Raw genomic sequence first — 288,358 nt, forward strand, 5'->3', positions numbered from 1 at the left:
GGTGCGGTTTGCATTCATTTTTGCATTTGCATGCATGCAATTCTAAATCACAGTTCATTGCTGCAAAGGAGACAAACCATATGAGTTATATTTTAGATTATGGCTTATTTTGGAAGTTTTTTTCAGTCAGGCAAGATTTTAGATTGGATGGTACATATTTACAGACCATTATTAGCTGTTTATATTTTTTAAAATGTGTTAAAGGAAAATATATTTCCAAAATATCAACAAATTACAATCAGGTGTTTATATAAAAAAGTAGAAACATGATTGTGGAAAACATCACAGAAGACCTTGTTAGAAAGCTCCACAGAGAACTAGCCGCATAACTCCTTTGGGGGTTGTGACAGAATTTCCTTTGAAAATATTGGCCTGCATGTTTTGATATCAGCTGGCCTCAGTATTTTCTCAGCAACATGGTAGGAGTCACAGATACTCAGAAAAAAAATAAATCTGGGCATCTAAACAGACAGCTCTACTTGAAAATTAAAACTTAGATGAGTTGTCTACTTAAAAGTTCAAGTTTTGAATCTGTGCACACTAATTACAACTATTTTGAAAGAGAAATAAGTTTAAGCTCTCTCGCTTGGATAAAAGTTTAGAGAAGCTGAAATTACCTTAAAATGCTAAATCTATTGCAGGTGTGCAAATACTTGCACATATTCAGTTTACTAAGCAGAGTTCATCCAGTTTATAAGCACTGTTGGCTCACAGCTTCCAAGCTGCAGCTCTAACGTGGGTTAACAACATGGATTTTATTACAAGCTTTCTTGGCAGCAAGCAGGTAAAAGCAAAACTTCAAAACCATTTGCCTTTGTTGGGAGAAGCCCCTGAAGGGATTCAGAGGAAATGGTGCTGTCCATCTGACACAGTTACAGTCAGTCATGAGTCTAGCAGCTCAGCAAGTATCACTGCAGTCACTCAGTAATTTGTGCTTCATGGCTCGGGGGCTATAAAATAATCTGTATGGCATACAGAAATAGCTGAGTGGTTAAACAAAAGGACTGAATGCACTTCATGCATGCAAGGGTTCATATGGATCATGTGTTATCTACAAAACAGGAAATGTAGAGCAGATGCTTCTGTAAGGAGAGGCTTATAATTTTTTTATGTAAAATCTTCTACATTATCTATCTATATCTATCTATATATATATACTGGAAGATAGAGTTGGATTACATTCCAACTAATAGTATATAAATAATGTGTTATCTGACTTTAAAGAAACCCAAAACAGTGTATAACTACATATCTAGGTGCCATTTGACCTACATATTTTAGGATGTTTCAGGGACGAACGAAAATGAGCTGTCTGTTAAAGGCATTATGTTGGCAGAATGACCAGACGCAGTTCTACTGCTACCCCATGAAACAGTGGCATGGCTGTCATGAAAGAAATTCCTAGCAATGCTGAATGTGCTGTGGGGCTGGGCACACTTGGCATTTATCTTGATAATGAAATATAACCCTGGCTGACCAGAGCTGCTTTCAGCAGCCTCTGGTGGCAGGGCTTCTCCAAGAGCTCAATTTACTTTTCTCAGCAGAGTCTTCATGAGAGGAAGACAGCAACAATGCTGTTTCTTCAGTAGACAATCCTTTAGGGGGATGGCCTTAAGCAACAAGAAAAACAAAAAACCGAAACCTACTGCTTTTGATGTGTTGGGATTCTCCCCAGATACTTGAAGCGTTTGGTCTACTGCATTGTACTGCTTTCTGCACTGTTTTAAAGGGCTTATTTGTAGTTGTCAGTGTCTTTTATGCAGTGATGTGTTCTTCTGAAAATTCATAGCTATATAAGTGTTTGTCTAGACTGATTTTTACAAAACATAGCTTTGAAAAGTAGAGCTCAAAGGTATAAAAGAGAAAAAAGAAAGTCTGTTTAGTTGTTAATAATGCCATACAAATATTACATATAGAATAAGTCTGTACTGTATCAAACTTTTTGAGAATATTTGCATCAGAAGCAAAACACTATTAGAAAGAAATACAAATCTTTTTACAATTCTCAGAGTGTCTGTGCATTCATGTATGCCCATTCTTATTTTTATTCTTTAATATAATTCTCAATCTTTTCTCATGGTTTCTACTGAATTTATGAAAGGCCATTGAAATTTTTATTTTCTCTTGTTCATGCAAGAATAAATCAAAGACATAAGAATTCATGTCAAACTGACAGTTCATTGTCATTTGCTTCACTCCACACCTAAAGCTCTAGGTCTAGAGGCCAGAGACTGAAGGTCTTTACTCACTGTAGAAGTTCATAGAGGACTGTATTCATCCAGCTACATTTGACTGCTTGTAGAGACAGTTTTACTCCGAACAAAGTGATGTCAGAAGATGAATAGCTCCATTAGACGAAAGCTCTCCTGCATTTAATTAACTTTATTGAAGCCAAAGTGCTGAACTAGCGTGACCTCAAGACCTCTGTATGCAGAACAGATTGTTCTGAGCTAACCTGGTTATCCTCACACTGTATCAGGTACTCAGCTAGACAAATTAATCTAGTATTGACCAAAGTACAGCTGGGATACAGATTCCTAACATTTTTTAGCCGATTACTTGCTTGTAAAATGAGAGGCATCTTTTGATTCTCTTTACCTTAGACCTCTCTGCCTTTCCTGACTGTGACTGAAGGGCTTGCTCATATTTATCTGAAATATTTCTCTGAAATATTTCTAAATATTTCATATTTAACTGAGAATCTTTTAAAAGTGAGGTTTTCAAATTCAAACATCAAAAACGCAAGTTTTTTAGAAGAGGGAAATAGAATACCCTGTTCCTTATCATCTTCTTCCTTGTGAAAATAGAATACTTAGGAATTTTTGAAAATCTATCCAGTTAGTTACCTAATTATAAACAGTTGAAGTTTTTTATTCTTCTTGAAAAAGAGACTGATTTGCCTTTATTCACTATTTGATGCTATACATACAGTTGTCTTGAAAGGGCTCTCATACTTGTTAGAACAGAATAGATTTACATGTTAAATGAGAAGTTGTACTGATAATTTAATTTTCTCTCAATAAAATCTCAGATTTTATTTAATATGTGTTTTATAACCCCTGGGACAAAATCTGATAGGATCATTATAAGATTTCTAGATTTCTACCACTAAACCAACATCATTCTTGAAAAAAATCAATTAAATCTGCTGAGATTGAAAAACCATGAAATAAAACAATAAAATAAAATTCAACTGTGTTTGTGGATGATTGATAACACCTGTGTCTGGTTCAGAAATTACAAAAAAAACCCCAAACAACAACAACAACAACAACAACAACAACAACAACAACACAAACAAAAAAACCAAACCAAACAAAAAAAAAAAACAAAAAACAAAAAACAAAACAAAACAAAACAAAACAAAACAAAAAAAAAAAAAAAAAAAAAAAAAAAAAAAAAAAAAAAAAAAAACAGGACCCTTAAAAAGTTCTTTCAGTTTGAAAATTCCAAGTTAAAACTTTCAGGTTTTTCCAAGAGGAAAATATTTTTTAATCTTTTTTTTTTTCTTCACAGAGCTTTTTTTCAAATACAGAAAAAGTTAACCTTCTGCACAATTTCCTATAACAGCTTGAGTTACCCTCCAAGAATGCCAGTTATACAGAACACCTTCATAAGTGCTACCTGTCTAGTGCTCATGCAAGTGTTACCTATCTAATGCATTTCCAGGGGTTTGGAAACCCACAGATTTTAAAGCAAAAGTGTATGAGAATGTCACTGGAGATCATGTTTTTACAGGGAAAGTAAATTTTGAATAAGCATGTGATGAAAGGAATTATAAAAAGAGAAGAAATAAAAAGAAAGTTGAGCAGTGGCAAGTTGGAATATGAGAAGCAGGAAGAAACTGTCAGATGAAGGATCTGAGGCCCATTTCGAAACAGGGAGAGTAAAAAAAAAGTGACTTTTGGCAATCTGGCAAGCAGATTAAAGAGGTTTTGCAGAGCTCAAAGATTTGCATTGACTGCATGAACCCTCTTCCAACAACCACATTTGAAGGAGCAAAATTTTGAAAAAGAATCGGTAGATAAAGTTAATAATAAATTAAGTCCTTAGTGTTACTAGTTTGGATATTTTTCTGCTCAGTTTTGAAAATTGGTATCAGGATAGTTTCAATCACTGGAGAAGGTCTTGATGTCACTATTTCATGAAGCTGTGAGGACATTGATCTCATCACTATAGTGTTGTTTATGATAATGAAATTTAAAATGTTCAAAAACATCCTAGGATTTAATAGGAGCAATGGTAATGCTTACTTCAACTCTCTGCTTTCCATCTCCTAAGCCAGTTATTTAAAAATACAATGGCCTTCCCCCTTATGCCATGACAGTTGAATTGCTCTAAGACCCTTTGAGAAGGGATCTTGTCAAACAACTTCTAGAAATCCAAACAGAGCATATCAGCTGCAGGTCCCCTGTGTACATGGTTACAATCTTCTTGAAAGAACTACAATAGATTTTCCAAAGCAAAATCTGCCTAACTCTTGCTTAGTGTCTAGTATTTATACATATAAATATATATTTTTTTTTTTACAGAAGAATGGCTAGCAATATTTTTTGTACAAGTAGTCTGTCATTCCGTGATGTCTCCATGGAAGCTCCCTTAAAAACTCACATTGCATTAATCATCTTCCAATTCTTTGACACTAATGCAGCTTTCATCATGAAACTACATATTGCAGATTACCAGCTTAGCTACTTAGGTTTTGAGAGCCCTTAAACTCTCAAGAAATTAATATGATTTTCACTATTCATTCTAGTGACTTACTGTATGCATATATCTCATAACAATCCAATTTGAAAACATTTGATGCCACAGTACATCTGCAAAAGAAAGGGTTCTGATACAGAAACCAAGGTTTTTCAAGATGTTCCTCTTAAAAAAAAAAATGGAATTTTTAATTGTTTTTTATGGGTTCCTTCACATTTGTCCCCTGAAAAAAATTATTTTTGTTGGTTTGGGTTGGCTTTTTTGTTTTTGGTTTCGTTTTCATGAAGGAGGCAGACACTACTGTGAGTACTTCATTGACTAACTACATCTTCATGATAAACTTCCCTTGTATCCAAGAGTTTTCCAAGCTTTGGTAGGTAAGAAAAGCTTTTTTGCCACTGGAAATGCATAAAACCACAGGGGAATCCACACCCCCCCCACCCCTCCCCGCCCCCCCCCCCCCCCCCCCCCCCGCCAAATTCCAAAACACCCACAACCAAACAAAAAAAACCTTCAAGATACATGACACATGATGAAAGTGTCACTCTGGATTACATTTGAAAGGTCTCACTCTCGCAACAGATGTTGAGATGTAAGATTGCAAACTGCACTTTCCTGACATATAATTTACCTGTAATCGTTTTTGTGTGGGCAAAGTCAAACTGCATTGGCCTCCCAGTACCACTGCTCAAGAAAAGTGAATGCAGGAAGGTTCTAAATACCAAGGAGCTACCTTTCAAAATTTTGACCTAAAACATCTTTTACCATTATTTGTCAAATCAGAGACATAAACAGGGACTAGGTATTTAATTTATTTCTAGTCTGAAACATCCTAAAAAACTGCTTGAGTAAAACTTTGCCAGCTTACCAGTCCTATGGCTTCTTCTGTGACCAGTTCATAAACAAGAAGCCAGACCAGCCACTTAAACCATCCAGCCTCCTCTCAACTCTATTGCCAGCATGCACTTTCAGAAACCCTCAAAAACATTTTGGATGAACAGAGAAATAGTAGGTCTCCTTCACCAACTTTCCTTATACAACTTCACACTTCAGCTGCTTTACAACACATAGTTTGAATCCCAAAGATACGACAGCAATTTTCAAATGACAATAAAAGAACAAAAAAAATCCCCATCTCCAGTGTTGTAGGTATGTCAAGCTGCTCAGACAAAACACAAAACCATTGCTGCTGTAACACATCAACAGCAATCAATACAGGATGCTCACCAAAACTGTCAAAATCTTGTCTTTCTCCTTCTGACAGCCCTGTGTGCCTCTGAATGTATACAGCTCCCTGTCTGTCAAATGCCTCAGTGTTCACTGTTTCTGTGAAGATTATAGTTATTTGTAGTCCTTACATGCAGAATGTTGGTCTCTGCTCAGCGTTCAAATGAGTCTCAGAAACTTTGGCTTGTCTCTACTGATGCATGTTACTGTGCAGGTTTTCAAGAGCCATAATATCAACCTGCATGACTCTGTCTGTGAATCTGCTGGAAGTGGTAACACTTTGCTCTATCAGTTGTATCCCCAGCTTGTAGACACAATGAAGAAATTCTTTGATTATTTATTTCTCACTGTTTGCCATCAATATCTCTGTAGGGCCAACACTGCCACTGAGAGCAGAATTCAGATGCCCTCACTCCTGCCACGCACAGCGTTATCCTCCAAATCCTTCCAGCTTGCTTGATCAGCGTAGAGAACAAATATCAAGGTAAAGAGTTTAGAATCCGCTCCTAAATTTGCTGAGAGAGAGAGAGAGAAAGAAACGATAAGAAGTGATTTCTAAGCAGAGATCCATTATATCATATTTTACCCAGGAGCTGATATTTCCATTTGATCTGTCCACAACCAGAAATGAGAGTGATTGGGTTCCTTTTTTGATAGTACACTGCAGAATCTTTAGTTGCTTACTATTGCTCCCTTCACTCATTTACTATCTACTGACAGTTTAAAGCCGTATAAGAGGCTGCCAAGCACAATACATAACTGATGCATGTAGCAGCTCTTCTTCTCATTCAGAACTGTAACCAAAGAGGGCAAAGTAATCCTTATTAGCAGTGAGGCCCTGATATTGCAAACCCTCCATGCACAGAAGTTGTGATAGATGGGGCTAATTCCTGTGGCAATTTCCAGCACACGTTAGGTAAAGAGCATCAGGAAAATGATGTAGCTCATCTCAAAGCTCTAGTAGATAGAAATGGTACGTGGTAGCTATATGGTAGAAATCTCTAGTCAGTACTGAGACAGAAAAATTCTCACATCCCAGTTTGTAGTTGCAAAAATTTTTTTTTTCACCCGCATGTTTTTTATACACCCACCACCTCCTTACAGAGCATTCATCTTTTTCTTATCAGAGCAAATTAAGGATTAGGCTAGATAATTAGAACTATTTTAATCTTCATCCAAAGAACATTAAAATACTACCTCTACCAAGATTGCAGACTGTCCTCATCTTGCATAACCTGTGACATGTATGTCTACTGTTATGTTTCTCAGAAAAAAAAATTATGTTAGCAGGGTAACAAGTGAAAACACAAAAAAAGGAGACTCTTTTATACTATTATAAAAAAATCCTTTATATCTGTTATGTACAATGGATATCTACTAAGATTGAAAGATACAACATTATGAAAAAGTCCCTCTAAAATAAAAAAAAATTATAAATGAACAATGAATGATGTGAAATCTTCAACAACTAATCCTAGACAAAACAGGTGCCTCCAAAACAGCAAAATAAATATCACAACTTAATATCATATAAGGAGAAAAAAATTCAAACAGTCTTTCTCACAGCTTAGAAATTTAGTAGGTTACATGACTGAAGGAAAGATGATGTATTTCCATAACTTGCAAAGCTTTACTGTTGTAAGGAGCACATATCTTTTTGAATAGTCCCATTGCATTTAACAGACTGTTCATAGGAATATTTTCAGGAGCAGGCCCTATAATTATTTCAAAATAAGACTATTTCACTCACACGAAACTATGTGGAAAATTACCTTTAAAATGCCTCAAAATCCCCAAGCATTTTATTTGCAGTGAATTTCCAATTCACTATGGTCATCACAGTAGCCCCAAGATTTCTACTCAATTAGTGAATGCTCCATCAATCATTCACTGATATTTGACATTTAATAAATGTTTTATTGTGTTTAAAGCACAGGCTTCTGTGATGTTTAAGTATTTAACATTAATAGGCTTGCCAACAATTGATTTCTTTCAAACTGTTAATAATCAAGTCCATAATCAAACAAATCACCAGTAATAAAATAAGAGAATTGGCCAACTTCCTAGCACATCTTCACCCCATTACATGACCTCAAGAAAATTGTGTCCATCTGAAAGGTAACTGTGTGGTTGAAAGAAATCCATTTACCCATTCTGCTGTCATTTTCAGAAACAAATACACTAGAGACGGTTTAACTACAGGGGTCTCTCACTTTTAATGGTGACAGCTCTGGGGCCCTCACTGAAGCAGTCTCTGTGGAGGTACGGATGAAACTTCTAAAAGTTCAACTACTGCACTCTACCAATAAACCTCTGAGGCACCAAGGAAAACACAAAAAGATTGTCAGTGACACGTCTGAGACAGAAAAAAAAAGCTTGAAATATAAAAGAGGATAAAAAGAAAATCCTGCACAGGTATGTCACCCCTGGTCAGATAAAAATACCAGCAAAATGGATGGTAAAGCAAGATTTGAAAAGCTGCGGTTTCTATGAGAAACCAAATTAATTTTTTTTACTGGAAACCTTACACTTCAGTTTGTTGTAACTTATAGTATTAAAAGCCCACTGTGGCTACAAACTCAGCAGTAAGAGTGAGAAAAAATTCAGAGAAGTAGTAGGCTTAACAAATTCTCTGGCTGCTTGTTTTGCACACATTTCATCTACTGTGTATCAAAGAGATGGCATGTTTCATTCAAGTGGCTGTTCAAAAGATGGCAAAATTTAATTTGTCCTAAAAGTGCCATAAAGAATGTATAGATATAAATGACATCAGTGATTAAATGGTTTCATATTTATTAGATGCCAGTTGCAGCCTTTTAATGAAAAATGTGAACATTTTAAATGTTAGGTCTGTGACCTTTTGATATATCTGAAATAATATTGTATAAATATGCAGAGTTCCAGATTCTCAATAGGCATATTTCCCAGTTTATAGACTGACATATTTTGTATTGTCAGTCTCTGTACAGATAAGATTAATGTTTTAGGAACTAAATGAGAGTAAAATAAAACAAAAATTACAGTGAGAGGCTTTTCTTACTTAGCAACAGTTCTAATTCCAACCAAAATAATTTTAGATCTTAGTTCTTAGAAGAGATACCAAACTTTACACACTTGAAAAGCAAGACAAACCCAATCAAAAGGTATAGATGGAACATTGCTCTTCTTGCAGCAAGTTTAGTGGTAATATAAGTGTGACTAAAGCGTTCTCTCTACTCTGAAGGGTTTTCTCTACTCTGAAGTGAGACTAAGAGCAGAAGAGAGGGTTTTTAGCGTACACTGCATTATGATAATTCTTAATCTACCTAAAGGCCATTGCAGCAAATGTCATTAAAAGTCATACTGAAGTTCCTGTAAGAGCATGAGATGTGAACTTCCTGCAGGGTCAATGCATGGGGAAGGAAGGGAAATGACAGAATAATGAAAATTCTTGGGCAGTTAATCTCCTTTGATATTGAACGGTAATGGCTCTTGGCTCTCTCACTGCTGATTCATACACACACAGGGGAGCCCATAGACTAACCTTCTCCATCTATCCTCTCTCCTACCTCAAAGGTACACTAAGCCTGACAATGTTGCTTAAATAAAAGGGGAGGAGATGTTGGCTCTCCCTAAGGCAGGGAGACCTCAGCAAATTGGAGAGCTGGGCAATCAACGATATGGAGTTACACAAGGGAAAGTGCTGGATTCTGCCCCTGTCATGGGGCAACCTTGGATGTATGGACAGACCAGGGAATGAGATGCTGGAGAGCAATGACACAGAAAGGGACCTGTGGGTGTTGGTGGATGGCAACTTAAACATGTGCCCTGGCAGTCAGGAACGCCAACCATGATGCCAGGGGGACATTGTGCCAGGCATCACCAGCCAGGCAAAGAAGGGGATTGTGCTGCTCTGTTTTGCAGTGGAGCAGCCTCACTTGAGTGTGGGAGGCAGTTTTGGGTGCCTCAATATAAGAAAGATCTATAGCTATTAGAGAGAGTCCAAAAAGAGGGCTACAACCCCTGAATAGCTTACCAGTGTCAATTGTTTCTCTGTTCAGTGAGCCAGGGTTGTAACTACCCACCAGGAGAGCTAGGAGCTGCTGCCAGGTGTATCCTTCTAAATAGTTTTGTTTCCAATAAATTTCACCTTTTCTGAATTCATCTTCTGAATGAACTTGGACTTGACTCTGGTGAAGACCATTTAAAGAATTTTTTGCCTGTAATATTAAATAGAGAACAATCTCTGACTTAATGTAATTCTCGAGCACTTACTTGGGTATCTGTAGAGTCCAAATTAAACAAACCAAGTTTTCTTGTACATGTGTTAATTTAGTTTTATCTGAAATTAACTTCTTTGTATCAGTGTAGTTATGTTTGTACACTACTAATATAACAACCATGAGAGGATTTAATAAAACACCTGTGTAAGTGTGTTGACACTTACAGGATTATGACAAGGGCAACACACATGATCCATGGACCCAGTAGATTGCCATCCAAAATATAAATATAAAAATATAAAATATTATCCACAGCCAGAGGCTCTTAGCTAAAAGAAAAATAAAGCAAGAGGTTTATAATGTGGAATCACTCTGAAGTCTGGAGGCAAAGCATACACAATAAATATACTAGTGAGAGTTGCAGTACGTGTGAAGATCACTGTGGGTACATTATTTAAAAAATGAAAAATACCAACAATTTTTTATTATACTGGGTGTCTGTAACTGGGCAAAAATTTTCATGGGAAAACCCCCTTTTTTTGAGCATAGATGGAACGGAATGGAAAGAAATAGACTAGATTAGAATAGATCAGAATTTAAAGTAACCTACAACAATCTTCTATTACCTGAAGGTTTCAGGACTTATCGAAAGTTCAGGTATGTTATTAAGGACATTGTCCAAATGCCTCTTAGATGTTGACAGACAATGGACATTGACCACCTTTCTAGGAAGCCTGTTCCAGTGCTTCACCCTCTTATGGACAAAGAAATATCAATATCAACTCTGAACCCTCCTTAGTTCATCTTTGAATTGTTCCTTCATGTCCTGTCACTGGATCCCTGGGAGAAGAGATCTGCACCTCTACAGTAACATTGGTTTTTATCTTGTTTAACTCATTTCTCAACATACCAGTGCAAACAAGCAGCCTGGAAATGGAGTGGGGGTGGGGGGGTATGCCTTCAAAACTCATCTCAGTTTGGTTTCCTTTGCAGCAAAATCTCAAGTATCTCAGAAGCAGGTTTCTCTCATGTCCTACAACAGGTTTTATTGTTGGGTTTTGGGTTCTTTTTGTCTGTATTAATTGTTTTAAATGCAGTAATGTAATTTTACAAGGTGTCTGAACACAGCAATCCTTGCCTATATTTATTTAGCTTTGTAATTTTTCTTTGCAGCCTCAGTACAGTGTCCCACAGATCATATCCTACTGGAAAATCCTCAATCATACATTGTTTGACAGAGATAAAGCTAGCATGGAAGAAACACTGTAACAGGATTCTTACAGTTAAGGATATCTTCTTGGCTAAAATCTAAACCTCCAGACAGCTATGATTTTGCATTCAGTTGTGGCAACTTCCAGACTTATGCTAGAGATGAAAAAGGAAAAGCCTCCACACAATGTCCTCTGCATATGTGCACTAAATAGGAGATCTAAGGAAGTGAAGTGCCTCAGTCCAAGCTGCCAAGGAGAGGATATGAAACAGTCTTGAGCCTGCAACCAAGGTGGTGAGCTTGACAAGCCTCACTGAAGCTCCATTTTAGCCTCCACAACCAAATTGCATTTGCACAGAATTGGAGCATGGGGAATTGTAAGACAGGTTCAAAGTACAGCCTGCATGCATGTATGAGCTGAGGAGCTGAGGTAACTGTGCCTTCCTGTTAGAAATTTGGCCTTAGAAGCCATTCATTTTTCTGTTCTCAAACAAATTCGTAGATATCTCCTTACTTTCTACACTTTTCACCACATGGATTAGAAATAAAATTGTCAAGATTTCTTTGAGCAATAATAGCTCTTAGCATAAAATTATTTGATTTGTTGATTGGTGTTATTCTTTATTTCTGAAAGTCCACACAACATGGAAGTACCTGGATCCTTTCACAGTAAGTATTCATCTGAGTACCTAAAACAGCTCTCTGTTGTAGTCTTGTTTGCCAAAGTTTCAGTCAACCAAGGAAAACCAGAGCGAATTTGATGGCTTGTAATGCAAAGCGAACAATGAATAATTACTCTTCTCTATGGCTAAAGAGTACAGAGACTACATCTGAAAACTATTAACTGATGATGTTTATTGGCCAGTAGCTGCTACAGTCACAGTAGCTGTGACTGGTATGCAAAAAATTTTATCTCTAAGAATAGTGCAACAGTAAATGAGTATTATTCTAAATGAAGAATTCAAGAAGTTTCTTTTTACTATTCAATCAACCAATTACCAGTTCATGACAATTGCTTCATAGTGACATCGTTTGATAAGTTTCATTCAAATCAGAAACTAATTTCAGAAATAGGAATTTTTGATATTTCAATTAAGTTAAGAACCTGTTCTTCAGGTAGTTTGCAAAATACATGTCTTTGTTAGCCAAAGATATCTTTCAGCAGAAGAGGGAAATAAAATCACATTGACAAGATACAAATTTGGATTTCCTGTATCAGGTTTTCTTTTATCATTTATAGACAACCTTAACGAAATATGAAAACATTCATTATACAAGTCTTCTTGTTAAATGCCCACTTGGAAGGCATACTGAAAACATGGTTTATAGAGGAGGAAAGAAAATGAAGCCAGGTTTACAGGTGGCATTAATGAGAACAACCTGGTAACCCTGCTGTCATAGAGACACACATTTATAAGTATTTTACATTCAGGTTGTCTCTGCAAACCCTTTTGAAAACTTTCAGGCTTTTATAGCCTGATTGCTATAAAGTCAGGCTTTCAGCAGGCCCAGAAAAAGCAGTCAAAAAATATCAGTCCTGGATGATGACCCGTTATTGCAAAATTACTTGAAACTGCTTGAGAGGGACTGAAGCTTCCAGTTCAAATTCTGTACTTCCAGAGCTCAGGGACCCCTGATGCAAAGTGATGTCTGTGAACACATCTGTGACTTTTGCTGAACACTGCTGTAATGCATGTGGTATTTTTGGTTACTATGAATTAAGACTGTTAGCTATGTTTAACATCATGCATTGCAGCTGAAGTAAACACAAAATGTCACTGCTGAGTAGTCAGGGCAATTTCTTCTTCATAGTAAATATATAAAATAAAGAAGGTCAAGACAAAAGCTTATCTGGAGTCAGTATCTTGAAAACTATAGAAAAATAATTCGGAGTTCTTCCTTCTTTGGCCATTTGAAAAGCAGTCTCCTGCTGGTTTAAGGCTCAACTGGGAAAGACTAGTCAGTTTATCTGCCCTACTCCCAACTCAGATAATAGTTTTGGTAATTTTTGTCACTGAGGGAAGAGCTGTGGTCTGTAAAAAGGACCAGAGTACCTTTTCCTAACACATAAAGGGCTGTCCCAAGTTAACTTATTATGTTAAACAAACATTTAGTTTGGCTTCTGCAGCATTCTTTGTGGATTAAAGTGTGTGTTTGACCAGCAAGCTTTCAGACTTCAAGTCCCTTAACTCCTTTTTCTACTTATTATTAGCAATTTGCTAATAATTAGACTAGCAAGAGAAGAACTGAGATTTTAAACAGAAATGGGGGAGAAACACATTCGCAAGCTTCACAAGTTACAATTTAATACAGATTAAAAAGGGTTTGGTATCATGGTATCACGGAATGATTTAGGTTGGAAGGGAGTTTAAAGATTATCCAGTTCCAATGCCCCATGGGCAGGGACACTTTCCACTATCCCATGTTGTTCAAAGACTCATCTGGCCTGGCCTTGAACACCTCCAGGGATGGGTCATCCACAGCTTCTCCGGGCAACCTGTCCCAAGACCTCACAACCCTTGGAAGAATTTCTTCCTAACATCTAATGTAAACCTGCTCTCTTTCAGAGTGAAGCCATTCCCCCTTGTTCTGTTGTTACATGCCCTTGTAAATAGTTTCTCCATCTTTTGTGTAGAATCCCCTCAGGTACTGGAAGGCCAGAATAAGTTCACAACAAAGACTTTTCTGTTCCAGGCTGAACAATCCCAATTCTCTCAGCCTATATCCCTCCTTACAGCAAAATATACACAACTATGGCTCTGTATGAAATCACACAAGGCCAGAAGTTCAAGTATTTATAGATTCATATAGATATTCAGAAAAGAGATTATAGACAGCAGTACCTTTTGAGTAAAAAATGTGCCTTGTTGACACAACATAGAAGCCAGGAGGGCCAGCCCTTTCCTGGGGGCATCAAGCATGGCCTTGCCAACTGGCAAAGAGAGCAGATTGTCCTGCTCTGCTCTGCTCTGGGCTGGGGCAGCCTCACCTCTAGTGCTGGGGACAGTTTTGGGTGCCACAAAATGAAAAAGACATTAAACTGTCAGAGACTGTCCAAAGAAGGGACACAGAGATGGTGAAGCCGTATGAGGAGTGGCTGAGGGCCCTTGGTCTGTTCAGCCTCCAGGATACTGAGGGGAGACCTCATTGGAGTCTGCAGCTTCCTCATTGGAAAGAGAGGATGAGGGGCAGACACTGATCTCTTCTCTGTGGTACCCAATGACAGGACCCAAGAGCGTGGCCAGAAATTGTGTCAGGGGAGTTTTAGGTTGGGTATCAGGTAAAGGTTCTTGCCCCAGAGGGTGTTTGGGCACTGAACAGTTTCCCCAGGGCAGTGGTCACTGCACCAGCCTGACAGAGTGCAATAAGCGTTTGGACAACGCCCTCAGGTGCATAGTGGGACTCTTGGGGTGTCCTGTGCAGGGCCAGAAACTGGATTCAATGATCCTGATGGATCATCACATTTTATGTGAGATTCTATGATTGAGGTAGCCATAAAATATTTTCAACTCAAACTGATATAAAGTTAGATTTTAAGTTTTCCCCATCACCTGCAGGTGAACTTTTTGCATTTATTTCAGTGGACTTTAAAAAGCCCAAGCTTGTAGATTGGACTATGCTAGAAATTGTGCTTTCCGTTATGTAAAGCAGATAGCAACTTAGAAATGCAAGATTTAAAATAATAATTAATTCTCAAAGACTTTACACAGATGTTTGTGCATTCCATCTTCTTTTTAAAAGAAATTAAAAAAAATGAGTGTGAAATACTTAGTCTAGACTTTTTTCAATAGTTAAGAAAACAACTTCTCCCCTCTTCATCCTAGATGTGACTGCTTGTCAACCAATAAAAAAAAAAATCAAAGGTATTCATTTTCTCATAAAATATGGGTTTTTTTTTTTTATTTTAAAAGAAAGAGAAAAATCAATTTTAGTTTGAAAGACACATTAAAAATGTAAGCCCAAGAGTATGGATTACAAGATTATAACTACTTACATTTTTTTTCCTCATCTATCAGAAGAAAGCAAATTAAACCAGTTTGCCTCTAGGGTTTAAAACATAATTACAATTCATCTTAATAATAAAGTTAAAATTAACAGAAAGAAGGCAAAATTTTAAAAAGTAAAAACAATGACCAACCCTCAACTAAAAGCCTTTCCCCCTGCCACCTCATGGGTTAATTCAAGAAAAATGGATAAAAGTGTATCTGCTAGATATGTTTAAAATGAACTTTGGTTATCAAGAGCATAGATGTCACTGAATTAACGAAACACAAGACCGCATATACATTCTGCAGATACATTTTCGAAAGCAATAAATGTGTGTTTTCCAAACAAGACACAAAGAATACAAAACATAAGAACTAAGATGTGAAGCTCTGTAATAATTTTGTTACTAACCATACTTGCTCTGAAAATATCTGGCTCCAATGAAGCTTTTTATTTATTTATCTATTGCAGTCTGGCTCACTGCAAACCCGAGTCTGGTACAGCTGGGGGACCGTAATGAAAATAGAAGGGTGGGAATGATGGAGTTGCATGAAAAATAAAGAACTTTAATAGTGAATATAACAAATGAAGAAATCGCACTATCTGAGGGGCAAGATCCAAAGACAAAGGGGCATGGTAAATGCAACAATATTTAGGGGTATGCGGAGGGCAGGGGTCCAATTGCAAACACAGGCTAGGAACATGGCCTTGTGTGTGACAGGTCCTGAACTATCTGAGAACAAGAACCAGGAACATGGCCTATTATGGGATAATTCCATGAACATGCCAACTCCCATGGCTACACTCTTCACACCATAACCTGACTAGATCTCCCTTTCAGTATCCCATTTCCCATGGTGTCAGGGTTATGCAGGAGGCTAAAGCATTACTTATCCCAGCCAGTTTGGCTCCCACATTTATCTGCAGAGAAGTAAAAGTATATTGCAGAGGTCAGTAAGGGCATCTCATCTACCCAGGCCTCTTAGAAATGCTTTAATGAGTTTACTTGCATTCACTGACCTTGGTCATAAACCATGCTAAGAGCTTTCAATTCCTCCAATGTATGAGAGGCTCCATACAGCATTAAGCCTGCTATCTCCCATTCCCTTGGAATGTGCATTAAGCTTATTAGGAATGTTTTAGATCACAAATTAAGTCCCTTAGGAGACGAAGGTTGTCATGTCCCAGCTATGACAACGATGCTGACAATATTGGACAGTGCCGTAAAGCAGAACAAAGAGGGAGTGCTGGTTGTTTCTCCAGCTGTCAGGAAAGATCCCCATCTTGCTAGCTTTTTACCTGGATTGACTTCAATTTTTGTAGCATCAAATCACTGTGCATCCATTTTAAACATTCTGCATGCTTTAAACAGACCTGTGGAAAAAAACACACATGCAACCTCTGGCTTGGTGAAGAGTGTAAACAGAAAGGAATCTGACTCTAGGAGGTATTTCCACTTGCCCTTCTGCCCTTGCAGCCTAGAAGAATTTTTGTCAGCTACAGCAAAACCAGCAGGGATGACAAAAGTAGAAGTTTATATTTGCAGGAGGGAAATTGCCCTCTCGCAAGTTTCTCCAGATTTTTTCTGCCTGAGAGTTGCAGGGTTACAAAGTGGCTGAGTCAGCCTAGCTAAATCTGAAATTACAAGCTCCAGAGAGAGGCATGTTATAGACAAGACAATACCAGGGGCAATCACTGGAACTGCAGTACACTTTCTATGCTTCCTCTTCATTTTACAGCCATGCCATATACAGAAGTAACACAAAAAGCTTGAGCTTAACCCCAGTGGAAAAACACAGAAATCTACAAAGCTTTGCAGTCATCAGTGCAAGTGCTTGTTTTGTTATCACCTCCTCACTCTCTGATTATCCTGGAAGGTGCTATGCCATTAAAGACTGTGGCCAGTCTTCACACTTATTTGCCTGCTTCACACCTCTTTCTAGCACATGACCTTACTTTCTTTTCAAGTCTCTTTGTAACAACAGTTCCCTTCACTATGCAGGACAGGTACCATGTCTGTGGAATTTCTTGCCTTTGAATAGTTTGGATGCTACAAACTTATGTGTATAAAAAACCCCCCAAAAAACCAAAGCAAAACAAAAAAAAACAAAAAAAAAAAAAAAAAAAAAAAAACCAAAAACAAAACAAAACAACAAAACAAAACAAAACAAAAAAAACCCCACCAAAACAAAAACCTAAACCAAACCAAACCAAAAAAAAAAAAAAAACCAAAAAAAAAAAAAAAAAAAACAAACCCAACCAAAAAACACCAAGAAACCCAAACAAACCAAAAACACCAAAACCACCACCACCACCACAACAACCAAAAAACCAAAAAAAACCCAAAACAAATCCACCAAAAATAAACAAACACCAAACAAACAAACAACCCCCCCCCCAAAAAAAAAACAACCCACAACAACAAACAAACAAACAGAAAATTCCCTAACAATTTTAATGAAAGAATTATCCACGCAGTCTATTAACACCATGGGACCACATTATGAAATTGCTGAGTTGACTTGTTGAAGTGCAGAAAAATAACCCGGGTAAGCATTTTTACAGTTATTCCTTATACTCTTCCCCATTCATAAGTGACTGGCTACTCTTTGAAACAGGATAAATTGCAGAATGGGCCCTCAGTTTGACTGTGGCTAGTTGCTTTTCTTTTTGCCTGTGACATTTTGAATTGTTGCTTACTGTTACTAATGAAAGCAGAATTGAGATAAGCGAAAACTGCAAACCATGTCCATAAATGATCACTGTTAAATTTATCTTCCCTGGCTAGCAATTTAGGTACAATACTATCATTCCATTTGCTGAGACATTAAGTGCTTCACAACTGTAAGGTTTGCTTTAGTGATACACATGCCCAACAACTACAAGGGATCCCAATCTGATACTCACATCAAGGTGTCATTATACCACAATACCACAAACAAAAAATATGACTGTAAATTTGTCGTTGTTGTTCACTAAGGTGGATGTGTAATTTTTCTCTTCTGAATCCCCCTAGAAATTGAAAATAAAACTTCAAGAAACACAGATCACAGGTTCAGCCAGTTTCCCTCTTGAGAATGTGGGCAAGTTCTCATGGCCCTCTTTGAAATGTCTGCCATCCTTTTAGATTCTCTACTTGTTCACTGTACTTCTAATGCCTTTATGGCTTGTTTCACAAAATGAATACTTGGAAGAGATCTGCAAATCAATGAAACATCTAGGAGTATAAAAAACTTTTCTGTTTTAAAAATCTCTGATCTGCCTTTTTTTTTAATTAATATACAACTTTTTTTGGCATTTTCAACTTTACAAAAGAAAACTGGAGAGCTTTTTCTCTGATTAGTTTTTTACAATTTTTTTTTTCCAATCCATGTTGCCTAGAGCAAAATACTACCTGAAAGATCTTAAAGGGGCATAGCAGAGACCAAGCTGGTAGATAGAAGAGTAGACCTCAGTGTACTGAGAGGCTGAGTATTGATGGGACTAGCATGATGCATGGAGATGTCCCTACAGATCAGGTACTCATGTGCAGAAAATATCTAAAGTATTGGTCTTTGCAACTGTTTGGCAACATTGCAAGAGCAGAAACTCTTAGTAAATAGAGAAAAGGACTGCACATTTCAAAAACTGTGTCAGTAGTGCTCATGGTAATGATAAAAGGAAAAAACTGCTGCTTCATATTTACCAAATTTTGCTAAGTGGATCAACACGATTCTGTCACAATTTTCCATTGAACTTCATATTCACATTTTAAGTAGTCTAAAAGGAGGAAGAGAGGGTACACCCCACGACTGCAGGGAATTGTAATTTTCAACAGAATCAGCACTTATTAATTTCATTCATTTTTTCTGAGGCAGTTATGCATGACAAATAAAGCAACAGCAACAGTGTGTGGATCTCTTTCATGGCAACTAGTTTGTTGCTGTTAACTACATTGAAATGTTGGAATGATAGTTCTAAATTTATTACCAAAATAATTAAAGTTATATATATAAAACTAATGAGAAGTGATGCTGTTCTGGACACTTCAGAACATAAACCTATAATTCTTTACTAGAATCACAGAATCTATTAGGTTAGAAATGACCACTGAGGTCATCAAGTCCAACCTATGATTGAATATCACCATGTCAACTAGACCAGGGCGTTGACTGCCACACTCAGTCTTCCCTTAACCATCCCTGGGGACAGTGACTTCATCCTCTCCCTGGGCAGCCCATTCCAATGTCTAATTGCCCTTTCCTGGAAGAAATTTCTCCTAAATGCCTGACCTAAATCTCACCTGGTCCAGTTTGAGATGATGTCCTCTCATCCTCTCTCTAGATCGCTGGGAAAGAGATCAACCCTCACCAGGCTACAATTTTTTTCCAGCTGTGATGAACCATAAGGTCACCCTGACCTTCCTTTTCTCCCTCAGCTGCACCTCAACAGACTTGTGCTCCAGACCCTTCCCCAGCTCTGTTTCTTTCTTTGAACTCTCTCCGGCATCAACATCCTTCCAGAATTTAAGAGCTCAAAATTAGACACAGGATTCAAGGTATAGCCACACTGGCATTTACTACAGAGAAAGAATCCTTTCCTTAGTTCTGCCACCCCACTACTGCTGACAGGGCCAGGACACCCTTGCCCTTCTTGACCACCTGGGCACAGCTGGCTTGTGTTCAGACACTGTTGAACAGCACTCACATATCCTTTTCCACCAGGCAGCTGTCTAGCCCCTCTGTCCCAGCCTTTAATGCTGTAGGGCTTGTTGTGACCTGGGGTTATTTTTATCTTGACATTTCTCTCATCAGTATTATCACTGATGACCTCTACAACTAGCAGTGCGTAGTAATTAGTGGGCTGGATTAGTCCAGAGAGTCTTATAGTAGTAACCCTTACTCCAGGGAGGTAACAGACTTCCCTGGGGGTTGGGTCAGGTCAGCAGAGAGGACCCTCAGTTCCATTAAACGGGAATCACCCACTACAACCTTCTTTTCCTGTTACCTGTAGTAATGATCCGTCTGGTTGCCTGTGCTAATCTGGGAGACCCCTTGGACCTTCTTCTCCACTGTCATCTGCCTGACCTCCAAGTTCCAGGGTTCTCGAGGCTTCCAGAAGATGTGTATCCAGAATTATTCACCTTCAACCTAAACAGTTAAATAAACAGAATAGAATAAAACCAAGTAATCAGCCAACCAATATTTTTGCTTCAGCAGGCTTTAGGTTTTCTCCAGGCTACCAGAAGCGAGGAAGATGCTGGTGCAGGAAGCAAGCCATTCCCATACAATTACTGAAACCCGGACTCTGTATGACCCAATGTCGTTTCAGAAAATCTAGTTACTGTTACATTTCTAATCTTAGGAGAGCAGGGTTCTCTGTTTGACTGGTAGCTGGCTCAGCGTGGCAACAATTCTGACTTGAGCGCATAAAAGCTATTGTAATATAAATATCCAATAGCTTTGATTTGATAGCAATGCTGCCTGTGTATAAAATGACCAATGTTCTGTCTTTACACTCTCAGAAAAAAAAATGTAAATGCATAATAACCGAGGGCCTGGTTACTGAAACAGAACTGATTATTCAGTGAAAATTTACTTTTCCTATTAACAAATCCAAAGAAATACAAGCTCTGCTTTATAATATAGCCATGATCTCAGATATAGTATTTTAAACCATTATATATAGTACAGTTCAACACCTTCCATGAAGCAGTAGTAGTCTTTTGTGTAACAGTAGCAGCAACCATTGTGGCAAAAATGTTTAGATGTTTCTGTTTCAGGCTTGAAAAGGGCTTGTATGCCTAAAAGCCTATTCTTTCTTCTGGTTATATTGTTTTTTCTACTAAAATATTTTCCCCTGTAAGTTTCACCCACTTTGTAAGTCTTTTTGATATTCACTAACATGTTATTGGTCTTGCAGATTTTAATCTACATTTTCAATTCAAAATGTCAGGTCAACCACAACATGATAAAAAAGACAAAAGAAGGCAAAGAAAGGTAGCAAGAATGGGTCCCCATCTATATGTTATTTGGAGTCTTAAAGACAAAATATATACATTTGTACATATCATGTATGTGTATAAAAAAAATGTGACTTAACTCCTGAAATTCTTGATCCTGTGGGCAAAAAGAGTGGGAATAAAAGAAGTCCCTATAGTTACTGGGACCAAATAATTGAATCCAGTGAACTATGAGACGTCTCACTGCTTTCCACTGCTCACTGGTATATTTCTTTCACTACAAATGGCCAGAATCTATGAAAAACCTTTACTGCATGATATAGTGATTGTTCATAAAGAGAGAATATTCTTTATTTTCTAATCTGCAGAGGGTGAACCTGACATTAAAATCATTATGTCTGTATTCAGTTGTTTAATCTGTTGATTTACATTTTTCAATATATTAATATAGCAATACCGGAAAGGAATAATAATGGTGTTTATTTTGCTACACATGAATGATTTCTACATGTGCACGAGAGTCTGATATGCTTTTGATTTTTGATTCATCGCTAGGGATTTTAGAGTTTTACATCACACCATTGTTTTCAATCTCAGCAGAAACACTGAAATAAATTATCTGCCTTTAAAGTGTGAAGTATTTGCAATTCTACTTATGATTGTATTGAGCAAAAATGTAAGGACTTTTTTTCCCTGAATAAATTGAGGTATGTGATTACTAGGTAAGTGAGCGAAAATCAGTCAAAGAAGGAAAAGAACAAGAAGGAAAATTCCTAAAGTTCCCAGAGTCCCTCCTCAGTCTATATCAAGTATAATTTTTTAAAAATAAGGGAAGTTTATAAATGTATCTAAAAATATCAAATCGAGTGATATTTGGTCAATATTAATTTGAGTGACAACCACGTTTCTCTGTATCTGAGTTATTTATGCCTTTAAAACAACATTCTGAAGAAATAAGCAATGTTACTTTTAGCAAATACTTGGTTTTGTTGCTAAATTGATAATAGTAGTTTGTGATGTAATCAGGGTTTTTTTCCTGCAGGAATAGAAATACTTACTGGTTTTGTACTCTATAGGCTTGAAAATCAATGATGAAACTTCAAGTGTGTGAATTATTTACTGGTTTGAATTCAAATTTCCTTGTAACTCATGTCCCTGTATTTTTGAATCACTTGCAAATTTACTTAATAAAAGAAATCGCAGTTTTGAAAAATGAATATGTATGCATTTATGTTTTGGGCACCTGCATAAATCACTTTATACTGTAAGCAAAGTTTAGTGTAGAAAATAATGTCTTTTCGTTGCTATGATGACAGATATTTAAGTATGTATATTAAGCATAATTCTTCTGTTTAACATACATTCTAGAATTGTATTATTTTCTTTATTTTAGCTATTGTTTTCCATTATCAAAAGTAGGAATTGACACTGATTATCAAGTTGCATTGGCTTGGAAGTATTAAAAGTATTATGTCTAGCCATATTCTTTAACTTTGGTTTGAATTTACTTACCATCTTCAAGACAGATGTGCAAGCAGAATATATTCCTGAATGAAAGCTGAAGTATTATTCTTTTATTCTTTTATCTTTTGTTTTGCTTTGTTATTAGCTTATAGCAATAAACTCAGTTCATTACCTGAAGCTAGCCTTTACAGTTCATTTAAAATAAAGACGAAAAAAAATGAGTAAAATTTATCTGGAATTTTAGACAGAAAAGGATGAGTTTGCTTGGCTACCGTTGTGTTGGAATATGTCCTCAGGTATGTTGTTGAAAGTTAAATAATACATTGAAAGATGGAGAGTACTAAATAATGTAGGCTTGCAGGGTATGAGTTTTCTTATATTAAGCATGAGATCATTCTTTGAACGGAAGGTTGTAACTGAAATAAAAATAAAGAATTATTTTATTTTTAGTCAATAAAAACAATTCATTCTGTTTCCAAATTAGCTATCATAACTATATGCTAGATAAATATTCAGATAACTCTTAAAAAATGCATTGTGTATGCATTATGTATTATATATCAACACATCAACAAACACAGGAATAGAGATAATAATTTATTTTGTGCCATACTTGAATTACAAAATACATATGGGAGAATTTACCTTCTTTATAATTTGATGAAGTAGCATTAAATTGCTTAAATATAATTTCTTCAAGACCTTTGAACTGCTCTGCACTTGTTTTACTAATTCAGTGTCATATCCCTGTGTTGGTTTGTAACTCAGATAAAATACACTATTTAGAGAGTTAACTGCAGCCATAATGTTTGTATTTCTATTTCTGAATAAACAAAAGCATTCAATATTGTACCTAACAGATTTTTATAATCCTTTTAGAAATATAGGAACTATAATATAGGAATATTGGTAATATAGTAATGGTAGATGGCTAAATAATTCTTTCCTTGAACCTAGGAACTGATCAGAGTGGACTTTCCATACCTGAGAGGCAAGGGGCTGGGCCATGTTTAGTCATATTGTTAATCCTTCAGGACACAGCTCTATTTGAATGTTTTCTAGCTGTCAATGGATTAGAGAGTTCTTGGACAAAGCTGAGGGACTAGGACGTGCCAGGACTCATTCCAATGTGTCTTGATGTGAGCAGTGTTTTTTACAGCCTGATTTTGTGATCAGACAATGATCTCTGTTTTTTACTCTTTAGTAGCCCTTGAGTGTCATGCATCCATTCAGCACCTGTGGCTCTTTGGAGATGATCCTGCAGCATTTTTAGTTGCCAGGGTCACATGCTGAGCCATGCATTCCATGTTCCCCTGTGCCATTTAATTACCAGTAACAATATAATCTTTAATTCAACATTACTAAAATATTGATTAAATTTCTGCAAAATTTTTGACTAACCTTTAAGGTGCCTTACTGATATTCACAGCCAGGTTCAAATTCTGGGTATAAGTTTCTGATGACACTTATGTCTCTTCCAAATTTTATTTTCTGTTTATATTTTACACTTACCTGCTTATTATTTTAGGCTAACACCTGAATTTCTGTAATTTTTGCAATATTTTCACACCCATCTGGCAAAAATAACACTAAATCACTGAATACTACAATCCCACATGCTTTGTTTTATTTCTAGGAGGCAAACTTATTAAAACATAGTTACCCAAATCAAGTGTTTTAACTTGCAGTCCAATACATAAAAATTTTTCCATTAGCAATTCAGAATGCACACTTTTCTAGACTATATGGTGTTGTTTGATAAGACAGCAGGAAAGAAGCTATTTTCTGATTTAAAGATAGTTTATCTTCTTTGACAGTTTTTTTTCTCTGTTAAAAAAAATGTCTTGGAAAATCCTGTCTTCTCAAATTCAGCACAGATTGTGGTAGGCAGATAAGTATCTAAATATTATTGATCTCATAACTTTTTCTATGTTCATCAGGGTCAATTACCAGAAATTAATTCACAGGGTAACACACACAACAGTTAAGCTTTAAATTTAAAATGTTAAGCCTTAAAGTTAAGTCTTAAATGAAAAATGTTGCTTGTATGTCACTGGAAAACTGTAGATAAATTTTGCCTATGGTGATGATGAATCTTCAAGGTGTCGAAATACTTTTACCAAAGAAAGGAGTTCCAAAAATCAATATAATCTACTTGTCATGGGCATAATGATTATTTCAAGAAATGTCCTGGTCCACAAATGAGATCATTCATGCAAATGTCCTTTTCAGTCTTCTTCTCGTTCCCCACCTTCCTCTAGGCACAGTCAAATTAATTCTTAATAAATTTAATTAAAAATTACATATAACTCAGATATGGTGCATTTCTTAAAGCACTAAAAGCATCCAGTGACTATTAATACAATTAAGAACTAGGCCTAAATAAGTGATTTGTTTTTTCTGATAAATGTTGCTTAATTTTTTATATTTTAACTATCCCAGATCAGATTAAAGCAGCAAATAACAGCTGCATATTTTTTAATATAAAATAACAGCTACCATTATTTTTTAGTTTTTTCAAATCATGAAGACTGGTAGTTTGCATTGATGTATTTGTAGTAAGTATTTGCAGTATACACTATTTATGTTTTCCTTATACTGACTTGTATGTACTTACTTGTGCTTCAGATTTAATCTTCAAATTATTCTGTGCATGTTTGGTCACAAAGTGGTAATACTTGATATTCAGCTACTGCATATTTTAAGACATGTGGGAGCTCTGCTGCAATGGGCTAATGCTGCCTGCTTTGCTCTCAGCCAGAAGCTGCTGGAATTCATTAAAGCTGCACTGCCAGATAATGTGGCTGTGCCGTGTGTGCTGGGGCTCTTGGTTCCCAGGACATCTACATGCCTCTTTCTTATTGATGGTGTTCACATCAAAAAGGATATCACATATCTGGCTTTGAATAGGGTTTCACAAACTACTTTAAGGCCACTGAAGATGCCAAACAGCTTTGCATGTTTTTTCTGGTGCAGATAGCAAAGTGTTTTGGGGAGAAACACTGATGCTGCTATTGTGTCTGTTAGATGTTTTATACCTGAAGTCACACATCTGATAGGGCATTCATGGGTAACAGGAAATGCATCTTAGTTAAGGATAAACCGATCAATGAATAGCCACTGGGGTTTATTACTATTAGGTATACCTAATAATTTATTTATTTATTATTTACAAGAGTCACAGATGATCAAGAGCATGATGTTGAGCACAGTCTTCAGGGAATGTAGCAGCTGAGCACGTGGAGTTTGGTGATGGAGTAAAGAGACTGTGGGAGCTGTTCCTATACTGCACAATGCTGGGAGCTCAGTCTTATCGTGATTTCGTAGCAATTATAAAAGGCAGCCAGTTAAAATGCATCAGAATTATTCTTACTTTCCACATTGACTGAGAGAAGTAAAGGACACACAGGTGGCTGTTTTCCCTAAAAAGCTGTTAAGCCTGGTGGTAGCCTGTGAAGAACAGAGGAGCTGTTGGTTCAGCCAGCCTCACTGCTATTTTCTGTAAAAGAAAATGCATAAATACAAATGTTTGCATTTTCATTATTTAGTTAGTCACATGCTTAAATATATCTGAAACATATTTCTGAAATGTCGACAATAATAGCTGAAAGAAGACTAATTTCCCTAATAACTTACTGAACAAGATAAAGATCTTCCCTAGAAAAAGACTACAAAATTTACCCAAAGATGTAAAATGATATTGTTAAACTGTCACAAGATTTTCTTTTTTGTGTTGTATTTGTAATTTCTTACTCACTCATGTAATCTCTTTCTCACTCACTTTAAATGTCATGGCCAATGAAGGGACTCATTCTATATGCAGTGAAAGTCTTGGCTCTGAGTTTATAGATTGTCTTCCTCAAAGGGTCCTCTTCCAAATCAGAATTTCAAATAGGTTCACATTAAAGACAGAATTTAAACTGGTGAGTCTTCCTGTAATTAACTGTGATGACACAGGGGATGTGGAATGCCCTTAAACATAGCTGTAGATTTGCAGCTGTCTTTCTGGGATATACTGCAGTTCAGTTGCTGTAGTATGTATTATGATTTAACAGACCAAAAAAACATTCTCAAGAGATTGACATGTGATGTGGCAAAATTCAATCAGCTGAGAAAATAACCAACTCGTTTCAAGCTTTTTAAAAGCATCAGTGGTAGAGTTGACGTTACTAGAATTTGGCTAAAACGTTACAAATTTGAATTTTGCTATCCAGGAGTGAGGTTTAAAAAGACACAGGAATAGCCATTCAACTTCCACTTAGTATTTCACAGACTGATGCACTAAGGTAAAAAAGAGTCTAATCAGTGATTACAGGAAAATGGTTCCTTTGCCTCCCAGATTCCTCCTCCACTGCTTACAACAGACTGCCCTCAGCTTGTTCTCCAGCCTTTTCAAATCTGTGTGGTTTCTCCATTCATAATAAATAACAGCCTGCAGGATGAACTTGCAATTAAAATGATAGGTGAACTCATTTATTGAATCAAAGAAGCACACAGCTGTAACAATAAAATTTGCAAATATCATCCACAGGGAGATCTAGACAGTATGCTGAGGATTCATAAGATAATATAGCAAACTTGGTGCTGTTTAAGCCAAAGACATCTTGAGCATGAGTCTTTAAGAGAAGAAAGTATATATGCTTTCCTGAACGCTGCAAAGGGAACTTCACAAGATGGGAGTGGGCTGGTAGCAGAACAAAGAGTGTCAAGAGTAGATGGATTAATTGGCCTTAACCCACTGCCTCATGAATGCCAGGGGACAGCAGCAATGTCGGAATTGCCTTGAGGTTCTTGCTGTAATGAGGAACTGTGGAATAAGTTTCCTGTCTGCATTTTCCTCACAGGAGTACTTCACCCTCTAATGCTTCGGGAGGATGAAAAGACAATGACTGATAATGTCTGACTCAAATTTAGATCCACAGGTAACAAAGCCAAAGCTAAGCCTGTTTTTTCTACCTCATTTGGATTGCAGACTTAATCATATTTATTTGTAATTTCTAGAAAAATCCTTGGAGAAGGTCTGTGTTCTGTTGCATACTTATATATAGGATTATAAACACTGAGGCAATAATGTTTTCCTTAGAGAGAGGTCAGGCAAAGGAATAGAAAAAGTCATTGTGAGAACTGTCTGCTTCAGACTTCTGAGGTAGCTTTTTCTATCCTGAGATACTGTCAGGCAAGACACTTTCCTCAGTCACTGTGTTAGTGCCTTAAAAGAAGCAATGTTGAGGAGTGCTCTGCCCACCCATCTGTTTGACTTTTTTTTCTTAAATCAGGAGGATATCCTGCATCTCTAAGATAGCACTAGTCTCTGATCTGAAGTTCAAATTGCTGTGTAGAAAGAAAGAAAATAAAATGTCTTAGATACTGTCTCATACAGATATTCACTTAGAAGAATATCTAAAATTAATTTTCCCCTTTATTTTGTTTATTTTATTCACTTCAGGTCCACAGTTGCAAAAATATTTATAGGTAGGCTATCTTTTCTTTTGTTTTCCTTTTTCTTTTTTGTCTTTTGAATCCCTTATACCCTTTCTATTAATCTAAATGCTGTCATAGTTATGATTAATTGCAACAATATGCATTTTTCTTCTGTTACACAACGTTTTTAATATTAAAAGAAACTCAGTTAAAACAGCAAGAACATAATTATGTATTTAAAATATTTATTTGAATAGAGTTACATCTTTTAATGACAATTTTCAGAAAAATTTGGTATCTGTATGGAAAAAATAGTACTTACAGAATAATACAAGGACATTAAGTATTATTCCTCATCACAATACTGGGCAAGTTTATTATACAGAAAGTACCTAAGAAAAGGTTATATGAAATAAGGTTTCCAAAACATACTAATTTGTGTTTACACAAACCTTTTTAAGTTTAAACAGTTTAAACAAGGCTTTTTAAGAGAACTATAAAGACATATTTCTGTCTTCTTCCACTTCTTAATGTGGCAAGAATAACAATCTATTGGTTTTTTTAAACTTTTATTTGACTTCAGTTTATTATGTGGCAACTTATTGGTATTTTTTCTTTGTTTCGTTATTTTGGTTTGATTTTTTTTTTGTTTGTTTGTTTGTTGGTTTAGGATTCTTTGTTTGTGGGATTTTTTTAGCTGAAACAATAGGACTTGACAAAGCAAAGCATAACTAATAGAAAACATTGCAACCCTGGATGAATAACAGATCAATTTCTTAAAGGGTAAGACAAACCCTGCAATGCGTTATCCATTACTGTTCTAATATCTCTTACAATCTATCATCATGACAAAAGTACAAGCTGTCTTCATTTTTTTGAGCTGTGGACACTTTCTACATCTAGTAAAATCTAGTTTACATCTTAATCCATGCAAACTGCAAGCACTGCAGAACATGGAATCAAATGTTGGTGTCACACGGAAGACTAGTAAAAAGGAGATTACACAACATTTAAAATGTCTGAATATTGAAAACTGAAATGAGGAAGATTGTAAATGCAGGTAAATGGAACTGCAATCTAAGTGCAGAGACCCTTCAGCACAGAGGTGTTCAGCTGCATCCCTGGAAAGAGCCTTGTAACTCCCTTCCTTGAGGGGATGTGGTAGCCCCTCTGCTATCTCCAAATGCACCATTTCTTTCACCTATTAAGAGGACTGCAATATGTGCTGACTATTCTTTGGATTGACAAAAATGTGAGGAACATTTTAATTTTCACATTTTTCATCCCTTCCAGTGTTATCAATTTTAATATTACAGAGCCACTGTAGAAGAGGCAGTGGAAAAGCACTGTGGAAGAAAGAGGGCATCTCTGTCATAGAAGGGAACTAAGAAAGAATTTGGGGAAAGATGACAATTGGTTTTGAGACAGAAAGGGGGGAAAAAGAAATTTTTCCCCTGAAATCTGTCAGGGGAAATCTGTCAGAATTTTCTTTAAAATTTTCTTTTCCTCACTTTCTTCTTATTGGGACAGTAAAATTACTCTTTTATCATGCATGACACACCCAATTCATCACATATGTGTGTGTTCACAAAAATCCACCCACATGCATGTATGCAGGTGATTCACTTCCTACTTTATATCTCCATTATTATTACTAAATATCTGAATGTGAATTACAAACACTTCTATAATTTCATGAAATGAAGCCAGTGCTTTTCATAAATCGATACCTAAAGTCTCAGCCAAGAACAGTTAATTTAAAAAGACATTATTGTGTTAAATATTTTATCATAGTTTATAGAGCTCCTATAGAGCTCCTATAGAGCTCCTAATTTTCCTTGATGGTCTCTTTCAAGATGGTTCATAAGATATTTGTATATTTATTTTACTAATTTCTCAATTTTTAGAAATCTGAAACACAAATTTTCCAAAGCCCTGAAAGCTATATTCACACAAAATCGATTTCAGTCTGTTGCTTTTAAGCATTTGTGATCCAGGTATTGAGAAATATTTAAATGCCTAAAGATGTATCATAGTCTAAAAAGTATTGAGGTATAAAGGTAGAATTGGAGCATAAGCTGTGAAATAGGCAGCTATTGTGCTTATGTATTTCTGTCAGTCCTATAATGGATCACTAAATGCTTTTGAAATGTAGTCTTGTAATCCTAAACTTAGGGGTTTTTAAGAAGAATCCTCCTAAGGGAAGCACAATTATAATGCATCTCCAGAGATCATGAATATATAATAATATAATTAAATAAATATATATATATAAATATATAATATATAATTGTGATTCTCATTCTTAGCCAAAAATAGGTATTTTTGAATTTATTACTTTTGGTTTGTTAAAAATCAACAACTTTACAGATGAGGTTGCCTTATAATTTTTTATCACAAAGCACAGATGTCAGACTGCTATGCAGTAAGTGACTTACAAGCTACTAGCACAGCATTGGTATAAACAAGGCATTTGTCCTCTGAGGTCAATTTTTACAATATTTATCAGTTCTAAATAAAACCAGAATTTTCTAGTTAAATTATATGGCAATGATTTCAATGTCTAAAGAAACCATTTCATACCTGCTGCTGTGGTTTGTAAATTTAGAACAAAACTGACAGTCTTATGGCAAGTCTATTTCCACACTCAGAGGGGTAAGCTTTGGCTCTTTTAGGCCATTTATTCAAAGAAAGATTTTATTGTCCTCTCCAATAATGTTTCAAAGTCTTAGAATGCTTTCAACAAGAATGTTGGTAGAGATGATCTGAAATACAGCAGGATCAGTCCTTTGCCTTAATTTTACTCTTTTTGCTTCCCACCTTCCCTTTCTCTGACAGAGTGGAAAAATAATTAGGAATTTTTAAGAGTATGGAAACTGATGAGGGATTTTCAAAGACTGTCAACAAACACATGTTCTAAGCAGAACATTCCCCACCTAAGCACAAAATCTCCTCTGCCACAGTCTATTGGGAGCCTCATGGACTCCAACTCCTGCACACTTTCTGCCCCTTGCCAGTGTGCAAAAACCCACCCAACCACAAATTACATCAGAGATAATGAGAAGCTTCTGCAGAAAAAGACAGAGTAGGAAGCCAGAGATTGACTCCAGAGTGAGGAGATGAGTATTAAAAACAATACTATTTGGGAACAATATCATTTTGGGAGCTGGTGAAGGAAGAAGTCTGAGATCAAAGAACCAAGCTATCATAAACATGGGGGGAAACAGGAAAACCAGTACATTGAAAGCTTTAACTGTCAAAGAAAGAAATTTATCTAAGAAATGTTCAACAGGATGAGAAGCTGGAAAAAGAGTGTAGGGAGGAAGCAGAAGGAGTAGAAAAATGAAGAAACTGAAACAGGCAAGAAGAGCTCAAATTCCGTGATGGACACTTTCTGTGTGTCTGTGTCCTGGAGAAGACATCTTGATTCTTACAGTTTATTATTGCCATGTTGACAGTAGCACCTGAGAAAAGCATAGAAAAACTGTGGATGGAGAGTCAAGTTGTGTTTCTTACCTCTCAGGTGTAGAGTGTGGCACACTCAGTGCACTCCAGTGTCCCATAGTTCTGCTGACATGTCGTTCTGGGTACTGAATAGGTTCTAAACCTGCTAATGACTTATTTCTGTGTCACTATCAGCCCTAGGAACACATTGTTGAAGTTTTTTTTCCATATTCATTTTCTTTAAAAAAGCAGACTGAAAAACTGTACTTCCCATCAAGAAGTGTGAGTCAGAAGTAGCATGGTCTGTGCAAACTTCATGTGACTTTTTGTACCCTTGCATTACATACCTGTATCCTGAATCAGTGCACACATGGATCAGACCTGCTGCTGGATTCAGCTGTGTAATGAGAAAAACTGACCTATAGAGGCCCAATTTCTTCTGTTACAAAATTAGGAGTGTGCTACAGTGAATAGGAAAGACTGAACCCATAAAAGCAACGATAAGAACTGAAAGATGAAAAATGTAGAAAATAAGAAGAGGAAAGTAAGTGGGAAACATACTAACATGACAGGTAAGATGTGGGGGGAAAAGCTGTGGCTGAAATAACATGAGGAAAAAAGTAATCAGCTTTCAAGGTACACAAAGAATAAAGAAATTTCATTATTATTTCAACAAAGGATATAGTAAATTGTAAATTATGATACAAAAATATAAAACAAATACTTCTGCTCCAGGTTTGGAAAGAAACACAGTGATTTGCCAACAAAATTTTTTGCAGGGATCCAATGAAGTCTATTTCTATCTGAGGACACTGTTAAAAAGAATCTATTAGAATTATGTAGTTTTACATAAACAGGCCTGTATAACTTTTTCCACACATTTTGAGTAGGTTGGCTGAAGGATTTTCTGGACTTTTCTTACTGCTATTATATTAATTAACAAATCAAAGACATGCTAAAGGGCATCATAACAGAAAACAAGAATTAATTCCCAGCAAAATATAGACACTATATGGTTTGATGAAACCCAGAAGGAAGAAATAGGGAGGAGTAAAGAAAAGCAGTGGTGATTTTCTGCCTCTAGATAGCACTGGTGAGATTGATACTGGCAAACTGCCTCCTGTTCTGCATACTGCACACAGTTCATTTTTAAATGTCACTGAAAAAATTGGAGATGATATAGAAAAAAAAAAAGCTGCAAAATTATTCCAGGCTGCAGAAAATTCAGGTGAACAAGGACTTAAAAATATCAGTCTGTTTATCTTAGCAAAAAATCCCCCCAAAAACCAGATGGCGGTAGCTTGATTGCGGTGTTTAAGCTTCCTCACAATGTAAGAGAGAAGTCTTTAATCTAGCAGGGAAAGATGAAAACCTGTGGCTAGAAATGAAAGGCAGGAAAATTCGAAATAGAAATAAGATAAAAATTTTAAACAGGTAAATAACAGCAGGGAATGATTGTTCATTACCTGGTGCTCTCAAATCAAATCTGGAAATCTTTTCAGAACATGCACTTAGTCTCTGAAAGAAACTGAAAGAAATATAATGTCCAGTAAAATGCAGGACATACGTGACTAGATAATCTCTTTTGGCCTTAAAATCTGTCAGTCAAAGGTAAGGTTGTAAAATATTCTTGCTTAAAATTGGGTTGTAACCCTCCTTCTATCACACAATATGCCTGGATTATGTCCCTCAAATCAGTCAACTCAAAATGTCTGTAAGTAGTTGTTTAGTCAAAGTTTGGTGCTTGGATCTCCATGTTGCATTCTTGTTTACTGATGGTTACTATCACAATCGAAACAAATAAAAACAATGCAGAGAACTTTCTGGCATCTTTATCTGAATTGACCTCTGGAAATTTCAAAGTAACAGATCTTAACTAAAAGCCTATGAGCAAAGCAGTGATTTTCCTACTCTCAAGGAATTATAGATAGATTTCACTAAGTAAGACATGAAAGTGTACACTACATAATGACAGTTTAATGACCAAAAAATCTGTAGGTTGTAGATGATTTTGTTCAATGATCAAGGCAATGAATCTATGGATAGTGTACACTTACAGAAGTCTCTGTAGCATATGCTCAAAAATACATTAAAAATACTGATGTTACCTAACTACACAGTAAATTTTTTACTTGCAAGTAATACAGGCCCGTCTTTGTCGGATTTCACACTGGCCTGGTCATAACTGGATAAATGTCCTCTTTTCCAAGTCTTTGCAAACGGTAGGTCATAAAGACAGAAGTATCGAATGGATCCCATTATGCTGTCTGGAAAAATGTGAACTAACTACTCCAAATACAAAAGTATAAACTAGTAAAAATTACAGAACTCTGCAGTGACCTATACACTTTGTAGTGTTGTTTGAGAAACCTCTGGGCCCCTCTGACCAAGTCCCTATAGCTCTGGAATACACAGCAGTGGATAAGGACAAGGCTTGAGAGGGTGTCAACTGTCTTGGGAAATAGCAATTTAAGCCCACACCCACTACTTTGTCTGAATAAGGGAAAGTGGTAAGTTACTAGGTGTTTGTCCTTTAGATTTACTTAGGAAATCTTCAGAAGGTGGGTAAAACATCCATTTGTTGTGCTTCTCTTCTGGACAGAATATTCTAGGGATCAAACTCAGCTTCCCAAAGAAGGGGACAAGCTGCATGGAGTTTTACAACTCCATCAAGAGTTAACAGTAGTGTCTTCCATCCTGCTCAGACATGAATATAAGGTAAGCCTTGAATTATTTTCTCAGCAATGGATATTATCCATTTTGTATGCAGATTAAATTAGGCACAGAAACTCTTTACCTATCACCTTCTAAGGGATTTTTGCTTCCATTACTTTAAATCAAATTAAGTGACAACAAATAAGTGTTACTTTTTCATCCAAAATGATGCTATTTTTAATGTATTTGTGCATACAGTTGAACATTTTTTGCTGAAATAGCAATTTGCATTTATGCAGCAGTATTACTGAGACTAGGTCTGTTATTCAAATTCAAATATTCTAGCAATCTCCTCTTAGGAAGGGAATGGTACACTTGGCAGGGAGCCCAAGGAGATGTAAGAATTGTCCTATATTTACTTTTCAGAACAATCAATCAAATTATGGCAAATACTCATGTACAGGAAACACAGGCTGTTAGCACACACAGCAGAATTTTTGAGGCAGTCCCTACACAAGTGGGGTAAAGGAGAGAGGGCTGTGAGGCAGTGGCTTTTTTCAGTGCCAGAATAACAGGAGCTTTTCATTAGTCCTTAATCAGGTGCAATCTAAGCTTCTATAACTAGAACCATTCCAAGTGTAGGGTTTCGTTCAGAGCATTTTTGTTTGTTTTATTTTGTTTTTCTTTGGGGTTTGTTGTTGATTGACCATGAATGAAACTTGAGAAATTTTCTTGAATCAACAGCATAATATCTTAAAATGTTTTGCTTCTTGACAGGATGGAAGATAAGATTTTGCCCACCAGTTTTTTCTCTAATAGTTTATTCCCTTCTAAAAGATATTTTGACTCATTTATTACAATCCATTATGTCTATTTTTTTCATAATGGTCATCCCAAGACTCCTGATGCCAATATAGAAGATGTAGTATGAGTAAGGAATACAGGCATCATGTGAGAGCTTAAAATAATAAAGCATTCTGTTAGAGGTTCAGTTCCCTAGAAAGAAAAAGTCTTGAGAAGATTGCATGCAAGTCTTCAATTACACATTTATAGATTGCATATCTTTGAACACATCTAAAATGCATAAACCGTTACGTGTTTAGATATGCACAAGATGAAAATAAGTTTCATGTATTCTGTCATCTGGATACTACAGAAACCTCTCCTCCACTTCCTTTTACTGATCTCCTCCTCCCAGACATCCTATACCTAATGGATACATGCTTTGGTTTATCAATAAAAACTGTCTTAAATTAACAATTCAGCCTCCTTTTGCTTTTTCTGAATAGAAGAAGCCAAGGCAGTATCAATTATCTGCAGTCACATTGCAACCTGCTTTCTTTTGTTGTAGCTTTTGCATTAGTATCTCTAAAACAACATTTTGTTTCATTTGTTTCACAACACTGCTTTAAGTAAAGGCTTCAGCTATTAGAGACATACTCTGCAAGATGACAAGAATGACATGTTTCAAACCAAAATATTAATGATGTTATGTAAGAGACTCATATAACCAGTTTTCCTTAGCAACAGCATGCACACCCTTGAAGCTAGGCTTTAGTGGCTGAGCCTGGCAAAGAACACTGATACATAATCCATCCCCCATCTTTATTCTAACAATCACTGAAAAACCTAGCCCTCCTTTGATATCATTCTTCTCCCTCATTCATTTTTAAAACTATATCCTGCAGCAGAGAGAGAAATAGGAATCAAAATAGAAGCCTAATGAAATTAGTGTTTCCTGGTGTTCATAATTTTTATTCTCATGGTAGATGCATTACAACAGTAGAAAGTGACGCCTCAGAAGAATAAGTCTTCTATTAGGATGAATGGTAATACTTTATCCTAGGCAGCTTCCAAGCATAGACATATTGGTCTTGCTCAATATAGGTAACTGACACAAAAGTCAAGGACGAAAGCCAGGCAAAATACCAAGCCCTAGTGCACCTTCTTGCCTTTTAGGTTGTTACCATTACAATGTGATAAAACTTACTCATGTGGGAATTAAACACATAATCTTATAGCATCTGATTAACATCTGGTTAATAACATCTGGTTCACCTTGTTCTCTGGTCCCAATGGGTTAAGTTGTTTGCTTTTGTTCAGGAATTAAATAAAGACCTGCATTTGAAAAAGCAGCAGGAAAATATTCTTCTGGATTGTTACAAAAGTAGCACCAGTGAGTAATCACTCAAAAAATCCTGTTTCTGAGACCTCAGTGTTCCTGGGCATCTCCATCTGCCAACAAGCATTGACAGACTGCAAATGTACTTGGCTTGAGACCTCCCTCTAGAGAGCAAAAGTCATCATATAGCTTCTCCATGGATATAAATCTTTATTCCCAAGTCCTTGGCATGTTACACTGCACACACAGCCCTGTAATAGTAAAGCCATGCCCCAGGAAAGAGGCTGTTCACTGATGGATATTAAAAAATCTCCAACTATTTCTGAAAATGCAAATTCTGTGTCTATTACTAAAGTAAAGAGATTCGGTGAAAACAGAAGTTTGAATTCCGAAGATGTGCCAGCAAGTACTGCAATGCCTGTGCTGATTCTGTAGACCTACATATAGGGAGCTGCTGAGTATCAGAAAATAGAGCTGTCAAATCACTTCCTGTTTTTAAAATAGTACATTTTGCTATTTTAATATCTAAGGAAGCATGAAAATGAAGATAAAAATCCCTGCCTACTACACATGAAAATCATCTCTTGCTTGTTCTGACAATCAGCATTTTAATATAGGGGTTTGAAAAATCCCAAACTTAAACAAACTGTTCAGAAAAGGAAATACTTTCATCTGTGTCCTAATATGCATAAATTGTAGAATATTGCAATATTTAATTTTCAGTTTTAAATGCTACAACAGAACTTCCAGTCATATGGAGAAATGCTCACCTGCTCACCTCTCTACCTCCTGGACTCTGAAGAATTTGGATTTCTCCTCCCTCCTCTTTACTACACTTGTGAAGGCAGTAGTAAGTGACATGAAGGTTCACAGTTCTTTATAGTGTTAGTGCCTGACAGAGGCAACATAAAATATGAGAGGATTTTAGTTATCTTGCCTATAGTTAGTGAAGTAACACTGCAGAAAAAATTATGCTGGTCTGGTGATAACACCAGTCCTTCAAAATGAAAAAATTGTGCCTCTTTCTTAGTCAGGCTGGTAATTTTTAGGTGCCCAAATTTAAACTCTTCAGACTTCTCAGATACACCAAATAATGCAGCTACTAAAAATGTCACACTTTACACTGTCGGAATTAAAAGGCTCCTGCTAGTTCTGAACTTTGAGGTCTGAACTTTCAAGAATTATTGAATTACCCCTGCACAATTTCTAATTTCACACTCTAAACTTAAAAATGACAGCTTAAGCACCTTTTTCTCATAGTCTATATCTTGAGACTTAGCTGCAATATAAAAAAAGTGTTTTAAAAAAGACTCAAACACACAAGGAGCTTCAAAGGTTAAAAAACAAAATTAAAACTGCCCCTCCTCAATCTCAGAAACCCCCGTGGGTCCTTAAAAATAAAGAGCATTGTCTGTGTCCACAGCAATGTATGTGGTAGGCAAGTACAGATGCCTAAAAATTGCCATTATTGAAGCCATGGAGAATGCTGAGGCTGCCTGTAATAAAGATTATCTTTTTCAGATAAGTGAAAAGTGCATTTTTTAAGGACAGAAAGGAAAAAATTAGCAAAGCTAAACGTAAAAATATGTCTTAATATTTAGCCTAGCACAGTATATAATCAGGCTGAAGAGGACATGGATAACAGTCATACTCTGGGATATTCCCAGCCACTAGCAGTGTCATGATGTTCTTTAGGAAAACACAGTGCAGACCTTAAGACTACAAGTGCACCACTCACAAAGAGAGGACTGTAGCTGTGTTTTTCTGAATTCACAAACCCCACAAGTATGTTGTAATAACAGCAGACTAATTGAAGGTTCTTCCTGAATTCTCTGGATTCTCTCTGTGCTGTTTTTTGCAAATATCCACATTAATTGTAAGCCATGCAAGGAAGAAAAAGTTTAATGTTGAGTATATTTTCCTTATACAACTGTGTAAGGAAAGCAATAGTTGCCAAATGGAAAATTGAAGTTGGCAATGAAGATTCTGATTTTTTCTTCTGAATGATAAAAAATTTGGATTTATAACATTTTGGCATAACTTCTTTTAAACCAAAACAGAACCAAAAACTCACCGAATTTTCTAATCTTTTGAGTTATTTTCATGTGCAGTTTAGGTTGATAAACTATATATACAAGATTTGACTTTCGGATAAGGAAAAAATGTTATCCCTAGAACTACAAAGGAAGAAGATTCAGATCAATGCATTGAAATTTCAGGGCTTTAGGCATTTCTTTAGCAAGAAAGAAAAAGCTCACAAACTAACAGGAAAACAAATATCTCCAGGGTATTCTTCTAAAGAAAAAGAGAGACCTTCCTGGTCTCTTGTGATTCGTCTTCATTATGCCTTTATTTAGCTGGTCTGGATGTAGTATCATACAGTCTGACAAAGTAGCACTCACTTTTATTACTTTAGTACACAAGTTTTATTATGCTACACTCTCAGGTGAAAGATAACTAAATATAAGCATTGTGTTTTCACATATGTATTCACCAAAGGAAAATTTAAAAGGACTTTTTTTTTTCTGTGAATATCCCCCTACAAAAGCAAAGTCTGGTCCATATTAGGGAAAAATATATTAGAGAACAAAGGACCAAAAAGGGTAAACGTACAAATATCGGTTCAGTGCAGCAAGCTGTGCCCTGAATGGAGATCCATTCAATGCCTTTTGATGTGACATTCCCAGCACATGAGGGGCTGCAATGTTACCTACACTATCTTCTCTTTCATTAGTTTCAATAAATGGCATTTTAAATAATACTTCACTGGGCCCAAACTCCTTTATCATTAGGATCAAAATTTGTGCAAAACACCTTCCTCCAAGCTTTCTGGGGAAGATGCTTTTCCAAAATTTACACCTTTAAGGCAACCAGCTATGGCTCCGAGGCTGTTGTCCAGCTATGGAAACTACCATGTACTTGGACATTCATTGTTTTCAGAAAAAATATTCTTTTCTTCAGAATTTGTAACCCAAACACCCACCCTCTTACATTTAGTACCATTTTTTTGCTATAAGGCAGCTCAGTAAATTTATTCCATGACCATATGTTACTCCTTATAAGAACAATAGCTTCTTCTAACTTCATCCTTGCCAATATCTTGTTAAAACACAAAAATACCAAGACATAAATCTTTCCTCAAATGCTGACAATTAAGAGTGGTTAATTAACCTTTGAGAAAAATCTTCTTTATTTAGCTTTTCCCATGCATGGGCTTAGTTATTATCTCTTCAGTTTTTACATCTGCAAATGTCCTTCAATCCAAGGACTCCTTTATTCTGGTTCTTTTGCACGTTCCTCCAGCTATATGTTCCCTGGTGCATGCTTCTAATTCTTTTAAAATCTAAGCTGTAGGAAGTTTTATCATGTGAATAAGTTTGAATTTCTGAATCAGTTGAACTCTGACAATGTTTAATATATTTATAAATACATTCTGCATGAAAAGTAGTATTTTTTCTCTGGGATATTTGCATTTTCCGTTCTACTCCCAGATACTTAGATGCATATGTACATTTGGTGGATTTGAGGCTTTCAGGTCCATATGGTTAAAAACAAATAACATATGAGCTGAAGACTCATAGCCTGGTCTTCAAGCTATTGACTAAATTCCAATGCCTTTAGAAAAACTGTAGGAAGACAAGTGTTTGCCACATTCAGGCATTATGTCCTGCTAGGTATTTACACTGGATCATCTTATTAGGAGATTTTTATCTAGTCTTATTTGCTATCTTTTGTGATTTCCCAGACAGTTGAGAAAATGAGCCCACGCATATGCACATAAAACCAGGAAATATGTAATAGATGTAGAAATTGTGATTTGAAGACTTTACTTCACTCTTTCTTGTTTTGCTGTTCCTCATAACAGAAAGTATTGTCATAATTTTTTTAAAGTGCATACATCTGCTGTGTGTGAAAAGAAACATTAGAAGTATTAGCAAAACAAAACAGTTTTATGAAGAAGGCATGCTTGCTTGAAAATACATATAAATTTTAATCTTCCTTGACTAGAAACACTTAGGTATTTTGTTATGGAAGAGGAAATAAATAAAGCTGCCATCCAAAGAACCCTGGGTACAGAAGATGAGGGAAACAGATCAGCAGAATCATCAACAACAGATCTATAATGAAATTGTGACACAGAGGTAATGAATGGGACTTCTCTGTGTCACTAATGGGGAACTGCAGCAACCTCCACAGAGACAATTCAGAACAACTGCTGAAAAGCAGTCAGCAATCACTCCAGAACACTTGTGTGTTCAGACACAATGTCTTTCACAATGGATATATCATGCCAATAATGAAAAGCATCAAAAGTGTCCCCTGTTTGGTGTGCTCTTGAGACTACACGTGACTGTATGAAGTGCCTTTATTTATGGAATTCAGTCATCCATTTCAAGCAGAAGATAGCTGTAATTTAACGCATTCAGTATACACAAATTATTACTGTCAAATATCTATGGCTAGCAAGGACCTCCACCTTCAACATGTCTTTAATGAAATGACATTGGGTAATTGACATGATGCTTTAAGTGCTCTCGAGCTGAAACTACTTTGCTGGAGAAGTACTGTTATGAGTTACCCATCCTCAGGCTGATGTTCTATCACAGTCAGATTCTCTGTGGCAGATCTCTGAAGATAGTCTCTGTCTACAGTACTCAAACAATGAACTGGAATAATAGGTAATTTCTGGGTGATGTGTGCAAAATACTTGTTCAAAGCTGAAGGCAGGTTTGATTAATAAAATAAGAGATGGCAGGATTAGCTTTGGCCCTTTTCCAGAGCACTTCCCTCTCAGTAAACTTACTGTGGTCTCTGATCAGAGAACAGACCTGATTTGTATGTTGAGTTTCTGGAGGAAAGAAAAGGACATGGATTTTTCTTAAGAAAGAAAAGACACTTCAGACTTGATTAGAAATTTGTTTCTCTGTTGATCAAATGCTGTTTCATAAACACTGCTTCTTCTCATTCATTAGATCAGTAGTTTCTATTTGTCATACAATGGCAACAACTGCAAACAAGATAATGTAAGTGTAATGGAATTGATTGAGTGCTTAATTACAGACAACTTCTCTTAATATATTTGTATTATACTCACATTCATATCAAGCACAGAAAAAGGAAAAATAAGTAAAGTTGACCCAATCCATAACAAGAGTATAACTCATCTCAACTTAGTGGATCTGAATGAGAATAGATAAAATCTTTTAATTATGTTTTGAAGGACTCACTGTAAGAAAAGATCAGGTCTGTGATCACCTGAGGAACCTGAATGTACATAAGTCTTTGGAAATTGATGAGATTCATCCCATAGTCCCAAGGGAATTAGCTTATGTCTCTGCCAACCACTCTCCATGATATTTGAAAAGTCATGGCAATCAAGTGAGATCGCAGGTGACTGAAGAGGGAAAACATTTTACCCATCTTTAAAAAGGATAGGAGGGAGGACCGTGGGAACTCTGACCTGTCAGCCTCTGTGCATGGGAAGATCATGAACAAATCCTCCCACAAACTCTGCTAAGGCTCATGGAGGACAGGGAGGTGATTCCAGACACCCAGCACAGCTGCACCAAGGGCAGGTTCTGCCTAACCAACATATTGACACTCTCTGGGGGGGTGGCTATACCAGTGGACAAGGGAAACGCTACAGTTTTGACTTATCTGAAATTCTGTGAAGCTTTGACAGTTCCCCACAACATCCTTCTCTCTAAATTGGAAAGACGTGGATTGGATGAATGCACTGTTCAATGGATAAGGACTTGGTTGGATGGTCACATCCAAGCATTGTGGTCAACAGTTCAGAGTGCTGATGGACATCAGTGACAGCCCGGTTCTACTGGGAACAGCTCTATTTAATATCTTTTTAATGACACAGATCAAAGTACACCCTTAGCAAATTTGATAATGAAAGTCCCATCTGTGAAAATGTTCAATGCGGTGGTCAGCTCCAATGGAAGCGGCTCCGGCCAGCCCAGCTGCCACCACAACCAGGGGGCCACTTAGCCAGAGGGGCGAGCAGACCCGACCAGCACTGCGAGTAGGCAAGGAACAAAAAGGCGGGACTCTCAGGTAGCAGAACCAAAGGAGTGCGTGTTCCCGAGGCTGCGTCCCGGAGAGACCACAGCCTGGGTTTGCCACGGCTTTTTATTAACAAGAAAAGGGGGTGGGTTTAAGGGTGGTCTCTCAAAGGACAAATCAGAAACACTTTACAAACTTCAACTGTGGGGTGATCAAACTTTGGGCCAATGGGGTAAGGGTGGTTACATAACAGGGGGTGTGGAACTTATATAACCAAAAGATTGACATGTACTGAAACTTGGTAAACAACTATTATGGGGTAGGGGTTGTCATGCCAACAAGGGAAAAGGCGGGAAATCATGAGGGAAGGGGAGGCCATCTTTGACAACAAGAACAAATGCAATTTATAAAACATTAAACACAACTGTGCAACCTCAAACAAAAACAACGAAGTCCTGTCGGAAATGCGTCCGTACGCCACCACATCTCCCCCTTTTTTGTTTTTTGAAAATGGAGTTCAGTACCGGCGTACTGGGGGGTAAACTTCGTCGAACCATTCCCACTCGGTGGGCCAGCGATCGTCCTCATCCTCAGGAATAAAGTCCTCAGGGTCGAGGCTGTCATCATCCTCCCAATGCGGTAGTTCCTGCATCTCTATTTCTTCAGCAGGAGGAGCGGAGGCCCAGACATTGTTAATACTCAAAGTCGAGGTTGCGGCAGTGATGGCTCGAGTAGTGTAGCGGCGGATGATGCCAAATGCAATCCCGACCAGGAAAAGCAGGAGCAAAACCAAAAGAGCAGTCTTTATGGCTGAGTTGACCCAGCCGGAGAGTCCCCAGTTACCAAAAAGCTGGTCGAACCAGTCCTTAGTCTCTTGTTTTATATTGTGGACCATGTCCTGGATCTTCCGTATTGACTGTCAGACATTCTCAGCCCTGGAGGACAGATTGAAACAGCAAAGACCCTCAAACTCCTCGCACGTATGATGGTGGAGGAGCAAGAGGTAGTCTATTGCTGCCCGATTTTGCAGCGTCGCCTTTCTGGTAATCTCCTCGTCAGCTAGGAGGTCAGCTAAAGCGGAAGACGTAACGTTTGCTTGCTTGGCAACCCAGCATTCCAAACGACCTAATTCTCCCAGTGATTTTGCCACTGAGACCCAAGGGAGAAAAATTGTGATGGCTGTCGCCTTCGCCTTGGACCAGTGGATAACGTCCGATTCACAGTCCGGGTCGAGGTCGGTCAGGTCTCGCTTTTGGACTGTGTGAATTGAGGCATTTTTCAGAATCCAATCCATAATTACAGTTTTGTTTGGGGTCAGCAAGCTCAATCTTCCAAGCGTACATGGACCTCCGAGAAGGCGAGAGGGGATGCCGCTGAAAGCCCTATCACCGCAAATAAGGAAAAATCCCTTAGGGAGGGTAAGGGGCTTATGGGAAAGGGTAGATGCCGTCTGAACATGTGCAGTCTGCCTGCACCAAGGGGTAGTATAATATGCCTTATTCTCGGGTAAGAAATGATAAAATTTTTCGGCAGAGGGGGTAGGAACATAAACAAACTGAATACAAAACGTGGCTGGAGAGGACCCCAGGAGTTCCAGCTCCTGGGGCTCATCAGGGGAAGCAGGGAGAACATTTGACTGAATCCAATATTTCCAAAGGGTAAAGGGGTTGGTGATTGGATAGGGGAGGGAACGATCAACGCTATGTCCGCGGCTGTACTCTGGAAAGGGCTTTTCGTTAAAGTTGTCTTTCCATTTCAAGAGTTCAGGGGGGAGCTCTGACTCTTGAGACGGGATCCCCACCAGGCATGACGCTATCGGGTCCTTGGTCGAGCCCTGGGACAGGCAAATGTGGTCCTGTCCCATGGCTCGAGCAAGTGTCCTCCAGACGTTTGCCTTCGGCTGAGGGACGACCCAGGACAGGGCCGGACTAAGGACCGCGAGGACGACGACCAGGTGGAGAAGGCATCGTCCTCCTGGGGCTCTCGGATGGAATGTGGCTGGATCAACCCGTAACTGAAACAGAAACAGAAACAGATTAACTAAAAAGCCAGCTAGGGATGGGAACAACTGGAGCTGACCTCTCCTCCGCCGCTGGACAAGTGGGCTTCCTTTTTCTTCTCAGGGCGACATTCTTTACCTGCTGAGCCGGTTTTTCGGAGGCCTTGGGAATATAAGGTCGCACCCACTTGGCCGGCACCCATTTAAGACCGGTGGGTGTCGATACGCAAGCGTAGCCGCGTCCCCAAGTGATTAACTCATGTGGACCTTCTATTCTCATGGTCTCCGGATCCCTGACGAGAACAGGCGGTTTCTTTTCCAATTTTAAATTTGAATTTCCTCCGAAATGTCTAATGATTGGAGGGTTCATAGCTTCAAATGAACAATTTAGAAAATTTAGGGTGTAGAGTACTCTGGCTAATCGAATTTGGGGTGTTTCCAATTTGAGAATTTGGTTCTGTTGGTTCAGGACCCTTTTGATGTTTTGATGGGTCCTTTCCACAATTGCCTGGCCTGTCGGGGAGTAGGGGATACCTGTTTTATGTTCTACTCCCCATCGCTGCAGGAAGTCGCGGAATTCCCGTGAAGTGTAGCTTGGCCCATTATCTGTTTTGATTTCCCGCGGAATGCCCAAGAAGGAGAAAGCTTGGAGAAGATGCTTGATAACATCCCCAGCCTTCTCTCCTGTGTGGGCGGAAGCAAAGACTGCACCGGAGAAGGTGTCTACCGACACATGGACGTACTTCAGCCTCCCAAATTGGGAGACGTGAGTAACGTCTATCTGCCACACCTCATTGCTGCTCAGCCCTCGGGGGTTAACCCCGGCATGCATTGTTGGCATTGCATGCTGCTGGCAGCTGGGACAGGTCGCCACTATTGCCCTGGCCTGGTCGCGGGTCAGGTGGAATCCTCGGACCAGACCTTGTACATTCTGGTGGAAGAGCTGATGGCTGAGCTTGGCCTGTTGAAAAACATCAGGCAGCGGGGCCTTAGCGACAGGGGCAGCAAGAGCGTCAGCTCTCCTGTTCCCTTCCGCTATGAACCCCGGCAGATCCGTGTGTGATCTAGTGTGAACCACGTAAAATGGTTGCTCTCGGTGGGAGATTAGCTTTATCAGCTTAGAGAGCAAGTTGAACAAGACAACATTGGACACCTCCTGCAGTACAGAATTTTCAGCTCTGGACACGACTCCTGCTACATAACTTGAGTCTGTTACCAAATTGAAAGGTTCAGAGAACCTCTCGAACGCTCTAACGACAGCGGCCAACTCAGCTATCTGAGGGGATCCCTCCACCTCAGCAATGTCCGACTCCCACCGCTGAGTCTGAGGATCCTTCCAAGTCACCACGGACTTGTGAGATCCTCCGGACGCGTCAGTAAAAACGGTTAGAGCATCAAGTGGTCTTTTCCTCTGAACGCTTTTCAGGCTTAATTTGAATTGGACATCCGAATTAAAAATTTTGTGGGCTGGCCGAGTTATTGAAATTTGACCTGTGTAGCTGTCCAGAGCGAACTGCAGTGCTTCGTTGTCTTGAAGCAGGTGCTCCAACATTGCCTTAGAAATTTGGCCCGTACTTATCTTGATCGGTACGTGGATCACCTCAAAGTCACATCTGGCTAGGTCTCTAATCCGGACTCTAGCCTTCCGGATCAGCTCCGCCATGAGCTCTTGTGGGCGACTCATTCTCTTGGATCTGTGATGGCTAAGGAAAACCCACTCAATGATGATGAGTGGATCCTTCCCGCCGCGATCCTTCCGGGGCAGGTTGGTCACCCCGCTGTCCCACTGAAAGATGACTCCGTGGAGGTGCGGCAGATTTCCTAGAATGACAAATCGGAACGGCAAGTCAGTGCGACATCGATTTGCCTGTCGAGTAGACACCAGCTCTTGAACCTTCTCCAGGGCTTTCCGTGCTTCCGGGGTGAGGGACCTGGGGGAACTAAGCCCCTCTCCCCCCTTCAATAAATTGAAAAGGGGCGCTAGGTCTTCGGTGGTAAGACCTAGCCAAGGCCTCACCCAATTTAAAGCCCCACATAGTTGGTGCACATCCGCTAGGGTTTTGATGTTTATGTTAATCGCCAATTTTTGCGGAACAATGGTCCGCTTGTTGATTTCAAGGCCAAGATACTTCCACGGTGGTATCCTTTGAATCTTGGTTTCCTGCAACTCGAAACCTGCAGCGACCAGCGCAGTCACTGTCAGGTCAAACGCCTGTGCCAACAGATCGTCGTTGGGGGCGCACACGAGTACATCATCCATATAATGATAGATGATGGCCTGGTGTGCTGCTGCACGGACAGGGGTCAGCAAGGAAGATACATACCACTGGCAGATGGCGGGAGAATTCTTCATTCCCTGCGGGAGCACCTTCCAGTGATATCTCTTCCTTGGGGCCTCTCGGTTGATATTGGGTACCGAGAAAGCAAACCGTGGGGCGTCGTCGGGGTGTAAGGGAATTTGAAAAAAACAATCCTTTATGTCTATCACTGCCAATTGGTAATTTTGGGGCAACATGGCGGGGGAAGGCATCCCTGGTTGTAGAGAGCCCATGTCCTCTATAACATTGTTAATTTGACGGAGGTCCTGGAGAAGCCTCCACCGGGTCTTGTCCGATTTTTGGATTACGAACACCGGAGTGTTCCATGGAGAGGTGGTCTCCTCCAAATGACCCTTGCGGAGCTGCTCCTCCACGAGCTCGTTCAGCGCCTGTAATTTTTCTTTTGACAGCGGCCATTGCTCCACCTAAACCGGAGAATCTGTCAGCCAATTCAGTTTCTGAGTGGGGCGCTGCTCAATGGCCGCAGCATAAATGCTTTTTGGGGAGTCCAGTAGCTCAATTGTGGCTCCCCATTGGGACAGGACATCTCTACCCCACAGGGGTGTCTTATACTTCAAAACAAAGGGCTTTACATTTGCCAATCTCCCTTTGGACCCCTTAATTTGAACCATGTGCTTAGATTGTTTTGCCAATTGTAAACCCCCTACACCTTCGATTTGCTCTGCTACGGTTTGCAGAGGCCACTGTGACGGCCATAGGTGTTCTGGTATGACCGTTACGTCAGCCCCCGTGTCAAGGAGACCCTTGATGGTGGTGGTCTCCTCTCCCACCCTGAGCCTGCACACCTCCTCAGGCCTGTTCTGTGTGATTCGCACGACTGGTCTTACCTGGGGGTGGCAAGTCTCACAATCGCCCTCGGGGCACACTCTCTCCGGAAGCGATGGTATCGCTTGGGCGATTATTTGTCCTTTTGCTAGGTATGTGGGTGGGGCCGTGCAGCGAAGCCAGAGTTCAAACCACTCGGGATCCGCAGGAGTGGTTTGGGGCACAATCTCAATCTCTGGCGGTGTAAATTTGCAGTCCCCAACGACTACATAGGTAGTGCCAATTTTGTGCCAGGTACCTCTATTTCCTCCGACCGCCACGCGGTGCCATTCGTCGTCCCGGATCCACATTCCTTTTGAAATTCGGAGACGAAACGGAACGCCATCGCTCGTGGTCGTCAGGGATTTTTCTGTAACAACAACCGGCACACTGGTGTCATTCTCAGCAGGCAAAGGGCTCCTCAATGGAGAGCTGTTCGTCACATCCGATAAAACTTCCTTCGGACCCTGCAGAGGGCTGCTCTGCTGCCCTTTGGAAGAAAGAGACAAGTCCATTAAAAAGTCACGTCCAGGGTTGCTCAAATCACGTTTTCCCATCCCTCCTCCCCCGGCTTGGACCACCCGATTGGGGTCTTCGCACTGGGCGGCCCCGCGCTCCGTTTTTAGTTTTTTGCCTGGGAGCCTCCTCCCCTTCCCCCTTCCCCTCCTCCCTCTTTAATTTGTTTAAACTGTTGGAACTCCTGCCGTAACGGGCAGGCCTGCCACCAATGTCCGCGTTTATTGCATAGGGCACATGCCCTATCTGCACCACCCCTAGATGGTTGCCTCCATGGTCTGGGAGTTTTAGGTGTTTTTGGCGCGGCGACCTCGTCATCAGGCTGGGCGTTGGCGTCTGCTACATTGATGTTCTTCTTTCTCGGCTCAGGTCTGTCTGTTTTATTTGATGACATCAACGGGACCACCTCCGTTACGACCTCAATGTAGTCCTGAAGAGACGGCTTCGGCTTCCGGGGCAGAGTTAGCATTGCCTGCTTACACACCGAATTTGCATGTTTGAATGCTAACAAAGTAACCAACTGCCGCCTGGCCGCCTCATCCTCTTCCTGCTGTTCTACAGCGATTGTCAATCGCTCCACGAACAGTAGGAAATTTTCTTGAGGTCCCTGAAATATGTCTAAGTATGACTCCATTAGACCTGAAGGTTTCATGGTGGAAAAGGCTTTCACCGCCAATTGCGTTATCTTTCTCAACAGGGGTTTCGGGAGACCCTCTGCCTGTTTCTGAGGCATCTCCCAATCCCCCTCACCCAGCAGATGATCCAAAGTGATTAAGTTGCCCTCGTTGTCAATTCCTGTGTCTGAATCCTGTAACAAACCTGGGAGGGCATCCTGCAAACATCTCTTCCATGTCGCAAACCAGAGCTGATATTCAGTTCTGGAGTGCAAACATCTGAAGAGATGTTTGACATCATGAGGGACTACCTCACTCCCGGTAAGTTGGCCGTCTAACAATCCAAGGAAGTATGGACTGGTGCGTCCATACTCCTTGTAGGCCTTCATCAGATCACGGATGACATTTTGCGATAACTGTTGCCACTTGGCTTCCTCATGTCCACCCCTACCCCTCCTATACGCCAGGGTTGGGGTGCGAGGGCCACCGCTTCCAGAATCCCATTCCTCCTTCTCCGGTTCCAAAGCGTGGGAACCGGAAGAGGGGGCGTGAGAACCGGAAGGTTGAGGGCGGGGTCTATCACGCGTCACAGGGGGGCGTGCCTTGGTGGAGGAGGGCGTGTCGGGGTGTGGGAACGACACGTCTTTGGAGGAGTGGTCAGGGGCGGAGATTTGGGAGGAGCGGTAACTGGGAGGGTCCTGGGAAAAAGGTGGAGCTTTCCGAGAGGTGGGAGGAGAGGTAGGAGGGGTTTCGGAGGGGGAGTGGCTTTCCCGAGGAGGGGTGGAGGACCAAAAGGGATTATTAGGGGAAAGGATCATAGGGGAAGAGAAAATGGCAGGCAGGGAAGACGCGGAGGAGGACCGCGCCATGCGGTCGACACCATCTTGTCGCCTCCCCGACCGGGCGCCATTTCGGGGAACCTCACCTCCACAAACTGAAAACCTAACTCGGGGTTTGTTCGGGAAAGAATGGGGAAGGGAAAAAGCCTCGGGAGCCTGGCCAGGGCTCCTTCGGTCGTCCCGGGCAGACTGCCTTGTCTGACCCAGGCGGGGGGCCGATTTCCTGAGGGGGCCAGGGCTGTCGGGCTGGGGTTTGCCCGCTGCGCCCCTGAGGATACCGCGGCGGGGAAACGGGGAACGAGACACGCAACGGGAAGAACAGGGGGAAACAGAACGTGAACTTGGAGGCTGCCCTTTCTGCACTCCCTTTAATACAGCCACAGCGGTCCTAATTTGCTTGGACCAAAATAAATATTTCGCTGCCTTTTCGTCCCCTGATGCGGCCAAATCGGAAAATTTAGAAATAACAGGCTCCCAAAAGCGGGGCTCTGTTACTGCATCAGGGGTAGTTTTCGGGAAGTGTAGAAAGAGCTTGCGGACAAACCGCTTGAGCTCTCCATTCGAGAACTTAATCTTGTTAACAGTTAAAACTCCAACAAAACAATTATAAATGCCTTTCTGCTCGATGCTGAGCCTTGCACCCATGCTTTCAACCGAAAACTCACCGCAACACAAAATGAGGACTCAAACACAAAACCACAGGGCACACTAAAACCCGGTCAGGCAGCGTCCCCGTCGCCGCCCCGCCCCGGAGGTGCCGGACCACCAACACAGAATTCCTGCCACAAACGAAAGCCAAGGCAAGCACCCCGCTTGCCACCAACCCTGTCTGCACCCATGTGCAGACCGACAGGACACAACACAAGTTCCAAACAAACCAAACAACACAGGACCAGGAGCCAACAACAATTTCCCAAAACCCGCGAAGGAGAAAAGCCCCCCCCGCGAGCACCGCGCGGTTAGCTCCCCCAAGCCGGCCACCTCGTGCGAGGGCGCTTGGACTGAGCTCCCTTGAGGGTAGGGGAGGGTTTAGGGGACTCCAACCTACCCTTTCCCTGGCTCCTGCGACGTCGAAGGGGTGAGTCTGGGAACCCGCAGTGGAAGAGGACCTCTCGGGTGCTGGAGGCTGCCCTCTTCGTCCTTCCGGGAGCACACCCACAAGGGCTGCTACTACCGGGAAGGCGCGGCACCAATAGTAATCCACAACAGCTCCGATGAGCTGGACTACCACAGAGCTCTCTTCCGAGGGCTCTGCGCTAGAGATGTCGCCGTCGGACCGTAAGGTCTCAGCTCGCTCTTGGCTGCGCCACGTTGGGCGCCACTCTGCGGTGGTCAGCTCCAATGGAAGCGGCTCCGGCCAGCCCAGCTGCCACCACAACCAGGGGGCCACTTAGCCAGAGGGGCGAGCAGACCCGACCAGCACTGCGAGTAGGCAAGGAACAAAAAGGCGGGACTCTCAGGTAGCAGAACCAAAGGAGTGCGTGTTCCCGAGGCTGCGTCCCGGAGAGACCACAGCCTGGGTTTGCCACGGCTTTTTATTAACAAGAAAAGGGGGTGGGTTTAAGGGTGGTCTCTCAAAGGACAAATCAGAAACACTTTACAAACTTCAACTGTGGGGTGATCAAACTTTGGGCCAATGGGGTAAGGGTGGTTACATAACAGGGGGTGTGGAACTTATATAACCAAAAGATTGACATGTACTGAAACTTGGTAAACAACTATTATGGGGTAGGGGTTGTCATGCCAACAAGGGAAAAGGCGGGAAATCATGAGGGAAGGGGAGGCCATCTTTGACAACAAGAACAAATGCAATTTATAAAACATTAAACACAACTGTGCAACCTCAAACAAAAACAACGAAGTCCTGTCGGAAATGCGTCCGCACGCCACCACAGTTCAAGAACAGGCTATGTGGAGCTCTGAGTAATCTAGTCCAGTGGAAAGCATTCCTGCCCATGGCAGCAGGTTGGAACCAGAGATGATCTCTTCCAACCCAAACAATTCTATGATTCCATGATTCTATTAAATTTTTTCTTGTCAATTTTACCTCCCTGTTTTCAAAGTCTTACCATATCTAGACTTCACTGCAACTTTCAAATTATGGATAAAATTCTCTTTAACAAAAAATTGGTTTATATCAGTAAATGAACAGTTCTCATCTCAGTCAAGGCAACTGCCCTGAAATGCTCATAGAAAAACATGACAATTGTAACTATATAGGCTGCTAAATGACAATATAGCAACTTTACAGGTAGGTCTGGCAGATACAAAAAAAAAACAAAAAAAAACCCCACAAAAACAAACAAACAAACAAACAAAATTAATTAAGTTGTAAAGGAAGTATGCTTCCTATCTGACTATTGTAAAAAAAATAAATCTGTTTTTGTATAAGAGACTTAGTGATAGGTAAGCATGGAGAGCTGTTGTTCCTTACAAATCTGTTTTCCCTTCTGTCCTATGAAGCTGTTCAATTAAGAAGATACAGACTAACAGAGCCAGAGAGTGCCTAAATAATGAGAATCTTCACAAACTACTCAAAAACTGGATTCACATAGAATTTATGCTGTACATTTCACACTGTGATCATATTTATTATTTAAATTTTACCATATGGCAGCAGCAAAGACATTACAGAAATCCAGAGACAAGAGCACAGATGTTTCTTCCCATACTTTAAGCCAAATATAAATTATATTTGCAAAAGTCTAGCTATTACATCCATGCTAAACAATACTTTACTATGCATGACCAAAAATAAAGATGTTATAAATAACAAATCAGTTTTATGACAATGATTCAGTTAATATTTATAACACACTAAATAACTTGTGGGAGTAAGGGCTTCAGGAAAACAAGGACAGTTCCTTTATGACATCCCTTTTGCTGCATTCTCACAGGATTAGTTAGAGTCAGATATTCAGACTAATCCGGGAAGAAAATGGCCTTAATGGTCTTGCATTCTGTCAGGGGCAGGGGCCCAAGAATTTTAATTGCTTCTTTAAAAAAGTAAACTCTATCATACAAGGATTGATACACATTCTATATAAAATATTGGATAAGATCAGTCTCTATATATAAAACCCTGTCAAGCTTCGATTATCAAATTTTACATTTTAAAAGTCAAAATCCTTTGTAGCACTAATTGCATGCTCTATGGAGAAGGAAAACTTCCGGCATTGTCCATTTTTTTTTTTGTCAAAATGGGCTTTATTTTGTTTTACCCAATTAGAGTCTGGGTTAATATGGCCAGAAGAGCATCACTGAGTGGACTTGCAGTAGAAATGAGTTATGGAGGTTTTTGTGTGTGCCGATTGCCCAGAATCAGCAATATAAAACACAGTTGCCCAGGCTGGGCCAAAACTAGCTAAAAATGTGCAAAAAAACAGTGCCAAGATGAGACCTTATCAGGGATTCACACCAGAGACACCTGGCTAGATCTATTACAGGTGTTGTGTTAACCTAAATCTCCCACTCACAATTCACAGCACTTGCCAAAACAAACTAGGACAACGATTTGTGTACAAATAGTCATCTGTACATGACTTAGATTAAAAAAGTTAATTCAAAATTTTCCTTTGACAACAGAAAAAAAAATTACAGGCAATAGCCTTTGTAAATATATCTGCCACAGAGAAAATACCTGAGTCTTCACTGTGTGTTAGGAAGAACTGGCTGGAATATAGCTGCTGAATTATCTAATGCACAGCCCTGATTCCAGAGATACTTGATTTATGTTCTGCATTTTGAAACAAATGGGGAGTTTACTTCACATAGAAGGCAGCTCTAGAAATGGAAGCAACTAATTATTGAGGAGCTTAACTAATACCTAAAATTAATTAATGATCTGCTTACCCCCTTTAGTATAAATATATTTGTTCTTTAGAATTCTGTCTTTGATGACATGACATCCGTGTCTGGATATTGGTAGGCTAAACAACATGAACTCTTCTAGCATTTTTCTTTTCTCTAAGAATTCTTCTCCCATCACCTTCACATCATATTTTCATTTTTCAAGATTACCTCCTCCTGAGAGTTCACAGTTATTTTGTCATTAGTCAGAACATCCAGCTCTTTATTCACATCTTCTTTTTTTTTTTTTTTTTTTTTTTTTTTTTTTCCCTTCCATTTACAAAAGACTCTTATATGGAAAAAATCTTCTGTTCTGAATTCCCAACACTGGTATCAATAAAGGTGCTTGATGTTCAGCCCTGGAAACACAAATAGATATTTGGGTCAGGAACATATGAAACTGGCTTTTGTAAACAAAAAATCTTGTACATAGTGCAAGGATAAATGAGGAGATAGAATGCAAACAGACAACATGGTGAGCATTGAGATCCCAGAGAAATCAAAAAGGAAGTGTTCAAGTTTAATACACATCTGAAATATTATTTTCTGCATGGGCTTCTGTACCTATCTTGAGGCTGAAAATGAGGGATCTGGGTAACAGAGGTGAAGCCTAAATTCATTTAGTACACTTTGCCAAGTAAACTTACATAAAATTTGAGGTCAAAGGAATTTTTCACATTTGCCTTCAAAGAAGAAACTCTGAAGATTCCCATGGAAGATCTTTCTGTTGTGGATCATTTATCATAATATCTGACTTTTTAGCAAAGTAAGCAGCTATGGTACAAAAGGGAAAGTTTTTGCTAAGCAGACAAACCAAAAAAACCAGAAAAAATAAATATCATCATCATCGTCATCATCATCAAAGCAATAAAAAATCGGTCAGTTCTTGAAATGGAAGGAGATTATTAGTTCCACAGGTATATGTGGCTGTTCAATATTTTTGTATGTGTCCTGAAAATGGGGGATGGGATGGAGCAGAAACGTTTGCTGTCAGCTCAGTTATTTGCTATCATAAGGATGAGGACTGACTGAGATGAATGGATGCATGACCAAGGAATCTATTTAAAATGGTAAAAGAGATTGAATGTGACTCCTTATCATTCAGGCAGAGGGTGGTGTGGGAGAAAGATTTCTGCATGTGAAGATATAGTTGTTCTCAATTGCCCAATTAGCCAGAAGATCTTGCTGCTGGGTAGTCTGATAAGCAGTTTGGTGGTCATGAAAGATAAAAAAAGAGAACAAACAAGCAATTCAAATGTCAAGAAAGGATTAGCAAATAAAGTAGAGAACATAATTGCTTTGCTACATAAATTCATGTTGGATATGCACCGTGAGTATTATCTGCAGTTCTGGTCTCACTATCTCAAAAAGGATGTGGTAGAAGTAGAAAGTACTCAGACTTCCTTGCTGCTCTATCTGAAAGCATAAAACAATTTCCTTTTAAGCAACAGTCAAGCAGGCTCAGACTTCTTAGGCAAAATAGAGCCCCTTGAGGGAATATGACAGAAATCTGTAAAATCCTTAGAGGATCAATCAATGACCGAAGTATATACAGGAGACTACTATGAGAATGGTGAATGTCAACACAGTATGTTATTATTACACTGACAAAATAAATGAAAGATTAAACATGTTAGTAATTACTCTCCCAGGTAGCCCTGACTCCCTTTCCATAAAACAGGAAACATGGTTCAGCTCTGTGGAAAACTAGAACATAAAACTAAGTGCCTGCATTAAAACAAAAAAAGGTATTATTCTAAGTAAAATTATCATAAACTGATCAAGGAAGTATATGGATAATAAATAAAAAGTACATAGCTTCTTGTGGATGTTGGAGCACAAACTAAAATACAGTATTTTAGTTTTTTTTCTCAAGGTGAGGAGTACAGACCCTGACCTATAACAGTGACTGAGCTTTGCATTCTGAGGCACAATCTGGCAAAGGTTCATTCTCACACTGACATAAATGTACATTTAAGAGGTATATGGCGTGGTGTGGTGTCTCAGATTAAAGGAAGAAATAAGGCTTAAATGCAACCACATCCCGTGACAATAAATAAGCCTCTAAAATCCACAGAGGTGTTTAATGCATGTCTACCTCACCACTGTCAGCCAAAATAAAACAGGCCATGCATTATGTGTTCACAAATGGACAAATGAAGAACAAATGTGAAATCCCATTCTGGACAAGCTGTAAGCGGTGTAGACATCATGACTGCAGGAGGAAATTACAAAATTAAGCCTCACAGTCAAGCAATTAAATATTGCTGTCAAGAGAGCATTAGGATGACTGCTTATACATGTTTAACAAGTAGGAAATTTGTACATGGTAAAAAAGTAGGTCTGAAGGTATAGTCAGATTCTGAATGACCCTCATGAGTGCAAAAATACCATCCTGAGAGATGAAGAAAATCCTTTTCTCTCTTTCAAACTTTTCTTCTTCACAAATAATGTCTTTGTATTCACTGATGAGGTATATGCACACCTGATGCAGAACAGGTCAATCACAAAAATAAGTAAACTGTGTAAGTAAATTAAAGGTTAATTACTCCAGTAGGGTAAGCACTATCTTGGAATGAGTAGGTAGCATATTTTTTGTTCATTTCTGTACTTTACCACAGAACACAAATTTGAAAGTCCACAAAAAACAAACAAACAAACAAACAAACAAACAAACAATCCAACAAAACAAACAAACAAAACAAAACAAAACAAAAAAAAACCAAACAAAAAAACCAAAACAAAAAAAAACCAAACCAAACCAAACCAAACCAAACCAAAAAAAAAAAGAAGAAAAAAAAGAAGAAGAGAGAAAAAAAAACCAAAAAAACAAAAACAACAACAACAACAACAAAAAAAAAAACCACAAAAACCTGCATCACATTTCTTAATAAAAGCATTCTTAGATGTCCTGACATACTCAGGGAAAACACACAATTTTGTTTTTGTGCACTCAATTTCAGGAGAGTTAAAAAAAGGAATGCATGGCCAAGTTGTTTTTTGTAGGAGATAAGTAGATATCTGATGATGTGGGAACATGAGAAAAGCCAGGAGGACAAGGGCTTGTGCTGTCCCTTTGGTTAAACATGATGAGGGTGAATATGCAATTAGAAAGAGGGAAAAAATATACATATAAAATATCATGCAAACACAGAGGTTATACACTGGGGAAAGAAGAGAAAGGAAAGAGTAAAAAAAAAAGTTAGAAGCAATACCGAGGGCAAAAGGTACTAAAATATCTCTGCAAAGCTATTTTATCTTCAGCTTTCTTTTCTACAGCAGGAGGTTCATCAGTTATTTCCTAATAGACAAAGATACATGACCAGTCACCAGTAACATGCAGACATATAGATGATCTGAGAATATGCTTAACACAGGCTTAAAAAAATTTCAGATCTTTGTTAGAAGTTGCTTGGCTGCCAGTCATGTAAGGGTTAAGCAATGGATATAAAAATGACAAGTACTCAAACACTACTGAATTATAAGAAAAAGATTCTGGGCAGCATTGACATGACACAAACACAAGAACTGTCAAACATGACAATAAATCACTTGCCACAGGGAAAAAGCAAGAAATGTTTAATGCAAGCAGATGCTTCTGTGAAGCAGCACTGATCTTCTTCAAGAAAACCAGTGAATAGGAAGCAACACAAGTTTTCAAGAAAGAGAATACATATCCTGCAACTCTGAGTAAAACAATTAGACTATCTATTGCACACATATTTATGGATAGCAGCTCTCTAGAAATAGTGGCAGGATTAGTGCTGTCTTTAGAATCACAGATCTTCTGGGTTTTTTCTATAGATTATGCAAGCATGATTTCATTTAAAATGTGAACATTGATTTTTTTCCTTTTCTTTTCTTAATTTTTAAAATGTCACATCAAAACCAAAAGACAATAAATAAGATAATTTAAAATGACAAGTACATTAGGAAACAGGAGAAAAAAAAATCTTTAAAATGATTCAATATTACCCCCTTTGATGCACACAGAGTTTCTTTAGCTGTGAAAATATTTTAGCTATTTCTCTCCTCCTATCCTGCTAGTCATTTACAGTGTTGCTGGATACTAGCTCAAGAAATTATTCAAACCATGAAACAAGCCTGAAATTTTCAGGCTAAATAAAAAAAAAAATCTGCATTACAAAAAATAAAATAAAATAAAATAAAATAAAATAAAATAATAAAATACTGAGATATTGAGTAGAATCCACTTAGTTCTGTGGTTTTGACCTTAAATTATCAGTATTTGCCATCTATATGAGTTACCATGATGCTGAGGAAGCCTAGAGAAGAATAACCTGAGATTGATTTTATCAGTTACCTAATAGGTAGTAGGGTGTTATGGAGGCAAAGTCTAATCTGAGGAGCACAGACAAAAGGCAAAATCTGCAATAATCAAAGTGCAAACAAAGTGAAATGTTTTCCACAGAAGAGGCAGGTAAGTGCAGGGACATATTTCTGAGAGAGGTTGTGGAACCTGCGTTCTTGGATGTTTTTCAAAACTCTTTTACATAAAGTCAGGAATAACATTCTCCAACTTGAAAGTTATCCCTCTTTTGCATTCGTAGATGGCACTCACAGATGTCCCATCTAAACTAAATCATTTTATGATACCAAATGAATCTTGAAAACAGAATAGGCTGCTAAATCACATAAAAACACTGGGGTTTTTTTCCGCATGTTTGTACAGCATATAAATGTGAAGTCTTCTTCACATTTTTGTGAAGAACTTTGAACCTAAACAGACAAACGTTAATAAAATAATGGAGAGAGTTTACTTGTAATTCTGCTTGTAGAAAAATCCTGCATTATCCATATCTAGACTTTAATAAATAGAAAATGAATGAGTCATGAGACTGGATGTTTTGCATCAACATTTAATTATTCAAATTTAGCTTAATTCAGTGATAATTAATAGATTCTTTCCATCAGGCTGCTTAGCAGCCTGAGCAGAAATGAATTACCACACATCCAGGCCAAATAAATATAGTTTCCTTGGTAGATTCAGCACTAACTCCTAAATCTCAATGAACATGAAATACTCCTATGTAGAGATTGCAGTTTCAGACCTTTCTTTAGTTGCACAACGAAGCCAGACAAAAATTTAAACCTTTCTTGCATTTGATTGTGTGTTTTTAATGAACAAAGAGAACATTCCAGCCTCTAGGAATATTGATCTATTCAGAAGCACTAGATTCATATTTTAAAAGACAGTATAAGAGTTTTCCACACTGGGTATGTGTGCAGAGTAGTGAAAATCAAAGAAAATTCAATGGAGTAGAAGAATAGAATAGCTCTTGAACTACCAACACAGATTTATTCAGTAAAAGGAAAAAAGATTCAGTAATGCAAAAATTATCATATTCTCTTAAAAAATTAGATATAAGCTATCTTCTCAGTTAAACTAATATAAATTCAGAATAACCCTATTCAATGGTTGACTCCACTCTGCCAGATGATATAACCTAGTGTAAACTTGCTGTAAAAACATAATCTGACCCTTTGTAAAAATCAGGTGTTCATAAATCCAAACTTCATGATTATTTCTCTAAATCTAGCAGAAATTTAAGACACACTCACAAATACTGAATTTAAAGTCTAGGTATATATTTCCAAGAAAGCATGAGGTATGCAATGTAAGTTATAAGTAATAATAAGTTTAAGATGTTTAACTTCAGACTTATTTTATACGGTTATTGATAAAGCACAACTACATCAAGAAATCCCAGTTGTTTACATCTATTGTAATGATTGTATGGAAAAAAACCAAACCAAAACAAACCAAAAGTGATAAAAAGAGGGATACAACATTCACAAACCTGACTTAATTTGCAGTGCTGTCTCTCTGGACATCAACCTCATCTACTATATAATGTGAACATTCTAGCTACAGAAACAGCAGACATAATAAAACCCCAGCCTGCATGTTTCACAGTGATGTTATGATTGAAATCTGCAGTATTGTGTAACTGCTGGAGCTGAAATTGGAGAATTCTATGACACATTTCAAGTTTAAATTATTTTCTGGGGTTGGCCAACACCAGACATCAAGCAGCTCTATAAGACTGTTCAAAGGTAAATATCCTATCAGAGTAGGAATTGGATGCATTTATCAGAACGAATATTTTGTGCAGACATCACAATGTAAGAGTTCATTCTGCCTTTGGAGAAGTCATCATTTTCAGTGATATTCACCATTTAGCTGTGTGGATTCTCTCCCAAACCTAGGGAAGCACCCAAAAGAGAATTACCTTTTTAGTTGCAGCCCCTGTACGTCAAATCAGTCACCTTTCAGTGAATTACAATGAGTGTACGAGCTATTGAATCAAAGTTATCACCTCCTAAATCATACCAGGATTGAGTCTGTGTCAGAAACACTGCATGGTTGAGCAGTTATTTCCCTCAGTAAATTAAAATCCCAATTTCCTACAGCAGCTAACATTTACAAAAGCAATTATATTCGGAACTGGCCTGGTATAACTCTCTAGGAAAAATCTCAATATAGTAATCTTTTAGGTAGTTATTATAATTTTTTTTAAGGGGAAGGTGCAAGCCTGAAGATGGAAGACACTGGACACACAAAGCACTGGATTTTACATGTAATACCAATTCTAACATGGTCACCATGCTTTACAGAGTAAAGCCTAAGGAATAACTACTGCAGTCATACCTGGAATGTTCTTTTGCTTTATGTGGTTTACCCTAAAACAAAAAGATTATCAGAAATGCATTTACTTTTAAAAAATAGATTTTATATTAGAAATATTAATTTAATATTATATAATGAAGTTGCTCAACTACTGTAGTCTTGCACTATCAGATTGCCTATAAAATCTTTGTAATATCTCTTTAACACTTTGTGGTATTTTCACAGATGTATAATTTAAAATATATAATTTGATTTCTAATTGTAGAATTTTTGATATTTATACTTTCAAGGGAATATGATTTTTCAGTTAATAGAAAGAACCTAAAAAGGTCAAAATATCCAACTTTTGGGAGACTGTCTTATTGAGCGTGCTATTCTTCTTTGTTTGAAATTTCATATTTATTATATTTTTATTTTACATTGTGACTTACCACATAAATTAAACTTGGTCACTGTAATGTTTTTTACAAAAATCACCTTGTTTCAAAATCAAATGTTTATTTTTTTAAAAATCAGAACAAAAACAATTGCTCAATATGTATGATATTTTGAGGAGAAAAAACCCAATATTTTTTTCCTATGTAACTATTCAAGAAAAATCAGTTTGAAGTAATATCCTCAGAGCCTTGATAGTTGATGTTTTTTAATTAAATAGCATACAGTCATAGTATTTATATACTAAAAAGTTTTTTCTACAATACTTTGGTCAAATGTTAAAAGATATTCCCCTCAGAAACTAGTTACTATATTGTTCCATTCCCCAAAATGTCAAAAACAACAGTGATGGTCAATGACTTCCTGCAGCACTATTAAAATATTGTACTTTCAAAGAAAAGAAATTGAACATTCCAGAACGATAATTCAATTAACAGAGAATTGATGTGATAAGAAAAAAAAATAATTTTTTTAGACAAATTTCAAGCTGTAGGACTAAACAAAAAAACAGCAGGAAATATTGATGTATGTCTTTTGGATGGAGACATGGGGGAAGAGATAAATTTCAGGTAGAACATGACATTATTTTAAATGTGATTTACAATAAACTGAATTATGAAGTTGCTGGGAAATATGTAGTCAGCTCTGTCTCCTCTAACACTGATGTGATGACTGTGACAGTGAGAAATTAAGAAGACTTTATGTAAATAACTTTGTCATCTACCTTCCAATTAGTCATACAGATAGTTTAGAAAGTAAAAGCATGGAACTTTATAACTGCTGAAACCACAGTGATGATGTAATTCCATATTTTTCCATATTGCTAACCTTACAATTTGAGAATATTTGCTTAAGTTGTAAATTTCGCATCCTGTGTTGAACTAGCAGCATACATTTCTGTTTAAATCCCAGGTAAGTGTGATAGAAACGGTATCCAATCTTACAGATTAAAAAATTCAAATGAGTCCATAATGTAAATCCATGAAAACACATGATTCTAATAAATGTTTCATATGTCTAATATCAGAATATAAACACTGGTCCTTAGAAACTTCTGCTAAATAATCATTCCATGATATCTGCTTAACTATATTTACTGGGAAAAGTCCTTTGATTTTATAAAATTTTTCTTAAGGAAATGTTAAGTCTGAAGGCTCTAAAGTAGTAGCAGACCGGTAGTCTGAGGGAGCTCAGAGATTTTCAAAGGACAGATTTATTGAAGCCAACTGCATATCCAAGGAAAACAGATCATGTGATTCATTACAAGCCAATTTGTTTGACAAATTTTCCTGTTTCTTTTCAAATGGGCCCCTAACAAATCACAAGATTCTCAGACATCCATTATCCAAAATTATTGGTGAACATCTTGAGTTAATAGTTTCTGATTAGCACATATTTAAAGCACTTAATTTTGTACTATTTTGCTCACGACTATCGCAGACATTATAGTGTCTCTTTTCTAATGGAACAGCTTCTATCAATAATCATTATCGTTATAAACTTCTAGTTACGCACCTGAATATTATACTCAACAAAAAGGTGCCACTTTTGCAGACTGAAATTAGTTTTATTGCAATATTCAAGTTAATTTTTTAAGGTTTCCATTAATATTTGTATTAGTGAAACTGTGGTGCTTTTGAGAAATTCAGAAAAGAAAACTAAAAAATCCAAATAACCAACCAACAAAAAAAAAACTAAAAAAATTTTCTTTCACATACAAAATGTTTCAACTAAAAATTAGTATTCATCAAATACTGATCAACAATTTTACAGCATGTATCACATTCCACATGAAAAATTGAAAACAGAAAGCCTGTTCTCCTCAAACTGGGAATCATTATCTGAGAAAGTGCACCCTACATCTCAAATAATAAATTTGTACATATATACATATATATTTTTGCCAGTACAGAAGTAAATAAACATTAGCATAAATTATTCCAGAGCTATACAACTATATTGAAAAATTAAAGTTTAATGAACATAGGAAAATTATGTCTATATTACTCTCAAGTATCTAAGGAAAACATGAAAATATTCTTATATGTTAAGAATGGAGAGAAATGTTTCAAGGAACTCTATTTACCTCCAAATGTATTATTCACTTTTTATTAAATCACTTTAGGAAGAATAAAATTTAACTTTTTGGGAGGTAATCCAATACATAATTTTTTGAAAAACTAGTTTTTCAGTACAGTCCTTTTCATATTTCTCTGAAGTTTCTTACATCATCACAACTCTTTAATCTAGATAAGGGATTTTATTTACAAGTTGTTTGGGTTTTTATTAAAACACTGTATGGATGGCTTATATCTCTCATTAGTTCTCAAAACCAAATGCAAAAACAAATAGAACAGGTAAAGATTTTTTTATTTTTATGTTTATTTTTCCATCACAATTCCTCAAAGAAAATTTGTATTTCAAGATTTCTTCTTTTTAGAAGCTTATAATGCAAACTTCTGATACACCAAACACATAACCCCATTTCAAGATAAAAACAAATGTTGACCTACTAGAACTTCAGAACCATCAAACATTTAAATTTACACTCATGTAGCATGGAAAAGATCACAAGGACAGCGCTGCATTGCAAATATGTGAGCACATGTAAAGAGATATAGGAAACCAAAGGTTAAAATGTCAACAGAATCCTATTTTAAGTGATACACTAAGCAAATCTGAACAAACCTAATAAAAGAGATGCAGTGCAAAGCATGAAATTGGGCTTGAACACAGAAGGATCAGGGCCCTTGTGCTTTGCATCACTAAGAACTCCAGCAATCCCTGTGTGCTGGTTTTGCATTAATTGACATTTGGTGAGGAGGGAAGAAGCCACCCATGGAAGTGATTTTTCTAAGAGAAGCTGCTAGCACTTTCCTCCATGCCTGACAAAACCAATCAGTGGCTTGTTTGAATACTGACAACCTGTTAAACAAATTAAAGAGGTGATTATGCCTGTGTGAGATTCACATTTTAACACAACAAACCCCTGGAAAAGCCTCTTCTCCTTCCAGCCTGGGAACAGGTGGCCGGGCTGGGTGAGCCCTGCCCGGGGAGCCCCAGGAGCCCCATCCAGGCTGGACCCGGCCCCAGGGGCTGTTAACACCCTGTCACTGGGCTGGTTCCCTCCCCAGCACAGTCAGGCCAGGCCGTGTCTGGAGTTAAACACAGTTTAAGAGCTCAGCCATGGGGCCAGAGTGGCTGTGGCTGTTCCGGCCGGGCCCCCGAGATCCGGGCACAGCACGGCCCGAGTCTGTCACCGGGGCTGCTTCACCATTGCTGACCATCCTGATCATCTGCAGGCCCTGGGGGAGATATTAACACCTTTATTGCACAGACGAAACTTGCAGGACATTGATCCTCTCTCGAGTGAGAAAAAAGGACAGAGTGAAGATGTGTAGAGAGACAAGATGACACCAAGGTCAGTAAAGGAGTCAAGTCCCAGATGGGAGGAGAATGAGAAGATGCCTTAGTCTTTGACTGAAATTCTTTTCTAAGGTCATGGTGATGGACTTAATACACTAGAATATCCCTTTAATTCATGAAAACAGTATGAGGAGATGGAGTGCTCAAACTGCAGACATGAACAAAAGGAATTCATGTCTAAGCGAGTAAATGTTGACATAGCTGTGACATCATGAGAAGCTCGAACAGAGAGAGAGATGAGAGTGATGAAAACCCTTTGCTCCCAGGGAAAAAAGAAGAAGACCTCTGTTCCTAGAGATGAAGATGGTCTCAGAGATAGATGAAGAGAACCTTTGCTTCTGAAACAGCTCATCCTTGAAATAGTACCTCAAGTTTGACATGGCCCATGAATGCAGCAGTGGGAAAGCTGCAGAAGATGGGAAGGACTTCATGATTGCAGATTTCATTGAGGCTGCTATTCATGGTAATTGAGGCTACAAGAGAACTGTTTTCTTGTGAGGAAGTCTCCATGACATGTCAAAAGACTCGTCTCTCTAAGAGAACTGATAAAAGACTATTTTAGAGATGATAAACTGACCTAAGTCCCAGGTTTTGTCTCTGTATATTGTCATCGAGAAATAAAAGAAGGTTGTGGAAGCAGGAAAAGTATTCTGAAGGTTTTGTTCTGATTCTTTTTTTTTCCTTTTCTTTCAGCTCTGTTTAAATACAATTTTCTTTATACCTTTTAAAGTTTGAGCTTGCTTTGCTCTTCTAATCCTATCTCACAGCAGAAAAGGAGAAAATAGATCTAGTAGGTGCATTGGTGTTTAGCCAGCACTCAGCCCACTACATTAATTGGTGCATCCGGGAAATCTCAGATTGGTGAAACAAAACCTCTACACTAAATTGGTGTTTCCTCCCGGTATCAGCCTGAAATCTTCACACCTTTTTAGGGCTCAGTATACTTTTTTTGATAATTCAGAAGAATGTTTCTGTTCATAATTCAGAATCTCTGACACCCTCCTGATTAATAGTTAATTGTAACTACTGAATTTCAGTATTTTTATTTTGACATGCAAGTACACTAACACTGTCTTATGTACCCAAGAACTGCATTTCAATTTTCATCTTTTCATGCAAATACTGCTGGATTTTAAGGATATAGCCAACAAAACCCTTTTATAATTGCTTTAGTTTTGACAACTTTAACTACTGAAATGGAAAGATTTTGAGCTGTCTGCCTTCAGTCAAACAGTCTGAAAAATTTCAGATATACATTTTCTCAGAATGAGATTAGCAACTAGGGTAGAGAGAACAGAAGAAGGAAAGACATGCCAGAAAAAAATGGTGGTGGAAAATGATGATATTAGAAATACGATGAAAAACGGCAGCAGAAGGGTCAGCAAGGAAGACTAGTGGGAGATGTGGGATGGCAAGGGAAAAAAAGGAAACAAAATATGAGGTTGGAGAAAGATATTGAGACTGGAAGAGTTATTAGTAAAGTTTTGCCTTGTGAAGAGCCATGTGGATAAAGGATAAGGAGAGTAACTTAAGTGCACGCAGAGTTTGCAAAGGCAGCCTTTGTTTTTAGAAGTAAACACAGTATCTGAGCATTCACAACTGGAAGTGTTCAGCATTTATTCTGTCACAAACTGCACGCACACAAAAGTCAGGACCTTTGTGGAGGATTTTCATTGAAAATTAACTTCTGACTGCACAACTCTCAGTCAGGCTCTTACTTATCATTTGGCTGGTGGCATCCCATGCTTTAATATTTCTGTCATTCTGTGGAGAAGCAAACTCTGGATGGATGGGAGTTTATTCAGTAGTAAATGACCAGTGTACATGACTGGCCACATAACATGCAGAAGTTTGCTGACAAAAGATTTGTATGAGATGAAACTTTATCCCTTTTTCTTCCTCAACAGCCATCACTCAAATATTTGCACAGCAGGATAAACACAGCCTAAGAATACTGACATTTGTTTCCTTCACTTATGACATATCTCTCCTAAAGCTGGAAAATGGCTTCATATTCCTGTAGTGTTATATTTTCCCATAGTGTTCCTACGGATATTTTCCCATAGCATTCCTACAGGATCCTTTAGTCTGCCTCCCCACAAACAAGGAAGTGTTTCCTTAACAAAGATTAGATTGGTGCATTAGATTCACATCTTAACTGATTTGCAAAAGACAGTATGGGAAAAAAAAACCAACCATAGCGCAAATAGCAAATATGTTATCGGTCAAGTGACAATATTGTACAGTTTAGCAATGCCACTGAGCTGTAGCTACCAAAAGAAATTTTGAAAAATACACATTGCTCTTTCACTCTGTTTTTTGTCTTCTAGCAGTGTATTTCTTAATCAGTTAACTTCATTGCAAACTAAGCAGGCAGAATTAGTTCACATGCAATACCATATATCTGAAAGCCAACTGAAAGGCACCATGATCTGTCTGACTTCAATCTTTCAACACCCATCAGTCCACTGTGAACAGCCAAAACACAAGCTTATATCTGTTCCAGACAGGCACCTCACCTTAGCTACCAGTTTAGTCACGATCAGATCTCAGCAGAGATAATCCGGCTTCCTGTTTTCCAAATATATATATCTGTATATATATATATATACAGGGTGCCATTTCAAGCCCAAGTCTTCATAACACTGCTTGGCCTCAGCCTATGTAGCATTGTTTGCTCTGTCATTCTTGAGAAATCTGGGCATTCAGCCCCACAACAAGCCCAGCTGGCCACTATTTGGTAGCAGTTACACAGGGAAGAAAATGGCACCGTTATCTTGAGTGCAGGCATTTGTTTGTTCAATTATAGACTGAACAGGCTGGTACAAATTTTAATGAAGACTGAAGTGATTAAAGTGTAAGAAAATTGGTATTCGCAATGACAAGATCAAATGGTTTAGTACGGGTTGCAATAATAAATTAACAAAATTAGTAGCTAACCTTATCAAAGTGCAGTTTCTCATCTAACTATAAGAATATTGGCATTTTTCCATACTGACCTCAAATTAATGTTTAAGGAGTGAATTTGCATAATACATTACACAGCACATGCATAGAGTTAGTAACAGCTTGTTGAAACTCGTGTTTTCTCACTTAGGCAGAAGCAGAACAGCAGCTACTTGGATACTAAACTCTCTGCTTAGTACTCTGGTCCTGCAGCTGCAACTAGAGAACTGATTTAGGCAAAGGTAGGGGTGACCTGTTGATTAATTCTGTTCATTTCAAGGTATATTTGTTTCAGTAAATGTGTATAAGCAATGACATTTGAGCAGTTGATCTATTAAATGATAACAGTACTGTAACATTCATCTCATTTTATGTTATTACTGAGATGCAATAGACTATTGTGCTGGTTTGGGCTGGAATAGTGTTAATTTTCCTCACAGTTGCTAGCAGGGGGCTGTGTTTTGGATTTCTCCTAGAAAAAGTATTGATAAAGTGGGGATGCTTTAGTCATTGTTGCACAGGGCTTGTGCTGAGCCAAGGCCTTTCCTGCCTCTCACCCCACCCCAACAGGTGCAGGTCGGGGCTGCACAAGGATTTAGGAGGGAACAGTGAAGGATTTTGACACGATTTATACAGAAAAGCTAACCCAAATGGACTAAAGGGATACCTCATACCATATGGCATGAGTATTTAAAGCTGAGGAAGAAGGAAGGGGAAGATATGCAGGGTGGTGACAACTGTATTCTCAACTCACAGTTAGGTGTGATGGAGCCCAGATTTCCTCAGGATGGCTGAACACCTGCCTGCTTATAGGAATAGGATTCCTTCTTTTGCTTTGCTTGCAAGTGTGGCTTTTGCTTTACTTGTTATACTCTCTGCATCTCAATTCATGATATTTGCTTATTTTTACCTAATTTTCTCCCTCATCCTTCTTGTGGCAGATGTGAGTGAGCAGCTGTGTGGTTCTTAGTTGGTGGCTGGGATTAAAAAAACAACTGTATTCTGCAGCACAAAATACAAGATCATCTTCATTGGTTCAAAACATGTAATATATTATTTTTATACTTCCTGAGTATTTTTTTAACATTATGTTGTCTTCATTTTCCTTGAATACTGTTGGCAATTCCTTCTTTCCTCTTAAAATTTGTCCTTTTTTAGACACAGTTTTCAATGTTGTGAACAGGGCCATGCTGGAGACAGTGAGTAGTACCCAAGGATCCTCATCTGCCCATCACATAGGGACCTGATACTTCAGGGCCGTGCTAAGAGTTTAAGAAATAAAAGAGGAAAACACTCTAGGTTACAAGTTTCTGCACAGTATTAATGGCAGTGCTACAAGGAATATAAAAAAAAAGTTTAAACATATGATCACACACCATCTTTTTCACAGAGATCCCTGATTTATTCACAGCACAAAATGGATAGCACTTATTTCAAAAGCAGCTGTTTAAAATTTTTCCCCTCATTGTTTTCATATTGTTATAAGATTATTCAAGCCCTGCTCTGAAAACAGAATTTCTAACTTTCCTTTGGGTTCTTTCAGAGCAATCAGCACTATATACCTAAATTTCAGAGTGAGTGGATTTATTTTCATGTCTTTGTATGGTGAAAGTCTGGTTAACTTTGCTTATCGGACAAGCCAATATACCTCAACTCCACTGGAGTTTAGGTAGCCCAATTTGGTGCTACAATCCCCCTATCACACACACTCTAGCCTATGACCACCCATTCCTCCCTTCTGGCTACTTCTCTTTCTGGTTCAAGTGTTCACACAGGGATTGTTCCTTATTGCAGGTAGCTGTGAAGAATCTGAGTGTAGCAGATCTACAGGCTTTTCCAGCAAACATCTGAAAACAAACTACCATAACCCAGTGAAAACATGCCTTGTTCTGGCAGAATGCCTACACATCCAGAACACAATGCCAGAATCATAGCTCTTTTACAGGCTTCTTGTGGGTATGATAAAGCAAATTTCTCACAGCTGCAACATTAAGTAAAGTTACTTTGTGGCTAGAAGCACTTAAAATTGACTTTAGAATAACCAGAAGGGTATGAAGTAATCCATGAAGCAGTTTTTAATGTATATCAAAGTAGCAAAAGAAATGGCCATTTGCAGGCAGGTCTGACAGACCCTGGCACTCTGTCATCCTGGCTAAGATTTAAATTTTGAGAGTTTTCTTATTCAAGATTGGAAAAAAACTAACCAGGAAATCTGAGTTTGTGGTAAGAAGTTATTTTCATTTGTGAGAAAACAGCTCTCTTTCATACCATTAAACCACAACTAGATCCTGCAATATTCCCTGAGAAGAGGTCAGATTTCAATTATCTTCAGGGATTTGGAGGTGTCTTATCATATTACTGCTTTAATTTGTGTTGAAGTACAGTGTGCTGAAATATTCCCGTAGATATAACCCAGCCAACATTTGTTTCTTTGGACTTTTCCATAAAACATCTCACAGGGCCACAAGACAGATCCAACTTACACCATGATACAGGTCCCATTAGCACACACCTGTGTAACTAAAGCGCTTTAAAATTGCTGCTTCTTTTCCTAAAAGGAGATATTTTTAAAATATTTGTAAGATATTTGATATGATGAATGTTGAGTTCCTCTGCATTAAAAACAGTTCCTTAAAAGCCTCCAGGGCTTGGACTTTACACATAGGAAATTTTCATTCGAAAACTACAGACAAGATAGTCATTGTAACATAAGTGCCCTCTATGCTGGGTGGTTAATGAGTGTTCATGTATCATGTGGCTTTTGAAATTGAGGAGAGACATGGTTTCATTGTGATGAGACTATTTTGAATTCTTCAAGGTTCTTGCTGCCTCTCCTCACTTGGCACTGCTATGCTTTCACTTCCATCATCTATATCAAAATGAATATATTAACTAGAACATCACCCAGTACATTTCCAAGCAGAATCTTACTCAGAAAATCCTTTTATTTAGACTATGACATATTAATAATTTTTGCAAGCTTCTGGCCAAGCAGGAAATTCCATCTTTTAACAAAGGACTGCCGGCCATTTGACCATGTTTACCAGAGGCATTACATTGTGCAATCCATTATACAATACAACTTCCATTATTATAGCAGTTATAAAGAAGTTCCCAATGTTAGGGATCAGGGAAGTTACATCTGACTGATGCAAAAAGACAGCAGGAGCCAGAAGTGCCTGTAATGTGTTCCCTTGAGCCAGGCTGTTTTACCAGAGTGGAATTCAATACTGTGGAGCAGCATTCCTCTGTTATAAACTGGTGACTAATCTGCCAGTCTGTCTGGAAAAGTGGGCAGTGCTGATCTGCAGCAAAAGCTCTGGGCAGCTTGTGGCTGTTCCATATTCATCTACCTTAAATTCATACTTTCCTAGAAGCACAGCTGCCAGAATGCTGAGTAACCCATACATGCATACTGTAGCAGCAATTTCCAAAGCTAATTCTCAAGGTAGAGACATCACTCATGGCAAAGGGAAGCTGCAGTTCCTGAGTGTGGTCAGGATCATCTGGGAAGACAGAATGAATGTCTATCCCTGTTATGTACAGTTTCTTCCCCAAACTCTTATAACAATAATCAAGCTGTACCAGTAAGAATACTTCCACAGAGATTTATTTTAGGGGTTTACTACCACAGATGAGAACAATGCCACTAAGGTTCTGGTTTTTATTTTAAATTATATAAAAAAATACTGAATAGTTTGTTCAAGTAAAAGAGGGAGACTACACACTAGCCAAGTTAAGCTAACCCTGTCAAAAGAAAACAAAACACAGATTCCCCCACTCACTTCATTCCTATAATGGAAAAGAAGAAACATAGGAGAGAGAGAGAGAAGAGAATGCTGGGACAGTTATGAAGTTTATTAGATTTGAAGAATCTTGAATTTTTTAGCTTTGCAGGTTTAGTGACTTCAGTGCAACATGTATAGTGTGGCTATCTGAAACTGGTACTAGAAAAAATGGAAGTCAGACAAAAAAATCATATTCTTTCTGAGTTTGTTACTCTTAGTAAAAAGATAAAAGTTCTATTCACAGCAAATTACAAGAAAAACATAGGCCTATAAATAAGTATAACTCCAAAAATCAGTATTTCGCCTGAGTTTAAGACACATAATAAGTTTTAATGCATGAACAAAAGTACAAATAAATTATTTAGGTTTTGGGGTTAGGGTTTTTTCCATAAGGGAGAAGGATATTGTTTTATTCCAGAATTCTGGAGGAGCTGGAAAATGAAACCACATATCAGGCAGTGAGAATTTACAATGGGTCTTTCATCCAGAGAAAGGTACCATCAATCTGGAAACCAGAACATGGCTCAACACAATATTAATGTAAGTTCAAAAAAGAAGCATTACAAGGAGAAATGAGTTGGGAAAACATCTCATTTGAGCAAGAGTTAATATTCTGTAATAGATAGGGCTCATATTAGTCTTTACTGAAAAAAAAAACGCAGGTAAGTTGAAAATGGACTAAACATGCAACATGTGTGAGAATGCCAGGTTGTCTCAACAAGCATTTCTCACACAAACACATCATCAGTATTTTGGGTGAAGAAAATGCTCCACATTTCTTAGCTTTGGAATGCAGTGAAATTTGATGCAAGAACGTCAGGTAGGAAGCTAATATTTCAAGAGGAAAAGGTGGGAATTTCTACAAGAATAAAGGGACGCAGGTTTGCCTGTAGAGAGGTTAACAAAACCAAAAATCATCCCTTGAAGATGATTCTGAGCAGTTTTAGTGGACTGCTCAGAAATGTTAGAAGCCAAGCTGAGGTCAGTATTTTTGCTGATGATCTCAGCATAATATGCTGTTGTGTGCTTCTGAAGCAAGGTTCAGAGATACTCTTGTAAAAAAGGAGATGAAAAAAGTCCAAAACCTAAGATAAAGTACAAGAGTCTTTTGTTGCTGTAAAACTGCCCACAGAATTCCAAACTCTCTTGAAGTTTTTGTTAATCCATCAAGAATTTGCATAGATCTAATTACTTGAGGGGATAGGGAAGATTGTGAGAAATACTAAGAAAGTGTATTTCAGAACACTCTTTATAGATTAAAAAAAAAAAAAAGGTAAAATACTAAACCAACAAATGTATTCACTACTGTTCACTTTTAAAAACAAAGATTAGTCACATGACTTTTCTTCAGATTTTAGTGCAAACTCAAGATTAGTCCTTGAGGGACAAGAAATGAGCATGCTAGAAACATTAATCAATTTACATTTCTTCACATCCACCATTGGAGATATGTGTATACCTCAGGCTAGAATGACAGAATGATCAGGAACGTGACTCTGCAACTCTGATCTGGTTAAGTATTTGAAGTCATGTAAAATTAGGAGCACTGCTGTTTGCTTCCCTCCCTGTCACTGCAAATGTACTTTTTAGGGTTTAAACACTCTCTTAATTACTTTTGTGTATGAAGAAGCAGAAATGCCTTTTCTTGGCTCTAGAAAAGGTGTTAAGAAAGGAAGTTATGATTTTGCAGTCTTCTGGTATGATTTCCTTTGCAAATGTCATCTGCAATTCAGCTAGAAATTATGTGTGTATATACACACATTCCCAGGGTGAAAAGGTCCAGCATAGATCTCTAGCTCTTGATGTGATCATGCCTTAAAACACTGGGCTGCATGCAGGAATCATCTGGCACCCCATTGCAGAGCTGTTATTATGGTCTGTTTGTGAAATTAGATCATAGAAACAGTTCAAAATCTGCAGCTAATAGTTTTGAGAAACAGTTTTAACCACATTATGGCTTAGACTACAGGAACATTCTAGCAAATACGAAATCAAATTTAGAAAAAAATAACGATTTACTATAGTTGGCCCAGCACACAATGTTACATGGAATTCATTAATATAGGGTTTTATAATTATGCTGTTTCTTCTCTCATGCTGAAGATTCATTGTGAATTATTGTGTTTTAAAACTAAAATTCTTCAAGTTATCTAAGAATAGAGATACAAGGAAATACATATTGGTAACTCCAAAATTTAAAATAATTCCCCATGAAAAAAAGTTATTTGAAAATGCCTGTTAAGCCTCAATGGTTTTTACATGAAGCATCATGGCTCCTGTTACCTTTCACCAAGTCCAAGGAGTATTCTAAGAGAACCTACATGAAGTTCTTTCAGATTACTTAAAACTGGAGATGCAGGGAACTTGTAGGCCCCAGACAGAGCAGGATCCTGTAGACAATGGATGGCTGCAAAAGTGAGGTTGATAGTCTGTTATGATTTGTTGGTGATTATTATTGTTGGTAATTATTATTGTTGCTGTTATTGTTGTTATTACTATTTTTACTGCTGATAAGCTAAATAGAGTCAAAAGTTCTTGCAGTTCACTGGAAATCAAAGGAAAATATCTTATGTTTACTTTGTTGCATGGAAACACAGGAGCAGTAACCATCAAACAACCTGAGAGTCTTACTGCCATACTTGCTGCCTTTGGTGCAGCCTGGGACTGCTTGTTTCAGTTATAGTTTCAATGAGGTTGATTTGAATGCATTACACTAAAATCATGCAAAGATCAAGAGAAACACCACTGTCTTGTGCTGCTATATTCAGTTACTCAACATAAAAAAGAAAAACAATATGTAATATGTATGGGAATAATTAGGTATTTAATAAAATAGATTAAATTTTAAAGGTATTTTACAGTAGCAGATAGGCCATGCTACAAGAATGTATTCTGGTGGACAGGAGAGAAATGCCTCCAAGCATAAATAGTAATTCTTTAATGGAAAGAAGGAAAGAAAACAGTGTTTGACACTATCTTACTTTTTGAAAAACAATCAGCAAATCCAAAGTATTCTTCATAGGTAATACTAAATTTGTATCAGCAAGAGCTATATAGTGCTTTTCTGCTGTGGTCTCTGTTACAGAGGAACAGCCTCATTGCTCTACATCTTTTGTCTGTTTGAATCTCCTGTCTCTATTTTTTTTTCTTCATTATTTCTTCTCCCCACAGGTCTGATAGCCTTTAAATGGAATTTCAATTTTCCTTTAATTCATACAGAAGAATTTATGCTGTGTACATCATTACTTTCAGACTCATGACAGAGGTTTTAGTCCTGTGAGCCTCTTTTCACACAATTTCATTACTTGATCTGTCATGCTATCAATATTTTTCTTTTCTATGCCCTTTTGACAACAGGCATATCTATACTTTTTAGTATGTCAGCTCTATTTAAAACAAGAATCCATGAATGTTAATACAAAACTGCCAAGGAGACCATATTTTATAACTTGTACTCTTAACAATACAGTCATTTCTGCCACTACAGTTTGCATGTATAGCATGACAGTTCAATGAACTCTGAAAGCTGAAAGGGAGAAACATGAACTGACTGCACGGTCACCTAAGAAGTAATAAAACACTACCATAAACAGGCACTCAGAAACATGCTGAAACAAGGTAAGGAAAGTATCTACCACTTAGCTTGTATCCACAGTATCATATAGTAAGCATTTTAAATACTACAAAATAGATAAATTCTCCCAGAATTTCTGAGCATACCTGAAAGGTCATCTGTGAAAGAACAAAATGTTAAACATGAAGAGAGGAGATATTCTTCTCCTTCTCTGTTTGTTCTCTGCCACAGCAAACATCCTGTATTTGATCCACAATTTGTAAGGCTCCTTTGACATCTTGGTAGTGAATATTAGCTGTGAACATCATGGCTGCACTCAAGACACAAATTTACACCCTCAAGATCAAGCAGCTAGGGGACAACTCATGCAGTGTCATTACTTACCTGCAGAATAGCCCTTTAAAAAAATATTTATTCTGCAGATAATGTGTGTAAGCAAGTAATTTTAATTTCTTTTCCAAGCTAACATTTCTAATGCTACTTGCTAGGTTACACTTGAGCCTAAAACTGCCTCATTCAGTAAAGGATTTTTCAGTCACTCTGGCCATGCTTTGAACAAGGTCCCCAGGCTGAACAGCTGCAGAACTTAATCTGGCTTCTCAGTAATGAATTCATTCACCTCATTCATACACAAGTCATGCATAAGTACCACAACTTTAAAGTAAGACCAAAACCAATCTCTTTAAATCAAGTGAATGTACACTAGACTTGAACTGAAGAATCTGGCACAGAATTCACAAAGGATTTGCTGTGTTAGTGAATAAGCTGTGCACATTGCAGTTAGAAAAATATTTCTTTCAGTGTTTCCATCTGATTCTTTTTCTCACTTACAGAATTATATCAGTCATTTCTGTCCCCTGGGAAGAGGAATGAGCAGCTGATATCCAGTAGCACCCTTTAAGATGGAGCCCTTTGAGGAGGCCTGTAGTGCAGCCATAGATGTAGGGACACCTTTCTCCATGCTTGCCCTCTAAGCTGGATATTTAGGTGGCAAATGAGCCCTTTTCTGGGAGTCTCCCAAAAGTTGCCAGTGTATCCTGGCAACATCTGTCCAGCACAGTGCATTTCAGCTGAGCAACCTGCCTTGTTGGCATCCTGGATCTGATGCAAAACTGCCAGTAACACAAGAAGAATCTGCAACCAGCATGGTGAACTGCCATGAGTTTTCTTATTTTTTTTTGGTAGGGCAGAGAAATTTGAAGGAAAACTGTTGGAAATAGGTAGGAAAGTGATGTCACTGTTGACAATGCAATGCTGGCATTACACATTTTATATTTGCCCTTTCTGCTGGTGGTCATTTTGCTATTTCATGTGCCACAAGGTGCTCTGTAATGGTCAGATCAATCAAGAGTATGTTAGCAGGGACTGTGGTATAAATAGTCATTCAATGCCATTCTGCTCTGCACTGGAGATATAGCTGAAATTAATCTTTCCTCTTTTTATTACTGTCAGTAGTTTAGAATGAAAATAACTTAAATTGAAAAATCAATTACATGAGTTGTAGATCATTACTTTGTACCTCTCACAGAGCCATAGTATGGGGGCACTTCAATGTTTTGCCATGTATTTCTATTGGGCTACCTATGAATGTTCATAAAAGAGCATGTAAAACCTTGTGAAGAAAATTTAGATGTCTGAATGCTTTTGTCACTGCAGATACTAATGCACCAGACAAGAGCAGTGTTTTCCTTTAAATGCAATTTTTTGAAGAGTTGTAACTTCTTGACCTCATAAGGATTTCATTCTGCAAATTGGGGTTTATGCTTTGAGGAGACACTCTTGTCCAGTTTTTATTTTACAGCCAGAGCTATCTACTTGAAAAAATTTTAAATTGAGGTCACCAACAAGCCATTTGAAAAATGATGCTTGTTTAGTCCACTCCACATGTACAAGTGTTTCTTTACTGCATGTTCCAAAATCCTCTAATATATTTCTCAGCAACACAGTTTTTTTTCATTCAAGTGTAGTGCCTCACATATTTAAACAACTTTGAATAAATACAGGAATGGGGAGTCATTGTCATTCTGATGGGATGCAGCAGTGTCTGTGTGGCTTTGTTTGTCAGAAGTGCCACTGTTGCCAGGAGACTCTGAAGGAAGATGTCAAAAAACAACAAACTGAAAGGACAGACTATCTGGACTATCCTGAAACCTGCCCCATGCATGCTAACAAATTTAGGCAGTGTTCCTTTCCTCACTGACTTCAACGAGAACAAAACTGGATTGCTAGTTTCACTTAGGGACAAGTTGGAAAGGATCCCATGAGGCATTGTTAAATTTCCAACACCAAAGAAACAGCTAAGCTATCTCTGCTTCCAATAGCTTTTCTACACATTCTTTGGATGTAGCTAAATCACCCTCACAAGAAGATTATAAATGTTGTTTTTGCCTTCTGAACAGACTCTGCTGTATGGTGTTTTCCTAAAGCAAGATCTCTAGAAAGTGTAGCTGTAAGACCTTCTAAAATTGTGCAGATATTGATCAACTTTGGTTGTTATAACAGGATGCAGTTTAGCTTCTTACACTGTACCCTCACTTTAATGTGCAGACACACCAGCCTCTCAAAGACACAGTGGCATTAAAAAGGAAATTACCCCAATTCAGATGAGAAATATGATAGAAATTTAACTGACAGCAGTGTAACTTAACTGCAACTTTCATAAAGATACATGTGAAAGAACCTTGACCACTGGATTTCATTATCAAAGTGACAGAAAGAGGACTACTGGATTTCATTATCAAAGTCACACCCAGAGCTCAGAGGCAGACAGCTGTTTTTGTCATTGATGTTGGTGAATCACAGTATAGATCAGTGCTCCAGATGGCCTTCCTTGCAGCTGGCACTCAGCAGGGCCACAGAGAGGATGTGCCCAGCTGTGCTGTCACAACCACTGATTCATATTCAACTGTCTACACTGTGGGTCCTCTTTCATTTTCTCTTTACCTGGAACACATTTCCTCCATACTAAATCTCTCTACCTTCATCTGCTGCTGCCTTGCACACTTCCACAAAAAAACCCCTTGCAAGCCACTCAAATGAATTCACCCTGCCCGGATCTTTACTGCAGACCTCACACCTAGATCTTCCCCAGCTCCACACACTGTCCCACAGCCTGATCCTCTCAGGGTCTGCAGCCACCACACAGCCCTTCTGTGCTGCCACAGCCACACTTCATACTTTCTAGGTATGAAGCATCCATATTGCTCCTTCTTCTCAGAAAAAGAACTCTTAATTGCCAGTGCTGCCGCACTCATGCTGCTCTCTGCTGAAGGCAGCTGTTACTGAAGGCAACCCAGAGCTGCTTGTGCAGTGGGTTGGTTTTTGACAGGTTGGCTGCCCCTGAAGTCACCAGCCACCACAGAGGTGACTCACACCTCACTGTTGCGCCCGTGTTGTAGGGCAGCCATCAGGGATAACCTCGGCATTTGTGCATCTTTGTTATAGGCTGCAAAGGCTTGAGGGAGTGTGAGGGAGTGAGTGAGCACACTGTGCCAGCCCCAGGTTTCCCACACAATTGAGTGCTCTTCTTCTGCAGCTTATTTAAGAGTTGGGAGGGATGGACGCCATGCAGTGTGGCCAGTGTATCAGAAGTTTTCAGAAATAGACTACAGACAATACTAGATTACACCCTCCACATTACAGTATTTGCTTGCGAGGAAGGCACCTTTCTTGATCATAAGAAAGTCTGGGTTTTTTTCCAACAAGAATCCACATTTCTTCATCTTCTGTGGAGAAAATACAGTCTGAAGTACAAGATGGTTATCATAGATAGAGTAAAAATGTTTAAGGGCACATGAAGTAGGGAAAAAAACCTAGAAAAGATGGTTTTATTCTCTATTTCCTATGGCTGGTAGAATAAAGCAAATCTACTTATTTGAATGAGGGAGGGAGAAAGAATCAGTTGTTTAAGGTGACAATAATTGCTCTCCATTTAAATTTAACACTAGCATTCAAGAGGGTGATTCATTAGTACGTGTCTCTCATTCATCATAAAGAATAAACAATCGCAGCTTCAAAACAGACTGTCATCATAAATCTTCATCTAAACCTCATTGAAAACAGTAGAAAGATTCATTCTGCTCACTGAGTTTTGTGTCAGACTTTGTAATAAAAAATAACACTTTTTAGACTTCCTACTGTGTGCTATTCAAGCCGTCTTACATAGTTTATGCAATATGAAAAAATTAGAGTCACAATGTGACAAAACATCAGTGTTCACATTGGGGACATTGATTGACATTTTAAATAATTTATTTAATATAAAATTTGGTATTGCTAACATATGTTTGAGACATTCAGAGTAGATATGAAAGCTGATAAAGCACAATTATAAGAATCCCTTTTTTCTCAGTCTTAATTGAATATATAATTCAAAGAAATGAAGAAGAGAGTGTGTAAAATATAGACTGGTAGCTCTATGGGGGTGCATTTGAAACTAAATTGGAACATACCCTCACAATGACTCCTAGGCTATCATTAAACAATCATATTATCTAGAATGAATAGTTTTGAAATTAATATTATGTACACTCTTGTTTGTGTGTAATGGCTGTATAAAACTAGAGACTTCACTTCTTACTGCTGTCTCAATAAATTCAGTTTCTGCCTGCAGAATTCCATGGTTCCAGGCTGTTTAGAAGTTGTAATTCTTTTTGGTAAAAGATTAAATATTAATTTATGACACATAAAAATCACATAAGATACTGGAGAACTGCCATATTGACTGAAAACCATCTGAACCTGAAATGAATGTGAAATCTAACTTAGAAAATGTCAGTGTAACTTCCTATAAAAGTTGGAGCAGAACTGTGCACTGGGCATCTGGAGTTTAAGATCCTGTCTTTTACAGGCTCTGCTATTATGATTGCAGATGGTTACTAGCCCCTTGTAAATGTGAACATTTTCAGGAACTGTGATTGCACATGGCAAAATTTATTAGTATCGGAGGCCAAATTACAAAGATAACAGAGGAAAGAACAGCTTTGAAAGTCAGAGTCTAAGATTGCTCTGAGGTTACAAAAATAAATAAATCATAGCCCGGCCACCAGCCTAAAGAAGTTTTAGTGCCTCATTCTTGCAACCCTGGCTATATTTAGAAATTAAATACAAAAGGAAAACATTTTGTCAGTATGTAGAATTGAGGATATGTCTGCATCATGGAAAGCAGCATGTCCTGGGCAAATGTGGCATAAACTAACTTCAGAAACAATTTGTGCAGTCCCTTCAGATCAAGACTGTGCCAAAGCTCATGAACATTCCGCTGTGCTTTGTTGGCAGTCCATCAGGCACTGAGCTGGCAGCTGGAACCCTGTGCTCTGTACTACTGTCCTTCAGAGTTACACCCAAAAGCCATCCACTGCCTTAAAGCATCCACAGCTGAAGATGTAAAACCTGATTTTTATGCTAACATCATTCTGCCAATATTTTCAAAGCCAAAGGGTGTTATTACCATGCTCAACTTTTAGTACATTTATTGTACAGTCAATTAATTGCAATGACTCATTGCTAAAATGCTGTACAGGGTGAGATGGGGCACAATTAACAGAAAACATATTTTATGTGGCTTCATATCTTAATTATTTTATTTAACCTTAACCATTTACAGAGTGGTGTCAATATGATAAGCTGAATGTGGTGTACAGAACAGTCAATTACAGTTTCTTACAAGCTCAGAAATTCTCAAGACTGTGCACCATGAGAAGAATAAAGAAAGAAAAAAGGGGAAACAGTTCACAATAAAAAGAAAACAGAAGTTTTTAATTAAAATTCACATCTTGGAAGAAAATTTGAAAACTTATATTATATTGTGTTATACAGAAAAATGTAACGTATGAAAAAGATTTAGCTAAATTTACTAGCTGTAGTGCAAGTTAATGTCAGATAACCTGCTATAATCATTATTTTTCCCTGAATCCCCAAGGATACTTCTATTAAAAATACCTGATTTCTGGAAACAACAATTAAGCAGAAAATGAGAAACCTAAGATTTCATTTTGTTTATGGTCTGTTATGGATCTTTGCAGACTTAAAATCCAGATAAAGAAGAAATTTTGCATTGCATAAAAGCATATCTTTAAGCATTGCACTAGATGCTAAACCTGAAAAAAATTAAGAAGCAATTTCAAGAGTGCATACTGTCATACTGGAAGGAGAAAAATTACTTCAGCAGCATGGAACAAGGCATAAGCTGCCTGTATGAGGAAAAGGATGCTAAGGTTACACAGATGCTGACTTAATAGCATTTTTCCACTACTATTCAGAAGGTTATTTAAATATTCTCTGCAATTCACCTCTGCTTCTCACCAGTCTCTCATGATTTCCTCAATTTGTTTTTCTTTCCTTTTTGATTTTTGCTGCTTTCAAAGCTCACAGTCTCTTTTCTCCCCTGCATTCCAGGGGGAATGAAAGTGTTTCTTTCCGAACACTGACAGGCTCCAGACAACACCTGCACACTTTTCTGTGGATCTTGCTAAAGGCCTGGGCTGACACTGTCCCAAAACTGAGCTTGCTGCCACCATATCCCTTCTCCATGTAGCTGAACTCTTTACTTTCTTCATCCTTTTCACATTTTGTCCTGTACCCTTCTCTCTGTGTTTTTGGACTCCATGCTCAGTCTCTAATGTGACTCCTAATCATTGTTTCTGAAGATATTAATGACCTTTCATATTCCTTTTTGTTGCCATTCCTGGATCACTGTGTCACATATGTTGACATAGAAGTGACCTTAATTTTTCTCATACAGAGGATAATTTAGGCTCTGAGCATTCCAGTCTCTTTCTCTACTTTGTCACCTCTGGACTGGCAGCCTCATCTCTCCTTACAGAGGAGTCTCAAAGCCACTTTCCTCCACTTGTTCTCATATCAAATGTACCCAGCCATTAACCTGTTTTCTGCAGCTAAGCTCTTCCATTTCCTGGGCTTTTGTCTTTTCTGTTGAATCAATCTATGATGATGCCAGCCTTCAAGTCAATGATCTGCATCCATCCCCTGGTCTGCACATTACCTCACCCTCTTATTTTAAAATAATGATGAGTCTCATATCTCAATCCACCTTAAAACAGCTATCATTGAACAGTAGTCTTCATAATGTGCTATTTTAACCTGTCTTTTGCTGCAGTTCTCCAGTCTAATAGTCCTTTAGTCTTTAGGATTTTTGACTTCCTGTTATATACCATCCATGACTTTTCTGTTCTCTGCCTGTCCTTCCTTATTTTAGCTCTTAAGATGATCACTGGGTCTCCCAGTGCTTTGTGTTTCTTTGTCCTCAACTCCTATTCATCTCAGCCATTGGGAGACCTATAGGAAGAACTACTAACTCACAGATCCATCTGGTTCTCTGCTCTTGCCCTTGCTGGGGAATCGCTTTAACCTTTAAGTCAGCTTCATTTTCTCTTCTGTATTTCTTTATCCCTTCTCTTTTTGGATGTTGGACAAGCTTCCTGAACAAGATGGGAATACATATAATGAGTAAAAAATATTATTTCTGAAAATTATCATAAGAGGTGGAGACAGGTCAACAATCTTACAATCTTAGTGATTCTTACAATCACTACCTGTCAGTAATATTATATATGTCTTCAAGAAATATCTGAAAATTTTTTAAACTTTCTTTTTCAAAAAACCCTCTGCTTTTGGTTGCCTGAGCAGGATAGGAAAACAAAGATTATAAAAGATTAATAAGCTTGTTCGGTATGGACAAAGGCTTACTAATAGTTGTTGAGTGACTTCTTGTTATTTCCAGCAGCATCTTGTTATTTCCAGCAAATATGAGACATAATTATCCCTAGAGACAAAATGAGTCATTTTTCATACATTAAAAATGGAGCTAACATAGCGCTGTTTTTATTCATATACACACTTACCAGACAAAAACTTGTCCCTACAAAATCACTAGTATTGTGATAAGCCTTTGATAAAGAAAGAATTATGGGTCAACAACAACCCTGTTAACATGTGTGTACAATGAATATTAAAAATCCCCTTAAAACTCTAAACAGGTTTGCAAAGTTTACTTTTACAAAGCTTTGCTTCCAGAAGTAAGATGGAATTAATTGTATAGTTCATTTTAACTGCAGAGTGTAAGACAATGAAGAGGAAGATTGGGTTATGCTTTGCAATATCTGGAATTACAACATTTTCAAAACTCTTGATCATGGGTTAAGGATTTTAAAAACAGAAAACTGTCCAAGTATTTTTTTTTTTGAGAGTATCTAAAGGAAGTTAGTTAAAGGAAGACCTCTGCCCTCTCAATTCTGTGTTATCAGACGCTGATGAATCTTTCAAAAAGCTTTTCTAGAATGACCAATGGGTCAAGACAAGGCTCATGGTCATAATCCTGTATGAAAGATCAAAGAAAACAAAAGCACTGCATTTTGCCTGCTTCTGTTTCCTAATTACTGGTACATAGAAATAGGCGCTGAATCCACTGTCCAGCCTGCACAATGAGAAAGCAATCATGGCAATGACTTAATAACTTTCTCCTAATAGAAGCGAAATAAGTAATTCAGGTGGAAAACATGAAAATGCTGAATGGTCTGACAAGCTTGTAGAATGTCTCTGACCAGGTAGAAAACCCAAGTTCAGCACTAAAATCAGTCTTTTCTGCTGAAGATAAATGTAGACGATGTTAGTTCTGCCCTTTTCATAAGTACCATTTTGTGAATCCACTCAATTTTTTAGAGGAGATGGATGTTCCTATGCACCTAAAACAGTAGGTCTTTTTTAGACATAAGGGACTCATTGATTCCAGTGACTGTCTGGAGTTGAGTAATTGCTTACAAGAACAGATGCTCCAAGAACCAGTCAGGTGATTATCTCCAAGTGTCTTGTTCTGACACTGATACCAGAGGCATTCGACTTTTCCATGTGTAGTTTTGTGATATTTGTCCTTGTGGCTTTAAATTAACGTGGTGTGTTTCTGAGATCTAATCAGGGATCAGCTTTGCTGACAAAATTTCTCTGGGTTCCCATTCAAGAGGGAACACTGGGTCTGCAGCTCTGTGTCTGCCTTAGGTCCCATCTCACTCTGAGTCTTCTGTGACTGGAGCTAAGGCTCTGGCTTCATCACCCTTTTGAACTTTTTTAACCTTTGCTAAAGCTCCCTAAAGCTTGCCAAGGCAAGCAGAGTTAAAGCTCAATTAAAAGCGGTACATGCATTAAAGGTTTTGGCATGTAATGACTTTTGAGAGTCAGAATCTCTGCACTCACTTTTCAGACAGGAAGAATCCTGAATCTTACTGAGTATCTTCTTTGAAAACGATAATTGTAAATGTCACCTGCTGGGTAACTTGTGACCATTAACTTTATTAATTTCCATTACTTTTCTTGTAATCTGGGTTCCTCTCTCATCTCAGAGAGGCATATAATTTTTATTTCATTACAAATTTAATATGTATCTTAAAATTATTTCCGAAGACCTTTCACAAAACTATATAATTTTTGCATACAAAATATTTTCAATTGGTCTCAAAACACTGATAAACTCTAATGAACTGAAACTCAGAAACAATAAATATGAACTTTTTTTTTTTTTTTGCAGAGGACAGCTATATAAAAAGAAGTTTAGTGATTAGATAAATATCCCAAATTCAATTATCATTCCCATTTTTTATTCTTTAGCCATTCTTCCCTATTCTGATCACTGACACTTCATGGGTTACGCACTTCTCTGATGATGCTTTAATTTTCATCTTTCTGACATCTTGTATTACTAGGAGAAAAGAAAATATATAAGTATGTTGTTTAATACTGCTCAGTTCCTAGGAAGTCAAACCCTTAAAAATTGATGTCTATGAACAAAAGAGATCATAGAGGAAGAAAGAAATTTTAGAAAACCTCCTGAGACAGCTGAAAGGTTGTCATCATCGTCATCATCATCATGATATTGGAGACATATGCCACTCTTTTGGTTTCTCATAATCTTCTCCAAGAAATAACCTTTTTACAGAATATACTGTTTCTCATAGTTCTTCATTAACTCTGAAAAGTTCTCCAAAACAGGATAAAGCCATACACCATAAAATAATGTATGCACCTTATCTGTTCTCTGTAAAAAGACATGACTTTGCAGTGCTGTCCTGTCAATGGTGCAAACATTCGGACTGTTTGGCGGAAGAGTGTTTTCTCAATTCAGTATGGAGAATATGAATTTCCACATTCATAAGAGATTTCAGGTTAATCAGCTATCAATTAAATTGTGGTAACAGGTTTATTCATCACTAGGCTGTCATATTTGTTCAGTATATGAGTTTTTCTTCCATCATGAATTAGAACAAGTGACCCAAACTCTACAGATGATGGTAGTGTTTTATTTATTCAGCAGTAGAAAAGACCATGATTCCATGTCATTTACATGCAACAAAGCTTTTTTCACACAAGAAAACTCACTTTCTGATCCAGTTAATGATTAGCAGTGTGTCTGAAAAGAAGAGGAAGAGCTTTATATGCACTTTCCAGATTTGCAGTGCCATCCATAATATGCAGATGTCCCTTGTGGAAATTAGTCCCTGAAGCAAGAAGCTTGATTACCCTTACATAATTAAGTTAACTATTAATGACCTGAATATTTTCCAGTATTTGAAAAAAAATAAAGGCAACATTGAAAACCAGTGATCTCCCCAGACTGATTACAGTGTACATAGCATAGAATCACAGGATACTAGAATCATTTAGGTTGGAAGGTCAAGTCCCAATCATTAACCTGCTAAGCGCACCACACAACTGTGTCCCAATGTGCCACATCTATAGATTTTTTGAGTCCTTCAAGGAATGGTGACACCATCTCTTCCCTGGGCACCCTGGTTTCCAGCTCCAAAACAACCCCAGTGAGTTGCATTAAGAAAATTAGGTGGGAAGAGATAAGACTTTTCTTGGTTGTCTGTGCCACATCCAGTTCCTCAGCAGCTGGGGCAAGAAAATAAATATAATAATTACTTAAGTGGAGCTTAATTTTAAGACACCAGGTTAAAAAATCTGTGTTAGAGGAACTGTAAGTCATTTAATAGCAGTAACTTCAGACATGTAAGTACCATGTTGCTTCCGAAAAAGATTTGCCAAAACTATTCAAAATTATCTAATTATCTGGATATTGATCACCTGCAGGACTCTTCTCTAAAAATATTTAGGTAATATATATTTTCTAGTGATAACTCCTTTTGATAAAGTATCTTCATAGAAGGAAATAAATCAAGTAGCCAAACTTTCCAAGTGTTTATGGAAATAGGATCCAGCTAGGATTGTTCTACAATTTTACAATTAAACATGAGAACCTGTTTAATTTTGAAGTTATCTTTCAGGAACAGAGTACTGATTGTATTTGCAGCTGCTTCTCACTTTCTAACTTGATTTTAGTTTTCAAAGGAAGCTAAATATCCCTGAGAGAAAGCAAGCTGCCTGTTTTGGTTTAGCAAGGCTTCTTCCCATCAAAGTCTGATTTAATTCATCAGTCTTAAAACTGCAAGCAAACATAATTGATGCCATTAAAAATATTCAATTAAAAATAATTTAAAAAAAAATGTGAGGGGAATCTTCCCTTGTGTTAGGGGTTGAGTTTGTTGTGGTTTGAAAGCAAAACGAGTGAGAGGCTCCAAGTCAGAGATATAATTTAATAAAAAGAAAGGTAAAAAGGTAAAAACAAAATAAAATAAATGGAATAACACAAAGGATCACTGACAAGGTCAGAATACAACCTGAGCAGGATGGTGGAAGCAGTTTAGGTGAAGTGCTCTTCCTGAAGCAGTGATCTTGTAGAAAGGTTTGGGAGCTCCGGTCCTCTGGGAATCCAGTGGGTAAGTGCTACCTGCACTGTCTCACATACCAGCTTATATCCAGGTGAGAATGCTTGGCTCCTCCCCCTGGGCAGAGCATCTCACAATAGCATGAGAAGTGTGAAATGGGTCCTTGATGGCTCATTAACAGAGATAACCCCTGGAGGGAGTTACCTGTGACTCATGGGCCATTAGCAGGAGACACCCCCAAAGGCCATTAGCAGAAGAGGCAGGGGGCTTGGGAAAACACTAGCCCACCTGGTTTCAACAGTTCATGAAGATGGTGATAGAATAAATACTTTGTGTACATCCTACACTGCAACTCAGGACAAGTTTCTTTCTCTTTTTTTGCTTATAGAATTTTTTCCGTAAGTTGCTAGGAAACTAACTACTGGGTACTTATTGGTACTTAAGAAAAAACAGAGGAAGTTGCAAAGCGGGAAGAGGAGGATAGCATTTGGCTACACTTCTTTTGTCTCTGGGAGTTTCTCTCGGAGGGGGAGGATACGGTGAGTTTTGGGGGCAGGTAAAGGATGGGGCTGGGGGCAGCTCCATCGGAAGGAGGAGGGTCAAGCTGTTGGTTACTGCGGGGAGAATTCACTGTCACCCCTGGAGCCCAGTCCCAGGGACCCACCAGGATCCGCTCCCGTTCCCGGGAATCCTGATCTGCCTTTCCCTGCCCTGCTGGAGCCGCCGCTGTCCCGGCCCCGCCGCTTCTCCGCCCTGCCCGGGGCCTTTGCTCCGCTGTGGCCCCGCAGCCCCTGCCCTGCCGGGACATCCCCACGGCTCCAGCTGCCCCCCAGGAGCTTCTGATCCATCTCATCCCCCGGCTGGGACTGCTGCTCATTCCTGCCCTTCCAGCTGGGGGCTCCTCAGAGCCCTGCAGGGGCACAGGGCTCAGGCTGCCCCAGGGTTTGTGGGGCAAAGCCTCTCCCCCATCCCCTCCCGCCTCGCCGTGAAGGCCCTCACGGGGTTCCTGGTCCTGTTTTGGTGTTAATGCCAGAGTTATTGTTGTTTGTTTGCCTTGTTATACATACTAGTAAAGAACTGTTATTTCTACCCTCATACGTTTGCCTGAGAGCCCCTTAATTTCAAAATTATAATCATTTAGAAGGAGGAGTTTGAATTCTCCATTCCAAGAGAAGCTCCTGCCCTCCCTAAGAAGCACCTGTCTTTCCAAGCCAAAACACCTTTCATTCAGGGAGCAAAACTGAGTATCTGCCCCTTTGTAAAGAAAATCTTTGTTAATCTTTGGGTTTAAATTACAGGAAAATATCCTCTGAGTCATCATCTTTAAGAGATCATTCTTCCTGAAATATAATACAACCAAGGTACACTCCACAAAGCAAGCGGAAGGTTAAAGTACCTTATTATTGATGACAGCTAACTTCAATGAGCAGTCCTATAGCATGGACTTTAATGATTTTTTAAAAATTATTATTTTTACAGAAATACCTCAAGTAAATACCTTCAGATCTAGAAGAAATAATGTTGAATTTCAATCTGCCTATAGATTTCCAGTATTTAATAGTTTGTGCTTCACTACTCTAAAGTAATTAAAAAAAAAAAAAAAAATCAGAGTTTTATGGATAAGTGATTGTCCAGGAAAAATTAAATTAACCTTTGCTATACAATTGTTATAACTGACATAGCCAATTTAACAATCAAAAGCAAATTTTATTTCGCTATGAAAAGCAATCTCAGAAAGCCACAATCAAAAAGGACAACACCGGTCCCAGGATTGGCATTGGGTGAACCTTAGGTTTGGCCTCTATGGCACCAAACCTGCCCGTTTACAAATTCGGCTTCTGAGGGGTCTGTTTTATACCATTTTTCCCTCCCTCAGGCAGGGGATCTTTTGTCCGCTTTTTCTCAGTTCACATATCCATGTAACTTCTTTTTGGCGTTTGGTTTTTTGAACCAGTTTTCTGGGCAGGGATGATGGCTTGATTTGATTTATGGGAACTTGGCATTGGGATGCACACACATCGATTGTCTTATCACAGATGCATATCGGGTATCAATCATCAGGGTGTGGTCAGGCCATCCCTGGAGAAGACTCGTCTCTGTCCGAGCCATTCTTTTCTATTGCAAATTCGACTCTTCCTTGCTGCCTCTTCTTGTTTCTTTTACAATTGCAAATTAGTCCTCTCCCTGTAGCTGCTTGTAGTTTTACAATTTTTGGAATCTTTAATTCCTAGGCACAAATTATTTTATATTATATACCACACAATGAAAAGTTTGTTTCACCTAATTGAGCATCTAATGAGTATGGATGAATTTAAGCTACTCACACAAATTTTGTTTTTCAAAGCTTTACTGACTGTCATCCACTTAGCTAGAGAAAGAAACAGATCACATTCATGTACATATAAGATTTGAAAGAAAAGTTCTGATAAGATTCTGATCTCTTCGTAAGGTTTCACTTCAAATTGAACTATCTTGTATTGATAACTGCAGTTATTATCGAAATACACTGGTGTACTGGCTTTTGATTCATATAACTGCTTCTTCTTATTCCTGTGGGCTTTTCTGTACAGTAGTGGGTACATTCGCTAGGAAGCTGTGTTCTTCATAAACTTTTACTCTGATCAAACCAGCATGTTCATTTTTTCCTCCTAGAATATGCACCTGGAAACTAGATATAGATTTTTTTACCATTAAAATGTCAAGCAACCAAGGGAAAGCATGGATAAAATTTTGGACTCTTTTGAGATTACTGAAAGCTTTATACCTTTGACCTTGCTCCATTTGATGGTATTCCTCTATGAATTCTTGATCTTACTGCATTGCAAAAGCCTGAGATGGGCACTTTATTCTTTTTTTACTCATTATTACACATGAATAAAGTTCTGGACCCACCTTGTCTTTTGGGTTAGGAAAAAGGAAGAAATTCTTGTAAAGAAAAATGTCAAATATATTTATAATAGAAATCTTCTCATTTTTGTGGAAACCCACAGGCTTTTAGACAAAGGATTTTGAATGAAGATATTGTGTCCAAAGAAAGTTCACAGCTAGTTTTTCACACTACACAGCTTGGTCACAGTTCTGCTACTAAGAGCTCATGTGGTTATCTACCCTTGTTTCCTTCAATTCCACACTTAAAAGGCCCCCCAAAAAACCTCTTGTACAGCAAAAACCTGATTTGACCATATCTTTTTGAAGCTGGCACCAGCGTTCTCCCTTCAAAACCTTTTGTTCTGCCTTCTCCTTCCTTTTAAATCAATACATTTTATGATCCTGCCTACATTCAGACCCTAATCCCTTCTTGCATCATCCTACTGCTTGTATTTGTTCAGGCTTTTCTTACTATTTCCATTGTCTAGAACTAGGTGCTTTCATTTAATGCCTTTATACCATTTAGCCATTTATCCTATGCCTACACTGAATTTGAAGATGTAATTGATGTACATGGAGGCATGCCCTTACAAGCCTCAATCTACCTGAGTCTGTTATGAGATTTTTACCTTCAGTGAAAACCTGCCAGTAATTTGAGTGACCTGCTCAAGATGTGAGTCTCTCCACCCTGAAATCTACTGAGCCTACTACTCCCCTTCAGTGCTCCAAGATTGCCTGGTTTAGTGCTAGCACAGATACATATCCTAAAGTGTGCAAGTCATCTTAATTCTGGCAGTGTAGATCCATTTATAGGGCATTTTAAACCCAGAGCAATATGTGCCTCATTTCATTGGAATGGTTGTGTTCCTCACCAGAGAATAATTTGTCTCTGTGTCCTGCTTCTATACGATTCCAGACTATGGTTTCTTTGGCTAAGATTCCCACCACTTCCATATACACACTTCTGAAAGTGCTTGATGTCATTTGCTGACAAAATAAGGTTTAGTTCTATTCTCAGAAGAAATCAGATAATGCACTCACTGGTGTTGCATGTTTCTGAATTTAAAAGCATTTAGCTGAACACATACACATGAACTTAACCACTTCAGCACTGCTGCTGTTTGCTGTGATGAGTTCTGTAGACAGCAAGTTGTGCTCCACCTTCTCCCAGTAATTGGTGTGGTCTAGGGCATGGGAATATTTTCACACAGAAATGTGAAACAATAAATCTAAATAAATTTATATTTGTTTTACTATGGAGGATGATTTCCCAATGCAATGTGAAGTCTGTGATACTAAGATTATGGTTTTGGTTTTTTTTTTTATTTCTACTGAACAAGTTATCCAGTATTCTATTTGGACTTGTCTCCACTATATAACTCATATTCCCAAGCCCTCCAGCTCCTCCCAAGTGTCTTGTATCCTGTCTGATACTTTAAATTATAATATATACAATAAATTACATACCCTGGACTAGGAAGAATTTTCAGAGATGGAAAAAGGCTTCCAATTAAGTACTTTGGAACCACATACATATTGAATGTTTTTGTAGTCATTGATTTTAAGAATCCTTGTCAGCCTGTAAAGATGGAAAAGCCAAAAATATCAAGCCCTTTCCATTTTCTTTAGGGGAGTAAATAGAGAAGGGTAAGAGTACCAGGCAATAATTATTTGAGATATTTGTTCCATTTCGGGTAATGCTTGCTTCCTGTGCAGACTGAAAGCCTTATGTATTTAGAGAGTTCCTCTGCATTGAAGATGCTTTATTTCTGTTGCTTGCCTCACACACAAAGAAATAGTCTGCAGTTTTAAGCAGCAGTTTTCACACTGCTGAAAAGAGGATTGTGCTAATACTCCCTTTGGAGTCATCTGTAGATAACTGAAATTGTTCTTCCTGGTTTTGTTACTGACCACTGCTGCTTCCTCAAGTAACTTCTTCAGCTTCTTTTATTTTGTCGCAAGGCTTTCACTTAGTATTCACAGTTCAGAGCAGCATTCTTAGATCACTGTGCTGGGCAGACAGATTAGGTACACTTGTTATAAGGCATATAACTCCAGTGGATATTTGCTGAAGCAAAAGTATTACCAATGGCAGCAGCTGTACTCCCTATTACTTGTAGGCTTTCTTCTCTTGGGGAGACTTTTGTCCTTTGTACACTTTGCTTTATAGAATTAGCTGTGTGATACCCAGGTCTGTTTTTGTCATTGTAACTAATAAGTACCACTTCTGGAAGCACACTCTTTTGTACATAAGTGTGCAGCTTAAAATCATTTAATAATCTATTTCCTCTCAGGTTTTATGGAGAATTTGAAGGTGGTGTTATTGGGTATTGACAATTTTGTTGATTTTATGTAAGCCCTTACAAACTCTTGCAAAATGATGTCATTAAATTTCTAGCAAAATTTATATATAAGATGAGTTTTGTCTTGACTCCAGTATCCCCCTGAGCAGTTGTTAGAGTTCTATTTTTCTAAATCAAGTTCATTTGCATGATGTATTTCAGATCTATTTATTTACTTAAATAATTATTGTTGCTCCAGAGTGATGCCCACATTTAAATACTTCATTCTGGTCAGGACTATTTCTGATGCAGGCCAAGTTTCTTTGTCACAAATCAAACTGAGATTTTTGAGGTTTTCTTTCACTTCCTTTCCTCTCCACCAGTTCTTTTGTTCCACCTCTAATCAAGGTTGGGTCCTCTTTCTAGGTTACTGACCATCTCTTAATTCTTAAATAAAGTAACTGGCTTTTTGTGGTTTCATTATTTTTAAATACAACATGCCTAAAATTTTTACTATTAAATGAAATAAAAAAATATTCCTTGAACTTTTTCTGTGGCTTCAGCGAGCATCCTGTTGGATTTAAGTGCTGTGTATCACACTTAGCCATTTTGTAGTAATATGATTAATAATCAAAATACCTCTTGATTCTTGCAGATATAAAATACATCGCCAGGAATACTTTTCCCTCTTCCCTATATCCATGCATTTAATGGTTCTTGAGCTATTCAGCCTTTTGCTCTGGCTCTATTTCATAGCCCTGTGGGATTCAGCAGCAGCCCAGTGTTTCTCACACTCTATCCTCTGTGGGCTAATCTTTATGTCTGAAACCAGGATGACGATTTCTGCACTCAAACCACCCAGTTGTGGATGTAGCCAGTCCCCTTGCTGTTGTGGAAACCCTTTAACTTTGAAGTGGGTAGTGAAAAGCGAGCTACCTCCTTCAGGCAGGGATATCAGCTGGTGTTACACCTACCCAGTGCTGAGCACTAAATGGTCCAGAATTTTCTCAGAATTCTTCCCTGCTGGATGCACCATAGAAGGATCTCACCTGGGACATCAGCAACCCACATCACTTAATTTGTAAGGATAAAATGTGTCCAACATATTTCTCTGCAGAGCATGGTCTCTTTGGTCTCTTGTACACTGGTTTTGGATACAAAATAAAAGCTAATAGCTTTTAAAAAAAAAAAAAAAAAAACCACAGTAAAAAACCATGATTAAATGGAAATAAATACAAATTGCCTGCTTCTTTCCAGACTGGAAGATGATAGGTAGGAAAACAATTACATGCTCTCTAGATTATTGAATCAGCATAAAGACCTATTTTATGAATATATCAAGAACTCTTTTTTGATTGTATTTCTGTATTTCAAATAATTGTGGAAATAAGAAAGAAGATACTTCTCTCCTCTAGAGTGAGTCATTTCATTAACAAACATCCAGGGAACATTATCTCCTTTATAAGCTGTGAGATAAGTTTTTCTATAAACTCCAAATTATCACTTAAATGTCAAATTGAAATCAGTGAAATTTGATTGAGTATACCACAATATCTTTTTTATTACACTTATGTTGGGGCTTAGAGAACCACTTACTCACTCTGCCAGAAGAAATCCTTAACACAAGATGGAAAAAATTAGGTTCACATGTCCTTATCAGGAAATACATCTGATCTTATAAAATGTCCATGAGAAGTACCTACATTTTTGTTTTAGCAAATTTCTCTCTGAGAATCTAATTTTTTTGTTCAAGAAATTACTTAACGTAAATAACGTCTGCTTTAAAAATAATTTTCTTACCTTGTTGCACAAAATATTGGCAAATTAAAAAGTTAATATTCTGATTTTAAAATCAGTTTCTATTGGAGCAGAACATAAGGTGATTTTCAAACCTTAGAAGAAATAGGTCTTAATATAAGAGCTTATAACTAAATCTCTATGTGTTTATACATATGTGCATAGAAAGAGATACTTTTTGGTGTTAGTGTTTTACATAAAGCAATTCATTATTCCATGAATTTCAGACTGGGGCTCACAATCCTTTATTAAATAATTGACAAATATTTGAATGATATCAAAAAGAAACATTAATATAAAAACTAATCTCTTTAATTTCCCATATGACTTTCATTTACAAGGTCTTCCCTTCCTCAAATAGTCTCCATGAATTCTTTGTTTAATTTATAACCAGTCTTGAACTTGTTCTTCTCTTCCTAATGGGAAAATTAAAGTTATTTTAATATGTGCGTATGTTGCACATTTACTGAATGGTGATATTTTCAAAACCTGTATGTCACCTTCTCCTCAGAAGTACACAGAAGTCAGTTTTATTTATAAGCATGCAGACTTCTACCCTGTTTCCTATGAATAGAAAAAACCCCAAATATCTCGATTAATACAAGATTTCCCCCTCCTAGCTGTAGGAATTATGTTCCCATGTGCTTAAAATAGGTTAAAACATATCACTTAGGTTGGAAGGTCTAAGGTTCTGGCAAAAAGAGATTGAAAACCAGCAACAAAGGATTATTTTTCTGTAGAAGGCACAGAGAAAAAATAGGTGTAAAGGTCTATGATCTGTTTATTTGCTGCAGGAGTTATATTTAAACCAAGTAACACAGAAGCTCTGCCATGGAATTACTTGCAATGTGTCTGAACTTCACCTCGAGGTCTTCTGGGAATACATGAAGAAATCACCCTTTGTTAGTGCCCTAGTTCAGGATCTACATTTTTCCATGGGAATTTTGCTCTACAAAGCACAGGTGTGAACGATAGTCATTCAGAATATAGCTGCAGCTTTTGTATTTAACTTTCACTGACTTTTAAGAAATCTTTAGTAAAAGGTTTACCAAACACAAATGTCATAGTCAATATGCTGGAGCTATAAAGCAAAATGAAGGGATAAATGTGAAAATACTCATATAAAATTATAAAGTTCTTGTTGTGAAAGGACTGAATCCACTACACAGGGTCTGCAGATTCTCACACAGACGCCATGGGTTTGTTTCACTGGATGAGATGGAAAGGGAATCTGCCTCACTCTCCTGTGCCAGCTTTGTTGTGTGCCCCAAGACATTGCCGAATCACGTGTCAGCATGAGGATGGAAGAGATTAAATTCTGTTCACTCAAGTTTACCCACAGAATTATTCAAATGTTCTGAGCACTGGGCTTTTGATATCCCAGTCCTGCATCTTGACTACTTTGTGGCAAGTAGGTGATTTCATTAATTATAATGAACTACATTTTGTGAATTTCCTCTCATTTGAAGAATAGAGGAGTGGCTTTTTTTCTCTTCCTTCTTTTGCTTTACTAGTGAAGGTTTTTAATAATTACTAATGGGTTATATTAAGTTTAGTTAAATCCCTTGACATGTGTGCTCAATCAGCATAGCAGTCTTGTGGCTCAACATACCACAAAGAAGCTTTTTCCATCATTTGGGGACAGAAAAATAAATATCGGTGTATAAACATCTATAATAGATGAAATTAAACAGCCTGAAAGTACACAACATTAGTGAGCAGTGGGAATTAATATATGAACTTTTAAAAAATGGTTGAGGAACTGCCTGAAAGGGAGATAGCAAGGAGCTCTGATGAAAGAAGAGCTAGTGTTCCGGAGAAAGGTAATTAGGGAATTTTTCAAGTATTGGTTTTAGAACTGATGATATTTAAATATTTTCATCCGTGACCTTGGCAAACACAGTAGGAATACGCTGCTGCAATGTGCCAATGCCATGTATTCCATGTTTTATCAGGTCATGGCTGCATTCCAGCTAAAATATATAAAAGGCCATATGGATTTCTTTTCATTGCATGATAATCTGCTACTGCCAAAACAGCTTGGCTTTTGGCCCACTCTACACCACTGTTCTTCCCAAGCATGAAGAAAGAGAGCAGGACACAAAGCTGATGACTGTTTTGGGAAGCCTGAGTGAATATCCTGGGAAGGCTGCAGCCTCTTTCCTGTTAGTAGCTTTTTCAAGGGGCTCTCACTGTCCTCATCTTGACATGACCAGGTGTCTGTATCATGTGAATAAGGTCACTTGCTCAATTATTGCTAGTTACATACCAGACACACCAGTTAAGGAATGCGAGCATGCATGAATTTAGGACATGTAGGTTTGAAGAGCATGGGATCCCTGATTGATGACCTACAGAAGGGCTAGGGAAAAGTGTTCATATTAAGGCAAAGACAAAGGAAGAAACCCTGTGTTAGTCTAAATTGCCTCTATTGCCAAAAGTTAAATAACTTAAGCTACCTAGTAAGAATTAAGGAGATCCCTGAGGACCCAAGAATAACATTGCTATTTTTTAAGATAATAGTTTTCAAGCTTCCAAGTTTAAAATTATTGATAGTCAAAAACAGGAGGGGGAAAAAAACCAGTAATTCCTTTTTTGAGGTGTTAAAAATAATCACATTTTCCCCCCTACATTTAATTTTCTTTACCCCAAATATTCAGAAGTATCCGGACCAATATCTCTGTTCTGCAAACTACTGTTTGTATTTATTCCAAACTTCAGTTGGCAGCTGGGTGAGGTTGACTGACATGATACACAATGTGGTTTCACTAAATGCCTTCTCTTCTGCTTACTTAAAATTTTTTTCCATACATCTGAACTGCATCTGTTTTTCTTACAACCACATTTCAGTAGATCCTTGCCTGAGAATTATTCTGCATAATTCTGCATAAATGGATGCTATTGTTAAGAATAGTCACACAGTGGTCTGTGAAAAAAAAAATTATTTACATCTTGTGTAAACAACTTTGCCCAATAATTGATCATATTGGTCAGATTTGGACTGTATGTGGTATAACAAACATTGACCAATATATTATTTTTAACATTATATTTTTTTTTATTTTTAATATATTATTTTAAGAGTACTAGTACAGGACCACTATTAAGTAATCCTTATCCAACTTTACTCACCTGTCTTCCAAAAATATAAGTCTCAGTGATTTCCAGAACTGTTTGCTCAGGCTCTTTTTTTTAACAGATGCCAGATTTCTTTCTGAATTTGTCTGACATCTTTGTGAAGCTATGTTTTCTGGTTGGTTTTTGGATTTTTTGTAGGTTTGGGTTTTTGTTTGATTGGTTGGTTGTTTTGTTTTTTGGGGGTTTTTTTGTTGGGTTTTTTTAGTGGTGGTGGTGGTGATGGAGTCGGGTTTGTTTTGGTTCGTTTTGGTTTGTTTTGGGGTTTTTTGTGGTCAGTTTTTTGTTTGTTTGTTTGTTGGTTGGTTTTGTTTTGTTTTGTTTGGTTTGGTTTTTTTGGTTGATGAGTCTCAGCTTTTCACTCTTTCCTCATTTGAAAACAATTATAATCTTCCCTGTTCTGTACCCATTATTTTTTCTACTTCTACTATGATACTTGAAAGATGAAATAATTAGAACTACTGACAATATTCAATACAGGGACATAATGTTGATTTGTGCAAATTCTCATGAATATTTTCTGGTATGTTTCATATAGTTTGGTTTTTTGCCTTGTCTCTCCTTCAAAGAATAAAATCCAGTGCTATAATTTTCTTCTTATCTGCCGCTGAGCATTGAATCTGACATTTTCAGAGACATGCACATTTTTTTTTTAGTAATAGCTGATTTATAGGCCATCATTTTATATACATATATAAGTTTCCATATTCTGAAATTAGTTTACCAGTCCATTTGTCTTGTCTCTTGTGTATGCATTGCAATGCCTAAGCCAGAAGAGTACGATTGGTGCCAAAAGAATATAAACCCATAAAAATTAAAGAAAAAACTTCAGTAGGTATACATGTCCAAAATTAAAGACATGCTTCTGGATAGAGGCATTTCTAGGTCAATAGAGAAGATAGGAAGAGGGAAGATACTGAAGCACAAGTCTACTAAAATGGTTGAAATCTTAGTTGGAGTGTGGACAAAGTGTTACAGCAAATGGCAGAATTATTTCACAGAAGAGACTCTAGTCTCGAAGATATCCTAAGACTATGGAAATACCAATAGGATTTTAATCTTCATGCAGGCCTGGAGCTACTGAAAGCCAAGAATATTCAAATAACAAGGGGGTTTGATACCAGAGGAATAACACCAAATTAAAAAAAAGAAGGGAAAGATGTTTTCCTTTTCAAGACAATCCAGAGAACTTCTTATACCAGAAGAGATTGCTGAAAAGAAAATCCTTCAAACAAACCAATCAGAAGAGATCAATTCCATCAAACTTTAATCTGCATACAAGAAAGTAAGTGCACCATCATAAAACCCATTAGCTTTGCAGTCTCTCTGTTGGTCAGGTGATTCAAATATTGATATGAATTATGCAGGAAGCCTTCAAGAAAACTAATGAATGTTTCATATGATAAATAAGGTATTACGCTTTCTCTTCTTTCTTTTTCCTAAGACTAATTGCTAGCTAGATGCCTAAAAAAACATTAGCAGATATGTTTTGCTAGGTTATAGATCAATCATAGACAAGTGGTATTGCTTATTTAAGACTCTAAAAGGATGAACTCAGAAATTACCAGTCATGAATCTAACAGAAATAGAACTGCTCTATAATAATTTCTGAATAGGATTAATTTGGCACTATGGTCTTCTCTTTTTGAACACACAGGTTTTGTCTAATGATAAATAGACTCAGAGGTTGAAAGAAACAGGGAAAAAAAAAGAAAAAGAAATCAAAATTACTTCTTCCCACCTCATTAGAAATAAACGGTTAAGAGAAAATCTTGTGAGAAGACAAAGGAGTGTGGTAAAATAGAAGAAAAAGACTACTGTAATACTTTTAATTTTCTAAAGGAGAAGTTAACTGCTGTTGGTAACTTTTATAACAGACTAGACTAATAAACAGACAGCTCCTGGAAGATAACCAGGGAATAGGAGTATAGAGGTATATACAACAGTCTCTGTGCTTTGTCCTTACTGTTAAAATAAGACAAACCTTGTATTTGTACATCTATTTTTATATATATGTGCTGTGGGTACAAGTGTACAGGTATGGTTGAGCAGAGAGTTTTACACTCCCACCCTGGAACAATCCAAGCCTTCTCCTCTTATTTCCAATGTATACAGAACTATAAATGAGTAGACTTCCCAATCACTTCCTCTCAGTCCAAGGATCTGGAGCTGGGATTCTGAGGAAGAAATACAGAAAGGTAAGTTATGAATGTACATATTGTAAACATCACTAATAAGAGAGCAGCCATTCTTTTTCTTTTCTTACTTTGAGTAATCATCTCTGGATGTATTCACATCAGGGAATATCCCAAAAACTCCTAGGTAGAGCCTCCAAAAATTGATATTGGGCACTTTTTTTTAATGACAAAAAGGCACACATTGATCCTGGCATATCTTCAACATGATATGTTCAATATGATTTCATTGTTGATCTAATCTATTACAATAAGCTGGTAGCTAGTACACAAACTCTGGAGAAAAAAAAAAGAACTACTCAGAAATAACATTTAAAAATTAGGAAAACCTGAAGAAAGCAAAAAAATATGGCACCATTTGCAGTACTGATGACAGAGTGAGTTTCAAACAAATGTCTAAGAACAACTGCATGGATGTCACAGTGCAAGGTGACAATTTTCAATTATGCATTCTCTGCAGAAAAAAAAGCAGACCAGACATCTAGGCAGCTGATCCCAGGCTGGTATGCAGCAACTCACTTTTAGGTGTTAATCATGTCCCCAACAAGTCAGGATTAACTGTGCTCAGTAGAAGCTCAAACAAAGCTGCTTAAAGAAGTCATCCACATTTGAGCGCATTAGAGAATAATTTTCCACCACAACTCAAGCAGACTATCAGATCGAACAATAAAGGTAAGTGTTGGGCACTAGGCCTTACTGGATGGAACCTCTTTGGCATTAAAGATCAGCTATATTTTGTCACTTTTACCTACAGGAAAAACCCTACTTGCCAGTCTACTAGAAGGTAAATAAGAATTATCCATTATATATATCTTAACATACCACCACCAGATTCTGTCATTGTCTCAGACTCAAACATTCAAGAACCTACAACACAAACATTCCAACTAAATTAGATAGTTGGTAAACAAGTGCAAATCTCAGCAATCCACGTCACGTCAGCTAAAACTAGAGTAAATATAGATGATAGCCAAGGGATACTTGGGCTGATAAAGAGGACAGTCTTGTTGTAAATACGTACAAATATAATACATTCACAAATTTATTTTAACTTGTATTCATTTTCTGATATATATCATACTTCTACTCCATCATCATCATCCTGCTGGCCAGCACAAATTGTCATAGAACAGTTTTCAATAATATATCAATATTGAATAAAAAACCTTCCTGAGAGCCATAAAACTGGCTGTTTTTTCCAGCCTTGCTCACGTAATTTTTTGTATTTCATTGTTTTCAACAGCTGCAAGCAAAATTAAGTGGGAACATCCAGTCATTATTTACCTTTTCTATAAATTTTATATATTTTGAAGCTTCAATCCCAGGAAAATATTTATGAAACAAGTATCTCTTTTGCATACTCATCTAGATGTAGGAAAATTTGCAAATTTGGATCTCTGACCCAGCCATTTGAGCCAGAATGCCTCCCAGAGTTGTGCTACATGTACACATTTTTTTATTATATTACGCTCTTTCCCTAAAACAATCCTGTGCATTCCCAGCTAAGGAACAGATGTGATTTGTCATCTACAACAGGCAATATTCTAACCTGAACTGACAAAAAATTAAAGTTCCACTAACAGCCAAATATAAATTGATATTATTTGCAAAGGCAGTAAGAAAAAGAAAAAACCCAAAGTTTGCAGTAGACACCAATATACATCTGCTTCTAATTAGCAGAATATACAGAATTAGACTTACTGTAAAGCACAGAACAAAACAGAATGAATAGTGAGAATTAAGTTTGTGAGACAGCTAAACTGAATTGTAAAGTTCTACAGTTTACTTACCCCTACAGCCCTTAAAGTCAAGAGTGTCCACTTGTGAATCTCTGGAAATTCCAGCACGTATCTTGAGAGGAAACTAAAACCACATTTCTGTTTCAAGAAGAGTTCAGACAGTCTTGTCAGTCTGCAGCTAAAGAATCCTAAAGTCACAAAGGATTGGTTGAAACAGGTGAACACTCACCATTTATACTTATTACTGACCAATGTGAATGTCAAGCTGTGAAACTTCTCACAAAAAACCCAAACCACAGAGTATATGCTCTTTAGGGTAAGGAAAAGCAGATGTATTCTCTCCAGACCACTTCCATAATGACCCAGCCCCACAGTGCAACCTCCAGCAGAGCTGTCAGTGTCAGCACATGAGTTTTACACTGCTTGAAAAGACAGGAGTGAAGACTGCATTATCTTGAAAGATTGGGATCTGTAAGAGACAACGAATCTAAACATAGGGGAAACCAAGAAAAACTTCATACTAAAAGGGCAATGGTGTCAGGCTCCCATTTCTTTGAGGGGCACGTTCCATTCCACAGTTTGTACTGATGACATCAGATTTAATTTCGGAGAGAAAAATATAGCTAGGCATCCCAACATACCATTTTTCCAACACAGGAAATGACTGAATGCTTTGCAGGACACTGCATGAACGTGCCAAATGCTCCTAACTTTCTTTGAGCCAGAACTGACTCATTATAATGCAAGTAATGCAAGTGGCTATGATCATAATGCACAGAGCCTTTCTGGCTTTATTATGGCAAGCTATAGGTTTTAGCTATATTTTCCCTTCTAGGCAATCAGATAAAGCAATATAAAAATGATTTGGAAGCCAGATTCTTCTGTTTCAGTTGGAAGTGAACAGAAGGTTAATGGCATTGTTTTTACACTACATAACCTCTCTGTGAATCCAGTGTCTCTTGGTGGTACCTGCAAGAAGAGGTTATTAAACTCTCAAACAATTTCTAGGTTGGTTTATACCTAAACCAAAAAAAAAAAAATAAAAATAAAATAAAAAAAAAAAAAAATTACATAGGTGATTTAGCTTGTAAAACTTTCCTATGAAAGTTTTGGCAACTGATAATAAAAAGCTGGATACTAGTATTTGCTTGCTAGTAGAATAATTGGTAACATACAAGGTGTGGATGTCATCCACAACTGTAAAAATTCCCATTATTTGCTGCTGAAAGGTCAGTAATTGTGTTACATGTGCTGGATGCTACAATCGAGAAGACTCAGAGACTTCTGCCAGTGAAATGTTACACTATTTGCTAAATGGTAGAGGACTTTCAAATAAAAAACTCTTAAGGCAATGAAGAAGAAATGGTGACAATTTCTCTCATAAACTCACAATTGTATTTACAGCCTTAGAGTAAACAGCATGAAAATAATTGTGGATGTAGGTTTTTTTTCTGATGCAGTGATGATGAACTAGAAGATTGCTTGTGGAGATGAACAGAAATATTTAAATAGTGAACAATGGAGGAAATTAGCTGGAATAGCAAATATCTCTCTTGTCTGAAGTGACAAGACACTGAATTTAGAACTTCAGAAATGTAAATGACATTTTATTTTGACCTGCTGCTTTCAGGGACAAATCTCATCAGGTCCCAAATTATGGTGAAAACTATCAAAATTCACACATCCTCTTCTGAATTGTGTTAGTTTCCTTACAGAAGCAAAGATGTATAGTCAGACAAGCTTGGCAATGTGTAGGCCTTTGGTTAAAGTAATTTTACATTCATAACTTTCCCTCAATTGTATTTGAAGGCACAATTACAACCACACGTGTTTTCCTATCTTGTTTGTTGTTAGTCTTCTATTAGTCTTATCTTTCTTGACATGAGGAATTTGGAGCAAGATGAGCATCAGGCTTGGAGAAAGTAAGCAAGCCCTTCCAAGCACAAAACAGGGACTAAGCCCATTGTCATGGCAACAGGAATCAGATATGAATGGTTTGGTTGCCTATATTCTAGTACATAGGTAAAGATAGTACAAGTTTAGATTGAAAGTGCAATACTCCTTGATTCCACTTTTAAATTATAGATTAATTTATATAAATGTCAAGGAAAAAAAAAATTTGTACTATTTAATCTAAAGATCTTATAATTTTCAAGAATGTGAAACAGTGCAGAGGTATTATATAAAAATCCATATTTTAAATTTATGAACAATTTTCACACAATATTTAATGTTGAGAAAATATTCTATTTTCCAGAGAGTCTGTGCTAAATAAAATTATTTCCTGGAATTCAAAATATAAACCAAAAATATATTCCCTTGCACCCTATAGTATGCAAACCCAGAAATTGAAATAAGATCACTGTATTCACCAAATCAAAAAGGTACATAATTTGTAATTCTGTTTTTTCCCTTTGTCATTCAAAAGGAGGATTACATATATTTGAAAGACTTTCAGAAGAGCACAGATCCAGTGATCTTGAACTATAATCAATATTTGCAGAGCACATGAATGTTGTCCTTATCTGTACATCTGTGCATCATGTGGGAAAACATCGTGTGTAAACAAATGTATTGGAATTCTTACACACAGACCATCTTCTAACATTGATCTTACAGCTTTTATTGACATTAAATTGTTAGATCACAACCTCCCAAAATATATATTTTTTGAATTTGTCTTTATATCCTTTTACATTTTCTTTAATGCAAATTCTTTTTTTTATAGAAATCCTTTTGGCTCCAAGACTGCTGTGTAAAATCTGTTTGATCTTTTGATGTGAGATCATAATCCAATGATAAAGCTGAGCCGCAAATGATTAATCTCCATATAAGCACCTTGGAAAGGGCTGTGCAGGGACTGCTTCAGTGCACCTAAGGACAGAATTGTCTGAGTTGCTCTGAAGACTTATTTGCTCTCCTTGAATGCAGAAAAACAAAAGGAAAAGCCTATGGCTACTGTTTCGCTTCCCACACTGGTCTGCATGGCTGCTGCCATTGAGTATCCTCCTACACGAGATTACTGAATGCTCTTAATACTTCTGCTTCTTTGGCAAAGTTTGCTACAAATACCCAAACATATCTTCTGTTTTATGCACCAGTCTCTTATATCAGAGAGGCAGGATCAAAGTCTCAGCTCTAATTTTCAAGATTCCAGTGACTTCAAAACATATATCTAAATAAATTACTACATGGGAATATGATGGCATTAAGAAATTATAATTTCAATCAAGATGAAACATTCAAACACCTGATGGAGACTACCAAGTTCCTTCTAGTTTTAGCTACCAATCTAAGCCCTCATTAAAAGTAAAACTGAGGAAGATTGTTTTATTGGGTTCTTTTAATCTGCTTTTTCTGTCTTTTCGGTTTGAATTCACAGCTACAAATATTTAGCTTTCAGTAGAATGGCCCTTAGTTAAAAAAAATCTTTAATCAGACTTAAATTGAAGACATTTAGATAGACTGTTGAGATCTAAATTCAGTTTAGACTGAATTTTGTTTTGTTATCTGGGTAGGAACATTAAGTTTTTTTATCTCTCATTTTCAAATAGGAGCTTGTATCAGTTGCCATTCTCAGAGTGAAAAAAGTCAAATAACCTTTTTTTTTGTAAAGGGCTTCTCGAGTTGGCTTGCCAGAAGTCAGAGTCACATTTCTCTTCTCATACTGGAACCATTATCAGCTTATGTTTGCAGGACCTGCCAGTGACAGAAATCCACTTGTGCTTTCCAAGATCTCCGAGAGTTTTGTAGAGTTTGCTGCTGCCCAGCCATGAGAAATGTTGCTGTTTGTCAACCAGGGTGATACTGGCTGTTTTTAGGCAAGAAGATGCTGTAAACTGATCTCATCTTTATATTAATATTAATCTCACAAAAGCCACCATGCCAATCCCTACTGTCCCTTCCATACTGGTAGAAGACTGAGTGTTCCCTAAAATACTATGAATTTCTAGATTCCAAATATATCACCATGACAAGGAACTAACTGTAGGTTCATGTTTCTCCTTTGGTCTCTAAAAGATGTGAAAGTTGTAATCTCAATAAACTTTCCTTTATCCTTCTTAAGTTTCAGTCCTCGTGCACAATTCCAGCTCACAGACATGTTGACACCAATGTACTTTGCTGTTCCTCCAGTGACCTAGTCTTGGCTAGATGCTCTCCCAGTCCCATTACTCAGACATTTCCCTCTGCCAAATTTCCCTTTTCCCCAGTTTCATTCTGTCTTACCTTGATTGAAGTTTCCAGAATCTTAGAATATCCAACAATTTAAAATAATGAAATAATCTTAAAAGGTTCCTCTGCTTGTGGTGAGCAGTGGAGCCATGCTCTGATCACCACTCATTGTTTCCCTTCCCTGTCAAATACTTTACTTTTGACATTCAAGCATTCACTCACTGTGTGATCAGGAACAATTTATCATGAATATGAAAGTGAAGAATATTTCTAGAATAGATACTTTCCTGCTGATTTTCCAATTCCATAAATCCATTTAATTGTCTCTTTTCTTTAAAAGGATCAGCTATCTTTGAGTGCAAGGCATCCTATAGCCTTTTACCATCAGTAGAAATTTAAAGATTTATATTTCTTCTAATTGTTGGAGCATAGACATAGCTCTCCCAAAGCAAAGCCATTCTATTTCACAGTAAATGTGTTGCTGTTTTCCAAAGTAATTAAGCAAAAACAGAATTCAAAATAAATACAGTAGAATTTCAGATTTGCAGATTAGCAAGTGTTTACTTTTCCATTAGACTGAACCAAAAAATTCTGCAGTAACTACAAACTTTCTCCCATAGTAACACAAAAACACACAGTAGGGAAAATTACTATATACTTGATTCTCTCAGTAAGTTCTTAAAATAAGTTCTGAGTCCCTAAACCTATGTCCAATGTGAAAGAAAAAATAAGTATATGAGAATATACATTGGTGTTTCTTCTGGAAAACTGGCAAATCCATAAGATGATGATGTGTGAAGCAAAGCCCAACAAAACTCCTTTTTTTTTGGCCATCGGGGAAATTGTATTCTAGGGCTATCTACTGTCTCACTTCTGTTTCTGTCCATGGAAATTTCTCTTTGTTTATTACCTGGCTATAATAAATTTTAAAATACTATTCACATTTCTTCCCATTTGAGCATACTCACAACTTTGTGTTTTCACAGGTCAATAAAACTTTATTGATTCTTATTCAGACTGCAACATGTACCAAGACATCTTTCAGCAAACAAGCAAGAGCCTTCTAACATGCTTTGAAGCATCATTTCAGACAAGAGAAATCCTTTTGTTTTATCATAGCTCTGTCATTACCAAAAATATCTTCCCTTTGCCCTTTGGATTAGTTTCAATTTACCAGTACCTGCTTCTAAGGCCACATGTAGAACACAAAATTAAACCAAACACTGGTGTAACATTACTATGCATCAATGTCAATTGTTAAAAATTATTTTAATCTCAGTTTTCCATGTGATCTGTATGTAAGGCAGTATTAAATTAGTGATTGCTCTCACTTTTAGAGGAACTGTAAAATCACACCCTGACCACCCACAGTTCCACACCTCCCATCTCAAGAGCCAGTACCTTTTCAACCCTGTTCCTTGGTCACCTGCACATCCAAAATACAGCCTGTCATCACAGTTACAAGGATTTGTGCACATAATGCTTTAGGCAGTGCCACTGTGAGAACACTGTGACTAGAAAGCTCAATAAAACTTGTATTTTAATCACAGTTTGCAACGGAAAATTGAACTGGAATTCTATAGGCATTATGTTGCCAAATTTTAAAAACCATGATAGAGATGACATGGTATTCTCTGAGTCTAGATATGTGTTGGGGTTGGTGAGACAGAGGCTTGCTTGGTTTTTAATTTCCTAATTAAAACATGGGAAAACGATGAGGACTGCTGTGAGATTCCACATAGATTTTGACAAAGTCCTGTGGAATGAGATCTGAGTGCCTCTTCTTTTCTTTAGCTATTGATGCTTATTTAGATGGTGCTTGTGTCACACTAATGCCTCAACCAAACTCTCACTAGGTCAGTGAAACACACTTCTTTTTTTCTTGGATTTAGAAGAATGCTCTTGACTCTTATCTTGGAAGAGATGTTTTGTTTTCCCTAATTAAATGTATATAACCATCAAGGAATGCTCTTCAGCATCAAGGGCAGAACACTTTTCCTTCTTGACTAGCACATACTTGATTCACCGTTTCATATACTATATATTACAACCAAAATTGTCCTACCATCTAGCTAAGAGTTATCAAAAATATTCAGAAAATGATCAGAGATCCATTTCTGATCCGCATCTGCAGGAACTTTAATAACTACAACTTTCCAAACTACAGGTTTCTCATTTCAGCTACACCTCCTGTGTTCTCTCTGGAAAGCTACCAAGAGCTGCAAACCATGAGTTTTGCATAGAGTGCATCTTTAAAAATGAACTTCCACAAACTCAAATTGTAAGGTACCTTTCCTACCAGCAATTACACGTTGATTACATATTTTAAAACCCAACACAATGTAATTATTATCATCTTGATTTATCTTTCAAAGGCCCAGTATTTGATGAATGAAAATTCACAACTCATTTTGTGTATTTGAATACCAGTAGGCTAACAGGTTGTGGATCCTTGTGTCAAAACCATTTGAGTAAGTTTGCCTTACAGTTACATCTGAGCTTTCACAGATTCTTTCCCATGTCTACTAGCCAAGTCAGTAGATTTCACTTAGTATGATACAAGAAAAAGCTATGAGACTGATTTGATCCCTGTCAATACAAAAAAAAAAAAAAAAAAAAAAAAAAAAAAAAAAAAAAAAAAAATCCCTTTTGTCTTGCAAAATGCTTTATTTGGTTGAAGGACTTTGACTAACATGCTCCATTAAGAATGTTCGTAACAGCTGTATTCAATCTTTTGACACCATCACTGTCAATCTGAATTCCTTCCATTAAACTCATATTGTTTATTTTAGCTCCTAAAATAAATACTGTTTAAATATTTCAAAACAAAAGGGAACACAGATAATACATCTTTTCACTGTCAGAGGTATTAAAGTGTGTTGTGAAAAAAGGTCATCTTGTGTTTGCAAAGCTGTGTGTCTCTAAACTACTGTGATTCAGACAGCACAGCTTACTTAAGATCTATTTTGTCTTCATTAGACATTTTAAAATGCAAGACAGTTAATTACTCATTCTGAACATATGCAGGACTTCTGGAAGGTAGGTTACAGGGTAACCAAAAGGTCCTGAAATGAAGAGTGAGTTATATCATGAAACTGAAGAAGAGAAAAAGGGAGAAAAAAGCACTGAAGCTCGTTCAAGTGTATTTTCAGAAACAAACGTATGTATTTCTGAGGAGCAGGCCAGTGATGCAAGGCAGTTCTGGCAAGCAAATACGGCAGGCATAGCATTTGCATGATCATTGATGTAGACGTAAAACATGTAATTCTTGAAGAATGTATCACATCCCATGTTCTGGCTGACACTGCAGGTAGCCCAACTCCAGAAAGCTCTGTCATGTCCCATGGGAGGGCTGTGTGGATGCTGGAGCCTACAAATGCTCACACCTTTAGCTGGCATGCCAAGAATGGAGAAAATACAAAAGGAGTTGGTTAAGATAGAAATAAAAATAGACCAGCTATCTCGGTAGATAATGAGACTTTGCAGCTCATGATTTGAAAGGAACAAAGACACGTGCTTTCCTGTATGGTGGATGTGTCCAATGCAAAGGGAGTGGTGATGGCGGAGGTGTAACTGTGACCTAAGTCTCCAGTCAACTGATACTCATAAAATGAATGATTTCTGTAGACTGGGCATCACATTAACAGGGCATCACAATAACAGGCACTGCATATCAGGAAGAATGTGTTATATTGAGAACCTGAAGCTCTGAAATGTATAATCAAAAATGCCCTTGCCTTTACAGTCCAAACAGCACAATTTTATACAAATTATGGATACTTTAAAAAATTTAATTACTTTCTTACTATTCCTAGTGCTATTAAATGATTTACCTAAAGGAAAGAGAGTAATGGAAATCTAGTGCACTACTGATGTTTTGTACCCCAGAAATTCTGAAGTACAAAGATTAGCTGATGCAATATAGACTTTGAATATCTATTAATTCATAAAATATGTATATTGAAAGACTGGTCCACAATTTAATATTTTAATTTACAGAGAAATTGGAGAGAGACAAACTTTTTGTCAGTCTGAAAAGTCCCAATAATTCTCCATTGATCTGACTTTATTCTAGACAATATATTATTTTTATATGTTCCCTCTTTTAGAAGAAAAAATTATTACCTTTGGCTGTTTTTTGAAATTCGTTATATTACGACAGAATAGTTATCCTGAAATAAAAAGGGATAACAACTGAATCTCTGTTTTAGATTTTATCACAGATATATATAACCCATCATGATCCAAATAACCCACTAAATCTGAGTAACAGTGTCACTATCAGTAAAGATGGATAGAGATCCCACTTTTTTAAAAAAACAAAATGCAGAGGCATACATCAATATAGTTAGTATAATTTCATATAGTAAAAGAAGTTACTGGAATTAGTGGAATATGTTCTGTCCACATGGTCATGCTGATATTAATTGATTCCAAATTAGGGTGACCTTAAAATGGTGAAGGTCTGCTTTAAATTAGACCATACCCATTTTTGCCTGTTAGATGTTACATATTTTCAGGTTTTATTTTGAAACTTCACCTTTAAAATTATGGGGATTTACTTTGTGTGTGTATATACCTGCTATTATATTTATAGTTAAGACTATCCAAAAGCAAATAGCCTCAGGCACTGACTGAAAGTTATACTGTATTGTCTTTGCAAGTCATTATGTTCAAGCTCCACTTTCAAAAGCAAATCTGTAAAACATCTATGCCTGTTCAACTTGCCCTGTGCAATTACAGAACATTACATTAGCATGATCTAATTTTTAAAGTGTTCAGTCTAATTAAAGTTGAACTGTTGTTTTGACTTACTATGTTCCAATGGTGTGTGCAAGAATAGCATCCATTTCATTACTCCCAAATGCTTCAAAGATAAACACTAATTCGAATTTTTAAAAAAATCTAGAATTTTAAATCTTCTAATATTTTCTATGAAGTCAATGTATGAATTCCTTTGCAAAAGAGCTGCCTATTTCCTTCCTGCGCTGTGCAATCTCTTGTTTACTTCTCTGAAGTTAGGTTCATCTCACTACAGATAACTGTAATTCCCAATAGATACTGACCTATGAACCTTTTCAAATAAGTTATACTTGTTGTTTCTCTCATTTAAAGAAAAAACATTGTTAAAGCCAAGGCATTAATGACGCTGACCACATCTCACAATAACATCACCTTTTATTAGAGATCTTATTTTACATATCCCCATAAGATATAAAACCTTCCAAGAGAAAATATCAAAAACCTTTAGCTGAAATCAGTTTGTTTCAGACAACATAAACAAGTAAACCAAAGAAAATTAAGACAAAGGAATGTAAAAAACCCAAACCCATAAAATCCAAACAGGTACAACTCTCAGATTGAAAGTAACATCAAGGTTTTAAAACCATTTCTTATACAGCATTGTATTTAAAATCATACTGGCAAGGTAAAGATGCTTCTTTCTCTTAACCAATAGCTACAAACCCAGCAGTTATAAAAACAGAAAAAAAAAACCAAAATAATGAAATTGAATTAGATGGCCAATTCACAAAAAAACCAGTATAAGAATTCATTAAGACTTGTGAAAAAAACCCCAAAACAACAGAACAACCCAAAAAAACCCACCCTCAAAACCCCCCAAACAAAACTAAAATCCAACGAAAGAGACTTTAACCAGAGTTTTGATTTAGTTAAGGATAACATCTGCTGGTTAAGGATAATTCAGGTATCACGATTGTACAGCTGATGATAAAAGTAAAGAACCAATGCTATATGAAGAATCTTTCAAAGCAATTCCAAGAGACAAAATACTTTAAAATTTTATTGCATCAAAATTTTCCTTTTCTGCCTAGCAACACTGAAATAGTATTTTGAATGTTTTCTTGCACAGAACACACAAAATTCTCTTAAACATTTTAATTCTGAAGAAGCAACAAAATAAATGTTATGAGAAACTTCTGCTGGCAAATCTACTATGCTTTGACTTCCATCAAAAACCAGCATTTTCAAATATTCTTTCCAAGAAAAGTTACAGTACATGTTTATTGCATGAAAACATCAATTTATTGGATCTATCTGATTCTTCCATTTGTGGTTAGTGGTTCCTATATTCTTGACATAACTTGCACCGGATCCTACTAAAGTATTCCCATTATTACAAAACACACAGTAGATTGAATTAGGTAAGAAAATCTACACAATCTCAACAGAGATCCAACCTGTGACAATGCATAAAATCTAAGTATGACTCTCATTCTCTTTTTAGATAGCTGTAGCTACACAAAATAATTTGATAGACTTGGATATTTGATATAATGTTTGAACAAAAATGATGAAAATAAATACAGGAGACAATATTAGAGCTAGCACACCTTTTTACCAGTTATGATGACTTTTCATGCATTAGTATTGAGGATAAGCAACTAGATATGGAAAAGTAAAGCATAAGCAAGAGATAGAAGAATGAGCTGTGAAAATAAATGAAGACTATAAAATGAGATCATACTCAACTGAATGTTCTCATATATATTAACTGTAAACAGCAGCTCTACTTAGGGAAATATTTTCACACTTGGATGGCTTAAGTACTAAATATGGATTAATACAAGGAAAAGAAAAGTCTCCATTCTTCAGTAACATGAACACTGGCAACGTAAGTGAGGTTTGTAAAGCAAGTTTGTAAAATGTTGTTTAGAATATAGGCACATCATTTAGAATTAACAGGTCACCACAGTCTGTGACATGCAAGCACATGTTTTGATGGGTTTGCAAACTATATCTTGCCTACTATCAACTCTCTGCATCAAGCTGCAATTTTCTTGAAAGCATTTGAATTTAGCTTCTACAGTAATTATTTTTTGTTGGTGTTTCACATAATGACATCATATTAATACATTCAAATAGTCAAAATGTTCAGAATAAGATAGCACAAACTTGGTGCAGGAGTACATAGATCAGTGTGGCCAGCATTGTCAAATAGGAGATACACAGCTTAAGTATTATATAAACTACCTTTTCCCCAAAAACATTAACATAGACACCAAAATTGTAACAAGACATATCAAAAAATAAGGCACATTTATTTTGATATGGTAATCTTGAAATAGAAAACTCATTTCAGAGAACACTGGTATCTAAATGAGTTTTATAAAAAATCTTGTATTCATGATAATTATGGACATTTCTCATCATGGTAATGGAATAATTGCACATATCCCAGTGTGTCAAGTAACAAAATGGGAGTTTTATTAAACATTTCCATTGCAAAATTGCTTTGTAGATTCACATTTTTCTATTTACATAACTCAGGTGAATGGTAGAAGTATTAAAATCTACCATCACTTATCACAAGTACTGCAGGCTTTCATTTTACCACAATTAATAATCCCCTTTGTGTTGAATAAATCGAAATTAATTGTGGAATAAATTGAGATTATTGTTATTTATAGAAATGACTGCAAATATTTGGACATTAGCTACTACACAAGAACATTTTATTCCATTTTATTCCCAAGCTGCATCAGGACTTTCTACACTGAGTTATTTGTACATAAATTCATCAAGAATCAGGAAAAGAAGGCTGTTTAAAATCCAATCCCCTACTTATGAAAATTAAAACACCAGAAACATCATTAATTAGCATTTAACCTGAGATTTAATCTGTTGAGAGGTTAGCATCCACAGAAATTTCTTCACTTTTGTATTAACTGATAATGATGATGCTATTTTATGGGGGATAAAAACTGGAAAGAAAGAAAAAAAAAAAAAAAAAAAAAAGAAAGAAAGAAAGAAAGAAAAAAAAGAAAAACAGCTGCTTGCAACATGGCTTTTCACTGTGTCGGTAAAAAAAAATTATAGAATGCATTTTTTATCACAGTATCCAGAAGCTGGAATAACATTAACGTGCCTCTTATTGCACATGAAACTCAGAGGAGATACAATTGCAGATTCTTCTCTATCTGATTATTAAAGCAGGATTTCATCTCAGCCGAATCCGGAACGTATTTATCTCCATAGAACTCATATTTATTTCACTTATATTTCTGGCATCTGGAGGTGAATGCATCAAAGATAACGATGTGGGTGTAAGACTTTCCACTCTGAATTTGCTAAAGAGTTTATGCACCTTTAACTGGAAGGGAAAAAAAAAACAAAACAAAAAACATACATTTAGAAAATGTAGTAAATACCTTAAAATTGTACAGTTCCTTGCAGCAGCCAGCACAGAAATTCTCATGCCAAAGATTCTGAATGTTTTAAAATATCATGGATTAAATACTGTACAATATTTTAGATCTTTTTAGCCAGGATTCATTTGCTACATGTAATTTAGTTAGTATATTCAAAATTATTAGAAATATTTGGATTTGAACACTTCTTATTTCTAAACAAAACAATATTTATTCTTCTGCCCAGAAGAAGAGATAAATCTCAAACCTATTTTAAAATTATATTTAAAAATTACTACAGATTAATAACCATACCTTTCCCTGAGTAGTGGAACAGAGCAGACCCACGTCTCTGTTTGAAAATCTACAATCAAATCCCTTTCTGTGAAGAATCAGAGCAGCTTCATCAGATGGTTTGGTATCTACCTACAAACAAACATGATAGGAGATTATTCACAAATTATCAGTCAGGAAGACATTTTAGGACACCAAAAAATTATCCTTATCATACAGTGGATAGAGACATTTACATGTTAAAAAATGTTCAGCCTCGATTGAACTGTCATGGGTTTTTTTAAAATTTTATAAAGCTAAATATAGAAAGAACTAAATGGCAAAAAGTTGAAACATAATCTACTACAGAATATAAATATAAGTGTGGAATTTAAAGGTCAAGAGATGCACATGTACAGACTTAGGACTGAAGTGTAGCTATCATACCTGTATTAACAGGTTTCCCACAAAAATTATAGGGCAAAACAGAAAAAAACCTAGAAATCATACATTAACTACAATACCCAGTTTTACATATTCAATGGGATTATGTTGAACAAACTTTCATGTAGCAAAACTGCTTTCTAAATCAGCTTAAGATGTACAGAAAAAAACTCAGCTTAAGGTGTACAGAAAAATATATACTGAAATACACATATGATAAAAATGTTATGTTTATCTCTAAGATATTCAGTGTTTTGGGCCTCAATAGACATTAAAGAGTAAGCTGCTCCTCACCAGATTTGTGCTCCAAACCCTTCTCCAGCTCCATTGCCTTCCCCTGAATATTTTCCAGTCCCTCAATGTCTTTCTCTGGCTGCACCCCTACACTCACTGTAGTCACTTATTTACTATGATGCATTACTTTATCTCTTTAATTATTGCTGTTCTACATTCTTCAGCTATTAATCTTATTATATATAAAATAAGAGCATAAAAAAGATGGTTCTATCCAAAGCCATGCTAGTTCTTCAGGCTATTTTTCTCTTATTTATTTCTGGTTTACTTGTTCCTATACTGGTGTTTTTCACAAAAGCATCTGCCATGAGTTAGGTTCATTTCTGGTACTTCAGAACGTATCTATTGCTTGGAGGAACCAATGCCAACAAGCATTAGGCACTCTGTGATGCATTAGCTCCTGAAGGTGTACCAACAAGCAGTCTTAATCTAACAGACGTTTCAGCCTAATTCCTTTTCATAAAGGAGACCATGGATCAGCTTGTGCCAGCTTCTTTGAGACCCAGCATGACAAGGATTCAAAGTACAACAAATTCACAGTATAAGGTACTCATTCTTATAATTAAAAAAAATATAAACTTTGTGGGTTTAAGTTCCTCATTTAAAATAATAACAATTTACTCAATAGTATTTGGAGTTGAATTGAGATACTTTTTAGTTAAACACCAACTGCTAGAAATTTTGCATAGTTTACAAATCATGAATAAAACTCAGCTTGAAAAGATTCTGTGAACAATAGCTTATAACCACCTAAAATTAACTTTTTAATTTGTGAATAATGCCTACATTCAGTATATGAAAACAAGTTTCCAGTATCTATTAACATTGATGGCTAAAGAATTTCTTATCCTGTTCACTGGAGCAGCAGTACCACTTTATACATGAAGTGAGGTAATAGCCATGATATTTCCCTTCTCCTACTATGAAACACCTGACTTGGTTTTCATTGTCACTGATGTGACAGTGTTGCACTTAAAAGCAGATATTTTTATGCACACAAAATAATACTGTCTAGCTAAACATCAGATTAGCGAAACATTAAAATTCATACAGAAAAGCCTGACTTCCTATGGGGTAAATTAATGTTAGAAATGACAAGCCAGTAATGGGTATCAAGACTTCCTCTAATTCACTTAAATTACCTTTTAGTAATCTGCATAAAAAATGCATGTATGCATTTCAAATGATGGCATGAATATTTAATCTGCCAATTTTTTTGAATTAAATATTATCTTAATTAGGATTCAAAACACTTAAAACTAAAAGGTAACAAACAATTAATGACATCCTGAGTAGAAGGGTTTTGGTCAATATGACTATCTATGATTTAGTACTCCATCTTCTACCAAGCACATAGCAACCCTGTGTAAAAAAAATAGTTGTTCTAACCATTATCAAAGCAGGTGAAAAGCTGTCACAGCCTACACATATGCTTTAATTTACCTGTTCTTACATCATCTCTTGGTAAATTGGGTTAAATACATTTAAAGTTAATGAGTGTCTGAACAAGGATGAACTTAATTTACACCAAATACACCTTCTAAACTTGACCATGTTAACTGCATGAAAATCTGTAACAAACTCCTCAATTTTCAACAAATAACAACATTCTTAACCTTGTAAAACTTCACAGCACTGTTATTCAGCAAAAAAATCCCTAAACACTGTGCTATTAAATCTCTAACTAGCCTTCTTAGAAGAGCTGCCAAAGTTTCATTTGATTTTGATTTCTGAGAATTAAAATGTAGCCCTATAAGAAAATAATAAAAAAAAAATGTTAGGCTTTCTCATAACCAGTATCCCAAGGCAATGCTGCTGAAATTTTGATGAGAAAGAAAAATGATTAAACTATTTTTAAATTCAATTACTGTAAGCTAATAGACACACACTGAAAAATTTAGGCAATATGGCAAATTTATGTATTTATGCCTAGTATAAAGGGACAAATCTACTGTGTTCTAGATCTTGAGTCTCAGTTTATTACATCAGGCAAAATATGTGTCAAACTTCTCAAAATCTGGAGTTCTATTAAGAAAAAAAAAAATCTTTAAATGATGTTATTCTAATGGATTGGACTCTTCCATGACAAGATGAGATACCTTACCAAAATAACAAAATACTTTCTGATTTCTACTTTAGATCGGAACTTTTTTTTTTTTTTTTTAATTTGGTAACCTCTTATCTGAAATTGTAATGGATTATGGAAAATCTACTTCAACAGTTTAAGTAATGGATAGGCATAAATCTCCAGAAAAGAAACTCATTGTGTCAATTAGCCAGAATTATGTCACTTGTCATTCACATTCTTGGAATCAAGTGAAAGGAAGCAGAAAACGAGAGGAGATTTACTGAATTATTTGCAAAGCATAGCACCATTTTTGCTGTGGGGAAGAACATTCTGTATCAATAATGACAGTGTTCCTATCCTATAACTGCAGCAAGCTTTCACTTTGAAGTGGACATATTGATGCTACAAGCTCAAGAGCTGTCAATCAGTAATCAATGAAACATACAGCTGTGGACAGATCATAGCCTCAAATAGTCCTAGATCAGCTGGGAGAGTGAGGCCAGAACAGCCCAGTTAAACCAGAGAATTCATTTACAAGTAGTAATATTGAATTCAAAAAGCAGACACTGAGCAAGCCTGTCTTTTCATAGCTTTCATACCCAGATCATACAAAGAAGGAGATGGATTTACACCTCAAAGAAAGGGAAGATGTTCATGAAGGTTGGCCCCTGAACTTGGTGTGCTGTAAATCTGTGATGCAGAGCTGGTTGAAGTAAATGAAAATATACACAGTGAAGTATGAAATATTCACTTCACACAAAATCAAGAAATTTTCCACTTTGAAATTCAAAATAAGAATCAGTCACACCTGAGGAAGCTTACAAAAGACTGAACCACTTACAGAGAAAGCAAACACTGTTTAAGTTTTAAAATACAGATTAAGACAAAATGAAGAACAGATTAAACAGAATATAATCTGATGCTAATACAAACATGTATTGTACTAGCCATCATGGAGACTCTAGAGGAAAGGAGATAAATAGTTTGTATCTAAGTATGGCAGAATTAAAAAGGGATTTCACTGTGGTGGCAGCACTGGCGAACAGCAGTGCAATACAACATAAAGTTAAAATAATCACGTTTTACAAACTGAGAAACTGAGAAGAATTTATAGAACAGTTGGCAGGAAAACAATGCAAAACAAGTTCCTGTCCTTCAGTTAATCAATGGGAAAATTAAATTCTAGTGGTTACATACCTTTCTTTCCTTTGAAGGAGAAAAACACTGAGTATAGAACAGCCTTTTTTTGTTGAGTTTTTTGTTGGTATTTTGTTTGTTGGTTTGGTGTTTTTTAGTGTGTTTTGGTGGTGGTTAGATGTTTAGGGGTTGTTTTGGCTTGCCTACCAGAGAATGTTTTCACAGCAACCAATCATCATGAGATGCTGTTAAAATAACTAAATTAGGTCTCGTCATTAAGCTTAAAAAATTTTTAACAATAAAATTTGGGTTTAAAACTATATCCTTTATTAAAAACATAGTCAGAATAAACTCTAATGGCCTTAAATTTAATTCCTCTAGTGCAGAAAAGGCTGAGGTATATAAATGGTTCTCTCAAACTTTAGGAACTTAATGAAATGTACCCCCTCCAGAGATAGAATCCTGCACTATGCATACTAATATGTTGTGAAAAAAAAATCCATTTCATGTTATTCAAACAGACACAGGTCTCCAGTTCTTGCAGAATTACCAGAAGTTCATAATCACCCTGCAGTTTATCATATCATATAAACCCACCCACAAAGTACTTTACAAGAATAAATTATTTGACTGTATTAGCAAGCTATATCATATGTTTGCTCATAAAAATGAACGGTTTGACCTTACCTTTGCTTGGATTGTCCTCAGATTGACTATATGCATGTCACAAGGCATGGGTGACATCAGTGGAGAAAAAGTAGTTATCAACTCTGGGATACCTGAATCTGCATTTGTTGTCATTGGAATTACAGGATGATTTAAGAAAAGAGAAGTCATATGGCTAAGAAGTGATGGAAAACTGACTGGTGCCTTCTCTTCATTCTGCAAAATACAGAAGAATGATTCAAGTTAACAAACTGTCATGTCTAAATTTTTAAACCCACTTACTTTGTACATTATTCCAATAATTAAATAGAAAATTTTAATTTCTAGACTATCCATTCAATAATTTTGGAACTTTTGATCATCCACTATTTTTTTCTATTAATAGGTATACTCGCTGTCTTTATAAACACTAATCTTCCAAAATTATGATGACACCTAATTTTACAACAGCTCTTGTGTTTCTGGGTTAGCCCCTGATGCTTGAACAATACAGTTTGGAGAAAGAAATTAGTTACTACTTCAGCAAGTTGCTACTATTTATTCATATCCCTTTCTATATGGAAAGCCAGACAGCCTTTTGCAGGCCTCCTTTTCTACATTATTTTTTGACCTGTATTTCTTGCTTTCTCCAACTTGTATCCCACAAAGAATCCCTCTTTCTACTGTAAATCTATTTCTCTCAAACAATTCACTGGACCAAATAGCAGCTAGCATCTCTGTCTTGGCTTGCATTGCAAAATTTTAAAAAGGTAATCTATCCCAAGATTTTATGTATTTTGTACTTTCCAAAGTTTCGTGTTTGCAGTGTTTTTACTTGGCTGCAGAGGCTGCCTTACAAACCTGAGATGACCAAATCTTACATATTCACAACAACCAGTTAAAGCTCCAGAGAAGGCAAGAAAAGAAAACAAAACAACTTTTAAAAGGCAATTTCTATTTTAGAATGTCAGTAAAGATAAGAGTAGAAATGGAAGTGAAAATATCTTTTGCTCTTATTTTTCCCTTGCATACTTAATCAGATAAATCCCTGCTTGTTGGTGATATTTAGCAAAAACTTTGCAGAAAGTTTATTGAAAATATAGTATCTTAAGCACTGATCCATTAAATTTGCATTTTATGATAGCCTGTAAACATGGAAATAAAAAACAAATGGGAGATACTTAAAGCAAAGGTGAAGATTATTTTTCAGCTTATAATAGACAACCATAACAGTAATTTCTGTCTTGGGGTGTGTTTGCATGCATAGATATTTATTCAATATCTCTGCAGTAGCACAAAATAGAGCTGACAGTGAAGAAATTGAAAATATTCCAGGCCTGAATCAATGTAAGATGGTAATTTGTGGTTTATACTTGGTACTTTCCTTAGTAATAAGTAACACCCTGCCTCTTTGGTATCTACTAAGTATTGAGGATTAGTATTTTTAAGAATCTATTATGATCCTCAAATGATAACAGTGAATCATTGTAGAGGATTGCTCTTCCATGTGTCTCATTGCATTTACTTATACTGAATTCCATCTGCCATGTTATGGCATCTCTCATCAGTATTGAGTCTTCTAATTTCTCAGTTTAGCCTTGATTTTTTTTTTTTTCATTACGTTGAGAAGTTCAGTATCACATCATTGCCATGATTTTCTTCTATTCTAATTACAGCATGAGAATTTTTGCTCTATGTACAGTTTAATCTAAAAGTCTCCCATTTAAGTGCCTGAATACATGCTCCATACACAGAGGAAATGTGCAGATCCATGTTCTTTCAAAGAAGAGTTCATTTTTTCACTTCAAAAAGAACACTGTTCACTCTGTTGCCATAGAAGTGCTAAAGTCAATCAAACCATTTAATTGTCATTTATTTTCTCATCTTTCACCTTTTTTCTCCCCTGTAAAGTCTATTGCTTGCATCTGAGAACTTAAAATGAGGCCTTCTAAAATATTTTACAAATCACACCTGAATCAGAAAAATAATCTATCATCCTTTCATACTATTTAAAACAAAATATTGCAGATAAGCACAGCCTTGAAGGACTGGCAAGTGCTAGATCCAGAACAGACTCAACTTATCTCATTTTTGCTCCCACTGTGTCTAATGGGATATCACAGGCAGGAACATTGTGCTTATGCATTATCTGCTTTGGAACTAAGATTTAGGTGGAGATTTTATATTGAATCTTGTATGCCCACATCTGAAATGACAGTCAGTTCTTGCAAATTGCACCAGCAGAAAAAGTGCAGCCATTCACTGAATCTGTGAAACAGCAATGGGAATGGAGTGTACAGAAGGTGTCAAAAGCTGCCAGGAGACCAAGGGAAAAAGGGTTTTGCAAACATTTTGGTTTGTAGGATATGGGGTTGTAGTTGTTAAAGTTATTAAGGCCCATGTTTACCAGAAAGCCCTGTTGGAAAGGCACAGTGGCAGGATAGAGGGCTGGAAGCCAGCTGGGGGGTGAGAGATAGTTATGACTTGTGGACAGCACACTGCAGCTGAGCCAGCCAATGGGTGTCCTTCTGTTAAGTTTGGATTTTGTCTGGTTGAGATTAAAGGTACAAAAGGGGGGTAACTTCTACAATAAAGTGATTCCCTTTGCACGCACAAGGGGGTCCATGCCTTTGCTCCCTATTGCTACACAAGGTGAAAACAATGTTTTCACAGAAGACAGAGAAGGGACCCTCCAAATCACTCTCTCCTAGGTACATCACAACCATGCAAGGGTTGGACTATGTCTTTCCCTTCAAGTCTAATGATCCAGAATTTAAACAGGACTATCCAGAAAGAGAGATGAGAATGGTTTGCACACACAAACAATGTAATGGGAAGAATAATTACTCTATTCACACCCTCACCATGCGGATGGCTTTCAGAAGTAGCCTGCTGATGCTGCATCAGAAGACGTATTCCCACAGTCTCCATCTAATTAAAGTATTGCTCTCTCAAAAGTGACATTATTTTCTCAATTTGCATGACAGCATTTATCACTCAAAGTGTGAATGGAGGTCCTCTGGCTGCCTTACAAACCTTATGTACTGGTAAGAATCTGATGAATGCCAGATGATCATGTGCTGGCTTAACGAGCCCAAATCAAAGCAAATACTGCCTTTTTAACCATCTTACAGTACATCCATATACAGCTATCCAATTAAACACTGTGTTGAAGCAGTTGAAACAACCTCTTGAATGACTATGCAATAAACATAAATGGATCCTCATTTAGGATTTTCCCTTGTAATCAAAAGTAAGGTAAATAATTCTAGATTTTCAGTTTTGAGAAGACACAAACCATAATCTAATCTAATATTGGATCACAATTTGGAACAACTTTTAACAATAGCCTCATCTATAAAAAGTGCCTTTATATTAGAAATAGATTATTTTATTGATAATCATAGAAATAATTGGAAGGCTTGCGTTGGAAAGGAACTTAAAGGCCAACTTGTTCCAACCAGGCAGGGATGTAACCACATCAGGTTACTCAGGGTTCCATCCAACCTGGCCTTGAATACTTCCAGGGATGGCGGAGGGGGACCAATCTGATTTTTATTTATGCCTCAACATACATTACACATGAGGTAAAGGATTCCTACAGGAGCTGTACATGTGCTGGCAGCCCTGTCCCTGGGGAGACTTCACCTGGCAGCTGGTCAGGGGAGAGAAGCTTCCAGGACTGGGCTGTGAGAGACACCCCTCAATTGCCTGTAGGGCAGATGCCCATAAGCCTGGGAAAAAATTTCCTGGAAATTGGGCTGTGGGAGGGACTTTAGCACATAAAAGCAGGTAACTGTGACAAAAAGGTAGAGCCATTTTGCTCTGGGTTTCTTGGAGAGATCAGGGGCTCGCTCAGAGGGTCAGCTTGACCCTTCTTGCCTCCCTCGCCTTTCCCTCAGGTAAGAGTTTAAATTAAATAACTAAGGTCTGTAATGAGAGGGGGAAAATGTTAATTGACTCTTCAGAAATCATTTAATTGAACAGAAGAAAGCAATGGAAAATTCTGTAGAGAAGAAAGTAAAGCTGAAGGAGTTGATAACTGGACACAAATTTAGCTAATGGAGAACCAATCAACTTTTCAATACAGACAAGTATATCTAAAATTTCCTATATAAAACTGAGGAAACTGAGGCAGGCAGTTTATCAAATCACATTATCTTTACTATTTTCTCCTCCTCTAGACTCTTCTCTGCAATGACAAAGTCACAAAACCCCCCTTAATTATAACAGTAAACCCCCACTGGCATCCACACTACCTAATCTAACAATGCTGAAATGTGGATGCCGACTCAGTGTGTAAGAACAATCAAATAAAACTGGAAACAGGTAGAATTCTGGGCCTACTAAATCAAGGGATACAGACTAAAATAGTCTGATACCAAACCACTTGGATTATTGCTGGAAAGAAAAAGTTTCTCATTCTCTTCCATATTGTGTCAGGAAACAATTTTTATCAACTTTCTCTCTGACACATTCAGAAAACCAACAGGCAGCACTCCTCAAAGGAGAAAGTTTCTGGAGTGAAAAATCTAATCTGTGGAGCAAAACCACTTTTCAGAGCATCTTTATTACCAAGGCATATTGAGACAATATTTTTAAATACCTTAACTCTAAACTAGCAACTGACAGCAATCAAGAATGTGAGTCAAAGAATTCCAAAGACAAATACAGAAAAAAAAAATAATGTTTCTTTCTGTATAATTCAAATACTGACAATCCATCAGTATGTTTGTTGTGATGCTGCTTCAATATGAGAAATTGATTCTGTAATACTGTCCGATGCTGCTCATAGGTGAGAAACAAACAGCAGACAAAACCAATGATGATGTGAACAACAGTTTTACAAGTTGTGACGAAAATAACTGACAGGTAAGGGCCAATGCCTGAGCTTTAAAATTACGTACATTTTTCACCAAACACAAACAGTTTGAATCCTTCACTACAGCAGCTCCACACTTGTGGAAAGTGGAGTCTCTAAGCAGGAGGAGAGTGAGAAAATTGCACAATGTTCTATGCACACATTGCCCTAAGGGTCACAACTTAAAAGAGAAACTCAGGTTTTATTTCAGAATGATACTAGTTCATTAAATTGACAGTAGTAAATGACTTCAACTTAGTTACAGGCTTTACATGCAAGACTGCCTGGCTGTTATCTCACCAAGTGAAAATCAGATGTTCTTGCTTTAAATTCACTCAAAGTTGCACACTGTAGTACAAAACGAACAACTAAAGTCTAACAAGTTCTGAAAGTTCTCCAGATATGGATGATTTATTTCCTTTCCTCTGAGGCTGATTCATGGAGCTAGATTTTTGCATGCCTTTAACAACTCCAAGTAATTTTCAGAAAGAAAGAACAAACATAAAGGGTCTTACACCCCTAATGCAACAAATAGCAATTAATGACCGATATAAATTGGATTAGTTCTTTTGAGCTGAAAAATTCCTTTTCAGGGTCCAAGAGTGCAAGGTTAATGTAAGCATCTGTCAAAGGAAACAGTGACCAAGACTTCAAGCAGCTTTGAAAATGGCTGGTGTTTGCAGAGGGGATTTTGTGTGGAAATAAAAAAAGGTGATAGGAAGATGTTCTCTGTGCAGTGGCATTCAGAACATCTAAGACCTCAAAGATGCACAAAACTCAGCAGAACAATCTTCAGGTAACCTCTATAAAAAATCCAAGCTTAGACCAATTAGACTTTTAGGAAAGCCTGGGTAAGCTGCAACCAGAAATAAGAGTCACAAATATAAGTACTGAGCAGGCAGATATCCTGGAATCTTAAAAAGACTGTGAACAAGGATACTGATGTCAGATTTATTTTCTGCTATACCAGAGCATTTGGCTTTCCTGAAATGCTGAGGGACAAAAATACAGATAAATATAAGAATTAGAATTGTTTATACATTTTTGTCTACACTTAAAAATTCATCAAATATGTTACATTTTTGTACATCAAAGAGCCTTTTTTTTTTCCCCTCCCTCCAAAAAAGTTTCAAGTCCTTTAACTCAGAACCATGGTCTGGAGTGCTTAGGGTCTCTTGATAGCTATTGAAGTGACCAGCAAAAGACTGCTCATGAGAACAGAGTAAATTTGATTTTATCTCTTTACCTCAGGGAATGGAAAATTTTGTATTAATTCACTTGGTCATTGTTAATGAAAATGCATGGAAATGCATGTTGGCCACACTAGCTGAAAGGGGTTCCTGGAGGCTGATTATAGAAGAAATAAAAATTCTGGGGCACAATAAAATATCCACATGACTGGATGTTGGTTCAGTGGCTCTAAAATCACCACATATTTTCTGTACTGATGCTTTGTTGGCACTAAAACTGCACATGAGAAACCTGGGACTGTTGCAGGTAACCAAATCTAGAGAAATCTGCATCCATAGGAGGAATTTTTTCCAGTCTGCCAGAGCCAAATTACGTGGTCTCCAACAAGAGGCAACTCCTCTTATTCCAGGTTGATAGATAGGAGCCTGCTGTGGTTCTGCTCTTCCAAGACCATGCAGGGAAAAGGCAGAATAATCTCCCATTAGGCATGTATGGAAACTCATGGCCATCCATACATGTGAGCAGAGACAGCACCTTTGCCAGAACCTACATAAAGCAGAACACTTGGGTAACAGAAGTAGCATAGACGATCTAAACCTGATTGTGCCCCCCAACTGACCAGGTCTGGAGTTCAATACCTTGATGTTCTTGATTCACAAGAACACTCATCAACCCCTGACACCTCAGTGTGGGCTTTAAGCCCATCTGATATCCAGGTCTGGACCTTAGGCTTCCTAATGATTCACCAGGTCAGACTTCACTTTCTTCCAGAAGCTGGCCTGTGACCTATCAGCTTGCAGTTCAGTTTACAGGCACACACAGAAAATACAGGTCTTGCCAGCAACTGGAAGCCAGATGTACTGGCCCCTCAGTCCAATAGTGTATCTCTTTCCAACACATCTCTTATTCTGCTTGTTTCCTAGTCTTACCTGAAGCTGGCTAATGGCTCACACAGATTTGGAAAAGATTGGGTACTTATGCAGAAATCAGATTTAATGATCTAGAATGGGCTGTGGTGATCAAGCACTGGACTTCATCAGAACCTTTTATGCCCCTTTTACCCCTACTTTTTCCACCTGTTACCTTTCTTCTTCCCCACCTGTATCAGTTCTAACAAACATCCCATAGCTAGCCTATTGTTCTACAAAAAAAAAAAATTTAAATCCAGAATCTTCTTAGTCTAAGGCAATTTTTGCTGATTCATCTTGTTGCATTTCACACCAGGAACAATCTAATTTTCTCCTTTTCATGATCTCAGGAGCAGCTAGCGCCTGACTGCTCCACCCATCACTCTTCCTTTGGTGACTGTATTTAGTACAATTAATGTTCAAACAGGTGCCATAATAGAAATCATCTTCTATAAAGAGATCATTTGGAGAACATCTTCCTGGTCTACGGAAGAGTGCAGATGGTAAAGAAAGTGTCCAGCGACCAAGATCATAAGCACATCGCCACAGTTACTGAGGCTGATAAATAAATACACAGTCATCAATATAGCTGGATGAAAGTGATCAGAAAAGCAGATAGACAGCATGACATATTTCCTTGGCAATAGAAGTATTTTATACTTCAGTAATAGACTTTCCTGCCAATTTCATTTCTTCTCTTCTGATTCTTCTTAGAGTGTTTATATGATTTAATAATGGCACAGGAGGAGAGACTTCATGCCTAAATAAATACTCCATGCTAGGCTTGTGGAAGACACCTGGTGCTCCATTTTCCCAGATGATTGGCAAGAACTTATCCTGTTCCCAATGATGGTAGAAAACACTGCTCAGAAATTTTCTGGAGCTCAGTTTTGATAAGGAAGTAGTTAAAAAAACTGATGCTAAGGACAGAAAGTACACAGTGATATCTGCTTATTTCCAGGCATTGGAATTCTGCTCCTCATGCAAAGTTCTTGCTACTGGTGGAAACTTGCATGTGCAAGGAGATTATTCCCAAAGATTCATTTCATTTGAGAATACAAGAAGAGGATGCAAGAAGGACTTGCGCACTTTCTCCCTACTTTAGGAAGGATTCTGCCCCACAGTCAAATCTTGCAGCAGGAATTAGGCTTTCCTAGAAGTGGTGATACCAAAAGGCTTAAATTTCAGACCTCAATCTGCACCAGCTCAGATAAGCTAACAAAAGACAATAAAGAGGCCTACCCTCATCCTTTGATGAATTATATGAGCTGAAAGTGGAGAGACCAAGGTTTTATACTATGCCTAATACTGAGGCAAAATTCTTTCTAACCAGAGCCAGGAGACAGGTACATGCAAATGAAGACATAAAACCGATACAAAGAAAGCAATTGACTGTTGAGGTGTACATAAATACATGAAAAAGAACACAAAAGAGACATAGCTGCATGTCCAGAACCCAGAGGAAGACAGTCCTGCTCAAGCCAGGGGTCAGCTACAAGTGGCTTCTGCCTTGTTACAGGATGAGAATATTTCATAACAGGAACATAGAAATGGAGCTTGTAGACAAAGCAGTCTTTATGTAAAAGCTTTGCAACACATCTTTGTCGATGTATCATGAAAAAAAGAAAATGTGAAGGAAATTAAGCTGTAAGGTGTCCTGGCATAAAAACAATGTCAGTGCTTGTTGGAAAACAGATAGTATTTGTAGATAAGTAAGAGAGGAAAACATTATTCTTGATTAGCAAAAAACTACTGCATAAGAAATACAGTACAAATTATACAGTTGTAGAAGAAACAATGAATTAAAAGCAGTATTTTAAGCAAAACTGGAAGGTAGCATGTACCTGAATATCTCTTCAAATGAAATACAAAATTAGTGATCATCTCTTATTGAATATATGTGGTAAGGCTCTAAAGAAGATGCATTGCATTTTGTATGAAAATGAGAAGGAAATATCTTTTTTTTTCCCTTCTGTGGCCACCATAAACCCTCAAAACCCTAACAATTTTATACATATTTGATGACTTTACTGTGGCAGTTACAATTAAAAATTATATCAGAATGTCTGAGTTTGTCACACATGGGCTTGAAAAAGCTTCTAAATGGTAATAGTTAAGCCAAGGTCAAGTTTCTGCTTTTTTGAAACATCAAGTTAATGATGTTTGTTAAGGTGTGGTCACATGTAGCATAGCAATGCACAGTATAATATTCAGCTACAGTGAGAAACAGGCACATGCATTATAAATAAGCACATCAATAATGAGCAAATGCAACACAATCATTAGACAAAAATGGTTGTATCACCAACCATAAATTTTCAGAGAAAGTGGGTACTTACAGAGATCCAGTAAGAAAAGGCTAGTTGTATGTAGTGAAAGAAAGGGAGTTTGATTATCTCCCATATATTTGTGATTTTGTTAACTGTACCATTGTTCCTCTAAACAACCTCCCCCAAAAGCAACAGCCTTTTGAGCCATTGAACTGTGGTTCTCTACTTGAGCCAGTCTATAAATCCAGTTATACAAATTAAGTCAAGATAAGTTATGAAATAGGAATCTGAAGAAGGAAGTGTTTGCCTGGCATGGCATCTTTTCTCCAGCTATGTCTTTGATGAAATAATACATTCACCAACTCCTATAAATCCTATTTCTTTCATTCCTATACTAATAAAACATGCTGGGATTCAGAAAATAAAAGGGTATTAATGCTTGTTTTTCCAAAACCTACAGTAAATATAAAGTAGTCTGTTTTCAAAAAGACAGAAGCATTTACTGTTTTGACAAGTATTAATAAACTGTATTCAGTTTCATCCTCAGCTAAATATTAATCTTTTCAACTTAAAAATGACATGAATTCAATTCCTGGTTAAAAATATGAAGAAAGAGAAGACAATCTTAGAAGATGATTCAAATAGATATTCAAGTTGCAAAATCCTTGCAAGGAGAAAATGAACATATAGGGATTAATTACATCTAGTAGAAGAAAAAGGTGTATGTAGAAATTGCATAAAAAATACAGCAAAAACATCTGAAGCCTGAGGTACACAGTTATCAATAAATGTGGTGAGTATAATGTAAAGTGAAATGAGATTTGCCCAGCTCTTACTATAAACAAGCTCACTTAACAAACAATACTGTCATTCTGAATAAACCTTTAGTATCCATCTCAGGAACAAAACAAAACAAAACAAAACAAAACAAAACAAAAAAAAAAAAAAAAAAAAAAAAAAAAAAAAAACCACACCAAACCAGAAAATATAAACACAAACACCTTCCCTCCTTGCATACACAAAACCAAAAAAGCCTCTGCAACACATATCAACCTGAAGTCTTTTGCAGAGGCTATATCTGAATGAGTATTTAGGACTGATTAGATGGGCTAGAATTCAAGAGCCAAACCCCAGGTAGTGTTAGGATTGAGAACCTATTAGAATACAGACTATCTGAGTATAGCAACAATTATTAAGAATTATTAAGATTTTCACTCTATCCACCCACTGGACATGTGAGTCCTATACTTCAGGATATTCATGTGGTTTGACCCTGCCTTTAAAATTTACCCTTCAGGGTGAGGTTCGGGAAGGAAAAAAGTATTTTAGAGATATAAATGAAAAGAAATTTTTGATAGATACTGTGGTAACAAAAACTTTACATGGTAATTTCACCAGTGATGCACAATTATTTTAATTAATTTTAAATACTGCACATACTTTCCTTTTATGGGGAAGTTTCACAAAGAGCACAAAGTGTCCTGTTCTTCAGAATTGTTTTTGAGAAAAGATAGAATGAAATGTCTTGGAGCACACATTAAGAAAAGCTTGCAATGGTAAAGATGTCAAATGATCAAAACTTTTTCCTCCAGGAGCTCCTGAAGTCAATAATAAAATAGGGCTTGACAACAAAATCAGGGTCAGTGTATGAGTCACACTGTAGATGATTACATATATAAACTGCATGTAATTTCATCATAATTTTTTCTGACATGGTTATTTTTAAGCTATTATAACAACTACCTTCCGAGTAACCAGGATTAAAAAAGTATGATCGCACACCAAAGGAAACAGAATGAGAACTTACCCTTACTTTAACACTGAAACAGTAACATGAGTGAGAAAATGTTACAAATGTTCAGATACATTTTGAGTAACAAAATTCTAGAACATTCTAAATATATGAAAGGAGAATTCCAGATACAACACCAGAAAGAAAATGTTTCCTTAAAACATCTTGCTCGGCTCCTGGGGCTGGTATACATTGGATTAGTTGGGACAACAGCACCTCTTGCACTGTGCCTACTCTCCCACAGTTCTGATTCCACTTTCTTTGAAGTCCCTTCAAGACTCTAAGAATCAATTGCCCTTAAAGTTCTCTGCAGCCATTTAAAGCCATTATAAGCTCAACATGAAGAATTATAGGAAAAGAAGATGCTGGAACACAGCATCAGAAAATTTTGATTGTAGTAGGAAATTGCCCCTTCTCCTTTGAAAGATTCTCAGTAACTTGCACAGAATCTTTCAAATCTGTAGGAAAGATGATTTGTACAAAGAAAGGGAATTACACTGTTATTCTGCTGAGATATACTTGACTTGTATCACAAACAAATTGGGAAACATATGGAAAGACATATGCAAATACTTCACTAACTAGAACATCCCAGAATTGTTCAGACAGCCTTTACCCTAACTGAAGTAGCTTCAGAATCTTTTCCAACGGAGTATTTTGGTCTGAAGCAGCAGCTGTTCTGAAACTGACCTTGTGGGCAACCCCACTCAAGGGGACACTGTGTTACTTTGCAGAGCAATCTCAGTGTGTGTGGACCAGTTTCCTTTTAGAAGGTAGTAACCAAGAAGCTCCCCTGGAGGTATGGCACCAAATATGCTCTAACCCATCACATCTTGATTATGGTGTGAATGGATGACTAGCCTTTTATGTCTGTTCTGACAGAAAAATAGAACAGAGGCTGAACTGGAAGTGTTCCAGAGGTACCTTTCAGTGAGTTATTTTACGGTTCTACAGAAAGCACCAAGACTGCCCACGATGTCACTGCGAGCACTATGGAACTAACTGATTTGATCTGCTTCTGTTGTTCCAAATTATTTTCTAATGTAAACATAGATTTCCATGTCCACTAATTCTTACTTACCAGGTCCACTTTCTAATTTAATACAATACAAACTAGATTGGGTACTAAGAAATTTTTGGGTGGCAGTATAGATCCCTCTGCAGTTTCCTCTTGTAAGGTTGGATTAACCTGTGCAAAGCTTTTTGTTGCCACAGTCAGACCTGCTGCTGACCTCAAGTTAGCTTGGGCAGCTGCACATCATACTGATAAATGCAGTTAATATGCAGCCTGCATTACACATGATGAGGATCTAGAAAACCATAATGACATGTACAACCTGAAAAAAAAACCCACTGTCAATCATTAAATGGTGAAAATTAGCTTTAAGCTTGATATTATCATCCTGTCACAGTGGTTAATGATATCCATTATATACCAGAATTAATTCCAATTTATCTGCATATTCATTAGGTGCTTGGTATACAACCTCTCATCTTTAGCTATGCAATGGTTTTAAAATATACTCAGTGCTGTCATCATTATTCTACTGCCTCAGTACAAAGATGCACTTTCGATTTTGTCCTTCTCAAAAATGGTTAAAAGAAAAAAAAAAGAGAAAACACAAAGAACAGAAAGAAAATTGAGGTTATTCAAAAGACTAAGATACAAAAAGGCAAACTGAGATTTGTGCAAATAAAAGAAAAAAACAACCCCATAACAAAACAGTCTCTACTTTCCTAGAATCATAATGAACTGAAAAAGTTTTAATGTCTGGTGTCTAAACATTTCCACTTGAATCTTATTTCCTAAGGAAATTATAAGAGGTTTTCTCTTTCTACCCATTCAACTGAAATAATTTGTCAATCTTTGTTTAGACTCAGTTAACATTGATAAGAAGCAGAGCTCACACTAATTACCAGCTTTTAAAAGCTTGTTCAGTAAAAAAGTAATTAAAAAAGAAAAAAGAGGGTTCCACAATGGTACCCCACCCATATGTTGAAGTGTGAATAAGGAAGTAGGCATTGCAAGATTTATGTTAGGGATAGTGAGAGATTAAGTCTTTACAATCAGAATATGCAAGCAAGATGCCTAACACCCTTGGAAGCTACATTTCCTTGGTTCTACAGCTCATGGAATAATTTCTTTACTGAGTTGTTTGCTGCCTCAACAGAAATTAATATTTAAATCTCAATTGGCATAAAAAATCCAGATAGCAAATCCTACCATGTCTGTTCCATGTCTTCTTTCCAACAGCAGTCGGAAGACATTAGCTGTAATCTTGTTGTCTTGAACACCTTGTCCAAGGCCACGGTTGTCATCCTGCATAAGCCGACGATCCATGATCACTTCCACCTGACCTGAAAGAGCAACATGAGGGCTATCATAGTATCAAGAATATGTAAGAGTCCTATTAAATATAAAAAACCTGCCCTAAAATTTAACTTATCTTAAAAAAAAATCATAATATTTTGCTTGAGTTTGGAAGAGTTATGGCTGATAAATATTGTTAGGACTGATTATGAAAACAGTTAATGTCATTGGACTGTGGCTGTTTATAAACTTCAAAAAAAATTTCACATGCCTTCCTGCAGAACTTCCAGCAATTTTTACTTTCAGAGTTTATATAAAAGTTTAACATGAAAAATTATTACTATTAACTACTATTTGCAAAAGGATACCTGGCAATCAAACATTCAAGATAAGAATCACCCCCAAGCTGCAGTTGTATGGAGAGACCTTCCATAGAGGAACTATCTTTACCTTGTACTCCATTCTTTTGTTTCACATTTGAAGCCAGAAGGAAAAAATAGGTATCAACAGGAGTATATAAATACTCACTTCTTACATAGATAACGTCACCTGTGGGAGTAGGAAGGAACTCTGCACTGGATAAGCATTGACCATGAAATCCTGAGTTTATACTGAACCGTGGCACAGCCATTCAAAATAGCTCTTTAAGCATGATGTTAAATTATAGATAGCTTGGACAATGAAGTTCACATTTTTTCCAAGTGTCTATCTCCAGAAGGAAACAAGATTGGGGCATGTAATTAAGGCTGTTATTGTTTTTGCACACTGAATATTCAAACAAGTGTCCTTGTTTCCTAAACAAAACTGCAAAGCTGAAGTGCTTGTATCCTGAACAAGAAGTTCACAACTTAAGCTTCTAGCAAAGGCTGCTTACTAAGGCAGTCTTTTTTATACTTCAATGTTCTACAAATACCGATATTCTCAAATACTTGTTCTTCCCCTGTACAAACAGGTCTTCTTTATCCAAGATAGATACCAGTTGACAATGAATAAGAAAAAAATCTGCTATTTTGAACTAAGGTACAGTTCATGTAACTTTCAGATGGTGGGTTATGCCTTGAGACACACCTGTGTCCCAGACATAGGCACACAGTTACCGATGGTTGCTTGCCTAAACAGTAAAATTTTTGAATTTTCTTCCATGATCCCTCTGAGCTCCTGAAAGACCTTCAGAAAAAATGTCATGAAGCTTATGATACTCAGCAAGCACTGAACCTTCAGCTTCATTTCCATTCTTTTTTGAGGAATCCAACGTGCCTTCAGGACAAGGTAGACAATCTAGTAATTTAATTAAATATTACTTCAAGATAACAAATCAGATTAATTCATTCTCCTTTTCTTCTTAGTGGGCACAGAGTAAATATTTGATGTTGGCGTATCTTGAATGACACAATACAGTTTGTCGAAGAGTGAAACAGTCAAGAAATATATGTCATGTCAGGTATGGGATACAACTGTTGCTCTTTTATTTAACTGGATTAGGTGAAAAGCCTATAATGTCCTCTGATAGATTTGAAACAAGTGCTCGCAGAAGGTCAGTTTCTCCCTGATGCTTAACTGGAAAATGTTGAACAGTGCTAGCCTTAACTTCCCTAATTTGATGGCAGAGAGTGGGAGTGTCTGTGTATTTGGATGGTGCATTATTTTGTGATGCAGAGACTAATATTGTTGAAGAACAAATACAGACACTATTATCAGGTAACAGAGCCCCTGCAGACTAATTTAGTTCTCAATACTCATTTAATGAATGCATAACAACATCAGCGGTGTCAGGGTCATTCACAAGATCAGGCCAGTATGAATTGGGTTTCTAGCAAGGGGAAGCACAAAAAATGTGGTTTGGGTCTTATATAGGGCAGACTTGGGACAAAAGACTGGTATTTTCCACTGTGGTTTTATTAAAGCACCACTGCATAGGTCAGTGTTAATTCCTTGCCCTAAAGTGAATTAGGTTTGCTAATACTGCCACCAATCCAGCATGGTATTAACCTTTTGTCAGAACAGAGTATTTATAACACTTTTCTTAAAAGAAACTGGGAAGTAGGTTTTGGTGCAGTTTCTGATGGATCCTTTCTCTTCTGGAGTATTCATTCCATTATTGTTCAAAATCATATAAATTTAAACAGACAATATATGTTACAGCAAGGCATTATACATCTTAAGTTTTGAATTATATACCTTATTTTGCCCATTACCTCTAGCTTTATTTGAATAACTCCCCCATTCCAGTAGACTGAATAACTGTCCTCTGTTTCCCGTCCTCCAGGCCATTCATCATACCCTTTTCTGCTCCAAGGAGCAAGACTGTGTTTCTTTTGGAATTCGTAATATGAATTGATTTTTCTTGTCAACATATTCATCAGCTCTGTCAAAGTATTCCATTAAATTTGTGAGGTATCATTTTGTTTCAGAAGTATATTCACTCTTACCCAGGGTCATATTTATCTTTTATTTCACTAACACTAATTTTCAAAAAAGTTGCTGTTGTTTTTCCTTGACAGAGAAGTTAGGCTATGCTGCATATACCTTAAGACGAGTGATGTCTACACTAAAGCAAAGAAACAGAACAAAAAACAACATCAGCATCCTTTGTAAGTCCTCTCCTACCAGGGCAGTACAAAGTATAAACCCATTAGTTCTGCTATTTCATTCCTGAGTTCCATCAGAGTTCTTGGGTGAAAAACAGGTGGTTCTGAAAATTTTACTGCTCCTTCTATCTTTTTTGCAATCTTTTTTCTCTAGTTTGAGAGCAATCTTTCATTGAAGATGACAGGATCTCATGTGGGACCAATGTCTTCCTCCTCTGTTACGGACATATTCTAAAACTTGTCAGAGTTGGAGAAACTTATTTTCTCTCTTCAAATGCTCGTAGGTAAGTTTGGTAATCTCTGAATGAACTATTTCAGAATATCATTAAGGAGAGACCTTTGTCACATCTATCATCTTATATTTACCATTTTTCAAGCTTGCAACGCCTAGAGACTGAGCTGAATGAAGTGTCAAACGAACACCAACATCTTGGATATAAGTCATGGTAGTCATAGGGTAGATATTTGCTTGAAGAGGCAACTTGCTCAACGTCAGTCTAGGCTGGATCTGCAATATGAACACAAACTTCAAAAACATATATTCTTTTTATGCAATTAAATTTCAAAGACATTTTCAGACATTCATCCCATGTGCTTTGGAAGACCAACCATCATGAAAGCAATCAACCTCAACTGTATTATTTAGCTTTTCGGAGATTCGTGGCTAAAATTACCACTTTGGAAATGGTAACTTCAATGTACTTTTAGATCAAAGAATATTTAAACAAATGTGAAAGATTCATCAAGGAAACCTACAAAAAGGGAACCTACAAAAAGGAATAATCACAGTTATAAAAGGAGAGAAAAAAAATCTTCTCCTCTAGAGAGCAAGCAGTGAATAAATTTAAAGTAGCAGAAAAGACATTGTTGGTTTATAATGGGCATGTTTGAATGGCACATGACAAATGAGTATCAGTATTAAAATTATTTTCATGTTTAAATATTCACTGTCTCCAGCAAAATGCAGTAGTACCAGTAACTGGAAAACCAGTAGTCTTTTACTCAGGAGTCATAGTCTCTCTATATTTGCAAAACTATTTTTAGCAAGAGAGGAAAATAAAGCAAAGCAATTTTTCTTTCTTTTGTGTGTGCTTCACAGTTCAAGTTAAGACAACAGCCCTCTCCTCACATGTATTAACAATAGAAAAAGCGTAATACATCCAAAAATACATCACTTATATCCAACACAGAAGCAAGCAGCTGTTCACTAGGTCTAGCCCTTATGCATACTTATCACTGTGCTATCCAATGGGTTTTAACTAAATAAACAAAGCAGAGGGAAAGAAGGCAGGAACATGTACAAGCAACTACCTTGTGACCCGTCATACCTTGCTGTATTATAATTCTTCTCTTAAAAAGAATATAAAGGAATATCCAACAAACTCCTTAAAAGCACAGTTATCTCTTAGTCTGATCTACATAAAATTTTATACATTTTTCAAAAGCATTTCTCCTTGTAAATGATTAGTGCAGTTTAACATGAGAATTTGTTTAACATAAGTTCTTTACATTTAGACAGTCAAAACCTGACACCCAAAGCTTTTATAATTAAAAGATGGTAATTACCTGATATCCATTAAGATCAGTATAGAATCTATTTTGACTGTTTATGTCAGATGAAATTCTCATTGCAAGTTCACGATTATATTCTCCTCTAATGTCCACAATATTGGAAACTTCAATAGACTGACCTTCCAAACCTACATGAAAAAGATGCATTTAAAATCTCTTAAAGGGATTGCCACATGTATGAAAATGACTGTGACAGGACACAGTCCTGTTTTCTGTTATATCTAACCAAATATTAGAAGACAGTTCAGTTATGTAACAGATGATAGAACAGTATTTCTAATTTGGTACAAATTGAACAGACAGTCTGAAAGAGAGAACTGAAGGGTAACAGGAGTAATACATGGTAAGAACCAATGTGGGCTCCAGTAAATCATTAGGAAACAGCACACAACTATTAAGTGCTGTCTCAAAGTAAATATGCTAGAGCAAGACCCGTACAGTCACTTATCCCCTTCACTCTAAAGCAGCTGTCACTATTCCCAGACACGAATGAAGTTAACCAGCTTCTTGATAAATTGTTCAACTGAGCAGGAAACTGTAAGCAGCTCCTTTAATCGTAGGAGTGAGAGTCTTCCTTAAGGACAGTGAATTAAGAAATTTGAACTGATACAACCACAAGCAGGACACAAAACTTTGTTGACAATGAAAAGGTTCATATTTTTTAAAAGAAAGGATTAGGTGTCTGAAAATTCAGACAAACTGATTTATTTTTTTTCTACAGTGCCTAGTACTGAAAATTAAATACCTTTAATAATAACCTGTCCTTTTCAAACAGTTCAAGTCACAGTCTGCAGTGGAATCATACCATCATCCAGCATCACCACTTCTACCCTTTCTGTAGTCTAATGGGACTAATGATTGCAAAAAGAATTGCAGCAAGCAGAACAGAGATATGTATTTGTTTCCTCATCTGTTTTAAAATCTGAATGCCACCTACAGAAGTACAGCAACTGTTAAAATGTTAACATTTACCAATGACTATTAAACTTCAGTGCTAAATGAAAAACACTTGGTTAAGCTAATTACTTCTTTTTTGCCAAACCTACTCTGGAAAATGTGGATTTATATGCTCCACTTTTGATGCTCCCATTAATAGATTTTCCAAATATTTCAAGTATTTTTTCCAAATATTTAAATATATGAGTATATTGAAGAAGAATACAGTATTTTAGTTTAGACTGTCATCATTTTTGTACTGCATAATTTGAGATAATACAAAAAATACAATTATGAAGAAAATAAAATATGACAAGCTTCTGATAAAATGATTAACAAAATCATGCTAATATCAAAAACAAATACCAATGGCAGCAGAAGTTAAAAATCACTCAATTACTGAACAGAGTTGTCAGCCCAGAGTATTTTCTGGCCAGAATCAACAACAAAGAATTTTAAAGCCAAAAGTGGTAAAAGCTCTTTTTTCCCAAAATTGCTGAAGAAGATGTAGGAGTTGGGAGTACTATCCAACAGCTGGATTAGCTACACAATCAGTCTAGCCACCCCTTGGCAAGCAGGTAGGTTACAACCAGACATCAGGTCCTTATTTAAAATAAAAATCCGTTTGTACACATACACATATTGATTTTTTTTGCCCAAGCTTTGTTGCTGTACGTATCTAGTGAGACTCAAAAATCTCTTACTTTAATTGAAGTAAAGCATATAAATAACTCCCCTCACAAAGCCAAGGAATTAGACCTCAGCAAAACAGTGATGTCATGTTATCAAATCTTAAACTTTGAAAAAGAACACTTTAAGAAATTTAAATAAAAAACACACCAAAAAGCAATCAAACAATATATAAAATATATTCTGCATAATTTTTCCTTGTCAAAGCTAGACATATGTACCCATTACATATGTAATGGTTTAATTATTGAAACATTGTGATGAATTAAAAAATTGTCAAAAAAACCAAGGGAAAAAAGTAGACAGTACACTTACTAGGAAAGATAAATTTAAGTGTTAGGAATTGCCAAGCAAGTGATTTACACTAACAACTCATTTTCTGTGAACTGTGAAAAGGAAGTAGAATACTTCTAGCAGGTATTCCATAACAAGTTAAAGAAAAAGGAGTACTATAGAATAATCACTTTAAAATAACAACCTCAGTCTAGCAAAAAAAAAAGTCTTTTTAGGCTTTTTCCCTCCCCGTCACTACAATAAATATCCTCCTGTATAAGTTCCCTTCTTGCTGAGAATTTTAATTTACTAAAATTCACAATGGAATGTAACTTTCTTTCCACATTCTTGGCAACCTGGTACCTTGACCTCAAGGTATCTTTTTTCATATAAGATGATTTGGCACATAAAATAAAGAAATCATAGTCTTGAATATATGTTGTGTTTCCTTAGGATCTTCAGCAAAGAATTATTGTGCAAAATCTTGGCTTGTGTTCCTAAAGAGTGTTGAATTAATGTTTAATCCAGAATAACTGTATCAGCTGGCAATTGAATTCTGACCAGCTTTTGGTGCATGTATAAACTCCAGCAACTTCAAACTTCAATGTACACATGTCACAAAAATGAAACATCTGAATCAATTTTAGTTCTAGATTGAAATACACTAGAACTAAAACCGAAGACCCCCCAAAAAAAACGAAAACAAAAACAACCCCCCCAAAAAGCAAACAAAAAGACCAAACAAACAAAACAAAAAACCCCAAACAGATGATGTCAATGCTATTTTTGAAACCTAAAAGAAAGAAGGAAAAGATCAAGCAAGACTTTCTAAGTACTTTTCTTTTTTTTTTTTTAGTTGTTGTTGTTGTTTAGGAAAACAAATTAAATATGATAAGCAGGATTTTAAAAAACATGAAGACAATTTTGACTCCTACAGTAAAGTCAGTAATACAGAACATGTAATTTCCTTCCACTGAAAACATTAATCAGTGCTTCTTTATTTTAGAATAATTCCAGTGAGTATAAATAATGAATAACTGAAAATGTAAGTTTCTTTATTATAGAAAGATACACTTAAGCATGTTAACTTGAGTTTTCATATTAAAATAATTGTATACATTTGCACCATGATTTCCTCCTGCTTTTACATTTTTTAGTGGCCAATTCAATCAAGTTTGGAAGGGTAGAGTTTCCAAATTTAGCATTTTCCTAGATTCTCCTTGGAAATCAGTAGCTGAACATTAGAGAAACAAACAAATTAAAGCCTTACTGAAGTAAACAAAGGTAAACTGATATGATGTTACATCCCAAGAGCAAAGCTGATGTTTGATGCTGGTGTCTCTCAACAGATCCAATTCTGTCATGAGCTCTCCCAAAAAGATAAAGGACATACAAAGGGAGGTAATAAATAACTAAAGCCTAAAGCTGTGAAGTAAACTAGACTTTTCTATTAAGGCCATTAATATATATTGTACTTCCATCAGTAAATGTGAAAATATGAAAGAAGCTACATTTTTACATTATCTCCAATGTATTTCTATTTTTTTTTCCTGATTTTCAAAATGTACAGCCAGTAGATGAGTCAGCACTCAGATGCACTAGTATACTCCGGAGAGGTACCTCCAACAAATTTGTTAATATACCAGCTTAATGACTAAACATGATACTCAGAGAGGAATCACAGTGGACTGGGGTCAACAAAATTTCATTCTCATGAACTCTGCACTAGTGCAGAAGTGCATTTAAACATTAAAAAGGCAGGTAGGATCCAAGACTATAGTGACGTAAAACAACTGCCACGAGAGACAGAATTTCACAACTCTTACCCTGAACTTTATACAGCCTCATGGTATGTGTCACATGATGAAAAAAACAAACAACTTCTGAGAAAATCTTTCCATGAGTAACTCTTATGATAGGTGGGTCTGCAAAAATATAAGGCTACAAAAAGAAAACAGAAAATCAGAGTGAGTATTTTGGAAGTTTTGCATAAATGTAGTGTCAATAAATTAAAGTACTTGATAAGTATTAAAATAGTATTTTTAAACCATTATAGATCTAAAACACTGGAGATTAAAAAATTACTCCTAATGTGAAATTCAGCAACAACTCTTCAGAGTCTTACAACATTTTCTTTAGCTAAAATTAGGTTAAGTCTCATTACATATCTCACAAGTATTTTATGAGGATTAATGGATACAATGTCTACAGACAAGCACATGAATGCATTGATATTGCATCTGGATTGAGCTCTTCTGCTAGCAAAATTTTAACTGCTAACCAGCAATTAGATACTGTAGTTTCAAAATTTGGGGCAGGTGGTTTAACCACATCTGTCACTGGTAACACTGTCTAAGGAAATCCCCCCTTACTCTGCCATGTGGATCAGTTTGCATATCCTTTGAAAGTAGAAAAGAAAGCTTTTTCTTTATCAGAAGCAGCTACAGTTGTCAGTGGAGCTCTCTGGAATGCAGGGTAAGGCTGGGAATCATTATGAAATGTCAAGAAGGATAGTGGCTATCTACTACTCATGGCTCCCACAGACTAGGACAAATTTTGCATACCCACAGTCAAACTAAAAAGATGAGGAAAACTATTTTTCCATGTAGTCACAGTATTTACAGTCTTGGCTAGACAAAAAATGGCTTTATTTAAAAAAACAGTTGATCCAGATGGAAATAAATGGATGTCTGCAAAGGTAAAAACTAATTAAATATTGAGTGTACAAGCCAAAAATGAAAATATGACACATGCAACTACTTCAATAGGGAAACAGCTGTAAATAAAGACTTCATGCAAAAAAAACCCCCATCCTAAATGCTTCAAAAACACATTATTCAGAGGAATCTAGGCAGAAAGCTCTCAGAGGGTGACAGTCTTAGTTCTGTGTATATAGCAAGGCCATAAGGACAGGCATGGTCTTTCTCGAAGCAATGAAATCAAATATCAAATGTATTTTGAGGAAGAACAGAGATCAAGCCTACATACATACAGACAAAACACACTAGAGAAGAATAAGTACAGGTAAATATCCAATATTCTTTGAGCATATAACTGTATGTGTATATATGGGGAAGATTTCAAGAAGTATATAAAAGAAAAAACTGAAAGACTTTCAAGAGCGAGAAGCCTGTCTTTTCTATTCACATGCTTATTCTTAGAGTTTCAGAATATTCTTTAATAAAAGCTTTACCAGAGCTACAAGAGGAAACTCTGAAGTTCTACAGGAATATTTTGTACAGGAGTTTAGAAGAGAAATCAGTTAATTACACTTTGATAAGATTGTTTTAGGGAGAGAAGGCTTCTTCCCACTGAAAATCTTATCCAGTTAATAAATAAAAAACCTCCAAATAGTGTTTTGTACTTCTTGATAGCCTACATGAAAAAACAATGGAATACTTCTATAGAATCTCATCTTGTCAATAAGACATGCTATCTGTTTTACAAAAACCATTTGCTAGGTGAGAAATACAGAAGGAATATGGCATTCAGGGGGAACATAAGACAGATGAACTAATAATTGAAATAAAAGAAACTTGAAGTCCAGATCTTAGGTTAGAACCTCTTATTTCCATGAAAAACTGGGAATATCTGTAACTGTAAACTGAATTCTCCCCTTCTGGCAGAAGTGATTGATATTTGCTTTTCTATCACATATAGTCAAAGAAGACAAACTCATTTAATCATGGCTTCTAGAAGTTAAAAATCCCACAGAGGAGGAAGTGAATGACCGACCTAATGGTGGAATAATCAAACTTTTTAAAATCCTCCCTGGAGGGTAGGGCAACATGAAGATACTCAAGCTAGCAAAGACAGACTGAAACAGCACCTAAAGGAACTCTCAGAAAATGAAGTGAGAAACCTGAGGTCATCAGGACAAGCCAATGACCTGTGACCTAGGAGAATTCCCTTATACAGACAGCAAACTGCCAAATATATTCTGCTATCAAAGTAACACTGATCTTATGGTCTTCTGTAGCTCATAAGAATATTTCTTGCTGGGCTTTCACTGGAGCTAGCCAGCAAAATGGAGAGATGCTGGATGAGTGACATAGAAATATAAAAGGCTGTGCACTTATTAGAAAAAATTACCTGAAATCAAAAGAATCAAAAATTAAAAAAAAAAAAACAACACCAAACCCAAACATTTGGAGGAACTCTTTTCATTGAGTTTTTTAGTACAAAACATGAGTGTGATACTGACAACAGCTATCAAAATACACAGAAAGCTGAAATGAGATGGATCTATCAGCTCTCAGATTCTGGGATATTGCCACAAATATTAAGTTCACACACCTGAGCCTCCAGGCTGCATATGTAGCCAAATCAGCTCTTCTTCTGAAGACAAAGGCAATCACACAGACTGTTCTGAACTAAACAGAAAGATCAGCTGATGGAAAAGGAAGTGTTATTTTGCAGATATTGCCTGAAACAAATCAATTTTTTAAAAATAATAATTCATAATTTTGCTAGGACATGCATTGAGTTTGCAAGCCTCCAATTCAGCCACAGTCCTAGAAAGGGCCCAAAAGAAGAAGGTAGTTTACAAAGGCAAATGTTATCACATAGTTTTGGGGATCAGACAAGTTCTGACAGAAAGAGTGGCAATGTGATGTATACTCAAGTTCTCAAGGATGACTAATGTTCACTGATCGTTGGGCAAGCAGGAAAAATGAAGTAAAAAATATGGCAGCAATAGAAAAGGGGAGACTTCTAATTCTTGTTTGGTGCTTAGAAAAGCAGTAATCCTAGGAACTGATTTGTTGATAGTTACCAGGAGAAACAGCAGGAGTTCAGAACCTATAAAGATATAATTGCCCAGGTTTGCCTCAACAAAAACATTTCAATCAACCAGGCTTTTAAGCAGGAAAACATCTTTATGCATTAAATATGCAATTATTCTAGTATAATTGTAAAGATCCTTGGTGAGATGCACAGTTCAGTGAAACGATCCTGGTCCCGGATCTGAAATACAAAGGTACTTTTGATATGAAAGTCTAAGGCAATGTAGAAAGAACAATGATAGATATTTGCAAAACTGATTTCACAAAGTCCTTGTCTCAATTCAGTGTTACATCTGCTTTGTAAACAACCATGGGCTAAAGGACCTTCCGCAGCATGAAATAATCTGTGATTACTCACACCTTGAACTGAAATAAAAATATTTTGGTTTCACATCCAATGGCTAGTCTGAAAACTCCATTTTCTAAAGAGTCAAAATAAATAGCTGCTGTAATATTTGTTTCCTCTCGGCTCCAGTGGAATGAATTCCATCGTACAAGATCCAGCCTGGTGAGGCAGCTTTTGTTGAGCCTGGAAATCAGTATTTTTCAGAAACAGGACAACAGAACTCTTGGTCAAAGGCTCCAAAAATCATCTTTCTGTACTCCTACCCAAGAGAAATAAGAAAATCCTCCTTTAGAAAGATAGTGGGCAAGAGGCCTGGGGAGAAGCTAGCTAGGAATTTTAAGGGAGAATATTTGGAACAAAATAATACCTTGTGAATCCCTAGGGTATATAAAAATACCTAACATCAAAACAGGTGCCAAAGGGCGGAAATAACTGGAGATATACCTTCACCAAAATATTTAATGGCTTGTACAGAAAACAAGATGGCATATTGCATCCTGGAGGCATGAAGCGTGGGCAATAAGCCTTTCCCCTTGTAGACAATAAAGCACTCCTAACCATTTTAGTGTGGCCAGGAAACTTCTAGTAGTGCAGCATATACTGTCGGTCTGGGTGCCAAAAAAACTCTGCCCACGGGAAAGTTTTCAAGCACAGATGAAACGTTCAGGATAGGTCTAAAATTAATTTTAAAAAATCCCTAGACAAGGCCTACAGGAAAAGGTGTTTCTCAATAGCACATTGCCCCATATTTGGCAGTGTTTGAGATTAGACTGAGCTAACATTATTTATTTTTTTTTAGCTCTAGCACTAGAGATCCTGCAAGTGGAAAAAAATCTGTTCTCTTATATATTCTCTTAGTACATAAATACTTATGGGAACTAGCACACACAAAGAATCACAGAACCAGATGCCTGAGGGAGAATCAAAACTTCCTAGTCTAGGTGTACCAAAACCCACCACTTTGATACTGAAAAAATTATTTGTAAAACAAAAAAATCAACTACTCACATCTATCCCACAAATATTTAGCATCTGATGCTTTGGAAAAAACTGCTTTGTTCTATTCTCACTGATACAAGCAGGGCTAGTAAGAAGTCATCACGTATTGACTTGTCTTGAATACACAGAAGAAAAACCAGACATCTAACTGTTTCAAAGTTTATTGAATACTGTGGAGGTTTTTTCCACAGATCTACAAAAAAACGAGTTGGACACTCTTCATGAGCCCACAGGAGATAAAAAACATGTTTTGCCTTCATGAACAGGACATTTATATTTATTGTGAGGCCCAAGGAAATCCCTTCCTTCCAAGCTTTGCTAACACTGTCAATCAGTTACACTGCACTGCCATTTAAAAAAATTAGGATGGTGCCTTTTTCCCCAGTGCTTTGCTTTTTGTTTTGATTTTGCAGAAAAAAACAAAGGCATGGTGGGAGGACTGTTCTATATCTTTAGATCTGCAGGATGGAGCCCCTACTCTGTGCCTCTGTTCTGGACTTTGCACCATTGTAGTTTAGCACTATGGTTAGACAAATGATTAAACCAGATGAAGAAAAATTTCTGAATATTGCAGAGCTGAAAATAAAGCAGTCAAAGGATTTATCAGACAACAAAATTAATCAGTTAACAAGGGCAAAGAAAACATATAACTCTACTCATACCAAAGGAAGATAGTCCAATATAAAAAACAACTATTATTTGCAAATTTTGCTGTAATACATAGAGTAAAGAAGGTAAGAAAAAAACCAAAACAACAAAACACTGAGCCAAAAATCAAGAAAACTGCCTGCCATCTATCCTACTGCCAATTAACACAAGGACTTTGAAAGTTAGTCAATCCACATCACACTAAGAACCCTGAACAGATGGCATTTCTTTTAAGACAGAAAGCATTAGCTCAAACTGGTTTAGGAACTACTATGGAATTACACTATTATTCCCAGTGGAACAATTTAATTAGTGTTATTAAAATGCAAGCCAAATGAGCCTTATGGCGAAGCATAATATTAATGAAGTAGAATTTTCAGAAGTATAACAATTTCATTTTTATTGTATAAAATGCTAAAGTTGAACAGTGCCCTTTTAATGTTAACTTAAAATGCAGTTTAATTTCATTTTTCTTTTCTAATTGTGCTTGCAGACATGTGACAGACTTTTTCTGTTTAAATCATACCATTTTGCTACCTCAATCTCTCCTGATTATTTTCATAAAGCAAATTACTTAAATATATAGTTTAAATTATGGAACTGCTAGATTTAGTGATTATTTTTATAAGCAAAAGATGAATTAGAATATAAAATAAATTAGTTAAAGTGTGACAACATAGCAAGTGAAAGATAAAAATTAAAAACTAAGTGACATTGTTCAAGTATTCACAGATAAAAAAAAATAAAATGACGAAATGGGAAATGTCATATAAAATTAAGGATGAGGGAACCATGATAAATATATCTGAAGTAAACAATTATGGGACTAAATATACTAACTAGTTCAAAACTTTAAACTCACAGACTTCAAAAGGTGTGCTTCTACAAAAGACTGCTAAAAGAAAAGGAAACTGTTCTGTCCCTTCCTGATTGATTTACATGCATAAAAGGGGGAAATAGAAAAAGAAAATGAGAAAAAGAAAAGAAAAATAAAGAAAGCCAAACACCTTTTCCTCCCACCAAAAAGTAGAATGATTACTCTTGCATATTTCCTAAAATGGTAAGTGTAGAACTCATGGTTTGCCTTATGTATGCAACTTGAGTTTTCTCAAGAGAAACTCAGAAGAAATATGCTGCCAACTAGCTAGGTTCATAAATGTTCACTATTTTATCTTTTGCCTTCTGAAATATCACCATTCCAGTTCCAAAAAGGAAGTAGTAGACTCCGTATGGTAATTAGGTCTCTGTAAAAATGCTGCCATTTCCCAATTTCCAATTTCAAAACTAATAGGAGCATGCTGTTGCTCTCCAATAATTACAACAGCTAAAAATACAGATAACCCTAGAGAACTAAATCAGAAGAGTTCCTTGCTACTCTGTCTTTATATTCACCAGTTGGGACTCAGTATCTTAATTACTATATTAAACTAAATACGCTAATATCAGCTTAAAAAGTAGCCCTGAACCAGAAGCAATTCATTCACAATTAAAAAAATATTAAAAATCAGAAAAGTGAAGATGTAGAAATGAATCAGTATGCCCTACATATTTTCACCATGGAAAGTAAAAACTAACTTATTTTACTGATAATGAATAGTCACATCTCACTGCATTTCTTGCAAGAATCGCTTCTTAAGGTTTTGGGGAACCATACATATTCTCTAGATTTTAACATTTTCAAATTCTGATTGTGTTTTTAACACTCTGATGTAGGGTTAGGAAGTATGAACTTCTGCCAGTCATTCCAATAGCCTATGTCATTATATCTAGCCACACAGCTTTTATTTCTGTTTTGGGGACAACTAGCTTTTCCAATCTGTATTTGCCAAACACTTAAAGTTACTTCAAGATTAGAACTTTTTGCAAACAAAAGGGTCACCTTGGCATCTCCATCCGGTAAGAAGAGATAAGCTCCACTTTTATCTCGGTTACTGGTAGTTCCATACCAAGCAAACTCCACCTTCATTTGATGATTTTTACCATCTTTTTTGGTATTTATTTTCTAAAAGGACAGAGATTTATGTTAAGTTTCCATAACACAGCACAAAAATTAAAATAGTGTTTTGAAATAAAATACAACGTACCTCCAGTAATCCAGACATTCCAGAAAACCACAGTTTCATGTATGCATTTTCTAAGATTATATTATCCACAGAGTGCTCCATCTCTTTTATCTTGAAAACTCTATCTGGCTTCTCCTGTCTGCTATTCCTTACATATATGTTATAGTCAGCTAAAACTGCTTCTGAACTCTCATCCTCCAAAAGCTGGTAAACTCCAATCCCAAGAGGTGGTAGATGTGCCACAAAAGAGATCTGTTGAGAGCAAATAAGTAGCCATTACTAAAAATAGCAAAATATCAACTTTTTCTATTGAATTTATGTTCTGAGTAACACCTTTTGCTTGAATGATTTTAGGATGGCTGAGTTTTTCAATAGTCCATAAATAAAATATGAAAAATTAACAAACAAAAATATCTGCATCACTAATTTGCTTATCATCAAGATTACCATTTTATTATGCAACAATAAATTTGAATCTTGTTAAGGATGGTAGCTGTGATATGCAGTTCTGAGTATATTTGCTTTTCATTGAAGATTCATGTGTACTGGATCAAGTGCACACAGACTCTACTTATTATTTCACTTTGAAATTTAAATTTTAAAATGCTTGAAAATAACTAAGTAAAAGCATCTTATTTTCAGTCTTTTTTTTTTAGGAGTTATAATCTGCACAGAAGAGTAGTATACAAGGTACATCTCCAAAGCAATTTGTTTAAAATTTGAAGTCCAGACAAGTAATTTCATTTCCTCTTCCTCAGGCAATAGAAGTACTAATTACTGTGCTGGTTTTGGCTTGGATAAACTTAAATTTCTTCATAGTAGCATTTTTGGTGTTTGGTTTCAGTATTAACCGCATTGATAACACAGCAATGTTTCAGCAATGTCTGAGCAGGGCTTATGCAGCATCAGGGCCCTTTCTGCTGCTGCACCCGTGAGAAGGCTGGGGGGGCAAAAGGAGTTTGGAGGGGACACAGCCAGGACAGTTGATCCCAACTGACCAAAGGGATATTCTGGACCATGTGACATGATGCTCAGCAATAAAAACTGTGAGAAGAAAAAGGAAGGCGGGATGTTTGGAGTGATGGTGTTTGCTTTCACAAGTCACTGTTCCATGTGAGGAAGCCCTGCTCTGCTGGGGATGGCTGAGCACCTGCCCAACACTGGGACACAGTGAATGAATTTCTTGTTTTGCTCTGCTGCTTTGCTTGTGTAAACAGCTTCAGCTTTACCCCGACCTTTCTCGCCATTACCCATCCAACTTTATCCTCCACCCCACTTAGCATGTGTGTGGGGTTGAGCTGCTTAGCTCAATAGTTATCTCTTTGCAACACGACTGAGAGACAGTTACTGAATTAGTTTCATGGAAATATGACCCTCAACTAAGTTCCTACATCAAAAGGGATCAAACATAACCCTGAAAATTTATGTTACTATTACAGTATTACTATTACAGTAAGGCACTATTACTGTATCATTAAAAAATTAATAAATTTCTGATGTGTAATGTGATCATTGAGGACAATTTTCTGCAACGGTGTACAACTCAAAAATTTGCAGAAGTTTTGCTTCAAACAAAAAATAGGAGGTGGGCTTGAAATTATCTGTCCAGCTTGAGTATTTGGAAAGGAAGAGGACATCAAAATGTAAATGCTTAAGCCATTGCACGTACCAGACCTTCCAGCTGGAGTGCCTGAGAACATACAGACTTGTGTGGCTGTGTGCACAGACTAGCACTTGAAGGAAGAAGCTGCTCAATTGAGAAAGTATACATCCAGTATTTCCCAGTCATGCAGCTGAAACTGATTCTTTAAATCTTTAAATGTAGTAAATTATATCACAAAGGCATTAAATAGTTGTTAACAGCTTATCATTTTAAGAAACATTAATGCTAAACACATTTATGTTAACTTTTTTGGAGGGGGAGGGTTTGGTTTTGGTTTTTTTACTAAAAATGACTGAATTAAGAGTATTGTCTGTAGAGAATAGAATTGCCAATATATGAAGTACATTTTTCATTTTCTTCAACTATGAAGGTACAGTATCTGTCAAAAAACATATTTCAATGCTTTTACTTAAAGTAGGGTACCTGATAGGCTTCATGTGATACTGTAGTTGCTCCATCCCAAACAGCACTAATCTGGACAGTAACAGGTTTTCCCAAAGGAGATAATAATTTAACTCTGGGTGAATTCACATTGACTGAAACCACCGAAAATCTCTCTTGTTCTGTAGGATTATATATCAAAAGGTATCTGAAAAAAACATATTTATTAAATTATCTTTTGGCAACCAAGCTTTCTCCTTCAGGTTTAATGTTACTGCACGTAAATTTTACATACAGAGGATTAAAACAACGTTAGAACAACAGGGTACATACCACAACAAAAAAATATACAAAACATTACCAAGAAACAATGGATATTTAACATCAATTATTTGCAGGTCTTCTTTTCTTAATGTTATTATTTCTCAAAGAAATTTTGAAAATTCCTCAAAAAAATACATCTATTCCCCATTATAACTGCTAAAGAATTGCTATTAACAGTTGCAAGCACAATCACGATACTTAAGGACATTTAAAGTATATTTTTCAGGCTGAATGATCAAATTCTCATCCACAATTGCTTTTTTTTAACACAGCTTAGAAAAAATGAGTGAAGAAAACTGGCTGTACATATACATATTCACTAAAGGAATTGGTTTCTCTCTCCTATAAGGCAAAGTACAAAACTATTTAAATTATAATTTAGCATCAGTCACTATGGCAACTGTTTACATATGTTCTTAATAAATATATATGGAATAACTATTTTTCCATAGTCTTATGCCTTTTCTTAAATTTGAACATAAATCATGCTACTAACCAAAAGAATCAGCCCTGAGCTGAACAGACTGACTTTATTAGCATATATATATATATATTATTATTACAGGTTCATATGTTCTAAGGTATAGAAAAACAAAATTATACTAGAATATTTGTGGCTCATGCAATTGTAGGTCTATCATTGTACTTCATGTATTTTCACTGACAAGCTCAAAGAATGCAGTATTTACAACCGTTCCCTGAAGTTTCCCTCTGTTCATGCCATCCTTTAAACAAAGTCTTCTACAACAAACCTGCTCTTGCCAGAAATTCTGATATGTTCTTAACTATATATAGCAGAACAAATACTCTATCTTCAACCTCCTTAACACTCCCCACTGTATAGCAGTTTTACTTCTTCATGGGATCTGATCTTTCATCAGTTCCCATGAGATCCATTTCTCAGTTAGCAAATCACTCCTTCCCCATTTCTTCTAAGTAGACTCTCCTTGTCCTCTACTCCGTGTTTTCTATGCAGATTCTTCAGGGTTTTCTGTGGTTTTATTTCTTTTGCTTTCACATCTTAAACCTCAAATTCACTCACCCCCTTGACCACTTCACCTAGAATTGTCTCCATCCATCCAATCTAAAATCTCATTCAGAATCCTGACCAGGCCACCATTTCTCCCTTTTTACTGGCTTCCTTTGTTTGCCTGCATCAAACTTGCCTAGTAAATTTCTCAGAACTTCACTGCTACCCTATTACCTCACAATAATGAAAGGTAATGAAAGGTCAACTCCAACTTCTCATTAGCTGAATAAACAAAATCAGAGGCTTGATGAGCTTTTTATATCAATAACCTTTGGATTACTTGCCATATATCAAATGAGCTTCCCATAAAAAAAATATTTTCAACTCCTTAAATTCCTGTGCTGAAGTATTATTTAAAACATGACTTCTAAGCATACCAATGATTTGCAATGTGTATTTGTGATCACAAACAAAAATGCTTTTGGATGTTCTCTTTTGCCCCGTTTCATGCTGAAGACTCCTAGATAACTAGACAATATAATAACCATATTCAGGGTAAGCTTTCAGAGTCTTTAAGAAATGTGCAAGACTTTCTAAGAACCTCCCCTAGACTTGGGTAGAGCATTTCATACTTTTCCTTATCTGGAGCTGCCGCCTTTCAGAGTAAGATTTTAAATATTTTGATTAATCTTAATAGGTGTTTTTGTTGGTTTGTTGTTTTTGGGGTTTTTTTAAATAACATTAGTGGAATCAAAACCTAGCTAAACCAACCCTGCTCTAAGTCTCAACACATTACAAATTAGGAAAAGATAAGAAATTATTTTTTGAATTTTTTTTTAAACTCCTCATGTACTGTGAAAAAAAGCATGTTAAGAACTCTGTCCAAAACAATACAGATTAAGAGATGATTGAACATCAAAGCTCAAAATGAAGCCTCATGCTCCTCCATCAACAGAACACCACATCTTTTTTTCTTTATTCTTCTTATACAATTGAATTCCTCAATTCTTATACCTCCAAGTAAAAGGAGACCTTACGCATGTAATAATTTTTCCATAATGCTACACATCCTCATTAAATTTAAATTATCTGCCAAGCAAAAAACATATTTGTGCAAAAAATATTTCCAGGAACTTTGTTCACATTCCCAGAGGTACAAACATATTTCACAATTTTAATTAGTTCATGGCAACTTTATCTATAACAAAAGACCTTAGGAACTGTAGGATTAATACTATATTTCATCAGGCTACTTTTTTAAAATTTGCATTAAACAAATTTGTTGTTGTATCAAAACATATGCATGTTTTAACTTCTGAATTAATGTATTTTAAATTCATTATGTGTGTGTAAGTAATAAGATAGTCAGAGGAAGCTAGCAATGACAGGGCAGATTTTCAGCACTTGAAATGCGGGATTTTGACTAGATACTACTATTTTGTTTTAAAATATTGTTTCATGAGGACTCTAGTAGTTATACAAAGTAAGGCATAATTCTTGTGAATATACAAAAACACTGACTAATGCAATTACTAACACTTTACTTCTGAAGTACCATTCAATTCCCATCCTTAAATAATATCCCACGATAACATTTGTAGATTTTATTTGGGGAAAAAAAAAAAAAAGGAAGCTACACCTCATTTAAAGTGTATCATTGCAAAGAACATCATGCAAAAAGCTGAGTATAATTGCTTAATCCACTGTAGTTGCATTACACAAAGGAGCAACTTGATAATATTTAAAGGTTTTCTATTTCTTATTTTAAGGCAAAAAAGTGACTATTGCTGTCTTCCAGAAGGAGCAAGCAAATATTTTCCTTTCATTATTCAGGTCACTGGTCTTTGGCAACAATGCCAATAAAATTACTAAAGTTTACATCTTTCATTCAGTTAAAGAGTGAAGGGGTTTAATGGTTATTGGTAAAATTCCTATGAAAAATTTTATCTGGAATATTTTACTTTAGAGGCATTATTATGGCCAAGAGTCAGCCGTAATTTATTTCATTTATTCAAGAAATCTAAGAATCCTAAAATTATGTTAAAATAAAGTGCATTGGTACAAAAACCTAAACCACTCACATGGAGACCACATATTTCACCTCTGCACTGGGAGCAGGAGTTAACTGCTCCCAGTCCATCAAAAAATGAGAAGTTATTTTGAGCTCTTAATCCTAAATTGGATGCATCACAAATACTTGCAATTTAAAAAAGTAAATCCTGACACCTTTTCAGACACTTTTGAAAATATATATATTGAATTCTTTTACCCCATAAGTGCTTGGGGTCCCTGAAACTCAAAACAGGTATCTTTAAGTCATACAAGCATGACCACTTTTCCTAGACAATCTACCATTAATAACATTAATAAACCCTATTAAATGTATACATACAAGCATCAAAGAATATCTTAGCCAGTCTTTCCTGTAGTACAAGATTTAATTTGTGGAATGTTTTCAGCAAAAGCTGGAACATACCCCCCCCTCCCACCCCTCTGCTTCTTATTTCAAATACTTTCATTACTAAATAAAAAAACCCTGTAAACTGCTATAGCTTTATTTACAGACAAAAGATATGAATAAAAATTTAGATCTCAAACAACTTTAATCTCTTCCTCCTACAAGAATATTGTTTCTTAAACAGAAGAGCTTCAGTATTTCAGAAGATCACCGTTTTCTTTTTCTCCAATGTGCATAAACATATGGGCACATACACACACACCTATCGGTAACACCTGCAACACAATTACCATAATTATCACTTCCTTTTGAAGTTCATTCATCCTTCCTTCACAAGAGATGCATTCATCTAACGTGAGAAACCACAACTCACTACCAGTAAATGTCAGAGCATCATCAATGATAAAGGCTTACCCAAAATCCACCTCTTCAAGGCACCTGGATTCACAGTTCAAGACAACAGTGTTCATTGCTCAACAGAGTAACTTTATTCAAATATATCTGGAGAATCAATTCTTTGAGGAATTCTAGCTCAGACTGACCAAATTTACTAAAATTTCTCCAGCAAACCTTCTGAGACGGACTGGAGCATTTCCCATTATAAATGGTTTCATCAGAGTCAGCTCTCTGGATGCATAAGCACAACTTTATTGCAAAGTTACATGAATAAGACCTTCAAAGCTGATTAGTTTTTTTCACTCTTCTCCCATAAAGGCCAATGTAAAAACCACCTATGTGGTAAAAAAAAACCAACAAGTACACCCAAAACTGAGAAAAGATACAAGCCATGAAGCCAAATTATATTCCACATCAGTGATCTTTCACTGAAGAACAAATGAGAACAAACAGATGCATGTGAGTTCTGACAATGTCAAGAGAAGAATAATGAAAATGGATTAAAAAGCTGTACAATATAGAAAAAAGGAACTGAAGTAATTACCTAAGTTAAAATTCACCAGAAAGGCTGGTGGGTTAGAATCCACAGTTCAGCTAGAAATGTATTCTGAGTTCTTCACTGTTGATGGACTTCGATACGACTAGGACTTTAAAACTGCAAACAAAACTGAAATTCCCTAAAATTACCCTAAAAAAGGGTAAATAGAATCAAAACTGTTTCACATCTTAAAAATTTGCAAGAAAAAATTGCTTTGAAAGATGGTAGAAGAGTCAGTAGATCATAATGTTTAATTACTGAAGACTGATGTATATGAGGTAGAAACAAACTAGGACTTAATATTTAAACTGCGTAAAGAACTTCTTGCCATGATAGCTTCCAAAAATAGCATTAAAAAAATCAAAACCACAAGACTTCTGATGTATGTTGGAACTAAAAAGATCCCCAAAGGTCCAAGAAAACCAGAAAGAAACTACCTAAGAAACTGCCATGAATTGCCATTACACAGATGCATGTCTTTAGGGATGAAGGTACATGGAAAAAAAATAATCAAGACCATCAGTTTAAACCAGGTATTTTTCTGTTCATTGTGCACATATGTACAACCTCCCCTGAAGAAAACACTTCTATGATTCTTGCACTGAACCCCAAGAAAATATCTAGATACTATTTTATTTTTTTTTAATACAGAATAAAACCATAAGTAACTTGAGCACAAAAATTACTCTCCTATAATTTAAACAGCTCTCTCCTTGCTGTAGAGGGTAATGGGGAAAAACACAGAATGAAACCTAACCATAAAGATTCCCCTTGCTTAAGAAGGAAAGCTGAATACTTACTCAAACTGGTAGGTAAAAAAAAAAAAAAAAAATGTCAAGTTACTTAGCTCTTTTCAAAACTCTACTGGTCCCTGATGTAACGGTCAAGGCCTCCTCAGTCAAAAGTATGAATAACATAATATTTTAAGTATAGGTGCCCTCCTCCATTTTGTATGCTTTTCTGCTATGAATTACTAAAGATAACCTATAAAATAAAATTATAGAGCCTATAAAATAATTGTTCTGAAAATAAATGCCATATATACAATCTTCAGGATATTATCTGTTCATAGTGCTCCTCTGCTTATACAGAAATTAGACATTTTCCAATACCTCAATTGATGGTCCTTTAGGAACAAAACTCATCAGAAGCCAACTGTGCAGGCTCATGATTGTGACACTCTCCTTGGCAGCAGATTAATGCTTTTTTCCTATAGCTCTTCTCTCAGTTACTAAATTGAGCTTCAGAAGCTGTGTGTTTCACAGCATTTCAAGACATTTTTCAGTTCTATTAAAAATTCATTTTGTAAGAAATTTAGGCAACAAAGAAAGTTTCAGAGAAAGTTATTCAAACACTCATGCATACAAATCTTGTGACCAATGTCCTCCACTTTCTGAAGGTATTGGAGTCTGATTCATGCTCATTTCAAAGAAAATTTGACCCTGAAGGCATTTTAAACTATCCTTATTTCCCTCTCATTGAAATTATTATCTATTTCTCAAATGTAAAATATTCTCATGATTTCACCAAGATTATTCTTCTTCTATTATATGTTACTGTAGATACTGAACTCTATATCTCTTGTGTACCTCGAACTATTATCAGTGACATCTGATAATACCTTCAATAGTGACAATAATACCAATCAACAGTGGCAAACTCTACTTAAAAAAAAAAAAAAGGAAAGAAACAAAAAGTATCAAAATCAATTTGTCAATTAATTTTGAGATAAAACCCCATAAGCCTCTGAGGAATTACTTAATGTATTTTGGAACAGATATCCATGGATGCTTGTCCAATAATACAAAAATAATTTTCTTCCTAGTCTGTATTTCAAAAAGGAACAAAATCAGCAATACCCATTAGATGCATCAGAGGTTTTTGTGGGTTTCTTTCCAGAAGGGAAAATACACTTTCAGTGTTAAATCATACCCACTAATTTACAGAAATCTGATGTTAAGGATTTAGGATATTTCTTTTAGAAACAGAATTTCTGGGGGATGAGGAGAGGGAGGGGTGTAGAGAGGCAAAGGGAAAATGCAGAATTTTCCAGTATGAGGAAATTTCTTGACTCTTTGCATTCCTACAGAGAACTAATCTGTTGCTACCAATCTACAGTTAGTATTAGTAGTTACTGTACTGTCAATACTCCTCACCACATCTGAAACCTACCTACAGTAATAGTAATAAAAAAATCACCCAAAAAAGACCTCCATAACCCCCCAAAACATCACTGCGCAAACATTTAATGCATAAAACAGTTAAAATACCTAGCACTCAGACAACCTCTCATCAAAAGTAATACAAAAGCACTCCAACTTTCACAGCAGATTCGCTGAGTGACAAAATAACATTTGTCAGAGGAAAAAATGTTTTTGTCCTGAACAGAAAATTCCATTTTCCTGTACAACAAACAGAATATAAATTGCTGTGCTTGTGCACAACCACTCTAAGCAAAGATGTTCTCTCACTAGAGCAACCAGTTCTTATACAAACATCAGGCAGCCTTGAAGATCACCGGAAAGTCTTACATGCCCTAAACCAGTCCACTTTTCTCTTTTATTCCACCTGGTCAAACAGATGTCTATGCACAAAACAGACTGTCCTATAACCTAAGGTCATGTTAGGTACTAAAAAATACACCATTTTGCTATGACTCTCAAGCGTAAACTGAAGAGAGAAAGGAAAATATAGATATTAATAAAACCCTCCATGGACTAGGAGGTTGCTGTAGCTTGTTCTCTTAAACAAAATGAGAAATCAGTAGAGCAAACATTGAAAAATGCTGCAATGACTTAGTCTTGAAAAAGTCCAAATCTGATAATCATGTTCTGCAGCTCAAGCACAAGTTTTTCTAATAAAAAACTAAATTTTTAATTATTTTAAACATTTCCTCCAATTATGTCTTCCTATTTTCCACTGCATGTATAATGACTGTTTGTAACAAACCTGTACACACTTAATAGATTTATCTTCCTTATTATCAGTATTTTCAAACTAAACAGATGATGCTCTTTCAATGTCACTTTGATTGCTTTCTTTGACTTAGTGCTCTTCTTTTCCTATTAACCCTTTCCAACGTGTCACCCCATATTTTTGAAGAAGTCTTCATTCACTCTTGAGTATAGCACACTGTTTCAGCCACATTTTACAAAGAACATTTCCAACTAAATTATCCAAGAGCAGAATTGCCTCTGACACCATACAAGTAACTCTCTGAATTTCATCTTCTGTCATGCCTAGTCTTCTTCTGCTTCACTAATGTCCATTTGGTCAGTCCACATGTTGTTTTTCCATGTGATGTGCAATACTTCCACTTGCCTGCTTCTTCAGTTACAAAATAATGTCTCCAGTTTACCAAGACAGTTTTAAATACTATTCCTATAAAGAGTGGTTGTTGCCAGTATGACATCAACTCTTATAATCGATTTACATTCTACTGTTAGCATGACAGATAGGAAATAATTTGTGACTTCAGTATCTTACCAATTCCTTCCTTGTTTTCCACACTACTCAGATTGATACCAAAGGATATAATTTGAATATTATTTAATATCCAACATTTACCAATAAACATTTATCAATGAACATTTAGAAAACAGCAAGCCTGTCTATTAACTGAGTGAAGGTAGTACAAAGTTAAGGTCAAAGCAACATACAAAACTACAGTGAAATTGTGCTTAAACTGCATCAATACACCTAATTATATTAAAATAGTTTCAATAATTGCTAGAGATTAAACATACCTCCTCTGGAATACAATAGATACTGAAATCATTCGCATTAATAACTATAAAATCCTAGACATTTAATTAAATTGAGAAATCTTTTGTTAATGATTAGGACCTATGCTTTCAGACATAGTGTCAGATGTAAACACAAAATCTGGGGCAGTAGGAATATGGGTGGTTTATCAAAAATCAAGTTAAACAGTTTTCTATTAAGTCAGGGAAAATCAGGTTCTTCCCCCAAAGAATATTCCAATGCTTTCCCCCAAGGGTCTTTTTAATTCACTGGATAAAGTTTAATGAGATTTATCAGTTTACCTAACAATATAGAATAAATAATTCTCATACATTCCTCTACATCACATCCAGATAAACCTCTTATAAATTCATCAATATTGTCACAGATGTAACAAAAAAAAATCAATTTACATCTAAGCAGCAAACTATAATCCAATTAAAATGTTCCTTCTAGAGTAGAATATTAATACTGAATATATATAATAAAATATGATCATATATGAAGAAATAGTAGGATTTTCCTCCTTTTCTTAAATAAGACATCTTTTGCAGTTTATTAATAAAATCCTGCATAAGAGTTAGTAGGATGGTAATCTTAATCTCAAATTACCAGCACACAACATAAATTTGTGTTGCTTTCATAAGGGGTAAAAAGGTGGAAATATAATCTATTATCCAGGAATCAGCTTTTCATTATACTATCAAACTGACATCAAGAAATAAAGAGATACTTTCAATAAGTAAATTCACAAGAATCTACTTCAGTAGAGTTGCAACTAACACAACATAATGCCATAATTATAACAGCATTTGAAAAGAAATGTGTAGTTTAGAAATAGAGCTATACTAAAAGCACATATTATTTCTAAGAGCAGTAATGTCTGACAGTTTTGGTTAACATACAAATAAATAAAACCAATGATTCTGTACTTATAAAAAAAGTTTGGTCATCTTAGCTTGACATTTCAAAACCACTGCAGGATTACCCTTCCTAATGACAACCCCAAATCTGAACTTCAGACTCAAAGGTTGGAGAACTCACACACATGCATTCCTATGAATTCTCTCCTTTATAACTCGACAGAGAAATCTTTATAATATCCATTGCTCATGTAAAAGGCACAAAATTAGGCAGACAACAGGCACATAATCCATCCCTCCACTCTCACAGCAAACAGGACCTTTGTGTGGCTTTCTCAAGAACAAACCATGGAACACCCTCAAGAAAACAGCATTCACAAAAAACACAGACAACAGCACAGCAAGAACTATATATTTTGAGAACATGAAAAAAAAATCAACATGAACCTAAGACAAGACTTTTAAATATTATGTACCTACTACATATGCCAGATACACATACTTCCTATAATTTAGATGGATTGTAGTGGCACACATATCCTAATCTGGAGCACATAACTACTCTCCAATTAAGGATAAAAGGATTAAGTCCAAAGGCACTATTTTAAATTTTTCTTTTACCACAAAGTTGTGAGATGTTCTGAGGTCCAAGATGGGCTTGAAGCCCCCTGACTTTTTCAGGATCAGGAAGTACCTTCACTAAAATCCTTTCCTTGTTCCTCTTGTAGTGCAGGCTTTATAAATCTGCATTTAGAAGGGAAAAAAAATCTGGTTCAGAAGAGCAGAAAGACTTTTAAGTATTCCATATCACTTCAGTCTGTGCCTTGAGAGCCTTGGACTAACTACAATATTGCCTCAAGGTAACTCCAGTAAAAAGGCTGAAGGGGCCAGTGCCTGGAAAAAAAAGAAACAATACACAAATGTACTAATAAACTGAAAATATGTAGAACCTACTTCCAAAACTGGTTCATCAAGTACATGCATACAATGCAGATCTTTCAGCTGTATTCAATAATTCACTACTATATTCTTTCATAATGGTCACTTTCAGTGTTTTGAAAACAAGCTCAGGATTTTTCCTTCCTCTAGAGTATGTTTAGTTCACCTGTTCCTTCTGCATTTCATAATACTTCCACTACGGTGTTCTCAGAGAGAACCAGAAATTTATTTTAAGACTTAACTGTCACATTTTATTTTAATTTTATAATATTTTATAGCAACTGAAGCATTAAACACCTTCACTGTCTCACTGTGCTAGTACTGCAAACCTCAACAAAAGGTGCTGATATTCTGTGCAGTGAAATGAAAGGATTAAATTTGTGCTACTTAAAAAAATGGCAAAGATTCTATGAAGCCTGCAAACTATGAACTTATTTACTAGTTTAATTTTGCAATGGTAATTTCAAAGACAGTCAGTAAACAAAAACATTTAGAACAGACTGTCATTAGTTCATCCACAGTAAGACAGACCAAAAACTGAAAAAAAGTTTGATGTTTAAGAATTTTTACATACTAAAAAATTAATCTTTAGAAGTTTAAAATTTAACAACTTTTAGAATAACTTGAATTCAGAAGCACAGCATTCAAAAATTGAGCTTTAAAAAATAATAATTAATTTCACAAAAAGCTTTGAAGTACAATTAATTGAAAATCAAAGCTGTTTTTTTCTTCTTTATAATGAAAATTTATCGTACCTCAAAAAATGTACCACAGTTCAATTTTAAAGCACTTAAACAAATCATCTCTTATCTTATTTGTTTTGCTTTTAGACTTTACAGATAAAACTTTTAAAGAAATATCAACTACCAGTGCCTGGAGTCAGTTCTGAGATAAGCCTGCATATAGTATATTTTAATTTTTTTTTAACACAAAAAGTAGAAAACTTGCCCAGAAAATGTAGGAACCTGTGAAAAACGGTTATGACCTTACAAAATGTGAGAATAGAGAGAACAAGGTGCTGTGAAACTCTTCCATACCCCTCACTCCCTGTCCCTTTAGACTCTCAATGGAGAGTTTGCTGGTTTGGTCATAAAGATAGTTGCACAGCTAATTCCACCTAAAAAACAGAATGAATGTATCATGCTTTTTTATTCATTTTGAATGAGCACCACTTTTACCAGAATGTTTTTTACTGAAATACTTATTTCAAGTTCACATTTAGTGACGTTTCAAATTTCAGACATCTGAGTTATCCTGAGTCAGCCAAGCTTTTCATTGCCTCTGCAACAGTTCTTCCATCATGAAAACCAAGGAGAATGCTTTAAAAATACCCAATCAATTTAGTCAAAATTATCTTGAGTTTACTACAAACAAAACATGTTCCTGGCAGTTACAGGTCACCTGAAATCTAGTAAATTCATCAGGCAGCTGAACACTGAGATTAACACTTCAAAGTAATTTTCAAAAGACCATTAAGAAGCTTTCAACCTAAGCAGCCAGGGTATTGGAAACTAAAGTGCAAGCTCTTCATGTATCACCTCTAAAGTGTTTTCTAATTTTTCACCTACTCTCACTACTATGGGCTTAATAGAAGAGCTTAATTAAGCATTGTTTCTTTAATAGAAGTAGTAAGTATTAAGGCTTGACTAAATGATTATTCACCCTGCCCACCTCCCTGAAAGATACTAATAGAGAGGTTTCACTTAAACAAAAACCCAAGGTTGTGCATATTGCAATCACTATTTCATCCAATCAACACTTTAAAACAATTGGTGTTTGCTTGTTTGATTGGTTTTTCAAGATCAGTTTTCTTCCCTGGGAAACAGGTGTGCATATTAACAATGCACAAATTGACACAAATATTTATGAACATATCTTAAACGTTATGGTATTCCTTCCTGTTTTCTTTAAATTTGTTTTTTCCTTCATTAAGAAATGAAAATACCTTTGTTTCAACTGTCCTTTTTCCCCCAGCTGTTTTAGAGTGTAACAAGTAATACATATACCTCTGAAATCATGCAAGTATAGAAGGCATTTAAGATGCTTATTATTAAAATGTAAAATGCTGTTGGAGGGTCCTCTTCTTATAACTACATCAGACTAAAGTTTAGACAGATTGTACCAAAATGGGCAACCTAGATCTAAAGGTGGGAAAAAGGAAACAAAAAATCACCATCAAAGCAAAAGTTGCCAAATAAAGAGTATTACCCTGATGCAGTCACTTTGGAAACTCACAAAGACACATTTTATGCCGTGTGACTAATAAAGTTTCCTTCCCAGACAAATTATACTTCTTGTAGTCATCCAACCAAATACAGAACGGACACAGGACTCTTTAAAGACTTTTGTACATTATTCTTTATCACACATTAAAGTTAGCAATATAGCATTAATTTCTACAATATAGTGCTGTGTTGAGAAAGCAGTGAATACCCTGCCAAGTGAATTTTTGAAAAGATTATCAATTTGAAAAATTATAGAGGTGAATTGGGATTATCTTTCTCAAAAAACACCACGCATTTTGGACCTAATGGGATAAACACAACTTTATGCCAAAACCTGCTCAAGGATAACAAGGTAAGGACAATAGCCCGGATTATTTTGTATCCTCTATTTGAAAAAAGAAACTTTCTTTTATAAAGTAGATATCACTAAACTGCTTTGACAGATCTTTGAAGAAATAATTGATTACAGTGTATCCTCCTATAATTAATCTTCTAGGCATCCTAAATATTGCAGCTAGTGGAAATAGTGTCTGCTAAGCTATAAAACTGGCCTGATAAGAAGGTTATCATATCATATTGTTCCTCTAAGATTAGCTGACAAAAGTTATTTGTGGTTAAATTGTAAGAATAGTTGGTTTAGCACATATAAAAATAATCCTAAATTGATGATTTAAAAAAAATTTCCAATGCCATAGTATCTTCAGTTCAGCTAGGATAGAGTGCAGTAGAGCTCAGTATTGAAACTGCCCAGGTTCAGGAGTTAAAACAGAACGGGGGAAGAAGAGATTAAACCTTAGGCCTTTTTACTAAGATCTACCATACTGTGCCAAAAAAGACCACTACAAGATCCAAACTGGTGCAGACAGTCAATACAATCACTTGGTTGTGTATCATGCTCCCCTGCAATGTTGTCTCCAGAAAACTGCACAGATAGAAATAGCTGGGAAACCCTTCCCCACACCATCAGTGTGCCCTTCATCTGCTGCTGGCAGCCTAAACTGGATGACAGGAGGTACAAACACATCCCCCACCCACCAACTCCAGTGAGTGCAGGTCTTTTGCACATTCAGGTACTATGACCTCCATCAGATTGTTCTTGAAAACCTACTATTATATTAAACAGCTGGCTAGTCACACAGTATGAACCAGCATTCAATTTATCAGCACACTCTCCAAGTGTCTGTCTCCAAGTGGCTTTGTCTCCAAGACATGCAGTAATTTTAAACTTCAGAACAAGACTGAAGTAGTTCTGTATCTAGTTGGATATTACCTTGTGAAAGCTCCATTTTTCAGCAGAAGTAAGTATTTTTTAAAAGGCATGCAACTTCATTTATCAGTTAAAAGGGATTTAATGTAATTAAACTCCACAACTTCAATATTCAAAAGCTTAATCGTAAGACCACTTAGTCATTCTGAGGTGGCAGAGTCAAAAGTAAGATCTAAAATACCCTGTATACCTATTTCATCAAAATTAACACAATATATTTAGAATAAAATTAAGGATTCATAAAGATATCACAACAGCACTATAGAGAAAAGATGCTCTCACAGGGGCAGAAACAATACCAAATAGGTTACGGGTAGCACCTGCTTAGAAGCAGTTTGAAAGATAATTCTCAACTATTCAACAATAAGGAGATACTTTGTATTAGAACATTAACAACTGAAATATGATCTTTCCCTGCTTTCTTTTTTTTCCCATGTAATCGAGTTGTCGTAGCTCTACTGTACAGTCTGTCAGACCATTTTTCACTACTCACTACAACTTCCATGATGGTGAAGACAACACTTAACTAAAAAACCAAAAAGAAGAGTGGATGAGAGGCAAAAAGCACACTACAAACTATATTCCTGTAGAAAGCTGGTTATATTTGCAATCAGTAAAATAAGGGGAAAAAAAATTACTGAGATTTGAAAAGCCATTATGAGCTTCCCATCAGCAGTGTCCCTCTAAACTCACATGAGACATGAATCACACTTACATCAAAATAACTAAGCTAGAATACAAATATTTTTAAAAATTCTGACATCGAAATGCAAAAATACAAAAAACTAAATAGCCAATCAAAGAAAATAACAGTTACATTGTTTTTATTTCTATGTCATATAACAACATATTAGAACAAACTAGTTGAAAGAAATCTGGAGATTCAATTATGCTTGGTGAATAATAAAGACTATTAGGAACAGAAGATAAGCAAATAACAAAGTTTTGGTGAAAATCAGGACTTAAAATCTACTGATGACACAAAATTTTAAATGGAAAAAACCAGTTTCTTTCTTATAAGCATAGTAATTCTTAATAACAGATTTATTGTGCCGAGTTTAAGCTTCTACTGAAAATAGCATTTTTCATGAAATGCTACAAGAAAACTCAGATGCAATCGTAATAATCTAGATTTAACCAATAGTTAGTGTCAGCTTACATACTACTTTTTCCGATGGTAATAAAGTTAGTGGACATTCAGTCTACAACCAGAGATAAAGTTAGAAGCCTAAAGAGATTAAGTTAATTTCTATAAACAAAAGCAGTTTAATAAACAGATATTCAAATGAAAATTCTAACAACAAAGAAAACATGAAGTAGTGTACACTTAGGTATTATTTTCAAAGTATTTCCAAAAAGGATGTAAAAAACCCCTTAGGGTTTAGTCAGTAATATCTATATTCTCTCATGATCTTTCTTTCCCCTTTCTGTTTAATTTTTTCCCCCTCTTCATTCTTTTCCCCATATTTCTGATCGCAGTCTTTGGAATATATATCATACTTTATATTACTGTATGGTATCTTCACAATACCAGATAACATAAACTTAGCAATTTTCTACTAGTACTATCTTCTTAGTAAGTTAAGACCAGTTTAGTAGTCTGCTAGAATAATATTAATGGTAATGTCATGTATATCTATTTAATATACAAGTCAGAGGGAAAAAAAATAAAAGGTAAATGTCTGAAATTAATTAAGACCAAAAAGGGAAAAACTTACTCAGCATATTATGCAGAGACAAAAGTGGAACACTGTATGCAAAAAAAAAGGTGTATTAGGAGATGAAAGGGGCGCAGGGAAAATTTCAACAGCTAACCTAGGTAAGGAAAGCAAAGGCAATAAAAGCTATCCTCAAATGGCAAAGAAAGTCTACGTCATAACTTGCCTCCAACCAAGCGTTATACACTACCTAGACAATCCTCTTCCAGTGAAGAAACCTGAGGAGATAATTTTTAAAAGCTAAAATATTTTAGTTAAATAAATAGGCACTTGAGTTCTCGGCCATTTTGGACAAGTTTAAGATAATCTATTAGCATCTATACAGCACTCCAATAAGAGAAGTCCTAGTAAAAAAACCATGCTCTAGAGAAAAGCATACACTAGACACATTATGTTCATTTAGTGCTGGAAGAGTAAAAACAGCTTCACCCAAAAGGTCACAAAATCTAAACTTTACTCACTTTTTCAAAGGCTTTAATTGTATTTTTTAACAGTCTGATGAATAGTTGGACACCTGAATGAATTAGGTAAGTAAGTCTTATTAGCTTGCCATTTGCTAGAACTAGAGAAATCAAACACTAACATCAGCAAAAATAGCCTTCACTGCTTTTTAAACAAATCTTAAGTCTTCTGTTCTGTAAACAAAAACCTTGTATTATTTGATTTACACACACAGCAGCTTTAATACCCAGATTATCTCATTCACTTTATTTGGATCAGCCACTTTAAATGAATGTATACATTATTTCAGGTGGGATACTGAGTGTTCATGGGCATAGCAGGATGCCAGTTTCAGCTGAATACTCTACAACTATATATAAATAAAAAAGTAATTCCTAATAGAATGGAAAGATGGAGTTAGGAGAGAACAGTGCCCTAGTTTATCTTCTACTTGATTTTTAAAAACAATTCAATATTAATAAATTGGGATTTTTACACCTTATAAAAACATTTTGCTTACAGAGTTAACTGAGGCACTTGTAATTCTGCTTAATTAGAATCTTCTATTGTTTCTCTCAAACACAATCTATTTAGTATTATGATGCTGTAAAAGAAACAGAATACTTACTTCAGCTGTGGTATGTGAGAAGTGACTATAGCTTTAACATGCTGTGTCCTCTTTCAATTAGACATAATAATATTAGCATAATCTCCCAGACTAATTTTTAAAATTTTCTTTTTTTTTTTTAAATCTTAGCTCTATTTTGAGCCAAAATTGAAAAAGAAAAGGAAAAAAAAGGAAATGGCATAAAAACTACTTACTAGGTAGTGAAAACACATACATTGCTAAAAGAATCACAGACACTGAGTAATATATAAATTATTTACCTTGGTTGCAATGTCAGCTTTATAACTGTCTTGTGTGGCAAAGAATCTTGAGAAGACTGAACATCATCCTACAAGAGAACATATTTGAATTTGCTTTTGAATACACTTCAATGGATAACATATGAGGTTTATCTATTATATGAATTTTTTGGAGTACAAAATGACATCAACAGCACCACAAACCAAAGCTTATTTTAGCACATTACTGAGGATTACAAGCCACAGAATTTAATAAACAAAGTACTTCACACTGACAAAGAAAGACACTGACTTTGACTAATTCACTGGGAAATATCTGTTTTCCTTTAAGCTCTTATTAGATTTCATTATCAAATTATTAAATCTGTGTTTTTTATTTTTGCATACAAGGATCACTTTATAATCACTAACTTCCTTCAAATTTTGCTAATACTTAGCACATATTTTTATTAAATTTCTCTTGCTATAAATTTTTGTTATAAGTTGTTATTTATACATTTTATTAAAATTCCCTTGCTGAAACACTACACTCCTGTGCACTTATCACAGGGATTCACTGTATAGTCTGCTGTGAGCTCTCATTGTTACTTTATATTGCACACAAAGAAAAGTTTCAAAAATGTATTTTTGGGGCATGGTGTGGTACAGGGCTCACTTGCACTGAGGAAAGGTAGAGGCAAGACATTGCTGTCACTGTTGCATATTAAGAGAACAGCCAAAGTGATGACTCACAGTGCATTTCAGTCACTTCTTACAACTGTGACCACTACAAACTTTGAAACTGAAGTGCAAAGTACTCAGTTCCTTAAGACATCCTCAAATCATGTTTTTCAAGTCCAGCAACTGTCACTTACATTAAAATTTTCTTCCTGCACTGAAAGCACTAAGAGTAATGTACATGAATTATGTAATAGTTGCAGCTTTACTTTAACATTTTGAACCTCCTCCATGATCCAACCAAAGTTTGATCATTCTGGGATCTTTAAGTGTGTCCTATTTTTCAGTGTATTCTCTTCCAAGTGATTTTTTGTTTGTTTACTAGTGTAGAATTTGTAAAACTTAACACAAGAAGAACAAAGTATTCTGTTACCAACTGAGAAAAACATGACGATTTTGTGTGCAACTAACAATTAAGAAGAGTAGAAAAATGCAAGTCATTCCAGGGTCCTTCATTAGTGTCTTATTCCCAACTTCATTTTTTCTGCCTTCACGAAAGGGAAATTTTCCCTCGTTGGACCTGCTGGAATGCTGCTGATATGGTCTTGTGTTCTATTGCTCTAAGTGTTTTTGATTTCCTCACCCCTCAAAAACAACAGCCCTTTCAGTCTTAGAGTCTTCATTATTTGTATTTCTCAACTCTCTTGACATTCATTCTGAATGCCCATCTCTGAGCAATTCTTGGTGTCAGCTTCCATCAGCCACCTAAATACCACAATCTGTCCTCCAAAATTAATGTACTTCTTTGAACTTCCAACTTGCTAAAGGTTTTCAAAGGTTCTGTAAGTATCCTGAAGTTCTCCTGTTAGCAGTCTACAAATCTCACATTAAAAAGCTGTTGTTACTATATCCAATGCATAGCAGAGGTACTAGATTAATGATATGCTGCAGATATTGTGTGGCATACAGATAAGTCTTAATCTGCTTTTGTAATCACCTTGGTTTTTTATTTTATATAGACATAATAAAATCATTGAAATAAGAACTTCCTTCTTAATTTCTGCTTTCACAGTGGTAACAAGAGCTTATTGAATTAGTATGCTACTAGGCAATAGTAGTAGTACTAATCCAGACTGAAGAACAGGAACAACAAAATTTTAGTAAAATGTAATGTCGCAATTTCTTCCAATATAATTCAGAGCAGGAGTAAAACCTTCATCCCATGAATGCCTCCAAAATATTCCTACTTTATCGAAGTGCACATTTATTTTCCAAAGAGAAGAAAAATGATATATTTGTGATGCACAAGCACATAGCATACACATGCAGCATACAAAGATATAAAAATATATACTTATTTGTATAAAAGTAATTAAAAGTATAAAGAGCTATTTTAACATTTTTTAAAAAATGTATGCACGTGACTGGAAGTGTACTTCAAGATATGAGATACCTGGCACAACTAAACCAGTAGAATGTCTGCCATGTTTATTATGTCACAAGTGTGAGATAATAATATCATAAAGACTGTCTTAACCCTGCTATGTTTCTGCACAAAGAAATTAAAGCATCTTATTTTGTCTCTCTTCAGGGTAAATGCACTTAAGCAGACTTCCTAAAAATTCCTAGCCATCACAGAAGAGGACTTTTGTTCAGAAAGTGAAGAAATTGAGAATTCTGCAAGGAAACAGTATTAGCAAGTGTGTTTCTGCAAGGTGTTTATTATAAAATAGGTAAAACTGTAAAATTTCCTAAAAATGATACATGAGGATCCATTGCTGACTTTATCATCCATTTCATTGAACATTCCTGTTCCAAATAATTTCAGCAAAGGAAAAAGGGCACAAGGTATTGTCTAGACCTAATCTGGCAAGCTAAGGTTAGATTTCTGTTAGGGATGGAAAGTTTCTGCCTCCCACATTGCTTAAGTTATAAGTGATTACATAATATTTCATATTTACTTACATATGTATATCACTTAAGTCACCATCAAATTTATGCCAAGAAAATTAGAACACCTGCTTTTACTATCTAACTCACAAAGAAGGACAAAATAAGTCCCTTTAGCAGTGTGGGCTTTTTCCAGCATCAACTGCTGACATGTTCACTTTTTACTTTCTAATATCTTCAATTAACATGAAGAGTGATAAGTAGCACATTTCTGAGAAGACATTAGCAGCAAATTTAGTTCTGATTTTTCCCAGGGCTACTCAAATTGTATTCAAAAGACACAGTCCACATTTTATTTTTGAAAAAATCAAGGAGGAGAGCTCACCATCTTCAGGAATGGAGTTGCTGCATCATAAGTATAAGCACTTTTGTCCTTTAGGATAAGAAGATGAGCAGAGTCAATTATCACTTTCTTCAAGTTCATTATTGAATGGAAAAGCCTGTTAAAACATTTTAAATCTTAGTTAGTTTTCAACTGGTTTTACTCAATGTTGTAATCAAAATTTAAAAACATTACACCACTCAAAAATATGATTTTCAGAAAAATAAATACAATTTTAACATCAATATAGTATCAAATTAAGAACAGTTAGTTGCAATGTGTGACCATCCTGAAAAATGCAGAAACATTCTGAATTATATTTTTGCATACTGAAAGTGAGGTACATCTCCTTTGGAATGCTGTGCTACCAAAGGTGTTTCCTCAGAATACCAAGTACTTTTTCAAAATGGTGATCTTAGGAAAGATTAGAAAAAATCTTTGCAATCTGTATATTTGATTTTCAGTTCCTATAGTGGCGACAAGCCTGAAACACTGGTCACAAAATCAAGACTGTGTTTACACAGGATTAAGAGAACAATCAAAAACATAGGATTGAGACAACAACCAGGAACGAGAAAAATATAGACTATAAAAATTACCAAGATGTCCACATATTTCTAAATACAGAGTAATTTTATTTGTAAAGTGAAAAAAGCCTTTATTTTACTCTCTCATAACTAAGTGCATTGTGAAGACTTATGATTTAGTAGATTAAAAATATGGAATTCAAAAGTATTTGTCATTAAATAGTTTTAAACAAGAAAGAATATTTTAGATGCATTTAAGACAATTACTTATTGAGTGAACATGCTGTATCATCAGTTTACCATCATCACCTCAATTAATCAAATTATCTAGTTCCTAACATTCCAATATGAAACAAATTTCTGAACAAACCCACCATTAAAACATGTGTATACACAGACGTGCATATATAATGCAATGTTCTTCACAAAAATTCTATGAAGACACTAGCAGAATAATTTCTCAATACTGATAAATACTCCCCAGATGAAACAATAAAAAATGACAGAAAAGTAGAAGATTTTCAACATGAAAAAGATTTCCCATTTTTAAGAAAGGTAGGCTACAGAGGGTGTGGGATTTTCCAAGGAATATATGCTTAAATCAGCACATCTTTGATCATTGCTTTTGACAGACAAATATAAAAAGTTTTCCTACTTACTGCAGAAAAATTCTGTTATTAAGGAAATCTCAGTAATGTGTCTACCTTTTGAAGTATCAAAATATTGTTTGAACATCAAATTCTTACTCATACGGTTAAAAAATATTTCATAAATGAAAAACATGCAGAATCAAATCTTCTTCTCATGTGGAGCACATCTGCACTTTCCGTGGAGTATGTTGCTGTATCAAATCTGTATGTCTCAAATAAACAGTTCTAAAAATGCAGAAAGAAATTAGGATTTATGTATTTATAATAAATTACCTGGTGCCATAATCCACAACTACCCAATCTTTTGCTGTTCCTGTAATAGCATCATGATGTTGGAAGAGTCCAAGGTTCCTCCTAGCCTCTGTCAGCAATTTGTAGTTATCCACAGAAGGAAACACACTCATCTTCTCAGATTTACTGGACTGTACTAAAGCCAAGGAGTAGAGAATTTCAGCTGCCCTGGAATTGCAGAGAACAATCAAGTATTTATACAGGGTTAAAATGCAAAAAGCAATACACATTTGATCTAAAGAATAAACTGCAAATAGTCCCATAAGCTCTGTAAACCTTGTTCTTGCACATTTTAGCCTATCTTCACACTGTAGCTTCCTGCACGACTTCTTTGATGGAAAATGGATATTTAAAATAAAAATATGACAGTGCAAACTGAAATACACACTCATAAATGTGTGAAGTATACAGATCTGGTCATCAAATCTCACAGTATGAATAGAGTGCCTTACAAAAAACATACAAGTTCCATTTCAAAAAACAACTTATTAATCAAGTAAATTTGTTTTAAATAAATATACTTATCCGTACATTATGAAATATATACTCTGCCATTTGCACTTAAAGCAAACTAAATTCTTTCAAAGGCTTAAGCATCTCATGCACCTGCTCACTATACATTCACCTGAATAGAGAGCACTAGATTCCAAAAACTTGACATTGAACAAAATGCAGAACCTTTCTCTTCTACATCTGTTGCAAAAGCCTAGCACTAAAATATTGCCACTAGATTCTAACTTGCTTTATGAGAATCTAAATTTATTTTACAAAAAATATCCCCATAATTGTCAGTTATTATGAATATTTGACTGACAAAAATGCCTGCATAAATTCTGGGAAAACATCTGTTAACTTTTTTCCTATCTTCTCCTAAAATGTTACAGTTCTATTTTTGCAAGTCATATTATTTTTCAGTGTCATAAGAAAAGTGTCATATTATTTTTCAGAATTTATTAGATGTTAATGAACATTTCTCAAGTACTTGAAGCAACAAAGATGATAGAGGTTAATGACACAAAAAGCAAAGAACTCACAGCATATTTTCTTGTAGTGTTAATTTCTAGGCATGCAAGTAATAAACTTTTAAAAAAAAGGAAAATAAGTTAACTCTTTCATTTACCCAAGTTGCTGGTGGGGGCCTGCATTCAGTTTTATACTAGATATAACAAAAAAAAAAAAACAACCAAAAACCCCTGGGTTTTCAGATGATGCATGGTATTAATTGTTAACATGAAAAATTTTTTTATATTCAGTTTTCTCTTTATACAACACATATGTCACAGTTGTATAAAAACTGCAACTACCACATGTCCAAGTAAACTGAAAGGTGCACTGTACATGTAACAGCCTAAACCATTATCATATCGTCAATATTTCATGAACAAGATGAGATTTTGCTTTCAGATTAGTTAATTGCTCAGAGGCTACACACAAAATCAAGGTGTTAAAAAGTTTTAATTCCTATATTTAATTATCAGTGCTAGATTAACCTTAATCAGTGCATATTTAAATGTTGCTTAGTGCAAATTTCTACTTCTATATATCCTTCCTACTTTGTCCTATTGCAGCTTAATTTGAAAGAAAAATGAAAATATTTTAGTTGAAAAAAAGGCATCAGATAGTCATTCAACTTCTGAGTAAACCCTGTCCAAAAGCACTTTACCTTTTCTAAAAAAATTGAGTTAGTCACTAAGCACTGACCTGACTTAGCTATAAAGAAGAGAACACAACAAATTTTAGTCCTTAAAATACGGTGAAATTTCCTTCCCCACAACTAATATTAATTTAATTTCTTTTATATTATTAGAGACATCTCTCAGATGCAGAATTTTCCTTTTGTGTCTCAATATTTTTCTAAACACTGAAATGGTTCAATGGTCAATGATGAAAGAATTTCAGAAATACAACACTGTATTAGAGAACTTACTTCATGTACAGGTAAGCATCTAATAGCTTTCCATAAAAGATGCATAAAACCTTGGTTTTCTCAGCTCTGTTTCAAACTACTGCAGATGACTTATTATAGTTTTCAGACTTTTTCCATTTTGTTGTAATTTGTAGTATCTGTCCCTAATAGGACACTGCAAATAGATGAAAATTTGCTTCACTGATTTGTCAAGGCTTACACTAGCTTTCCTTATCTAGGTCCAGTTTATATTTAACCTAAATAAATAATTTTTCCAAAAGATTTTGAACTCTCAAGATGTAGTATTTTCTACCCATCTCTATAGTTAGAAGTATCACTGTAGTATTCATCTTCTAAATTCAGTAAATTTTTTCAGATTTACTATAATTTTTCCCTGTTTACATCAATAACTAATAGTCATTTTGTGTCCCAAATTTGTCTCCAACTATGCTATTGTGCTTTGTATTTTTTTCACTACATTAAATAGACTTCTAGTCACATATTTTATCACGCTTTACACGACTTCAATCCATCCATCTCCCATTTAAGATTAAAAAGTCAATAATGTCTTAAATCACTGTTCATCTCCATTACAAAATCCTTAAGCTTTCTTACACTTCTTTACTACACAACCCCCCAAAAAATCTCTTTTCAAACAGGAAACGTCTTAAACAACTATTTTCTTGCTTAAATGGTTAGTTTTCATTTGGGTCCTGAGGCCAAGCACTATTTCTTGGTTATTAAGTAACAGTGAAGTGCTACTTAATTCTGGTACTGCTAGAACTTAAAACATTAATCCTTGGTAAAGAACACGCACACACATGTATTTACCTGTTGTTCATTGCTCCTTCCCTCACAAATATGGACATGCACCAGATAGATAGATAGATGAATGTTAGCTCAAAAATACTATGAAAATAATTATTACGAGTTTGAGGATTAAATATGATCCTACTGTATTTCCTTGGACTTAAATAAAAAATAAAAGATAAAAACCCTACTTCTGCTGTTTTTGTAGCTAATATGACATTCATGAAGATTCTCATGGTTTATGACAACAAAATTGAGATAAAAACTGATATTAAAACCATGAGAACATATCTATATATTTTGTTCTTACATGTTATTTACAATGGATAATGAAAAATTAAAAACTTCTCAGGTACTTTTTAAAACTATACTTTAATACATAAGAACATTGACAGATTAGTGTTTCTCCAGAGATTGCTTGCCTATACCTTGTTCGGAAGTTAAAAGCAACTGAAATGCTTAAATTAAGGATTCTCTTTAGTAATGTGAAGCTTTAAATACTAGAAACAAATTCATATAAGTTTTCTGCAATCTATGTAATAAAAATCAGAAAAATGACAATTAAGTAACCACACCTAAAAAATCTTCAAAAAATCATATACTGTGATGAAGCTGAAGGAAATTAAATCCTTCATGCATTTTAAGAAACAGAAAGGAAATTAATCAAAACCATGAAAAAACAATTAACTAGATAATTCAATTTATAAGAACATCATCTGTCCTGCTTTTCCTGCTGTCTTGTGCATCGAGTCTTCTTCAACAGCATGTTGTTTTCACTGAAAATTAAAGATTCCTGCGATGAATCATCCACTTCACCACAGTAAAAACTGGATTCCTTGGAAGAAATAAAACAAGTTCTGCTGGATACATTTTCTCTTTTGAAAGGTACTTGTATCTGCCTCCAAAACACTTCTTCTCAGGCTTGCTTGGAAATGCTGCTTTCCACACCTCTCTTCCTTGTTCCACTACCGCAGCATCCATTACAGAAAAAAAATTGTAATTCTTAAGGAAGGCTATACGTGAAATCCATTTGTCCTAGACTTATTTCTAGAGCTTTATAACACGGTTAAATCATCTTATGTCTGCTACAAGGGAGAACTCAAATACTCCATTAAAAAATACAGCAACAAACTTTTCTTTAAAGAAGATGCAGACAGTTTTCCGAAGAACAGATCGTAGATGTTAGATCACTTGGTACACAATGCTCCTGGCTATTTCTCTGAGCTTCCTCTGAGAACCTTTGTAAAATTCACACCTTTGTACTTCTCTCTAAAAGAGTTCACACTATAGCCGTAATACCTTAGTTTGTTTTGATTACATGTGTGGCTTTTCCTTTCCCTATTAAACTGTCTTTGTCTCAATTCATGAGTTTTGTAGCTTTGACCCTTCCAATTCTCCTCAAGATCCCTGTTGGTGAGGAAGTGACCAAGGGACTGCCTGAGGTTAAACCATCACAAATACTTACATGTTCATCTCTACTGTGTGTCAAGAAATGCGTTATGAATGTACTGGATGGCAGCATTTACCTTATGTAGGATTCCAAGACTCTGTCCAGGTGTTTATAGAAGGGTCGTGATGTAAAGTACCCACTCCAGTAATGATGATCTCTGTCTGCATAGGTGAAGAAGTCTCCACTTAAAACAGGAAAAAGTGAATTGGTGCTCTTTTCACCCAAATTGCTTTCTTTGCGTAGAGCTTCAAAGTAATCAGATAAAGTTCCAAACTGAGCCTGAATGAAAATTAAAATTCCTGTAACAAAGTTCCATCTTCATTATGCAGAAAATACAAAGAGAATGGATATGCTTGGTTCCATATACATTTCAGAAACATACCACTCTTCCAGTAGATTTATAGCAGAAAACCTATCCTAAAAAACTTTAAAGTCCCCCTGCACACTTTTCAGACAAGTTAGATAGCATTTCAAAACTCAATACAAGTAGTATTTTAAAAAAAGCCATTTCAACTCAGTACAGGAAAGAGATGAATCTATTGGAGCATGTCCAGAGAAGAGTCACAAAAATGATCAGAGAAACACCTTCCTTATGAGGAAAAGCTGATAAAGGTGAGGTTGTCCAGCCCAGCTCCAGGGAGACCTTACTCCTGCCTTTCAGTACAGAAAGGGGCTTTGCAGGAAAGATGGGACAGGCTCCTTAGTTCAACCTCTTGTGCTAAAACAAGAGGTAATGGGTTTAAACTAAAAGAGGATAGATTCAGACTAGATATAAAGACAACTTTTAATATGAGGGAGGCTATACACTCAAGGTGCCCACAGAGATTGTGGATGCCTCATCTCTGGAAACATTCAAGGCTGGATTGGATGGAATTCTGGGCAATCTGGTCTAATTGAAGATCTCTGCTCATGGAAGGGCAGTTGGAAGAGACAGCTTTAAAGGTCCCCTCCAACCAAAACCATTCTACAGCTCACAAAATATGATTTTTTCAAAAATTTAAATTTAATAGACTAAATTACTGAAATAAATTAAACAAACAAGTGAAGAATTGTTTCATGTCTTACAAGTAAGTCTGTAATACACGAGCTAAGTAATACCTCAATATTACCCAAGTAGCTGTATGGACTAAGTAAGAAATTTAATGTAATGCAACAAAAACATAGTTCTCCTAATCCTGTGTTTTCAAAATTAACTCTCCTGTGCTCCAGATCTTGCTTAACCCAAAAGATGACTGTTGATCCAAAAAAAATATTAGCATTTCCTTTCAGAAGCTGTTTCCTTAAATTCTGTACAAAGAAATTGCATTTAAAAATATAACATGTGGGATTAAAAAAAGAAATTAATTATCTTCTGGTCATTTTTAAAAATGCTCAGGTATGGTAATAGCAGATCTTTACAGGGTGGGTCAAAAAATGGTAACCTTAATATTCAGGGGCACAACAAAAAAAAGAAATTATTGATTCAATATTGTTACTATTGAGAAATGTTAAAGAAGGTATAGATGGCAAAATGGATTTTGAAGGAAAGTTAAAAAAAAAAATCAATGGAAGTTGGAACAGGACAGAAGACCATATTTTGTTACCAGAAATATCCTCACCATAAACTATAATGATAATATCAAGTAACTTTGTTTCCTATTAGTATTATTAACAACTATACAATGTAGCATGCTACAACTTACAACACCAAACCCAAGTTTTAGTAAAAATCTTTTAAAAACTACTTGGAACATAAGGACTATCAGACTATCACTGTGACAGAAAAAAAAAAATCAGGTTTTTATCATTTAAAAAAAACCCAAACACTTCCACTTCAAAGTCATTCAGATCATCCAAGTATTTGTAATGTGGATACAATATGGTAACTTGCCACTTTAAACGGCAGTAAAGCAGAGAAAGATAAATATTGCCCATGAAATCCCACCATTAGTAAATCTTCTCTTATCAGGCACTTCTAGGATACTTGGTCTTTTCCCTCACAAAATAAGCAACTACAAGTAGAAAACAAAAGACAAAACTAATGCAACAAGAGTAGACACAGAGATTATTTCATCACTGCATTGAATCAGAGGAGTAAAACCTCCCCAGAGGAAGCATCAAAATCAGGTGAATGAAAACAGTGAAATAACCTGGTAGTCTCCTATTGGCATACAAAAAGACTCAATTTATGTATAATAGATGCAAAGAAGATCTCTGAATGGAAGACTGAATTCCTCAAGAGCGAAATAGGTATGTTTTAGAGTGATGTACCACATACTTTTAGAACAGAATAGTGGCTGGCAGGAGAATCTCAATGCTAACAGACATATCCGCTAGATAAACATCACAAAGAGCTGTCTGAAAGAGTAAATCTCTCTTCAGATCAGAAAGGCAGAGTGGGTATTCCCTTGTGTAAGCAGTAATATCCCAGGCATCTCAGCACTTCAGGAAGAAATGCGAACTCTTCCTTTATATAATCTAGATTCTTACATAGCTGAGCATATCCTGTTACTTTCCTGTGGAGTTACATTCCACTAGGGAAAGTGCAGAAGAGTGTGAAAGTTCTCCATTTAAGCTCATATTTTCAAGAATAAATGCCATCAGTTTCAAACAAAACAAATAATCAAACCAAACCAGAAAAACACAAAAAACCCCCGACAGACAGGCAACAAACAACTAAGAAAGAAAAAAAGAACAAAAACAGAGAGAGAAAAACCAAAGTAACTGAATAAAACGGAAAGGAGAAATGCTCTGATGCCAACAGTGTTCCAGCTGATCAAAATACCCTAGTATGAAATGGCAGAACCAGAGGATTTAGTATCTTTTTGTCTGGGTATTAAAAACCAGAAAAAGGGTCAGATATTTCCATGGGGGAACCAAGAGTTAATGTGACTCCAGACAGGCACACCTAACCTCATGAAGTAGACTGCTAGAATCCTTGACAATGGGCTAGGCAGAGCCTTTCAAAAGAGGAACTTTCAGAGGTCTAAGGACAGCACTGGCCCTTGAAGAATTACTTCAGAGCTTGAGCCATCAGTTTTTGCCCCAGAGACAAAATCATCCAGCCCAGGTTAATAAGAACTACAGAAAATACGCTGCTGTTAGTATGCAAGGAGTAAGTACCTGTACAGTACCTACATCTTTGACAGAAATAAAGCTAGCGATACCAGCAAGCTTAAGTTTTAAAAGATGGGCTTTAGATTTAAAAAATTTGAGGAGTGCTCTATCCCCCTTCACTAAGACATCGTGGTCCTTCACCATACATCATGTCACCCACACCCCAGAGGAAACACATAAAATCCAGTTTTCAGTTAAGATATAATTCCAAGAAATCACTTTTCTTCTGCAGAACACAAGTTCCAGAACCCAGCAGAAAGTAGTAGCATACTACAGGCACTAGTCAAATGCAGTTGGAAGAATCAGGGGAAGTCTCAGAAAAAATATGGAAAAATGCACAAACCATATGAATGATACCAGATCAGGTTTAAAGAAAAGCCTAAGTGTGAAAGCAGCAAAAGCGTTTTTTGCCACTCTCAGGTGACATTCAAAAAACCCAAGGTTTTGGCCTCCATTTGTTATTGTGCTGAAAGACGATGAAAAGTTGTCAGAACATAGAGAACATCTATAGTACAAGAAGTACTTAGGGCCATCAGCTTACAAAGTAGAGTATATGAATGTGTGTTTTAACTCTCACACATAATTGTTGATTTGAAGTGGTAGCTCCTCTGATGATTATGTTAGTATATTCAGTCCTTTTGTAGCCAGGTCAGTCTCAGATTTTATTATATTCAACAACATGTGCCAGCAATGGCATCTCTTAAGATTTTTTTGGTTTGTTTTGGGATGTGAAACCAAGAGGATGCAAATAAAGTAGCAGAATCTTCTTGAACTTCTAATAGGAAAATACAATAGTTTTAAGTAACAAAGCCTATGAGTCTTAATTAACAATGGCTGAAGCCTGTGAAAACAGGAGCACGAAGAAAACAATTAAACCTACTAGCTGTTCTCCAAATTAATCTAGTTTTTCAAGACAATATTATTAATAGCAAAGTTTTTATTTTGGGGGGAGAGAAGGTAGTAAAGATAAAAAAAAAAAAGTAAGCTACCAAGACACATCGATTTGCTGTTAAATAATATATAAAGTTTCCCATTTGAAAAAAAACCAAACCTAACCACAACTACTTTTTCCATGGAGAATCTCAGAACATTGGGAAATACTGTTTTCTCCATAAGCCAGAAAATGTGTTGTAGTTACCTTAACATGCCACTCAGGACGAGAATTCATATAATCAAACAGCTTCTGATAATTCTGGTACTGTTGATCCCATTCTGAGCTCTCAGTGTAGCGGAAATCATCCCCAAGTGGAGCTAACAGAACTTTTGTACGGAAAAGCTTTGACTTCTTCCTGTATTGATCTAATATAATCCAAGCCCTTGAGGAGAGAAAAAAAAGAAGAGCAATTTAGAAGACAGAGGGAAAAAAGTCAGCATTTGGCAAGACAATGGCAAGTTGTACATTAGGATGACCCTAAACGAGACATACAAAACTGTTATCTCACTTTGTAACAAAAAGCTGGATGCAATTCCCCCCACTGGGACACCATATTCAACCTATTATTGTTGCAAACACCATGCTAATTAAATCCCTCAAAAAGCTTATCAAACTTCATCTCAAGCAGTAGGGAAGTCTGGATCAATTTGTGCCTGTGCTAAAACTAACCTACAGTTCAAATTATGTTTACCTGCCTTATATTTGGATAACAATCCTGATCCTCTCTAGATCCTATTTACAATATTAAGCAAGCTCTTCCCATACCCTCTAGCACCTTCTTTTGATACTTCACTTCATATCCCCATGTCCTTGGCAGAAAAACTGCCCACAAACTAATCTCTGAGGAACTCTAGCCTTGTAAATGAAAAAAAGTAACTCAGGAGAAAGTTTGCTGCTAAAAATCACTCTTCTCCCTTCAGCCAGCTTCTTACATATCTTAGAGCCATCCCTCTTGAATTTTCGAATCCTGAAAAATTAAACCTACTGCTTTTATGCTATTTGCCTTTAAAAAAACTCCAAACAACCCAGAAACAAAATACACATGCACAAACAGAAAAAAACTGCAGAATTATACTTTGGCACCTACTAATTCTAGGATGGGTAAACTATCAGTTCCAGCAATACATTAAAAATTAAGTCTGATATCTAGGTTACTGAAAAAGTCTATTTTCAGCCCTCACCCTCCAAGTCACAATTATTATCAGCATCTTCAGATCCTGATACCCTCAAATTAAAATTATGTAAATAATTCTCATAAGAAATATAAACAGTAGTAACATATTTAAGAAAACAGAAATACAAATTTCAAGGTTTTAAAGACAAAATAGCGGAAAATTCAGATTCCGGTGAAGTTCTTTGATTTCTTCATGTCTTTTCAATAGATGATCTACCAAAATCCCCTCTCAACTCACACTCTTGAAGAACTGCTATATAATCATCTATGCAGCAATTCCAGTCCGATATATTTGAAAACCCTATTTCTTTGAACTGTATGTCGGGGCTTACTTATTTATCTGATTGCAGAAATACTGTATAAGCATAAGGTCTGACTGTATTCTGGAGGGAGAAAGTGGCCACATATTAACTTAGGCTAAGGATCTACAGAGTTCTAATGAGACTAGAATTTACCCAACTAGTGGCTTCTCTCTGTCCCCTGTCTATTAGTGGATTTAAAGTTCAGATTTCCAATCAATACATCCCATGAGTTTCAACAGGTTGCAAGATCTAAACACAAAAAGTTCCTCACCACACAGCCACCAGAACAATTGGCATAACACAAGCCCAGGCAACGCTTCCTTCTAAGGAACCAGTCTCAGTCAAATTCTCCACATATAGGCTATGGTTGAAAACATACTTTAGTTTTGAAAATACAGGTTACAGTTAACAGGATATTTGACTTTGACATCTCTCTTCAAAGTCCTCCCCTGGTTTCTTTGCAAATATCCTGCAAAATTTATCAGTATTGCTGCTCTTCTTTTCTTAAGGTACTGATAAGTGTGGGATTATTACATGCTTTTAAAGGGATAACAAGATCTTCCTCCATTGCAAGCCACTTTTAACTGCAAAAACACTGAAGAACTTCAATTCAGGTATATCCTTCTAAGTTTCTCTCAAATAACTTCTTAAATCATTAATTCATACAGGAGTGTGTAAGTGCCAGCAGAAACACTCCACAGCACAGTGAAGACAAGAAAATACCTCTGGAGAAAAAAAAAAAATCCACCGAGTCTCATCAATTTTTTTCCATTTATTGTTCCCCAGTGAAATCTAATTAGATACATTTTGATATATTTATCCCGCCTACCTGAATGAAAGTCTGAAAACCACTCAGGAGATCCCTCATGATATACTTTTTGTTTTCGAGCTTTCAGATTATCACTGAATGCTTGAGACCTTCCACAAATAAAGAAAATCTTTTTATACTACAACTTCTTTTAACACAAAACACCAAGTATTTGAGTAAGTAAGTACCAAATCAATAAACATGGATGGTTTTGACCCTTCCTATATTAAAGGAAGAAGACCAACAGCCACCTGAGGCAGGCAATCACAAATATTAACCACCGCGTGATCATACAATGTGACCACAAAGATAAAAAATCTGAAGGGCAAAACTGGGCTTTTGAACAGTAGCTGGCGAAGAGGAAACTCCATTCTCTGCTTCTTCTCTGAAGCACATAACTTGCAGTAAAACAAAGAACCCAGAAAAAACGTCTCAACAGCTGCTTTTTCTTCCTTGTGTGAAAAACTTCACTCTTCAGCATTCAAACATATGGATAAAGATGCAGCTGCAAATCAGGGCAAATGCAATGGTAGTCTTTATAACCCAAGCTGTTAGGAAGTGTAATTAAATACGTACAGGTTTTCAATTAGGTTGCTACTTCATTCCTTCTTACCAGGTCACAACTTAAGCAGCAAGGAAATGAAAAATCCAACAACTACTAGCCTGAAGTTTTCAACTCAGCATCTCTTTAATATAAATGTAAGGACATAATAGTATTGAAATCAAAAGCAACAGTCTCAGCTGAGTATTCAAGATCTGAGTTTGAATTTTTCTCTGTAGCTTTGGCATTGAAAAAATGTCAGTGATCTAAACCTGGTCTGTAAATTAATCAACTTTTTTAAAATCCATGAATGTCCTGTATTTTTCTACTCTTAAAGCAATTAGAGATAAGAGGCAGATTAATTAGTGCATTGCAAACCTATAACCTTGGAAAACTTACGATGTAAAGATAGATTTTTCAGTTCTGGAACTCATACATCTCCTAATCATAACAACTGTAAAACATGTTATTACAGAGATCAGATCAATAACGGTTTTGGTTTTCTACAATATTCCAACTTTTTCAAAAAACACATAATGTTTCAGCATTCGCCATCAAAACATTACTTCCTGTGTTTTAGTAGGTTTATTAGAAACTAGACACTAAAAGCGTGGTAAATAATCCAGGCTTCCAACTCAAAGACCACGTGTTAGTTTTACTTTTCCCATAGGGATAATACAGCATACTGATGTCCAAACTCCCTGTTAGACACCAAAACTGCTTTCATCTAAATAAAACTGATGCAAAATATTAAGTTTCAAGGACCATATTGAGACAATAATCACTTCAGCTTGATCATATGTTCAGCACATCCCCGCCCCATTTATCTTATTCTTTAATATCATTTGACATATGAAAACGTATTTCTTTCACAAGATCTAATTTAGATTGTTATGCAAAGGTTGCATCTAGGAAGTGCAGAGATTAAGAATAATTTAAAACCAAGATTCTTAAAAAGACTATTTCAAGTAGACACTATATTTATAGCCCCTGCACTTCACGTATTTGTTAAAACAAGTTGCTGCTCTTCTCTAAATATTTGTCTCAGCCAAGTGAGATATATAGTCAAGATTTTTCTTTTTTACAACTTTGATTTAATAACATATGAATTTTCCTTCACACAGGCACTGCATGTGTCACAATTTTTCTACTTTTCTCCTGTCATCGTCCTCTTTCTTTTCTCTAATAAATCCCCCTCTTTGCTATCATTATTCAAATTTCTACCTTTAAATACAGCAGTTCTAACGTATTCTGTTTAATTTTGTAACTGAATTTTGTTTAAATGAAGTTTTTACGATGCTTGTCAGAATTTTTATTCAGAAAAAAAGCAATGCATACTTGGCATGTAGAGAAGCAGTGCATCATCATCACTTTAAAACTTCAGCATCAAGGATGAAAAAGTCACCCTGCTCTCCTTAATACATTTGTTATGCTCAGCAATTTGCACAAATTATAAACACCTCAACTTTTAATTCTGGAAACCTGGTATAGTGTGAAGTCTGAAGATAGTAACAGGACCATAGAATACAACAACCATTTGCTGAAAAAACCTTTGGCAGTTTAACTTACTTCCCTTTCTTTTGGGTTTTTTTCCCTTTTTTTCTTCCTTTACACTCCCTCCCCAACTGCCCAACTCCACCCCCTACCTCTGTCACATCAAAATTGAGAAGCAGTTTTCTAGAAGTGTAAATTTGATTCTTAACTGTGGGAAAACAACTCTGTGTTTCTATTTGAAAACTAAAACTGAGGTTAATAGGAATTTCCTCCCCAGGCACAAAGAAAGAGGTATCAGATTAATTTAAGGTTTACACTTCAGGAAACTTAGGCCACAGATTGCCAATTTTTTCACGGATATGCCACAGGAAATATCCCACTGTTCATAGTTACAGCACACTACAGCACATCATGCTGCCCCTAAAGTGTTCCACTTGCAGTGAACAGACCACTGCTCATTAAATTCACAAATACCATAGTAACTAGTATTTAGTTTCATTTATCATTCAAAGCAGATGACTGTGTTCTGTCATTCAGAGATTGATTCATGTATCAGGAACAGAAAGTTTTTAACAATGCCCCTGCCTTAACTATAACTTTTCCTCTAATTTCACCAACAGTTATTTTCCCAACTAAGAAGCAAACACAGGTATTGTTTACCCATGACAAGCTTATTTTAAAATCTTGTACTGGTTTTGTCTGGGGTAGAGTCACAGTGGCCAGTATATGCTGTGATCTGGATTTGCTCTCATGACAGGGTTGACAAGAGAGAAATGATTTTGTTATTTCTGGGCAGGGCTTGCAGGGAGCCAATGCCTCTCCTGCATCTCAAGCCATGAGTTTTCTCATTTTACTCTTCTGATTCTCTCCCCCACCCCACCAGGGCAGCAGTGAGCTTAGTGAAGCTGAGCTGCTAAATTCACCAAGCTATGCCAGATGCCATCTTTGACCAGCATAATTTTTTTTTTTTTTTTTTTTTTTTTTTTTGAGGTTACTCCCTTGAGGAATATGTAAAAACTGTACCTGTGTTGAACATTTCCAGCATGAATAGCTTCTGGTGGGACTCTCCAAGGGCAACTTACTCTTCCCCCGGGAAGCCGTTTGAAATCAAACTGGCAGCAGATTTTCGGATCTGGGCCACAGGTATGAGGAATATCATAGCTATAGAAAGGCATCATATGACAAAGAATATCTGTACTGGATCCCAAATCTGGAATTAAATAAAGTAAAACTTTAAAATAAACCCTCTCAGATTTGCCAAAAGTAAATCACTTCCACGTTCTCAGTCCAAGGATTGTACTGGAAAGATAACACAACAAGACAATTTCTTATTTTGAATATCCATAGTTTGAGTCTATTTTTGTATGTTCTTTATATGTATAAAGAGGGTAAAAACAGAGATACGACCAAGATCAGAATGTTCTAGTGAAGCACCAGCTGATTGGGAGAGACAGGAACAAATGTTAGGTGTGTTTTACACAGATAAAACTTGTAATCTTCAGAATTTTAGAAGCAATAAAACACATATTTTATACTTTAATCGGATTAAAATAACAATTAAAAAAAAAAAAAACCACCAAAAAAAACCAAAAAAAACCAAATGGCAGTCACTCTGCTGTCACTGCCTCATTAGCTCAATATTTGAATTAGCTGAAAGGTTCCTCCTCCTACACTTTATTTCCACATAGTAGGAAATAAAGGAGTAGTAGGAAGAAAAAAATGTAAAAACAAGTCAAAGAATTTTTTCACCTCTTTTCTTAGGTATATTTGCAAGGAATATGAGAGAATGGAAAAAACAAGAGAAGCTAAAGGCAAAAATAAAAAGTGAAAAGAAAGGAAGATCAGAGGAACAATGGCAATAATATTGGTTTTACATTTAGCACCTTTCCTAACTCAGAGATATTCTCATTTCCTCTTCAGTTATTCAAAGAGGGAAAAAAAAAAAGGAAAAAAACCCTCCTAAATTTAAGCCAGATGAAAGGCTTTTTTTTTAACAGAATTGCAAGTTTAAAATTTTCAGGTCTAGAGAAACTCTGCTAAATCTCTTCTAGAAATATTTCCACAGTATTTGTTCAAGTTCTCTTCATGTTTCACCTGTGTAAATTAACAAAATAAATTGACATAAAAGAAAAACACGTACCCCAGTTCTGTCTCCAAAAAAATTCTAGTGTCTTTTGTGTTGCAAAATGTTTTTTAATTGAATAATGAACTCTCTGTATAAGCATGTTGGAAAATCCTGCACGCTTCAGGAGGTAGGCCATTGTTGGTGAATGCCCAAATGGATCAACTGCCCATCCAGACTCTGGTTTTACTCCTATTGACAAAAGAAAAAAGTAAGAAGGAAAGAAAGTTCTTGTTTCACTCAAAGAAAGATACTCCAATAAATCAAATGAGAGTACTATAGACAACATTTCCAAGATGATATACCCCCAGTCAAACCTCCTGCAGAGCCCTGGAATTAAAAAACTAGAATTAAACAGTTAAACAAACAAACAAACAAAAAAATCAAATCTCTTATAAGTAAGGCATACTAAAAAAATAAAAAACTTTAAAATAGGACTCCTTGTTGCTACTCTGTTTCAAATTTGCATCAAATATCTTTATTTGGAATCATTAATTATTATACATCCTTTTTCACTTGAAGTAATTTACAGATGTTACAATTTAAAAAGAAAATTTAAAGAAAGTGAATGGATGTGGATGAATAAATGTAGTAGCTTGTTGAAATTTCACTGTTATTTAAATAATGTAATTTTTTGGCTTCAGAACTATTTTTTTTATTTATTTATTAGTTTGTTGATCAATAGAATCAAGCTGATTAATACTCTCTTTTCACTGAAAAGAGAGTGTTTTTCATGCTAGTAAAAAAAGAAGCTACATCTAACTCTTGTTTAATTCATCAGCATGGTTCCTTTGGCACTTTTTATTGTCTTTCCCAAAACACCACAGTAAGTAATGCATTGCTCTTTTTTTAGGTCTTCCCAACCCCCTACCAATTACGTCAAGCCCTGTTTATGGAAATCTAAGAAAAACAGTGAAACAGCTTTCCAGAATAATTTCATTTAACTGGATGAAAAAAAGTCAATTTATTATTAAAATCATTGTACAAATATTTTCTATATAAAAGGTTTCTCTCTTCTTATGGAGCTAGACAAAAGAACACTCCAAAGCCAGTACAACAGTTCAGCCAATATAACTGCAGTCAGTAATTCCTCAATTCTAACATTGCTATGGCTTGGGTTTTATAACTACTACTACTACTACTGTTGCTACATATAATTTTTTGAGAGCCTTACAGAAGAGAAGCTAATGAACACAGAGCAGGCAGAATAGATCCAAACACATAAAAGCAGTATCGATTTTTAAGTAATTTTAAGAATTATGTCATGATTTTCAAAAGACAATTAAAGACTGTTTAGACCAGACATGGGATCTAATGGGATCATATATGTATGTCTTACACTAATCAAGACAAAATGCTGTGGCGTAAAACTGTTCAAATACACTTTGTCCAGGAACTTTTATCTGCAAACAGGCATGGCAAATAGCAGACTTGATCCTAAAGCTTGCTGGAAGTGGTCTGATTTAATGTTTCAGGAAAGCTGAGTAAAAAGAGCCTTCTAAGCACCTCAGAAATAATAATAACAAAGTATTTTCTTATTGACTTCTTGTATTAACATAGTTATATTTTAGATTAGTGTACATACCAAGATTCTTTTCTAGCCATTGATGTCCTTCGATCAGTTGGTCAATTACAGCAAAATAATGAGAAGAAGCTTCATCAGCCATGACCCACCCTCCTGTTACTATTTCAAATTGTCCATCTTTTATTAACCTGAAATATACGTAAATCATATTCAGAATCTTCCATGTGAAAACACACTCTTAAAATCTATTTCTGTATATCAACAGGCATTTACTAGCAATGTGATTCCAAAATCTAAACTATCTGTGCTACTTCCATCACTGGACTATATTTCTTTAATCAAACAGGGAAAAAATGAACTGTTGAACAGTGAAGTATTTAATGCCCTTGTGCAATGAAAATCAGCTTTACTGTATGTGCCACATTAGATATTTTAAAAATCAGGCAGAAAGCTGTTTCCTGCACAGATTACAAAAATAAAATATACATGCCACAGCACTGAAGGCCAACTGAGCAAGATGCTTAGACACTGCACATTTCAAGCTCTGCTAATATCTCCCCATCTTTGATCTAATATTCTTTTTAGAGTTTTTAAGGAGCTGATAGATCTTGGAAGTTTATTGTTTTTATAAAGGCTTCAGAACATCTCACTCATTAAAATGCCTGCTTGAAACAGGTCACAGGATGACCCAGTCAGTGTCAGTAAACAAAGATTTGTACTTCCAGCATCAGGTTGTTCCTACAGCTTCAGCACTTATATTGTTCACCAGTGTAGAACTGTTTAATAAATTCAAGAAAAAGCACAGTGAACCCACCAAAACTTAATCCCATCACAGATGATACCTGGTAAGAGTAATGGAAACCCTGCAAAAAAAAAATAAATCTCAAGTGCAGAGATTACTAATACCTGACTCCTCTGAAGATGTAGTTCACTAGTGACTATGACTATAATTTACTGATTACTGTGTTCCAAGGGATATATTTTAATGTCAAAAAAATGTACAGCTGTGCTATAATATTCACCCACTGCACATAAAAATTTTAATAAGTAGTTTTTTTACCTGGATCACAAGATTTTCACCTTTACCTAACCTTTGCAGCTGCGAAGATCTCACAGACCTAATGCAGACTGCAACACATGCATCTCAAAGAGGGGCATGAGAAAGAGGCCATCACAAGGATGAGATAAGAACTGTTAGATCCTGTCTTAAAGCCAATACGAAAAAATTTCCTCACTTTTTAAAAACTTAAAACTAGATCTATACTGCAAATTTATCCAAGTAGCCTGTTTCCTTGTCTCAATGACTAGGCAAACCTTTTACTTCTACATTGCATTTTGACTTGTGATTGTAAAAATTACTACGAAGAGCAAGGGTGTAGAGTACATACTACTTTACCATTAAATCAGCTGCATGTTTATAAAAACCCTTTTTACTTAAAAGACACTCATAAATTTTTATTCAAATAAAAATCTCACAAAATCTTCATGTGTTATAACACAGAAAAGAATACCATATATAAATATCTAGTATGAAAGATTGTATCTATTTTATTGCAAATTCCTTAGTGTGATTTCAAATAAAGATTATAATTGCTACTCCCTTATAATTTGAATGACACGTACATGGCTGTGCATGGGAACTTTTAGACAAATTTTAAGGCAACTCAGTAATTTTTACCCACTTCCCTGAGTAGATTTCTATTTTACAACTGAGAAACAACCAAACTAAGCCCAAAAAGTCAATACTGAAGCTGTTGGTTACTCCAGCAATTCTGCATCACAAGCAAAATCTCAGGTTTACAGAACAGTCATATACACAATGTCTCAAAACAAGGTACATGGAAGAAAAGTTCAGTATCCAAACCTTTTAACAGCATCTCTTTTTTGGCTATCTATTCCGTCCCACCATTTTGAAAAGTAAGAAATCTCAGACCATATAAATTTCCTTCGCTTGTCTTCTTGCAGTTTTATAACCATGTTATTTAAAATATGCTGTGTTTGATCTCTGAAGTAATCATCAAAAGTCTTCAGCCAACCTAGGAAAAAGAAAATATGAAATGATATTATATGAAGCCTGTTTGGAGAATAGGCTTCTTAATCTCTTTAGAGAACAGTCTCTAAGAACTGGCTCCCTCTCACTCCCCAGAAAAAAAGCTAACCAAAGGCTGTTCTTAAAAAGCTGACCTTTACATGCCACAGACAGCTTGAAGTGCTAAATTTCTGAGGAGTTTCTTTTTACAAAGATTACATGTTTTATTTCCAAAATGTATAAACATATGGAAATTATTAGGCTTTACACTTTTTAGTTTTCCTATACTTTGCATAGTAGAAAGTTTGATCAACAGAATACATGGACTCAAATAATTGTGCTTCCATGAGATGAAATAAAAAAAATTTCAACCTCATTTTCAGACTGTACAGTCTTACATAAAATTCTTTAACCGCTTCATAATATCTTGCAGGAGAGAGTATCTGAATCTTTCTTCACAGAACCTGTAACTATAGCTGAAAGAATTAAGTCTGTATACTTAATACTTACTGTAAAGTGTCACATTTCTACTCTTACCAGCTTTTGCCATACATGCACATTTTAAGATTTTGTGAAAGCTTACACACTATGTGAAGACTGCACTCCAGACAAACATTATAATAGCAATTCCACTCTGATTTACTAATTCAGTTCTGCAGAGCCACTGCCATTCTAATAGTGCCAGTCTGCTTAAAGGATACAGGATTAGGCTGTTATGGAATGACATTATATTGTTTCAAGGAAGTTACACAAATGCAGAAACTTTTACTACTAAAAAAAATTCTCAAGTTTAATTTAAAACAATTTATAATTTAGTAAAGTCTGACTATTGACTCAGAAAGGATATGTTATACTTTATTTTACAGATATAAAACTCCAAACATTCTTCTCAGGTAGATGCAGTTACTGTTTTTAATTTGCAAAAGAAGAAATAAAACGGTAAAAATCCAGAGGAAAAGTTCTAAACCATTCTTTTTTTCTTTTACAAATATATAGCATCTATAAGAATCATCACCTTTGATTCAAGTTTCTGTACAGATAGACAAGTGGGGTCTAATCTGTCTTAAAGGGGGAAAATGCATTTTGTCAAAGTAGTTACTATGAGGGCTTGAACCATAAAATTAAAACATACTTTCTTTAGAGGAACTGAAACAGATTAATACAAAAAAAGTTGACAGTAAATTAATGCTATGGAATAGCTTAAAGACTGAAAAAAAAATGTGATGAATAATCTGAATTTGTAATCAAATTTTTTTCTGACCTCTTCCTGTGTCAGTCTGGGTTGTTTTTTTTAATAGATGCTTTCACTCAAAGAACTGAGATCACATAGCAAATTATTCTTTCTCAATTCTCATTTACTTTTCAACAAATCAAAGGACTATCTTACAAATAATTACATTATGTAATTTCCCTGATAACTACATTATGTAATACAGATGTATTAGACTACGTGTTTATAGCTTTATATCAGAAATTTCTTGTGCAAGAGATGGTATCATCCTAGCACACAACTAAAGGAGGACAAATTAAAACTATCCTATGATTTTCCTGTACAGAAATATATCACCATAATAAACTATTTAAAAGTATTTTTATATTGCAGCAATAAAAGCAAATTTACACTAAGTCTTCTGAAACATTCTTAAAAATTTAATACACCAGCCTAACTAAAACACTGAGCTAAATGTCAAAGGAGCTGACAAAAGAATACAGTATGATGAAGGAAGAATAGCGTCATAATGAAAGATCGTTTTAACATACTCAGTTTATTAAGCTAAGAAAGACTGTAACATTGTTAATGCACTGAACTGAATAGACTCCAGAATCCTAGGAAGTTTTTACAGGTATTCACAGATTTAGTTGAAAGCCAACAGAAAGCCCTCTGAAATGTAATTACCATGCATCTCTTTATTAATTGAATAGAATATTCTGCATTGAAAAGGGCCTATAATGACCACCTAGTCCAATTGCGTGATTGCTTCTGGGTTGACCAAAAAAATGTCATAAAGAGCATTATTCAACTGCCTCTGAAACAACCTCCCTAGGAAGCTGCAGAGAGCAGTGAGGTCACCGCTCAGCCTGTTTTCTCCAAACTGGACAAACCCAGACTCCCCAGCTGCCCCTCACAGGACCTTCCATCCCTTCCACCAGCTCCACTGCCCTCCTCTGGCTGCATCCCAGTGCCTTCATATCCTTCCTAAATTGTGGTGCTCTAAACCCAATGACTTACAAAGACTCTTAAAATCTGCATGGAGACATACAATTTAAAAAAAAAAGGCAAAAAAAAAAGCTAAACAAAATCATGGATACATCAATAGGTAGTTTCTAGCTAGAGCAATATTTCACACCTCAGTTCCTAATACAACATAATCATCTACAACTCAAGTGCATTCTTGTGTTTATCCACAAACAAAGAATTTGTTCCCAGGCTGAAAAAAAAAGGTTTACCAGTGCATTTTGAACAGGAAATTTTAAATACAAAGACAGTTTACACATGAAAACGTTGCAATAGTTTAAAGCTGGAATTACTAAGACTAAATATGCTATTAATAGCAAAATAACACTTGGTGCTTTAAATGTACATAAAGCCTTTTGTCAACATAAAAGTCACATGATCAGAGAATCGCTGAGGTTATAAATGACCTCTGAAATTATCAAGTCCAACCTCTGACTAACCACCTTAAAAAAATCATATAATGACACTGAGTGCCACGTGTAGTATTTAGTTTAACCCCTCTAGGGATGGTGACGTCACCATTCCAATGTTCAACAACCCTGTAAACAAGAAAAAAAAACAGTTCTGTCTCTCATATCATTACGCTATCTTGACTTAATACATATTGAGGACTTTGTCCGATACTTTCATTTTCTGCTAGCTGATGGGATAACAACAGAGGGTACACACTGTTGAGTTGTTTGCCTTTTGAGTCTCTCTCTCATGCTTGTCCTCAAAAGTGTGGAAACTTGCTATCCCCCCCCAGCTTCATGAGATTTACCATCCTTATGCAGCTGTTTGTTTCATCAATTTCTTCCCTCACTGTAATGTAAATTTACTTGGCTTGACAGTAGACTCCAAAAATCATGTCTGAATACCAACACAAATCATTGCTTGCAAAAAAACTGAAACATTTAATTAACTCATTTGCCACTATTCCTGTCTACATTTTCAAGTTCAAATTCTTTCTTGAAGCTCTATCAGCTCCTTGCACTAGAGAAAGGCAGGCTTGTGTCTTAGCATGGTTGACACAGATGTAGAGATAAAGGGAAACTTTCAGGACAAAATTAGAACAGAAACTAACAAGTTACCATTACTCAAAAAGTAACTTTATTAAAGCAAAAGCACTTAACAATTTGATCCCATGACAAGAATCACAAATTTATTTCTAGCAAAAGAATTTAGGTACTGCATATATATACCTGCAAGACTCTGGGGGTGGTTTTTTACATTTGCACTTTTTTGTCTTTTGGTTTAAAGCCAACTGTTGAAATAAAACAAAACAGGCTTTTCAATTGCTTTCTTCTACAAGTCACTCTCCAGTGTTTAAGAGGAAATGTACCTTTAAAAAAATTTCCTGTTTCTGATTAAGTATGTTTTATCGAAGAGGCAGATCTCATGAATTTCAGAAATATTATGCCACTATACACTAGATTAATGCATTTTTGATAGAAGTTTGCATCTCTGATTTACTTTTAGGGAGATCATAATTAATTTCACTGAGTCTAAAATTCACACATCAGTGACACTTCTTGCAACACAAGAAATTTGAGTAACTTATTAATTATATGCCAGTATTAAATAAAACCATTAAATTTCAGCTAGCACTATACAGCTTTCCAGAAAACAAACCATTGTCTTTGCAAATGTATTAATGGAACTTCAGTTCTTCATCTTTAAAATGTACACCCAAGTTAGTAAAAATTATCAGTAATTTTTAATTTATTTTTTTTTACATTTATGCTTGATTCTCAGCTAACTAGTACCTGTGAGAAGACACAGAAGACACCGTTACTTGAATGTTTTGATGGCTAAGGAAGTAAAAAAGTATCATAAACTGCAAGGATGTCCTTATTCTTATTTACATCCAAGCTCCACATAATGTAACAATAAAAAGTTTTCATAAAACAAAACAAAACAACAAAAAAGGGGAAATAAAACCCCCAAACAACAACAAAACCCCCAAACAAACAAACAACAAAAAAAGACATGTAGCCATGACTTCTTAACTCTAAAAGAAGAGCTCTAAAGAATTTCAGCATGGTGTGCACATGTATTTAATTGAGCATACACAGGCAATAACAATAAGGCAAATATTAGAAATAAATCCAAAAGCTAAGTTTTAACTTACATTTTAGTAAGTATGATTACACATGAAAATAATCCCGCATTAATTACTTTGTAGATTCAGCATTTTAAAAAGTCCCTTATTTTAAAGTAGAGAATACACATATCATTATTCTTTCTTGGCATCACCATTCTATGATGTAAAATACAGAACAGACATATAAGTTAGTATTTTGTGGATGTTTCTGACATAACACTTAGGTGCTAATTTCACCAAAAAGTATCTTTTCAACAAAGATGAATGACTCACAGCCACAACTGTGAAAGAAAACTTGAAAAACCCAGTGGTAAGGAAAGCTCAAATTTAAACTAAAAGCTGTATAAGACTGTTTCTCATTTTCCTGTTTCACATAGTCAAATCAGATAAAGAAATCCCCCTGAAACATTCCTGTCTTAAAGCATTCATTCTGATTCAAAAGAAATTAAATAGATGAGCTTCTTGTTCCAGCAAAATATGTGCCAAAATAAAATCATTTACTTGGAAGCAGATACATTGAAATTAAAGAAGCATGACAGTATATTTACTTTTGCAACAGCATGCCTTAACTTGTAGAAGATCTCTGCTCAAGGTAAAACAAGAATAATTTGATTTATCAGACTTAATATCACAAGCATAACTAAAAACTCAAATGATTGCACACTTCACAAAAAGTAAAATGTGTCATGATCTGTGAGGGACTACCAAAATTATAATAGACTTCTTACATTTTAAGTCCTATGCAAGATCTGTTTTTTCTTTTGTACATATCTAATCTGCTACCATCACAGCTAAAATGGAAAGGAAATTTCTACTGATGAGCCGTCAAACATATCCTTTCTGTAACAGTCCTGTCAATTTTCAAAGGAACTGCACCTCTTCTGCGCACACACAAATATTGAGAAATAAGGCAGGAATAAAACTCTAATTTCACTCATTCAGCATTTTAAGAAAAACTTGTGAGCTGTGCATTTCTTGTATTTTGGTGGGTCAGACAACAGTTTAAGCAACATGTGTTCCAAACATGTCAGGAAAGCCAAGAAGTCACTAGAAAAACATATCCAGACCCAGTAAACAGAAAACATATGTGAAACTCCATGGTGCATTAACAGCATCAAATTTTATGTTTAAGTTTTCGTATATCTTAACACTGAATTAGGTCTCTACAGATTTCCTCCTGAGAAATTGAGACTGTCTTAAATAATAAAAAAGTGATTAATGTGAGTGATAGTTAGAAAAAGTAACTAATGTTACAGATAATTGATGAAGTGTTAAAAAACAGTGTTTAGTTCTGACCTGTGTGCCCATACACTTGCATGTAGGTGGAAGAAGCAAGAGAAAAATCTACTTCAGTAACTTTCAATTACACTTAAGTGCTGCTTATACTAGGTCTGTAACCACCACATTCAGCAATGAAATACTCTTATCTGGTACACACATATATTAGAAAGCTCACAAGTCTCAATTCTTCAACAATTTAATGAAAAGTCATTACCAAAATTATTACAGATCAATAGATGCTAAAGGTGTCATTCCATCCCTCCAGTCATATCCAACCCTCATCTTTCAATTCCATCTATGCTGGTTGACAATCTCACTATCCCTGAGCAGAGCTCTCCCCTCTGCATTTCACCTGCCTCCTCCATGTCAAGCAGCCACAAAAAAACACAGTTGAAGCAGGTGAGAGCCCACATAAGGGCTCTGCCACCACAGCAGGTTATATGCCCACTCCCTAATCTGCTCCTGACAGAGCTGCCATCTATCTGTGATAGCTACAATCTCACACAACAACCGAACTTCTCTCCATGGCTTAAGATTAATCTGCACTGGGTGAGTCCTCCCAAAATCAGACACTCTACTGAGGTGCTCACATCTTTATCAACTGCCAGCAACTAAAGATAATTGTGCCCCCAGTGATCAAAAGTCTGAAGGGGACCCACTCTCAACACTTATTTCCCAAAATGGATAAACACATTAGCTGCTGCAGAGAGAAGCACAAAGACTCCAAGTTTGCAGGTCATGGTTGAATTCACACAGAAGCAGTAAACCCAGATTTAGCATCACAAAGTGTTTCAGAGCACCAACAGATTTGATCATCCCCCCCCCCCCCTCAAAAAAAAAAAGATGGAATCTAAACCCACCACCTTCCCTATTGATTGTGTTTCACAGAAACAGAGTGACTTGGATTGGCAAGTACCATGCAATTTCTAGCCCCACACCATGGGCAGGGATGTCACCCACTAGACAAGTTTGATTCAAGGCCTTTTTTTTCCTTTGAGAAATTCTCACTAGCTGATATAACTGGTTACAAAAAGTAGCCTTAGATGAGAAAACACAAAATCTAATGAAAACTTAAAATTTCTGCAGCTAATATAGTTGTACCTTTATTGACCCCATTTATTGGTAAACATCTTTCACATACATTGTTACACTGTATATGCATGATGACTCAGGCTTTTTTTCCAGAAGGCATTTCTTTTGCACAATGCTTTTAGTTCTCTGTGGGAAAGGAATAAGGTAACTAATAGTTATGCAAAAGATCCCAGATCTTACAGATATATTTTCCTTCTTTCAAGTGCTTGTTAATACGCAATTTCATACTGCAAAATATCCACAGGAATGTCCTTAAAAAGCAGTATCGAGTAATGAGATTCCTATAACGCCCTTTGCAAAAGCAAAAGAACCCAGACTCACACAATCACCTTTGGTAAAGGAATGGTTTACTTTTACCAGGGTTCTCTCCCAGTTTACATCCACTGAATATCAACTGAGAAGCTTGAACAAGCTAAAAGACATTCAGATTTTATGCAAGAGGAGATACAGATTTCTTCATTTTAGTTGCTGCTGGTGAAAGGCAGACACGACTTTATTGTAAAGGCATTAAGAACTTGCATACTAAGAACGAAGACTTAGGAACAAAAACCAGACACCAGCAAGAAAATCAACTCTCAAAGGTAAATAACAATAGCATTAAGACTTCAGGCAATCCCTTGTGAACAACATATTCAGGAAAAAAAGGTAGCAACAAAATTATGGGAGACAGCTCTCGTAACTTCACAGAATTTTTCAAACCCTGTCATTGAAGGCACTGTCACAGGGAAGACTTCTTTCAGAGATGAAAGAATAAGTACCTTATTGTAGATCTAATTTATGACTCCCTCCAAGAAAAATATAATAAATGCTTGTAAAAATCCATCTCTAAGCTATGCTCACTGTGGCCTACATCCCTATGTTTGGACAAGGACCAGAGAAATGCTTGAACAGGCAAAATAGAATCAGATTAAACTTCCTTAAATGGAGCTCTCAGGTATACCAAGAGGCATCACTCATATGTAAAATTTAAAAATAAACATACAGTTAATATACTTCCTAAGTAATGAGGAAATATCTACTGAAAAAGTAATCATGGAATTTCCAAAATTTGGTAACATGATAAGTTCAACAAAAAAAGATATTGGTGAAACTACCTCTGGTTATGGAGCAGTATTTACACTTTATCTGTCTTATAGGTTTAGTAATTTTAGTAACTCACAAATTCCTTTCGAGGGTTTGGGAGGATGGGTGATTTTGGTTGCTTTTTTTTTTTTAGTAGCATTTTTTGATTGATGCTTTTGGTGATGTAGTTGGGGTTTTTTTGCTGGGATCCAGTCTTTCATTTTGTTTGTTGTGTGGGGGGGTAGTTGTTTGGAATTTTTTACTTGTGTGCTTGTGGGGTTTTGGGGGTTTTTTGTTGTTTGGTTGTGCTTTTTAAACACAGGCCAAGAAACATGAAGAATGCCATGGAGAGGGTTTCTGGATCTAGTGAAAAACCTTATTATTCTCCAAATTTGCAAAAGGTGATACCGTATTTCAAGCATCATGGCAAATATATAGTAACATTCAAGGCATTTTTCACCAAATGAGCTCAGTAATTTTCATCCTACTTCAGAGACTGAGAAGAGATGTGGCCATCATCCCAACAATTCCACTATTTTGGGGGCCCTTTGTATAGGAACAACACAGAGCTATTCAGTCCCCTAGTCTCAAAGGACATATATCTAAAAATCTGGGAGCTCTGATGAAGTTCTGCATAGCCTGATATTAATGGCCTTTGCTATTGTCCAGCTGAGCCAACAGAAGCCTCCAGACTGTATTGCCTGCCTGGCACACAGTGAGGAGGAATATAATTTGTAGTAACATATGGTAGTCTCTAACCAAATAATGACAGAATCATTTGGGTCAGAGAAGGCCTCTAAGAAAATTAAGTCCAATCATTAATCTAGCACCACTGTTCACCACTAAACCACATCCCTAAGTGCTTCATACCCACTTGCTTTTATGAACACTTGCAGGAATGGCACTTTTCTGAGCAGTCCATTGCAATGTTCAAGCACCCTTTCATGGAAGAAATTTTTCCTAATACCCCATCTAACCCTGCCCTGGGCACAGCTTGAGGCAGTTTCTTCTTGTACTGAAACTTGTTACATGGGAGAAGAGCCTGATCCCCACCTGGCCATAATCTCATCTCAGGTACTGATAATGATAAGGTCCCACCAAGTCTCTTTTTCTCCAGGCTAAATTCCTCATCAGACTTGTACTCCAGACCGTGCTCCAACTCCATTCACTTCTCTACGCACACTCCAGCCCCTCCATGTCCTTCCTGAATTGAGGGGCCCAGAACTGGACCCAGCACTCGAGGTGTGGCCTCAGCAGTGCCCAGCACAGGGGGACGGTCACTGCCCTGCTCCTGCTGCCCCACTATTGCTGACACAGGCCAGGTGTCCTTGGCCTTCCTGCCCACCTGGGCACAGCTGGATCATGGTCAGCTGCTGTTGACCAGCACTGTGAGGTTTTCCATTGGCAGTACTCCAGCCATTCTGCCTCAGCCTGTAGCACTGCAGGAGTCATTGCGACCCAAGGGCAGGACCAAACATTTCACATTGTTGAACCTCATAAAACTGGCATTGGTCCCTATCCAGTCTGCCCAGATTCCCCTGTAGAGCAATAATCTTGATGTGAAAAATGGTTCAGTAAAGTCAGAGAACTTAAAGTTCTCATATTTTTTAGAATGGGCCATTTTTCATAAACAGAACTTGTACTACAGGATGAACCAAATCCTATTAAGACATCCAGTGGAAAATCTTGTCATACACAAAAAGTGTTGCCTCTTGCTGTGGTTGAAGACCAGCTGGAAATAAAGCCCCATGCAGCCACGCCCCTTCCCTGACCTGCTCTGGTGAGAAAGAGACAAAAAAACTGGAAGAGAGACACAGAAAGTGTATAAATAAAATAAAACCAAAATTAAATTACTAGAACCTGCAGAAGAAGTACCAGTAGAAATGAAATTTTAACAATTTCCTATTGAATCTCATTACTTGAATAGACACTGGTGAAGTTACCTACAAATCTCTTCACAGCTTACCTCAGGACATTGTCCTGCAGCTCCTAAGCCTCATGCTCTTGAAAAGTTACCTCAGCCTACACTGTGCACAGGGTGTTTGTTCAATTCAGGTAAAGACATTCCAGGAGGGCAGATGTGACACCAGGGAACTGGCCTCTAGTGGACTGCCAACAGTCCTGTACCAGTTAGGATATGATCCCAACAGCTTCAGCAAAATAAAGGGAGACGGGTAAACTCCACACCTTGTTCTAGTAGACTCAAGAGAAAGAGAAATTCTGTATATTGCTTTAAGATTGATTTGATTCATTATGTGCCTGTACAGAGTTGCTTCTTTCCAGGGAGGTTTTTAGGAGAACTACAACCAGAGAGGAAATAAATAGACATAGGTTCAAAGACAGTTCAACAGATAGGCAGATCTAGGTTTATACTGTGATTATTTGCTCAGAATATTTTATCACATCCATACTGCATTAATTCACCTGTCATAACTGGACAATATAGCAATTCTACATTCCAGCATTAATTTTATTTGAAATGCTATATACGTGCAAATAAAAGCCATTTATGTCCAAACTATCATACCTTCACTCGGATCCACAGTACTTCATACAAAAACTTAAATGTTAGAGAGATATACAGCAGTAAAATTTAGTATCACTTAAATTGTGGTTTTCTAGGACAACAACCAGTGCTACCAGCTTCCCATGTTCAGTACATGTACCAGGAGCACAAGTATAGAAGCAGAATTCGCTTTTTTGGTAATTTTTACCAAGAAGTCATTCCAAAATAAAGGAACACATCTCCATTTTATTTATGACACTGTAAACTCGCCTTGGTGGAACTGAAATTATGTAGGCATACCTAGATTTCTAGACTTTTCATTATCCCACTATAGGTTGGAGGTGTGTACAAAAAAGTGGAGAAAGTGTGAAAAAACTTCAGATTTTGCCATTGTCATTGTCATATTCTAAAAGCACATTTCTTTAGCACAGGCTAAAGATTAAATATCTATGACAGTCCAAAAAAATCAAAATAAGAACTGATGGCATTTAATGCAGCAATGTATAAATTGAATGGTTACCAGAAATTCAGGTCACTTCGAATTTCAACACCAAAGTTCTGCTCTAGTTAATAAATTCAGTAGACATACAGCTTGTATCAAAACAGTTGTCACTGGAAGTCAATGCCACTTGAATCATACATCTGTCTAACTGCCTTGCTAGACATTACATACATCATATTAACTGGTATGCTTCAAAAAAACCCAAATCTTAACAGAACTGGCAATGCATTTCCTAATCCAAAAGCCTCTAGATCCTCAAATCAATAGAGTTAACATATTACCTGGATCATTATGTGAGTGAGGCACAACAAAAACTTGAAGTGGTTCACTGTCCCATTCATCTTCATTGTATGTGATATCAAATCCTTGTTTCCAAACGCCACCATCTGGATTATCAAAAGGAAGAATGTTGTAGACATCCAGCATCTAAAAAAGAAAAATTAAAGGAATATAAAACATGAATTCACAGAAACGATTCTATTAAAAAACAAAGCTGTTTTCACCTAAAATGGATCAGCTTGTTTATTACAGAGGGAGAGATGGAGTGCCGAATTAATAAAACACTGACAAACGAGAGCAAGTTTCAAATCACACCCAAGACACAGCTGCCAGGAAGAGGTGCATTTGGCAGGCTCTGTCCTAAGGAAATTGGCATTGATTAGATAAACAGTAGGATTAAAAGCCTTAAGTCACAAAAAATATGGCAGCTCACAATGGCATTGGGCAGGAGGGTTTGAAGAGGATTACACAGAATAAAACAGTACACTGTTACATTACAGCAGGAAATGAAGAAAACAAACTGAGCAAGAAGGAATGACAGCATGAGAGATAGAGGCAAACGTCAAACTCACAAAAAGGATCTGAAAGAAGCTATCAACAAAAAATGTTGATAATTATAGCCAATTGCTATAACAAAGCTTTTTGTACATTTCCTGTTGCCCAGTACACTAATTGTACAAGGAAAGACATATTTCACTTGCCAATGTAATAAAAAGGTCACAGATAAATAAAGAAACTCTAGAACTACTGTAACAAGTTCCTATGAAACTTAGAGAACAACACACAGCTTTTTAGAGAGCCTAATACGAGATTCAAGGAAATTTTTTGTAAGGTTCTGCTTGCTTTTAAGAAAGAAAACAAGATACAAACATGACTTGACATCAGACAAGCAATTCCTGACACTCTAGTTGAATAACTAAACTTTAATCAGTTCCAAAACCATGTTAGAATACAACTGCACACGTGACAAACTTCCTACAAAAAACAGTTCATCTACACAAAAAAAAAGGACTCCTATAGCAGTCATTACTACTTCAACACCACAAGAGTTAAACCTTCCCAGTGGTAAGGCACTTTGTGCCCTGCTAGGAAAATTCAAAAAAACTACATACGTCTGAAAAAAGAATCTGACTAAAGGCCATGCAATTGTTGACTTTGGCCTCCACCCAACTGATCTCTCCTTTTTCCTCATCAACAGAGCATGAGGAGAAATATAAAATATTATGGGTGAAAATAAAAACAGGGAAGTCACTTAGCATTTTTCATCACAGAAAAAAACAGACCTGACTTTGGGAACATTAAATTAATCTGTTCCCAATTAAAATAGAGTTGGATAGTGAGACATCAGTCCATAATGTTCCCTCTCTGTCATTCTCCCCTTCTCACATTTTTTTGCCTGCTCCAGCATGGGAGCCACAAGCCAGAGCACACCAGGAACTCCTTCAGTATACATCCTCCACAGGCTCCAGCTCCTCCTGAAAATATCTACCTACTCTGGCACGAGGTCCTGCACAGGTTTCAGGGAAACATTTGCTTCACTGTCGTCTTCCCAACCTGCTCCACTGGACTAGAATGCCTTCTCTGCTTCCCTCATCAAGGACCATGGTGTCCACAGGATGGCTTCTCCCCCTTTTTTAGCCTTATACCACGCTGACAGGCAGCATTTTACCCTTTCTTAAAACTCTTTCTGCTAGAGGTATTGACATGCTTTGCTGATGGAGGATGTACCCTGTGGTGGGTCTGGAGCTGTATCTGGCACAGGGCAGGACTGGCCTCTCCTCACAGATACTGGAGACCCTCATTGCCAACATCAGGATATCTGCACCCAGTGCATTCCACTCTCACCTCTGTGAAACACTTATTAAAGAACAGTCAATAAAAATATTCATCACATGTTCTTCACAAACTTCACTTACATTTACAAAAAAATCCCCAACATTTCCCATACTAAAATCAAAATTACCTAAAAATCCTGAGAAAGTGGAAAGTTTTACACACACCCACAAATAAAGTAAATCTCTACTCCTTGTCCTTTCACCTCATAAGAACAACAAAAGAATTCCCACAGTTATTTCACTCTGGCCATGTTCAGTCCAACTTTTGGCCATCACCACCCCCTATCTCTTAATCCTCAAGACCCAGATTTTGGAGCTTAAAGGAAGAACAGTGGGTTGACCTTGGATGGGTTGGAATCTGACAGCCAGAAAAAGTCAATCCAACACAGGCCTTTAGCTCAAGGTATAAAGGAAACTAATGTAAGAAGGGAATAAAACACAGTAATCCTACATCTGCAGAGCCTCAGCTGGGCCTGCAATGTGCACTAGATATCTACAACCTGTGAGAGATTCCTTGTACACCAGACATCTACGGACTATATGAGATAATCTTGTCATATCACTGCTTCCTCAGGATTGCTTCAATCTTTGGACAATATTGATTACTGGAAAACACAGGTGCAATACTTGAAGATTTGTGCATTCTGTACTGTCAGCTTGAAGGGCCCAAATAAGGGTTATGCTGAAGTTGGCTAGCCTAATAGCATACATTCGAAGTACACTATTAGGCTATTTTATATATTATATAAAGAATAAATAATATATATTATATAATTTATATTATTACTTCTATTATTTAATTACTATTTTTAATAGTTTTATTATTACATATTTTCAAAATATGATATTTTCTAAAACCTGAGTTTGAAGAACTGTATTTTTTCTCTGCAATACAATGTTCTGAAGAAAATGTAAGTGCTTACTTTGCAAATTTGCTATTTAACACTGAATGGCCTTAATACTGATAAATTCTTTGGACATTTCAACCATGAAAATATTATTTGATTAAAATGTAGTAATAAATGAAATTCCACACATTCTTATGAGTTTTTCTTATGGATGGAGTCTGAATTTAACAAGCAACTTTCCGCACTCTTAAAGATACTAATTTTTACACTCATAACATTCATATTTTTTTTTCCCTGACATATACAACTTTACGGCTATTTCAAACCAAGCTGATAGGACTACGAGCTCAAGAGACAGAAATTGCAATTCAGGAAATAGGTCTTGGAATCCTTAACAACAGTAGTCTGAAATAACTGCTTCAATGACCTAACCCATCATCTAGAGATGTTTGTTGCCTTGCAAAGGCCTGAATTCTGGACATCGTACAGGAACTGCTGAAGCCTGTCCAACTCAATAGCTACTATTCCTTGTTGTACTTCTATGTTGTAGTGGTTTCAAGTTGGTCAATTTCTGTTTCCCAAATTAATGTAGTGGTTTGAATGTCTATTAAAATTATTTACTCTTTTTCTGCTATGAGATAGGAGAAAACCAAAGCAGGCTCAAAACTTAAGAGGGAATAAAGACAGGTTTATTAACAAAAGTACAAGAGAGAAAAAATAAATGAGAATCAGAATAAACCCTTCAAAACACTTCCCCTCTCTCCCCCGTTTCCTTTCCCTTCTCACGGGCAAAGTACAGAGATAAAATTGGGAACTCTAGGTCAGTTTACCACTTATAAAATAGTCTTTCATCAGTTCATTTAGAGAGAAAAGCCTCTTAGTCTGCCATGGAATTTTCCACAGGAAAGAACAGTCTGCTTGCGGCTTTTAACCCTCACAAAAGCAGCTGTCCTGGAATCTGCATTTATGAAGTCCCTCCCATATCACAAGTCTTCCCATTGCTCCAATATGGGCCATGCATACTCATGAGGTATCTTTTAAAGATGAACAATTCCAAAAGCAAAAGGTTTTCTTCATCTCTAGGAATAGAGATTTTTTCTCTTTCTAGGGGCAGATCTCCATCTTCATCTCATCTCTCTCTGTTCAAGCTTCTCATAAGATCACAGCTACTTCAATATTTACTTAGTCCATCAAAAATGCCTTTGCTTATATCTAGGATTTGAATACTCACATCATCTCCCCAGTGGATATTTTTCCATGACTTAGAGGGATATTCTAGCATATTAGTCTACTACCATAGCTCACAAAAGACTTTCAGCCTAAAACCAAGGCATCTTCTCATCTCTTCCATTAAGATGTAACTCTTCCTTTACTGACTTTGACGTCTTCCTATCGTCTCTTTACATGTCCCACTCTAGCTTTTCTCACTCAGAGAAAGGTTAGTACTTTAGCAAGGCTAGCAAGTTTCATCTGTGCAAGGGAAGAGTTCCCAGATTCTCCCAGGTCTGTAGAGGGCACGATGGCTCTTTCTCTTTCCTGGGAAGTGGCCAATGGCAGTAGGGTGAGGCCACACAGAAGCTGGGCCAGGATCTCGGGGTTTGGCTGCTGCAGGGCCACTTGTGTGGCTGCAGAGCCGCCTTTGGTCTCAGCTGTATGATCTCTTAGGGGCCCAGCCTGACCCAGGGCCCAGCCCCACAGCAAAGGGGAGAGCTCCCTTGTTACCTGTTCCCAGGCCGGAAGGAAAAGGGGTTTTCCTGGAATTCCTTTGATTTTTAACCTGTGTAGCCCAGAGGTACATCCCATATTTAATTGGTTAATCAAGCTGTCAACATTCAAAGCCAGTCACTAATTGGTTTTTGCCACAGCTTTCTTCAATCAATGCAAAACCAGCACAGTGACACTGCCAGAAGCAACACAGACTGCATGAAAACTGACTGCAGAATTGTGTAAGTAATCAAGGTCACAGGTGGTGTCCTCTTGTATCCACCAGTGAGGGGGGTAAGAGTGTGACAGGAGGACACTGTTAGTACAGATCAATAATTGGCTTCAGAGTTGCTGTTTGGGGTTCACTGACCCTCTTTTCAGATCTGTGTCTGCTTGGGAGAGATGAAATCCAACTAAGAGCAGCAAAGATACCTTTGCCAGGAAGACAGCTGAACTATTAAGGACTGCTTCTGGCTAAGAATAAAAGGGGACAGAGTGAATCAACAGCAGCCCTGTGAGGGACTAATGGTCAGGAATGATGTAACGTGGAAGGATTTAAGAAAAAAATACCATATAAAAATCAATAAAACAGGTCAATATAACAATAAAACAATAAAGTGTGTCAATATAACAATAAAACAATAACCAATAAAACATTTGTAGGTAAGCAAGGAAGTACCTACAAACACACAGAAATCCCCAGATCCCTTTCTGGGAAATTAGCACACTGGGGTGCCTCTCTGAAGGCTTCCTGGGCTATATCAGAGACAATGCAGCCAGCACAACCAGGGAAGTGATTGTCCCTCTGTACTGGGCACTGATGAGGCACCTCAAATCCAGTTTTTGGCCCCTCACTGCAAGAAGGACATTGAGGGGCTGGAGTGTGTCTGGAGAAGGGAACAGATTTGGGAAAAGGTCTGGAGCACAAGTCCAGTGAGGACCACCTGAGGAAGCTGGGGGTGTTCACCCTAAAGAAAAGCAGGCTCAGCAGGACCTTATTGCTCTCTTGCACTTGACAGGAGTGTGTAGCAGGCAGGGGTCAAGCTCTTTGCTCCCAGGTAACAAACGACAGGACAAGAATAAACAGTCTCAAGCTTCGCTAATGGGACATTTAAATTGGAGGTTAGGAAAAAATTCTTCAGGGAAAGAGTGCTCACGCATTGGCACAGGCTGCCCACAGAAAGGGTGGAATGGCCATCCCTGAAGTGTATAGAAAAGCATGTTGCTTTGGAGCTTAGGGACACGGTTTGGTGATGAACACAGCACTGCCACATTAACAATCACACTTGATTTTCTTAGATTCAAGAAATAATTCAATGATTCTAAGGATAAGAAGCCAACAGAGAATTTACAGGCAAGGACTAAAAAGCAGACCAGTGTGGGTGACAGTGTAGTGAATGTCTGCAACAGGCCATCTGATCAGAGATAACAAGTGGAGGAGACCCTCCACAGACATTTGCAGGGCCTAGTCCTCAAGGGGAATTTCAATGACCCTGTTATGTGCTCAAGGTACAACACAGCTGGGGGTAAATCATCCAGAAGTTTCCTGGAGCACAGCAGTGGCATATTCCTAATCCAATGGACCAAGAATGCAGTGAGTAGAGGTGCTCTGCTGGACCTCTTACTTCCACCAGTGAGGAACTCCTCAGGGCTGTGAAGTTCAGTGGCAGCACTGGCAGCAGTGACCCATAAGACTGTAGAGCTCAGGACCCTGAGAGGAGGAAGCAGGGCAAAAACACAAGATCACATCCATGGACTTCAGTCTCTTGACGTTTTGCTGGCAAGATCCCACAGCTTAAGGCCCTGGGATAGAAAAGGGGTCCAAGGAAACTTGTTACCATCTCCTCTGGTAATAAGAATTCTTCCAAATTCTTCTCTTCCAAACTGAAGAGAGGTCCATCCCAACAAGCAAGAATTCAGGCAAAAATGTCAGGAGGCCTACATGGATGAAGAAGGACTCCAGACAAAAAGCAGACACAAAAAAAGAGGCTGAAGACAGACAGCAAATGGGGGAGTGTGGCGGATTGACCCTAGCTGGACCTGAGGTACTCATCAATGCCCTCTGTCAGTCTCCTCTACAACTGGGCAGGGGAGAGAAAGGCTCGTGAGTCAGGGTAAGGGCAAGGAGAGATCACTCACTGATTACCACCATGGGAAAAGCAGACTTGACTTAGGGAAATTAGTTGAATTTATTACTAATCAAAAGCCAAGTACAATAATCAGAAGTAAAACAAATCTTAAAAACATCTTCCCCTCCAGCCTTCCATGCTTCCCAGGATTAACATTATTCTCAATTCTCTACTTCTCCTTAGTGGTGAAGGGAGATGGGGAAGAGGGGTTATGGTCAGTTCACCACATGTTTCTCCATCCACTTTCTCCACAGGGAAGTCCTTCCCGTGCTGCAGTGTGCAACTCTTCCCACAGGAAACAGTTCCCTGTTAACTTTTCCAGCATGAGTCCTTCCAATAGGCTATAGTTCTTCATTAACTGATCCAGCACCAGCTGCAGTGCTTCAGGAGCAGACTGCTCCAGCTAGGGTTCCTCACAGAGTTGCAAGTCCTTCCAGGAAACCCACTCCAGTGTGGGCCCCTTTCTCCACAGGGCCTCAAGCTCAGCCAGGATCCTGTTCCAGCATGGGTTTCCCATGGCATCACAGCCTTTCTTGGCCATTCCCCTGCTCCAGTCCTGCACAGGCTGCAGGGGGGAGCTGCATGGATCTCCATGGGCTGCACAGGCACAGGGGCTTCACCCTGGGCTGCACCACAGGCTGCAGGGGAATCTCAGCTCTGGCCCCTGCAGCACCTCCTGCCCCTCCTGCTCCACTGACCCAGGTGTCTGCAGACCTGCTCCTCTCCCATACACTCACTCCTCTCTTGTCTGGTCACAGTCTTTCTATACAGTATCATTTTTTCCCCCCATCTTAAATCTGTTATCCAAGTGGTGTTACTATCACGTGACTGGCCCAGCCTTGGCCAGAGGTGGATCCATCTTGGAGCCACCTGGCACTGGCTGTCAGACAAGGGGGAAGCTTCCAGTAACTTCTCAAAAAGGACATATAGCCCCCATACCAATAGGCCCCACCTCCATCAAAGCCTGGTCAAGCAAATCTAATACAGGGAGGTATACAGAAATATTGTCTGAGCACCTAGAGAAGATGTTAGGAAAGCTAAAGGATAAATGAAACTGAATCCAGACAGGAATGTCAAAGGCATCAAGAAGGGCTTCTGTAAGCAGACAGGTGACTAAAGGAAGGCCAGGATCTACTGCTGAATGAGGGAGGAGACCTGGCAACACAGGACATGGGAAAAGCTGAGGTCCTGAATGCCTTCTTTGCCTCAGTCCTTACTTGCAAGATCAGCCTTCAGCAATCAAGGGGAGAGAACTGGTCTGAGGAAGATGTCCTTCTTGCAAAAGAGCCAGCTCAGGGAATACCTAAACCAATTGGACATATTTAAGTCCATGGGCCCTCATAGGATGCTGGCCCATGAGGACTGGCTGTTGTCACTTCAAGGCCACGCTTAAAAAGACCACGGTGATTAGGAGAAGTGCCCAAAAACTGGAGGAAAGCAACGTCACTCCTATCCTCAAGAATGGCAAGAAAGAGCAACCAGAAAACCAAAGGCAGGGAGTGCAGAGAAGGTGGAACTAGTTTCTTTCCAGTGGTGCCCAGAGACAGGATCAAAGGTGATGGGCACACACTGAAGGTTCCTCCTGAATATCAGGAACAGCTTTTTCCCTGTGAGGGTGACCAAGCACTGGCACAGGTTGCCCTGTCAGACAGGCTGTGTAATCACCATCCTTGTGGATACTGAAAAGTCATCTGGACATGATTCTGGACACCTGATCCTTGGTGGCCTTGTTTGAGCAGGTGGTTGGAGCAGATGACACCCAGACTTTCCTGGCAACCTCAACCATTCAGTCATTTTGCGATTCAAAGGTTAATTAAAAGCAGATTAAAACAAAAAACATAAGAAAAAAGATCAAACACTTCTACTGTAATCAACTAAAGCCAGATCAGGCTGAAATCCCTACTTTTAAAAAATACATTTAAAAGAAGTTAAATGTTTTTTCTCTTTCATGCAACACCATCCTAAGCAGGAATGGTGCAAAGGATTAATTACAAATTGCATCATCATTCCAACAAGTTACATGATTTCAAGTGAAGAATAAATTCCAAGCCAGTCAGTAAAAAGCAAAAGAGGTTAAAGAAAGTATTTCAGGGGGATATTTTAGATTCAAATCTAAGTATAAAATACTGATATAGCAATAAAGCCCTTTATAAAAACAATAGAGAGACAGAAATTCAAAAAGGATTCAGTGCTGCCTGTCTTCATTGCGGCTGCTTCAGAAGACAGCCATGTTGCTACAAGCTTTTTATTAAAACATTGAGAAGGTCATCAGTTGTCTTTTTTCTGTATGGGCTTGTACTTTCTCTATACTGAAGGACTCAAACTGCTGAAATTATAAAAATCTCATGAAAACATCGTAACATCCTAACAGTGAATACTAAACTACTGCTCAGAAGAAATCAAAGCATATATTGCACCTCTTCAAGCCACCTTTTCAAAGAGTGATTCATGTCTCATTTTCAAAAAGAGTAACAATACTAAGCCTAATGTTAGATGCTTCAGTAGTTGAAATGGACAAGACAGAAGACACCTTACTGTATTATTTAAAGACCTTCCAGCTCAGCACGATGGCTATTGAGAATTCCATCTTCTCAGAGCACAAATGCCAGATACTTCTTAAACTACAAAACTGAAAAAGCATCAGGTCATATCCATATTTAATCCAGTCATCTTCATTTTTGTGGGTTTAATATCTGTCTCTATTATTTAACTTTTGGGGGAAAAGAAAACATAAGTCTTACTTGGCTTAAATTACAGCATTCTCAAGTCAGTCAGTTTCCAGCTCTATTACAGTTTTCTACCTACTTACAAACAGCACAAGTAGCAAGTAAACAATTTCTTGATTTATAATTCCTCAATGAAAAAAACATCCTTCAGCTGTCCCATTTGAGAATTTTTGGATCTCATGATGTTAGCAACTTGATTTTTCTGTTTTATGAAGTCACATGTCTTTAAGTTGCAAATCTAGCAATATTTCTCACTATATCATCACAAGGATTTTTAATCCATATTTTAATACCTTCTTACAATGATTTCTCGATATGGGAGACTATAATCAACTTCCATGATTTATTCAGTGAAGATTCTTTTGCCTTCATTCTGTAAATTTATCTTTTTATCCAAACACTTAATCTCACCTAAATTAGCTCTTACTACTTTGTAGTTTCTCATACACCCACGTGAGAAAGTAACTTGGGAAAAATAATGTAAAAATCTGTGGGTTTAAGTTAATGTTTACAAACAGCAGCAATTAACACATATTTCCTTTAAAAAGTACTCAAAATAATTGTTGAAAATGTCTCAAATAAATTAACTGAGCATGCAGAATGCATCAGAGTTGGTAAAATATTAAATAGTAAAACTGGTTTTAGTTTTATTATTTAGATCAGTGATTTAGATCAGCTCATTAACATGGTGCTAGAGGAATTCTGCTAAAGTCAAGGCCTTATATTCCATAACTGAAATGCAGTTCAGACTCACAGGATGGGAAACTAAGAGTATACAGAATCAATATTAAAGTGACATAATGATGGCAGTGAATAACCTGCTGAGCAGAGTGTGCAATGCAATGACACAGAGAACATTAAAGCCCTCCCTCCCTGCATGAGGAAGAAATGAAAGTGTGAATAGGAGAACAGTATGTTTGCTTGTCATGTACACGCAAATGTACTTATAGGTAAAAAAAATTATCCAAAAGCAGTTTAGCTCCAACAGCCTCCCATTAGGTAGGTAGTAGGTGCCTTGGGTGATAGGAGGTGTATGTTCTTATATTCTGGACATGTGAAGCAAAAAAACAAAGAGCAGTTTTAAAAGATATGTTTTACCTTCCATTCATAACAGGTTAACATGCCCAAGAATTTAAGACAACATATTTCATCTCAAAATACATTTACTAGAATTCGTATTTAATGCACATAAAAAAATACATCACCTAACATGGTAACAGATTGTACAATGAATAACCTGTTAATAATCCACTAACTTGAAAGCCTGTAACCACAGGTCCAGATCTTTCACTTCCCTGCACAGAAATCTTAATGCATATTGGACAAACAAAGAGATGTTCAGATATTGCCTTTAAAAAGTCTACTTTCTCTATAAAAGACATTAAGGTAGTGCCTGTCCCTGAAGAGTTTAAAGGTATTAAGCATGATACATCAGAGGTTACAATTCCTCTAATACATGTATTATTTGTCTGAAGTCCACTGTCTTTCTCCTGCAATAGAAATACTTTAAATTCTAAAATGAGAAAGCTGGACTTCAAAATTTAATCTTTGCTTTAGAGTACTATGAATATTTATAGTACTCCCACAAGACTCACAAAAAACAGTACAGATCACAAACTTCACAGAGTATTCTCAGTGCTTCTGAATCACTCTATTAAAACTGAATATATAACAGTCCATGAACTCACAAGCACCACAGAAAGCAAAATAAATTCAACTTGAGGTGCTTGACTTTAAAAACTTCAACCTCCCCAGCTCATGCCAACCAGTCAACATGGTATATGTTCTTCCTTTCTGATCAAAGTGCCTATACAAACTGGAGACACACAGGAATGTGAAATACAGAAATTACATTTAAAAGGGAACACAGGACAGAAGATTTTTTAAAATTACTGATTCTTGAACATTCTTTGCATCCCCATCAAACTTCATGCACATATACGTCCCTAAAGTAAAGTCTATTTAAACCAAGACTATCCACTATTTCCAATTTATTTATCATCAATTATAGAAAAGGATGGGGAAACTCAGAGACTCAAAGAAATTGTTTCCAATGAACTGATGGGACAATAATACCAAGTTTTCTTTGTTTTGGTTTTTTTTTTTTTTAAACTTTTAAGCTTTCTCAAATGGTGGCTCCTCATAATCATTATTCAGTTTCCAGAGAACTTTTCAAAAAGATATAAAGGAACAGTTTCATAACATCTGTTAAATGCAGCAGTCACTTCAACAATTCTATTATGCTTTAGCACCAAGCTTTTAGCAGCAACTTGACATTTTCAGAATTAAACACATAGTGACAGCTAAAACTCCAGCAGAATCAGAGAGAAAGGCTTACCTGTACACCTGAACTGTGACTTCCACTTTTCGAAGCAGACAAACAATCCTCAGAGTCAACTGCAAGCAAAGCTGAAGCAGAAGGGAACAGCTCAGAAAGAGATCCTTGACTGAAGTTTATAGCCTCTGAATTTTTTTGTCCGTCCTTTACTGATTCACTCAGATTGATTACAGAATCGCGTATATTTGAAATAATCTCATTATTTTCTGCCAACAGGCGTTCTAAATGATCTATTTTTTCTTGCAATATTGAAAGCTGGCCCTGGGGGAGAAGAAAAAAAAAGTAAAGTTTAATTATTTCTCAGAAAAATTCTTGACAGACCCAAAAAAAAAACCCAACAACCAAAAAAACCCCCAATTTCACAACAGTGTTTTTCAAATATATCTTTATTTATGAGAAAATTCAAATACATCTTTATTTTGTATTTTACATAAAGACAAACTAATAAGGCATTGACCCAACACACAGAACAACTTCTTTTCTGTACAAGAGAAAACAGCAAAAGATACATTATTCCTCTATGAACTTGAATTCACAGATTTAATCAGTGATACAAAGATACTCTTTAAAGTCTCACAGTGTCAAGTAGCAATCATATTTAATTCAACTTTTTTCGCGTTTTTCATTTCCAAAAATCTGATTAGATTTTCATTTATCAGAACATCAAACAGAAAGCGATTTTTCACAAGTCAGTCACATCATGATGGGATTAAGAGGATATTGTAAACATTTCAGGGTTTTCCTATACATGTAAAATATGTCAATAAATGCCACCTTTCAGCATAAAGTTGGAGAGAAATTAACAAAATAACTTAATGGGGGTGAGAGATCCTTTAACAGCCTGATCAGATATGATATATAGATAGAATAATCTCTATAATGAGACCATTACAATCATCAAGAAAATCCTGGAGAAGAAAGATCAAGCTAATGGCATTTTCAATCAGAAGATCATCTCCAATCACCAAACAACAGGATTTTGTAGATATTCTAGAGAGCTCCACAAGAGGAAGGCTGCAGAACATCACCAATGTGAATTGAAAGAAGTTAATGCATCTTACAGGGCAACTTGGAAGGAAGAGATAGATCCCACAAAACAATTTAGTAGTATCTAATCACTGTATTGTTGGAACACAGGTGGGAGCGCAGGCAAATAAGACACCTCAAAACACTACCCACCTCTCATGTGCTAGCCACTCCTACCAAATTATTCGAGGGATACTTTTCATCAGGCACGAATGTGCTAGCTTTTACAGAATCAAAAAAGCCACATTATTTAATATGATCTTAGGGATATTTCCTTGTTAACAGTAATTTCTTTATTTCCTCAGAATGACTTTAATGTAACAAGAAGTAACAAGAGAACAAAGAAACCCAGTCTCTTCATATTACTGAAGTTGAATTCAGACCCCAAAGTATACAATGTATGATTAGATATTTTTGCAAGCAGCTGTCATAACAGCAAAAGCTGCTGCAGTTCCAGGCATCTACATTTTACCCTTACATTCAACACAATTACCATTGATTCAGTCAGTAGACAGCTCTGTCACTTACGATTTTAATGACTTTTTCCCAGTACCGCTATGGACCCGATATTGTCTGAGCCTGAGAATTCCTAGCTCTTCACAAGGGAAACTATTCAACAGTTTTCTTTTTCCCCCCCTTGTGTAAACAATATTCCTTTCCCATAACAACAGGTGTTGTTTGCTATTTCTGTTACTGAGCCAATGGGCAAGGTGTCAGTCCTATGGACCAATAACATCCCTTCTTAGCAAAGCATGTTATAGAAGGGCTGAATGAATTGTAAATAAAGCCTCCTGATTTCTACTGTCTTCTGACTGGAGTCAAGCATCTTTACTTCATGTCCTATTGCGACATACCACTGCCTTATCTTCTTAGCACTATAGTATAATATTAGAAAAAAAATCTGTACATGACACTTTTTTCCCTTTCAACAGTAATACACTTAAAATATTTGCATTTTTCTTTTCAGCAACTGTAGCAAAGGAGTAGGTCTCCTTTCTAAATGGATGTGTACATTTTTTCAAATTCTCTTGACTTTGCAAAGCCTGCAGGAATAAACAAACAAACAAAAAAAACCCCAACCTGAACCCTTGCCAAGAGTTACTAACCAGGTTTTTTTGATTCTAAACTGTCTTTATTATAATTCTGCCTTTATGGAAGTTCTTCGTAATTTTCAGACAATATATTTTGGTATTTCTTGAAACCTATTGGTTTGTCTCCGCATTTTATGGGCTGTGTGAAGTGCTGATCCACTACTTGTTGTTTGTGTTTCTTAGATTGATACATCCTGAAAAAAGTAACAGGTTTTAAAATGCAACACAGGCAGATATTGCTTCCCAAAAAGACAAAAATATATTTTGACAACAGAACCAGATTAATCTACTTGAGAGATAGGACCAACATCCTGGAATCCCAACAGTTAAAAAAAAATTCTAGAAACTTATAAAACTGATGATTTGAAAACAAGAAGAAATCAATATGCAGATGATAGAATACTGGAAAGAAAGAAAAAAATAAAAAAATAAGAAACAGACTGTAGTCCCATGCCATCTGGTGGCACAAAAGAAACAACGAAACAACCAGACTAAAATCTTTCAAATGCTACCTTAAAGATACTGTGTACAGATTTCTATGTAAAATTAGTGTTTTTCCTTGCAATATCTGTGATGTTTTGAAAGTAAGAAAGGTTTTTCTATACAAAGCCTAATAGCCTATTCTGCTACTCAATCTAAAAACAACATATACAAAACAATATTTAATAGAGGCTTTACAAGCTGCCCAACAGAGCCTCTGATCTCTAGATTCCTAGGAAGTTACAGTACAGCTGCCATCTAGACAAATCATTCCTGGCTTCAGTGCGTATGACTATAGATCGGAGTTATCATGTGTGCAAACATCAAATATTGTTCAGACCTATCCTACCACTATGGACACTGTCTCTACAACTATAAAAGCAGACAACTGTTTGAAATTTTTATTCTCATTCATGTATGCTGTAGAACTATTTTACTTCTTACACAAAAAGATGTTTACATTGCTTAGCAATAGCCTGTCAACTACCTGGTCACAGAATACACCACCAGTCTGCTTTATATCGTCTAGCCAATTATACGCTCTCCAGAACAACAACAAACACAGTGGAAAACAAAAAAAAATATATAAAAACCTTGTAAGTGTTTAACTGATCCTCCCACCAGCATATACTGCCAGTCTCTAGAAGACAGATATTTGGCAGTCATGTCATATTTCATATCTTTAAGACACATCTTTCATTTAACTTATTATACTTGAAATCTTGAAAAACCTGTAACAAGTTTTACCAGTTTACTGTTTATTATGTGACAAAATATTTTTCTTTGTAAACCAAGTTCCCTGTCCACAAATAAGAATTTGTTACCAGGTGACCTTCAAATACTAATGACTTCATATGTTGCTACATACATCCAGCAATAATTTGTATGCTGCAAGGTTCCAGTCTACCTAGGACACTGATTTTCAGAAGTCTGGTAAAGTATGTTACTTTATCTTTGGAGGTAGCTCTTCTGTTATTCAGAGAAAGAAATCCTTCTGAAGACCTCCCATTGTGGAACCTAATAGAGGACATTAATACAGAAAATCCTGCTTTCTTTTTTGGAGACTAGAGATATATCATGCCTCTCTTCTAAAGCTTTTAAACATGCCATGTGTTAACTCGACTTTAATGCAAAACATGAAATAAAAAGCTACAGTTAAGAACATGTAACCAAGACCTAATGCAATACGCAAGTTAAAACTGCAGGAAATCATGATTTTGAGATCAACAAAATATTTTCCCTTTTGTTGTGAAATGTCAGATCCATGAGAATTAACTTTAAGAAACAACAGTGTCTCAGACTAGAAATAGATCCCAGTCTTCATTGAATATGAAAATAATTCATCTCAGGAATGCATTCTTAAGGTGAAAATTTCACATGGATTCCAATTATGCAAAAGCTACATCTGTTTTCATTGCACATTCACTTTTGCTTCTTATTCATATGAAATAGATATTGCCTGTTCAATAGTAAAATGATTTTAAAATATGAATTGAATATGAAAAACACTGAACTCTACAAAACAATAAATTTAACAGATGAAAACAAATTCAGTTTCAGTATTTTTAAAGGAAGGCAACTGATTTCAAATGTCAAGGCCAAACAGTACCAAACTGAAGTTACTCTAGGCTGTTTTATCTTATTAATTGCTAGTAACAGACCTTGTCTTACTAGAAAAACAGATTAGAACCATGTTGCAGGGAACACTGAATAGGTCTAATTAAAAGATAAAACACAGAGATCCTCTCCATTACTAAAACAGTACTCCAACAGTATTAATTTTAAAATTAAGTTTTCAATTTTTCCACACATTAGAGGGTGAGCAGGGAGATTTCTAAACTTTTTTACATCCGAGCAGAGATGTACCAATTTTAGGTTAACCAATTCTGTCTGAAATGTCAGGTTTGTAGAAATGCATGGCTTTGTAGATAGCGAATAGCAAAACTTTACTAGTTACACAAGCATAAACGTTAGCAGAACTACCCGTGATTTCACAGCATCAAGTCTTCTCAGAAAAGAAGCAACCTTGATCCAAGACTTTGAGAAATGCCTAACTGCACAGAAAATTGGAGAGACACTAAGTATAACCTAGTACAAGTGAACAAGTGAACAACAATGAAGGATACTCTTATACTAAAGGATAATCCACATACTTGTTTTAACATAAGGAAACTGAAAGTAATATGAATCACTTGGTTTACACAGTTAAAAAGCTTGTAACAATTTTGATGTAAGTTTCCTTCTTTCATTTCGCTCTATATATTGATGAATGTGTAAATAATGGTTTTATTAAATAGCATTAAAGCCAATCCTCCTGTAACTTCACAGTAAAGGAAGCACTTCTACAGGTGCAAAGTGCCAATAAATCTCTTGAAAGCAGGTACAGCTGCTTTGGTAGGAGAATGCATCACATGAGCAGCATGCCAGTTCACTACCCCAGTGGCTACACAGGGTTGGACTTAACCAACAAAATTTTCTCATGCAAAGGCAACACAGATCTGCACACCTTTCTCCCATTTGGAACAAGAAGTGTCCACACCTGTTAGCTGCCCTGAGAAACCTGCCACTATTACCACACAAATCAGCTACATAAAACAGCTCCTTATGCTTCAGTCACTCTAAAGCCTTCAGCAGTTTTCATGCCCCAAATACTCCAGAGCAGTCTGCTTTCCCACTGCCCTCTGCTTGCCCTTCTCTGTTTGCCTCTGACACCAGTCTGATTTGCAGCAAGGACTCTCCAGAAAGGAGCACAGTGACACCCAACACAAGGAGGGTAACACAATGAGAGTCCAACATGTTTCATTCTGCAAAAATAGAAAGTGTTTAGTTTCTCCTACCTAAACAATGTACATTGCAGAAAAAATGTTAGTTGGAACTTTCATTTCCTTAGTGAACATACATTCCTTCTCTAAATGCAGTGGCTTTCAACAGACCACTTTATCAGGAAAAAGACAGCTAGCTCAAATAATTGAAGAGGACCATAGATGAGGAGACCTTATAGAAAGAGGTGGGCAGAGGAGAAATCCAGATTAGAGATTTCTGATGTTACTTCAGCTGGTATCTGGTTATTTGCATCCAAACTCAACCAGCAACCACTGAGTGCTTGGTTCAAAACAAGACAGAACTCATTTCCTTTCTCACCCACATGAACGAAAAGGAGACCACAAAGTAGCTGTCAGTGTCCTGCATTAGAGGCTCTGGTGTACCTAAGAATAATGATGAAGAACGTGGAGCACCACAATGGACAGAGCTCTTCAAAGGGTGTGGAATTCGAGGTCACTGCCTATACACATTCACTACAGTAAGCAGTGAGGAAAATGGACTCAAAGTCTCATTTTCTGGCTGCACTGAACAGCAGTCAACAAAACAGTTTTCTGCACCAGTCTCACCAGTGACTATATCCAGGTACATTTCTAGAAATCACATGCTATCTTTGCTGAAATCTTGATATAAATTCTGATGAGATGCCAGCTTATCAAGATGGTAAGACCAAGAGGCATCCTCTGTTCACTATCAGAGCACTGTACAGTGAACAGAACATACTAAATATTCCATTAAACAGGTCACCTCCTGCACAGAAAAAACAAGCATGTAAAAGTTAAAAATATAACCTGATGTACCATCAATAACCATCATAATATTTGAGTGGATTGTGTCAGCATGTATTCTCTTTGCAAGGCAAGCTACAGAACAAAAAAGTATACAATGTATCACTTAAAGGACAAATCAAGGTTTGAAGGCTTTGCTGATCTCTGCAGAGGGCTTATGTGTATTTGTGACAATGAAATGAACATAAGAAACCTTGTTAGTAATTTCCTACCTTTAAAGTACTATTCTAAGAAAGCCTGCTTTATAGAGACACTGGAATACTTCTGAATTAAATAACTACAAATGTCTGTTCTCTTCAGAGAATGAGAAAGAAAGCTCTGATCCATAGATGCAAGAGCCTGACAAATAAATTTTAATCTGATAGACTTCCACATTTTGCTTTATCACCAGAGGCAGTAATAACAAGAATGCTTAATGTACTATTATACTAGACTTATATTTCATGCCATTTACAGAGACAAATATAAGGCATGCTGTCAGGGACTAATTTTGACATCACCATTAGTGACCTGAAGGCAAGGAGAAAGAAATCTAGAAGTATTCAGTTTGTAGTCAATTAAACTGAAAAATGCTTAATACTACTGTTACTGATACATTTTGTGTTCATCTCCTGGTTTTCCTCCCTACCCTATGCTTTATGTAAATAATCTTCATGTAAATGTCTAGCAGTAAAAAAGTGAAGCACAACTTATCTACCATTAATAGTAGGAACTTTAATAATGGCTGTTTTCATTTAAACAAGTCAAAACTTAAAATAATGTCTTAGACAAAGAAAAGCTCAAGTAAGAACAAACTAGAAAATCTCTCTGTTTAGTTTATACATTTAAGTTAGGCAATGACTCTAGGTAGCAGAAGGATGTGTTCAATTACAAGTAAGAGTTCCTGTTTTGTAGACTATGTATACATTTTGCTCAACATTTCACACCAGATTTAAAGATTGTAATTGAAGGAGGCTAATAGCTTCTGCTTGACTGCTGCTTAGCCAGAACTTTACACAAAATGAGCAAGCAACAAAAACAAATACACTCTGTGAACATTAGGGAAACAAAGAATTGTTACTGACCTGTAATTATGTTCACAAAGGCAGCTGCTCCTCCTTTGCAAAGTATTAGAAACTCAACAGAAGGAATCCTAGACTTCCATTATTCGCACTCAAGACCATTTCCATGACATTCAAAGGCTCTTAGATTATGAACTTAGTAAGTGTTGTTATTAGGAATTTGGTTGGTTTTTAAATAAGTCAACATGTTTCAAATCCAGAAAAATTGATTGCTTTTGTGGATTTCTTCACTCAACACTCAATCTCCTCTGATGTAAAACTCGTAAGAATGCTAATAGAAGTCACTGTGCCCACAGTTTTTCAGTGCTCAGAGGTCAAAAAATAAGTACTTCAAAATGATGCACAAACCTAATTACCACTATTCACATTTTAGAGAGACAAACAAACATTTCCTAAAATACCTGACCATGCTGCTTCCAATACTTCTACAAACAGACTGTTCCTTGTTATATAACAAAGGTCAGAAAGCTCCCAAAAGAGTTCATGAAAACACACCCATTACTAAGAACATGCAGCAGCAAAAAAACATGTATTCCTACTCCCTGTAATTGATTTCAGCTACTTCACTATGGCAAGGTATACTGCAAAGCTTTAGCTGGAAAAGGTGTGCATAGTGTATCTGTGGGGCATGGCACCTACCAAGCATGAGCCCAGTGGAGATTCAGGACTAACTGGAGGCAGAGCTGCCTCATAATAGAGGAAGAGCTACCTCAGCAGAACCCTGGAGTAAAGCTCAGCACAGAGATCAGACAACTCTGGTGTTTCTGCCATGTATTTGGTCCTAATTTCCTGCCACTACTGCTCTGCCCTGCTGTGATTCCTATTTTGGCCAAGTGGTACTACTAGCAAATTACTGACTAACTCAAATGAAATAATATCCCATACAGGAACAACCACTACTTCTGATGTTATTGCTGGAGTATCTGATGCATTGTGCAGATGCCTTGAAAACATGAATCCAATAAGAAGCTTTAGAAGTACCAACAGCCAGGATACTTAATGATTTGCTGGAAGGACATAAGAACAAAAAAAAAAAAAAAAAAAAAAAAAAAAAAAAAAAAAAAAAAAAAGCTACTTATAGAGAAACTGTACTTGATCACCTCTCTTTGATGCAGTGCAATCAGTGAGCTCATAAAAGCAGTTAACACACATGAGATGAGAGTATGCTTCAAATAATGTGGTCAAAGAGGGAGATGGGGAAGAAAACACAGAGAGGGCAAAGAAATCTTATTCAAATAACAGTATTTTAGGAAAAAGAAAATGGTAAGCATGGTAGTTGCTGTATGTTTCTTATGTTTCTGCTTTGCCTTTTAATAAAGTTTAAAGAAAATAATAAAAGACAAAATGAAGCATTCCTTGGTGCTGGTCCATTTACCTACAGAATCATAGCAAGCTTGATTTTCAAAAAGATATTTCCAGAAACAACATTTCACACAATGCAGAGACATTGTCCCATAAAAGCTAAACCAAGCCATGTGAAAAAGTGGTTAGAGGAAAAAGCTCAAGTTCAAAGCACTACCTGTCAGGCAGTGACAGAGAATGATTCAATGTGATGCTGTTTCCCCTTACTTAGCCATAAAATTCACTAAAAATTAACTTTCATCCTAAAGTTATACATTTCTGTATACATCGAAAAGTGTATACATTTCTGATGCAAGACACAATTACAAACAAACCCTCCCCTTTCTTTTTTTTTTTTTTTTTTTTTAATTAGACTTTTATTATGTGCCTTGCATGCTTAGGTGAGACTCTAGAATCAAAATAAATACCCTACAAGCCATTAGGCTAACTCTTTTTATTCTTCTATATGAGTCTAAAATCCAGAACAGATTCATATAGGTTTATCGGTATTTGGTATTCATCTTTATACAGTAACACAAAGTTCTACAAGGTAAGCTTCTTATGGATGTCTTCTCAGAATGTAGCTTACACTTAGTAGTTATCAATTTAGCCCAGACATCACTCGTATGTGACACCTGCTGCACAGGCAATGTCACAGGACTAAACACCACTTTGAACATTCCTCAACTCTGCAGTCACACAACATCTCTGAGAGAATATTGTCTTATTGCTAACAAAAACCAATACATTCAGCCCTTTTTCCACTAGATTCAACTAGAAGAATCCTACACCATGATCTGAACAGACAACTGGTAAAATAATAACCTAAAAAATGCACCTAAGCTCATCTCTGCACAATGTTGTAGCATGGTTCCTAGCCTTGAGACACTAGGGCTCATCACATTCTGATAGTTCTCCTGAGAAAGGAGCATCCCATGGCTAGGAACAGGCTCAGATAGACAGATCATGTGATATGGTCAGCACCAGAATAATATACACCTGAAAAACAGGCAAGATCCACAGATATCTGCAAGAATTACAGAGAAGAGGTCAGTAAGCCTTGATCTACATGTATTACAGGTACCTATTTTTCCCCAAATAAACAGTGGCTTCCATTGATCAGGCTATAAATCCGTTTAGCTAAAGTTCTATTATAGTAGCCTTGATGCCACCCTGGCAGAGATAGGCGTGGCAAATACAGTGAAACTGACTGCTGATGCCAGCTTTTGCAACACAAACACCAAAAAAGACACAAAGTTACTGCAGTGTCCCAAAGCTGAGCATGAGTTCTGTTTAGTACCACAGTGAAAGGCATCTAAATATTTGGTTAAAGAGAACATAAAGCCATCTGTCTATGGATATTCATCCATCTCGGGAGATCTTGCCCAAAAATTATTTCTGCAAGACATTTTTGTTGGTGTCCTGAACTCTCAAACTAGTAAGTAAGTTCTGTAAGGACACTCTTGACTACACTGCCCTACAATGAGAAGTCTGAAAGAAGATTGAATCTGATGCAAGCCACCTTGAGACCACACAAAGAAAATATACCTTGCTTTAGAAAAAAATGTGGCAGTGAAAATGGAGCAGCAGTTCTAATAACTAATTTCACTACTGGCACTAGTTACCACGACACTTTGAATACAGCTCAACAGGCATGACCAGCTGAAAAATCCCATCTCTTGTTCTGGTAGAATTCAAACAGAATACCTAGATACCAGATGCTTATAAACAAGAGACTGCTTCCAGAAGTACCCACTTCTCTGAGCTAATTCTAAGCCACGTAAGTCAGAAAGAACAAACTAATCAATGTGAAAGTTCCGGGACATGAAAGATGACGTGTGTTGTTACCAGAGCTGCACAGAGAAACAGCAAATCTTGTTGCCAAATCAGAGAGCTATGAAGTGAATCAAACCAATAACATTTGAAAGAAAAACAAAAAAAGTCTTAATTCCTTTTTCTAAGCTAAAAATTCTGACCTTTGTCATCAGAAAAGAGAATGCATTCTTAAACCAACAGTCTGCTGCTATAACTTTTACAAACAAAAACAGCCTGAAGGTTTTACATCTGTGACTAGTTTCACTTAGAGTACTTTGAGCTTTGGCAACACTGCACTGACACAAACAACTTTCTGTCAGCTGAGGTAGTATTAAAGTGTTTCTTTCACGTATTTCTGGAGGTTTCTATACCACTCTTTATCTTTTGCATTTATTTTCAACTGATGTTATAAAATTCTGAAAGCATTTCCTAGGTGTCAGAGGTTTCACAGTTGTAACAAAGTGAAACACTTCTATCACTGTCGTAGCAAAAGGAAATGACAAAATCATATGAATTTCATCTGTAACTTCCTCAAAAGACAAAGCAATAAGGAAAAGGTAACTGTTTCACCCAAAGGATCAGTGAGTGATAGAAGTTTCTCCCATCAGAATCAGAAGCCTCAAAGAAATCTCGGCATTGAAAAGACAAAAAGAGTAAACACTGACAGACTGTTCTAGAAGACCAAGGGGAGGAGGAGGACAAAAGAAGAAACACTTGCATCTAGCTGACTACATCACCTAGAAGGAACAGGCCTGAAAACAGATTAAGGTACCAAACCCATGGTCACGAGGTAAGACGACCATGTTACACCTCTGGCCAGGATCACACTCTAGGACAGGAATAGACAGGAACTTCAACTGCAGAACACTGACAATGGAAGACAAAACAGGTCTAATAAATCTTCCTTGTTCACTCAAGTATTTCAACCCAAAATCTAACACTAAAAATAAAAAACAACATCCATGGATGAGCTTTCCTGTTCCATACTTCACCCACATTAAACTCAGCTGGTGGACTTACACTAAGTGATTTCCTCACATAAGATACTGCCCATATATATCCCCAAAGCAGCACTTGTACTTAGCTGTTACAAGAGCAGCATGTGGCATTACCCTCCTGCTGGAGTTACACATCGAACAGACACAGCTGCTGTAGCCAGCCTTGTCTTGCTCCTCTTCTCTTCCTCTTGTTCTCTTCCTTCCTACAAAACCTAAAGGCTGACCTCTGAACTGTAACTTGAAGGAATAAAGGCAGAACAGATCTGCTCTTTCTTTACATTTAAGTCAAGGTTTTTGTCTTTATTATTAAAGAATAATTTATTACTTTTATATAATAAATAATTTATTACTTTTACATTGAATGAAACAAGAGTGGTTCTAACAGAGAGATAATTGTTACTTTCCAACTAAGCTTTTATTCACTTGAATTCTTTTATTCACTTGAAATCTCACTCCGGTACCAAAATATACTTTCATTCGGTTTGTTTCCAATGAAAATAAAAATCAGTACCATGTAAGCATAAATAGGTTATAACTTTGTATTCTATGTTGTGGGGGGGTTTTTTGTCTGTGAGAACACACAACTGCGTATAGCCAGCAGTATTCTGCCGCTCTGCACAGCAAACTACATCCTATCTGAAATCCATGTTTCTTCTCACGGCAAACACTCCTTATCAGAACACAACCGCGGCGCGCAGCTCTTGAACTTCTCTGCCACGCCAACGCGGCAAAGCGAAGAACCGAAGAACCGCGTCGTTTAACCATAAGGAGCAGTCGGGTCAGCCAGTTACGGCTCCAATCCTGGCAGGGCTCAGCGGAAGGGCAAGCACCCAACCCACCCAGTCTGCCTTTCCCTAAGCCTACCTGTTGTTGATATGGCTGAGGTGGCGAGCTCTCACCTCTCTCTCCCCGTTCAGCCCCGCACACGCCGTTCAGCCGCCCGGGGAGCCGCCACAGCCCTTCTCTTCCCTTCCCGTCCCGTCCCGTCCCGTCGGGCGAGCCCCGCCAGACCCCGAGCCCCGCTGGTCCCCGCCGGTCCCCGCTGGGCCACCCTGCCGTCCCCTCCGCCCCGCTCACCTTGGGGAAGGTGCCCTCCCGCCGCGGGCTCTTGGGGTGGTCGAAGTGTCCGCGGTCCAGCATCAGGTACAAGGAGAAGATGACCACGCAGAAGACCGCGCTGCCGAACACGGTGAACTGCCGGCTCAGCTTCATCTCCGCGCCTGCCGGGCCGCCGCCCCCGGGCCCCTCTCGCCGCCCCGCGATCGCGGGCGAAACTTCTCCCTCCGCGGCGGGGACGGCCCCAATCCTTCTCCGGAGAAGTGCGGGAACTTGCCCCTCGCTCCGCCTTCCCCGCCCGCCTGGCCGGGGCCGAGAGCCGAGCCGAGATCCCGCCGGTGCGGCCGGGAGCGGAGCCCAGAGTTCCCGGGAGCGGGGCGGGCTGGCGGCAGGAACGCCCGGCGGGGAAGTGGCGGCGGCGGCACCGCCGGGCCGACCCAGCAGCGCTGCTCCCGCTCCCTCCTTCCTCTTTCTCCTCCTCCTCCGGCGCCTCAGCAGCCGCTCCGCTCCCCTCGCTGTCCGCACGCCACGCCGGAGTCTGGCACCTCCTCCCGGCCCGGAGCGCTGCTGCTGCTGCTGCTGCTGCTGCCGGAACACCCGGGGCCGCAGCGCCCGAGCTCCGCGCCCAGAGAGCCCCCGCCCGTCTGTCCGTCCGTCTGTCCGCCCGCCCGCCCGCCAGGCCGGCCCCGCCGCCGCCGGAGCGCCGCGTCACGGTCACGGCTCCTCCTCCTCCTCCTCCTCCGCCCGCCCCGCCCGGAGCCCGGGGAGCCGCCGCCGCCCCTCGCTCCGCACGGGCAGGGACAGCCCCGCTGCCCGCCCCCGGCCCGCCGGGAGGGGCCCGCCGCCGCTCGGAGCCGCCGCCGCGCTCCGGTGTCCCCGCTGTGGTGTCCCCGCTCCGGTGTCCCCCCCGCTGCTCCTGCCGCCGCCCCGTCGGCGGTCGGTGTGTGGCAGCCTCCGCCGGGGGAAGCGAGGGGGCTGCAGGAGGAAGCGAGAGGAAGGCAGGGAGGGAGGGAGGAGGGGTGCCTGCCTCCCTGCACGGGGACTCCGCCGCTCTGCCCGCCCCTGGCGGCGGCTGGGGACGGGAGCAGAGGGAGCGCGGGGGTTCTGGAGACCTTCGGTTTCGAGCGACCCCCCGTTGTTCGGCAGAGCCCGGTCCGCTCCTCTCCGGGAGCCGAGTTGTCCCCCGGCACCATCGGGCACCTTTGGGAGCTGCTGCTCAGCTCCGGCTCGGGCCGAGCCTCTCTGCGTACAAAGAAGTGGAATGTTTCACGGTGCTTCCATGCGGAGTCCCGCGTGTTCCTGCAGGAATGGATCACAGCTGGAACAGGCCTCTTCATGGAAAGCCATGCCCATCGTCCCCTCTGTTTGGTAGCTTTTAGCTCCTGATTTTTACAGATTCAATCTGCTTGGCCTGAAAGCGTGCGTGCCTGGCGTCTGTTCCTGCCCAATATTTTGAGGAACTACTTAAGATGCATTGGCTGCCTTTGAGAATTAGGCACATCCTGGCAGTGTGTCCTACCATTGTGTGTGCTTCTTTATAAATGACTGTCACCGAGACATACATTTGTGCTTTAAAGTCAGGATGTATGTGTTAGCACCACTATTTTATTTTATTTTGCCAAGAATATCAACCCCTTTCCCACCCTGCCTGTTCCCTGACCCACAATTGTTAAAACTGTAAATAGTGCACAAAAATCTGGCCAATAAATTTCAGTGGATCTTTGCAGGAGCCAAGAAGCTTGTATCATTGCTATGTTTTCCCATGTTTGGAGCTTTTTCTAGTATCTTAGAGAACCTACTTCAAAGTTTGATTATTCATAATTTACCATTTCTCCCACTGGACAAAAACACTGAAGTGTTGGATTCCATCTTTGAAAAGCAGTAGGGACTGCTGCAGTCACTGAGGGAAGGAGAACTTTAGTCCATCCATCTCTTACTGTTTTGATGCCAGGGCCAACAAAAGATTCTCAGGGCCTAGAGAGTGATGGCAGGTCAGCAAGAAAGCTCCTGAAGGGCACCACAAAGGAATTCCAGCTACTCTAGCCTGTAAGTCAGCTTCTAGTGGAGGGGTGGGCAACTTAAATGCCTCTGTGTACATGAGTGTCTGGTCCTATTGGAATGCGTGGATGAGGAGCCAACCAAAGGCTCATAGGTCAGGATTACAGGGAGGGCAGGGGCAGGTGACGTTACAAGGGGGTTGTGCAACAGGCTGCCTGACCAGGAAGACCAGGGACATGAGTCCCTCCACAGAGAGGAGCAGCCTCATGTTCACAAGCCCTGGTCCTCACAGGGGACTTCAAACAGCCCAACATCTGTTGGAAGAACAACACAGCAGAGCACAGACAATCCAGGTGTCTGCTGGAATGCCTTGGTGAATACTTCCTTCTCCAAGTCATAGAGGAGCCAGTGAGGAGAGGTTCTGTGGTGGACCTTATTCTCACCAACAAGGTGGGGACTGGTGGGGGATGTGAAGCTCAAGGGCTACAGTGACCATGAATGGTGGAGTCCAAGATGCTTGGGCAATGAGGAGGGAGCAATGCAAGTTCACCACCATGGACTTCAGGATAGCTGACTTGGCCTCTTCAGGGGTCTGCTTCTTAGAGTATCATGGGATAAAGCCCTGGATGAGAACTTGTCATAACCCAGCAATATGAGCTTGCTGCCTAGAAAGCCAAACATGTCCTGGGCTATATTAAAAGTGCAGGCAGCAAGTCTGGGGAGGTGGCTCTTCCCCTGTGCTCATGAGACATCAGCTGAAGCATTCAGTGCTGGGACCCCCAGCATAAGGACACGGGCCTCCTGGAGCTGTCAAGGGACAGCCACAAAAGTGGTCAGGGAGCTGAAGATCTCACCTGTGAAAACAGGCTGAGAGAGCTGGGGCTGTTCAGCCTGGAGGAGAGAAGGCTCCAGGGAGACCTTGTAGCACCTTCCTTTACCTAAAGTGAAGCTAGGAGAGAGCTGGAGGGGGACTTTTCACAAGGTCATGTAGTGATAGGACAAGGGAGCATGGCTTTAGACTGAATGAGTGTACCACATAGTTGTCAGCTGACTAAGAGAACAAATGTCATATCCACAGGCCTTTTGAACACTTCCAGACAGGCAATTCCACCACTTCCCTGGGCAGCCTGTTCCAATGCCTGACTGCCCTTGCAGGGAAGAAATTATTCATATACAACCTAAACCTCCTCTGGCACAATCGAGGCTGTTTTTTCTTGTTGTGACACTTGCCAGGGAGAAGAGACCAGCCACCATCTGGCCATAACCTCCTTTCAGGGAGTTGTAAAGAGTGATAAGGTCTCCCCTGAGCCTCCTTTCCTCCAGGCTGAACAGCCCCAGCTGCCTCAGCTGCACCTTATCAGACCTGTGCTCCAGACCCTTCATCAGTTCCATTGCCCTTCTGTTGGATCCTTCCTGCACCAGTTTGCTTTTTCTAACAATGCTAAGCATATGTATTCTTAGGAATCAGGTTTGATACAAATGGATGTAGGGACAGACAATTCTGAGTTTCATTTTCTTAAGAAATTTAGCTTGTCTGAGCATACACTCCTTTGTTTTCTGCTTTGGTAGCTTTTCAAGTTCTGGATGCAATAACCTACATTTGGCAAAGATGTAATATTAAAAGCACTTAATTTTGATGTTTCCTCAATGTCATATCAATCACTTTTTATTTAAATACAAATTAAAAATAAACCAGGAAATGGTTTAGCATTGCCTCATTGCCTGCTATTAGTATCATGCTGCAGTACTTGCCAGTCTTTGCATTTATTGAAGGTATAAGGCTCCAGACTGCAAAAATCAATCCACTTTCCAAGCAGTCAGGTCATTCTGCTCTGAAGTATTAGGAACTAGTGAAGGAAAATAAGGCATTGCTTTCACTTATATTGAATTTATTTGCTTGGGTTTTGTATATAACTTAATGTTAAATGCTCGTGGCTTCAGAATTAGACTGAATTGACCTAGTGTACATTTCGAAACATTCTGATGTATATTGATCTTGAAACACTATATAATAGAGTGGACTATCAGGCAATTAGCAAAGCCTCTTGGATTTTTTGAACTGAATTGCTGCAGAGATTTGATTTTTATAAGGTGCTTGTACACGTATATATATATACCTATATATATGTATATTCTTTTGCATTCAAAACTTGCCTCCAGCTGCATTTAGAGTGCATTGTTTTAAATATATGTTAAGTTTATGTCTTTGTTTAACAATACATCATTTAGAAAGGGAAAAGTGGTGTAGTGCTGCTCTTTTAAAATCAGAATGTTGAAACTATATGTCTGCAGAAAGTTAACACAGGAGCTGGCAATCAATTACTTCTGTTATCCTTATAGTCTAGGTAACTGTTACCTTATAGTCTAGGTAAGTCAATCATTATATTAATCTATTATAGGTTACACTGAACTGCAAAAGCATAGAATAAAACAGTGCAGAATGTATGTCTGTGAAGATTCACATATCTCTCTTTCAAACCCATGCAAGACCTTTTGTATTTCTACAAACAGTGCTAACCATACTTACCAGTCCATTCAGAACTGTGTGAACCTCCTCACCATGTGCTGACACCTTTTCCAAGCCTTTTCATGAACCATATGTCTTAAACTGTGTAAAGGATATTTTCCTTGAATGCTGAATTAATTTTTCCTAATGGATGGCCAGCTTGCCCATCAACTGTAGAAAAGCCCTTTTATATTGGAAAATTTTGAATTGAACATTCCTGCCTAAATCTGAGACAGGTCAAAATATCTGGATTCCAAGGGACAGAGCTCCACAACATGTGCTAATTTACTAAGCATGGCATGACAAAAATCAGAAAGGTACCTTCAAAGATCTTAGAAGTAAGATGTGACAAGCCACATATTGTTAGGTCTGGCTAAATGTGTGTTATGAAAACTTCCTGAAGTTACTACAGAGTAATAACATGCCATTCTATAACAAGGAATGCTCAAATCAAAATGTTAAATACCAAACACCAAAAAAAAAATTTATTGGGCAAGGCCATTCATTTGTGATGAATCATGTCATTATGCAATGTATCAATATATTTTTACAAAGTGAAAGAATGTTTTCTTTCTTTCTTTCTTTGGTGAATACTACTGGATATGTGGTTTTTATTTGTACACTCAGTTCTGTCTTTAACTATTTGGCCATTCCCTAAAAAGATGTGAATAAATACACAAGAAAAAAAATGAACAATGGATCTGTTATACATGTATTTTATTCTCAAAATAACAGCTGATTCAGCACAAAGCAGAGATGAAGCAGAGAGAGAAGCTCTGGTAAACAGCGCAGCACTGCCTCTAAGAGTAAAGCACAGGCTTAAGGAAAGAAATTCTGAATATTTTGGAGGAGGGTGTTCTTTCAGAGTCATTCAGTTCCTAGGAAATACAGTCATCAGTGCTGTTATGTAATACTAGATTTGCACCCCCAAAACAGATATAGTCCGTTTTCTGCACCTCTAAGTATCCTAAAAGTACTAAGTTCCATCTCTAGAAAGCATAACAGAAGAGAAGTATTCAATCAAAGATAGAGAATATAGCATTTTCTTGATTATTCTTCGTGTTATTCACAACTGGGAAACTATTCTGGGAACTGCAAATATTTAAGTGCAGATATAGTCTAAGGAAAATAAAGCAAAAACAAATAGGTGGGGATAAAGTTCTGTTGAGCAACATCAAGGCAAAGAGCAATGTCTCAGATATGTCATATAAAGTTAGATAGAAATATCTAGTTTAGTTTTCTAATTAACAAGTATTGATGAATATTAAAAAGAAAAGAGTAACAAAAATGCTCATCAGGGCAGCCAACATTATAGTTTTTTTAAAAGCCAGTTGCAAGTATAAAATTAGTAATATCTGCTTCAGAAAATCTATTTTGTGTTTGTAAGTCTAGTAAGAGAAATAACTGTCAACCAAACTTAGCTTATGATTCACTGTGATATGCTTGTTTAAAATACAAGCTTGAACATCTGACTTAGCCTCTAAAGCATAAAGAAATGACCAAATACCAGTCACCTATATTAATGCAAAGATTAAATATATTAGAGACAAGTTTTGATCTTTTTCAGGATTTACCTTGGGGGTAAAAAAACCTAATCATTATGGAATGTCATTACTGCTCTTATGCATGTTTTGAATCCACAAGTTTAAAATTGTGTGCTCTGAAAAAGAAGCCAGGGATATCTACAACTCTCTCTCACATTGTGCAGCAATGGCCTAAGCAGCCAGGATGGTCCAGAACTACATTTGACAGTGAATATTGTACCACGTTTGCAAAGTGATGTCTTGGAATACATGGGAATGTGCAATTTCATGACCCACCCTAATAGAAAATAGCTGTTCGTTTCTACAATAGTCCTAGATCTTTATTTGAAGAGATAATTCACTGTAACTTCAAATACAAACAACCCCAAGGATATGGTAGATATGTCTAACATTTAGTATACAAACTAAATCACAGCATACACACAATCATACTTTTCCTGGAATAATGTTGACAATATGGAACAAAATTTGCATATGTCTATTGTCGCTTCCTGCCTATTGAAAATAAAGCTTCAAATTGCAGAAAAAAAATATGATGTATTTTCAGATGGCATTCTGGTTCTTTTTTTTTCCTTTGATCTCTTTCCAATTCAACTGAAAATTATATTGTGAAAAGAATATTACAAATCAACTTTACCTTTTGAGAAATACCTTTTTCTCTTTGTTGATACAGTTGACTATAGAAAAAAGGTTGTGAAAAATTGTCATTCATGTTTGAGGTCTATACAAGGCAACCAAAAAAAATTTTCTGTAGGCAGCCCAACTATAAAGAAATTATATTATTAGAAGGAAAAGACAAGAAAAATGGGTAAAAACCCCCAAACATCACAGCAGATTCCACTATCTTTATTTCTTCTGACCAATCTAATCCTTCTTGTCTTCCTAAGTTACCGTAAAAATTCTTATAATGTCTGGCTTTTGTGATGTCCTCACATGTATCTCACAAACATGCTAAAGATTAATTCTGACTAAACAACTAACAATATTACAATAAGCAAAGTGATAAAGAGCAAAACCCAAATTCCCCACACCCTTCCTATAGAAGGGAAGTGCTTTCCACATTCTGTAGGTGCTGCTCTGTGTTATTTGGGGTTGAAGGAGGTATTGGTAGGCTTAATCCTGCTTAGCTGGCTGAGATTTCAACAGAAATTTTTGCAGTAATATATGCATTTGGTGGGTACTATATTCAGTGAATACCTGAACAATAAGAGCAATGAACTTTATCAAGATGATGATACTGTAATATAGTATAAAACAGAAAGGATGCCCATTACTGTGTCAAGTACCTTGCAGGTTCTTTCCACCAGCCTGTTTTTGAGTTTAAACTGATTTGTCATATACTCCACTCTGGCAGCAGGGAGATAGATGGCCTGCTGAAGGCTACTGGGCAGCAGTGCCCCTGCACAAGGTCTCTGGAGGATGCTGAGATGTTACCTTGAAAAGGAACAAAACCCCCAAACCAACAACTTTACAATCTGGAACATGTTGCAACAAGCTCATATGACCCTTGCAGTATATGACCTATATTGTAGAGAGGCACAGCACTCAGTTGCATTACTGCACTATTTCATATCACAGTTGAGAAAGAAAAAAAAAGAAAGACCCCAGCATTGTTTATGCAGTTCTGGTTAAGATGGCCCCACAATTCCTGTGGGAGTTGCATGAAGGAGGAATTTTGTCACATGGTGTCCCACAGTTACAGAATTTTAGAAATTTAGTTTGAAAGCCAAAAAAGAAAAGTAGGAGGAGAAAGAGCAGCTGTTCTGTTGACAGCAGAACAAGTATGACATAGTTTCTTACCATTTTCATTCTTCTCCTTTGATTTTAAGTAATTTAATAGAGGATAAGCACCAGCTTTCACAATGGTGGCATTTCCCTTGGAAAAAGATTTGTTTAAATAGGTTTACTAATAATGTTAAGAAAACTATGAAACTTCTCCAACAAAAGGACATGAATTGGATATCCGTATTGTGTGATTAAATGATTGCCCATTTTTATTAATTCTGCAAGACCGCAGCTTATTTTTCATTGTTTTTCTATAATATGTAATTGATATTTGCTAGTTGTTTTAAAAGTTATAGAAGAGGCAAGACACATGAGCATTCTCATTACTGAATTTTAATTTTTCTTCATTAAATAAGGAATGGTGCTGAAATTTTTGAGAAAATATTGACCTCTATCATGTAGATTTATTAAGTGTAGTGTCCTTCACCACCACAGCAAAGAATATTGGAAACAAGTACTTAAAGAAATGTATGCCATCCAGTATTGCAACTGTCCTCAATTCAAGTGGTCCTCAGATTATTAGGAAATGGCATTAAGCAGGAATCACTAAGTAGTTATAAAATCCTGGCATTGTATCTTTACTTTTGGTGATGTTGCCTTTCTTCAGTCAGTGATTTACTGGTTCCTTAGCCTAGCCCTTTCATCTCTTTCCTTTTTTGTGAGGAAAAATATGTCAACAAAGGAGAGGAAATTATCTCCTATTCTCCTCTCTGCTGGAGGCAATGGTGAGAGGATTGACTTCTACAGCATTTTTCTTCACAGCATGCAAACTTCATCATAAGCAATGACATGCTTGTCAAGATGACCACGTCTGCTCCAGGACCACCTTGTGAGTGTCAGCAAGGTACAAAACTCTGTTGGCTCTCCATGCAGTGGCAACAAGTAATACGGGTGTCTGACCTGCCTACAGAAATTCACATTGTATCGGGTTTTTTTCTTGCATTTATAAGTAATGGGTATAATTTGCCTGTGCATTGTTGTCATCACAGGAGGAAGCCATTCAAGTCTATTCATTGCAGTCACATGCTGAAGATATGAATCTTTGACTTCATAATTACTAGGATCAAGGTCTCCCTTTCAGAAAGGAAGTCAGTTTTGCGGTTTCTGTGTTGATTTTGTGTTTCATAGTTTTCTTTATTTGATTGCTAGAAGCCACCAGCAGAGAGACAGAGAAAATGGACATGAAAAAGCTTGTTTTTACAGTAGTGCAGCAGCTAAAAAGGAGCAGATGAGAATGAATATATAGATCAGGTAGACCAGGACCTCAGAAAAAGGTGGGGCAGCTGAATGACACAGATTTAAAATGATCAGGCATGGGCTCAGAAATTAGTAATGAGGAAAAGTAAATTATGAGACATTTTTATGAGGAGCTTGTTCAGTGCTTTAGTCACACAAGGCTCCTACATGAGCAAGGCTTGTAAGGTCTTGAAGGCTCTGCTCCATGTAGTGACAAATGAGACTTCAGGTCAGACAGGTGCTAGAAAATTCTAAGCAGTGCAGGTTTACTAGTGGTTCATGCCTGCTCTACTTTCAGGAAAGTAATATTTAAACCCTTTGCTGCCTTTCAGGTTAAGCTTTATTTTTATGCATATCAAATGGATAAGAAATAATTTAATTACACACCAATCATGAGAGAAGGTACTTCCAACAACTTCTACAATACTTGCAAGCTTGAATGAGAATACTTTGGAAGGTATTTGGAGGTTTGTGATAGAATTGCAGATTAAGATAATATTCACGCTTCTGCATTTGAACTGTAGAGCAAAAACACCAAGACTGAATTATGGCATTCCATAGAGTATTTTTCTACTTCCAGTTTCAGCAAAATTGTGCAAATTATGAACTGTGGATATTGCTTTATATTTCATGTGTAGCTTATTGATGTCCTATAAGCTAAAACTCCCATCTCTTTGCTATTGATGATATTTTTTGATGTCAAGAAACTGAACACATAACTTGATGAAAATATATGGTAATTTTTTAGATAATAACATAAATCATCAATGTATTATTTCTCTTTTTAGCAGGTTTTATATGATGTAAATTACACAGCAGACTATTTATTTATTAATGTGAGTATTTTGTAGTAATAGAATTAACTTTGAGAATTAACTTTGCATTTAAACAAAAATTCTTATTAAGATTTCAAGTAGACTTAAATTGTTACTTCAGTTACACAAACACTAATCTAGAAGGTAAACATTTGAAACCTTCTCTGAAGTTACTAAACCAAATGACAGTTTTTTCTTCTTTAGGAAATCATACATGGTCTGTTTCTGTCATTTACTTAATAGTATGGCAGTAATCTGCGGAGGAAAGAGGGCAGTTGTAGCAATTGCTGAATATTTTTGATATTTAGGATGATTGAGATTAGTGAATCTGGACTTCAGACCAGACCTGGAAGGAAGAACCTCACAAAAAGGTTTGTTTGGGGATACTGCCTAGAAACAGTTTCTGAGATGAGAAAGGATAGCTTTAGTCTAGAACTGATTTCAGTGTTCAGATAAGGCAGCAAATTTCTGGCAAGATAATATGTTTCTCAACAGAATAATTCTCTTTTCCTTTATTTTAAGACAGCCTGCTTTCTTTTTGTGTGTTTTGTTTCTACTGCTGCTAATGCTAATCAATAGGTTAACTGATGTTCAAGGATTAGCCCTTCCACCTTCACATAATTTCAAAAGAATGATAATTGAGGTTTACTGAATCACAGCTCACACAGGGTGGGAATTCAGGCCTTTAATGGTACAGTTTAAGTTTACCTTATTTGTCACTAATGCTAACAGAGCCAGTTTTATATTTGCAGCTCCTGAATTCACATCACCTCGTGCTGAAGCATTTGAGGTTATGGTGTTTTGTGGTCAATGCAATCAACAAACTAATGCAGCTGATACCTAAGGAAACAAAAAATAATCCTTATTGAGCCAGCTGAGTTCCTGAATCCAATCCTGTCCCTTTGCAGAAATGCGCTGGCAGAAGCAAGAGAGAATAAGTTTGTATTTCTTTAAGATGAATGTTAAAACAACGTGTTTTGTTGTAAAGCAGTTTAAGTGCAAAGAAAAAAGTATATTTACTTACAGTTTTAACCCCAGGATGCAGTGATATGAATTTCACATGTATCTGGATTGTGCACAAGAATCAAATATGCAGTACTGAAATTCATTACCAGTTATTGGATTTGTGTGACAAATGAAAAGCTACCAATAATTCTTTGAATATATCCTGCCTCTGCAGAGCTTTTGGGACAACTTCTCTGGGACCAAAGAGGAAAGCAATATGAATTTTGAACTCAAACTGTCATAAAGGATGAACATAGCATTATCTTTTCTGGAGTTATATTATTTCTTTGAAAGAAATACAATATATTGGAAAGCATCCACAATAAATTGAAGGAAGTTGAGTAATGGACAACAGAATTGTTCTGATGACTCAGGATTGTTTTACTCATGCAGTTTATAAATCATCTGTATAACTATCCAAAAGGTATATAACTTCACGAAACTGAATTAAATTAGATAATCTAGCTTAAAACAACTTGAGTTAGTAGAAAAAATAGTGTAAAAGAATGTATACTTCAATAGCTAAAAACTGTTGACAATTAGAAAGCTATACATTTAAATACAGGTTAGAGGAGCTTTGTCTTTACTTTCCTTAATGTTGATAACGGCAAATGTGGCAGAAAGGGGATATTAGTGAGTAGAAAAACAGAGAAGTCGATTATCAATCATTTTTAAAATAATTAAAATTTTGTTACTCTTTGCCGAGTTTTTCTGGACCTGTCTTTGCTTAATAAGACTATAAGACTATGTGTCATAGTTATGTTACAATTCTGCAGTGAATTATTTTAAACGTGTTATCTTGCAGCATCTCAATGATTAAAACAAAGCATAGCCAAGTATTTACTCATCAGGTTGGCACACTTGCCCAAAGCCTCAACAGAATTAAAGATTATGGAATCCAAATGGTATTTGCTAGTGTTTACCATTGGTCTTATCATTACTACAAAGATTTATCAATGGTACTTGGCTTCTTTTATCACAATCTGTATGCATAAAGTTGTCTACATAATTCTCATTCATTTACCAGTGACTATAAACCTGTTCCTAAAAAAAAAAAAAAAAAAAAAAAAAAAAAAAAAAAAAAAGCAGCTCTGTTTTTGCATTTATGCAGTGTCTAAGCAGACAGAGAATGATATTCCAGTTTAAACAGTTCTGCAAGCCAACAATACAGCTCTTCCAGCAGAAGAAACTTTACAATGTTTTAATTCTTCTTCATGAAGCAAAGCATGGTGGAGAGCCTGGCTGCCAAATCCCATCACATCTTTCTGAGAATGTTGCTTACTCTGCCTCATGTTTATGCTCTTATGTGCTGAGGGAAAAGTCTTCTAGTTCTCTAATATTTTATATACATATTGTATATACACGGATATATTGTATATTGCATATACACTGATATTTTATATACATATTGTATCAGCGATAGAGTGGATGTTTTGTTGAAATGGGAGGTAGGGAAGCCCAGAGGTACAGGACAGCAAGGTCAGTGCCAGCTAAGGAGAAACTAAATGCAGCGCATTTATCAGGATCACAGAGCATAAACATAGGACTGAATATTCCTATTCAGATAGGCTTTTTTTAGGTATTCATCACTAACATGTTAAACTGGAAACCTGTTACCTTCCTGATAGTAATAATGGGCAGCAATCTCATCCGAATTGAGAGAGGGCCTTAAAATGGTGCCTGTGAGAGAAAACGTTAAAGTTGTTCATGCAAATGATGTTGAGAGCAGGAACTAAATGCTTGGAAATGTGTCTACATACAGTAAGAAGAGGAATTTGAGTAGATGTGATGCAGAAGTGGTTGCTTCATGAATATAGACAGCTTATTTTCTTCAAAATCCTTTCTGCGCCTTCTTCTCAAAATGATAGCTGCTTGTATTTTTTTGTTGGAACCTGGACATTTATTTTCATGATAACTTGGTGCTTGATAGCAGTCAAAAAATGAGACATATTTTGCAGAGATATTTGCTAAGTAGTTATGTTATGTTACACTGTAAAACTGAGTAGGAAAGACTGATCTTTTAGAGATCTTCAAAGAGATCTTGCATCCTGCATTGCAAAAGACTTACGTGTCAAGAGTGCACTATTGATCAAAATATCAGCAGGCTTGCAGTACAGCAGCCATTTGACAATACAGAAAAAAAAAATTACTTCTGTCTGTGTAACGTAAATCTCTTTGTCAGGCTTTCAGTCCTCCTAGAGGTATACCTATAATCTCACTCTGGCAGAAAATAATAAGAACTTCTATGAATAAACTTACTGTCAGTCGCAATTATGCTCTGCATGGACCATTGAATGTCAGACAGCATTCTGGCAGTAGCCAGTCTCCTACATCTTGATAACCTGATCAAACTGTGCAAGAAATAAAGGCTAGCCTTCAAGCCTAAACAACTGATGGGGGCCCTTGCTGGTTCTACTGCTGTTTTGTCACTCTGGGCACTGCCTTTACACCAGTAGCACAAAAGCTGCCCTGTTTGGGCTCCCAGCTGCCCGGTCATGACTGCTGCACTCATTGTCCTTCAGCTTTACTCATGTCTTCTCCACTAGCTCAGTCAGTACCTGCCTTGCAGTAGTAAACTGGTAGGATTACTGGCAGCTAACCTGTGCACTAGGCATGCCTTTGACTGGGCTTTCACATCTTGGTTTTAGTCTTTTATAATTACAGTCCTTATTTCCAGTCTTTGCATTAGCCTAATCAGAGTAATTCCTGTGACAGCCCACTTTTAAAGCAACCTTTTCTAGACAATTCTACTTAAAAAGAAAAAAGTGTTTTCTTTGTACTAAGACACACTGAGATGTTGCAATTTTCCAAATCAATTATTTCTTTTCAAACTCCATGATTTCATGTCCTGTCAAAGCACACTTTTAAATCTTACTGTGGCCACTTACCAACTTATTGGCATACCTCAGGTTTCTCAAAGTCAGGAGGCCAATGGAAATCTCACTATCAGACTTGGAGCTAGAATGTCCTCTGGGTCTCTCAAATGTTATGAAATGCAATCCTGCCACAGTATCATGAGGGATATTTTCTGTAATGACTGTCCTAGGTGTAATGCATTTTTAGCCTGCCTTCTGTCTTTTGCAGGTGCACCCCACAACCTGCACTGAGTCAGGTGATAGGCTCTGAAAATGCTGATGCTGTCATTCTGCAAGAGAAAAGAAGCTCCCACCCTCTCAATGTATATTAGATAGTTCCACCAATATAATGAATATATAGTTACTATAATATATAGTTACTATATAATGTTACTAGCAGCAAGTCATCCCAAGAAACAAAAATGGCACTAAAAAGAGTAAAATCAGACAGATTTCTTGGAATTTCATCCAAGAGCTCTGGCAGATTTTGTGGTGCTGTGCTATACAATATGCCAAATCTAAAATACAGAGAAAAGACAATCCACAGGATACTGCTTCACATGCTCTCCTATGAGGTGTAAGGATGCCTTCACCCAAGGCCATATATCTTTTGCTGTAGTATTTTTCTACCTGCTCTGGTTACAGCTTATTGGAAGACCTGCACTGGCTTCACTGTGTCTGCTGATAAAACCTCCTAGACAGTAGACAAGCGTTTCTTAGACTGAAGTAGGTGTGTATGATCCAAGAAGCAATGGTAAATTAATCTCTCTCAGAAAAAGTATGTGATTCTTTTATATTCTTTCAGTTTTTCATCAGCATTTAAAATCAGCTGACAGAAGGGAAAAGAGGAAACTGATAGGTTATTGATAATTTTCTTTATTTTTTTCATTTGCTTTGCAATATTCATTCTGGGAGCAGGACAGATAAATCACACTATCTGATGAGCCTAAACAGTTGGTGAGTTTGCCTTGGTAAAAATCCTTCCATTAAAACAAACTTATTTATTTAATTTCAATGTTTAAGGGAGCCTATAGAGATGTATGTGTTCCAATAACTGTCTTTCTATAAGGTTAGTGTTTTGAATCAGCAAAAGTCATTTGAGGAAATTGATACAGTAAGCAAGCATGGGCTATTTTTTTTTTTTAAGATTTGAAGAGGCTGTAGAAATAGATGACTGTATCACATTTATGTTCAGAGACAAGGTATCTACTATACCTGCCCCTTCACTGTAACAGAATTATTCAGTGTTATTAAACTCTTGTACTTCTGAATTCTGAAAACTAAGCTGTGCTTCAAAAGGTCAGCATAAATGGCACTCTCTTGCAATTTAGACCTTTGGATTTGATCCAGATGCACTAATTTTATAACATGATAAATAATATCTTAACATACTACATTGACCTGTGTTGCTTCTGTATTTTCTAGCTTGTGCTTAATGATTTTACTTTATCTTCATCATCACTTTTTCTTTTTTGTTCAGTCATCAAGTGCCATTTACCAAGGGTGTAGATAATAAAGAAAGGCCCATTCAGTACTGTCTAAGTAAGCTGGACTTCCACAGGCAGATGTCAGAGAGATACAGCCCTCCATCAGATCTCATAAGTCTGAAGTAAATAAACAGGTATTTGAGTAGCTGATCCACTAACACAGAAATCTGCTACTTGCCTCCTGTTCTAATATTGTTGACATAACAAAGTGGAAGCAAGGAAGGGTTTAGCAGAGGTTTCCTTTAAACTACATTCTTGCTAATGGTAGTTGTACTGTTGTTCGTGATTAATAGGTTTTATTCACACTAAATTTATTATGGGTAACAAAAAATGGATAGATAAAGTTAATTTTTAAGTATTAATTTAAAATTTTGAAGGATTAATTTTTGTTGTTTTTATGAGTGCCCATATCATCATGCATTCATAGAATAAGTTCTCTAATTTTTAAAAATCTATGACACAACTTATTAATCTAAGCACTCATGATTTAGAAAAAAGTCAATAACATCAAACTGGATACTAAAGGTTTGAATTTCTTTAATTTTACCAGAGTAAGCTTCTTGTATACACCATCATTGGAAGTGCTGGCTCTAATAGTTTGGCCAACTTAAGTCACTCAGACCATTTCCAGGACCCTTTTCAACATTAGTAAAGGGAGGATATGATCAGCAACTTACTCATGCAATTCTCCTACAGAAATTAGCATAAAAAGGACAATATAAGATGTTATTTTTTTCTTTTTTTTTTTCTTTTTTTTTCCCATCTTAGAAGTTAGTTCTGTCAAATATACCTCCATGACTACATGTGGTTTTTTTCTAGAGTCTGGTTCAAAATCCAAAGAAGTGCATGGAAACTTTTCAGAGGAACATTTTTTTCAGACATTTATTCCATTTGTTGCCTAATTCTCTTCTCTCTCTAGCCATGCCCTACTTTAGCACTAAACAAGACATGAGTTATGTAGGGCAAGTCAGACATCTATCATGTATATAATAAGAGTTTCAGTTCTGGTTAGGCCTATTCTTTCCTAATAGGAAGGAGAAGTATTGTCTAAAATGAGTGGAAGAATGATGGAGCAATGCTTATTGAACAACATGAGATACATACAATTAGGATAAATCCAATTAGGACTGCATAAATGCTGATGCTTAATGCTTTCTTTTCCCTATCAGCAGCTTAACCTAGTTTCTGCAAGCTATAGCAAAAGCAATAGTTCTTATACCTATAATAGTCATAAATGTTAAAATACTATGCAACATATTGAAGACAGCAAAATACAATTAAGTCTTTCTTAAATGCTTATGAAAACAACAGTATATCCTAGAAATTATTAAAAATTTGATTAGACTTATGATCCAAGTCTCTCAAGTGACTTTCTCTTCAGCTGAGGAAAAGAGTGTCATCAGGAAGGAAGGTTCCTTGGAGAGGCAGAAACGATTTCCATCTCTTCTCTGGAGGTCAGGTGCTTCTCCATCCAGAATCCTGTGCTCAGATTTAGCCTTTGTTTTATTCAAGATTCACACTTGATTTCTTTCCCCTTTTATGTAGAGCTCTCATTCTAAAACCATGTTTTAAAATAGCCCTAGTTAATCCACTCTGTTTTTCCTTAAATGTATTAACAATCTAAAGTGTGTCAAAATAACATACTGTTCTGAGGCTCTTGTAATACTAGTCTTCAATTTATTCATAGCATTCTTTCATATCCCTTGATATCCATTCATCAGTGTAGAATTGAATTTATCTTTCCTTTTTCCCCTGGACATGTCCAGTATTTTCAGGAACATTTCCCAAAAGCAGAATTCTGTAGTCAGTGGTAATAAACTTTTATTATTTTTTCTGGCAGAAATTTGGTATATTTCTATTGGCATATTTCACTTTCTAAATAATTCACTGACGTAACTGAACAACTTCCAGGGAACATTTCCCTTCAGTATTCCATCTGAGAGCATACCATTTTGGCAATTTTGACTGTTTTCACAGTCCTTCTGTGATTTCACACCACTTAGGCTCTGCTTTAACACCTTAGTGTTTGTAGTCCACTGCAAAGCAGTCATTTTCTCCAAGACAGGTACGTCAAAAGCTGTAGACCACAAAATAACATGTGAAGATAGTCCTTTTTATCTCTGAAAAGCCAGACCAGGATCAAGGATATTTGACTCTAAGTCCTTCTTTTTTACCAAGAAATTTCCAGTTAAGTGTAAGTGGTGAAGTTTCAAAGCATGTGTAGACCCAAAAAAGTAAAAAGAAACTCCAGATAGCTTATGTCTAGGTCCAGGATTGGGAGGGAGTGTGTATCCATCACAGATCAGCATTAGTATCTGCACTAAGCTCTGCTAAACTGGATTTTGCAGTCTCCCAAATGATAAGCAAGGCCTGGAAATTAAGGGATTGCTGTTTAGGAGTCTTTTCTCCTACTCCAAAGTACCATCATCTTCCAGTGAGATCTCAACAGCAATGGATGGAGACTGCTGCTGTTGTTGCCAATACCATAAGACTCAGTGCTGAATTCCAGTCCAGAGGTTCCCCCAAAGAAAAGTGAGTCTTCAGAAGTGATATTCTGAGAGATTTTCTTCTCGCTGGCTCCCGCAGCAACTGGAGCAGCCAAAAGCACCAGCTGCTGCAAGACAGCTCCCTAAACTGACCACACCTAGCAGCACACCTCACCTGGTACAATTAAATTGTCTACCCAAGGGGCATGGCTGTGGCAAGGCGTCCATGTGTCTGTGTGTGCCCCACACTCCTCTGCTCCTCAACAGATAATATGGTAGCACTCCTGGAGAGTGGCACTGGATACTCCATCCATAGCACAAGGTTTTGCATGCATCCCTGAAAGTGACTCAGGGCTGACAGGTGAGAAAAAAAATTAGAGGTGTGTTATCTGTTTTACATGCTGTGTAGAAATGCATCCAGTGCAGCAGTTTTTTCTCTCTGTAACCCCTTTTAACTATTCACAATGTTTTCTTAGCTCAGGCTCAAGGCTACTACCTACAAAACCAGCATCTTTCTTAGCCTCCCTCTCTTCACCCCAAAGCTGCTTCTTACACCTCCAACCTCTGCCTCACCTTCCAGACAGCCCTATCAGGTGGGCTGAACAGTGCAAAATCATCAGCAATGATGCAAGTCAGCACACCTCTATTTTTTCTGAAAACCATGTTCTGCTTTGCAGCCATCCTCCAACACCTTTTAGATGTTTGAGTCAAATCATGGTCAGCAAATGAGCACAAGGAGGCTCCCACAGCTCCAGCCAGCCTTTCCTTGCTCCCGTTGCCTTGCTGCCTCCCTCCCTGCAGCTTTGGCAGCAGCCTGCCCGCATCAGGCACACGTCAATCAAAAAGCATGGCCCAGAATAGTTCCTGTGCTGGGAATTACTCAGATAGTCTCAGATCATCCCATCCTTACCATGACCTTATGGGGTCAGTGCTGCTGCATGTTCCTGGGGATGTGATACAACTGGGCCTCTTCCATCAAGTGTTGCCAGTGTAAGAAGGCCAGGATTAGTGTGCAGCAGCTGCTGGCTGTTCAGCATTGAAGTCTTATAATTTTTGATTTAATTTTTATACTAATTTTTATGCCATTTTGATTTATTTTCTGGTTTATATTAGCATATATTTTGCTTGGCAATTCATTTACGGAATAAAACAAAATAAACATGTCAAGTATCTAGTTAAATACTTTTGGTTTCAATATTTGACACATTCAGTTTATTCCATAAATAAATGTTCAAATTAAATAAAATACAATTAAAATGTCATATTTATTTAAAGTCTTATGATAAATAAAAAATAAGGTAAAAAAGAAGTATAAAAATAAAAATTAGTAAAATGAGTTATCACAAAATGAGAATCCCTTTGAATTAAACTTTCTATTTCACCAGCCAGATATGTTATTGTTTTTCAAGTTCAAGAAGGACATCTGTGAATTTTTAAAATTTACTATCATTTTATTTTTATTTTTTGAGAAAGTGGCACCAGACATTCAGTTTGGATTCTTTGAGTTCTATACTAAGCCTCACATTATCTCTCAGATAAGTATATGATTCTTTTTGTTAATTTAAATGCACTTTGAATTTCAAAATGTATCCTTGTTCCCTTCTTTTAATGTTTCTGATGAATCTCTAAAGATATTTTCCCAAGATTTTTCTCCCAATTTTCTCGAATACCAATGAAGGTGCCAATGCGCTAAGGTTCAACAGTTGTATCTCATTGCATTCTGTATTGGAGTCTCTTGCAGATCCAAGTTTGCCTGTTCATCTTATTTTTCTAGACAATTCATCAGGCCCAGAAGCAGATATCCAAAATGTCTGATAGGTCACCACATAGCAAGTCTGGAGGTCTTAGTTAAATTGTGCATTCGGGCAAAATCTTAAGTTATAAAAGAACACTTCGCCTGGATTTACATGACTCTGAATCTCTGCCACAGCAAATCTGTGTCCCAGACTCCTATGTTCATCTAATAAATATCTATGCGCATGGTGAGGCTAATCAAGATGAAATGTATTCTGAAAAATGTATCCAGATGAAAAAAAATTATTTTGCAAAGACTTACCCTTTCACCTCTTCCTCACTGTTTCTTTCTCTTTATGTCTGTCACTTGTACAAGTTCATCCATTATCTCCACTGGCCCCATGGATCATCCTGAGTTATCCTCTGTGGTCTGGGGGATGTTTTCCCCCAGGACAGACCCACCCTAGGGCACCAGGTACCTCCCTGCTGCAGAGACTCTCACTGTTTCAGGCAGTGGGCTACAAATATTACTCTCTTTTCTGAGGATGAGAAACAATTTTCCTGAATTTTCTGCTCTAAGTAGAAGAGCTAAAAGCTTGTGTGTTCCTTTTCTGTGGAGTTACAGCCAATTCCCTTAGAGATGGTGTGCTGGGTCAGTTGTTTTTCAGGATCAGGTCAAAGAATGCACCAGCACTATGCACATTCACGAAAAGCTGCTCACCTTCTCTTTGCAGTCCAGTATCAGAAACCTGGCAGATAAAATGGGCCAGGTGCTTTCTTACCTGCCTTTATCAGTAACTTTTGAAGCAGACAAATACACAAATTAAATCTCCTTGACATTCTGAGTAGGCTTCAGGCATAGCATCAGTCAGGAATCGGGACTTTCTTGATCTTTATATAAGTCTTATACTGTCAGTACTATTCATTATGTTTTACACCAGGGAGGAAGAGAGTAAACAGATGGGAATAAACTATCTTGATGCTGGCCAAAATTATGGAAATCTCCATGGAATGGTATGAAGAGTGTAGCAGTCAGTCTGACCACATAACTGCAAAGATACACAAAGAAAACACAAAGATAATGAAGAAAAACTCTTGGGACTTTTTTTTCTGCTAAAAAAGATTAACTTGTTTTTGCTCCTATATTTCTCCAAAGAATCATTCATTTTCTATTCTGGCTATTTTTAGCACATTTCACTGTATTTAAATAAACCAAAATATCCTAGAATGTCTTCCATTAACACCAGAAGAAGATAAAAAGTCTCATTTTAGTTTCTTCAATTAATTAAAATATGGCAGGGCTGAATTTAAAAAGAAATAATTACAGCTTATGTTCTTAAGTGTTGCCCTAGTAATAAACTAAAAGCAGGGCAACTTGAATACATTATTTTAATGCAACTAAGCTTATATTCTATTTGTTTAAATCCCTGCCACTCTTCCAATTAATTTAAATAGCACTGATTGACATAGAACATTTCTTTTAGTGAAATTATACAAGTTAGACAATATTAAAATGCTTTTTGGATATGAACAGCTAGGAGATATGAAGGATAGACTACACATTTCTTTCACAGATGAAAATAAATGGGTCAAATGTTTTGTATTACTTGACAATTTAAATATGACTTTACATGCTGGCAAACAGCCCAGCAGTAGTACTCATACTTGACTCCTTTGTAGTAGAAAGGGTATATGTTTTTTGAATCGGGAAGTGCAGCACTGTGGTGTATTCTCTGATGCTGTGCTACACCCATCTTTTTGGCGCACCAAGAATCCTGCCCGGGGGAGCTGGAGGAGGGGCTGGAGCGCAGTTGTCCTCCGTGGCCTGGGGCAGTGGGATGGGTTTTCACAGGCAGCAGCATCTCCCACACCTCGCTCCTTGCTGCAGGCTTTCTCCTCCACACCCCACTGCTGCCAGCTCCAGCGCTCCTCAGCCTCCAGCTTCGCCACTCCATTACCTAAACTCAGGGAAAAGAGAAAACCTTGCTGCTGGGCTGGTGAGCTGAGGCACTCATGGCACTTCTGAGGCCACAGCCTGAACAAGGGAGGGAAATCCTGTGGCTGGGAAAATGGACATAGGATGCAAGGGCAGGAGGACACAGAGGAAGCAGAGGGATTTTTTTCAACTCTCTTGGCTTTGCTGTGGGAGACGGACGTGCTGGCTGAATGGCTGCTGCATTTTCTTATGTTTGCTAAACAAATGAGCTGTCCCCAGACCGTCTGTGTCATTGAAAGTCACACATATAAATCAAATATTCTTTAATAGGTCACTTCTAGTTAGTGCAAGTGGATATGTTGTGAACAGCAAAGTGAGGCCTGGATCATGTCTAGGATTCCTAAGAGCTACAATATACATAGCAACCATTGCCAGGCACAGTGGATTTTGCTGCCAAACATACAGCTTGTAGACTCAGGAGTGGCACAGAACATCTGATGAGGAAACTAGAAATATTCCTTCCTATTGTTAGATCAAGCTATTTAATCGTCTTTGTGGGATTCAGCCCTTCATGCTCGTTTGAAAACAGGCCAATCTCTTGGTACTGCTGGAGGAGATCTTTGTTTCAAATGAGTCTGGAAATTGGTGTAATGGGTAAAAGAATACACGCTGGGTAACTAAGATCTTAGACCTGATGCTTTCTTCATACATAATTTTCAGTCTCATTTGTAAGAAATTGACTCCTGATCCCCATTTGTTTTCAAAAGAACTGAAGTGACTTGAAAGTAAGCATGTAAAATTGCAAAAGTGGTCTCAATTACTGTCAAACTCACATAAATTGTCTGTTTGTTCCAAATTCTGAAGCTTATATGATTTTAGCCCAAAGAAACGATGTTTCTAGTGCCCCATTTCATTATCTTACACTTTTTTCCTGCTAAACTGAATGAGCTACTTTATCAGCCTCAAAGCCTTATCCAATCCAATAATTTTCAAATGGTTGTCCCTCTCTTCTATTTACTGGTCCAGTCCAATTTAGCATTATCAGCGAATTTATGTACTTTGAAATTACATACTCCCTTCAAGGTCATTTATATCCACAAAGAAACCTGCAGTAAAAGAATATTAATGAGACAGAATAAAAGCAATTAAATTGAGTCGCAGCTGAAATGTACCTTGTGCCTCATGTGAAACAGAAGCACTATACAGTACTTTATAGAGCTGCTCAGGTGGCACCTTGTGGTGATTAATTAAAAAAGGCATATGGTACATTTCAGTCTTGTTTGTGATTTTCCTTCCTTTTATTGCATTCTTTCATGACCTTTAGCCTAGCTTTAGTAATTCATTAAAAAATTAAAGTCCTTCCCCAGCTGGTTTTGAAGCAAGGATGCCTGTGGAATCTCTCCCTCAGTGCTTGCCATTGGGAGAACCTGACTATGTAACTCTTGTGCAATGGCAGCAAAAGCTTCAATTTCCAAAAAACTTCTCTAATCCACCTCCTCAATGCATTTCTTTTCTTGTTCTTGCATTGTAGACCTGAAAGAGAAAAGGAGTGGAAGTTGGCCATGCTGCAGGGCGAAACGATCAATATTAAAGGAGATAAATGTTATTACAGATGGCTATTTTTGCCTAATCCACAGTGTGTCACCATGTTCAGAGAGCATCTTGAATAATGGATCCCAACTTGAGCCATATTTCTATGGAAAGATAAGGTTTCTATCCAGCAGACTGAAGTCCAGGGAAGCAAACTTGTTGATTAATTCCTGAAATGGCTGGCCTGTTTGGGCTGGAAGTGTCTTACTCACTTTAAGTTACTTAGGAAAAATAAGTGATTATGTGTTGTAAAATTTTTCACTGAAAACAAACTTTACGCCTAAATGTCTTCCCTCCAAAGCAGTCTTTACATAGTTTCTTTTAGAGCAAATGTCAGAAAACCCCCACCACACTCCCCTCCAAAAAGAAAGAAAGAAAAAAAAATAAAAGCAGTGGACTCAAATGTCCACCTTTACCTTTTAATTCTTTGACTTAACTTGTTTCTGATGCTGTGAAAATGAACTTCTAAACATACTGCCTGATGCCCAGTGACCTCCAGCAGCTCCCTCTACTTCGGCACCCACCTGCAGGTTGGGAAACCCTTCCCCATCCTCAGCTGATCAGCAAGATCAGACTCCTTCCTGCCAGGCACACAGGAGGGGTGCCTGCAGGCAGCCTCAGTGCCTCTCCCCAAAGACAACATGGACCTCTCTTTCCTTCTACACCATGCTTTTAATTCAAGTTGTTCTACCTTTCTGTATTGCATTATGATTTTTCCTGAGTATGATGCTGTTCTGAAGAATGGAATCGAATGCTTTTGTGAAATAAGGATACACTTTTTTTCACTAAATCAGCAAATTAAAGAGTTCAAGCATAACAATGAGACACCTTTTTTTTTTTTTTTACCCCTTCAGGAATTCATAAGGAATGCTCATCAATAAATTATAGAACCTTCTAATTATTTTCCTTTGGTCTTCCCTAACATTAAAAGCCCAATGCACACAAATTCCACGTGGTTGCTCCACAGGAAAAAAAACAAAACAAAACAAAACAAAACAAAAACAAAAACAAAAACAAAAACAAAAACAAAACAAAACAAAAACAAAACAAAACAAAACAAAAAAAAACAACCAAGAACGATGATTTGGCTTGATTTTCCCTTCTCTCTGGAGGGTGCACAGAAGAGACCATATAAGCCTTTAAGTTCTGGAGATACAAAACACCCTGATCAAGTGTACAAAAATAATAAAAGTATTCAAATTAATCAGTGTGTGCATAAGATACAGTACTTCTTCCTAAGTGGGCCTTAGATAATCCTAAAGAATAAAGACTAGAAAACAGAAGCAACCACCTGGTAACTTGTAGTCAGAACCCATGTAGAATTTTATGAGGGCATACATATTTTTTATATTTTTTCTAAAATACAAAGTTGTTTTAATTTTTTTTTTCCTAAGCATTATAGCTATCTTTTTAGGAAATAAAGACACATTTTTAAATTATGATTTTTATAGTTTTCCTATACTTACAAAATGAATTTCATTCTGTTATTTTTTCCCATTCTGCAGCTGGCTCCTAAAGTACTTTAAAAATTCAATTGCTTTATAGGAAATAAATTAAATGCAAGGATTGTCAGATTTTTTTTTTTACACTTTTGTTACTAAAATTATGCATGGAGTCCAATACTTTTTTAATTCAAATGACCTTACATCCCAGGACATTTTTAAGTTTGCATTTACAATTTTTCTCTTATTGCACAGAAAGAGCATGAAAGGTAGTAAGGGACTGTATGATCGTCTTCAAAAATGTAGTACAGATATTAGCACTGTGTAGCACAGTTCTCAGAAATTTAAAAATTATCTGCCTTTGTTTCTTACTTTCTGCTGTCATGCACTTAAAAATAGCCCACATTCATCTTTTAATTCAATAACTGTCACTTCAAGATAATCACTAAATAGATGTGCAATAAACATTAACCTATGCAACAATTTTCCTCTATACTCTCCAGTTACTCAAATTATTCATATTGATTTTTTAAATTATTCAGCTTGTTCTTATATGCAGTAATTTGTTGAATCAATTTAGGTTTAATTTTCTATTACAGTCCCATAAATCTTCTATGTGCTGCTATGCCTTAGTGATATTGACTCTGTGCAAACAATGCAAGGCCTTCAGACATTTTTCAACATTCATCACATTAAACATGTTTAAAATTTCCCCTCAGATCCTTATTTCTGAGACCTGAAATACGGGCAATAACCTACTTAGGACTCAGAATATTTCCTTCATTTCAGATATTGATGCAAGTGATTTAGGCACCTAGAAAAAGTGAGAGAAAATTAAACTCATTTTTCTCAGTATGTCACATGCCATGATTCTCTTGTTTCTGCACTCAATTTCCTCTCTCTTACTAGAAAAACAGTGGGAAAGATATTTTAAACAATCCTTCTAATTGTTGAATACAGTTCATCATTCATCTTGATGGATTACAGCAATAAGGAAGAGAATATTTTGACCCCAAAGTACAATCTATTCCCTGATCCCTTTAATTTCAGGCAGTTTGCTCTTCCCTGGAAAGTCCACACATTTTTCCTTTGGTTGGATAATGCTGCCCTTTGCAAAGCTGTGTGAGGACAGAAGTAGCATTCTTCACAGGCTAATAGAGTCATAAGTGCTCCACGTTTGTGGATTCTGACTGTTGATAGCTGTTTCCTGTAGTTGCTGAAAACGTTTTCATCAGAAAGGTATTTCCATACATTCCGGTGCGTGTGCAGGAAGAGACTTTACCAAAGCAGACTGTGCTGGCCAAATCTTTCTCTGAGAACACCATGGGCTGGGTAGTCAGTGGAATCCATCCCACGGTTTACAACAGTGGATGCCTTCTTTTTTCACCAAGCCTGAGCCCTGACTCCTGTAAAGTGTGTAAAGTGAGAAAGCAGGAGCACATTTATTCTGACCACAACTGAGGCTTCTCAGCTACAGCTTCCTGTATATACGAACCTTTAATTTCCCTTTTTTTTTTTTTTTTTTTTGTTTATTTTGCAGTTGTTTTAGTTTTCGGGGGGGGGGGGGGTGGTGTTTGTTTGTTTGTTTGTTTTATTTTTGCTTTTTTGGGGGGTTGTTTGGTTTTTTTGTTTGTTTTGGGTTTTTTGGGTTTTTGGGGTTTTGTTTTGTTTTGTTTTAAGTTCTTACTTTTCTGCTACTGCTTCCTTTGAAGAGCGTGGAATTTCAGCAATCTTAAAAAGTAGCTGTGTGTGAATTTTCGGGAAAAATTATGATCTTCTGCATAGTTGAATGCTACTTCTGAGTTCACAGACAGGCAAAAACTTAATCAGCAGTTTTGATGTCTCAAGGAAGATAAGACTTCTTCCTAATTTTATCTTGAGTTTGACTGCCGGGTAAAGACAAGCACTGATTGAAGCCCATAAAGAATTCATAAGCATATTAAGAGAAAGATAATTATAAGCTTCCTTTTTGTTTCTTCTCTTTCCAATAGAGAATTTAAAATTCTCCAGCAGCCATGTAAACAGTAGGAAAGTGATCTCCATATACTGCATATCCCTGAGCTACATATCCCAAATTTATGTCTACAGAAACTCAAAAGTCCTATCCATGTGAAGATTGGGGTGGGGTGGGGGGCAGGGAGGAGGTTTGAAACATTTTGGCTTTATGTATTTATTTACATTTCTAAAAACAAGAAATATTTAGAGCAAACTACGAGTACATCTAATTGTTAGGAATTTTTCCTATCACTTTTTGAACTCATGAAGACTTTTGTTCTGCACAATACTGTGTTAAAGTACGCTCACACCATATGAAGGAGGACTTCCAAGAAGTCATTCTGTCTCCAAGAAAACTGAGCATATATTCTTACCTTTAGTTTCCTATCCTTTAACTGTGTGCAGTCCAAGTGCAAGCGTGTCTTGTTTTATGTCAGATTGCTTCCTTTAAGTGTTTGTGGTGCCTAACTTTATTGTCCCTACAAACACTGATGCCTTGAGAGACCCTCAGGCATCAGTGTGGCTTATCTTTAAAAACTTGGGTTGACTCTTCCTCAATGTCTTGACCATGTCCATGTGCCAACTAATTTTATTCTTTAAACTCTTCATTCCTTCTATTTTGTGTATTTCAATATTTCATTACCTGTCTGTTTAGGTATGTAGACTTGTAGACTTTCCTATGGGATTCCTAAAAGGTTGGGGGGGTTGTTTGTTTGTTTGTTTGTTTGTGTTTGTTTGTTTTTGTTTGTTTTATTTTTGTTTTTGGTTTGGTTTGGTTTTGTTTTGTTTTGTTTTGTTTTGTTTTGTTTTGTTTTGTTTTGTTTGGGGGGGGACAAGTGGTAAATGTTTGCACTGTGCCACCGTTATGGTGACTATCAATTGTTTGTGTCACTTTTTTTTCTATACTCTCTTTAAAAATCTTATTTTCATGCAAATTTGAGACGAGATAAGACATTTTGCCTTTGTAGATCCTGCAAAAAATACCAAGTGCCAAATATCCTGCCATACTCCAGGGACTTGTACAGCAATATCATGAATAAATACTTGCTCTCTGGACCAGATAAGGTGTTGCTTCTCCAGTCGACACTCCCTAACTTCTCAAAGCAGGCACTTGTGGTATCTGAGGGTTTAGTCTCAGCTTGCTGATAGGGCATCTGTTCAGAGTACAGGGCGGTAATTGCAGTCTCCCATCACCATTGTGTTTCCTCGCCCTCTCGGCCTCCCTGCCGGCATTCGGGCTGTCAATCACCTGCCAGGCTGGTTGTCATGTTCTCACCGAGAGCTGTGAGATGGATTGTTGCCGTGTCACTGGCTGCAGGGCTGACAGCCTGGGCACGGCTCCACTGGGGCTGTCAGGAGGTGTTTTCGCAGAACCGCTCATTGTTAGAAGTACCTTCTTGGAGAACAAAACGGCCTGATAAAGAAGGGGGCATACAGCACGGAGCAGGAGTGACCTTCCTAGTCAGCGTGCCAAGCAGGGGCTGTGCTCCTGTCCCCGCGGTGTTCCTGTAGGTCCTGTGCTCTTGAGACTGTTATTTTCAAAAACACATCCTCTTCTGCGCTGGTTTTATTTTAGTAGTTACATAGGACTTCTGCAAGACTAAATACATGTATACAAATGTGTGTTACTCAGCTCGAGAACCGATCACACGTTCAAAAATTCTTAAGGGCCTTATAATGACTGATGAGAGGAAATAAAAAGGGTGAAAATAAGGCTAAACTAAAAATACTTAATGGCTGATGCAGAAGAAGTATGAAATTTCTCTGACTCAGTTTAATACTATAATGATTTTGGGGAGGGCACTAAAATACATCTACCCAGAAACTTGAATGAGGGCTTAATCTTGTTCCCTATATCTACTATCCTTTAAGAGTGAACAAAGTTCATTAACAAAAAATACCTGATTAAAAGTATCCATCAAATACAGAGTTTCCAGGTTCAGATGCAGACGTAGATACAGACATAGATGTATAGAGAAACATACAGATAAGTATCATGAAGTATAAGACCTCCGAATTTAGTTTCATAAAAATTGGATTATTAAATCATCAATTTCTTTTGCTATTACTAATTAGATTCCATAGCCATAGTTACAATTCATGTACACAAATGTGTTCACATTTATACCTCAAATCAGTCCTAAAGAAGGTAAATTAGTCAAGGAACTAAAAAATATTATTTTTATCAGTATCTGGGCTGGGAACACCATACTTTGTTTCTGCTAGGAAAGCGCACTTGATTTTTTCTAAATTATATGGGAGAAGGTGCACATTTTACAGCTACACTTTTAACTAGACACAGGAAAAAATGTTTCCTTACGAAACTGTCTTGATTTGGTTTTAAATGACTGTACATGAATGATTTTAATTATAGAATTGTTTTTATTCCTTTTTAAGCATGATTTATATGGATATTATGCTGAGGTGTTCACATATTTTTAATTTCATAAATTAAAACCAAAACATTCAGGTGTAAGACAGTTACTGTTTAAAAAAATAACAACTTAAGGATAAAATGTAATTTAAAAATAAATTTCTATTCAAAATTTCAGACAAAACCATTGAACCACACTATCTCTATTCAAAATCTGTTGCCTTTAATCCAGTAAATAACTCCAGAAAACAGAAAAAGTGAAAGCAAACAAAATCTTAAGATATAACCCAAAATATTTGTGTACCTTGTCTTATCCTCTGTCTTTACAGGAAGAATATATTTCTTGCATTTTTTTCTGAATACATAAAAGGGGTTACATTGCAAAACAAAAAATCATCTAGTTTTCAGTTTTTATTTTTAATGCATTGCATTATTGAAACTTGTGACAGAAATAATTGAGGAATGATGTGAAATCACATACAGAATCACAGAATATTCTGAGTTGGAAGGGACCTACAACAAACAATCACTGGGTGCTATTTTTAAGTAAATGGCCCAATTCAATGGGAATTGAGCCTACAGTCTTGGTGTTATCAGGAGCAGGCCCTGACAAATCAGATTCAACAATTTACTATTTCTTTGCAAAAAGTAAAATCACATAGATCATTATTTTGCAGTTGAGATTATAATCACCAGTGCTGTATTTCTCAATTGCAAGTATACTTCATAAAACTAGAGCACTTATTCTTCAGTTGTCCACCTAACTACCCATTCTGTAATTAAAAATTAAATTAAAGTAATGTTATGGATAACTGGTGGTACTCAGGATCTATTGCATATGAAATGGCAACACAATCAAATGTTTAATGTATTGATGGTGATTATCCACAGCTAAGAGTTCTGTATAGCTGAAAATTCTTGAGAGTCAGATACCAAAGGGACATGGAACAGTGAAGAACGAAGTATGTAAGGAAAATACCAACAAGTCCTATCAGCATGAAAATAAAAAGGCAAATGGAAACAAGTGCTTCTTTGATGCATTTTGTAGCCAAACTAATGAAATGTACATGGCTGTACGTGGGATCAGATGACAATTTGTGTGGGTGGTATATTGTTAATGTAAGTGGAGTTTAAAATTTAAATCAGTACTTGTCTTCCATGATAGTTTGCAACCTCTGATTCAAGAGAAAAAAAAAGTAAAACAAAATATACAAGAGGATCAGTGACACAGAATTTGCATCAGGATCTTGAGCATGTTCAATAATGTTTAAAAATATATTTCTGTGTTTGTCTACAGAGGAGTTCCGTGAGAATATCTATAAATAAATATAATTTAAACATTTTTAAATCCACCTGTTAGGTAGATGTAATTAAGTGTCAAATAGAGAGGCTATGGAAAATGTAGGGTGTAGTTTAAAATGAGAGGAAGGACAGGATTAATTGCTCTCACTGCTGATGACATGGGTACAGGTTAGAACAGCAGTGATTTACTTCTGCACAGTTACACAGCAACCATTGCAAACCAGTGTGCATGAAGTAAATGTTGTGGGTTAACACCATACCTCAGCTACGGTGAAGATTTTTAATGGGTGTCTAGTTCAGAAAAGAAATAGCTACCTAAGGGCAAAGTGCCCAAAAAGCACACAGTCAATAATGGTGTACAGTATCACTTCACTCTGAGAAATTAAATTCATACTGCATGCGTAGCTACTTAATCAATGCAGGGGAAGAGCCACTATCAGCCAGCAGCGTGATTCCAGGTCCGGGCTGGCCGGGTGGAGGGTGACAAAGATACATGGGGCAGGAACACTGGAGTGCCTGAATATAGAATTTTAATGGTGGTCTGATCACAAACACAGAGACTGCGCAGTTTGAGAGGCAGCATCTGAAAACCCAGGGGCATGACTAACTTAAATATATATAAGATTTATATACCTGGGGGCAGGGTTCCAATCCCGAATGGGGGATAGGGACTTGACTATATATGCCAAAGGTCCTGAACCAATGGAGAACTAGAACTAGAGACATGACCTGTTTTGGAGTGATGCCATTAGCATCCTAATTTCTATATCCCACCTCCCATGGTCTCAGGTTTATGGTTTCTGCACAGGCTACCTGGGCTAAGGTATTATCCATCACAGTTAGCCCAGTTGCCACAAGCAACCATCTCAGAAAAGTCACCTGAGATCAAATAATCCCTGGTATTTTCAGTTTACCCTTGAATGGAAGGGGGAATTGCAGGGGCTCTTATCCTACCCTCCCATGCTGAAGGCATTTCAGAGAGGGGTTCCCCCAGATTAGCACTTGACTGACTGTCCCATAGCTATTGCATTGCCAGACCTGCCACTCTGGGCTGCTCTTTCTCACCTTGAAGGAACATGCGCTATCCAGGAATTATGAATATGGGGATGAACAGGATATCCAATACCAAAGTGCATGTCTGACTCAAACCAAAATGCTCATGCGGAGGCATCCACTGTGACTGAACTGCAGTTGTGCAGGACTGAACACATGCGGGGCCCAGGTCCCAATTTTCCTGACCTCTTCTAGGAACTGCCACATCTCCAAATGTCTTAACCAGAGCTTGTGCTATTTGCCACACTTCCCCTCACAGTCATTCCCTGGAAAAACATCTCTTTAGTCACACATCTGAGTAATTCCTGGTACCTGAAATGCATCCAGCTCTTACCTTTGATCCATATGCCAAGCATTGCTGGTTATTACAGAGGCTGGTGGCCACCACATCTAGTCTCTGCACAAATACAATGCCTATTAAAAAGTCTGCACTTTGGTTTACTCTACTCACATATTCTTCTATAAGTTGGTAGCCACTGCATGTTGAGTAGAAACCAGGACAACATTGTTTATTTACCCTGGGAGAAGTCTAAGACCTAACTCACTAACTGGAATGAAAAGCACATCCAAGGTGAATTTGAATCTGACAAATACAATCATAAACTGTTTTGATGGAATGTGATAATTTTGCACGAGGGAAAGTTCAGTGGACTGCTTCCAGCAATAAAGAAAAATAATCTTTGAATTTTTCACAGAGTAGGATGAAATATTTTGTGACTATCTGCAATACCAGCAGAACCTAACCTTCTTTTAAAGAATTGGATTGAGCTGTCAGCCAAAATTTAGGTCATCTTAAAAGACAGCAAGAAGTTCATCTGGAATTAACAACAAAGGCAATGAAGAAGAATAGCAAGAAATTATGACATTTCACTATTACGTTTCACCATTTCTCTGTGTCTTTTCAACTGTTGGCCAAAGTGACATGGACCAAATGAGGAGTGGGTTACACATCTCAGTTATCCCAGACTCCTGAACTTGTCCTTATTCTGTTTAAGAGTTCATTTCTGAAATCAGGAGATACCTTTGATCTATTTCTAGCAGAAGAGACAAAACATTTGCTTTGCTTCCCACACTTGTAACTGTGAATGCAGAACCTGGCAAGGAAAGAAACAGGAAAGAGGGAATTAAATCATAATAATAATAATTTAAATCAATAATCAGGAAATCTTGCTGTAATGAACCTTATTATCTTGTCTTTCATTAGTAGTTTTTAGTTAGTTTCACAAAGGAAGGTGAAACTCTCGTTAGCTGGTAATAAATCCATTTTACAGTTTGTTTATGGGTAATATAGAATTTACAGTAAGTATGGTAGGTTTTTCCTACTGAAAAGTTCTGTAAAATGTAGTTAAGAAAATTTAAAATTCAATACAAATATTATCTGCATTTAATTTTTCTTGGTTTTTTTTTCCTAGAAAATCATTCTCTATTTTCCTGATAAAGAGTAGTTACATTTTCTTTGTTTCTGTCTGTATCTGTAGAAATTATATTAATATAGAAAATGTGATGGGACTTTAAAAAAGAAAAAGCAATATTTTATTTTTTTATGTAGAACAAATGTAATGAGAATTAAATATTGCATATAGAAATAGTGCAAATAGAGTTAGTGAGCTTAAGGAATTCATATTCTCATAAAGTGTTTGGAAACAAGCAAGTCTGACGTTTTCACATTTCCATCATGTAGGTGAGGAAAGAGGAGAGAAAAAGTATTTCTGCTTCTTAAATTCAGTGTAGGTTTCATAATAGTGGAACTATTCTTTGGGCTGAACTATTTGAATAAATTGAAATGAAAAAATTATTTCCTGAACATCCTCAGAGAATGCTAATGCTAAGCAGAAGAATGTGGGTCCCAATGCATAGTATCTCTCTCTTAGTTTATGTAGAGTGGAAAGGATTTTTACCTTTAGTCTTGTTTGACTTTGTGTCTAATTTCAGAAAGAGCATTCTGTCTCACCTTTCGCAGTTACACCACTCTATGTCAAACCTTGCAAACAGATTTAAATGTATTGAAAACCATCTACAGCACAGATGTCGCTTTTCCCACTATTCTGAAAATTTAGAGATAGTCTTATGCTACATAAAATGATGGCTGGTATGCCATCAGGAATGTTAAACTGTAAAGCAGAATATGTTGTCCATCGTGCCCTTTAGCTATAATGTTGTGTATCTACCTGAGAGCCTGCAAGACAGTGATACTGCAGGATGATTTCCTGTTCCCTTATGTTTTACTTTAATAAGAACTGTAGACCACCATAATTTTAGAGATAACCAGGGAATATACAGCTGTGGCTACAGCATACAGAAAGGTACATTAAAATGAATTATGTATTTAAAGTCATAATAAATGAAGTACCAAAGAAAATTATTCAGGGAGTAGACCAGTGGCCTAGATTCCAAGCTGTACTACCATATTTGTTCAAGTTCCATCTTTGGTAAAGTGTTTCTGCAGTTGATTCCAAGAAATTTGTTATTTTAAATGCATAGTGATTTCACTACTTTGCTGTAATATTAATTTAGTGTGTTGTCATACAGTCCAAAGACCAGAAGAAAAGTTCAGTAGCCAGTCTCCATGACCAGCTTCCAAACCACTGCAGTAACTCTCTTATCCATGGGAACAGCTGATGTGATACCACTTTTCTATTGCAAGGTCAGTTCTACTTTCATCTGACAGAAACTGAGAGCTGACCTGCTCATCTGCAAATATCTTCTTGTAACAGTCTTTCTCTGAAGACTAAAAAGATACATTCTAAGGCTTTAGTTTGACAATGATGAGAAAGTAATCAGGAAAAGTCAATATAGTTTCACCAAGGGAAAATCAAGCTTGATCAGCCTGACTGCTCTCTACAATGAAATGATTGGCTAAGGGGATGAGAATAAAGTGCTGGCTGTGAAAAAGCTTGAAATTAGAAAGGTTTTGATTCTGCTTTCCACAGAATTCTGATTTGGAATTTGAGATAGGCAGGACAAACAGGCTGTTAGATGGTCTGAAAAGCAACTTGACAACCAAGACCAAAAGGAAGTAATCATTAGCTTGACACCTGGCTGGAATAGATACTTAGCCAGGAGTCAGTAGTGACATATTATTTCTTCAATAGTTTTGTCATTTGACCTGGGTGACAAGACAGAACCCATCAGCAGCAAATCTGGGAAAAATACTAAATCAGAGGGAGTGGTAGCACGTCCAACTTTAGAGGTCCCTCAATCCAGAAGGACCCTGGGAAATTTAAGCATTGGACCAAGAGGGATTGATTCTACCATGTCTTAGTTTGAAAGGCAGGTGTCTGGCAGGGAAAGCCGGAGCCTCCCTTGGAATGGAGAATGCACCCCCCCCCCCGCCCCGCTCCAAATTACTTTATTTTTTAAATTAAGGGGCTCTCAGGCAAACGTATGAGGATAGAAATAACAGTTCTTTATGTACCACAGTTCTAGTACGTAAAACAAGGCAAACAAAACAACTATAGCCTTAAGAACAAAACAGGACCAGGAACCCCGTGAGGGCCTTCACGGCGAGGCGGGAGGGGATGGGGGAGAGGCTTTGCCCCACAAACCCTGGGGCAGCCTGAGCCCTGTGCCCCTGCAGGGCTCTGAGGAGCCCCCAGCTGGAAGGGCAGGAATGAGCAGCAGTCCCAGCCGGGGGATGAGATGGATCAGAAGCTCCTGGGGGGCAGCTGGAGCCGTGGGGATGTCCCGGCAGGGCAGGGGCTGCGGGGCCACAGCGGAGCAAAGGCCCCGGGCAGGGCAGAGAAGCGGCGGGGCCGGGACAGCGGCGGCTCCAGCAGGGCAGGGAAAGGCAGATCAGGATTCCCGGGAACGGGAGCGGATCCTGGTGGGTCTCTGGGACTGGGCTCCAGGGGTGACAGTGAATTCTCCCCGCAGTAACCAACAGCTTGACCCTCCTCCTTCCGATGGAGCTGCCCCCAGCCCCATCCTTTACCTGCCCCCACAACTCACCGTATCCTCCCCCTCCGAGAGAAACTCCCAGAGACAAAAGAAATGCAGCCAGGTGCTACCCTCCACTCCTTTGGCCACTTCTTTTGTTTTTGCTTAAGTACAGATAAGTACCCAGTAGTTGGTTTCTTAGCAACTTATGGGAAAAAATTACTCAAGTAAAAAAACAAATCTAACCCCCAACACACCACAAGAAAGGCAAGGATTGCACCTAGGACAGAATAATCCCTTCCATCAACCAAAACTGGGAACCAACTGACAGAGGACCATGAAAAGTCCATTCTCAAATTAAAATTTAGCTGAACAAAGTCAGAGCTGGCCCAGTTCTTACATTCCAATAGTCCTTCCTCAAGTAGCAAAAGCTCCTTCCAGCCTACCTTTCTGTGTATCAGTGATTCCCTCAAATTCTGCTTTCTGCAGCAGATTAATTTGAGGATGAACATGGATAAAATCCTCTCCATTTAGTTTTTGTTCTTTGTATGTGCCAGGCTGGTGGGGACTGTAATGGTTTTCAGGGTTTTTTTCCATGACATTTTCAAACCAAAAATCTGAGGATCACCAGGAATCACCAGGACAGTTACTATAGTTAATATCACAGGATTAAGAATTGCATAACCTCAGGGGAAAAAAAGAAAAAAAAAAAAAAAAAAAAAAGGAAGAATCTAAAAATAAAAAAGAAAGCAAAATAAACATTTGTAAACCTGGACACAAGGGGGTTATTTGAAAGAACTAATGCATACTTGATAATATGCTTATGAAATATAGTTGGATAGGTGTTAGGTAGCTTCACACACAAAACCTTGGCTACAGTGGTAGGAAGAAGGTTGTGTAATTTGTAGACAGCTAAAATAATTTAGAATTAATTTGAAATTCATGGCTTTAGTCACTGTATCGATGAGGAACTTAGTCACAGTGGATTGATGGGAATGCGACACTTGAAAGACACTGAGTTTCTTTATTCGAAATTCAGATAAAGGAATGACTCATCCTTCTGAAAACAAAATGGCATCTGAGTATATAGAGCTTATTTACTGTTTAAAAAGATTATCCTAGCAATTAACGCAATTTTCTGAAGTATTTTATAGTACATAAGAGATTTTAATACAAACTATTCAGAACGCAACGAATAATATTTTTTAAAAATGTAACATACCACACACTCCTCATAGCTCTACATGACAAAATATATAACTTCTGTTCCAGTGAGCCCTATGTTTCAGATCACAGAAATCTACAAAGAGAACCCTGTTGAGAGAAAATGGCAGTAGATGCTAAGAAAAGGAAAGCTCTCAGTTTCTAATTCTGACCTTATTAATCAACTGTGCTGCACAGTGCACTGGCATTCATACATAATGAGAAACAGGGAAATCATTCTCGGCAGACACATTGCACTAGGAATGCTGGACTATTTTAAAACCTCACTAATGAGAATCAAAGACTTTCAAGTCCCCTTGCAGAGTTTCTACTCCCCTTTGTCTAATCGTGCTGGTTGAGAGTATACTCTTTCCTCAGCGATTATTTTGCAAAGAGGTGGGTAAATCCAGCTAAAGAAGCTCCGAATTCAGCCCCTTCTCGCTGTTGCTTCCTCTTGAATTGAGTGAACAAGTGACAGGACTTGTGTTTTATCTTGTGTACCATTTGTAACAGTGAAGTTGGAAAGAGCATCAAGAGATATTCTTCCTTGACAGTATTCTGAGGAACTGAGCTGGACAGATTCACAGATTTTTAATTCAAAAGACCAGCTGCCTCAGCATAAAATCATAAACTGTGTTGCATGCCACTTTTACATGAGGAAAGCATAATTACCGCTGTGAGTCACAGAGCTGGAGATTGAATTTTAACAGAAAGAGCAAAAACGTATTTTTTATGTAGTGATAACCACATGGTCACATGGGAAAGCTGATGAGATGTGCAGTCTGTGATTGGAAGTGCCAGGGGAGAATCACAGCCAAAGGAATTTGGGCAGTAGTGTCCCAGGCAGAGCTGCAGCTGCTGTAGATTCGGGTTGCATAAAAGTCAGTCTCTCATGATGTCATTGTGTTTTTCTAGATATCACTAAGTTATCAATACAAAGATAAGCTCCCACCTAGAAACTTAACCCCCACCCCCTTTTTATGGATATTGATTGTCTGAGTTCGTGTGAGAACAGGATAGGCAAAAGAAGTAAGTGTGAAAGAAAGATCACTGTAGTGGGCATTTTCTTGTGCGACTGTTTGCCTGTGCTGTCTTCAGGGAAAGGAGATTTTAGGTACATTTGATATAAACAAAAAGATAACATCAAAGAAATACCTGATTTGCATAATCAATTTCCCTTCTGGAGAAACATTAAAAGACAATCAAATAAATTAAGCATACTAAAATACAAGTGCACACTAAACAGATCTTTAACAGTCAATAAAGTAGATATTTAAGTACTAGTTAATGAGTTTCTAATCATGGTACATCTCAGCGTTGATATTCTTCCTTGATATACACCTCTCCTTTGAAGGAAAACAAAACCACCAATTAAATTACACACACTTCAGAGGATGTCTCATATTCAGAGTCTGCATGCCATGTTTGTTGCCCAACCATTTACCAGTTTGACATATGTGTTATCAATTGTGTCATTTTGAGCACCTGCCTATTATCCCCTTAGTGTTTAGTTTTCAGTTTCCCTAGACTGTTGCCTACTCATAAAAACAATTATTTAAAAGTTACTATTCTAAACATAGATGCCATGTTACCATTCATTTGGTCATAGTAAAAACAACAGCAACTAATAACTTATTTTGTAGATACAGCAGATATAAGATCATGTTAATTTATTTCTAAAGATGGAAAGTCCTAAAAGGAAAACAATCCTCAAGGAATTTCACAGGTTCTCAATGAGTGGACTGGAAAAGACAGAGGTAATTCAGTGATGATAAATGCAACAATAATGCACACTGAAGGAGAAAAATGGGCTCCTTGTAAATATTAAGTCTAAATTAATTGTACTAACTAACAGGTACGTTGACATTTCTCTGGATGGCACTTCAACAAGAAGTTGCAGATTCTGCTAAAAGACTTGGGACAATGCTGGTAAATTTAAAGGAATTATTGTTAGTAAATTGAAAATAGGAACCAAGAAACATTTATTTTATTAAGTCCTGTATTTGCACTTAGTCTGTAACTTTCCTGATTAATTGTTAATTCTTGTCAACTTACATAAACATTAAAATATGAAACCTTTATGCTTGTTTTGTTGCTTTCTTTGCTGAAATTTACACTTTATAATTGTTTAAATAAGTAGTGTTCTAGTTTCTCAGGTATTCATTCACTTTTTTTACTTTTTCTTTTCATTCTTCTAGAAAGAGTACAACAATTCATCTATTTTTTATGTTTATTACATTTTCACGTTCTTTATAATTGTCTTCTTTTTAAATTACATGCACACTTATCATTTTAAGCTTGGGTCAAACTATATTTGGATTGAAATAGGTATTGAATTGGAACATAACAAGAACTGTTTTAAATTAAAGAGTAAATGGAAATATCTTGAAAGAGAGGAGCACTGACTGGTAGAAGGCAGATGTCAAACCTATATTCAAAAAGGGAAGCAAGAGAATCTAGAAAAGTACAGGAAAGTCAAATTCACTCTAATACATGTAGGGTTTTATGCAGCAGTTCCTCTTAAAAACTTTGAAATATGGGATGGAGAGGAAGTTTATTGGGCACAGCCAGTTTGGATTTATGACGAGAGATTTTTACTTTACCACCTGATTTGTTCCCATGATGAAATGGCCACCACCATATACAGGTGATATTTATCTTGCCTTTCTATACCACCTCCTGCAGTATCTTGCTATACAAACTGTAGTCTGGAAGGCCCAGAAAGAATCTCATGGACACCAACCCAGAAATATGATAAGCTGTACACTTAGGGTGTAACAGCCCAGTGAAACACTACACTCAAGGAACTGGTTGCATGCATGGGAGCAGACCTGCAGAAAAGAAGCTGGATGTCCTGGGGGGAAAATTGAACAGTCAGCAGTGTGCCCCTGTGGCAACCACACACCCCATACCACTTATTTTTAATGCATCAGCTGGAAGCAGAACCAGAATTCTGGCATCTTCAGTTTTACACACTTTTGAATAAAAGGAAAAAAAAAAAGTATTTGCTCTGAAGCAGTTCACTGAAGAAAATGTGTTATACAACTTTAATTTTCATATCTGAAGAAGGTCATGGGTATAGCACATAACATGATTTATTGAAATGAATTGTCAAGGTTATAGTAGTTTCAAGCATTAGCTTTTAGATTGTCATATTTTTAAATTTAAATTTTTTTGTTTAAAAATGTGTATATTTAATTTAAATGAACATAATGGTGGTTGTTTAGATTACTTTCTGTGCATTTATATCAAAGAGTATATTTGGAAAATTAGAAGAATTCATCAGAAAAAGAAGGAGGGTTTATAGAGATATGCAAGAATTTTGATTTGAAGAAATATACAAATTATTTCTCTGTAAGGGGAGACATGATAACAAGGTATTCAGCAGCCCTCTATGCCTTCATTTCCTCCCATGAAAAGGAGTGTCTGATGTTATCCTCCCCTGTCCTGTCCATCAGTCTTGCCCAAGCATCCACCTTTACCCACTCTCCCATAATTTCTCATATTCTGCTGTCATGACAGAAGAACACTCTCAGACTTTCTCAACACAACACCCTGTGTTTTGTAGCTTTCCAGTTCCCATTACTTTTTATCTTGTTTCATATGTCTTTCAGAACCAGTCATCAGTTATTCGGTCACACTGAGCTTTCTGTAAGTCTTGCTCCTCTTCTGTGAAACTTGTGAGCCATACTCATAAGACTTAGGATTTAGAAGCCACTTTTGATCATTTATTTATGTAACTTACCAGCAAGGGAAATATGATGGAATGAGTTTATGGTATATCAGTTGCAAGATTTCTCAGGCCAAATCAGTAGCAAATAATATTCAGTTTAGTCCCTTTTTGTTGTGAGGCTCACACAAAACAAAAGCAATGTGTACTCTTGACCACTAAAATTGGTATTTTGTTCTGACAAATTCTTTGATAATCTAAGATAAAGTGTAAGAGTTATTTGTATTTCATCTGAAATATTAACTTTGTCCCTCTTGTCACAATATCCATATTGTAAGAAAAGACCATTCTGGGACCAAAGGCTGGATGAATGTGTCTAGGATTTTCTAAAGCATGCTGCTGCCAGTCAGCTAATGTTTTTCTTTGAGAAGGAAACTCTAAATTGTGTTAACTATGCTTGTGATCTCTGCAACTATTTTTCTATCATCATCCAAGAGTGATGCAAAGATTGAGTGAGACAAGGAGTCACCAGTCACATGGTCTGATTCAGGCTGCATTTTAAATTATATGTAAGTTAAAGAAATTTTGTTGGCAGTTACACAATTCATTACACTGCTTCTTCAGTTCTTTTTTCCACTTAACAGTGTCAGGGATGGACCATGCTTGTATATACTTTGACTCAACCACAATGACAGGCTGTTTAGTCATAGAAGTGAGTTAAAAACTGCAGTTTAAACATCTATTACTGCCGTTAAAAGTGCAGTTTGAACATCTCCAAGATTGGCAAGCACTAGGTATTTCAATGCAAAAGAGCTTTATACTGAGCCAACGTAAGATAACTTACCCTTTAAAGGTTTCATCTTAATGTGTCATAGTCAAATACTAGTTTAAATCTCAAAAAAAGGAAGTTTTTTCTCTTTCCAATGTTTATTAGCAACAGTTTCACAACTAGATATGAGCAGGAATGTCCTATATCTCTGTGTATCTCTTACGGCAATGAGATGTTCCCTAACTTCTTTGAGTTCTCACAGCACTGTGCAGCACAGCATCATTATACCAGTGCTGCTGACATGCCTGTAAAGCCATTTTGAGGTAAGTCAAGATCACACTGCATGGATACACACACTAGGATGATCTTCATGAGACATTCTGTTTTGTGTCATTTGCTCATTCATATTTTGCAAGTTCACATTTACCATCTTAGAATGAAGCATCACAGAATCGGGTTGGAAAATGCCTCAAGATCAAATCCAAACTATGATCAAACACCACCTTATCAACCAGACCCATGGCTCCAAGTGTCATATCCAGTGTTTCCTAAAACGCCTTCAGAGAAGCTTCAAACGCCCACTTCCCCAGGCAGCCACTTCCAACGTTTAATCACCCTTTCTCTGAAGAAATTCTTCCTATTGTCCAACCTGAACTTTCCCTGGAGCAGGTTGAGACTATGTCCTGTCACACTGTCTCATTGCCTGGGAGAAGAGCCTGACCTCCACCTGGCCCTCAGGGAGCTGTAGTGAGTGATAAAGTTGCCCCTGAGCCCACTTTTCTCCAGGTTAAACAACCCCAGGTCCCTCAGCTGCTCCTCAGACACTTCACCAGTTCCACTGCCCTTCTCTGTAGAAGATATACAGAGAAAGAAAGCAACATAAAGGAACAGAGAAAAATGCAGAAAATTAAAAAGGTCACAACAATATGTCACACTATTTTAACTCATGAAATGTGAGACAGTCTAAATGCTTCCTCATTCTAATGACAAATACTGTAATAAGAAACATAAATGGTAGAAATTATTCCATTCACTTGACAAAGATTATGAAAGCCGGAAGAGATGCAAAATTAATCAGTGCCTTTTGTATAATTTTTTTCATGAAGTGTTCTTTAGACATATGATTTAGGATGAGTAAATAACAGATCTAACTTAGCCATTAACTATAATAAAAGAAACCAGTAAGAAATTTCTCTTAAATTGATTATGCCAATTTTTAAAATAAAAATCATTAAGCAATAATTTTTGTTCATCCCATTATAACTTTTTTTCTGGTACAGCATGTTGTATTAACTTCCTTCTTTCCAGGAAAAGCTCCACTGGAGCAAAAATCACATTTAACTCAAAAGGACAAAATTGATCAGGATTTATTAATAGATTTCTGCTAGTGTGCTTCAAGAATGTTTTATAGTACCCTAAATATTCTAGAAAGCATATTTTTGTTTGTACCTAATCATGTCTTACCCAGTTGTGAAGACTGCACAGAGCAAGGCTTTTTGTTAATAGCAATGCTATTTTCAATGTGATCAATTTTCAGAGTGGTAACTTTGCTGGCACAGAATGAGGCAAGCAGAGGATATATGTGCTCTTTTAGGCAGTCTCACTGAAGCAGCTGCTGGCACTGAACTGACTAAGAGCTCTTCAACAGTGCAGCTGAGGTTTGTCATAGGCTTACCTCAGTCACTTCTTGGACCTTGTTAGCTCCCAGCTATTCCTTTCTTACACAATCCTCAGGCTGAGGAACAAGGTTCATGCTCCTTTATTCTTTTATCAGTAAGCAGTTTTTGAAAAACAGTGTTCCCCCTCTTCTTGTTACCTTCTAAGGACATGCACAAGGCTTTCCACCTTGACTGCAACAGTTTTCACTCATTTTGTGTCATAAGACATACCCCAAGAACGACAAGGCTGTGGCTATTGATGCACGGATGTCTCTTACACCAGAGATATCACACATGATAAATAGTAGAGTGAGGTTTTTTGGATGTTCCACATCCTTTTTTTAAGGAAAAAGTGAGGAAGGAAGACCTGCTAATTTCTCTCACAGGCATTTCCTGGGGCATGGGTACATACTACGTGTCTTACTACCATCCCTTGTGGAGCAATGGCCATGGAGGATCACAGAGCCACTAAACAGTCCTGGCTGCCTGGGAGTTCAGGAGAGCTCCAGTCCAACTCCCTGCTCACAGCAGGTACAGCTGGGCTCAGACCAGGTTCCTCAGGGTTTCGCCCAGCCAGGTGGAAAAAAAACATGTGTTTTGTAAACTGGCATAGAGATTGCACATCCTCCCTGGACAACCTGTACCATTACTTTGTTCCCATAATGAGGAAAAAAAATTTGTCCCTTTATCCAGTCAAAACCTCTGCTGTTGCTGTTTATTGATTCTTATCCTCCTGCCATGCACTGTTGGGAAGACCACAGCTTCATCTTCTCAGTAATCTCTTCAGAAGTATTGGCTCTTGTTTGGGTCCTCCCCACAAAATATTCTCTTCTTGAGGTTGAACAAGCCTCACTGCAGGCAATCAGTGTATTTCTGAGTAGAACAGGGTGCTGATTCCTCTCCTCCCTGACAGTGCTGCTCTCAATACAGTCCTCTATGTTGGTGGCCTGTATTTCTGCATGTTCTGCGTTCCCATGTGCAGGACTCAGCACTGAATTATTGACTTTCATGAGATTCCTGTTGGCTGTTTTCCTCCACTGGGTACAGGTTTCCATTTGGTGGCAGCTTTGCTGTTCTTTCTCTCCTCAACTCCCCAGATTGCGGGGTATGAATGTCATACAGCTGGGGAAGCTGGCCATTTTTACTACTGCAAATAACAGTGCTTTAAAGAGAATCTCATAACTCATGTGTTTCTCCACTTGATGAGGACTCATAAACTTCTTCAGAACACAGCATTCCCCCTACAGAATTGCATAAATTCTCTGTGCTCTTCTATACACATGACATGGAAGCCAGTAAGTCATATTTTTATTAATCTGCACACATTGCAATTTGGTCAGTAAAATAAACCTTCTCATCTGTCAGTAAGGATTTAATATCAAGCACATTGCACTACCATAACCTTATAAAACTGCAAGCTAAAATGTGAGCATAGGGAACAGACTTTTTTAATGATTATTTATATGAAGCATCTCATATAAATCAATGAAAGTATTCATGTAATTAAAGAGATTGCAACCTAGCTCCAGAATGCTATATGTGTAAAATATTGCACACAAATTTTTTTACGGGTCTGTTAAAAGTACTAAAGAAGTAATATGATATAAACTGTAATCATCCAGTCCATTATGCTTCATATTATTTTGATACAAAATGCTTGGTTTTGTCTATTTAGGGATTTCATATAACTCCAATTCGATAAATTCAGTCTTTTGAAATGGATAGGCTGGAATTCTGTATAGGTTTCAAGTATTTTGCCAAGCAATCCACAACATTTTCAGGAAAGTTAACAATTGAAATGTGCATATGTATTCAAAAATCCTACTTCACCGTGGTTGGCAAAACCCAAGCAGACTGTTTTGAAAAGAAAATGTGCATACAAAAAAAGCAAAGATGTAAAAGTTGTGGAGTACCAGTACCAATATTCTAGATACAAAAATGAAATACAAGCAGATAGTAATCATCTCTCTTTGAAATATGTGCTACAAAAAGTGATCTATAAATCTTATACCTCCTACTCTTCCTCCTGTTTCTCTCAAAACTCCACTTGTCAGGGTGTCAGGCCCCCTTGTGCCTCCTTTATCCCTCCATCCCCAGAGCAGAGGCCAGGTCAGCTCCCCCAGCTCCGGAAGTCCTGCTCTTTAACAGCTTTAGCTCCTGCCTTGATTGATGATGGTGTTTCTCCTTATCTTCTAACACTCATTTGTCCAAAATTTTAAGGATCATTTTATCATTTCTGACCTCACAGGCCTTAGAAACTATTATTGCTATGCTGTTACCTATTCCCACTTTAATTTTTTGCCCCTGTGCTATTACAGCAGCAGTGCAATGCAGACAATTTTATCATCAACTGGGCACCTGCTGAGGGTTCAGCACTGACCAGAATTGTTCTGTGCATCAAGAGTGAAGTATTACAACAACCAGCTAACTCTGACCCTTTGGTCAGCAGAGACATGGGACTAGTGACTAAAACCTGTGCATGCACCTAGAGAAAAAGCTACATGTTCACCTGTCACTGTCATCTCAGAAAACAGAATGACAGAATTAATCAAAGTTCAAGTGAGGTGACCTGGTTTCTCTGTGGAGTTAAGGAGAAGGATCAAAAAGAGCGTCAGCATTCACAAGCTGACAGCCTTCAGGCAGACCTTCAAACTGTAAAGCACAGGCTGCACCAGTCAGCAAAGAACAAATATAGAAAAATTTGATGTATTTTGGATCTAGATTTGAAAAGCAATACTATTTCTATTTTTCTAATCTACAAGAGATTCTCAGATTTCCTTAGGTTGGTTGCGTCCCTCTTCTGTCCTCCCTTTTCTTCCCTGTTCTAAATGCTTGAAGACATCTGCTTTGAGAATGACCACCCTTTGTTATCACAGGGTTACACTGGTATTTCAATAATTTCTATTTTAATCCATATTAAAAGATATTAGAAGATATTAATCCCTAAATTTAAAGAGTTCGTAATGGTCAAGCCAGGTTCTTCTTCAGAAAACAGAGGTGTAGCACTCTTTCTACAATAGAAAAGGCAACTCTCCCCTTCTCATTTATGAAATTTCCCCTTAGATTTTCTCCATCTTGGCCCTGTCAATGAACTTCTACCTACTTTATCTGGATCTCCTCTCAGCTCTCTCATGACTATGCGGGACTATTCCTTTTCTGGGGGATTTCTCAAGTATTCGCACTTTCTCTCATTTAATCTCTCTCTTACCTTTACATTCAAGTTGTATGGATCACATATACCTTCTCTAGGTGACAAAAAAATTGCCTCTGTTTTTTATTTTAACATTCATTTCTTTTTAATCTATCACACCACTCTTTTGTCACTTTCTGCATGCACCAAAGACACTGTTGTTGGTTCTGCAAGGTTTTATCTTGCTATCACTCTTGTTTTTCAGAAAAAAATCAGAATTTTATGAAACTTTGTGTGAATGTAACCATATAAAAATTAATTGAATTGTTTTGTTCCATTTATGCCTGAATGTATCTCAGAATTTTATGTTGCTTTTGGGAAATACAAATATGAATTTCAAAGTCTTCACAGGATTAGGATTTTCACGGCTTTTAATGACATTTTAGGCATTGCCTGCAGTGGAGGAACTAAAAAATGTGGATAAAGGAATTACATATGTGTATAAAGTAACAATGTGCTGAAATAATTGCAAATAAATTAGAGATAATTGGTGAGAACAATCATTTTAGTAAAATAATTGCTAAAAATAATAATGGCAGTGAGTTATTTTCCATCAATTTCTCTGGCTACCACTTAGCTCCATAATGTTATGAAACATGGCAGGAGGACCCCCATGGCTCTCTTGAAGATATATTAAAAAAACAGAAAGGAATGTACTCCATGACAACAATTGTACAGGAAACAAAAAGACAGAAAATCACAGGCAAATATGGATGTTCACTGCGTCAACAATAAGATATTACTTCTGACATGTGGTATAAAGACACTAAGACTGCCACAAACAGGAACAGATGAGGATACAAAAAAATGACATAAATACTACTAATAATACTTAAAAATTATTATTACTATGAGAAATACCTATTTCAAAATGGGAAATTCTGCTATATTTTATTTTTTAAATACTGTGATGCAATTAATAAAAATACGACCTTGAGAAAGTGATTATGGTTCATACCCTTCTCCTAAGAGGCAGAAGGACAAATGAAATGGCAGCATGCATCTCCAGAGGCACAAAGATATTGGAACAAAATCTCATGCTCTCTCACAGTTGCTCTCTCAACTGCAGATAATGTGCCTCACAGGCTTTTAGGTAGGTAGTTGAAAAGCTCAACTAGCTAGTTCAACTAACAGGTAGTTGAAAAGCTTCAGGTCTCCTCAGTAAAATCATCCTGAATTTTACATCAGATTTTACAATATTTTCTTCACATGTGGAACATTCTTCTCTTGACTGCTTTAAGGCTCTCTCTCTCTCTATCATACACTACAGCTCCTTAAATTTTCTATGGAGCTGAAAGGAAAAGAAACATGTGTGTTCAGTTGAAATAATCTATAAAAGGAAATAGAGCTGTAGGTTTGGTGATGGTCGAATTCATGACTCACCATTTCTTTCATTATTGTCTCCTTCTTTTGAAAGAGACTTCATAAAATAATAGTGATGCCAAGCACTTGGAATCTACAACATGCCTCTTAGTGAACTGTAATAATCTGCCTTTGATATAGAATATAATATAATTTTTAGCACTCTTCTATTTAGCAAAGATTTCTTGAATACTAAATATTTTCCACTAGTGAGGAATTTCATCCTTGACCAAAATGAACAGTTGCTCAAATGCACTGTGAAAGAAAACAAGCAAAACAGTTGTAAATGATCAAAAAGAAACATGTTGATGTAAGATATCGTTCCTACCTGTTTCATTGTAATAATAAGCCAAATAGGCCATAGACTATCTGCATGCATAAAATATTTCCATTTATATGGCATGAGGCTTTGATAGTCCTTAGAACCTCCTTTTCAGTTTGAAATCTAAATATGACCTAACTGCTGGGCTTTCATTTTAATTTCAGTGGTGCTTTTGACTTCACTGTCATTTCTTCTCTGTAAAAATTTTGAAAGAAATTTACTATTCTGCAATCACAAAAACATGGGAGTTACAGCTTTGTGTGCTGCAGTTGTTTAGGAACGAGTAATGGTAAGACTTGAGCCTACCTTTATCATATTGCTTGTACATGTCCACTAGAAAACTACATCAGAAGGTGCTGTATTGCTTGGTAATAAATTCAAATTAGAAATGCAAAGGAGATATGTCTCTTTGTTTAGCAAATACATTCTCCACAAACCTATCTCTGACCTTTGAAGATCACAATGTAACTTTCTGTTACAATGAGAGCAAGACAGAGATAGATGGTGAGAGGCAAAAAACCCTTTCAACTCACAGGGTCCAAACATTAAGAATTTTCTGCATGACTGTTTTCTCTTAGCTGATGAATAAAGTAGTAGTAGTAGTTGGTACACTACTAACTACTAAAGAGCAGGAATGTAGAAGTGTGGAAGCCCTCAGACTTGCACAGGTAAAGTTTCACTATTTTCTTCAGTCTTCCTCTCTGTTATGGAATTGACTGCCAACTCTTCCCCTTAATGCCTGGAGGTGTTATTGTGCTAATGGAAATGCTTTGTGTAGAGCATGTTGTTGACATTTTCTGAATATATATTCAGTACTTTTCTTGTTCTAAAAAATGAAAGTGGTTATAACCACTGAGTTGATAGTAATTTTCTAATTTCATCTGATTTTTGTACAACAGTACTGTGTAGCAGTAGCCTGGATATTAAATCTGGAAGGCACAATGTTTGTAAAAACAGACGTAGTTTGACTAAGAAATTTAAAAAAAAAGAACATGGAAACTTTTTCTTGGTCTAAGAACTTGCAAGAATCAGTTTCACAGAGCCTGTCTCTCAGTTATGTATCCTTTGATGTTGCTTGAGTTCCAGTAGGACACATGAAAAGTGTGTAAAAAGGAAAAAGGATTTAATCATATTCTGGAAAGTGCTGACATCCGTTATGTCCATCACAAAGAGACAACAGCCCTCATGCATCTGCATAGCACTGAATGGACTTCAGGCTTATCAGTAGGAACATGCTGGGAAGAAATAACCTTAATCCTACAGCTTCTGTCTCCAGCAGCACTTATTCTGCTTTTCCTTTTTGGCAGTACTACAAGATTAATTTTAAGGAGTCACTATACTGTATCCTGTAATCACAAGAAATTTCCAGAAAATGGATGAGTAGAAAGTGGAGAGTTCAGCAAACTTTAAAGGCATTTTTTATGCAAAAATATTTTTTTTCTGAAATAATCCTAAAGAACCAGTTTTCAGTGGGTAGACGTGTGGATACACATGTCAAAATTGGACAAGAATTACAGCCCTGAACACAAAAAGAAATATCTACTAAGGAAGCATTTGAACACAAATGCCTACCTAGAGTGTGATATCTTCAGTTATTTATTTTGCAACAACTGCTGTTTGTGTTCTTTTGGACATACTCTCTTGTTGGCAGAATTCAAAACTGACCAACACTTCTAATCACAATTCTACCTGACAGTTAAGAATGGTTCATTTGTTATCTGTGCAAGAATATGAACAACAATCATCCCCAGCTATTTTCTCATCCTATTGAAAGCCAAAAGAATGGGTTTGTGTTTACATTTTCTGTGACATTAGCAACATTTCAGAGAATTATGAAACCAGATCAGAGAGTAAAATCTTTATATAATTTTAACATTTCAAAAATGTTAGAAGTTAATTGTTTTCCTATTCTTATCCGCGATACGCCAAGATCAATAATTCTCTTCACAATGAGCGCAGTGCCCTAACTCACAAGCAGGCTGTAATGGCTTTGGTGAGGATTCCCTTCTAATTTAGTTCAGCGCACCAAAGGTGTACTGTACTATTCTTACAGTTGAATAACCATGCTGGAGGCCTCTGAAAGTAATTGTAAACAAATTTAAAAAGACACATTTTGAAAATGTTTCAACAGTTAGTGGTATACATCCATTTGGACTCTTCTGCACAAGAAGAGAAACTGCCAGTACAGAGCTTTCTCTCCAGTTTTCACTAAGCTTGTCAGAAAGAGACAACCTCTGTGAGATAGGACCATATGTGCAATTTTGCATCACTATGATGATTTGAGAGTGCAATGAGAGACAGAGGTCTAATATCACCTTCTCTAACACAGACTTAAATTCAAACTTTATTAATCCAAGTCCCAGACTAAAGTGAAATGGGAAAAGTGCAGCTGTCTCCATGAAGAGCTCTGTGTTCTCTGGATTGGGGTGAGTCCAAGCAGACTGTTTGAACAGAAAAGAGGAGTAGTCATAGTGAATCAGACCAAGTATTGTGTGCATTTAATCCCGTCCTCTGTCTCAAACCTACATCCTAGGCTTAGATGTCTAAGCATAAAACAAGAAGAAGACAACTGTACAGTGATAACTCCCGAGAAGAGGTCCTTGCATTCAGCATTTTCCAGATGAAGGCAGCAGGACCTTCTTTCAGGGCAAGAGGTGTTTTTCTCATGCAGAATCAAGCATCTGAGATGCAGGAGGCAAAGGCATATCTGTCCTAATTTCACATAAAGAAACACAGTCTTAAAATTACTTTTAATAACAACAACACAAAAAATAACACATGACATCTCTCCATCTATCAAGAAAAGCTTTTTTTCCCCTGAAGATTTTATCTTACATGAAATATTTGTCCTCTGGTAACCATTTTGTGCTGTAGGATCACATATTCTGAGTTTTTAAATAGCTGGTAAGGGTCTCTAGATTATAAATTTAGGGTATATCATAGCTTTAGATACTTGAGGTCATATTCACCTCCAGAATTATGTTCTTGAAATTCCATGGATTAATTTTCCACAGAGTTAAGTGTGATTTTTACAAAAGTTCACCCAGAGAGCAATTGCTTCATGTTGGATGATTAATTTAAGTCTTTTATTCTTTCTGACAAACCACTTTGCTGCCAAAGCATTTGAAAAGTTCACAGGTCTTCTGTTTCCAAGGTGCAGTGTATTCATCATTCAATCCTTCACTGGACTATAAGGTATCAAAGATTTCTGATTCCTGTTATAAAATGTTGCTATAAAATTATTCAGGTTCTAAAAAGCTTATGAGATTATTTCTGCACTTATTTTTCAGTGTCTTTCCTGCAAATGAGAAATAAAAAAAAATAGCTAGGAAAATATCAGAAATATCTGTGGTCTTATTCCACTTTACTATTGATAGAGCAGCCAAAAGACTTGAGTGTGAATGGGCACTGCAGAATCATATACACACTTCTGCATCTCTATTACTCTCTGCATGCACACATACACATTCATACACATGTATATACATGTGGAGCTATGCATCTATATGCATACATTTGTTAGTAATGAAAGTATCTGTTAGCATTTTTGTAAAATCTTCAGTTTAAATTATTTCTGTCATTAACTGACCAATTAAAAAGTGAGAAAGAAGTCCTGGCAGATTTTCACTGAAAATTCATACAGTCATATTCCACTCAGTTTTTATAGGTTTGCAAGAAACAAGTTTAATCAAAAGCATAAATATAAATATACATGCCCAGCTGGCTGGTTTATATCTTTATTAAAATAGTGTGTGATATTTCCCTAAAGCAGCTTTCTTTTCTATCTTTTTTATCAGAATATCAGAAGCTAAGGAGGAAAAATGAAGGCATTGTAACATTTTTAGTACTTCAGTTAGACTTGTTAGTCTGGTCTTCTTCCAATCATTTAAAAATTGTTACAAGCAAGCTTAACTACCTTTACAATAAAGTAATTTTCTTTAGAGGCTTAATATTGTGGTTAAAAAACCACAGTGAGTCTATAGCATAACTCTGACACTCATTCTTCAAATATTATTGGTGCTATTCAACACACAGCATAAATGAATGACTTAATGGAGAACTATCTAACACAAAGTAGTCTTCATCACTGCTTAGACATATTTCTAATATAATAATTTAAAAATTGAATAGCAGGAAAGAATAAAGATAACCCTGTAACTTTTCTTCTTACACTGCATGAGAAAATATTTCCATGCAAAGAGAAAACACCTAAATTATTAAATAACCGCTTCAGAAAATAAAAAAAAAGACACTTTTGTGGCTGATTATATCTAGTATTCATGCAGTGTTAGCTGGTGTACTTTCCATAGTCTACAAGAAACAGGTGCTTGGGGGTTTTAAGAATTCAAACACATGAGGACTTTCTACTGACCCTCATAAAACTTGCAAGCACAGTTTATGTGCCTGCACCATACACAGGACCCCTGTGTGTTCCCCACTCATTCCATGGACCCTGATACAAGCAAGTAACTTATCTAGCTGCCAAGATTTCATTACTTATAGCTGCAAATTTTTCTACCTGCTGGAAAGAAAATTGGTTATGTCACATGCAGACTATCACTGGTTGGGAATTAGCCTTAGGGAATTGTAGGATGTTAAAAATGTGTTGTTCCTTGCTGCAGCAATGTTGTCAGTCTGCAGTACATAAGCTATCATGTAATTTTTATCACCCAGAATCTATAATGTTTACCCATTCATCATTGCTCACATGCGTTGCAAGTCCCATCATTTGAGAATACAGCACATATCCACAAGGTGCTTCAGAAGCTCCACTATTTGTGTAATCAGACTAATACTGGATTTGGCTGCAAGCCTGAACAATGACGGATATTGATCAACAACTCATGCAGCGTTACAGGCTTATTTTTCTCTTTATGCCCAAAGATTTTTAAAATATTGAGGTTCTCCACTGACAGAGAATACATATACCCAGAAAAAAAGAGAAGTGGTTAGTGTAGTTTCCACCCCATGACACAGGGGAAGAGAGGATGGAGAACACAAAGAGGAAGGGGAAGGAAAAGATGTAAAGAGTGTCATTCAGATGGCAGCTGTAGTCCTGAACTCCTATTTCCTCTCTTCCCTTCTGTAAATATCAGGAAAATCAAAAGCTCTCCATGGATGAGGCGCATCCTGGGGAAAGAGAATGGGAGTGTAGGACAGGAAAGTTCAGAGTGGATGGAGAAGACGGATGGTGGGAAAACAGCAGTGCTACAGGCAGGGTTCCTGGAATGAGACTGGGCAGCAGAAAGACTGTATTATTCCACAGCAAATTAGGTATGTATTTTAAATGCACAAAAAGTAGTAGAATGGTAAATACCTACCAATGCCCACCAACATAACCTATGAATAAGCATTAAAAGAAAGTGGGATTTTTTTTATTTTCATGGGCTTGCAGCCTTTTTTCAGATAAAGCCAGAACATGAATTAGGTTCTTACAGCAGAACTTCTTAAAAAAGCTCATGGGAAGTTTCAATAGTGTGCTCCTGTTTGTTCAGGCAGCTACTAGATTTACAAGATTTGCATGTGCAAATATTTGAGTTCTGTGCACATTCATGGAAAAGTAGTCAGACAGACTGACATTAAAATACATTACAGAACAGGATCTCTTAGCCAGGCTTTCAGTGTACCATTAAGTGTACTGCTATGCCAATTATGATTAACAGAAGAAAATAAAAAGAAAATTAGTTTTTAGCAGAAAACCATTACCCTCAATGAGAAATCAGAGCAGTGAAGGGAATGACACAAGACCTCTGCTTTCCTTATAATTACTACAGAGTTAAAACTTTGTGCAGTAAATGCTTCCAGGAATAGACCAAAAGAATTGGATTTTCCACTGAGAAGCAGAAAGAAAAAAATTGTGGTCATCACTTTCTATAGTTTATAGCTGGAGGACTTATTTATGGGCTGCTCTAATAGTTTACATATGTACCTTGCTGGCTATTGAACACAACAGCTGAAGAGTTATAGGATATCTCTAACTACACTGGGAGGCCATATTTAAATTGATTTTTCCTTTTTGAAACTTTAGTTCCTGTCTAACAGTAGAACTATATGAAGATGGTTATTATTTTGGTTGGTTTTGACTGCTTTTGTTTTAAAATAACTTTACATGAAAGGCAGGCTTTGGAACATTGTGTTTTCAAAAATAATTAGGTTCCTAACTTTGCATTATACAAGGCACTTAAAAACATAAGCTGTGTACAAATAATAATTTATTTACTAGCCATATATGAGACCTCCATGTTTTATAATGGATAGATGACTGATATATATGAAAATTTGTTTGCAGTGGTTTATCTCTGGCTTATATGGACAAATTGCTTCATGGCTCTCATATAGTCAAGTTTTTAGGAGCATGTCTCCAAACACAGTAAAGCTGTTGCTGGCCATGACAATATAAATGTCCTATAATTTTTTTAAGCTCTTTCACTTGTCAGTCTAGATAGTGTCTGCAAAGTGATTGAGTGTCATTAGACCCAGCAATAACTCCACAAACAGTGCAGGTGTCCATCTGTGTCTTACAGTCACAGCACTCATAATTCAGTAAGTGTACTTGCATGAATTTTAAGGTCCCTGTGGAGTAGAATGAGAAAAGTATTTCTGGGAGAGGTTATGTCCCATATTATACTAACTGATATTGTTGGGGAAAAAAAACAGGCTATCAGACATGTGATCCATTTTCATATCTGAAAGAGAAACAAGTTGTTCTTCAGCCTTGGAACAACTGCTATGGCTCTAAATGAAATGTTTCAAGCAGTTATAAAACCTGAAGGGAAAGGAAAAGGGGGGTGGGGGATGGGAGGGGGAAGAAAGGAGCTTGCTTACATAAAAGAGCAAAGAACCTTATTATTAACAGGGGGAAAAGTGATGGGTATTAATACTTGAAGACAGTAAAAAGAGATGGCTTTGGTAGCAGGACCCTGACAAGGGTAAGTAATGAGCTGGTGATGGTTTTTGGGATAAATTCTAATGCACTGTGAAACCAGAGGTTTTATATAGATAGTAATTTTCAGCTTAATATAATTAGAATATTTCCATTTCTAGGCTATATTGACTCCCTGGCTTCAACACACTTCTGTAGTCCAGTGGCCCAGAACAAAAGTGTTTTCCTGTACTATTTTCTATACAACTCATGGGCAATAAATTACTGTTTAACTTTCCCTCAGGAAGCAGATTTCCCTCCACAGTCACACCCAGTAAGCTATGTTCCTTGAGTAACAGATAACCAGAGCTTTTCCCATAGCAAACTCTTTATTTTCCCTACAGTTTCAGTTCAGATAGAAATTTTTCAATAAACAACCCTACTGTTTTCTTCTCAGGACCGTCACTGAAATCTCATATACTCAGTGATTCAGTAATGATGTGAGTAAGAGGACTGACGACTTCACTTTGTTAAGCCTCTCAGAGTAAACGTAGATCAGCTTGCTTATCTGGACTCTCTACAGTCATGTATATCAACACCATAATTGTCACCACTGGTTCATGTATTTTGGATTCACTGACACTGTCCATTATGGATTCAACTGTCCATAGAGAAAATTAATTCTGTGCCTATTTCCCTTTTTTTAAAATTCAGTTTACACTATTTTCAGTCAAAGTTGTGAAGATTTCCAATTAGGACTTGTTCTCTTCAGAGGTGGTGAAGATATGAAGACAGGTGTCTTCATTGTCATTCTCCCTCGAGTTTATATCCTTACCTGAATAATCATTTAATGTAAACCTAAATGACCTTTTTTTTTTTTTTTTCAGGAGGTGTAGATAATAGAATTAATAAGTAAAATATCTTGAATAAGTAAAAGGTGTTGGAATGAACTCCGTAACGACGTGTTTATGAGCCCTATTTCTGTGATGTCCCTCTTGGCAAAGAATTTACATTTAAATCCTGCTTCATTGACAGCTGAGTACATGTTTCAGTGTTATGTTGGCTGATCATCCTATTCTCTACATCACAGAACTTTTAGACAGATCTACTACCTTTTCTTACATAGATACAAAGGTTCAAAGAATATACTTTTGAAGGTGACTATTAAACTTCAAAAATTTATAGGAAAATTTAAAAATTGATTTAAATATTATGACTGTGAGATAGCAGTGATGGAGAAAATAATTATTAACCATTTAAAATGGTATATCACCAGATATCCTTTCTCAGCTATTAAGAATCCATTTGGCAGCCTTCCTTAAGTGTTAGTGTATTTATCCTTGTACAAAAGCAATCCACTTAGGTATTCTGGGCTTTCAAAACATGACAGAAAATGAATATAACCTTTTCTGCGCTCTCTTTCCTTTAAATCTACCTTGTCAAAATAGCAGATACTTCCAACTATATATTTGTGGATTGGTTTCACTGCTTAATTGCCAATGTTCTGGATCATTGTAAATGAAACCCAAAGGCCAGTCTGATCTATAAAGCTTCAAGAAGAGTAATTTATTTTATAATGTATGACATATCTGAATAGACTGCATAGTTACAGAAAGTTTTCAGATGCAATTTAGTTCAGCTGGCTCTGTATTTAATGACAAAATTATAATGATGTAGTACATTAAATATATGTATCTAATTTGCAAAATTTCCAAAAAAAGAAGAACTATATTGTATGAATAGTGCCCACTACAGCCATATTCTACTCAGGAACATGAAAGGGATTAAAATGGATTACCACATAGATATACATAAATATAGATATATTTCATTGAATTGATTAAAGAAAAGAAAAGCAGTGCAAGTTTTGATAATGTATGTATGCTGTTATCACTATTTACCTTTAACTCAAATGAATCTGTAGATCTTTCCAACAGACAACCTGGTCTAAACTGTTCCTTGCACAGTCCAAATCCTGCAGTCAAATGCAATTCTTAGCTTATTTATTTTCAGTTATGTTCACAGATGGAAGCAGAAGCTGATGCCCTGACTTTGAGCAGTCTGATGTTCATTTGGAATGTGAGAAAAAATAAGTGGTGCCATGATAATGCCAAGAAAAGATTTGAGGACGCTGACAGACATCTTTTCTGACTCACAGGGAAGTCTGCAGAGCCAGCACAGAGACTATGCAACACCACACTTGGTCTTAACTGTGCTTTCACATCAAGTTGTCAGGCAATGCAAGATTAGGCAGAACAAGTAGCATCCAAAAAGAAGAACACATAGGTAGTTACGCAAAGTCAAATCTCACTCAACAGTGGTAATACTGCTGTCCTCCAGAGATTGCTGCTTCAACACTGTATACGAAAAGGTTACAAAATAAATACCCATTCTCCAGGAGCTTGCAGGCTGAACGCAACAAGAGAATCATTGTATAAACCCACAATAGAGGGAATGACTAAGGCCCCTACTCTAAAATATCTCCCCCCAAATGTCTGTTCTAGTGGTTCTCACAAATACTCCCAAAACCAGATTTTCCAAAATACAGAGCCGGTGTTGCACGAGTGATTACTGACTTCTGCCACCTAATCACAGTGTGCAGCTGCACAGAATAATAGCGAAATTAATCTGAAGTTTACCCATGCAATAATAATGTTTTCTGGAAGATGTATGCATATTGCTTCAAATAAAGTGAACTACTGGTCAGTCTCCATACAGGCAAGCTTTACAGCAGCAGTAAGAACTGTCTGTACAAAGAAATCCTTAACCTCTGACAAAATACAATGTCTTCTTCCAAAGGAAAGGGCTGCGCTGGTATATTCTGTTGAACAAAGTAAAGAAGCTGTGGCAGCATTGACTAAAGCAATCAAGATCAATAAAAGTGATAGTACAATCCAGAAATGAGTGTGATTTTCTGCAATAGGTACTATAAAATGTAATTGAAAATTCTGGATATAAGGGTACATAAGGGGCTAAATTAAGAAAACAGTATACTTACTTTAAATGGCAATTCCTGTTTCAGAGGTGGTTAGAGTAATTGCTCAATTCTGATTATATGAAAATTCATTGTATATTTCAGAAGTTGTAAAAAGTAACATGTCCTCTCTTGTTTACTGCTGTACAATGAAACAGCTTCAGCAGCTTTCCCACCCACCTACTCTTCTAAACAGAGTAGTTTATACACAGCAAATTCTTAAGGAATAAAAGGCAGAAAATCTGTGGTTTTATTCTTTAAAGAAGAAAACAGAATAGAATATGGAAACAGAAGGAAACAATGCAGCTCATTTCAAAGTAATATGCATGCTCTGAAATTGGCTCTAGCATTTGTCCTGAACTTGTCTGTAAAGGGCAGCAGCAGGTCTTCCCCTTTAGTTTTATCCAGAGTCAGAAAACAGTTTGGATCTCTGTTTAATATCCAAACTGTAGCTCAAAATGCTTAAATTCCCATACACAGACTTGTCCCACTTCAGGTGTACAACTCTTCTCCCAAAGGATTCTGTTATCTCAATTGACCAACCAGTTCTCTAGTGGTGTTTAATGGATCAGTAACTTTTCTTGGTCACACTGCTTACAGCACTCTTCTCTGAAAATTGTTAAGAAAGAGTGGTTAATCTCTGAGTTTGATCACGTGGGGCCTTGTTGGCCTGGGGTAGCTATGTACATTTTCAGGGCAAGGGTAATTTCTCTTAATAACCCAGAAGTACAAGGTCATGAGTTAGACAAAACAAGTTCAGCTGGAAAAGCTTATGAAAAAAAATAGTAGTCTCAAGGCTCACACATATAAATTGAAGAAATATACAACTTAGAAAGATGGAGACTTTGCTGAAGATGCAGACACTGTTATTTGAGGTTAATATATATCCCAGTGTTTCCAGGCTGTTAACATAAAGAAATATTTATAAAATATATTCGACATGTTTTAAAACATGAATGTTGGGAAACCTTGATGATCTATTGTATTTGATAATAATAGTGCAATAATTAAAAATTCTTTTTTTCCATTGAAAATTATGCATTATTGAGACCTAGAATGAAAAGCAATGTTACAAAACTGAAAAGGGAAAAGGAGCTATGCCTTACCCATGTTATCTTTCCATCCGCTCTTTTAAGAGTAGATCTTAGTGCTTCATGGGCATTAGAATATAATTATTGAAATTTTGTACTTCTCAAAATATGTTTTCTCAATGTTTCAGAATAAAATTATAAGAGAAATTTGGAAACTTATCTGAAGAAATAAAGTTGTAATGTATTGAGTCCAAAAATACTGCTTTGTGAAAAACAAGGTCTGAAAAACTGGTAATAGTTAAGGCTTCATTAAGGTATCCACTGTCTAAAACAGAGAAAACAACCACTTTATTGAAAAAGTAGTTGAAAGAAGAGAACAGAATAATCTCTGTTATTGCATGTGCACAATTATGTCATCCACAGATGCAAATAAAATAATAAAGATAAAGCAAAATATGGCTTTGGAGCAATCACTGAGGTTTTGCAAAAATTCAGAGAAACAGATTAAATGCGTATTACCAGTGGATATTCAGGTGCTTTCGTAAAATTAACATTATATATAAACACAAATCAGTGCTTAAGTGCCAGATGGTTAATGAAGACCAGCCAGAAAACTTCCATAATTCACAATAATGAGTATGGTAATGAGCCTGCATTATAAACTGAACAGCCAAGTTATACATAGTGCCTACTTGAAGTAACAAAGCATTTGGAGTGTTTGATATTACCAGAAGTTGGTAGATTTCAACAGAAAAGAAAACAAAAAAAAACAGAACAAAAAAAAAAAAAAAAAAAAAAAAAAACAAAAAGAAACAAACAAACAACAAAAAAGCCCCCCAAACTAGAAAACAAACAAAAAAAAACCAAACAAACGAACAACACAAATTTAAAAAACAACAACAACAACAACAACAACAACAACAACAACAAACAAACAAACAAACAAACAAAAACCCCAAAAACACACAAACAAAGAATCCTCCCAAAACCAGGGAACAAAATTGTCAGATACATGAAGTTTGTTACAAATTTTATAAATAAATATCTGCATTAACAGCAAGCCACTAGAATTGAAACGAAGTGATAGAAATTCAAACATTAAAATTATTCCCAACATTTTTTGTTTTCATTTGCATTGCTAATGGCAACACAGACTACTACTGCTTTTTGGGAAGCTTCATTCTTATAAAAGTTAGGTTTGATACAACTGTGAGAGTGACACATCTAATACTTGTTTATGATAATGGAGCAGTTACAAGACAACACATGCAGACCCTTCCTACAGTTGGAACCAACCATTCCCACTGTGGCCTTTGCATGTGTACACTTTTTAAAAGAAAACAAGTTTGAACTGGTTTCTCTATTATTGGCGGGACTAGTTTGGATCATAGATCATACCTCAGATACTTAGGAGATGGCTGGGTGGGAGGTGATGACAAGATGCAGTGATGGGTTAAGGAAAGTCCTGTGGTTCTAGAGGAAAGCTGATGGGTTGTAAAGGCGGTTCCATGTCTTCCATTTCCCGCTGGTCTCTGCTCTCCAGTCAGAATGCAGGTCCCGATCCACAGACTATACCTGAACAGCTGCTTTAATCTTTACAGCAAATTCCTTCACCTTGACCTTTTATTTTCCCCTTCAGACAGCTTTGTAGCATTCTGAAACATTCATGTGGTCTGACACATTTGACTTTTCCTTCTGAGTAACCTTCAGAGAAGCAAAACTGCAGAAAACCCAAAGGTTTCCTCTTTCTTTCCTCATTGTCTTCCAGATTTTAACATCTATTTTACCAGTGCTCCCCTCCACATTTCTTCCTAGCTGTTCATAGGAGGTTACCTCTTTAAGAAGAGATTAATCACAAGGTGCTGGCATTTTCATCATTGTACATCACTGTGTTAACAAACATAGGCTCAGCATATCTATACTGCTTCTAGTTCTAATGTAATTCATTTTAAGGCATTTATTCATGGAACAGCTAAAATGAGTTACAATGTCATTAAAAATTCTGGATAAAGTCTTCTATTTGAGCCACCAAAATGGGACTTAAGTGTAAAATTTTCAGTGGATTCACCAACTTTCAAGCACTTTTATCAGTGATTGAAGTTCTTACTTTTCCACTAGAATTCTTGCCTTACATATTCTTGATCTCTTACAGCATTTACAGTTTGTGTAATTAATCATAATTTTCATACCAATAACTTGTAAAATGCCTTACCTTACTTAAACTTTTCCTTACCTTCATCTGGTGCCTGCTGATTTTTCTGGTGTCTGGGCTGGTGAGAAATATGCTTGACACCATTTTGCTAGGAGTCAGTTTGAAAATGAAAATGAAAACAGAATAGTGACACTCTGCTTCTTTCAACAGCTCTGTAATCTGCCTCTTTTTTCTATCCTACCCTTCCTCCTTCCTACCCTTCTGTCTTCTCAAACGGATGTCATGACAGTGTATTGTTAATAGAAAGAAGTTTATAAGGTGTTTATACAACAATTCTACACCTCTGCAAAGTGGGTATTTCCAGAAACAGAGTTCAATATTTCTCTTGGATTCCTCTTGCAGGGGAGTATGACGCAGGGTGTAAAGACATTGTTTTCTTAGACTCATGCCTTGGATTAGATCCCTAGACATAACCTTTCTTGTGCTAAGTATATGTCAAAGCAAAACCAGTGGAATGATGAGTTTTGTACAACATATTTGCTTCAGACACACTGCATTTATATTTCCTCCTTCCCTTTCATCATTATAATTATGTACTTAGGGAGCCCATTTTTCTGTCTGCTTCATTAATCCTTTTGATATATTTGATATCCTATTTCAGTCATTTCTGTACATTATTGTATGCTGGTTTTATTTGCTTGTTCTGCATACCGTGTCTTCCATTATACAGTTTGTTTTTCTTTTGTTTGAAGCCATGTGGTTTCCCTGGATTCCTTTCTGGATGTTGGTTGCTTTGTTGTTTCTCAGCATTTCTACATGTGTCATTTTATTTTGGCTTTTGACTCTCTTGTTTGGGTTTGGTGTATGTTTTACTAGTATTGTATCACAGTATGTTCATAATTCTAATGCAATCATGATATTATTTTATTTACTTTGAATCTAGGTGCACCAAGGAAATTTTTACTGTTAGCAATAGGAATTCAAGTATGATGTGACAGGAAGATGATATTATTGTGCCGATGTTAGCAGATTTTGAAAATGGTTTTTCAATATCCTACATATACAAACAAGTAAGATAAACAAAATTTGATGACTGTTAGATTTCTATGTAAGTGAAAGAAAAATACTAATCTTCTGTGGAGGGATAACGACTGATTACTAGCAAGATAGAAATCTTTGTGAGATACCTGAGAGATGTTTAAAAATCCTGAAAATTGAAACCAGCAAGATTTTGATAGCTGTGTAAAAACGGGGTCAAATAAGAAGGATAATTCAGAATAGACCTGGGAGTTTTGTAAAGCCTGGTACAGAGCAAATATATTAATATTAAACAGCATGCTTTTTTATTTGAAATTACTTGATATACTTAATATTTTTTGTCAATATGCTCTGAAGTGTATCATATACATTGCTCACAGAAAGAAAAGGAAGAGGGAACTTCAGAAAAAAGGTTACAGAAATCCAGACTTGATACCCAAAACAGGAATGATGAGACCAACACAAAAGATCACGTACAGAATGAGGCTTGTCAAGTCAGATGGCTCATTGGCTACAGCTCAGTTCTCTTTGAAATGTTTGTTGGGAGTCAGGTAAATGTTGCACAGACTTCTAAGTCTGAATCTACTCACATACAAAGTTCCCCGTCTTCCATAATAGCGTAGTTTCTGAGGTTTTAAGTGTCTATAATTCTTTATTAGGTAGTGTGTATCACTGATTTTAACATAAGGACTGGGCACTTAGAGAAATTAACAATGGAGATGTACAGATATGTAAGCAAGTACATACAGATATATAAGCAAGCAATAATAATATTTTTAGAAGCATCCCTCTTCTAATCATTTCCTCTTAGCAATGGGCCTAGGGGTATATAGACTCAAGGGCTACTGTCAGGAGATAAGAAATTCTTACTGAAACTTATGGTTCATACCAGCTTGGTAAGAAAAGCATGAAGAAGATGTTTGCCTCACATTTTAAGTTCTCTGTCATTATCTTTAGAGTACTAAGTGTAATAAAAATCACAGACTACACATACATTCTTTTTCTTTCTTTAGCTTCATAAAATAAAGCTCTTCCTATAATGATTTGAGGAACAAAATTATTTGCTCGCTATATGGCGATACACACAGTTAATAGAGCATCCATGCTTCTTTCAGTGAAATATACAATTGATATATCTAATTCCTATCTCATTGGTACCAAATTTGAGCCCATCATGAGAGTACTAGATGACATTTTACTGCTACACTAGTTTTTTCTTGTCAATGATGCATGCCCCATAACTGGAATCAAATAGATCTTAAGAGTTAGAAACAGTCAGTATTTACAAGGAAATATATGTATATATTTATAAGGAAATAGCCACCAGCTGATTTGTTTCAAGATACTAATTTGTATTTTTAAAAATGGCTTGTAAGGTAGGAAACATAGACAGGTTCAATGCCCAAAACAATAATTCACAAGCAGATGAAGAAAGTAGAAAATTTTCCCAAACCAGAAAGTATAATCTGTCATCTACTGACTCACCTAATCTATGCAAATTTGCAAAGAGCTCAGCAGAGAGTAAATGTGGTATCAGTAAAGATGGATGTTCCATATAGGCAAAAAGCAATGTTTATCCAGATGCTGCAAAACCATCTTAATTTGTGGCTCCTTTAGACCAAGAACAAAGTAAACCACCTGCAACCATAGCCACTAGTTCAAATGTCAAATTTCTCTCCTAAATGTACTACAGAGGCAGTAGCAGCTGGCAGGCAGTCCAAGTGTAGAAGATAAGTGGGTAATGGAAATTCCAGAAAAGATCACTTGCAACAATTCAGAAAAGCCAAAGGTGAAAAGAAATGCTACAGTCACTTGTGTGTGAATGTTTGTGAGTATTGCTTGGTCTTGCACTAAGCAGTGCATATTCAGTATTGCTTCGGTCTCTTCCTCGCCCTCTGTCATAAGACACAAATTTTTTTTCTGTCTTTATTATTGGAAATGCAGACTACAGCTACAAGAAGAACATCAAATGAAAACCTGACCTACTCAGCAAAAATGAAGCCAGGGATTCTTACTTGCTGCCTCATGTCTAAATGCATGGGAATTCTGCTGTCTGCCCAGGCAGAGCAGAAAGCCGAAAGGATCCTTCACATGTGGTGATCCTGCAGGAACACAGAGCTCCACAAGTCAGCACCGGTGCCTATCGGGCTTACTGGGCAGGTGGAAAAACAGAAAATTTTGAATAGGTTTAGCTTTTGTCCTCTTTTATACTGTTTTTGGATGGGATGATACTAATGGACAGATCTGATCATCCCAATGCTTTGGAAGGTCATCCCTTTTTTTGTAACTCACATTTGAGTGAGGAAGTGAACATATATTTAATAGTCTTCTCTCTCTCTCTCTCTATCTCTCTCTTTTTGGTTGGTTGGTTTTGTTTTGTTGTTTTTTTTGGTTTTTTTTTTTTACATTAGAGAAGCCAAATGAGAGCAGAGGAAAATTCCAGGAACAAGGCAGTTCATCTACAGCACATCATATTTTTTAATTAAGTTTCTTGTTTAACATGAGTTTTAATCATTGTCATGCTGACATCAGGGGCGCTGAAAAAGCTTGATTGGGACAGGCTAACATCTGCATGTGCATGTTCTCACGCGTAATTTACACTGGGGGGTTTTGAGATACATCACAATTTACATCACTTTTTCTAAAGTGCTTGCAGTATACCAGAAGAAATAACTGTTTTTCTGTTCTGAAGGATTATTTTAAACATAGATCCAGTGCAGTACTGTATTTATAATTGCAGAGGAAAGAAAGAAGCAAGACATAAAGGAACTACATGAAATACTATTTTGTCAGAGTTCTTAGATGACATTTGACCTCTGTGAACAGTTACTACTTATCTTCTCTCTGGAATAGAAAACACTTTTATCCATATCCCATGTTGCATTCTAACAAAGACAAATGCTATAAATGCAAAGTCAAATGCATATAAATGCATTAAAATTTGAAATGGTTCTTTTTCACTGAAAATGCAGTGTTCTAACAGTAGTATCACCTGCTTCAAAAGAAAGGACAAGTATTCCTGCAGCACGTGGCTTAAAAAGAAAAAAAGTATTCAGTAGAAATCTCCTTTAGTATTCTATGGTCTACTTTTAACAGTATTCCAGTATTTTAACAGTATTTTAACAGTATTTTAACAGTATTTTAACAGTATGAAGGGAAAGTTAACCATATGAAGTTTGGGTTTAGTCACCTGGTTTCAGATATCCAAGCACTTGCCATGGCACCTCTTTAATACCTCACTTCAGCTTTGCTTCAACATTACCATCACCTTTTCAATATAGCAAGGTTATAAATTCAGTTTGTTCACTGACACCCAAATATTTTTTCATTTTCAACACATTCAATTTGGTTACATATCATAAATATTTGAAAACCTACTTCAAAACATATCTATCAGCTGATGAGTCTGACTAGATGGCATAAAAGAAATCTAATTTGAGAGACAGTTAACTCTCCAAGTTTCATTCCTAGAGATGGTTGGAGTTTGCTAATTAGATGACAGACTGGCATGATAGACAGACATAAATAAAATTAACAAAGAAATCTTCCACCTTGAGGCACTATCTGATCTTCCTGCAGTTCTGTGTGAAATCAGTCAAAATTCTAAATAATAACAACAACTACAACAACATCAACAACAACAACAACATAATAATGATAATAATAATAAAAATCCCATATCTTCTGAAGGCCTAAATAGTACATACCCAGTTATGCACACCCCTTTTGGCCAGGGTTTTGTATTTTGAGATTTGAATAATCCTCATGAAAACAGAGGGAAATAATCCTTTTGAAACTATTTGTCAAGGCCACCCTGAAAAAGGAAACTGAATTATTTTAAATTGCCCTCATTTTTTAAAGATAATAACCACATAAAGTATATCACCTAGCTCCTTTGCCTAATTAAACCAAACCCTTTCTAAATACTTCTTTAATTTGAAATATGACCTATGAATCTTCCATATAATTAAGCTTTACAGTATATTGAAAACAAGGAAAAGTCTGCATTTGTTGTAAGTTTTTAAAAAATTGCCATCCTGTTTCTGATAAGCACACCTCTTTCACACATGTTCCTTATATTTTTGCAGCAGTTCCCTGCCATGAAAGCAGTGAACACAGTGCTGAGTCACAAGGATGTCACTATTCACAAGCACCAGAACCAAGATACTCCTTTCCAGTAGAAAACTGTAGACAATTCTATTTCCACCACTTCTCACTCCTTAGTGTTTGCCTATAATGCACTCACAACTCATTTAAGAGACCATTTATGGAGTCCTGTGACTTCACAAGTTCTATCCTCTTAAAAAGACTCACAATATTACAAGATATACCATTCACTATGCAGAAATTATGCCACCAGCAACAGCTTTACCTAAAAAGCAATCCATCAGCTCTCATCATTTTTTTTGAGGCTCAAAATATGGGCAGCCTACTATCTTGAGTGTCATGCCACTACAGCAGTACAGCAGTACTCAGAAGGAATATTCAGAAGGAATTAACTGTAACTATACCAGTATGAGGGTATTTGCATGATGAATAGAGCACAGATGTAAGAAAAGACTTTTTAATGTTTTGGGAACTAAGAATTTATGAGACCAAATTTGTAACAAGAACATGCAAGAACTGCTGCTGGTGTGGGGTTTTTTCAAAGGCATCATACTATCTAAGATCATTATACCACATAGCAGAAAATAACACTAAAATTCAGAGAAAGCACAACTTACAGTACTATTTCTTTTTTTAAAAAAAAACTGTATTTTTCTAAAATGGTTTTCCATTTTCCAGGAAAGCAATTCTGTTTTGTTTTGTTCCTCATTAAAATGCTCATAAAATAACTTACACTGAATAATTTCTGTGGAAAAACCTCCTATGTTACCCTGACTGAATGCAGTCCTAGCTGGGAATATTTGGCCAAGAGAACAACTGTAAATGAAACACCCATGGTGAAATTACAAACAAATTGTTAAGCTCTTAGGACAGCTCTCTACAGCCTTCTTAACTCTTCATAACTCCAACCAATGTGTCCCTTTCTATAACTTCCAGGCTCTACAGGCTGACCTTTGGAATGGTGTCAGCACTGGAGACCACAGCTGTTACCTGAGAGCTACTTCCCAGTAACAAGAGTCAAATTCTGGAAGATGTGGATGGTGTGGAAGGCTTTTGATAACTATGAAATAAAGAGAGTACAGTTCAGAGCTATCTGGCAGCCACTCTGGTCAGCTGCTCCTCAACCAAAAAAAATCCTGGTTTTTTTCAATTAACTTGTTTTGCTGCTCTTTTTGTTTA

The 288,358-nt window shown here is 36.8% G+C and overlaps 1 protein-coding gene across 2 annotated transcripts; it reads right to left on the reverse strand.

The window, feature by feature from the left end:
• Window positions 1–109,269: 109,269 nt before the first annotated feature.
• MAN2A1 (mannosidase alpha class 2A member 1) lies at window positions 109,270–221,993 on the reverse strand. Of its 2 annotated transcripts, none has more exons than XM_083883692.1 (22): window positions 221,844–221,993; window positions 209,347–209,607; window positions 197,769–197,913; window positions 186,561–186,732; window positions 184,757–184,884; window positions 183,190–183,363; window positions 182,073–182,259; window positions 176,935–177,112; window positions 172,777–172,979; window positions 168,517–168,702; window positions 167,070–167,184; window positions 164,159–164,226; window positions 147,430–147,595; window positions 145,365–145,595; window positions 145,160–145,282; window positions 138,330–138,444; window positions 134,599–134,732; window positions 133,399–133,540; window positions 130,358–130,491; window positions 117,154–117,348; window positions 112,566–112,676; window positions 109,270–112,213 (listed from the first exon to the last, which is right to left on the reverse strand). In XM_083883692.1, the coding sequence occupies exons 1-22, from the start codon at window positions 221,976–221,978 to the stop codon at window positions 112,061–112,063; spliced, it is 3,456 nt and encodes a 1,151-aa protein (XP_083739818.1). In that variant the 5' UTR covers window positions 221,979–221,993; the 3' UTR covers window positions 109,270–112,060. The 2 variants fall into 2 exon arrangements, with proteins under 2 accessions (XP_083739818.1, XP_083739819.1); XM_083883693.1 differs by lacking the exon at window positions 221,844–221,993 and adding an exon at window positions 220,881–220,916.
• Window positions 221,994–288,358: the final 66,365 nt, after the last annotated feature.

This window comes from Zosterops lateralis (assembly GCF_965231275.1).
Source record: "Zosterops lateralis genome assembly, chromosome: Z".
Taxonomy (NCBI): domain Eukaryota; kingdom Metazoa; phylum Chordata; class Aves; order Passeriformes; family Zosteropidae; genus Zosterops; species Zosterops lateralis.

Excerpts from the sequence above, each read along its gene's own strand:
- MAN2A1 (XM_083883692.1), bottom strand. The coding sequence starts at position 221,978 with ATGAAGCTGAGCCGGCAGTTCACCGTGTTCGGCAGCGCGGTCTTCTGC. Across the intron at positions 184,885-186,560 it reads AAAAGAGATGCTGTTAAAAG|GTTAATAAAAGATGGACAAT; the intron begins GTTTGGATACTG and ends CGTATATTTCAG. Across the intron at positions 182,260-183,189 it reads TTTTTGGAGACAGAACTGGG|ATTTGGGATCCAGTACAGAT; the intron begins GTACGTGTTTTT and ends ATTTAATTCCAG.